The following is a 271,663-nucleotide window of genomic DNA, read 5'->3' as shown; positions in this document are numbered from 1 at the left end:
AAAGTGGAACCAAATTCCGTGCAAATATTTCAATACTTGTGCTTTGTAAATTCAAAGATTTTCTAAGTGATAAGTTTAATTTTTTAGCAGGGCTAGTTGACAAGATATTATTCATTTACTCTGAAAATCAATTTATAAATAAGAAAATTTATATATGATATACTGGTGTTCATAGATAATGAATTCGATATCCATTTCAATACTGTATTAGAGAACTGGAAAAGCCATAAAAAAAAATTTTATTCTTAACAAAATAAAGCATTTTATTTTATTCTTAACAAAATAAAGTGTTGTCAGGGCTTAAAATCTTTTTAACTCGTTTATGACTAAGAGCTAATTTAAATTGTCGGAAAAGATTATTTGGTTTAGGTGGCTCAAATGGAGAAACCCTTTCATTTTGCATTAGAACATTCAGAAATTTGTAGTCAATTCTTATTATACCAATTAATAATTTAAATAATATAGATTCAGACCGAAATTTCTGTTTATAACAATTTAGTTATTGCTACACAATTACAAAAATATTTTAATATAGCATTTGAAAAAAAAAATAGCTAAAATTATGGAAAAAGTTATTAAGTTTTCAAAACAAAATTAATAATTTTAATAAATTTGTTACAGAAAAAATACTTTTCAATTTTATCCCTTTTCACTTACAGCCACAGTTACTTGTTGTTGTCATATTCATAATTTAATATTTTGTAGTGCCCATATTAGAACGTCCATATAGTAAAATATTCCTCTATTTAATATTTTTCTAGTATACTATGTTTTATAATTGTATGGAGAATTTAAATAGGAAACTACGAGTAGAGTAAAAAACTAAAAGTTGTAAAGTATCGTCTCAAAATTATAAATTAAATTTTCCATTAGGAAAATGAAATTGTTCGAATTTTTTTCTTCTTGTTATAAAAAAATATTAAAAAAAAAAAGAAAAATTAAAAATAAATATTATGAATAAGGAAAATTGTCTGAAAATATTTCATTTCAGAATTTCAACTTTCGGGTAGTGCGTATTTTAAAGGATTTTTCTGTTATTTATCGAAATATTAGCTTACTATCAAGCCATTTGAAAATATTTCTAAGAAACTTTGAAAACTTATAATTTTTTTGAGTTTGTTAATGGCAAATTTCATCAAGGGCTCAGATAGACATGCATAATTTTCAATTTTGCCAACCAACTAAACTGTTGCGTCACCTCAAATCGAATGGGTTAAATAAATATTGCAATCAGTTTGCAAAAAATTACGCAGTGGCGTTTGTATGCGTTTGAATGTAACCTTATATAATACGAATAAGCAATCAAAGAGCTCCAAAACGAAGAATTGCATGTCTGAGCTAGTAATAAATTATTACTAGTTTGTTTAGCATTTTCGAGCAACCTCTTACATATACATGTTATACATAAATTATTGTTTGAATTTAGTTTGTAAACGCTCTTCTTTATGGAAATTCATTTGTTTATTTTACAATTTTAAATATTAAGGACATTTATTTTCTAAAATAAAAATATTGAATCGTCTATCAGAATTGAAAGTGAATAACTATAATCGTCTGAATACGACACGTTTTTTTTTCAGCAGATTTTTGTATCGAGTTCTCAATGGTATACAGCGTATAGTTAAAAATGTTATGTATGCTTTCTCATATTAAATATGACAATTTTAAATGGTTCAAAGTCAAATGTACTGCTTGTGAATAATGCTAGTATGTTGATCAATCCAATAATTTACTTCAATATGTCTGTAGCACACGAGAACTTTCCTCTCATATCGCATTACAAATGGAACAAGAATTGTTTAATAATGAAGTAGGCAACCATTATAAAAAGCATAGGCAAGATTATTTGTTTAAAAAAAAGTAGTTTTTTCTTAATAGAGGACAATAAAAAAGTATTTGATGAAAAGTTTTTTTTTATTTTTGTTTTGCAAAAAATAATCAATTTATCGAAATAAATTTGAATGCAACAAAATAAATTAAATTATGAGATTTTTATAACTGAATTTATAATTTATTTTTATAAACTGAAAAACGGAGATTGATGAAATGAGAATCAGGACAGAAAATTGAATTTTTTTTTTTATTTTTAAAGTTACTAAAACAATTATAGAGTTTTTTATTTTTTGTAATGAAATGTCATAAAAAATATTATTTTAAATAAATTGAAATACCCGAATGCAAAATTTCATTATAAAATGACAAAAAAAAATAATTGTGTTACTAAGGATTCAATTTGAAAAAGTTTAAAGTTCGAAAAAAATGCAATTTCTCTGCAATTTTAAAAGAAGAAGAATGCATGAATCGTCAAACAATGCGGTCATGCGGCAAATATTTTTGAAAAAATGTTTCAAATTTCGTTCATTATTGAGGATGAATGAGTCGTTGAAGTCAAAAATCTATATCAGTTGAAAATATTAAGAGTTTTAAGTTTTGCATACTCTGCAAATTAAATGTCAAATAAATAGATTGAGAACGCAATTTTAAATATAATCTAAAAATTCTTCTTTTCTAATTTCAAATGTTGGGAGTCAAATAAATAATATTATAAAAATTAATCTTTACATGTTGTAAATAATATTTAGTATGTTAGTAAATGGTTCGCATATCATATACAGGTTCAGCACCGCTACTTTAAATTATATCACTTTACATAATATTTTCTTTTAATTTTAAAATAGATATTGAGAAAAAAAATTTTAAAATTCAAATTTATAACAAGATCAATTGACATTTTCTCGACTCTTATACAACACCATTATACAAATATAACAAACTGTGCAGTTATAGTTTCTATAATTGAATTTTATACTTTTTAAAAATTCATTCCCTTGAATATTATAATTTTGCGATTTTAATAATATGAAACTTAATTGAATTGTGATTATTTTTTGTAATAATTTTCCGGATAATGCAAGCTATTCCAATGAAAATCACCTATACAATAATACATAATGTATAGCTACTAAAAATATTTTTAATCAAAATAATTTTTATTTTTAGATTTCATTTAAACTTTAATTTAAATTATATCCAATAGAGTAACACGTAAAACTATTGACACTCTGAAAATTTCGATACAATTATTGACACCCCGATTTCTAAAGTACACGTATAATTACAAAAATTAATTATATATTTGACATTTTCTTCATTCTTCGTTTATTATGTATATAATAAATTTTAAATTAATTGTAAGATTTAAATTTTAAATCATTATAAGAACTTCAATATGTAAATTTAAATTTGGTATTTTTAAGGTTCCCGCGATATTTTTAATGCAATTGTTGCACCATTTGAGTAAATAAATTTCTAATTTTATGTTTATAAAATAAAAATTATAAAATAGTTATTAAACGGAGGTGTCAATAATTGATAAAATTTTTGCTGAATTCCTATTATTGACGTGGGGTTTCCTATTCTATGAAAGTAAAGTTATTGACATCGGTTAAAAATTGCGCAAGTTGGAAATTTTTTATCATTTATTTCATTTATTTCCTTCACAAATAGTTATTCAAGAATTATTTTTTGTACATATGTATAGCCTTTAATTTATAATTAGTGTAGAATGTAAACTTACGTGGCAATGTTTAATTCAAAATTGGTAATAACGTAGCAGCTTTTGTCTCAGTGCATTTAAAATTCACTTTTTCTTTTCCAGATTGAGATTTGAGAAGTCTGGTAATAAATCTTATATCATATTACTTGTAACAGATAAAACTAAAACGGCATATCTTCTGCTATTTACCTAGTTTTATAAAATAGCTTAAAATGTACGAATTAGTTTTCAAATATGACTATTTTTTATTTTGTTACAAAGATATGCAAATAATTGTACATTTATATTATGTCAATAGCTATACTTGGGTGTCAATAATTGGGTGTCAAGCCATAACAAATTTAATTTTTATTTATTTTTATTTAACAATTGATAAACTTCAGTATATGATTCTGAAAAAGGAATATTCAAATTATATTTTACCGATGCCCAAATTTTTATAATTCCGTATAGAAAATTTTTATTAGAAATATCGCGTAAGGGTGTCAATAGTTGTACTCGTTACGCTATATATGTAATTATAATAGAAAAATTTTGTTGAAATATTGGAAAATTTCAATGGTTAAGTAGGCCGAAGTATAGGAATGTAGGTTTTATTAAAAATAATATTTATTTTTAAGTTATTTTGAAAATAATTATTAAATATTAGTGGTATCAATTTAAAACATAATTTTTTTTATAAATAATTTGTTATTTTTAAGTGTCCTTATAAAACATGCATTTATACTGCTACTATATTTGAATTTTAATGCAAATTCTGATTAAAAATTTTTAATTGCTTCTATATTACGTAACAAGTACACTTATGAATAAATGAAATGTATAAATTTCGAATTAGTATGCATTGTTTTGTTACTTATATTCTCATAAATTTTCAAATTATCTAAAGATGTAAATTATATCTTATAATAAGCTTAATCCCAATATAATATACAAATTTATTAATGTTATCAAGTATTTTGCATAATCACGATGATAATTAAATTTCATATAAATATAAGTTTTGCTTAATTCTAAATAATTTAAATGCATTTGAATTTAATTGAGTGTAGTTATTATTATTAAATCTATTTCAAAGCGCCTCTTAAGCGTTTAATTTAAAATAAATTTATTTTATTCACATTTCATTTACTTTAATTGAAAATTTATACGAGTATATGATATTATGATGCACGTATGTAGGCATTTGCGTATATTAATATAAAATATATTATAAACAAAAATTTAAATTGTTACGTAGTAAGGATGCATCATATATATTGTATATAGCTATGGTTAATATCAAATTTGTGCAAAATAAAATTATAAAGTTATTACAACATTAAATGAAAATCTATTTTTAAATTGTGTAATTGCATAAAATATGTATACAAAACTTGGAATATATTCAAATGAAAATATTTATGAAAATCCTTAAAAAGACACATAAAATATGAATAACACAACATTTTAGTAAATGCAGAAGGTGCAATATCAGGAATTTTAAAATTGAGTTTTAATTATCTGTAAAGATCCAGATTAATTTACTTCATTATATGAGTTCAACCATTCAGTGCCTTAATTATAATAATATGGATATATTTTAATATTTGGTTGTTCCTTAAATAGATGAAATTTCTTCCAAAGTCACACAATGCTGGATTTTTGACTATCATTATTGATGATTTGAAAAAAATTATATTAGCAATTCGATACTCGAAATAAATTTGAAAAAACTAAATTATTTTCTCCTAAACGTATGCAATATATTTTAGAAGAAAAAAATATCGTACTGAAAAAATAAAACTATACCGGGTTATTAATTCAGTGTAGTGAAAACATAATTGTGTTCGCGAAAACCAATTTTTATCACATATTAAGAAAATTAACTTCTAATAAAATTTATAAGTAATAGTAAGTTTTGGATTAATGTGTTTGTGCAATAATATTACTAACTCTAAATTTAACTCAATTACTTCAATATCAATTAATTTCAATATCTATTAATTTTTCAGTATAATAACGCCAATTTTAAAATAGATAATGAAATTTTATTTCTCTAGCGTTAAAATTCGGACCATCTGGTGTTCGAGGACAGTTCTCCATTAAAACTTTGCGTCTCACACTGATATTTGAAAATTTCAAGAAAATTTCACCAAATATATACACACATATATACATAAGCTGGTATTCATATATACATTAAACACATATTGACATTCAAGCTGGTTCTAACTGGTTTTAAGTAATAAATTTATGCTGACATCAGCAAGTAAAACGAAACTAATTTAGGAGCCGGGTCACAGTCGCCAATGTACAAAAGAATTTGGCGCTGAAAGTTCCGAGTTGTGCAGTTTCTGCGCTTATGTCCTCAATATCTACTACCATGTTAAGACATACATTTTTGCTCCACCTTGTTCAAGGAAGTTTTCCTCAGATTTTTTGGATATTGATCAAAATCGGTTTCTTATAATTTTTACTAAATTGTACTAGATATTGTCCAGTGAAATCTATACAAATAAGGCAGACACCCTTTTCGGTACATTCTACCAGGACGATGATTTGACGATAATACACATTTGATTAGAATGTTCTGTTGCACTAGGGCGGGTGGGAATTGTTTTGAACGAGGATTTTAGTATTGATTTAGATTGGGATATACATATTACTTTATTAACCGGGATAATAGAGGTGGTATATATGGCTAAGTTACAGCCGACGGCAGCAGCCATAGGAAGATGTTTCTTTATTGATGTTCAAATGTCATCTTGAATATTAATTAACCTTTGCATACGAATCTCTGCATGCAAATATTCATGTGTTCTTAGAACAAGCTCCATATAATGCACTCATACAAAAAAGGTGAACGAAAGATTTATAGTCCCTCACGTAAGTATACTTAAAATATTAGATAATAACAATAATTTACAAAAACATTTTTTTATGAAATTTATTTGAAAACGCAAAGAATGAAAAAAAACTTTAAATTCCTCTAAACAATGTTGAGCTGCGAATATCCAAAATGGCAATATTCTCAACAAAAAGCAAATTTCTTAAACAAATTCTTTTAAGGTTTCAACGTGCGACTTTAAAACATAAAAAAAAATCTCCAATATTGTTTTCACCTTTTTTTTTCTTCAAAACACCTGATAAAATTTTTAGGAAATTTCCAGAAATTTAATGTTTGTTATTTTTTTATTTTTGCATTGTTATGACAGCCTTGTTGTTGTAACTTTCAAAGGATAAATTCTCTTTCATAAGATATCTACGAAACGTTATTTACATAAAAGATTCTTTTTAATTGAAAAAAATCCAATTTGCATCTACTAAAAAAAAAAGTGATAAATATTAAATTTTGATAAGTTTAAGGGAACGCTCGTGTATTTTTATGGAAGATTGCAAAATTTTAATTTTCTTGTAGGTATTCTACTTATATAGATTTTTATAGATTCAATTTTTGTGAATGTGTGTTTCAAATTTTTCTAAGAAAGCAAAATATTAAGAGGAAATTTTAAAAGGTTTGTTGTTAAAAATTCTCTATTTTAGTTTTATATATTGAAGATTTTTAAAATTTTTAATAAATAATAAGGTTTACATTAATTTTTTAAAGCAATGAAACGAAAAAGAAGAAATCTAGATCTTTACAAACCAAGTCAGTTGTTCTACATAATCAACTTATATCACGCAACCCCACAAAATCTATGGCGTGAAATTGTGTATATGATCTTCAAAAACTAAAATAAATTGCATGTGGAACCTACAATTAATGAAAAGGAAGAGTTATTTGTTCTCTTGTGTCTACCGGGTGAAATGGGAGAAACACAATATTTATCTAATTTCATTTTATTAACAATAATTCGTAATATCGTAAATGCCATTTTGCTACATTTGTATTTAATATTTTAAAAATAAATTTTTAATTTTAAAAAGAATTTTAGATTTTTTTTCCAAACTTTGTTTTCCAAAAATTAATTAGATCGAATCAATATTGATTTCAGAATGATTGTTTTCAAAGAATTAATAATATTGAATTTTATAGGCCAATGATTTTTCTATGTATACATATATGTACCTAAATAATAGATACATACATACATTTTATTGTGTGTAATGTTCTTTTTCCTATTGATTTTAAATTAATAGATTCTCAGAAATTTTAGAACTTAAAAAACAAATAACTTGAAAAATTGAAAAAGATTGTAATAAAATGACTTGAGAATTCCCGTGAGAAAAATTTTGGAACATAATCCCTAATTGTGAAATAGGTAGCAAATTTTTTCATAATATACAAAATTTAAGAGGAAATCGATTTTTTTATTTTTCTTTTAATTTCACAATAAAAATTTTTTTATATTATTTTAAATTCGAGAAATTTCTAATATACTCTGAAGGATGAACTAACGCATCTTTAAAATGTATTTGAATTTGAAGTTTCAATTTAATTCAGTAGCTTAAAGTATTCTTAGAGGTGAGAGATTACAATTTAGATCCCATTTTTCGCACAGATCTTCTTAAACACAAATATTAAAAGAATTCTCATTCATGGCCCCATGTGGAACTAGAAAAACATAAATGAAGGTTTAAAACCATGCTAGAGGTTAAATGTCGCTAGGGAATCTAAAACAAAATTTACTAAACATAATTTTAGAAGAAAGGATTTTGAAAATTAAAAATGTTGAAAAAGTATTTAAAATTTTCGTATATGACGAATCTTAAAGTAATAACTCTTTAGGATGGGGCTGCTGGGATTTCCGGCTTTGGGGCAATGACAAGACTAATTGAAAACTTTTGATAGTAAACTTTACGAAATTCAGACAATATGGGACAATTTTTGGCTGGATCCATCTCATACTGACAAAAAGACTCTAGAAAAGTTCAACATATCTCTCCAGCACCATAATGTCTATTCTATAACAGGGGCGAAATGTAAGTGTATTCACCTAGATATCTTAAATTTTTTGTTAATTATATTTTTAAAATATCTTTGAAGACTTGACGTCATCAAAAAATAAGGACTTTTCGAAAATTTTAGAGAAATATTGTTAATTTATTAGCGATTAAATCCAAAATTAATTCTTTTATATTTAACAGAAGTTTTTGAAAGTGTACTTAAAAAATGAAAAATCTGAAGTAGGTTGTGAATTCTAAGAAACTTTTATCTGTAAAAATCCGAAACCATTATATTTATTTCGGCCTGAAACATAACGTAGGTGTTGAGGATTTGCATAATATATGCTATATATATTTAGAGACAAGCTATGGGTGAAGAATCATTCACAAATCGTATAATGTGCCTTCATTTTATATTACTGCAATGTAGATATACTTTTACAAAAAGTAAAATCTGCAGTTTATAATTTTAGTTTCTTTTTCAATTATTTTTTTAAATTTTAGTGTGTTAAGCAGAGAGTGTGGGAGTTCAAATTCATTTTTATAAAAATCTATATTTGGGACTCGATAAAGTTATAGTAACGAAATGGTACATAATTTTATATTAGATTTCAATTTGGAAAGACACGTGGAACAACAGAGCAGCAGTATGATTATTAACAAGTTTATGCAGAAGCATCAAGAACTTCGGGAAGAATTTATTTTATTGCGTAGGATATAGAAGCAATTTTTTTTTATCAATGAATAATCCAGAAAAATTATTATGGAACTTTTGTTTACAGAGAGTTACAGACAATTCCATTATATTAACATTTTTCTCCTTGAATTGGACTTAGACCTAGCACTGTTTTGGCAAACGATTACCTAAACTACCACTACAACTGAGTTATAGACATATGATGCAATTAATTTAAAACTCTTCAGGTTTCACCAGTAAATAATAATAATTTACTATTTACCAATGTGTTGCCGCGTTCTATTACGTACAGCTAATATTTAAATGACAGCACAAAAATAGTTCCGAGAACTTGTATTGTTACTCGCTTACTAAAATTTTAAATTATATGAATTAAAAATATGATTTGTTTAAAATGCTTTGCGCCATTCAGCCAGTTTTGTGTTTATTTTTAACGTAACCTAGTTTCAAGTATTCTAGAAGATAATATTTAAGATAAAGAAAAACATTATTAAAATTCCATAAAAATAATTTTGTATAAGGACAAAATAAATTTTAATTAAAGTAAACAGAACACTTTAGACACTATTAAGAAAAATATTTTTATCCTTAACAGTCAGGCTTTAATAACAAATTACAAAAAAAAAAATTCAAATCAAAGCACAAAAAGGGTTTATAACCTTAAGGATATTTTTGTTTGGAATCATTTTAAATCACTATCAAATATTATCGTAGGTATAATCAAAATGTCCTTAGAAAATTTTGATCGTAATTTTATTGGATTTATGAGATCCTTTTTTTTGTATTAAAGTAAAGAATAGATTTAATTAAAATTTAAATGCATAACTTTATTAAATTCAAATTTAATTCAGGAAATCAGTTTTATTTTGTAAAAAGTGAAAAAGACCGATGCATTATCAAAAATTTCATCCCTATGTGCATTCATATAAATTTTATAAACCTGTTTATTTTGACTACAATGTTTTGAACTTTTAACGAAAGAGGACTCACCCCTATTGAGAGGATTTAACAAAGAAAATTTATTTCTCACTAAAGCACTATGGTTACATTAATCTTTCAATAAGCCATCCATTTTTTTGAATGCATAAAAAATGTAGAAATAAGTAAGAAGATTGGCGCACTCAAAAACCACTCCAACCCTTCAATAGGCTCCACTTTTACAATTTGGAAAGACTTAAGTTTTTTCTATGGCCTATTTGATTCTTTAACACAGAGTCAAGTCAAGATGAATCCGTGGAAATAACAAGTAAGAGACTCCAATAATTTAAAAAGAAATCTCAAGGGTTTCTAAAATTTTATTTTGGATTCTATTTTTTATCGACGATTCATTCTCATTTCTTTTTAAATAAAAAGGGGTTTTGGGAATGATTGAAGTTAATAAGAAAATTTTGTATTTGTTGATCTGTTTGATATATTTGTGCATTTATTATTCTTTTCACATTAATTTGGGGCACACAAACAATATACAAGAAACACTTATTTATTTCACTGTGCATTAATACGATATCCAACTTGTCACCAGTTGGATCAATAAGTAATAATCTTTGAATTTTATATCATAACCATAATTTTTCACTATTTTAAGTATAAAAAGGTATAAATGGAAGGTTTATTGTTCTTTATAATTTGTTCTTTTTTTTAATATTTTTAATTAACAATGTTGTTTGTGGAATCCTTTATTCTGGACCATAGTCAATGGTTAACATTCAATTTTTCAAAAGTGAATGTATGAATTAAGATAGAATAAAGTTTTACTGAAAGAATGGTTTATGAAATTTTTAATTTTTTTTGGTGTTTTTTTTATTTTTTAATATTTGTACCACCAAGGATATTCTCTTTGAATTCCTTCATCTTTCTTTATTTTCAGCTTTATTTATGGACATTTTTCGTTTCTTTTTTATTTAATTGCAAAATAGTACTGACAGATAATATTCAATGCTCTTTATATGAATTTCCTTTATATCTGTTAAATTTCCTTTACATACATATTTTATAAATTCTTTCAATATCTTCCCATTGCTATAGATATGAAAGTTAACTATATATACCATGGTGCATCCATTGTAATAATTTGTTAATTTACAACAATTATGTTTTAATCTGGTCAATATTTTTAAAATTTTTGTATCAGATTTAATGTAAATTATATTTTAAAGAGTTTCTCATATAGCAATCGGTATTTAATTTTAATTTTTTTAAATTTTAGAATATTACAGTTTTCCCTAATCTGGTGTTCTTATATTAATGATATTCATGATGTTCCAATTTGTTACACTATTCATATCTACCATCTGATCAATATAATAAGCTAATAAGGTATATCATTAATATCACACGAACATTTAACAAAACCATTTGAAGAAAATATTAAAAAAATAATATTTTTTTTATACATTTATGATTTAGGATAATATTTTGAAGATGCGATCGATGTATATCTCTATAAATGGATTATATACTCGAGGTATTTGTTACCTAAAATCATATGAGGCATATGGTATGCCTCAATGCAACATTTAAGGTTCTGAATTTCATTAATTTATATATGGCAGTTCTTAATTAATCAATGAAAACTTAATAGTAAGAACTTGCGATGAAATGAGTGTTAATTTGGTATACATCAAAACAGGATTCGCTTGAAAATTTGGCATTATAAACGGTATTTAAAGTATTTACAGTTGACCTATATTAAGGCTATCTTATCTTTTGTACAAACAAAAAAAATTCTCCCAAATTTTGTTTTGGGTAAAAAAATTTGAGAAGTCTGAAGACAGCTCATTTTTTTTTTGTATAAATTTATGCTTAAAAAAAAGGATTGATTTGGAAAATTAATGGAAAAAATTGAATAAAATTATGTAGAATATTTTTATAGAGGGTGTGGCTGTGTGATTGTATACTTTTCAATCCTTCCAGTTCTATCGTTCAGTTTTTTTTTTGTTTCTTTTTATAATTTATTTTTCTTTTAGTTTTTTTTATTGAAATTTTTACAAATTTTGTTACTTTCAATGAGAAACCCGGGGACATTTTTAAAGTTGAATTCATTATTTTAATTTAATCTTGATCTTGTAAACGATATGGTAATCAATTTTATAGAAAAAAAAATTAAGGATATCAAGGATTTTGTTTTTACAATAAAAAAGGATTTTTTATTTGTATTTGAATTTTAGGATATTAATCTAAATTAAGATTTTTTTTTTTCAGTTATGGTACTCTAGGCAACAAATTTATTTTTTATTCATAAATTATAAAAAAAGTTACAATTGATTTGATATTTTGATTTTTGGTTGGGTAAAGTTAAAAAAAGTTTTTTTTTAGTATTTTTAATCTTTTAATAATAGTACGTAAGATTTTATTAATATACTTTTATTTTGATTAAAAAGTTATTTTGGGATCTTAAGAAAATTATTAATTTTAAAATCATTAAGGTTCATTGAGAATTTACAGAATCTATTATTAAAAAAAAAAAAAAAACCGTGCCATATGGCATGAAAATATCAAATGTATGAATATGTACAGGGATAGATTTAGATTTTTTTTTAATTTGATTTTGCCATAATTAGAAACTTGAATAATAGAGAGGGCTAATTTTTATTAGGCTAATACATTTAAAATACTTAAAAACGCATTCCTTCTGAGCAGAAATAAGATATCCTTTATGTGGAAGAGAGCTTTATTCCTCTGATGAATTCGAGCATTTTACATTCGACAGATAACACGTCGTCACAAGATTGTAATTCACTATCGTTCATGGAGCAAACCAACATATATTGTTAGAAAAATTAGTGAATTCTGAATTGAATCTTTTCCGTCAACTAACCTACAACTAAAATCGTTGACTAGGCCAGTATTTCATTCCTAGCAATTGGAATAATCAATTTTTGAAATTTCGTCTTAAGTTTTTTAACTGATTCTCGAAAAACGAATACTTGAGGCCAAAAGAAATTTGATTTAAATTATTGAATTCCAATTCGACTTATTACAGCCATTTTGAATTTGTGAATGGCGATTTCTCGAATTAGTAGCAGCCATTTTTAACATTTTAACATTTGCTAATCTATAGATTAATTAATCTGATTCATTAATTAAAATGTAAATGTGTAATTTCTCCTAATATTTTCAATAGCGAAATTCTTTACCTTTCCATTCAATTCATTTTATATTGGTGTTTTTTTTTGTTCTCGTAATTGTTCTCAAAATCCTTAAAATTTCAATATTCAACTTTTTATTTTAAAACTATTTTATTTTAATGATCACATTTCCATTGTGCATAATTTTCCCTTAAAATATTTCCAGTTTTCTTTTATTTCCCAATACTTTTCAAAATTTTCATTATGAAAAACTTTCTGATAAATTTTTCCTTCCTATACGCTGTGCATTACAAAATTTTGTTGTAATGTTAATTTTTATATCAGGTTTTTTTTTATTATCCTTTTCTGGTTTTGAATAAATTTCTAGGATAATAATTTGGATTTTTTTTTTTGAAATTACTTGTGCTTTTTTGTAGTATAAAAGAGATTGGAAAACCAAATAAATTGATTCAAATAGATATTTTTCATCATTATTAAATAAAATTGGTTTCAAGTGGTGGATTTTTTTTTATTCTGATAAATTTTCGCATTTTTTTGGTGTGTACTTCCTTATTTCGCAGTTCATCCAAAATATTGACAATTTTTTATTTTTTGGGAATTATATGGGTTTGTCAGTTTTATTGAAAACATTATGTGCTTACTTCTGGTCTTGTGAAGACATACAACTCTAAAACTTCATATGGAAGTATGAAATGTGTATACGTACAACAATTCTAGACCAATACGTTATGCGTAAGTATTGTGTGTTTGTTATTATAAATTTAATAAGTCGTATTCCATCAAGCGAAAACTCATGCTTTCATTTAATTTTACACTTTGATACTAAAATTTAATTTTACACTTTGTTTCACTTTATGACTGAAAAGGAAAAATCAAAGAGTTACGAGCCTAAAAGCATGCAATTTATCATTCTAAATTTTAATTTTTTTCAAAAGGTTATAAGCAAAATTTTTAGGAAAATTCAAGTTTATAATATTATTAATTATATGACAATGTTATAAGAAACCGAGCATATTTTTATCATATAAAAAATTTAAGAGTATCCTTACTTGGATACAACTTTCTGACTTGGAAATTTTCATAAGTAAATGTGCTTATTTATAGTATGAAAAATAAAATAAATTTTTTACTAAAAAATTTTAAGAGAGAACATTTCTGAAGAATTTTTTTGAGGATGGCAATAATTTTTATTATACCTATTCTTTTTAAACTATTTTTATGGCAATTTATTAGATTTAAATAGTATTATATTTCTTCTTAATTTAAAGCATACATTCAGACATACTTGTATACCATTGTACAGACATGCATACATATATACCATTTAAGTTTTACATTTAAAGCAAATTGAAGTGAGTGTTCAGGGTAAATAAAATTTTATGTTAGATTTTAGTTTCTATATGGGTGAATTCAGTATCTGTTACACCCTGTACTAAATTACAGTATTTTATAATTATGTATGTGTGCATACAAAAAAAACTTGTTATCAACTACCAATTAACGATATTATTTTATATAATTTACGACTTTGTAACCCAAACTCACTTATCTTACTAATAATTTAAACATCCTTAATTTAGTTGATTTAAAAGGTTCAATTTGTTTTTTAATTTATATTGTAATTTTTTGCATAAAACTGATGGGTTGTACATGGAACCGAATCATGATATTTTGATTTCCACTTTAAGGCTTTTACAATAGACAATGTCAAAAAGGTATAACACTTCTGGCATCTTTTCAGTTCAACACTACGACATACGTTTATATGAGAATTTCCTATATAATGTTTTGCATACGATCAATTTGCTACACAATTTATAAAAATTTTCCGTATAAGAAAATTCAATTTGATTAAATATAATTATTATGCTGTTTTTCAAAACTCTAATGAAAAAAAAAAAATAAAAAATTTTATATATATTTTGATTTCCCCCTTGTGTTAAATTTTTTAATTTATTATAATATTTTCAATTGGAATTAAATTTATATGCATACTATGATAACAAAAATACCTTGCAATGTTCCTCATATTGCACTTTTTATATTTCCTTTTAAGCGATTCTTCAAAAAATTTTGAAAAATGTCTTTATTAGTTCCACTATTTCCGACGGTCCGTCGAGTTCGTTGACATATTTACAAGACTTTTACACTCTTCAAAATAGAAATCTGAAATTAATACGTACATAGATCTTTACTAAAAACTTATTTCCGTAGAAGAAAATTTTTTCCACCTCCACCCCCCCTCAAGTTATCGCCTTCCGAAATTTGTAAAATTTGAATTTTTGGTACCTTATATTTCTTTATTATATTTTTTTATTAACTTAAAATCGAGCGTTATGTTAACGCCTTTTTAAATTTTTTTTTTATTACTGATCCTAAATCTATGCAATTTTTTTCAATTTTTGGTATTATGAATGAAAGTAATTTTAATAATGTAGTATGTACGTGAATTGTTTAATACAACAGTATTTTCACCTGTTAAAAGGAAAAATGCTTCTTTACAAACCATTGGTTTGACCAAACCTTATTAAATATTGAATGTCGTCTATTTTCCCCATTAAATACGAATTCCATACTTAAGTAAGAAAGACGAAATAAGAGGGAAACTAATGATAAAAAAAAATTCATTTCAATTGAAAAAAAAAAAATTTGCATTACTTTGAACAATTCTTTTGATGATTGGTGATTGTATAATAATCACATTGCATTTTCATTCAATTTCTATTGAAAATCATTTAAATCAAAATTAATTTGCAAATATTTATAAAATAAAATTATTGGCTATTATGTGACTTCTTTACTTAATATGCACTTCTTCTTTTGCAGTTCTTTTTCTCCTCTGGTTTAAGAGTATATATACATAATATATGCATGTATATCAAATATCCTGCAGCCATTTGATTCAACTATAATATTATAATTTTCGATTATTTTTATTAAACCATATAATATTCACTTTTGGATAATTTTTTGTTTCCTTCAACAGAGTGAGGAGAATAGTTTTCTTTCTATTTTTTTTTGATTCTACAATTGTAATCATTAGAAAAATTCTATATTTTATAAATTGAAGTAGGGTCGTAACTTGTCGTAATTCAATAAGAATTATATAAGAAAGACAATATATTTTATACTATGTGAAAATGTAAGTACTTTAGTTTTCTTCCTTTTTAGAAGAAATCGAAGTATAGTATAGAAAAATAATGTTAAGCAAGAAGAATTTGATTTAAATAATAGAAAAAAAACGAATAGAAAAAGCAGAATGTAATCAAGAATAAAAAGGACTCTTTAAATATTCAACAGACGAGAAAATGAACGGTATGCATTCAAATTCTATTGGAAAATCATTTAAATAATTACGATTCTCTGAATATAAAAGAATTTTTAGTGTTAAAAAATTTTTCGTTATTCGAATTGTTGTGCTTTGTTTTGGTGTTCTAGCTCAGTTCTTTATTATAAAATGTTCCAAATCACTAGTTTGTGAAAAGAAATATGTGAAGCAGCTCTGTAGAAATCGTGAATTTAAAATTATATTTTATATTGAACAAAAATATTATGGAAAATTTATATAAAAGTTTTTTTTTTAGAAATTTTTGGAAATAGGAGTTCTTTGTACAATTTAGATTAATCTAGTAGAACATGCATAGTTGATATATTAAAAAAAATTCTATTTTCTATTTAAAAAAATAAAGGTTCGTAAACATCAAAAACATGCAAACTGCACAATTTTTGTATTTTTAAATCAGAAATATTTGTCAGTTTTTCTATTATGGTTTGGACAAGTAAATAGCGATATTCATTTGTCTTATTTACATTTAATGTTCATTTTTGGAACGAAGAAGTACATAATCTATTCATCCTACAGTAAACTAAAAGCTGTAATAGAAGTTAATTAAATTAGAAGTTAATGAAATTGATCAGCAAAAATAGATAATGTATGTATTGCAATTAATTGAATATAAAATTGTGCTACCTACGTAAATTAGAAAAATTAGAATATGCAAAAGAAGATTTGATATTTTTTGTTTTTTAAAAATCAAACAAGATCCTTTTAATTCCTTTAGAGAAATTCAAGCAGAATGATTGAAGAAGCAAGTTTGAAACGCATTGGAAGAAATTGAACAAGGCGCCGTTATGTGGTTGCACTAGCAGGAAAAAGCCGTAATTTCTCAGAGAAAATAGTCTAGAAAATTATAGGGATGAATTTTCTTAATTTTCACCGATCTCTTTTGGGAAAATATTTCTTCGGAGTGATGAATCAAAGTTCCATTTATCCGTCAATAAAAATGTCAAAAGTTTAATCGTAATTAGGTTAGGAAAATTTATTGTAATAAATTTTCCTAACCTATATAAAATTAATATAATTTTACTTGTCCATAAATCTATATATGTACATCGAATGGAAACGAAAATGAACTTCGGATTTATAAAAAGGCCGAAAAGGTAAATCGAATCATTTTTTATAAATGATTAATAGACACAGGTGATAATCTGAAAATTATTTTAACAATTTGTATCTTAAATCAGCTTCATATCTTAAAAATGAATTTTTCCTGAACATGTTTTACTGGAATGTGTGGCTTGCCCCCCAGAATCATGTGATTGGCTAAAATAATGGGAGCAATTAGATTTATGTATCAAACTTTCAACACCAGCCCATAAGGACAGACTTATTATTTAACAAAAATTATTCCAATAATTACAACAAATTAACAATAAGCAAAAATGCATTGTAAATTCATTGTTAGCAGAGTCTTATGCTTTGAAAGTTTCTTTCCTTTAAATTAATTTTTTTTGTGTGTCTTTTGTTTTGTTTTAATTTTTTTTTCATTATTTTTCCTTGTTTTTTTTATTACATAGTATTATTAGTAGTTTTGTTCCTTATACACAATTCTGTGTGTTGAATTCACCGAATACTATATAGTTTTAACAAAGATAACAAAGGAAGGGTTGGGTAAATATTTACCATCATTTTCTTAAGGAATTTTCTCCTTTTTTTTTCATTAAGTTTTTTAGGTACCCTCCTATATACATAGGTGTTATATTTATATGTTTGTGTAAAGTTAGCAAGTATACTACTTTTCTTATTGCTTGCAGTTAACAATTGCATGCTTACATTGTTTGTTTTCCTTTTTTTTTTGTCTTCATTTTAAAATGTGTTATGTGCAAAAAAAAAAAATTTAAATTGAAAAGATGATCAGATACGGATTAAAAAAGGGAAAATATTTAATAAGAAAATAGAAAATTGAAATTCATATACAATAAAGTATTGTTAAAGTATTAGAAAATACTTTCAATAATTTTAAATGTGAAAGAAACTAAAATTGTGGAAAATTAAAGAAAATTCAATTTTTCCATCTTTACTTTGTTTCTGATTTCTTTAAATTACTGGAAGAGATTAAATGTTTTGGGTAAACTATTTGTACATATATGTACATACACTTTGACATACAATTTGAAATTTGTATAAAAAAATTTTAATTTAATAATAAAGTCATTTTATGCTTTAATTAATTCATTTAAAAATATTATGTAAATTTGATTTTAATTAAAAATATTTAAAAATTTTACATTAATTTGTGATTTTTTTGTTTAAAAATTCAATTATTTCAAATATTAAATTTTATTTTTCAATATGGTATTTTGATTCCGATAATATGTACATGTATGTATATCCAAAAGGTTGAAATTATATTATCAATTATAGAACAGAATGTTCTGGTATTAGAGGGTTTGTCCCAATATACGTTAAGCTATCTTACATTTGAAATCTCTCCCAATAATTAAAAATTTTATTTAATACGACAAAACTAATGCAAATATGCATTAGAATTTATATTTTTTTTAAATTTCAAATTTAAATGTAAAAATTAAAAAAGACGCGAATACAGTTACGAGACATACAGTTAAATACAACTCCTTGTTTTTTATGCCTTGTTTTTTGTAGTTTTAATAGTTTCTGAGCTATGAGGTTGTGTGGTAGTTATCACAAACAGTCGCAAAATTTCAATGGGTTCTATATAACAGCTCTAACAACATATTTGCAGTTTGCGCTAGCGCTCATGAGATCTCACCAAGCTTTAGATGGATATAGCTGTCACTAACCCATATTAACTGTTTTTGCCAAATTTTCATTACTCTTGGTTGAATAGTTTTGAAGATATAGCCAAATAAATTTTCAAGTTGTATGGCAGCTACCAAAAGGAGCCAAGAAATTTAAATAACTTTTATCCACCACATTGACCTTACTAATACATTCACTTATGCAAAATTTCAATACCGTACCTTTTATAGTTTCTGAGATATAGTCAAATAAATTTTGAATTTGTATGGCAGCTACACGAACCAGTACCTCGATCATATCCAATTTAAATAGGGTTCTGTTATTTAGTAATATACAATAAATCATTTGTGAAAATTTGATGAACTTGGCTCACAAGGACAGACATGGTTTAATCTTGAGTGTATATCTCAAACATTGTTTCTTAGCGTTATAAATGGTAAGACAAATTTAAAAAATTATATTGCAAGTGTTCATCGTAAATTTTCATAATTATTGCGACAATATTGAAACTGAATCTTTCCAAAATTTAGATATCATCGTTCACTGCATCATCATATCAAAACGGCTGACAAAAAATTTTCTTTGCCTTATATTTTAGTTATTGCTGGTACGAGTGTAGGAAATTGAATGAAAAAGTGTGTTTTGGAAATTATTTTTAAATTAAAAATTTTCAATAAAATCAGAAAACTTTTTTGATTTCGATATTCCCTGCTTTCTAAATCGAGGGCAAATTAGTATTTTTAACAATTTTTACAATTAAATTTTGACAAAATTTTTCAATAAATTTAAATTTTTATCTAATTTATAAAAATATCTTAGTTTAATAAATTAAAATTATATTTTTGCAAAAAATTAATATGTGCAACAATGGTTGAAATTTAAAATAATATTAAAGTCCATCTCAACTAATATTTATGGAACTGAGCTAACGTAAATCAAAATGAGCAAATTTTCCAAAACGCAAATTTTAAATATTTTACAAAATGGCTAAGACTTAGCCTGAATGTGTGCAATTATATATTAAACTGAACAGAAAAAATATGTGAGAACAGAAAAGGTTCCTCCTCTTAAATCTCAAAAATCAATTTAGTAAAAAATTATTAATTTTGATCTTAAACTAAAATCCATTTGTAATGCAATGTTATCCTGTTTATATTAATACCACAATCCAGTGTATATCGCCTATAATAACATTATATTGAAAGGATAATAAAATAATATCATAATGAGCATAATTAATGAATGTCCTAGTTGACAAGTATTTAAATAATTATTATAATGAACTTTATTTCATGTATGTATTTATGTACAAGATCCTAATAACAATAATACTCTCGCCTGTTTATGCATAATAATAAAGCAATGTAATTATGAATAAATGGTGTTATTTTATAATCATTTTGCAACAATATAATTTATGACATAGTTAATTAATTCAAACCAAACTATCACCAACCCAAATTTCATTATTACATTAAGCAATAAAATATACTTAAAAAACATTGACAAAAATTTAACACTATAATGGCCGATGTGTATGGTTGGTACCCTTGGTTAACAGCAATGAAATAATAGACAATGAGTCCATTTAAGTCTTTATTGTTTCCTCACTTTCTTAAGACTAACTTGATAATTATAACTAATGTACAATAGTACACTAAAATATATTAAGGGGAATGATGCTTTAATGTGGTGAATAAGGAATTGCACCATTAAATAATAAAGGAATTCTCATATTTTATTGTTGCGATAAATTATCATGAGTTCTATTGCTCACATTTTATTTTATGTTATTCTATGTTATTCCAAAATGCGAATATCAAACTTCGTCATAGATAATATTATTCCATTTTAGTAATAACGAAATGGAAAGTTCAAATAATTAATCTGTTTGGCAATTATTAACATACCGCAAATTATCTGAAAAATTATGCAGAAATTGTAAATTGATATAGAATTTTGATAATTGTATTATTCTTTTTGGTTGGTTTCCACTTTCTTGATATTCAAGAATTCATTCACCTTTATAATTAGATTTATTAAATGATGACAGACTTAGTAAGCAACTGGAAAAAATTTTTTCTCTTTTGAAATTTTATAAGTTAATTAGTCAAATATTTTGGAAGACAAAAATGAATTTCATCTTCATATTGGTTAATTTACAACATAAAGGAAATCGAAATAAAAAACAAACCATACTGAATGTCTGATTTTAATAACCGTCTCATAATTATTATAGTGTTTAATAGGGACTATCATGTGTTGCGTTTATTAATTACGTAATATTTGCTTAAGGATATAAATATCTTAACAATCAGGGTCTATTGTTTGATATATTGTAATTATGCTTGTATTATTAAAATATTTTCGTATTATTATATGAGGTCATTATAAGTTATTATAGAATTTTAATATTAAATTCGATTTTTGAAATTTAAATTACAATAAATTATTGTGTTGAGTATTTTGTTCATTAACTTTTAATTTTTGCGGTTCAAATTCTGCTTCATTTAGATTTGATATTAAAATTAATTTTCTTTTCGGTTAATATAGTTGTAAAAGTAAAGGATAAAAATATTTTCAAGTCAAAAAATTTACATAATTTTCCATTTTAAATTCAAAAGCACAGAAAATAATTTTTATGCCAAAATTGTTAAGTATAATTTTTACATTTTATTTTTATTATTACTTTACAAATTTACAGTTTATTTGAGAAAACTATGGCAAATTTTGGTTCATGGATAATCAGTTGAATCAGGATTATGTTCCTCTGTTATGCTTCTACAGTAATTTTAAAATAAGGCAAACAATTGTGTTTATAAAAGCTCAAGCAACGTGACTTACAGGAAATTTTAAATTTTAAATTTAATAATTTGGTAAAAATGGTAGTAAGATCTCAGGATCCAATATGTTCTCTAAAGAAAACCTTTGGGATCTACAGCGTTAATAATTTTTTCGGAAGGATTTCTCATTAAGCAATATCTACTATAGTAAAGATCGTCCCAGTAGTTCCTCTTTGAATTATTGTTTCTCTCTATGTTCAGTTTTGTCTCCTACTGGATAATGGAGCGCTACACTATAACCAAGTCAAACACGAATCACCATACAAATCAAATCTTCTGATGACATCGTTTAGTTATCACATATTCTCTTTTTCAACTACCCCCTCTAAAGGAAATTTATTTTACAGCTTTTTTTTATCCAAATTTCTTGGACAACAACCTACATTTCAAGTGTGCGTGGTAAGAAAGAAATTTAAATTGAATCGCCCATAATTAATATTCTTTGAAAAAATATTCCAAAACATTTCCTAAATTTCAATACCATTAAGAAAAAATTTCTGTTTTTGGATTGTATTTTAATAATTAGGAATTGTGGTGCAATCAACTCATTAAGAACTCAAAATTGTTATATTTTTCAAAAATTATTTTAATATCGAAAATTTAAATAAATTTTTAAAGAAAAATAATTTAGAAGTTATTTTAGTTATAGACACACAAAATTAGTTGACAACTTTAAAGAAAAATTTTAAAATGGAATGTGGGTGTTAAAATATGTGGTAAAAATGCGAGTCTTTTAAGACTATGTGTAAAATCACTACAATATTACATGGTTAAAAATCTTGTGTAAGACTTTTCAAGACTTGACCACAATATTATAAATGTTATACATGCTTGTGTGACAAACTCAAGGTTGTGGTTTTGAGATCTGAATTTATTGAAAATGTGTAGGTTACATGCCACACAGGGTGATTTAATTTAAAAATTTTTGCTAAATATTTATTGTTAATTGAGAATTTTTAAACTAATTTAATTTTTTATAATTTTAGAATTATGTGAGTAAATTGTGATATTAAATGCATTCACAGTGTAACTAAGCCCTTTACAATTTCAGCTAATTTTTTTTTAACAGAATCGTCTTTTTAGATGAAATCACATTCAATATCATGAGTAGTTGAATACAATCACAACATTGAGAATATCGCATTCAACCCTTCAAAAATTCAAACTGTACACACAATTTTTAAACATTTGAGACTGACTGTACTTGAACTCTGATATGGAAATTCCAAATAATAAACCCATTATTTTAATAGTGTTGTAATTTCTAAATATTATTGCAAATTTTACATGGTTGTTTCATAAAAAAAATATTCGGTTTATGAAAAACAAATGAAATTATTATTTTAAATCAATTCATTCAATTCCAATATTTCAACAATTTGATGTGAAAACTCATGAGTTGAGACATCGCACTCTAAATTTTAAATTTTAATATTACATGCATTTGCAAAGACAGGGTAAGAAAGAGAGAATGGGCAAAATGAAATGAAGACAAAACAAAAAATAGAGATAATTTAAACATCATTGAAATCACAAACTAAGCACATTAACTTTCTTTATCCTTTTTTATATTTCTTTAAATTTCGTACTTCATGATCCTTGTAGAGAGAAAAGTAAAAGAAATTTCTTTTCTAAAACAATTTTCAAAAATAATGACATGAAATTGAAACATAACTAATCCTGAATTAATAGAGTTTTTTTCTAAATAAAATTGAGTAAGAGAAGAAAAAAATAAATAAAATTTTTTTAAAAGGATATAGAAAAAATTCAACTGTAATGCATTCCAACTGTAGTATTGATGTGCAATAAATGCAATTTTATGCAATTCTTATTATTAAAGGTTAGTTGAATGGAAAACGAGGTGTGTATATGAACACGAAAATTCTTAGTTTATGTTGTGTAAATTCGATATTATGCTACTTATTTAATTTTGATACATTTTGATAAAATACATATAAGGATATTTTAAGTTTATTAGTTTTTTCTTTTGAGGTAAAATGAAGTTATTTTTAAAATATTTTCAAATATTAGGGAGAGGTAGTCAATAATTGAAAATTAGATTTTGATTATAAATTGTAAATTTTTGTACAGTTAGAATTCGATTTTTTTCATATTTTGTTTTTAAATTACAATTAGAGAGAGAGAAAAATTCTTCAAACAACTTTAAAATAGATGACAGGCATCAGACACTGGGACGAGTCGCTAAATTAAAAAAATTAGAAAAATTGTGCCTTTTAAACTAGACTAGTACCAGATGTTTACCATTTTTTACAGGCGATTATTCTGGAACTGTACAGAGGTATAAAAAGAATATTGAAAACTCCATTTTAAATGGTAATAAACTGTGGTGGTAATAAATGAACCAATAATGTAATAAACTAACCAATTTGTAATGATGCAGTTAAGATTTGCAATTATGATGCGTTATAATTGCAAATACGTTGATTTTTAGATTTTCCGTACTTTGGACCCTGCCATCAAATGTTTTCACTTCGAAGGTATTTTATTATTGAAATAATTACGCAATTTGATTTTTTTCAGAGTATTCATTACCAAAACTGATTTTATTGCGTCATTTTAATTCAAACAGGTTATAATCCATACCATCATTATAACCTATACCCACATAGGGCCATTTAATAACAAATACCTTTAAAGATATTTTACTCTAAACTATTCATTCAATAAATTTGGAAAATCTTTATTAAATTTCAAGAAAGGAAATAATAACTGTGAAAAAAAATTAATGATATCCCAATAATTAAATACTTACATACAATATTCCCCAGTGTATATACCATATAATATATGGTAAGTCTCTTATAATATTCTAAGAAGAAATTTTAAGCTGTTCAAAAAGGTATATACCTTAAAATAATAATAAAAATTTATATGTGATTTTCGTCGAATTGAAAATATCAAAATAATAACATTTTCTAACTTAATTTCTCTAAATTTTCTTTAATATCCTTATATTATGTCCCTTTTCTTCTTTATAAATACAAACACCCACGCATGTCATTATATACTTTAATGTTATATGTAATATGTAAAAATATTTCCATGTTAGAAAGTTAATATTTTTTTATATACAGTAACATTTAGCTCTCTTGACCATTGCATTGCAGGATTAAAAATATATTGTTCTTCTTAAAAGCTTAAATATCTTTAATATACCATAAAATATATATATATATATGATATATATATAGAAATTTGATACTGGAATGTCCAATTCATTAGAAAATGAAGAAAAAAGTAAGAGAGTAAAAAGAAAAAAAGGAAAACTATTAATTTTAAGCTCCCTACATTTCTCTGTTTTACTTTCTCCTTCGAATATATTCACTTTGGAATATCTTAAACTGGACAATTAGCAACCGAGCAAATAAATAAACAAACAACAGACAAAATAAAGAAGCAAGAAAAAAAGAAAAAATTTTAAAGGAAAATAAAATAGAAAAAATAAAAACAAAAATATTCAAAGGATTTAATTAAGTTCTTTCTTTCCATTTTGATTACTATTTAAATCGTCCTTGTCCAGTACATTGGCTTTCATTAAAGCAGAATATTATAAAGAAAAAAAAAAAAGACAAACAATGGAATAGAAAAGTAAAAAATCGAATCCTGATACTTTTGTTTTAAGTTTTGGTTCTCTTGTATATATATAAGATTAATATTAATTTGATAAGAACATGACATATAAGGACTCATTCTATTTAGTGTAGTAGTTAAGTATTTTTCAAGAGAATCAAGAAAACCCTGCGTTCTTTTTCGTATATCCTTTAGAATGCGTGTCAAACGAAAAGTGATTATTAAATTCATTATTAAATGAAATGATCTTTGAATTTCCTTTAAAATATCACTGTACAAGTGAATTTTAATTAAATGAGAATATTAAAATAAAATTTTGAAAAACAATCTTATTATAAAATCAAATGATTTGCTTAGATAAAGCTTTCGTTAGTAATCACATTGTACAGCTTTAAAAAAAAACATCATTTGGCCAAAATTTACAAATATCACTTACATACCAAACAACACGGTCATTATGACCTGATGTGGCCAGCACATAACCGACTACAATGTGTATTGTTTAGTTAAGTGAAAGTCTTATAGAATATTATAAAAATGTCTGTTAAATACTTCTTTCCAATTTTTAGGACATTAGTAAGCTTATAGTTAATATACCGAGAAAAATGTAAATTTGGCTCTTAGTAGAGTTTCGCTTTGTGTTACCCGAATTCCTTGAAATGCTCGCCAGTTAGTTTCGGTAACAATCAGAACTCAAATATCAAATTTCAAGAAATTCCATAAATTCGCTCCGTAGATATGGTGAAAAATGTAAAATCGGCGCGCAGATCAGTTTTCGAGCCTGATCTTCCCAAAAAATTTATATGTTCATTGTTTCAATACGAGGAATTTAAATATTAAATTTCAATGAAATGGCCCGTAGTAAACTCCCAGTTGCTAATGTCTGATTTCTTCCAAAAGTTAGGAATTTTTGCGGACGGTCGAGCAAAGATTATATATGAAATTTCAAGTAAATCGGTTGAATATTTTTTTCAAAATGTTCAAAAATGTAAAACAGGCCTGCTAAAAAATGCAGTTCCCGAGGCCTGATATATCCCGAAAGTTGATCAATCCATTGATGTCATGGTAAAAATAAACTTACATATAAAATTTCATCAAAATCGGTTCAGCAGAACTTGAGATACACGCGTGCACATACAGACCGACAGACCGACAGGTTGCTAAAAATAGTTTATTTACACTTCCCTACTATGGAGAAGTGCATTCTCACCGAAAACTCAATATGCAAAATTATTGTTACCATCACATAACCTACCTATTGTATACACAATACGGTCGGTAAAAAGAATTAAGAAATGAGAGACTAGTTGGGAACTAGTTAAAAGAAGTTTAGTACTCTGAAATATCAAAATCGTGTAAATATTAAAGGGAAAAGCCTTAAATAATAAATAATAGTTACACTAATCAATTTCGAATGATTCTATATTAATTTTATTAAATCGAGCAAATTATTCTAATAAAGAGGCAAATTAATCTAATAAAATCAGACCATACCAGACCATTGAAAACCGCTAAAAGCAATGCACAGAAATCTACCCGTTTTTTTACCCGTTTCAAAAATAAAGTTTTGACAGCACGGTACGGCATCTAGGCTAGGCAAAAATGTTCCATAATAGGCTCAACATACGACATATATTTCAAATTCGTGACAGCATAAGAAGGCTTTATTGTAAATGAAATCACTGTATATAATTAGCTTAATTGTAGTTCAAGTGCTTCATATATTAATATGCAAGTATTCATACATTTGTCACTAGCCCTGCCAGTTAACTTAGTAACTAATGAAAACTGAAGATTGAACGTCAAGTCAGAAGTTTCAGTGAAGTAAGGAAGGAATAAGAAAAATAATTTTATAAAATTTTCCAGCATGAGAAATTGTAGGACATAAGTGTATGGTATGTATCAGTTATGCTCTCAGTTCTTGCCACATTTTCTTTATGAGTTACGCGTAATAAGAAATAATTTTATTAAATTTAAAATTCATTAATTTTTTCTATCACAATTTTCCAATTCATCGAAATTTTATTAATTTAATCTTCGCATCAATTCTCCTCAAAATTAAATTATTTTAATATTCCATAAATTTAATTAGTAAAAAATTTAAATTTCATTAAGAATGTATTTATTTTGAATGACTTTTACCATCGAAAATATTTACAAGTTTCGTGGTTAATTTAATCATTTAAATTTTTTAAATTTCCATTTTAATTCATAAGAAAATATAAGTAAAGCCATTTATTTGTACTTTTATGCGTATTTTCACATATATGTATGTGCACATTACGATTTAAATTTTTCAAAATAGCTATAACCATACTATACACGGTCTTCTATGGTATATATAACATGTTACATAATAGATTTCTGAAAACCACAACTTTTGCTGAATACAATACAAATTTGTAAATTCTAATAATATCAAACATAGAACAATAGTGATATTAGAAATAATTTGATTTCCTTAAGTTTTGGTAAGTTACTGTTTATTTTACGGAACCTCAATAAAATCAAATATTTTCTAAAATAATTATTATTACACTGAATCAGTGCAATAACTTTGGTTTTAGTTTATCGATTGAACATTTTATACCCTGCACTTCGTGAAGGGTATATTAATTTTGGTATGGAGTTTGTAACTACTTGAAGGAATCATCTGCGGTATGGACATATATATATATATTTTTGCTCAGCGTAAAATTCTGCGTTGATTAAGATATGTCCGTCCGTCCGTCCGTTCGCACGATAACTCAAAAACGAATAATGCAATCGACACCAAACTTTCACAAGTTGCTTATTTTGTGCCAAGGACGAACCCTATTGTTATTGGACCAATTCGGACAACGGGTTCGGGTGGCTGCCATACAACTCCAAAAGCAAATTTTTTATATTCGGCAAAATAATAAAGTCAGATTCATGAAACTTGGCAGTCGTGTGTCCAATTATAGGTCAAAGATATTTCTGAAGTTTTGGTGGAATTGCTTGACAGGTTCGAGTGGCTCTCATACAAGTCCAAAAGCTTATTTTAAATATTTGGAAAAATAATAAAGTCAGATTCATGAAACTTGGTAGTTGTGTGTTCAGTTATAGGTCAGACATATCCGTGAAGTTTCTATAGAATGGTTTCACAGGTTTGAGTAATTGCTATACAACAATGAAAGGTGCAGGGTATAATTATTCAATCGGTTCATACCGACTGCAACGTTTTGCTCATTATTATTAATTTATTATACGAGTATTAGTCATAAATGCGGGTTATTTTCTAACAAAACTATTTCAAAATTTCCATAAGATACGAGTATCCTTGAAGAAGATTCTAGTATAACTGCGTCTAACATAGTTCAGATTAAATTAAAAAAAAAAGAACTAACTTTTCTTTTATGTACGTACTTAGTATGTATAAGTGTTTATGTTGGAATGAAACTTGAAATCCTAATATGTGTATATATTAAATTGACACTCAATATATTCTACAAAATTTATTTAAACTTAGTTTAGATGGCGTACAAAAAACGAGAAAATCAAAAATCTAAAATGGGTTGCAAGGCTAAAGAAGAAAATGAAATTTCCAAAAAGCTTTGATTTTTCGGTTCCAAGAATTGAAAATATAAAAATTTCACTTTGTTACGAGAGCCAACGAATTATTACACGCACCCATCTTAAAATGAAACTCAGAGAACTCATTTTCTTCTAAAAAAGAAGCTTATATTTTAGTATCATTTAAGTAAATGATAAGAAATTGTACTTGAAATTTAAGGCCTATTATGCATTAATAAGAATGCTTGAAATGATTGCTAATTACTGATATTAGATGGAGCCGTAATTTGTCATTTATTTCAGAGTTCAGAATAAAATTTTTGAGTTTTAAGATTCAAAAATATTGGAAATTAATTTTCTTCATCTTTTATGCGGTTCTCTTCCTTATTATTATTATTAAATCTTATTTTTTGTTTTTTTTTTCAGAATCTTACAGTACAACAATAATTTCAATATTTTTGTTACCTTGTAATAAATAAATTGTTTTCAAAATAATACTCTGAAAACAGGAAACCTATTCAAGGATACTTCACCCAAATTATGATGAAACAATTTATAAATCAACATTTTTATTTTTGATATTTTATTATGGTTTTTTTATTCTTTAGTCCTAAAAAATGTTAATATTACTTGTATAACTTATAGGAGGATTTTTTGGTATTTTTTAAAGGATATTAAAAGCATATTATTTGGTTAAAATTTGATACTTTGTAGTATTTATATTACGTGTGTCATCTGTAATAAAATTTAGTAGAAAATATTTACATACATACATGTATAAAAATTGAAAAGGTATTAAAAACAGGTTAACCACAAAGCTAAGAAATCAAAATGATATTATTTTTACTTTAAGCATTCTAATTTAGAGAGGACCATGCGTGTAAGTAAAAAATTATTTTTTCTGTTTTTATTACAAATACCTAATTTATACCGACAATTTAACATTTACGTGCGTAATATACGAAAATTTTTTTAAACTTTAAGATAAAAATTACTTTATTGCGAATTTATTATATTCGGCAAGAAAAAAATGAGTAAAAAAAATTTAATTTTTCAAGGTTAAGAAACCTTTGGAAATTAAATATTCTTAGAGATTGGATTGGAAGCATTGTATTAGCTACATTTTCAATAAAAATTTTCTTTTATTCGAATTTCACATACAAAATAAACATACCATGTCAATAATTTATAAATATAGGTAAATAATTATAATGTTTATTTTTTTTATTTACGAACACCTTTTCATATAAACTATATCTGATGAAGCCGTCCGTCTTTTGTATAAATAAAATAAAAATTTTTCTGATATCTTAATAAATTATGAACATTGTTATTTATTTTTGAATTGTTGAACAGAATTCAAAATTATTTGTTTAGGTGTAATAAAACCATTTTTTTTCATAAAATATTTTAGTTTTAATACAATATTTATTTTGATCAATGAAATAGAGTATAAATTATATGGCAATGTATTTATGTTTATGTTGAGACTTTATTTGAAGGGCCAACATAAAGGTAAATGTTATGGACATTATGTAAATAAACAAACTTTATTATATGTATAACAAAAGTATAATAAAATGAAAAATTTTATGGTATAGAAGAGAGTATTAATTTAAAAATATTAAATTTGATATTCATTTTAGGGTCTATGTGGATGCTGATGTCTTTTATATACTCAAAATAAAAAGTATGTAATTTTTAAAGGTACGCTATATGTTAAAATATACTCCGTTGATTTTCCTAAGAAAAATTGTTTCATTAAAAAATTTAGTTAAATCTGGTAAAAACTATAAAAGTTTTTCCTTAACACCGTAACAGACAGCGAAACTAGAAAATATTGTAGTCTTTTGAATACGTCCGTTGAAAGGCATAAATTAACCAAAAGCAGGAAAATGTATTTTTTGACAGTTTTTTTCTATATAACTAAATCATAGCTGTTAATGTTAATGTAACTAAATCAAATCCCCTTAACACTTTTAAATATTTAACAAAAGCTGTCGGGTATTCTGTTGCAAAAGTGAATTCAAATTAATGGAAAAAGTACAGTAATGTTAAAACAAGAATAGAGAAAAAACTGTTTTTTTTTGTTTTTTGTTGTATTTTTTTATTAAATCGAATTCATTTAGTTTATTAATTTTTTATTTATTAAACATATTATAGTTACATAGCAACTTATAATATTAAAGCTATGATAATTATGAATAATTATTTTTCAATAAACTAGGTACAAAATACCAATATATATATAACGCATATTGTGTATGAATTTTAAGCTACTCGTATTTTTGAGAGAACGAATTAATTAATAAAAACAGATAAAAAACAAGTAAAAACGTTTCAGTCGGTATAAACCGATTGAATTATACCCACGGATATTTCTGGCCTATAATTGGAAACACTATTACCAAATTTCATGAATCTAACTTTATTATTTTTCCAAATATTTAAAATTACCTTTTGAAGTTGTGTGGCAGCTACCCAAACCAATGCAGCAATTTCATCAAAACTTTCAGAACATATGTAGCGTGTAATTGGACACATCTTTGCTAAACTTGATATTGATATCTTAATTAGTTTTGAAATATTTAAAATAAACTGTTTGAGTTGTATGGCAGCTACCCGAACCCGTTGTCCGAATTAGTCCAATTACAATAGGGTTACGGACGGACGGACATGTCTAAATAAACGCAGAATTTTACGCTGAACAAGAATATATATATATGTATGTCCATACCGCAGATGACTCCTTCAAGTATTTACAAACTCCATACCAAAGTTAATATACCCTTCACGAAGTGCAGGGTATAAAAATTGGTCCTATGTAATAATTCCGTCTTGTGAATATAATTTGGTTCTGTAAATGTAATTCGATTCTACAACCATAATTTGGACTTATGGATATAATTCGGTCCTATCTGCATAGGACATTTGGTAGTATGGATATAAGTCGGTAGGTCATGTATAATTCGGTTTCATCGATATAATTCGGTCCTTCTAACATAATTCGGTCCTTCTGACATAATTCGGTCCTATAAATATAATTCAATTTTATCTATGTAATTCTCTCCAATAAGACTTATGCCTTATGTCCATAAGGATAAGTCCTATCCATAAGGACATAAGGCATAAATCCTATTCTATGAATATAATTTGGTCCTATGGACACAATTGGGTCCTATGGATTTAATTTTGTTCTATGGATGTATTTTGGTCCTATGGTTATAATTCGACCCTATAAACATAATTTAATCCTAAGCATAATTTAGTCCTATGGATATAATTCGGTCCTATGGATATAATTTGGTCTTATGGATCTAATTCGGTCCTATGAACAAAATTCCGTTATATGGATATAATTTAACCCTATATGAATATTTCGGTCCTAATGATGTATTTTGGTACTACCGCCTACGGATATATTTCTATGCAATGGATGGATTTCGATACTGCGGTTATAATTCGGTCTTATGGGTATATTTCTGTCCTATTAATACGATTCGGTTCTATGGATATAATATGGTCATATGGATATATTTCAGTTCAATGGATGTATTTTAGTCTTGAGGATATAGTTCAATTCTACGGATATAATTCAGTCCTATAGATAAAATTCAGTCCTAGGGATATAACTCTGTCCTATGGTTGTAATTCGATTTTACGACTAAAATTCGATATAATGGATATAATTCGGTTCGATAGATGTAATTCAGTCGTATAAATGTAATTCGACTCTATGAACATAATTGCGTCCATTGGAAACAGTAGGACCCTATATATATATTATATATTTCGGTCCTATGTATAGAATTCGGACTTGTATGAATGTAATTCAGTCCCATGAATGTAATCTGGTTCTACGATTCTAGTTTAGTTCTTTGGATATAATCCGATCCTAAGAATGCAATTCGGTAGTATGAATGTATATTGGTCCTCTGGATATAGTTTGATCTTATAGATGTAATTCGGTTCGACGATTATAATTCGGACCAATGGATATATTTCGGTCCTATGAATATATTTAGGTAATATAGACATTATTCTGTCATATGGATATAATTCGATCCTGTGAACATAATTGACTCCTGTGGATTAAATTTGGTCCAATGGATATAGTTCAGCCCTATGGATGTAATTCGGCTCTACGATTATAAGTCAATCCCAACGATATAATTTGGATTCGACGGATATGTTTCACCTGACAGATGACAGGAGGCAGCAAACAGATAAATGATGACAGGTGACAGCTGACAGATGGCTGACAACTGACAGAAGACATGTTACAGAAGGCAGCTGACAAATGACAGTTGACTGGTGACAGCTGCCAGATGACAGGTGACAGATGATAGCTGACAGGTGACAGCAGACATATGACAGATGGCAGGTGCCAGCTGACAGGCGACAGCTGACAGATGATAGTTGACAGGTGACAACTGAAAGATAACATGTTACGGATGACAGTTGACAATTGATATTTGACAGGTGGCAGATGACAGCTATCAACGAACAGTTGTGAACAGATAGGCGAAAGGTGACAGTTTACAGGTGACAGCTGACAGATGACAGGTGGCAGATGACAGATGACAGGTGACAGATAACGGCTGACAGTTGTGAACTGACAGATGACATGTGACAGGAGACAAGTGACAGATGAGATCTGACAGTTTTGAACTGACAGCTGACAGCTGACAAATGACAGTTGACAGATGCCAGATGACAGATGACAGCTGACAATTGACAGCTGACTGATGACATGTGACAGATGCAAGATTGCAGGTGACAGATGACACGTGCCAGCTGACAGTTGTGAACTGACAGGTGATAGCTGACCGATGGTAGATGAGAGGCGACAACTGACAGATAACATTTTACGGATGACAGCTGATAGCTGACAGTTGATTCTTGACGGGTGGCAAATGACAGCTGTGAACTGACAGGTGACAGTTGCCAGCTGGCATTTGTAAACAGCCCATCGATGTAAGTCGATCGACCCTATGTATGGATTTTGGTCCTATGAATACAATTGACATCTGTCACCTGCAATCTGTCATCTGTCTACTATCAACTCTCATCTTTCAACTGTCAACTGTCATCTGTCAACTGTCACCTGTCACCTGTAACCTGTCACCTGTCATCTGTCAGCTGTCAACTGTCACCTGTCAACTGTCATCTGTGAACTGTCACATGTCAACTGTCATCTGTCATCTGTCAGCTGTAATCTCTCATCTGTCATCTGTCAAATGTCAGCTGTCATCTGTCATCTGTCATCTCTCATCTGGCATCTGTCATCTGTCATCTGTCATCTGTCATCTGTCACCTGTCACCTGTCACCTGTCAACTGTCATCTGCCAACTGTCAACTGTCAACTGTCAACTGTCAACTGTCACCTGTCAACTGTCAACTGTCAACTGTCAACTGTCATCTGTCATCTGTCATCTGTCATCTGTCATCTGTCATCTGTAATCTCTCATCTGTCATCTGTCAAATGTCAGCTGTCATCTGTCATCTGTCATCTGTCATCTGTCATCTGGCATCTGTCATCTGTCATCTGTCATCTGTCATCTGTCACCTGTCACCTGTCACCTGTCAACTGTCAACTGTCAACTGTCAACTGTCAACTGTCACCTGTCAACTGTCAACTGTCAACTGTCAACTGTCATCTGTCATCTGTCATCTGTCATCTGTCATCTGTCATCTGTCATCTGTCAACTGTCAACTGTCATCTGTCAACTGTCATCTGTCATCTGTCAAATGTCAACTGTCATCTGTCATCTGTCAAATGTCATCTGTCATCTGTCATCTGTCATCTGTCATCTGTCACCTGTCAACAGTCAACTCTCATCTGTTATCTGTCATCTGTCATCTGTCACCTGTCACCTGTCAACTGTCATCTGTCAACTGCCAACTGTCAACTGTCATCTGTCATCTGTCAACTGTCACCTGTCAACTGTCAACTGTCAACTGTCAACTGTCAACTGTCACCTGTCAACTGTCAACTGTCAACTGTCATCTGTCATCTGTCAACTGTCATCTGTCATCTGTCATCTGTCATCTGTCATCTGTCATCTGTCAACTGTCATCTGTCATCTGTCATCTGTCAGCTGTCAACTGTCATCTGTCAACTGTCATCTGTCATCTGTCATCTGTCAAATGTCATCTGTCATCTGTCATCTGTCATCTGTCATCTGTCATCTGTCATCTGTCATCTGTCATCAGTCATCTGTCAACTGTCAGCTGTCAACTGTCAACTATCAACTGTCATCTGCCATCTGTCAACTGTCAACTGTCATCTGTCAACTGTCACCTGTCACCTGTCATCTGTCAGATATCAACTGTCACCTGTCAACTGTCACCTGTCAACTGTCACCTGTCGCCTGTCACCTGTCATCTACCATCTGTCACGTGTCATCTGTCAGCTGTCAACTGTCATCTGTGAACTGTCACATGTCAACTGTCATCTGTCATCTGCCACATGTCATCTGTCACCTATCATCTGTCAAATGTCATCTGTCATCTGTCAGCTGTCATCTGTCATCTGTCAAATGTCATCTGTCATCTGTCATCTGTCATCTGTCATCTGTCATCTGTCATCTGTCATCTGTCATCTGTCATCTGTCATCTGTCATCTGTCATCAGTCATCTGTCAACTGTCAACTGTCAGCTGTCAACTATCAACTGTCATCTGCCATCTGTCAACTGTCAACTGTCAACTGTCATCTGTCAACTGTCACCTGTCACCTGTCATCTGTCAGCTGTCAATTGTCACCTGTCAACTGTCTCCTGTCAACTGTCACCTGTCACCTGTCACCTGTCATCTACCATCTGTCATCTGTCATCTGTCATCAGTCATCTGTCATCTGTCAGCTGTCGGCTGTCATCTGTCATCTGTCAAATGTCATCTGTCATCTGTCATCTGTCAACTGTCAACTGTCAACTGTCATCTGTCAACTGTCATCTGTCATCTGTCAAATGTCAACTGTCATCTGTCATCTGTCAAATGTCCTCTGTCATCTGTCATCTGTCACCTGTCAACAGTCAACTGTCATCTGTCATCTGTCATCTGTCATCTGTCATCTGTCATCTGTCACCCGTCACCTGTCACCTGTCAACTGTCATCTGCCATGTGCAATCTGCCAACTGTCAACTGTCATCTGTCATCTGTCAACTGTCATCTGTCAACTGTCAACTGTCACCTGTAAACTGTCAACTGTCAACTGTCAAGTGTCAACTGTCATCTCTCATCTCTCATCTGTCATCTGTCATCTGTCATCTGTCAACTGTCATCTGTCATCTGTCAGCTGTCAACTGTCATCTCTCATCTGTCAACTATCATCTGTCAGCTGTCAAATGTCATCTGACATCTGTCATCTGTCATCTGTCATCTGTCATCTGTCATCAGTCATCTGTCAACTGTCAACTGTCAGCTGTCAACTGTCTACTGTCATCTGTCATCTGTCATCTGTCACCTGTCACCTGTCAACTGTCATCTGTAAACTGTCACCTGTCATCTGTCATCTGTCACCTGTCAACTGTCATCTGTAAACTGTCACCTGTCAACAGTCAACTGTCATCTGTCATCTGTCATCTGTCATCTGTCACCTGTCACCTGTCACCTGTCAACTGTCATCTGTCATCTGCCAACTGTCAACTGTCATCTGTCATCTGTCAACTGTCACCTGTCAACTGTCACATGTCAACTGTCAACTGTTAACTGTCATCTGTCAAATGTCATCTGTCATCTGTCATCTGTCAACAGTCAACTGTCATCTGTCATCTGTCATCTGTCACCTGTCACCTGTCACCTGTCAACTGTCATCTGTCATCTGTCATCTGTCAACTGTCAACTGTCAACTGTCATATGTCATCTGTCACCTGTCAACTGTCAACTGTCAACTGTCAACTGTCACCTGTCAACTGTCAACTGTCAACTGTCATCTCTCATCTGTCATCTGTCATCTGTCATCTGTCAACTGTCATCTGTCATCTGTCATCTGTCGACTGTCATCTGTCATCTGTCAACTGTCATCTGTCATCTGTCATCTGTCAAATGTCATCTGTCATCTGTCATCTGTCATCTGTCATCTGTCACCTGTCAACAGTCAACTGTCATCTGTCATCTGTCATCTGTCACCTGTCACCTGTCACCTGTCAACTGTCATCTGTCAACTGCCAACTGTCAACTGTCAACTGTCATCTGTCATCTGTCAACTGTCACCTGGCAACTATCAACTGTCAACTGTCAACTGTCAACTGTCACCTGTCAACTGTCAACTGTCAACTGTCAACTGTCAACTATCAACTGTCAACTGTCATCTCTCATCTGTCATCTGTCATCTGTCAGCTGTCAGCTGTCAACGGTCATCTGTCATCTGTCAACTGTCGTCTGTCATCTGTCAACTGTCATCTGTCATTTGTCAAATGTCATCTGTCATCTGTCATCTGTCATCTGTCATCTGTCATCTGTCATCTGTCATCTGTCATCTGTCATCTGTCATCAGTCATCTGTCAACTGTCAACTGTCAGCTGTCAACTGTCAACTATCAACTGTCATCTGCCATCTGTCAACTGTCAACTGTCATCTGTTAACTGTCACCTGTCACCTGTCATCTGCCAGATGTCAACTGTCACCTGTCAACTGTCACCTGTCAACTGTCACCTGTCACCTGTCATCTACCATCTGTCACCTGTCATCTGTCATCTGTCAGCTGTCAACTGTCATCTATGAACAGTCACATGTCAACTGTCATCTGTCATCTGCCACATGTCATCTGTCACCTATCATCTGTCAAATGTCATCTGTCAGCTGTCATCTGTCATCTGTCAAATGTCATCTGTCATCTGTCATCTGTCATCTGTCACCTGTCAACAGTCAACTGTCATCTGTCATCTGTCACCTGTCACCTGTCACCTGTCAACTGTCATCTGCCATCTGCCAACTGTCAACTGTCAAATGTCAAATGTCATCTGTCATCTGTCATCTGTCACCTGTCAACAGTCAACTGTCATCTGTCATCTGTCACCTGTCATCTGTCACCTGTCACCTGTCAACTGTCATCTGTCAACTGCCTACTGTCAACTGTCAACTGTCATCTGTCATCTGTCAACTGTCACCTGTCAACTATCAACTGTCAACTGTCAACTGTCACCTGTCAACTGTCAACTGTCAACTGTCAACTGTCAACTGTCAACTGTCAACTGTCAACTGTCAACTGTCATCTCTCATCTGTCATCTGTCATCTGTCAGCTGTCAGCTGTCAACTGTCATCTGTCATCTGTCAACTGTCGTCTGTCATCTGTCAACTGTCAACTGTCAACTGTCACCTGTCAACTGTCAACTGTCAACTGTCAACTGTCAACTGTCATCTGTCAAATGTCATCTGTCATCTGTCATCTGTCAACAGTCAACTGTCATCTGTCATCTGTCACCTGTCACTTGTCACCTGTCAACTGTCATCTGTCATCTGTCATCTGCCAACTGTCAACTGTCATATGTCATCTGTCAACTGTCACCTGTCAACTGTCATCTGTAAACTGTCACCTGTCAACAGTCAACTGTCATCTGTCATCTGTCATCTGTCATCTGTCACCTGTCACCTGTCACCTGTCAACTGTCATCTGTCATCTGTCATCTGTCATCTGTCATCTGTCACCTGTCACCTGTCACCTGTCAACTGTCAACTGTCGTCTGTCATCTGTCAACTGTCAACTGTCAACTGTCACCTGTCAAATGTCATCTGTCATCTGTCATCTGTCAACAGTCAACTGTCATCTGTCATCTGTCACCTGTCACTTGTCACCTGTCAACTGTCATCTGTCATCTGTCATCTGCCAACTGTCAACTGTCATATGTCATCTGTCAACTGTCAACTGTCAACTGTCACCTGTCATCTGCCAACTGTCAACTGTCATCTGTCATGTGTCAACTGTCGTCTGTCATCTGTCAACTGTCAACTGTCAACTGTCACCTGTCAACTGTCAACTGTCAACTGTCAACTGTCAACTGTCATCTGTCAAATGTCATCTGTCATCTGTCATCTGTCAACAGTCAACTGTCATCTGTCATCTGTCACCTGTCACTTGTCACCTGTCAACTGTCATCTGTCATCTGTCATCTGCCAACTGTCAACTGTCATATGTCATCTGTCAACTGTCACCTGTCAACTGTCATCTGTAAACTGTCACCTGTCAACAGTCAACTGTCATCTGTCATCTGTCATCTGTCATCTGTCACCTGTCACCTGTCACCTGTCAACTGTCATCTGTCATCTGTCATCTGTCATCTGTCATCTGTCATCTGTCATCTGTCACCTGTCACCTGTCACCTGTCAACTGTCAACTGTCGTCTGTCATCTGTCAACTGTCAACTGTCACTTGTCACCTGTCAACTGTCATCTGTCATCTGTCATCTGCCAACTGTCAACAGTCAACTGTCATCTGTCACCTGTCACCTGTCAACTGTCATCTGTAAACTTTCACCTGTCAACAGTCAACTGTCATCTGTCATCTGTCATCTGTCATCTGTCATCTGTCACCTGTCAACTGTCAACTGTCAACTGTCAACTGTCAACTGTCACCTGTCAACTGTCAACTGTCAACTGTCATCTGTCAAATGTCATCTGTCATCTGTCAACTGTCAACTGTCAACTGTCAACTGTCATCTGTCATCTGTCAAATGTCATCTGTCATCTGTCATCTGTCATCTGTCATCTGTCAACTGTCATCTGTCAACTGTCAACTGTCACCTGTCACCTGTCATCTGTCAGCTGTCAACTGTCATCTACCATCTGTCACCTGTCATCTGTCATCTGTCAGCTGTCAACTGTCATCTGTGAACTGTCACATGTCAACTGTCATCTGTCATCTGCCACATGTCACCTGTCACCTATCATCTGTCAACTGTCATCTGGCAACTGTCATCTGTCATCTGTCATCTGTCATCTGTCACGTGTCATCTGTCATCTGTCATCTGTCATCTGTCATCTGTCATCAGTCATCTGTCATCAGTCATCTGTCATCTGTCATCTGTCAAATGTCATCTGTCATCTGTCAGCTGTCAACTGTCAACTGTCAGCTGTAATCTCTCATCTGTCATCTGTCAAATGTCAGCTGTCATCTGTCATCTGTCATCTGTCAGTTGTCAACTGTCATCTGTCATCTGTCAACTGTCATCTGTCAACTGTCATCTGTCATATTTCACCTGTCATCTGTCAGCTGTCATCTCTCATCTGTCACATGTCATCTGTTACCTGTCAGTTGTCAGCTGTCACCTGTCAGTTGTCAGCTGACTTCTGTCACATGTCATCGGTCAACTATTAGATGACAGATGACAGATGACAGATGACAGTTGACAGATGACAGTTGACAGATGACAGTTGACAGATGACAGATGGCAGTTGATAGTTGACAGTTGACAGCTGACAAATGACATTAGACAGTTGACACTTGACAGGTGACAGTTGACAGTTGACAGTTGACAGATTACAGATGACAGTTCACAAATGACAGTTGACAGCTGACAGATGACAGATGACAGATGACAGATGACAGATGACAGATGACAGATGACAGGTGACAGATGACAGATGACAGATGACAGTTGACAGATGACAGATGACAGATGACAGATGACAGATGACAGATGACAGATGACAGATGACAGATGACAGCTGACAGATGACAGATGACAGCTGACAGATGACAGGTGAAATATGACAGATGACAGTTGACAGATGACAGATGAAAGTTGAAAGATGACAGATGACAGTTGACAGCTGACAGATGACATCTGACAGCTGACAGATGACAGATCACAGATGACAGATGACAGATGACAGATGACAGTTGACAGATGACAGATGACAGTTGACAGATTACGGTTGACAGATGATAGATGACAGATGACAGCTGACAGATGACAGATGACAGTTGACAGTTGACAGCTGACAGATGACAAATGACAGATGACAGATGACAGCTGACTGATGACAGATGACAGATGACAGATGACAGATGACAGATGACAGATGACAGATGACAGATGACAGATGACAGATGACAGATGACAGATGACAAATGACAGATGACAGATGACAGATGACAGATGACAGATGACAGGTGACAGGTGACAGATGACAGATGACAGTTGACAGATGACAGTTGCCAGATAACAGTTGTAAGATGACAGTTGACAGGTGACAGATGACAGATGACAGATGACATGTGACAGTTCACAGATGACAGTTGACAGCTGGCAGATGACAGATGACAGATGACAGGTGGTAAATGACAGGTGACAGGTGACGGATGACAGTTGACGGATGACAGGTGACAGATGACAGGTGGCAGATGACAGATGACAGTTGACATGTGACAGTTCACAGATGACAGTTGACAGCTGACAGATGACAGATGACAGGTGACAGATGGTAGATGACAGGTGACAGTTGACAGTTGACAGGTGACAGTTGACAGGTGACAGTTGAGGGATGAGAGCTGACAGATGACAGGTGACAGTTGACATGTGACAGATGACAGGTGGCAGATGACAGATGACAGTTGACATGTGACAGTTCACAGATGACAGTTGACAGCTGACAGATGACAGGTGACAGATTGTAGATGACACGTGACAGTTGACAGATGACAGTTGACAGCTGACAGATGACAGATGACAGGAGACAGATGAGAGATGACAGGTGGCAGATGACAGATGCCAGATGACAGATGACAAATGACAGATGGCAGGTGCCAGGTGATAGTTGACAGATGACAGCTGACAGTTGACATTTGACTGATGACAGATGACAGATGACAGATGACAAATGACAGTTGACAGTTGACTGATGACAGATGACAGATGACAAATAACAGATGAGTGTTGACAGATGACAGATGACAGTTGACAGATGACAGATGACAGATGACAGGTGACAGATGACAGGTGGCGGATGACAGATGACAGATGACAGTTGACAGATGACAGTTGACAGCTGACAGTTGACAGGTGACAGTTGAGAGATGAGAGCTGACAGATGACAGATGCCAGATGACAGATGACAAATGACAGATGCCAGGTGCCAGGTGATAGTTGACAGATGACAGCTGACAGTTGACATTTGACTGATGACAGATGACAGATGACAGATGACAAATGACAGTTGACAGTTGACTGATGACAGATGACAGATGACAAATAACAGATGAGTGTTGACAGATGACAGATGACAAATGACCATTGACAGTTGACTGATGACAGATGACAGATGACAAATAACAGATGAGTGTTGACAGATGACAGATGACAGTTGACAGATGACAGATGACAGATGACAGGTGACAGATGACAGGTGGCGGATGACAGATGACAGATGACAGTTGACAGATGACAGTTGACAGATGACAGATGATAGATGACAGATGACAGCTGACAGATGACAGATGACAGATGATAGCTGACAGATGACAAATGACAGATGACAGATGACAGCTGACAGCTGACAGAAGACAGATGACAGATGACACCTGACAGATGACAGTTGAGAGATGACAGCTGACAAATGACAGATGACAGGTAACAGATAACAGTTGACAGCTGACAGATGACAGCTGACAGATGACAGATGACAGTTGAAAGATGACAGCTGACAAATGACAGATGACAGGTAACAGATAACAGTTGAGAGATGACAGATGACAATTGACAGATGACAGATTGCAGTTGAGAGATGACAGATGACAGTTGACAGTTGATTGTTGTCCAATGACAGCTGACAGATGACAGGTAACAGATGATAGATGACAGGAGACAGATGAGAGATGACAGGTGGCAGATGACAGATGCCAGATGACAGATGACAGTTGAAAGATGACAGCTGACAAATGACAGATGACAGGTAACAGATAACAGTTGAGAGATGACAGATGACAATTGACAGATGACAGATTGCAGTTGAGAGATGACAGATGACAGTTGACAGTTGATTGTTGTCCAATGACAGTTGACAGCTGACAGATGACAGCTGACAGATGACAGATGACAGTTGAGAGATGACAGCTGACAAATGACAGATGACAGGTAACAGATAACAGTTGACAGCTGACAGATGACAGCTGACAGATGACAGATGACAGTTGAAAGATGACAGCTGACAGATGACAGATGACAGGTGACAGATGAGAGATGACAGGTGGCAGATGACAGATGCCAGATGACAGATGACAAATGACAGATGGCAGGTGCCAGGTGATAGTTGACAGATGACAGCTGACAGTTGACATTTGACTGATGACAGATGACAGATGACAGATGACAAATGACAGTTGACAGTTGACTGATGACAGATGACAGATGACAAATAACAGATGAGTGTTGACAGATGACAGATGACAGTTGACAGATGACAGATGACAGATGACAGCTGACAGATGACAGGTGATAGTTGACAGGTGACAGTTGACAGGTGACTTATGACTGGTGACATGTAACACATGACAGCTGACAGATGACAGATAACAGTTGACAGGTGACAGCTGACTGCTGACAGGTGAAAACAGACAGATGACGGTTGACAGAGGAACGCTGACCGATGGCAGGTGACAGTTGGCAAGTGATAGATGACAGGTGAAACCTGACAGATGTCAGCTGGGAGGTGACAGTTAACAGATGAGAGCTGACAGATAGAGGATGAAACATGACGGATTAAATTTGATAGATGAAACGTGAAAATTGACAGATGGCAATTAACACATGACAGATGGAAGGATACAGATGACAAATGTTAGAATTCGGTCATATGGGTATAATTCGATCTTATGGATATAATACGGTCTTATGGATATAATTCGATCCTGTGGATGTAATTCGGTTTCATGAATATAATGCGGTCCTGTGGATAAAATTCGGTCCTATGGATATAATTCGGTCTTATAGATACAATGTGACCCTGAAGATGCAATTCGGTACTATGGATGTATTTTTGTATTGTGGATGTATTTCGGTCCTGCTGTTTTAATTCGGTTTTATGGATATAATCCCGTCCTATGTTTATAATTCGGTTTTATGGATGTGTTCCTGTCCTATGTATGTTATTCGATTTTTTACTATGGATGTATTTCGGTCCAACGGTTATAATTCGGTCTTATGACTATATTTCGGTCCTATAGATATTATTTCGTCTTAAGAACAAAATTTGGGCCATGGGTATATTTCGGTTCTACGGATATATTTCGGTCTTATGAATATAATTCGGTGCTATGGATATAATTTGGTACAATGAATATATTTGGGTCCTATAGATATAATTCGGCCCTATGGATATATTTCGGTTCTATAGATATCAGCCGGTCCTATGTATATAATTCGGTCCTATTGATGTTATTCGGTTCTATGTAAAACACCCGGTTCTGTCTAATGGATATATTTCGGTCCAATGGATATATTTCGCGCCTATGAATATAATTTAGTCCTTTGAATAATTCGGTCTTAAGGAAATATCTAGATCCGATGGATATTTTTCTGTCGGACGGATATATTTTTTTCCTATAGATGCATTTCGGTCCTCCGGTTATAACTCGGTCTTATGGGTACAATTCGGGCCTATGGATGTAATTTAGTCTTAGTATATGTACAGTCTATGTATACATACCACACTATTAAAATTATTTTCGTTCATAAACGAAACTATTTCTAGGATTGCATATATTTAGGATGACCAATTTATGCAGCCTTTGAAATAAAGCAAAAATTAATATAAAGAAAGTGTGCACATAATGCACGATATTAAGGGTTAAGAAAAATAATTATATTTCTTAAACTCATGGAATTTACTGTTAGATTTTTATAAAGTTTGAGAGGTGGTGGAGATGGAAAAAAATTTTCTTCTAACAAATTAAACTATTTGTTAGTGCCTAACAGCTGCTGCCTATGACCTACAACCGGGGACTCCTATAATCGGGGGTCTAGAAGAAAAACGACATCAAGAATTAGGAAAAAACGGATTTCAGATAACGGTAAATTTGAACGGCCATTTGGTTTTTTTTAAAGTTTAATTATAGTATGCCGCGATAGCAGAAGCAAGCCACTGCCTTTCTGCGTTTGCAAAATTTTAAAAATGCTTATGGTTTCACCGCAATAAATAGTTAAAAAATGGCATCTTTAATGGGTTTTGGGGGGTATAACTTCTAGAGGGGAAGATAGGTAAAAGTTTTCTTCTACGGAAATCACTTTCTAGTAAAGATCTATGGACATATAAAATTTCAACTTTCTATTTTGAAGGGTGTAGAAGTTTTGTAAACATGTCCACGGACGGGCGGACAGAGTGAAACTAATAAGCACTTTTTTCAAAAATATTTTGGAAATGTGCTAAGAAACAGACTATAGTATCAAAAATTTTTTATAACAAGCCAACAAATTCTGTTAAGTATAGCAACAAAAATAATCGATCACCAAAACGTAAAAAACAAAAATATCAACAAAACACCAAAAGATTATAATCTTTTGGTGTACAAAAAACTGAACTTCGGAGCGTAAATTTTCACTTCGTGAAGGGTATATTAACTTTGGTATGGAGTTTGTAACTATTTGAAGGAGTCATCTGCGATATGGACAATTATAAAATTCGACATGTGTCCAATTTTATTCTACACATGCTCTAAAAATTATAATGGGATAGCTGCATCGGTTCGGGTGGCTGCCATACAACTCCAACAGCAAATTTTTTATATTCGGCAAAATAATAAAGTCAGATTCATGAAACTTGGCAGTTGTGTGTCCGATTATAGATCAGATATATTTGTGAAGTTTTGATGGAATTACTTGACAGGTTCAGGTACTTGCCATACAACTCCAAAAACTAATTTTAAATATTTGGAAAAGTTATAAAGTCAGATTCATGAAACTTGGCAGTCGGATGTCTAATTATAAGTCAGACATATCCGTGAAGTTTCTATAGAATGATTTCACAGGTTCGAGTAATTGCTACACAATAACGAAAGGTGCAGGGTATAATTCAATTGGTCGGTACAATACTTTCCCCCAGGTCAAAGAACTCTCTTGGGAAAATATTATATAATATATCATATTATGTATTAAGATCTCAGACTCTCAGATATTTAATATTATAACTCTATCTATCTATTTCCTATATACGTATGGCTACTACTCGTATTTTTGAAATTTTAAAAATGAATACTATTTTTTGCTTCCAATTTCAATATTATTATCAATTTTGCTTTAACATTGTCAGCCAAAACAGCACCATCTTGTTGCTCATACAGTAAAATAATTTTATAGATTTCCGTATGTCGTGCTGCGTTTATTGTATCGAAAAATTAAAAATGTTAAAAAGTAGGAGATTATATTAAAATTTCTTATTCTACTTCGGTTTTTATTTATGATAAGCATATAACATAGCTACTTATTTAATTCAAATGATAGAAAATTTGAATTATTTATAACATTAATATGTTTCAAAAACTTTGTTTTATTCCCATTTTTTGAAAAAATTTAAGAAGTTGCTTTTTGGTAAGAAGAAATATAAATTTTTCGGTATTCGTTTTTATATTGTCACATTAATCAAAATTCCATATTGAAGTGTAAATCAGGTAGATTGCATAATATAAGAACGTGAAGTTCAATATTTATTCGATAGAATAATAGCAAAATCCTCGTACCGAAATTCTTTTCAAATAAAATTAATAAGCAACGACCTTTTTAACACAATTTGCTCCATTTTCTCTTTATTCTCGGTTTTGCTCAAATTTTTGTACATATTCATTTCTTTGTATATTAATTTTATCTTCATATGTGTATGTAAGAATTATATAAAATTATAACAGCTATTTTGTAAATATGTAACATGTGTAAAAAGTGTTTTTTTTTTTTTCTAATATTCCATTTTTGTGCTTTAATTAAAATTTAAATTCTTTCAATTTAAAATATCATTTTGAAACTTCAAATCAGTATTCATTGTGTATAGAAATTTAAAACAATAATTATGTCATTTACTAGAAGCTCCAATGACGAATTGCACTAAATTGAAAATTATCCAAAAACATTGAAAGAAAATTGAAACATGAAATATATACATAAATAAATAATTCAATGAGCGCAAGGAAATTAAAAATTGAATTAGAATATTATCCGCTAACTCGTATAATATAAAAAAATGTATACACGTACAAGCAGTAGTCAGCCAACGAGTAATGATTGGAAACAAACATGAATTTGATTTTTAAAACAAAAAATACAACAATCTTCCAGCACTGTACGTTTCTTAATTTTGCTTTGGCACCGACTTATAAGTATAACTTGCATAAAGAGTATGTTGAGTAAGGACGTATTAACAGAAAAACCATATGACTTCTTTCTAAGTTTGCTTTTTTTTATTTGAAATTTAGAGAATGTTTCTAGTTTCGATAAATAAAGAGTCAAAAAATAGCTCTAACAGCTTTGAGGGCTATAAATTTTAAAGGAGAGCACAAGTAAACATTTTCTTCTGCAGAAATTCTTGAAAAATGAATATTCACTAGAAGAAAACATAAGACTCAAATCATATCAACTAGTAACATTTAATTAAAGTTAAGTCCTAAGACATGTTGTTTTTGGAAATATTTTGAATATACTTGTATATACAAACATATTAGACAGTATGTAAGTTTCATACTACTTTCATACTACCGATATAAATGAAAATTCAATAATTTAAATTATACTTTTTGTTTTCTTTCTTTTTTTATTTTTATCACTTTTCCAAAAAAATTTTGAAAAAAAAGGTGCTTAATACTTTCACTTTGTCCGTTCGCCCGTGCGTCCGTTCGTCTGTCCGTGTGTCTGTTTACAAAACTTCTACATCGTTAAAGATAGAGAGCTGAAATTTCATACGTGCAAAGATCTTTACTAGAAATTTATTTCGGTAGAACAAAGTTTTTACCTATCTCCTCCCACTAAAACTTATAGCCCCACCAAAACCTAAAAATACCATTTTTTGTCTACTTATTTTAAGAAAACCATTTAGAAATTTAATAAATATAACACATAATGCATAAGAAATAAAGTAGATGTAAAAGTTGCAGTCCTAAAAATGGAAACAATCATGAATATTAAACTTTAGTGTTCTATTTAAAACATAAAATAATCGAAATAAAATAAAAGTAACAGAACCTTTTTTCGGTAATTTAAAAAATTAACAAACAAATTAAAGTTGCACATTACAACACATCCAATATATCAATATAAATATTATATATAGGTAAAGATACAGAGCAAAAAAATCGAGAGAAAAAAAAAAATACACGAACAAGAAAAAAACCAAGTCTGTTCAGACGATAAAAAAGTCCTTGTACTACATTATGCCCCAATATTATATACGGTGAGTACCTATATACATACATATTATATAGTACAATATAAGTTTAAGAGCACAAACAAAATATCAAGAACAAGTATTAAAAAAGGGCATTATTCATATAAATTTGATGCTTCTATAATAAACATAGTGTAACGGTTATTATATTTACCAATAATGTGTTTGTATTGCGCTCTTACATAAATTTAATATATACTTAGCTACATAATACAGTAAAACCTGGATAAATGAATCGTAGTTTTAGAAACTGCAATGCACTTAAACTCCTGTTTAAGTGCAAGGTTAACGAAATATAGTGGGAAAAAATTTACAAACATTGTAATTTTGCTTACATAAAGGACATCATTTATTAAAAATGAAAGATACAACTGTATCCATTAACTATTCGTAATATTGGATACAGCCACCTGTCGCAACAAATTCCTCAAAATCACGATTTGAATTTATTTCACTGCACATAAAAAACTTATTACTCAAAACAATTACGAAATTTGAATAAAAAATTTAATTTTGTGATAAAAGAGATATTTTTGTTTTTCGATTAAATAAAAAAAAAAAATACCACAACAAATATATAACAAATCGACGCATTTATATAACAAATTTAATAAATGGTTTGTAATAATACTTTTCCTACAACAAAATTTTTCATTCAACAAAAAATCAAAATACTGCATTTAAAGGTTATCTATGTACATACTATAAAATTATTTTCATTCATATATCAAAGTTCTTAAAATATTGCATACTTTCAGGATGAATCGTAAATTACCATATAAATTTATGCAAAATTTCAGTACTATGTGTTTTTCAAAATACTGGTTGTGCCAAACTACTATTGATGTTGTATGGCAGCTACCAGAAAGAGCCAAGAAATTTTAGCGAATTTTATCAAGCACATCTGCCCTACTAATATATCCACTTGTGTGAAATCTCAATATCACAGCTTTTATAGTTTCTGAGATATAGCCAAATAAATTTTGAAGTTGTATGGCAGGTACCAGAAGGAGCTAAGTAATTTCAACGACTTTTATGAGACACATTGGCCCTATTAATATATTCGTTTGTGTGAAATTTCAATACCACAACTTTTATAGTTTCTGAGATATAGCCAAATAAATTTTGAAGTTGTATGGCAGCTACCCGAACCGGTACGCCGATCACGTCCAATTTAAATAGGGTTCTGGCACTTACTACAATAAATCATTTGTGAAAATTTGGTGAACTTAGCTCAATTAGTTTTTGAGTTATCGTTCGGACGGACGGACGGACAGACAAAGCTAAATCAACTCAGAATTTGACGCTGATCAAAAACATACACTTGGGTCTATATCTAACACCGTTATTTCTTAGCGTTACAAACGGTAAGGCAAATTTAGTATACCCTTCGAACATACGTTCGTACGGGTATAAAGAGGTGAACATTAAAATAAAATAATTATTTTTTGATCGCCGTTTATTTTCGCCATTTATAGAAAATTGGAAAGCTTACAATTTTGAATATATAATGAGGTATATATCCTAGATATATGATATTAGAAATTTTACAAATTGAAACAGGCGATAACTTGAGAGGGTGTGCAGGTGGGCGAAAATTTTCTTCTAACGAAATAAACTATTGATTAATTTCTTAAAAGTCCTAAAATTTTAGATTCTTAGAACCTGCGGTCCAGAAAAACAAAACGATATCAAAAATTTGGAAATAAATAGCACTAAAATGGGAAACGTATTCGACCATAATGCATTATTATGTCCGGAGACGACTGTATTTACTTTTTAATACTACTATTATTATTATTATGTAAGTGTTCTCTTGTATATTTATTATTTATGTATTTAATAAGGAATGAAAATCGATTTTTTATTGAATAATATGAACTCTATATGAATATCGTGAGATAACTTTAAGTATATACGGATGAAAACAAAAAACAAAAAAATAAATTGAATTTATGGCAAATGGAACGTGTTTATTTATTTTAAGTTTTTTGTATCATTGTATTGGTTTTGCTTTTTTTTCAGTGTATGTTTTATTAAATAATAAAGTTTTAGTTAAACCTAAAAAACATTTTCTATTTAGTATTTTTTCTTTCAATATTTTGTTATTTTATCAAGGAAATTTTTGTTCAGTTTTAAGTATACTAAATAATAAGGAAGGATGTATGTTGGTTTGTACATAATTTATCCAATCGTTAAGTATAATAACCTATTTCAAGGATATAAAAATATTATAATAGCATAAAAAAAATAAAAGCATCCATCTATATATTAATAAACCTCCATTGTTGCGATAACGATAAAACTTAAGATAAAGAAAAAATTAAGCTCTTATCAGTGTAGTTAATTCACACTCTTCTTAAGAACATTATAAAACAATTCATAAAAGTTTTTTTGTATTACACCGAAATTATCAAAATTTTGAAGCTAATTAAAATCAAATAAAAAAGAAAAAGTTTTCTTAGAAAAGTTTAAATTGCTTCAATTGAAGCTTTTGAAATTATTGTTTAAATTTAAAATATTGATTTTTATAAGCAGTCATAAACTGAAATTGTTATAAATTTTACTAAGCGCATTGCATATAGTTAGGGAGATTATGTGGTGGTACGCCGTGTTTATGGTGGAAGTACATTTCTTCATGCTGGCATTAATACATTATTTATAGAGAAATGTCCGTCTGTCTGTTTGTCTGTTTGTGCGTTTCGACTGCACCGGTTTTCAAGAAAACCTGTGTTTGAGTTTACTTTGGCGAAAGTACGATCAAATCGTGTTTTTTATTAAAAATTTTTCGAATGTGTTCGGACTCAACAACTGGACTTTTATCATTGGCCAATCTTGCATTTTTGATTATATAAACATATAAAACAACGAATTAGTAAACTATTCCGGAATATCAGAGCTTTTTATTAAATGCAGATTTTACATATTTTGTTACATCCAGGGAACTAATTTATTTATGTTATGAAATGTTATGAAGAACGGAATTGCTTTAAATTTATTATTTTGTTCGGACTATCTATAAAATTAACTTAGAAATTTGAAAATTGAAATGACTGAAAATGAGTCTCAACTAAGAACCAAATTTACATTTTTCCATGTACCTTAACAAAGGCGCTTACCAGCTTTCATATAACTTGAAGTTGTGTTTAAAAGAACACTGCCATGTAAGATGTTGCCACAACAAGATTATATGATTTGCACTAACGCCATATGTAGCTATTAGGCCATCAAGCCGAAGTTATTTTCCGAAATATTGTAATCGAAGAACGTTACAACAATAATTCTTAACGTTTTATGCTATCAATGTATTCCGATTGAAAATTTCTTCAAAAATTTTACTTTTTAATTCAGTACCCTTCCATTTGGAAGATAAGAAAAGATGGCTGCGTTAAAAATTGCAATATTTTTTTCTTTTAAATGCATTTTTAAGATGGAATATTCGATGATAACAAAACGAGAAAGAAAATTTGATAAAATCACTATTGTGAAAACCGTTGCGTAATATTGTGAAAACCGTTGCGATAAGTTGCGTAAATCGACTTTTAATTCTCAAAGTAAACTCACTGTTGTTTAAGTATGCTTCTAATCTTGGTAAAAAGAGAATATTGATCGTAAATGTTAAATAATAAACGAAGTTTGCAATGAAGTATTCAATAACTAATGTTTTTGTAAATTCTATTAACACTTCTTAGTTTTCTAGTAAATTCAAATTTTCATCATAATCCATTGGACTATTAAAATTGGACTATTAAAATTTAAGTAAATATTGCAATCAAAAATTTTTATAATCCTTTCACAATCTCTTTTTTTGTCCTACTCTTTATTAGCAGGAACAACAGTGTGGGTAACAGATGTACAGTGAATACATAATTCTAACTCCTAAAATTTCCATTGTTTGTTGTATAATTTTAATTTTCTCCTTTTGTATTTTTGTGGAAGGCCTTACGAATGGAATGATAAATTTTATTTTGTGTAATATTTTTTGCAGTAATATTGTAAAATAAATTATAATTTTGAATTTTTAAAATTCACTGAAATTTATGTGCTTTAAGTGCGTATAAAGTAAAGGAAACCTCATACCAGTTTCTGCAGACATAAATTTATAGTTTTACGCATTAATAATAATTAATAATAATTTAGAATATTTAGGTTCACAAAATATCCTTTAGTTTTACCATTCCTTAAAAATTCTACCTATATAATTATTAAATTTTTGTATGCAATAATTATGCAATTAGTTCAACAATTATAAAATCCTTTTCATATTGCATGGACATTTTTTATTCGTATTTAAAATACAAAGATTAATTTTTTAAAATGGGAATGCTTAAAGAATAATATTTTGGTTTTTAAAAATTCTATATAATCGTGCTAAAAATAAAAATATTCATGAAACCAATACTAAAGTGTTTACGCAAAAATAAATTAAAAATCCTCAAAGAAATTGTCTGGAAATTTCCTTGTTCATTATAAAATTTTCAACTTTTAACTTCTCTGTATACTTTAAAAATTTATTTTCAAAGATCCTTTGTGATTGTTCATTTACCATAGTGAAAAATAATAAAGTAATGATAAATATTTAAACTATACATTTTCGGTACATTATTATATAATATAAAGGAATATCAAAGGATAATGAAAAATAGGTTAAGTATAACGCAACAAAAAAAAAGAAAAGTAAATTTTAAGTGTGCAGTAAACACGAATGATTACGAAAATAAATTATTTGCAGTGTAAATTATCTAACTGTTAGCATGCTACTGCAATGCATTTCCAGTTAATTTTATCTTATGGCAAATAGAATGAATTTTCATTGAATATGAAAATAAATCTTTGCTCCTTCCATTGAAATCATTTTTTTATCTGTATAGTGAGAACAGTATTTTATTGTTTGAATAAATTTGCACGTTTATCAATATGTTTGCTTTTATTCCCATGGTAGTTTCTCAGAAATTCGACTTTAAAAAAACCTATGTACTATTTTAGGAAAAAATCTTTAAAATTTTGTTGTACTCGTATGCTATAATATGATAAAGAAAATGTTTGTGCGACTTAACTATGAATGACATGGGAGCACGTAGATGACTTTGAAAACTTTAGACGACTTATGTAAATCTTATGCTAATTTTGGCACCTTTTAAAAAAATTTGAGAAAAGTGGTATCTACTAGTTTCACGTTATGTGGCTAACGGTTTCTTCATTAGTTCGGTAGTCCGCCAGTCAGTTTGCGCTTCAATATTTACGAAGCTTCATAACTAACATTCTTCAAGAAAAGTAAATGGAAATTTTGTAAAAGAAGAAAGGTCAGAAATTATTATTATATTTTCTACCATAAAAAACTATTCCCACCATATCAGGCTGTTTGACTTTAGAGATTAATCGTTTTCTCAAATCGGTTTAATTTGAAATGTAATTTTTTTATTAGACGGTAGCTTGCACAAGAATCAAAATTTATAAGTATAAGGCATAAGAGAATTAAAAGAGAATAGAAGACATTGTAAAATACACATAAAATTTAAAAGAGAACACTTAACTATCTTTGGTACCATATGGTGTGTATTTGAATTTTATAGAATTTGAAATTTGATTTTAAAATGCACAAGTAGAATTTTTAAATTAAAGAAAAACCTGCATCGTTGTTTTTTATTTTTTTTATTTGGTTTTTCGTTTTACTATAGAAAATTTAACCCTACACTTTAGTTGAAGCAAAAAATGTTCATGAGATGAAACGTTTTTACAGAAAAAGTTACACTTATGTACCCGTAGTTATTGAATAAAATGAGAACTATTAAGAATAGCAATTATTAATTTTGCAATAAAAATAATTAAATTTAGAAATTTAACAAGAAATAATTTAATAATCCCAAGGGCACTTGAATTTAAGCAAAATGGAGTAACAATATCAACAAATATTTCCGAAAGTTTTTGATCACGTGCTGGAGCTTTTCTACATTAAAAATTAATTTATTAATTACTGCAAATATTTGATATCGAACATTTATAGACCTATTCAACTTTAATTAATAAGAAATTATAGTGTTGCCACTTGGATGAAAAATACCTTACATTTACTGACATAAATTGAGGATTTTTGATTTAACATTGAACCTTTACAAGAACCTGTTTTTTATAATAAATAAATACTCAATGAGTATTCAATGAACTGAAGTGTGTTTATTTATTCTCCATTAATAATTAGAATTGTACAAGTCTTTCTTATTGAAATTCATTGGAAATTTTGAATTCGAGTGAACTTTGAAGAAATTAATACGTTTTGACATTGTTCTACTATACTCTAAATGTCCTTTACTAAATTTACATTTATGTTGAAGGGCAGATGTGAATAAGTTCATTACATAGTTTAACACTAATTGACCTTCCATTAAAGTATTTTCTATTGTGTAAAAACAAAGCACAAACAAATAATTGAAATTGCTATACCTTAAAGCCTCAAATATAATCATATGAGAATCTTTACTCTTTAAGGATCTTAAAGTCTATTTCAATTTGCATATTATTGTACAAAGTTTTTAATATTACTTTTTAAAAGTGTAAATTTTATCACATATTGCTATAGAAATCTATTGTGTAAAATGCATACAAAGTTCAATAGAAATTTAATTGAACGACTATAGAAAAAATTTCGAAAAAAACTAAAAGTAAAATTCAAAAAAAAATTTAAAAAACAAATTCTATTTCTTAAAAATTTTCTTTTTTCTAATGAAAAGTTTTCATATACCTTGAAAAAAGGATATGAAAGGATATGATGTTATTTACCTTTTTTTTTGCTCTTCTCTTTCAACAACTCGGAAATTTTTTGTTTGTTGTTTGGAAAATATCAAAATATCTTCTAGTGTTTCTTTTGGTATTTACCAAAATAGCAGCTCAAAATTCCTATTTGGTTTGAAAATTTTATATTTTAACGGTATATGCATTCAATCTCTATCACTTAGCATCTTTCATATTCCTCATATGGTTATAAAGTATACAAAAGTTTTCCTTTTTACCTTCAACATAGTGTTAAATCTGCTCTTTTGTTTTGTACTTTTCCTAAAATTGAAAAATTTTTGTTCCATTTTCATTTCATTCAAACTTATAATTTACATATATAGTAATATATTTGTACATATATGAAACGGTAGATATTATAAAACACACACCAATATATTTGAATTAACTTTCCCGACTGTTGTTATTCTTAGATAATTTTTTCTCAACCAAAGGAAGACTTCCTTATTTTAAAATTAATTTTGTTTTGGTTTGAAAGAAATTTTGAAAATCTTTTAAGGGTTGTGTTCCAAAATGTATATTCACTTAAGTTTGGAATAGATTCCTTAATATTATTAAGGAATATGTTCCAAAAGTGGTTCTGACATATGGCATTTTTACACAATTACGATAACAAAGATTTCAGATCAAATGAATTTTTCAAACAAAATTCGTGAAATTTTTTAATATAATTTTAAAAGTGTATGTTCAGTTAAATGTTTGTCTATATACAGGAAAATAATTTATAATCTTTATAAAATTATTCTTAGAATACCAAAGACTTCAAAGTATTAATCAATCGAGAAAAACTACTCAATATTTGGTTATATAGTGGCTTGTTTTTTAAATAATGCAAAAAAATCCATTAATTCTTCAAAAATATTGGAAAATAGTGGAAGTGTCAGAATAAATGCAAAAAAATACTACACTTATATGATGTATGAAATGGACATAAATATATTACGACATTCATACATACATATTAGTTATGTGCATTGTTGAACTTATAATGTACCTGAAGATAAAGAAAAAAAAATGGAATTTTAATAGTTGAAACGTGCTACTTTTAAATTTGTAGGTACTTTAGCATAATACAGAAAATTTTAAAATGAAATTATAAAGAAAATGATGTGAATATGAAAAGGATATCATTTTTCATTTTCTTTTTTATTATTTCACTATTTTTTCCCATTTTCTCTTTTACTTTGAAATTTTAAGTTTGTTTGGAAGTTTTTATACATGCCTTCTTTGTATATATGAGTAAGCAATCTTTATAATTGGATGCTTTTGAATTTGTTATTGTTGTTAAAACAATTGTAATCAGTTCTTCACATAATATGATTACTAGAATTACATATACTTCTCTTACTTCACATATTATCTGAGGATTTTAATTCCTTGAATCATTTTATCCTATTTGTTGTAAGAAATATTTGAAAATATTTTGATGATGTGGTCCAATATTTTGTATGCAGTATATGGATGGAATTAAAATGAACTTATTGAATTTGTAATAATTTAATTATGATTTTGAAAGAAGAAAATTTTTGAAGATTAAACGAAAATGAAATGTACGTGTGCTTTTAAGTTACATAATTATTTTTTGTACAAATTTATTCATCTCATGCACATAATGCATTTTTGTAAATGTTTGTACTATTGTTACATTATTGCTAGCAATGAAATGCCTGACAGTGACAACAAATTTTATAAACAATATTATAGAAAAATGCTGGTTATATAGTTGAAGATTTGGTGAGTATGTTTTTTAATTTAGCTAATTCAAAACGACATAGTCATTATTAAATTTTATAAAATCTTCTCGCGTTTTCAAATCACATTTTGAGTTTAAGAATCTTTAATAGTTTTGTATTTTTTTGTTTGCATAAATGTGGTTAGTAAGTTGAACGAAATAAGGTTTGTATTGTAAACAGAAACTGTTGTGGCCACTGTTTACCAGCTTGTTATTGCCACTGTTTGCCCTCTGTTTCTTGTAAGTTTATGAAATTATAACAAAAAATTTTAATTCATATGGAATTTTGCATTATTCATAGTGGCAATTTCATAATTACTTACAATAATTTCATTTTTATTTGAAATGTTTTGAAAAATTCGATGCTTTTGTATGCGTGAAAATTCTGGAACAATTTTTTTTAAAGTAGAAAAACTCATTATAGTTATTGTAATTTAAATCGAAAATGATCGTAATTATAATATTTTTTGAAAAAATTATTTTTTCCGTAATCTAGGCTATTTTAACCATTTTATTAAAGAAATAAAATAAAAATTTTCGTTTTTACTTAAAATATTCAATAATATATACATATAACAATCAGAGCCCTAAAACCACTTTTTATACCCGGACGAACGTATGTTCGAAAGGTATACTAAATTTGCCTTTTCGTTTATAATGCTAAGAAATAATAGTCTGAGTATAGATATATAAGTGTATGTTTTTGATCAACGTCGAATTCTGAATCGATTTAGCTTTGTCTATCCGCTCGTTCCAACGATAACTTACAAAATGATTCAGCTATAATATTTCAAAAATAATTCATAATAGTAAATGTCGGAATTTTATTTAAATTGGATGTGATCGAAACAGTGATTCGACTAGCTACCATATAACTTCACAAGTTATTTGCCCATATCTCAGAAGCTATTGAAGCTATAATATAGTAATTTCGCACAAGGAAATATATTATTAAGGCAGTTATGTGTGATGAAAAGTCGTTTAAATTTCCTGCTGTCTTGTGGTAGCTGCGCTACAATTTCAAAAGTTACTTGGTCATAATTTAGAAATTGTTGGAGCTAAAGGACTAAAACTTTGCAAAAACAATTGTGGTAATATGTCAATAGGTAGAATTATAGGAGCAGTTAAAATATCATGAGCGCTTATGATATTTCGCACAAGCAAATATTTTATTAGGGCTCTTATGTTTGATAAAACTAGTTAAAATTTCTTGACATGTGGTGCTAGCTGCTGTACAATTTCGAAAGCCTTTGGGAACTATTGAAATTACAGTGCTGAAATTTTGCATAAACGAATAAAAAATCCGGAAATCTTACGAAACATTGTGGAATTTAATACACAATACTTAAAATCGTTCATTCGTACGTGTATCACAGAGTTGACAAGGTCAACTCTATTTATTCTCGTTCGTATTTACTTTCATATATTGCTTTTTAATGGCCTGTATTTTTTCTATATGGAGTCCTGGATAATTTTTGAATAAAAGTAAATTTACATATTATATAACATTCGGGTATAAAATTTTGCATGTTTTTCAAATGTATGCATCTCTATAGCCTATTGAATATGGATTAAATTACCGCAAGAATAATTAAATCGATAACATATTGAGTAATTTGAGGCTTATGTAATATAAGGTTTAATTCGAATACGTTTTTCATTCATACCATATAAATATTAGTGATTATATACTTATGGCATAGATATAAAAATCTTTGCAATATTAATATTTACGATATTATATGGGTATGATATGATTTGGAGAGAAGATACATAATGATGTGTACATAAATGTGAAGTACACTACAGTATAGATGTATGTTTTTGGGATATAAATCTTATTCCAAGAAAATTATTAAAATGTTATCAAAATTTTTAAGGAAAATTTTTTTCTTTTTTTTTTTTTAAAGAATAAAATAAAATAATTTTATTAAAATTATATTAAACCCACATGTGGGGAGCCTGAACGTTTTTTTTCTTTCTGAGAACAATTTAATATTATTATAAATATATTAGGTTCTATAAGAGGTAAAAAAATTAATACTAAAGCTATAAATTTGTAATACGTTTTAAATAGATAATATTGTGTGTAGGTAGTTTAATTCAATAATAATAAAAATAATAATATTAGATTAAGTAAATATTCTATAATATTAGATTACTTATTTCAATATTTCTCATTTTTAAATACAGATTATAATTATGCTGTCCTAATAAATATTAAATATGTCCAAGTGTGTATAGGTAAGTGATGAGTCAATAAGTTCAAAGGCAATTTCAGTACATTTGTAAGGATCTTGCTTCTTCTATAAAATATTTATAATAAATCTAAGATTTATTTTAATGCTTTTGAAGTGTTTCTGCATTATGTATACAATATTAGAAAATATTGGGGAGAAAGGTTTAATAATTTTATAGCAATTTATTGAATATAAATTTGTAATTTTATGTTAGTAACGAAATGAAAACAATCCGTGCGTAATATTTTGAAAATCCTTTTTTTTTATTGCAAATATTATTCCATTTATTCTGGTAAAACTAATTTTTACAATTTCGTTCACACAATAATTGTAACTGTAGTACATCAAATTTTATAGCATCCAATTAACACAGCAACGAAAATGAACTATTGAAGTGGCGAGAAACTTGATCTATACTTGGAATTAGACTTAAAATAATATCAACTATATTTACGGAAAAAATAATATTCACAGATTTCCTCCAAATTTTGAGTTTGAGTTTTAATTGCACAAAATAAAAAATTATTAGGAATTAAATTTCCACTATTACAGGTATATTAAGTGGTAAATTATTTTATTTTTCTGAAATTTAAATAAATGCTACGCTTTTTTATGCTACCCTTTTTCTAAACAAATAGGGATAAGAATTAAGTGTAAAAATATTGAAAAATCTACGTTATTCAGAAATTATAAAATGCGTTAAATTATTTTGACGGCAATATTTGTTTGCTTTTAGTTATGTATCTTGAAAATTCCTTACTAAAATCACAACTTAATTTAATGTGGAAAATTTAATATATGCCCCTAAAAGTATGCAATTTTTTCATAATTTTTTTTTTTTAAATTTAAAAGAATAGAAAAAAAAGACTTTAAGGTCTTGAGAATTTTAAAAAAGTAAAAACAAAAATATGTGTGATTGTAAACTTTTGAAGTTGTAAATTATTTCATTCCTTATTTTAATTGTTCTTGACATTGAAACTTTGTATAATTTTCAAAAGTTTGTAGCAATTATTTGAGGCTGTTTTATATAAAAAGATAACATAGATATTACATTTTATTTGACAGTAACTTATTGTAAGTTGAAACATTATTACCTTCTCCCTTTTCTTTAATGTTTTCAGTTCAATCTGAAGCTCTGAATTAAGTTCATTTAAAACTTTATCATCATAATTTTTACCTCTGCTCTGACTTTGAATTTATACAACTACTTTTCTTCTTTTTTAAATTTAAAGAATATGGTAAAAAAAACGATAATGTTGTACATGAAAATAGAACAGTCTTTTGATATTTTTTTTTGTCTTAAACATTCATACACATATATATTTAGAAACAAACAGAAAAAGAGAAATATGAGAAATGCAGTTTAACAAAAAACATAAAGGAAAACAAAAAAACGAGGAAAAGACAGTGAAAAAAAGAAAATGTAAGAAAAAAAATATGCAAGATTTTTTAAAGTTTCATAACTTTATGACAAGGCTAAGGATATCAAGGATAATAAAATTCTATATATATTTTTTTTTTTTCTTTACCTTCCAAAACAATAAAACTATAACAAGAAAGGAAATCATAAAATTTGTTTATTTACTACTTTGTCTTCCTTTCTATTTACATCAGCTAAACATAAAAATAATATCCGTATACATGTATGTAAACTGTTATACAATATTTTTTTAACAAAATTCATATTTAATATCCTGAATCCTGATGATCCCATAAAATACAAACTTATATTTAGTTCAGTAGAAAAAAAATGAAAAAAAAGAACAAAATAAAAAAGTTTTATACCTTCTTTATTAAGATTTCATCATAACAAGAAGAATAACAATAAGAATGGGTAAAAATAAAGCAAGTATACAATATTTAGCGAAAACAAAGACTTTAAGGTGAAAAGTTTGGAAGTTTTTGCGTTAAATTACACAGACTTTACAAAATTACTTTTTTGTTCTTTTATTTTTTCATCCTTTCTTTCGTTTTTATATTATTCAAGATAAAATATATCTAGACGATTCGAAATTTAAATCTAAACCCATATAGAATAATATTAAATGAATATTCATAAGGTCTGAGCCTCCTTAATTTATAACGTGCCTTATAAATTTAAACTTATTATAAAGCTTTAAATTTATATCAAGACGGATATGGTATATATAAAAATATTGTCATTTAATATACTAATTAATTATATAATGATGTATTGAATCGATTATAAGAAAGCAAAATATTATAATTAATGAAATAGGTTTATGAGAAGTAAACCAGGAATATTTAAATTTTCAATAAATTAAGTAATTTTTTTGACACGACTAATTTATGCAATAATTGAGTAGAGTAAGATACAAGGGTAATTACCGATCTAACTAGTACAATTACTGTTGTCGAGGTTTCAGTGTAAATTTCATTCAATACCTATAATTTTAAATTTACAATATAAGGAAAAAGTAATTGAAAATGGAAATTTTTTAAAAGCAGATTGATATTTTCTGCGTTTCTAATTTTGTTTTTTGACTAAAATTGAAATTTGAATATCCTAATCAGATTTTATGTTGCACCTACTGACTATATAAATCTGAGATAGGTGGTACTGACGTCTCAAGTATTGTTACACAAATTACTAAATTCAAACAATTTTTCAGAGATATGAGAAATTCAAAATCGCAATAGTACGTATTTAAAATATGCTTCAGTGGAAAACTCGGAAAACTTTCTAAATAACTTTTATTATAAATTTACACAAAATTATTTTATTTTTCCACTACATAATTATGTGTACTTCACTAAATAACATCACTAAATAACTTATTTTTCTTCAGATTTATTTTCACCCAACTAGTGTGGTTTCAATGTACTCGAATTCATTTACTTTTTGTACTAAATCCTTTTATTCTTAAATTTATAAATTTATTTAAACTTTTATTGTAATTGTATAATATAGAATTTGAATAGCAAGTGGAAAACAATTTCGATTAAGTAGATAGATATTCAAATTTTTAATACACATTTATTTATAAACTACTGCAGATGTATACATAATATATAAAAAAATCTGATGTGATCAGCACATAACAGACCGCAATGTGTATTGTCTAGTTTGTGTTACAGAAGATTATGAAAATGCCTTTTGAATATTTTCTTTCAATGTTAAGGAAGCGAGCTTTTAGTTAACATATCTAGAAAAATGTAAATTTAATTCTTAATTCCATGAAAATTTCACCAAGTAGTTTCGGTAATAACTAGAACTTAAATATGAAATTTCAAGAAAATCCATCAATCCGTTCAAATATCAAATTTAAAAAATCGACATCCGAAATTTGGTGCCATAACGTATCCTCCCTTATTGTATGTAATGCGGTCGGTTAAAAAAACGAAAACAATACATTTACTAAGTGGAAATTAAAAAAACAAAAAACTAGAAAACTAGTAGTATCCAATAAATGTTAAGCAAAAGCTATGTATGGGTAATAAAATAAAATTTACTAACGAAATTCATTAAATTCAATGGCGCCAAATGCATATTGAATGTGCAGTTTATTTCAAGAAAAACAAAAAAAAAATTTATTGTTGAATAATTCTTACAGTTAGTTCCATTAGAATTTTTATTTGTATTTCAAATATTTTAAAATCAATGTATAAGGGCATATTATACTAACATACATACATATACGAAATTCTTTTAATAATAAAAATTTCTCACAAATTGGATGAATGGAAGAAATTTAAATTCAAAGGTTAAACAATGATCACTTTAATAATTCCCGGTGCTACTTTTAATTTCATTTAGTAGATAAATTGGTATACAATATTCTATATGATGAAAATTACATTCGTTATTGTACGTATGTATATACATAATCACGTTTTTGTTCATCTTTATTTTGATTATTACATTTTAATTTAATTAGGCAAACTAAGTAATAAAATTTCACACAAAAGTTATGTACCATTTACAAAATGCATTAATAAATTTGGTTCATTTTAACATGAAACTTCATATATCGGTAATGCGATAGGATTGTTATAACGTGGCACTCTCTGAGCGATGAACGCCAAGAGAATGGGGATGAGTTATGTGCTGCTTATCTTAAATTTGGTTTTATAATAATATATAAGTAATGCAAAAGGCAAATTGTAGTCCTAAATTATTCTACAAAAACAAATTGAATTTAATTAATTATAATTTATGAATGAACATGATAATTTTAATAATAAATTTCAAAGTTGGTAAAACTATATAGTTGATGTTTTTTTTGCCGTGGAAGGCTACCGCCTGCAATAAATTTAATTTAAAAAAGAAATTAATGTTTTCCTAAACTAGAATTGTAAAAAATAGCCTTTGTATAACAATGATAATAAAAATGTCTCTAAAAAACCACGTTAGCCTACGAGTAGAATATTTTAATACCGTAACCTACAGCTTCCACGCATATGTCCTTATACAAACTCTTATAAATTGCAAACTGCAAAAGCCTACATTAAATAATGTTTTTTTATGTTTCTGGGAAATTTACTAAATTCACTTGATAACAATTATAATACTGTTATACGAATACATATACCGTTATTGGGTAGTATAAACACTACAAAATATAATTGTGTTTATTTTTTAAATCTTAAATTTCAATATTTTTGAAAAAAAAAAGAAAATATTTACTCCGTGTAAACTTTTCACAGATAAAAAAAAATTCCATTCAAAATTAGGTTAATAAAATCTAAACAATGAGGAAATCATTTAACAAATAAAGTACTTGGGTCAAATGATTTTTTTTTTTGTGTGATTTTTTGGTTTAATATTTTGTTAAAAAAAAATTAAAAATTAAAAAAAAATTGAAAGATATTTAATACATGTAGGTTGAAGTGCCATCAAATTTTTTTTTCTACATTGTTGTTATTAGATAGAATTTGCGTGAAATATCGTGACCGCACCAAAGCAAATAAACCGGAAAAGCGTTCATTTGTTTTTTTTTTTAGGTTTCTCTCTTATACCTTTTTTGTACTTTTATTTTTAACTATTATTTTTTTTGTTTTGATATAATATGCCTATCAAATTTATTGTTTATCTATGTACATATGTATATATAGGTTATACAAATAAAATGTAAGTACAAACACAAAAAAAAAACAGTAGGTATTATTAATTTATAATAACCTCAATTTTCAGGTATTACGTACGTACTATTAAAATATATAAAGTGAAAAAATAAGAAGACAGCATATAAAAATAGTTATTTTATCACACAACATTACAAAAATTAAAAAAAAATTGGCTCCTTTACCCAATAGGAGTCAACAACCATATAATCTAGTGTGTAAATATCCTTTTTATAACTTTATAATATTTTTTTTTGTTGTTTGTTTCATATTTCGTAAGTAGTTTCATATTAAATTACTTAGTTGTAAAATATAATGTTCATTTCTTAAAATATAAATATATGGGTACATAAATCTCATATATATCCGTATATGTGATTATACATTATAGCAAACCCCGCATATCTATATACAAAATGATAGGTGTTGCAAAGAGAAAAAAATATTCTCATTTCGTTCTATATATTTAAGGTACTTACATACATACACAATACATAGGTATCGAGTTAAAAATGTGCGTTCATGTAAAACTTAAATATTATGTACATATTTTATATAGACATCTATACACATACATAAAATAATACCTTATGTCAGGTAATTTATTAAACGGAAACTTTTGACAGAAACAAACAACTTCATAGATTGAACGGAAGTTGCTGGGGGTTTTATAAATATCCTTAAATACATTATTATAGAAAAGTAAAAATTCATTTGTTATATACTCGTATGTACTTTTATAAATCGCATATTCGCATACTAACTTCAAAAAACGAGAAAAAAAAAATTCTATTTTTTTTTGTTGTTTTTACAACCTGCCGTTGTTTTACCTACTGTATACTAATAAAATGAATATGTTATTATTATTATCCATATATGACAATAATAGCTGTCATTATTTACTTACTCTATAGTCTATACAGAATGTTTCATCTTGTTATATAAAAATGTCATTCAATCACGCATACTGCATGATATACTCGCATACTGCGCTAATATTTTTACATTTTTTGCAATACGAATGTTTTTTGTATATTTTTTTATATTTCTCATGATCTTAAGCGGATGTAATTAAAGTAAGTATGTTCAAAAAACAATATTTTATAAACTGGTATTTTTCTCGGTCTCTATTTGGGAACAATGAAACGAGAATTACAGTACTATGTGTTTGACTTGTTCGAAATGTGTGCATCTCACGATAAATAAGAATAATGCCGCTTATTATAATAATGCCATTGTTTATATTCATATATGCATAAAATGTAAAAAGAAGTCGAACAAACTTACCAATGCTGCTTGAAACTCCATAGCTCGTAAAACTTTAATATTTCCGTAATATGAAAAAATTTCAAGGTGAATTTGTTATTGGCCTGTATCAATGCTATTAAAATCACAGATCTGGTTTGGAAAAGTTCAGCTCTTCATTAATTCTCGATAGATTTTGCCAAGAAGTTGTGTATCATCGTTTTGAAAGTGCCTCATGTTCTCACGGAAACGCACAATGTTTTGTGCGTTTATTTATTTTTTCGCCTTATACACTCTGTACATTCACTATTTGAAACATATTGTGCGTGGCTAAAAACAAAAAAAAAAAAAAAGTAAAAGACAAACATAAGGTAGGGAAATTAGGATACACGAGTATTCGTTTATGCAGCTATCCATTTTATCACATAAAATATTTGTTGAATAATTTTAAGAAATTTTTTTTTGTTTTTCTTTACTCATCGTGTAAGGATTTGATCGCTCTATTTGTTTCTGAATGAAATATAATATGTGGTAGCTATAAAATACTAAAGTGAAATAAATTTGAAAATATAAGACGGAAACTCGTATGACATACAAAATTTATATGTTGATATGTTTTTGGGTAGGTATGTACTATGGAAATGCTTTTAATAAATTCATTCAAATTCGCCTACCGACTTTTTGTACAAGAACAAAACAAAATACTGTGTTGGGGGAAAAAAAAGATGAATTACAATACTTTAACATTGTCATCGTTAAAATGTCATAATAATATTATGGAATTGACATAATTTAATGAAAATATTTAATTTACACTGATAAGTTTGTCAACAATTATTATAAAAAAGGATATTTTGGATTTAATTGTCCTTATTTGTTTAATTTTAATAATATTGTAATTATACAACATAAATGTTTTAAATTGTATAAAAAAATAAGTGGTATATAAACTGAGAATGGTTAATTAATTTTAACAGGATTTAAAACAGTTTTTATAATATGTATTAATTAAATATGTGAAAAGCAATGTGAAAACATTACGGATGAAAAGCAAATTAATAAATTTTCGATGCCTCATATTTTTGTAAAATTCCATTAGTTTGAAAAATCTCACGATTGGTCTGGAAATAGTTCATGATTTAAGATAATAACTGCAAAATTATTTAACTGAAAGACCTCAAATTATTACAATATATAAATTTGTGTTATTTGATGAGCTTTAGTTGAACTTCAAAGTAGTCCTTAAAAGGATAAAGCTCGTCATTAATTTACAATAATTCATACACCCGTAATATAATTGTCGGAAAAAGTTTGGCACCATAAGTTTAGTTTTTCGTCATTGAAAAGGTCTTACCTATTAATTATAATACTGAACGTTTCACTTCTTATGACGTTTCAAAATATGCCTTCAAAAGTACGAATTGATCTTCGTTTTCGGAATTCCTTTATACTGCTCTAGTACATTCTGAAGTATACATACATATGTCCCAACTATAGATCAGAATTCCATGTCAAGGAATTCTCTTGGTCAGGAAATCTCACATAATTATCTTTTTGAGTACCTGTAATAAAAATATTTTTATAATTTCGATGATATCAGTTATATTAGGCATCAAATCGATCTCTTGCTCACATTTTTCCATAATCTTTATACTAGTGGGGTACCTAATTGACTCTTGTTACATTAAATTGGCTTGCGTTGCAAGCTTAGGTAAATTCCCGTGCTCTAATAAATTGTACCAAAAATTTTAGGTTCTCGGTTTTCGGGTACACTATTTTAAGGCACAAATTCTTTTACTCTAATAAATTGTACCAAAAATTTCATTGATTGTTCGTTGCACTTATTTAAAACATTTATTAAAGTTTGATACAATCATGAATAAAAACTTTCAACTTTTTCTCTCTGATGAATTTAAATCACAATTATTATTGGAATATTTCTGAAAAGATAAAATTTTAATGAATAAGCATGCAATATTTATCTATGTATATTTGTGGAGAAATTACAAAATTGGATTGTTCTATTTTCATATATTTTATAACCATAATTATATTAAAGGCAATTAAGTTAATATATGACTTTGAACAAAATATATACTTGTGTTCTATGTGCCTGCGTACAATATAGAAATTTATTAGATAATAATAATAATAAACAAATATAAAGAGAATAAATAAAGAGAAAAACATATTTTATAAATTATAAATACAAAATTATAATTGAAATGCCAAATAAAATTAGATAAAACTTAAAAATATTGTTATACTACTGACAGACGTGTAATGTCGATATTACCATATTCTCTATAATAGCTTAATATTAGATTTGTGTCAGCTATATCGTAATATTAAACGTAATATATAGGGCGTTTCTTGTAATGCTGCAGAGGTGTTTTCGAATATGCTATCGCATTTCTAACTTAGAACTTTAAGAACTCAAACAGCAGAAAGATGTAGCTGCATAAACTACAAATTTGATATTACTTCTTTTAGTTGTGAAAGTATAAAATTTTCAGAAAATTTATTAAAGTTTCAAAAATAAAACCCCAAAATTTAATATTTTATTATTTCCACATCACTGAAATATAAATTTAAATTTTTAATATTACGATATTTAAAGAAATATTTGAAAGAATCTTATTCTAATAAATCCTGTAAATTTGACATTATTATTTTTTAAATATGAAATAATTTCAGTAAAAAATGAAGTCAAAACTGGGTTGCTGCGCGTATATCTTAAAAATCTTAACATGCATTTATAGATTTAAAACAAACTAAAAAAATAGTACCGCATTATCAAAGATATTTTTTTTGATAGCACGTGCAGTACCTCATCGTCAAACGCAGGACACATTTAGAACTAAATTAGAACTGAATTGTCAAAAACGCAGAAACTCAATATCAATATTATGTTTCATAGCCTTCTGTAATTCACTTGTTGCCTATTGTAATTCACAATAACAATATTGTCGATCAGAGAACTCACTGACGAATATACGAGTATCAACAATTTTTTCAATTTGAAACTTCAAAATTAAATTATTTGATGTATTTAATGCCAAAAAATGCCGATTTATAATTTGATTTTCAAAATTTTGTTTAAAGAACTTATAATAACAAAATTTTAAAATGTACAACGTTTGTGTCGATAAACTAATATTAGTATAAATAATAAACAGTAGTAGTATTAGAGTTAATAATGTATCGAAATATATGTACATATTCATACATTATGTATATGCGAGCACGAATTTGAAAACAGTGAAAAATAAAATATTTTAAATATCTGCAATGAGAGAGAGAAGAGATACAAATATATTGCGTAATATTTTAATCTCCTCTAGAAAATGACATGATATTTGCATAATCCATGAAAGAAACTAGCAAAAATTTGCTCAATTTCGAAAAAATTTTAGCTAGTTTATTTGAAATTTGTTAAATATAAACTTTGTTTCTGATTTTGTTACCTACGCAAAACCTAAGTGTAACCTACGTAATAAGGTTTAATTATAGTGCACAATACTTCAAATAAGTATAATCTTCATACTTTTGAATTCTATTTATAAATAATTCCCTGATTGCTAAGATTATTAGTTAGTATAGCAAAAAATATTTTATATTATAATAAAATCGATTAGTTTTGAATATTTATGTGATTGTACATTTTCTTTTTGAATTTCTTTCACTCTTTAAATATTTTCTAATATAGGATATTTTAGATTTCTTCATTAAAATTTGTATATGTGTTCACATACGAAATAATTGAAGCACATGTCCTCTTTGCATACTTTTGTTTATAATAATATAAAACAGATATAGTAATTATTTTCATCTATTCAACTGGAATTCTGAGAAATTTGGTCTTAGAATATAACTACAATTATTACTTGTTTGTATCTAACCCCATTTAATTAATGTATAAAATATTTTTATAATAGCATTTTATTTTTAATTTTAATTCTTACCAATTGGGAAATTCAAATAAATTATTTTAATATATTTTTTGTTGTTGCTTTTTTTTTATATTTTTTACTTTGAATATTAAATAATATCTAATAATAAAATGTGATTGATAAAGGATTTTTAGATAATAACCAATTTCCATATAAGAAAGAATGTATATTTAATATAATATGTGTGTATTATCATGGTATTTATGCAATACATATTTCATTGACTTGCCATTGAACTTTTCATTATTATGCTAATTTTATGTTAAAAATATAGAAGAACATTTGCATATGATGACAACTATGTACAATCCAAAAAGATTGAAATCATTTTGTTAGAATTTTGTAAAAAGGATATTTTGAACTACCCATATACTATATATGGCATAGCATGGTATACGAAATAAAATAAAATCATTCTTATACGGATTCTTTAAAAGTAAAATCTATTTGAACCAATTTTAAATTTGTGTATAGAGTTTTAAAGAGTTCTCGGTACAAAAGCGACTGTATGCATAATATAATTTGATAAAATATTGTATAACGAAGATTTATTAATAAATTTTATTGCTTTTGGGTGGATGAATGAATGCATCATGCAGAGAGAAGAAAATTGAAATGAAAATATTTTTCTTGAATAGTTTATGAACTTCAAATGTTTTACATAGCACTTATAGTTTTAGTCTTTCTATATTTTGGTATTCGGATATGTGATTTGAATAACTTTATAAGAACATCCATACATCCTTAAAATAAATTATATTATAAATCACATATGTTTAAATTTTAAAATATTTTTCTATTTTTCTTTATAAATTTAGATCTCTTTATCGTCTATGATTTTTTTTATTAAAAATTTTCATTTAATTTACGATCAAAATATTATAATTTATCAAGTTGGCTTTGCTTTTTTTTTTTGAGAGTACTAAAATTTTCATTAAAGTCAATTTTATTTTTAATCAATTTCATTTATAAAATGGTTTTAAATTTATTATTTAAATATCTTAATGGCCAATTTAATAATGTTCCTTTGTTATACTCTTTATTGTTTTTGAAATTATGGCAATTTAGGCTCCGCATATTTATTAAGATAAGTTAGATGGATTAGTTGACTTTTGTATGTAAAAGGTGAAGAATATATTAATTTGTAGGATGGAAAGACCGAAATTATTGAAAAATTGATTTAACAAGGTTCGAATAAAAATATATGTATGCATAATGAAAATATTGTGTAAAATAATTGTATTTGTGCAATAAATTGAAGAATGTTATTAATCAATTTCATTGAGTATGCGAAAACTTACTGTTATACATCTGAATATGACCAGAATTTCTGTAGGACAATTTCTTTAAAATTCAATTTGATTTTCAATTTGATTTATAAAGAACCTTTTAAACCTTTCTAAGACCAGTTAAACTTGAGCATTAATTGATAATTATCCAAAATTCTACAAATTTGCCTCGTCTTTTTATGATTATTATAACACATAATCCCACTTTATGTTCCGTTCCAACAAAAATTTATTTTCTTAACTTCAATTGCAAGAAAATAGTATGCAATTTATATCTCAATATTTTATTTTTGTTTCCTGTTGCTTACATTCCATAACAGCTGCTCCCTGCTACATTCTGAGACTAGCGGGCAATATTTTCTAGCAAAAGTCTCTCACCTTCGTATTATTTTCTGAATTTTTACATGTACATATGTATGTATGGTTCTGTAACTCAATAATATCCATAACCAGTAATGCAATTTTAATATGTAAAAAATAAAGAATCATATTAAATTTTTTTTAATTTTTTTCATTTTTTGAACTGAATTCTTCTAATTTTGAAATTTTTTAATTTTTTTATATTTGAAATTCTTCAAATGAAAAATATTAATTTCCATTGACTACTTTGTTAAAATAATAATTAAAATATTTTTAATATATTACCTTCCTATATATATTATGGAAATAGTGTTTGTTTTTCTGTAGAACCACTTAGATCCGAAAAATATTGGTTTTCACTGCAACAACTTACGAAATATCAAATTTTTCTGGAAAAAAATTACCACAAAAAATAGGTTATCAATTTTTTATAATAAAACAACAACATTAACAAGTTACGGAAAGGTTCCAAAAAAAGTTTTATATGAAAGGTGCTTAAAAACACATTTAATTATCGTTCATAAAAATAGTAAAAAGTGGCACACTCTATAAGGTTTTTCATCAATCATAAATTGTTTAATTTTAATAAAAGGTTGGCCACTTGAACTGAATTTGTCTTTTGATTATTTTTTATACCCGTGCGTAGTATGCTCGAAGAGTATATTAAATTTACCTTACGTTTGTAAAGCTAAGAAATAATGGTCTGAAATAAAGACTCAAGTATATTATGTTTTTTATCAGCATCGAATTCTGAGTTGATTTAGCTTTGTCCGTCTGTCCGTTCGTCCGTGCCAACGGTAAATTGAAAAACTAATTGAGCTAATTCACTAAATTTTCACAAATGATTTATTATAGTAAATTCTAGAACCCTATTTAAACTAGTTCGGTCATACAATTTCAAAATTTATTTGGCTATATATAAAATATTACAGAAGTTATAGTATTGAAATTTCGCATAAGTGATTTATATTAGTAGGGCCATTGTATTTGATAAAAAGCATTGAAATTGCTTGGCTCCTTCCGGTAGCTGCCAAACAACTTAAACAGTTATATCCCTGTATATCTTAAAAACTCTTTAATCTACAGTACTGAAATTTCGTAAAACAAATTGTGGGAAAATGGCAGCTATGTTAATTAAAAATTGTTGAAACCTTATGGACTGGGCACTTGTGGAAGCTGCCACACAACTCCAAAAGTAATTTGAAATCTCGTGAAAACAAGTGTATTATTAGGGCTGTTATGTGTGATAAAATTCGTTAAAATTTCTTGGCTCTCTCTGGTAACTGCCATACAACTTCAATAGTAGTTCGGCACACACAGTATTTTGAAGAACACAGTCCTGAAATTTTTCATAAATTAATATGGTAATACGAAAACTTACTTAAGTTCATAGTATGTTCCATAGTCAGTTATGGCATATTTATTCGCACGTAGGATCAAATTTGTGCGGATATCACAGAGTTGAGACGGTCAACTCTATTTTTGCTCGTTTTTCTTTTTAATTAACTATGGCAGTCATATTTACCAAAAAAAATTTCTTGTATATATGTAGGTATTTTCTTTTTTTTTTTGTCTATTTGGAAAATATCTCCTTGTAAAGACTGAAAAATAAACAAAGTTTTATATTTTTCGTAATTTTATGTTAAATATTTTAAAAATTTCACTTACCTCACTTGAATCTTAGTCCTTCTAGCAGAAATTTCAACATAATTTGCCTATAATCTACACAATTATCGGAATGTCGAATATTTTTCTGTGTTATGATTTTTAAATGCCTGCAACGAGAATGAAGTCATTGCAATGTCTGACGTGACTTCATGGAATTTGAAATAACTAACCCACTGGGCTTTAAATAATAAGGAATAAACTCTGTTTGGGTCATAATTGATTTCAATGACCTGATGTGGTTGTGGTCATCCTTCAATAAACAAAAGTATGGCCACTGTATAAGCGAAATTTTTTTTTTGGATTCTAGGTATTTGGTTTTACTACTAGTATTATTTATTTTATACCAGTCTAAAAATTGTTTTCTATAAAAATGTACTCATGCTTGTGTTTAATGTTTTTATCATGAAGAACATACAAAAAAATACTGAGTAAATAAAATGAAAATGGCTATAAAATTGAGTTGAAATTGAGACACTTGATTTATTTTTTTGGCCTAAATTGATATCAACAAATATTTGATTTTTGATTAAGTTTTGATATTGTACTCAATAAACAAAGGATTTTTTTAAAAAAAAAAGCAATTGTAGTTAACCAAATTGATGGGATATCGTTTCGTGAAACAATTTTTTTCTATTATTTATTTAAATCGTATATCACACCGGTGGAAGTGGAATCATTTAAATGGATACTAATACAGGTATAGCTCATGAACTAAAACAAGTGTTTTGAATATTGGAAATTGTAAATGTGTGCTTAATTGTAAATTTTTAAACCATTAGTTAGTCTCCCTTAATTATTTAAGGTAAAATAAAATATTTTTCGATTATCACACACTGGTCTTTAACACAAAATTAAATTAAAGTCTTAATGGATTCTTAAACTCTAATACTGTATTTGAATGTGTTTAGTAGACGAGGAAGTAATGTAGAGCATTTGAAAATTTTTGCTCAAAAATTTTTAACATTGATTTTTTTAATTTATTTTTGCATCATTCATAGGATAGTTTTGATACGAGTATCAGGAAACTAGTTCATTTCTTTCAATTCTGTTGTATTCCCAAAAGATCAAACAAAATTATCTTTAAAATAAAATTATATAAAAGAAAATTAAAAGACTTTTCCAGGTGATTTTTGTGATGAAAAGGAAATTATCCTATCGTAATCTAAAAATAAATCTTCATTGTTTGTATACTTTAATCTTGAATAGAATGGAAAAGGAACGTGCGATGCGATACTTATTCAAGCATTTTTCCAATATTTTAACTTTCCCATTTTATGTTGTGTTTTTACGATTGTCATCTTCAAACAAATTAATTTCTTAATTTTATTTGGTACAAAATTTTATTTACCTTTCCTATTCTATTCTTTATTTACGGTCTAGTAATATTAGACTTGCTGCTGTGTAGATAGATGCTATAGAGAAAATAGAAAAAATAAATAAATAATTTATTTGAAAAGTTTTAACTTCTACTTTTACAATTTTATTTTAACTTTTATTAAATAATAAATAAACAATAAAATACAATATGTTAACTGTCATGTTATTGTTACCAATATGACTAGATTTTAATGAATTAAAACCACATAAAATGTGAACATATCTACACAGTAAAGTAAGGATACGTTATATCTTGTGTTCTCAAAAAAATTAGAGAGAAAAACAGAAAAAAGCAAATGTTAAATTATAGTCGGATCGGAGTTAGAATTAAGCTCCAATCAAAATCAAATATTTATTCCTGAGAGTACAAGAACTATCAAGTGTTATCAATATTTTCTTAGGGTTTATAATAGTACTATTGTCTAGCCATTTTACTAAACTAAGAGAAAAAGATTTATTTGAATGCGTATTTTATATTTAGAAAATGTACAATACAGTCCGCTATGTACCAGTCAGGCAACAACTTCTAACCTATTTTTTTATCACCAAAAACTTTAATGTGGGGAACATGCTTACTAATTTAAAAAGAAGAATTTTTATATTCTTTTATTCTTCCGATTATTTTAATAATTTGTTTTTCTTTTATCCTCAGTGAAAGAAATCCGTGGAGGATAAAACCGAAAAAATTTCTACTATGGTATTTTGTAAATCCTCATATAAAATTTGAGTTATAGAAAATACATTGATACACTTTGACTGTCATGCGTGTGTAGTTCTGAAAATTGATTACAAATATTTCTTCTTTTCAACTCAGTGCTTATCATTCTTTGTACAACTTTTCTGCTAATGTATAGATAAAATGAAAAATGTTTTATTCGAATTTTAAAACATACCATACTCGTTAGATAATATGCTTTTGAAATTTCACTTTTATATTTCCTTTGATATTCCTAACCGAATTTACATATGAATCTAATTTGTAAAGTGAAAATGAAGTAACACATAATTTTGTGTTTGTGAAATTTTGCGGTCAAATTTTTTTTTTGTTACAACTCTAAATATACAATATAAATAGAAAAGAAACGAAAATATCGTAAACGTCATAAATATTTATAGAGTTTATAAAAAATTCTACAGCGAATCCTAAAAATATGCTATAAAGTTTAAAATAAACTTTTATTAATAAACCAACTCAATATATGAGTATGCAAAGAGGGGTTCGTCTAGCATAGATCGCGTTTTCATAGTGCATTTCTTTGATGTTTGAAAATATAAAATCATTAGCCACAAAATTTGATCGAACAAAAGGAGACAAACAAGTATTTGGACAGAAATAATTTTAGATTCATTATAATTAAGTGGACCATAATGAACATTGTATTTTATTTTCGAAATTCAAATCAAAATGTATGTAATGGTTAAAAATGGTAACATACGTTCGTTTCAACGAATCAGTAATGTCGCTTTTAATTGTATTTAACCACATTACCGAAAAATAGTTTTGTTTTGTATTCAATTTTAAATGCATCTCAAAGGTAAATATACTTTCTGGACAGAATCCATATACAAGTATAAATTTAATATATGCATCCTAAAATTTTAAAATCTAAAATTAAATATAAACTCAAATGTTTGTCTAGTGTGCAAATATTGTGTATGATAGTAGTGTACAAGTAATTTTAAGTTTGTAATTAAAATAATTGTAAATTAAAAGTTAACTAAAAATGCCATATAAATGAACACTTTCATAATTACATGTAATTTTGTGGTTTTTCGTATTGTAAAGAGAATATTCAACTTTCCATTAAAATAATAACCTTAATTAACAGAATTGTGTCTTTTTTTGTAGTAAAAGATGATTTTGATATTATTATTAAATAGAATAGATATTTGGTTTTGGTTTGAATCGGCGCTATATGGAAGTAGTTCAAGAAAACTTATAAAAACCAATATGTTGTGTACTTACTCGTAAATAATATGATGTAGTAAAAATATTTTTGGAGTTATTTGAAAAAATCTTTTGAAATACTTTAAATATGTTTTCTGGCTAGGCTCGGTTCTAACGTGCTTTAGCGTCCATAGAGCTAAACTAGAAAAGATACAGCGATTCTAAGTCTTTTCACCAGTAATTTTCATCAGTTTGTGAATAAAAGAAATTTACAGGATCCACCAATATACGAGATATTTAAAAAAAACTTTGGATACGTTTTCTGGCTAAACCACAAGATAAAAAGTGATTCTTGTGATCACGAAGAACTCACAGACTCTGCCAATATAATATAATTACGATTATAAGATATTTAAAAAACTCTTTTGAAAACTTTTTACGCGTATTTTGGTTCAAAAAGGAGAAATAGAGCATCTAGTATCTAAGTTTAAGTATTTTTCATGACAACTGGAACTCACAGAATGCGTCAGTAGAATGTATAATTTAGATATACTTATTTATATACTTAATTTTCTTTTTTCAAATAAGGTAAAAACGGAAATTCTGTAGCATCGCTCATATACATAAAAAGAATAAAATATTTATTTAAATTAGATAAGTGCAGACGAGAGATTCCCATGAGAGGTTTGATTTGATTATGCAGTAATTGTATTGAAACAAATTAGAAACCAATTTGTATAAACTCGTTAATAATCTAGTTAAGGAACTTATGTTAATTTGTACTTTGTCTAACATAAAACTTTAAAATTTAAATTTCGAAAAAATTTAAGTTTTCGAAATACGACTTAAGTGAGGCTGCATAGATATAAATTTTTTAAACTATGTTCGTACACTCAATTCTCTTAAAGAGTAAATCAATATGATCACCCCAAATTTCACATGTAGAATTTTTAAATTGATCTTATGTCAGCTATATTTCTTTTTGAAAATAATGTATGAGATCAAATTACACAAAATAGATCTCTGTGAAGATCCTGCCTTACGATTTTAAAGATAATCTTAAAAAATATGTATAGGTACAATAAAAGTACAATTGTCTAAAATATATTATTGACAATTGCACTTTTATTGTACTTTCATTAGATAATTTGTTTATTGCAATATTTTTATTAGGTACGACCACTGACCGCATTCTTCTATTGTAAAATAATCATCTATTGTAATTAGAGACATTTATCGCGAAATTACTTTTAATTTTGTGCGTGTAGTGAGAAAAAAAAATTTTGTACATCAAAATGTTGTGATACATGACCCGATCACAAATTTAATGTAAAAATCTTTTTTTTTTTGCAATATTGAACCAATTCTTACTTTCACGGTTCCTAAATAAAAACCATTTAACGCTAATGATATATGAAAATGAAGTGAAATTTTTCAAATCACATTAGATTAAAAAAATTTCCAAAACAAGAAACAAAATCCAGTATTTCTAATCAGTAATTCGAAAAAAAAAATTATAAATCTAAAGTCATTATTTTCTATCCATTGAACTGAAAATTGCAATTTACAACATTTAGATATAGATTTTCAGTTTTTGTATATTATTGTGTACGAATATTCAACGCAAAACTATTGGGAAAATCATGAGAGGAACACATTCTATTACACACATTCTAACCTCATTCGTATACCGTCAACCATTTTAAAATTGACTAAATGTAATTTTAAATAAAGCTGGGTCAAACCAATGGCTCGTATTGCAGCACTTTTCCCTTCAACAAGTGAAAATACTGCTTTTAAAAAGAATCTAGCTGTAGTACATGTAATTATTATTAAAGTTGTTTTCATTCATTTACGAATATATTTCAAAATTGCATACTTTTACGATTAGTGATGTTAGCAATCTTCGAAATAAAACAAAAAAAAAATTGAAACAATTACGTGAGCTAAGAAAAATAATTATATTTTTCGATGACATGGCATTTACCGTTAGCTTTCAGAACAATTTACAGAAGCGCGCAGTTTGGGGAATACAGGGTTCCAAAAATTGAAATTTTCCAAATTTCGAGAAGCAATAACTTGAGAAGAGTTGAAGGTGGAAAAGAAATTTCTTCTAACGAAATAAACTATTTATCAATATTTAAAAGGTTCTTGAATTTCCAACTTCTAAAGCATACGGTTTAGAAGAAAAACAATATCAAAAATTCGAAAAAAATGGGCTTAAAACAACAGTTAGTTCTAGCAGCCATATTTTATATTTTAATATTTGTTGTTTTTTTAATATTTAGTTATGCTATGTTGGGGCAGAAAAAGCGCCACACTATTTTCCTGCGTTAACAAAATTTGAAAAATGTTTATAGTTTTCTTAAAATAAGTAGTGAAAATGGCATTTTTAGGTCTATGAGGGCTATAACTTTTAGAGCGGGGAGAAATAATTAAATTGTTTCTTCTACGTAAATAAGTTTCTAGTAAAGATCTATGTACTCATAAAATTTAAACTTTTTATCTGCAAGGGTGTAAAGGTTTTGTAAACGGGCACACGGACTGACGGATGGACGGACGATTCGACAGAGTAAAACTAATAAACACTTTTTCAAAATTTTTTTTGGAAAAGTGCTAAAAAAAAGCACAAAAGATTAAGAAGAAAATAGAAAATGAATAGTGTAACACAAAAGTTTAATTAAAAGAAAAATTTTCGACAAATTAGAACTAGTTAATAATTCTGTGAAATAAAGTTCTTGTTTTAAAGTATGCATAGACTCTTTTACGAGTAGATTGAAAATTCAGGCAGTGTAAGTAATCGTTTCTAATATATTTTTTTTTGTAAGGGAATACGGTAATTTAAGTTTTACTCAGAAATTCAAGGAATAAAATGTATTGGAAAAATTACTTAAGTGGAAACTTGTTCACGTGCACATTGCTCTAAAATAGAAAAAGTAATTACACTGATAAATCCAAAAATATACTCATGTATGTACTTGTACATAATTGTATTTGTGAAGACTCGAATTCATATTATTTCCTTGCGGTAAAAAGCAGTGAAACGTACTATTTGTGAAGGACTATAGAAAAATTCAAAGCGTGTATTAATCGAACCATTGGCGAAGTGCTGCAAACTCTACAGAAAAATAAAAACGATAAACAAAAACGAAATCTATGTTCCATATGGTCGATACATTGGAGACGTAGTTAATACTTCAGAATGCTGAAAGAATTACATATTCATTAAACCACACGCGATTTCAAAATTGTAAAAGATTTTCAACCAACAAATCTGTTCACCACATAAATAATTAGATGACCATAAGTAAGGCCTGATACAATTTTATAAATATAACTGTGTTTCTTAGCATGATTATAATTCTCACTATAATAAACGTAAAAATAAATTATATACACCAATTTTTTAAATGAAAAAGTTTAAATACTTTTAAAATAAAAAGTATTTTGCCATTTTTTCTATTTTTCCAAATAACTTTATTGTAATTGATACATCCTGGTTGGTTTCACAAAATAAATGTGACTCGAAAAATATAAAATTATATTATATAACATTTTTCTTACTACCTAATTGCACATATATACAAATTCGAATTACAATAGTTCAGTACTTACGTACATACTTCTATCTACATACTTGCAATATAATATGTACATACATATAGGTAATAAATAATTTTGACCTTTATTTTAAAATGGTGTCCGATAACGTGGTTTTAAATAATTAATTATAATGAAAAGGTGGACCTACGTGTAGGGACATTCATTTTGTTGATTAATTAAGTTTGAATTGCAAATAAATATTATGTAGGTGGTTATTGTCTTTTTATTAGTAGCATTTAATATGTTCTAAAATAATAATTCAAATCGGTCCGACGGATTTTTTAAGAAAATAAATAAATAAAAAATTTCACTCATGAAAAATCGTAGCTCTGAACAGCTCTAAATTTTTGTCAACTAAGAAACTCAAATGACCTCCTACCGCCGGATGACAATTAATTTTTTTAAAAGCTTTATAGTAATAAGTGGTGAGATGAAGTGGTGAGGTTGTTATGTTAATAGTAACATACTGTAGCCGAACAAATATTTTGAGAACTTGCAGAAAAGCAATACTTAATTTTGTAAAAATTTTCATATCGGAGCACATTTTCAATGCAGAATAGCAGTAAGAAATGAGAATTACATAGCTTTCTTTAATTATTTATCACATTTTGTGATCCAAATTTAACTAAAGAATAATGTTTTATAATTTGTTATTTGCATCCATTTAAGAGTTTGAAATTTTCAAATTTTTTCACATTTTTTGTTTCTTTTAAAATGATAAATAATACCACTACTTTCATTCATAGTAAATATTCCTAATGGAAAATGTAAACTGACAATATTTTTATATTCCCCATTCAATTTCAATGCCTTACATAGTCATTCACCTATATACACAGATGAAATGTTACGATTTAGTTAAGTTTGTTGCCCGTATAAGTAATTGGAAAAGCAATAGTATCAGTGTTAACAATGATTAACATCTTCAGTTACATTTATAAAAGTTTTACAAATTTTGTTTATATAGCTTGTAAAAGTAATTAAAATTTATTCATGAAGGTAAAAAATTCAAACAATAAAATAAAATTTATATTTTATGGTTTTTACATTGGTTTCGTATAATAGATTGGAAGCTCGTTTCTATTAAAAATGAATAATTGATTGTAAATCGTTTAGGTTAGAATTGCATTGTTGTAGAGAATTAAAATTTTTTATTGAGTTATTTTTAATTATTAGCTGTAATTATTACAAGGAAAACAATAATTATTGTTAGAAATAATTTGAAATTGAACGAAACAATAAAAATTGTATCGTATTGCAAATATGAGGGTAAAAATTGTTTTGAAAAGAAGTTTTAGTGTCTGTTTACATAATAATTATGTATTGGAAAGTTTTTATGTTATTGAAACATTTAAAATTAAAATATTCTTTTGTTTAAAAATTCTGAAAATAATATTATCATTTTAACTATAGAAATTGGTAAAACAATCAGTTGCAACATCCTTAATTATAGGGATTTACTTTATTTACAAAATTCGTTATGTATGTATGTGTATGCATTCAATATTTTTATTAGTTTTGAGTTAACAAAATGTTCTCATTCAAACATGTGTTTTGGATATAGAACTTAGGAGAGAATAATATAAGTTATAGTGAGAAATAAAAAATAGTGTTTTGTTCCGTTACAATTAAGCTGTTAATTAGGGTATTACCTATTCGAGCTCCGAATGAATTTTTGAAGGTCGCTAATATTTGGCGCTCCTAACGTACCCGATAATCTTCCGATACCATTAAATTTTAAAATAAAATGATTAGAGTCGATCATATTCCAACATATGTTCTAGTTATTGTTTGTTTCAATAGTAGATTGTATATAGCAGTCAATGTAAACAAAACAAATACTTAGTAATCATGTGGATTACAGTATAAAGCAATTTAGAGAACATTTCGTCGGCAATTTCTTTATGCCTCTGTAGCTCAATTGGTAGAGCGTCCGCCTAGAAAGCTTTAGGTCACTGGTTCGAGTCAAGTTCGAGGAGAAAAATTTTTTAATTAGTTTTTCTGCCTTTAACTCATTCCTTTGATTACGTCATCCATCTGTTCTGCAGTTGCATGAAGAAATTTCCATTAAGTTAAATTATTAGTGTAATAAGCACATACTTATTAATTTCACAACTATGTTGTATTAGTAAAATTCATAACATATTCCAACACTTTTCTTATCTCAGTCACAGAATATGGATAGTTGCGGATTGAATCTGAATTTAAACAAATAACAAAAAAATAGCAGGGATAAAAGCTTCAATTTTGAGAAAATAACCATTTAAAATACCATATCTCGTAATACAGCTTGATAACGCCCTAAACGAGGAGCAGCGTTCAAAATTCCTTTGACTTAATTAACTCTATTTTGAAACTCTGCTCCATCCAAGTAACCCTGTTGATAACTTTCTATTTTGTTAAATTAGAGCATTGGACAAGATTCGATTTGCGAACCAGCAACTTTAATACTATCGTTGCAGGAAATACTACATATAACCCAAAATCTCGAACTCCAATGTAGGCATCCATAACAGAAGGACTGCCGTCTAAGACATTACTTTGCAACACTATGTTTTTTTTTCAGAGGAAATTTTTATTATTACAACATAAAATTATAATTTAAAGTTATTAAATTCATTTATTTTTAATGAATTACTTCGAACATTTCAACAATCAGTCAGATTATCTGCAATTTACTCATAATTAAACATTTTTAATTTTACAGCATAAACAAATATTTTTTTGTAAGTTGTATTGATAATTCAACCAAAGCAAAAATATCAATTTAAAATTAAATTACCTTTGAATATTAAAAACCAAAAATTTCAATTAAATTACAAAAGGTGTTTATAGCTATAGCGGCAAAAATCTCTACATGCGATTATTTACTTTGAAATAATTTCAATTTTATTTGTAAAGTATTTATAATATTCAATTGTAAATTTACAAAAAAAAATTTTAAGCTCATTGTAAAATGGATTATTTTCGCTATATTAATTAATGGCTATAGATAATAATTTACAACTGACATTTTAGAATAATATTATGAGGCGAACTATTTTTATTATTGAAGAATTTATAACAACTTGTATAATTTTATTATTGAAATTCACAAATTGAATTGTGGTTGCAAATTATGTGGAAACAAAAGCCAAATTATGCCGCTTAACGGAAATTGAATTGTATAGGAAGGCTTCAGTATTTGCTCGAAAACGGTTAGCCTCTAATCAATCATGTATACATAGTACCGTGAGAAAAAAGTTGAGAATAACACAATGTTCTAGCTTAGACAGCTACGAAACTGTATGGGTTTAGAATTTTTTTAGTCTATTTTTCTTTGATTATCGCAAATTCCTTCTAAACGCTCAAGTTCCCCTTCCCCGCTTCCATAAAAAAAGGTTGTTTTTCATCCTTTTTACATAACAACTTTACACCATGCTCTTGTGCTCAAAATATGCTCTTTTTAGCACTTTTCCAAAAAATTTTTGAAAAAAAGTGCTTATTAGTTTCACTTTGTCCGTCCCGTCCGTCTGTCTGTCCGTGTGTCTGTTTACAAAACTTCTACACCCTTAAAGATAGAAACCTGAAATTTTATATGTACATAGATCTTTACTAGAAACTAATTTTCGTTGAACATAATTTTTACCTATCTCCTCCCCTCTAAAAGTTATACCCCCTCAAAACCCTAAAAATGCCATTTTTCAACTGTTTACTGTATAGGTGAACCATATGCATTTTTGAAATTTTACAAACGCAGAAAAGCAGTGCGATACTTCTTATATCACGGCATACTACACTAAAAGTTAAAAAAAAAACAGAATGGCCGTTAAAATTTACCGTTACATAAAATCCGTTTTTTTCAAATTTTTGGTGTTGTTTTTCTTTTGAACACCAGGATGTGGGACCCTGAAATTTTAGTAGCATTTAGGTACTAACAAATAGTTCATTTCGTTAGAAGAAAATTTTTTTCCATTTCCGCCCCTCTCAAGTTTTTGCCTCTTGAATTTGAATATTTGGCGCCTTATATTTTCGAAACCGCAAGCTTTTTCAAATTTCTATAAACGCAAAAAGGTAACGGTAAATTCCAAGATATTAAAAAATATAATTATTTCCCTTAATTCATACAATTAATCCTTAAAATCGAGCATTATTTTAAACCCTCTTTACATTAATTTTTGCTTTATTTGAAAGACTTCATAAATCGTTCATCCTAAATATATGCAATCCTAGAAATAGTTTTGTATATGAATGAAAATAATTTTAATAGTGTGATAGCTATACATAGCCTGTTTTTAAAAGCAGTATTTTCACTTGTTGAAGGGAAAAGTGCTACAATACAAACCATTGGTTTGACCCAACTTTATTGATTGCAAAATTATGTCTAATAAGTCTTAAAATACTCCAGAAATAACTTTTTATTTCCATCCAAAGCACACACCAAAATACGAAATTGCAAACCACAATTTTATTACAGAATGAATTGTTCCTTTTATTATTTCCTTTTATTATGTAAACAAAATTTGGTGCAAAATGCCAAGGATATGAAAATTGTTTAATAACAGTTTTTGGTTTTTTATATTATTTGAATAGATCTCATTCATTTGTATTTATTTTGTTTAATAAGTCAATAGATTTTTTGGTCGATCTTTATATTAATTATTCTACATTATATTTACTTTAGTCTTGCATAATCTGTAGACTTAACACCTAATTTGTGAAAATTATTTTAATTATGTAATATAATAGTGTATAGTATTATTAGCAAAGTGTAATTATTTACTTTCAGACGAAGTTATTTAAAATTCAATGTTATCTAATATACTTAACTATATTATTTTAGTAATATTATAATGTAGGTCACAAATAAATAGAATTTCCTAAACTATATAAAATTAAAGAAAAATTTTTACATGATACTGAAGGTGAGCATACTTAAAGACGAAGTATGATACCATATGTAGCCATTAGTTACCTGAAATTTTAAAGTCCTTGCGCAGGCTTGATAGAATAAAGTTACTAGAAAATTGTCTCAAAAAAAAATTAATTTAACAGGGTTGAATTCGCATATATGCAACGCGCTCAAGAATAAGACTTTATTAAAATTAATTAAAAATTTATCCATATTTTTGTTATACATGTACAGTTTATACGCAAAAATAAAATAATCGGTTAAAAGAAATTAATTTTTGAATAAATTTTAATTGAAGATTCAGCCATATTGTACACTAATACACCCATAATAAGATTAAGAAATACCCTAGCTGTGATAATTTAATATTATGATTTATTACAATATTATAGGATGCTGTCAGTAATAGTAAAATTTCGGCTTAAGACTGTTTAAATATAGAAAATTCGATATCACTACAAGCCTTAATTTTTGTTAGCACTGCATGCGAATATTGTATAATCATTTACGATTCATCATATAAATTTAATATCAAAAATATTTTTATAATATTATTCACTTTTTCTAATATTCCATTTAATGACTATCTTTTATAAATCAACTATAGATACTCGCAGTCTAGTCTATGCCAAAAAAAAAGAAGAATTTATCAATTTGCACATAAAAAGAGAAATATTTGTTTCTTATAACTAGAGAAATTATAACAACTGTACTACATATGCACATACATATGCACATAATGTAATATAACTACAGAAACTACTAATATAACTTAAAAACCAGAGAACAAATAAGAAAAATTAACCATAACACTTGAATTTCATTTCCTTATCCCTGACAGAAAACTTCCTAAAGCTAAAATTTTCCAAATTTTCTTCTTTTTTTCGATTTTTCTTATTCAGTTTTTCTTTGTTATATACATGGCTTGCCGAATATGGTGTTACTAAAGCAAACGACCCAACAATTCATTTTTTTTTATTTTGCTTTTTATTTTTTGTTTTTTTTTTCCATTGTTATTGTCTCTGCAAAAAGGATGGAATATGAGATTTCTTTTTATATTTAAAAGAAAAACCAAATTATTTTCCTTCTCGTTTTTATCCTTGTTTTTCTTTTGTGTTCAGGTTACTTTAACTTTTGTTAAAATTTATTCTGGCCACGATTTTCTTCATCCTTTTCTTTTCTCTTTTTGGTTTCTGAGTTTTTTTTTTTTTTCTTTTTTGATTGCTTTTGGCTGTTGTAATTGTTGTCTGCATTGTTGCAATATCGAAGTAAAATATATTTGAATTTATAAAATGTGGAACTCTTTCTGTTCTTGTTGTTATTTTTTTTCATTTTTTAATTAATTGCCATAATCACTTTCAGGATGTGCTCTTTACATGTGATACGTACATAATGTACATATTGTGTATAGTACAAACAAACATAGGGAGTAAACTAATTACATAGTAAGATGAAAGGAAATTAACTTTTTTTGGAGACTTATTTTACTCTTTGCTGCTGTACGCCAGATTGTTTATATTCTTTAACGCTCTTTGACCTTTCTGGTTGTATATAATGTACTTATATTGTTTTTATTTTTTTAAAGGTCTTATGATACTTCTATTTCTGAGTTAAGTTTAATATTTAAAGAATTTTTAAGACTTAATGAAAATTTTACTTCGATCAGAACAGAAAGCGTGGTATTAAAAGAAAGAAAAATTAACAAATTAAAAGAGTTTTCCAGAGTTTCTCAAGACTTTATTGTTTTCAATTTTCGTTTTCTCTTTTTCCTTATGGAAATTTCTTTCGGAAATTTCAAAACTTTTATATAATATGCGTTTGTGTATGGCTAAATAATTTTGAATTTAAAAAAAGTGACTGCATTATAAAGAAGAGTAATTAAAAGTAAAAGTTTTAAGTATTGAATTCTTTGAAATTTTTCTTGTGATTAAGAATTTTATATTCTGTTTTCCCTTAGAAATTTAAATTTTTACAATATAACAATTATTTTAAACATTGAGAAGATTTACTGCATTAGTAAATTTATTTACGTCCATACAAATGAGGCGTTTACTTGAGACGACCAAAAAAAGAGTAACCCTCAATGCTCAAAGGGAACGACAACTACAACGTAATCAGCTGATGTTGGCGAAACAATTCAATAACCTGTTTAAAATAAGCAAACTATAATAGTTTTCCGTTTGTGTTAATTAATATTCTATTGGGTATTTGTTTCATATAGCAAGAATTTTTATAAAAACAATAAAATAACTTAAGATCCCGAACACTCATTCATTTGATTTTTCATTAAAAGCTTATATGATTTTTGTTATTTTTTATTTTAAATACATTTTTTTAACAAACACCTTTAGGATTAATACTAAAAATATACCCTTAAACCAGGTCAACTTTTCTATTCCCTGAAACCAGATTTTTTGGGAAGAGAATTTCAGAAATACAAATAAGGATCGCAATATACGTAAATATCCTTTTTCAAAATTACAATTTCTCTTTTTTGAATATTGTGGACAATTTTATATTAAAGGTTCTTACTTGTATTTTCAATGATTATCTATCAATCAAAATCCTATACTGTAATTAATTTGAATATTTTATCAATATCCTATATGGATGTATTTGAACAAATTCCTATAATTTGATTGTAGATTCAATGATAAAATAAAATTTTAGTGAATAAGTGCATAACAACCATTTAACACACAACACTATTAGGAAACAAAAGTTCATATATTGAAAGATTTTTTAATTATCTATGAAATTTAATTAGGATGACTATACTCAAATATCTTTGAGCTCATTAAAATTATCCTATAAAATCATATAACAACTAGCAAATGTTCAAGTGAGGATTCATTGAAATAGAAATTATATAAGATTTAATTCGTATATTTATGCAAACAATATTATGAAAATGGAAAATTACCACTTCAAATTCAATTCCCTTCTTTTCAAAATTTCTAATGCACAACAAATAAATGAGTAACTTAAAACAATGTAATTATATCCTTTCAAAATTGGCATTAATTTCAAGTTGATTTTATATTTTGTTGAATCTTCAAATATTTGCTTTTTCGGAATTTCCGCATTAATTTCAAAATAACATATAAGTGAATATGAAATTTTATGACCTTTCGCTAAATGCAGATAATAAAATTGAACTTTATTTAAAATTCGAATGAAATTCTATTGTGAACAACAATTGTTTACAAAATTTAAGTTTTGATTCTCTTAAGTAGTGCAAATAAATCCCTTTTCAAGTGTTTATTGTAAAATAATATTTTCACGTTATGATCCTTTTGTTAAACTACCTTATAATATTAATCGGATAGAATATTTCTTATTGAATCTTGTGTAGTTGCTCATCGAAGTTATGAATTTCAAAGCAATTTTTTTTTTAATTATGCTTAGTGAATTGTAGAACCTACGAGAATAATAGCTAAATATATGCATATTTGCATTATTTCTAACAGCAGTGTTAGAGTTTTTATATAGGTAGTTGTTACCTCAATTCATTAGCATAATTAAAATATTTTTAAACCATGCATGCTTTCAAAAAGTATTTCAAAATTAAATTACAAAAACTTTGTAAAGACTTTGATCTTCTTTTTTTTTTGGGCAATCAACTTAAGGTTCTTTTAAAAAGAAAAATGTTTATATTTAATTTTTCACAACCAACCACACAAAAACCAATAATTCAGTCATTTAATTTTAACTAAGTATTTTTCAAGAGTCTTCACTACAGTATACATAAAAATGTGATTGTTGAAGCAGAGGGTTTGTAAAATAGCACATTCCCTTTTATTAATTTCAGTGTAGAGCTCGTATCTTTGTACATATATGACTTTAAGTCTAAGTAATGAAACGATCTATTAAAATAATTCTTTATTTATTATTATCTAAATTTGCATATATTTAGGAGCAATGTTAGAGTAATAGTTGCTCAAATAATTGCTCAGAAATCGAGCAAAATAATAATTCTTTTGAAATAACGTTTAATTAGCTACATGTCAATGCGCCAACCTCATATTTTGCTGCCCTTTTTTTATTGAATTTGTGAGCTACAATTTGAAAATAATGAAGACGTATACTTTTATATACAAAATTTCATCTTTTTATCTTGAACCGGTTTTAAAGCTTTAAAAACATAAGGAAAGATGTAAGCATAGACAAACAGAATGAAACTACTAAGTACCTTTATTGTCAAAACATTTTTCTAATTTTCCAAAAGAAAACTTCTCTTATCTTTTTAAAATTAGTTTTTCACCTCTCATATTGCACATAACAAAATTTTTACAAAAGTCATTTATTATACATACATATGTACACTATAATGAAAAAAATTGTTTTCACACAAAGTTTTAAACCAACTTGTATAAGATTTTGATTTTGTTGTTTTTTTATTCTATTATATTATATAAGTAATTAGTATTTTACTGGCAGAAAATATTACTTTCACAATATAGAAAGTAAAAGTGAGAGAGATGCAATATGCGTTAAGAATATCAAATTATTTTTGATGAAAGAGAAAAGAGAGTGGAGATGGGTGAGCGGGAGTAAATGATGAATTTTATAAAATAAAGAAATCTGGAGACATCAAAATTACATTTTTTTTATTGTAAGAACTTACGAGTAAATAGATTAATTATTTATACAATGTAGCAAATGCGGCTTATATGTTTTCTAAAATTTTTGTCAACTTTCATAAATTGAAAATATGTATATATTAGCTATGTATGTATGTAGAATAACAATTTTGAATTCTTAAAATAATTCGATAGTATGTAAATTATTTACATAATAAATCACATATCTATGTCAAAAAAAAAACAATTCGTGTAGCAATAGAATATTAAGATGATAAAAATAATTATACAAATATTTTGTATGTAAAATTGTACGATACGTAAAAGGTTTACCAATAAATTCTATTATATCATATTATTATTTATTTCACATTTGAAGGAATTTTTCGTTCTACTTAAAAAATAATAAATTTAGTGGCGAAATATGGTTCTATATTGCTCTCTGCTTTCTTGGGGTATTCTCCAGTTATAAAAGATTTGGAAAAATTCGAAATATATTAGAAACTTGACACAAAACGCCTTCAATATGGGTTCAGGCAATTTGAATATTATATTTGTTGGTTCCGGAAAATAAATATTGGACAGCATGTTTTTTTCTCAAAAGGTCGTCAATTAATTGCAATAGATAATTATTTTTTTTGCAATTATACATTTGGTCTCTCTTCAAATGACCAAGGACCAACAACCTATTTTCAGCGCCTGGTTGTTTTATCAATTTTCTGTTACAAAAATCAAATTGATTTTATTGAGATTATTAAGCTTAGTTTAACAAATATGACTTTTCTTCTTAATTATATATGAAAATTTTGATAAAATACTCGCTTTTCGTTAGAACGGGGCTCACATAATTTTATCGATAATTGTTCATTTCAACGTACTAAATTATCGACATAATCTTAAGGTAAACCCTGTACAAATAAAATATTTGTTCAAGCTATTTCAAACAAACATTTAGTATGTATAAAAAAATAAAAATCCCTACATATTTAAATATACTTAAAAGATTCTTAGAGATTTTCAAAATTGTTTATTTATATTGACACCTCAAAATGAAACCATTTGAGGCGACTAATTGTTTTGTTAATAACGATTCTATATAAAAGAGATAAGAGGGAGATGACGGAGGAAAATCTATATGGAAAGAACTTAATTTGAGGAAAAATTAGTATGAAAATCTGAAGGAAAATGTTAAATAAAGAAAATATAAACAAAAGCTAAATATAAATTAAACGTTTTCATTTATTTATTTTTTCCTTATGCAGACTTACAAACATATGTATTATATATAAATATATATATATATTTTTTTTGTTTCCATGTTTGAATTTCATTTTATTTAATTTGAATTTCAATTAATTTCGCTTAGAATTACTAGAGAATTTCTCGTATATATTATGAATTGTTAGATAAATACGAGTACAAGAATTGAAATCAAAATGAATTCTGTACAAATTTGTATATATATTTATACTCGTATAAGATGTATATGGTATACGTATAATGTACCTCCATAACACTGATTATGGATAACGAACATATACATATGTAGATGTTACGTGGATTCATACATTTTATATAAGATATTAATAAATTTATACACTGCAGGTATTCACCGAAAATTCATTAATTTTGACTTGAAATAAATTTCTTTTTTTAAATTTCATGAAAAATTTTTAAATTTAAAGATGAAAGGATTTTTCAAAACAATTATTAGAGAAAAACTGTGTAGGATTTACAATTTTATAATATAAAAGTCAAATTTTATTGAAATGAGTGTTTTATATTTTAAATTTTTTAGATGTTGTTAAATATTTCGAGGTAAAACTGCTTGAGTATATTATATTTATGCCCAGTTCCGGTTCTTATTTGTTAGGTCCTTGCGCCCTAACATTGCGCATAATAAATCACTTTCTTGCAACTTTATCATAATGACTGCAAGATTAGTCATAGAATTAAAGCCTGCATTCAGCTTTTTATTTCGCAATGTTCATGTATTGTTATCATGTTATCAAGGTAATTTTGTTGAAAATAAAAAGTAAAACATTTTTGGAAAAAAATTTTTTGTTTTTTAAGATTTAGTTTTTTTTTTTAAGTTTTCAATGACAGCCCTGTTTTCCGGTACTAATTGCAAGTTCCTACTTTGCATACATTGTATTCCGGCCCTCTTTATGCCTAATATTTTGTTGGTTCCCCAACCCAACTATGTACTACATTCTACAAATGAATTTCATTGAATCAGGGAAAAATTTCAAGGAATTATTATGGCTCATACAGTTTGTGCAGAATTCATTTTTTTATGGAAGTAATACTAAATCAGGACAATAAGCTAAATCACACGTTAGAAATGTAAAGAGTAAAATGTTAAAATAAAAAGAAATTTTAATTTAGGTATCAAAAATTGCATACGTCAAGGGTTCAATTTAAAATGAGTTCTAATGTTTACGCCTATTATCATTATATAAATTTGAATTTTTTACGTAAGTGGAAGTCATTTAATAGATTTTATGAAAATATTTTATATCAAAGATAATAATTGAATTTAAATTACTTTCATTATAAAAATAAACAATATAGTTCCGAATGTTTGGTTTAAGAAACATTGCTCTTTAAATTTCTATCCTAAAATTAAATTTTTTTTAGTTTATATACTTTTAATTTTTATTTACATAATTAATTTATTATTTGCCAAGAAGATTATTTATCTTGCAATAAAAATAAACATTGAACTAAACGTTTAAAAAGGTAACGAAATTTTTTTTATTTAGCTAATAATAGGTCTAAACAATTAAAGAACAAAATATACATAATAATAAAATAATTACAAATAGTAAACTTAAAAAATATTTTAAGAATTTTCTTATGGAGTCTATTGATCTTAAAGAAAATTTGAATTTCAAAACTTCGGCTTTACAAAATAATACAACATGGGCTCTGTGAGTGGGTGGGTATGTTTTAAAGTGTCATAAGGAATTTCCAACTTTTTTTTCCGTACAGTTTCATACGAAATGTTATTACTGAGTTGGTCTCAAAACAAGTTAATATAAAATTTCTTTAATTTTATATAACGAGCCCATTACGCATCAGTTTCCGAATTTTTTAAATTTTACTTTTTTATTGTTACATTTTCTACACAATTACTTACGTATTATACGTAAATATTACCTTGTGAATTTTTCAAATATCAAACCGAACTTCAATAAAAATATATTAATTTTTGTACCCGTATGAACGCATGTTTGAAAGATACACTAAATTTGCCTTACCGTTTGTAACGCAAAGAAATAATGGTCTGAGATATAAACTCACGTATAAAAACATATACATAACATTAGCGTCGAATTCCGAGTCGATTTAACCACATCTGTCCGCCCGTCCCAGCGATAACTCAAAAACTAACTAAGCGAAGCGCACCAAATTTTCTACAAATGATCAAATGCCAGAACCCTATTTAAGTGAAATTGCTAGGTTCCCTCTGGTAACTCAAAACAAAAACAAATAAAGTAAAATGGCAACTTTATTCGTTGAAAGATGTTAAGATGTCATGAGCGCTTGTGGTATACAAGTCTAAAAGTTATTTGGCCATATCTCAGAAATTATTAAGGTTATAGTTTTCAAAATTTGCAAGGGCAAATATATTAATATATGGTTAAGTTTCATAAAAGCCGTTAAAATTTCTCGACTGCTTGTGGTAGCTGCCATGCAACTTTATAAGTGCTTTTGATCATAGATCAGAAACTATTTAAGCTATACAAAACTGAAATTTTGAACAAATGAATTTGACGATTAGGCTATATTTTTTAGTAATACTCTTTAAGATAGTATAAGTTTATGTGGTAACCACCATTTATAGGCATGTATGTAAAACAGGCAACAAAATCTATTGTTGTTTGTTTATAATTTTGATTTCTGTGTATGATTCCTATAGAAAATTCATAATTATTGGAAAACATGCAAATATTTTTCCAAGAAATAATTTTTTTTTTCAAACATTTAAAATGTAATATTATTTAAAATACCATTTCACCCCATACCCTTTCCATATTATATTTACATATTATATATTCGCGTACAGGTGTAATGTACTAACAATAGCAATATATATATATATATATGTATATATGCTCAATTAAAAGTAAAACCTCATTATGTCCTTCAATTTAATTATGTTTATTTAACACAAATTTGCGTATAAAATGTATAACATATAAGTATGTACATATTTTGTATATAACATTGTATTAAAGACAAAAACGAAAATTATTATTTTTTTAAATAGAATAAAATTTCTTAATTTATTATTACTATTAAAATTATTTTAAACATTTAATAATTTAAAATAGACTTGCAAAAATATTTTCCTTTCATATTTGCAAGAACTGGAAAAGTATTCATTCTTAAGTACTCATGTACTTGTATAAAACATAATATAATATATAGTGTACGTGTGTATATATTTACGATTTGGAACAAAGTTTATTTGTAGACATTAGACAGAAATCATTCCACAAACAATACAATTTCAGTTTTATTGGAAATTTTCGGCATTTTGAAATGAAAATTATTATTAAAAAATTTTTCTATTTAAATTCTTAAGTATTTTTTCTTCTTAAATTTCTTTATGAAGTCTCGTTTTTATTTTATATAAGCTATAAAATATTAGTTTTATTTGAAATAAAAAAATACTTTATTCAATTTACCTAATTGTTTAGCATTAATTTTTCTTGGGAATGGGAATTTTATGTTTATATACTTTTATTTTCTTTTTTTGTGGTTTTTCTACATAATTTTTCTTTTAATAATAACATAATTGAAATATTTATGAAATTAAAAAAAAAATTTAAAATAAAAACTTTTATTTATAGATTTTTATTTTGTACAATTTTTAAAATAATATTTCAATAAAATAGATATTTTATAATATTATTAGAGTAATTTTAGAAAATATTTATAAAATAATAAATTTTAAATATTTAAATAATTTATTAATAGTTTGCATATAAAAATTGTTCATGTATGCTTGTGTGTTTTATATTGAATATGTTATAATTATACAATTTCATTTTAAGACTTGTGTATAATCTCTAGAATAAAAATTAATAAATATGTAGAAAATGTAAATATTATTTATTATGCTTTAAATAAATAATAATTTATTGTAAATAGTTTTTAATTAAAATGCCTAAAAATCAAAATAATTAATTGCCTTAAATGTGAAAAAAAAACGATATGAAAATAATAAATTTTATTTTTTTTGTAATTTAAGTCTATTACAAATTTTGATATCTAATGATTATTGTACATTTACACTAAATAAATTTAAATATTATGATTGATGTTCACCATCTTTATTGTTATTAACCCTGAACTAATATCTGTGTGTTACGGTAGGCTCGTCACCTACCTAGTAAACTCAATAACGTAAGAAACTGCTTCATGATTATCTACAATATCGTGCACCATAGAAGTAGGACAAAAAAAAAAATATGTGTGTGTCAAATATCAAAATATGAGCGAAAAAGGATCCTACATTTAAATTATGGGAATTGGAAAACGTGATATTATATTTAAGGGTTAAAAAAACATATTATTATAGTAAAGAATTACAATATGTCAGGCAACAATACACCGGACATAATAACAGTATATTTAAATAACATTGCCAATCGCCGAACTCTTCTTTTTTTATCGTCTTTCTGCTAGGCGGAAAAATTTAATTATATATTTTAACTCACTCACTTAATTCAACTATTGTGCTAACGCTTCTCCCAACTTTCTATTTTTACACATCCTAAATGTATGCAATAGTGTGTTATATTTTGATATGTGAATAAAAGTTTTTTAAATAATGGAATTGTCTTTATAAACAGTATTTTCATTTGTAAGAAGATATTGCTACTTCACATTAGGAAGATGTATTACTTTAAGAAGATTTACTTACCAAGAAGTGCTACTTTATAAACCTTTGGTTTCATACAACTTTAGTTTTATACATTTATATTCAATAAATTTTTGCAACGAAAATGAATTTATCAATTTTTTGAGTTTTGTTTCATTAATATTCACTGGTTCCAACATTTAATATTCATTTTCAGCTAGTTTAAGCCTTTCGTTTAGATAGTCCTTAAAATTCAGGTTTTAAAACTGCCTGAATTAGTAAATTGGAGTTCAAATTTTGAAAAATTAGTTGTTTATTTTTCTGTAAATATACAGCTTGTCGTATTGTCAGGCGGAGTTTGGAAATTTTAACAAAACTCGCTAATTATTTTCTTACAAACGCATAAAACGGCTCGTAACAAAGAATAAAGATCTAAGAACTTACATATTCTAAAAGTTGATCAAATCCAGCCAATCGTAACTTTAACTCAGATACAAGAAAAAAAAATCTGTTCAGTCGGACTTAAGAAACAAAAGTGCGCAGATCGACTGACCGACATCTAGCTGGATATTAACCTGGTTTAAATTGAAATCCAGCTCCTATTAAAAGTTCAGTTGCTGCAATTCCGCCGCCAGCTTTCCTCAAATTCGATCTGTGAAGTTCACAAACTTAAAATCGGTTTGGTTTCATGGTCTATTTTATATATAATAATATTGAATATTCTCTGATTTATAAAATTCTGTAGCTTTCTATTATGAAATCCAAAGTCTTACGATGCATTACCCGGAACATTCTAAGCGCCAATTAATAACAAGTATAGTTATTCCTACACATTATACAAGAAAATGTTAAATATTTTTGGTAAATCGTTTATGTTTAATTTTTTTTTGGTAATTAGTTATTGTTAACCTTGAAGAAACAGATTAAATTATTTCGCATATATTTCTATTAAATATTAACTTAGTTAATTTCATACAAAAAGAAAGTTTTATTTAAAAAAATTATTTAAGAAAATAGAATGTGGTTTTTCTTTAATTTTATTTGCTTAAGATTTATATTGTGTACATATATACATACATACACTCAAAAAATTTTTACTATTATTTTAATAAAATTAATATCACATTAATAAAAATGTTATAAAACACATCCAGTGATGAATCATCATCAAGTTAATAGCGACTTACCAAAATAATAATATTTAGAGAAGAGAGAATAAGAAATGACCGAGAAATAATTTAAGAGTTGTTTTTGTTGCTGTCAATTTAATAGCATCTATTATAGATATAAGATTACTAACTTCAATAAAGAAGTTTGTTGAATTGATTGGCTAAATTTAACAAAAAAATTTAATGTTATTTGTTTAACAGCAGTAATTTATAATTTAACAGACCTTAATATTAAATTAACTACAAGTTTGTAAAATCTATTGATTTAATAAGAAGAATTGTGACTGTTAATTTAACAATTCGATCATTCTATTAACAATACTCAATACTTTCTAATTAAATTGTTGTTATTCCTGATTAAAATGAAAATTCACATATTTTCTTTTTGAAAGTAAAATAATCTTTTATAGCCTTATTTAACGTTTATAATAAATGACGTTATTTCAATAAAAACTAAGCTAAGAAATAACGGTCTTAGAAATAGACTCAAGTGTATGTTTTTGATCAGCGTCAAGTTCTGAGTTGGTTTAGCTTTGTTTGTCCGTCCGTCCCAACGATTACTCAAAAACTAATTGAGCTAAGTTCACCAAATTTTCACAAATGATTTATTGTAGTAAGTGCCAGAACCCTATTTAAATTGGACATGATCGGGGTACTCGGTCAACTTTAAAGTTGTATAAAAACCTGTTTATTTTTTTACAATGTCATAACTTTCTTGGGCTCTGTTCACCGACAACGCCCTTTTCTTCATACAAAATAATATGAACAAAATAAAGACATAGAAAGGTAAATTTATGGTACTGCGAAGCCTAATGGGTCTAAAAAATAGAAGGTTATCAGATCGATGCCTGCCGGATCATTTTTAAATTTTTTTTTATTTTATTTTTTCTTATTCTTTTGTTTATTTTTTTTAATAGCTATTTATGGCAAAAATTTTAAGTACATACAGATGTATATACATAACCATGTACATATATATGTATATTTTTTTAAAACTTTCTAATGAAACATAATATTCAAAACTGTGAAGAAGGTAAACACACGGAAATAAATTTTAATTAAATAAAGAAAAGGTTTAGGCATAAACAAAATATTAATTTTATTCACATATATATATGTACATATGTATATGTAGGTATTAGAATTTAACATTTTAGAATGTTTCGCATTAATATCCAGATGTCATCTGATATCCAGATGTCAAACATCTGATATGCTCGCAAAAAATTTACCTGATTTGAGTTTTTGATAAAAAAAAAGTAGTATTTTTGTTATACAAATTTCAGGACCCCACTTGCAAACTCTATTTAATTCCTTTTGTGCCAAGTCTCTGATCCTTCTAGAAGTACCCGTACTATTTCCACCCTTAAAAGTAGCTATATTTTCAATAAAAATGATTGTTAAGATTTTTAATAAACTTTTTAACAAGCGATTTATTAAGAAATTAGTAGCATTTTTTTGAGTGTATGTATAAAAGTCTGATGTGGTCAGCATATAGCCGATCGTTTTGTATCGTACAGTATTATAAGAAAGTTCTTTCAACGCACCGTTCAAATTTTAAGGACGGTATTAAGCTTTACCTAGAAAAACGTAAATTTGGCTTTGGTTAGAGATTTAGTAAGAATTGTTTGTTTGTTTCTCTGCATGTAGGAAGATTTGAAAAATTCAGTTGCTGACACTTGATTTACTAAAGGTTAGATGATTAAGTTCGTACTCTTTGACGAAGCTTATTTTAATTTCAAGTAAAATTATTGAATATTTTCTGAAGAAAAAGTAAAATCCGACAGTATAATAAAGTTTCAGTTTCTAGGACGTGGCATACATATACCAAAATTGATCAAATCGTCCTCATCTTCGGAGTAAATTCAGATCTGTACAGACTAACTAGTAGGCAGACAAACAGATAACTTAAAATAGTTCCTGTCTGTAAAAATAGTTTGTTTATGTTTTCCTACTAAGGAGAAGTCAGTTTCCACTGGAAACTCGATTATGAAGTTTTGTACCATCACATTATCTCTCTTATTGTGTACAACGCGTTCCTTGAAAATAAAGATGATGGAACTAATAGGCATCTGATTTGTTCGAAACACATTTTTTTATAATTTGCGTAGTTTTTTTTCTAGAAATCAAATTTTTATTTAAATTTGTGAAATATTTTTAAAATTAGTTATGCCTTCGAACAATAGGATTAATTCCTACCTAAAAATCCTATAAGTTTTTATTCTATCCTAAATTTGTTTTGGTTACTTCCATTTGTTTCCGGGTCATCATTTTGAAATTTTCATAATTTTGAATTTTGAGTTCTTCTTCGAGATATTGTGAGTGAAAAATTTTAATAATCAAATTTCCGCATTGCTGATTAGCCAATCAGCACAAATAATATGTTGTTCTTTTATAAACAAAGTACTGAAATTATGTAAGCCTTTTCAGAGCCGTTCCAAATTTATAGTTTGTGGCGAAACAGAGTATTTTTTTCTTTAAATGTCAGTAGCATGATAATCAAAATTTTCATTTTAAAATGGCGAATTACTTGCCGTCACACGTGTTGCATAATGCTGAAAAAAGTTTCGGAAATGTCGCAGCTTTTCTAAATATTTAAACTATTTAAACAATTGTTAAAAAAAAATTAAATATAAATATTGGTTTTGAAATTCTCTAAAACGATTTTGACTTTTTAGGGAATTTGGTATATAAGAACGCTATTTTCAAATTAAATTTCAGTTTTAAACTATAGCTTTTAAAGTAACTTCCACAATGAATTTAATATTTTCAATATTTTTGGCGTTTTGCTTAACTCAGGTAAATTTTATACTTTTTGGTAATTTTAAATAACTACAAATAAGATTTGGTTTCGGAAATTTGTTGTTAAAAAACTGAAAAAAACTCTGAAATTTTGTTTTTCCTAAAATTCAAATTTTGGAAGAACTCAAATTTATTTTTGTTAATTTACATTTGCATTTTTTTTGTTTGTATAATTGTATTGTTAGATGGTACTTGCACAATCTGAGATTTCGATATTAGAACAAAAATTAAATACGAGATCGAATAATTTTCTTCGAGATTTTAAAGAATCAGTAACAGATGTAACTGAATTTTTGTGTGATTTGGAAATTGGACTTGATATTTTCAATACTACTAAGGGCAAGTTAAATATTAAACATTATAAATGTTTTATGAAATATAATGTATACATATGTATAATTTTGATATACGTACATTTTTAGGCTCACAGATTGTTAAAGATACAATAAAACGATTTCATAGTTTGATATTTACGAGTATATGCGGCAGTAATTCAGCAATAAGAACAGTTACCAAATTTGCTCACCAAAAAATATGTAAAGATCCATCTTTAGCCGAAATAGCTTCAAAAGCTTTAGGCCAACTTGAAAATTATAAAGCTGATTTGCTCAGTTATCAAAATGATGCTTTAAAGAAGTTGCCTAAAGAAAAACAAAAAATTGAAAGCGTTGTTAACAAATATTTGTCAGATACATTTAAAAAAATTTTGTCTGAATTCGGTGAAGAACTACAAAACTGTGTTTTGGATAAAATTTCTAATACAAGATTTACTAATAACATTAATTTAGTAGAAAATGCACTTGGTATAAGTTTTCCAGAAATTCCTATCACAAATGATTTCGATACCGTTTACGTTATAATAAGTAAAATTAAAGTTTGGGCAGATGATTTCCTAGTAGTCCGTGATGAATTATGTAAAGTAAAAGATTATGTGGACAAAATTCAATATGCATATTGTGACGTATATGACTTTTATCGAAAAATGAATGTGATAGGACGTATTAGCGATCATATTGAAAATTTCAAATGCTTCGTTAATATGCTTAAGAAAGACAAACAGGTTAATGCACATGAATTCTATAAATTTAGGCCCTCCAACCTAACAGCTAGTGCTATAAATATTTTTGAGAATGTTGTAGACCATTCCATCGATGTTTTTACAAACGCTTTAAGTGAATTTGTTCCAGGATGCGCAAAAGACATTGATATACCATTTACAAACTTAGCAGATAATTTAATTACATGTGAGAAAATGATGAATTTTCAAACAAATTCAACGCACGATTTTTGTAATAATATAGGATCAAAAGAACATATTCACAACACAGATTTTCAAAGAGGCGACGGGGTATGGAGAAATGATTTTAGTGCTGTCAAACTGTTAGATGATGACAACAGTTTAAATGATGGAATTGCGGCACTCAAGAAATGTATTAAAGATCTATTTGGATCTGAGGCGAATGAGTTAATTAAAATTTGGACAAATTGCATCTAAATCAATATTAAAAAGCATGTTTATTTCGCGAATAAGGAAAAATTCATAAAATATAAATATATAATTATTAAACTTAAAACAAATAATATTATTTTAATATTACTTCACTCCTTAGAGTAGCATAGAGTTGGTGATTGGGTTTTACAAGGTAGGAGATGAGCCTGCCGTAATGTATAAATTTTTAACACCGAATTACTACATTTTGATAGTCAAAGTATCTCCTTGTCTATGAGAAGTGAAACACATAATTTATTTTCAATTCTCACGGAAACATATTATATTGCCTATTACAAACACAATCCCATGTTTGTGTATAATTTAATTTTTGGTTTGACATTATTTTGATTATCTTAACTCTGCATAGGAGAAATCTACAATCACTTTTATACTCGTAACTTAACCAAATCACTTTTATAACTGCTGCAGATACTAAAAAAATGCAAATAATTAGAAATGATAATAATTATGTTAAATACTAACAAAATTGAAATTATTGCATATAAAATATACAATAAAATTATATTTCACAAAAAATTTCATTAATAGTTGCGCCGAAACATATGCAACATTTTTAAAGAGAAACTTTATTTCGGGAAGTTTATAATATTTTACAAGTGTTTGAGTAATTCTGTTATTTAAACTCTATATGAAAAATCTAGTATTAAAAACAAAAATGGTAATGACTTAGGCAATATCGATTCCATATTCAATAATAATTAGGTAAGCATAGAAGCAAAATGCGACTTTTTGTATGTATTACTGCCGAATTTGGGCGACCAGAGCATCATCGGTGTTTTTACGACCACGTTTAAGGTCAGCAAACCAATTTCAACCATTTGGCTCGATGGAGCGGAGTCCGAATAACGCTTATCAAGCCATTGTTCGGTCTGCACCTTGTTTTTTCCCATCAAAAAGCAATGCTTAATGCACGAAATTCTGATTTTTCCATTTTTTTTCAATTCATAAAAGTTCAATGGGGCTAGTATTTTTGATAAAGAGAAATTTTTGTTATAAGGAATTACCTTTGCGATCTAATATTGAAGCTGTAGCAGTTGAGGTGAATTTTCCTGAAATTTCTTTACCGTATCTGTTCTTAACCTTTACTTGGAACATGGGGGTTGGTTCCGAAAAGAAGAAATGCTGGAACTTTTTTTTCAAATAAAGAACCAGTTCACAATAATAGGTGATTTCAACGCTAAAAATATAATTTGAGGTGACAGACTAACGAGTGACAAAAGTAAAATTATGGACTTGTGGAAAATAATGAACTTATTATATTAATCGACAGTTCATTTATTCTATTAAGTATTGATGTTACTATTTAATCGCTGAATTTGGCATCAAAGTTTCGTTGGGTCACAACTCCGGACCTGAAAGGTAGTTCACTTTGTTATAATGGTATGTTTAGAGAAGACAAAAAGTAAATATAAAACGCAAACGAGATCGATTGAGAACACGGCTGATTAGAGTAAATATGCCAATGAGCTAAATTTATTTTTGATAATTAAAATAATGTAATAATATGGTTTGGGTTACACAAAGTATAATAATAATAAAAAATAACTTAATTATGCCATCACTTAATAGATATGACCTAAGAATATAAAGGTAAAATCTTACATTATTGTTATTTTAAGCATTATTTTCATTTGTGCTGGAAATGGAAAAGTGCTACTTTACAAGCCATTATTTTAAAATGTTATCAAAAGAAATTTTCACACAAAATTATTCATTCATTCTTTTGTAACGTTTCTCAAAAATGTGTTCATAAGATACGCTTTAAAAAAAGAAACAGTGAAATGGTGTAAACTTTTATGCCATATTATATAAAAATTACCAAAGGGTAGATAAAAGTTTTATGATAACATTTTTGAGTGATGAAAAGTTTATCTCATATGCAGGAAAGTAAAAGAAATTTACACTCATTACAATCTTTTAAAACGTTCTTGTTTAAATATTCGCAAAATATTTACTTTTTGTATTATAAATTTTTGATAAGAATATAAAAAAGTTTTCAATAGAATATTTACAGACATAAAAAACAAATAAGTGCTTCAAATAGGCACCTTAATTAAAAATTTTCGTATAGAATTTATTTAAATGTCGGCAGGTATAAAATGATTTTTATTACATTCGATTACAAACTACAAATTGTACTTAAACATTACATAAAACATGTAGGATACAAAAATATGTCATTCTGTCTTTTAAAATTTAAAAGATTTAAACATTCAAATTTTTTTTAAAATTTTAAAAATAAAATAAATAAGAATTGCAAATAACACTTATTAGTTCAAGGGTATTCCCTTCCAATTTCACTGTCGTTGCCATTTCACATTTATTTACATTTTGTAGCATATTTCTAGATATAGATGCATGCTCCGAAAACACGCGATGTAATTATTCTTCAATGCATAGTAGAAAAGAAGAAACAATTCTTTTTTATCGACCGTATTGTGTAAACAATAGGTAGGTTATGTGATGGCAACAAATTTTGCATATCGAATTTTCGGTGGGAATGCACTTCTCCATAGTCATGGTCTGTCGGTCTATGTGCGCACGCGTGTATCTCAAGTGCTGTTGAACCGATTTTGATGAAATTTTATATGTAAGATTATTTCCACCATGGCACGAATTGATCAACTTTTGGGATATATCAGGCCTCGGGAACTGCACTTTTTAGCAGGCCTGTTTTACATCTTTGAACATTTTGAAGAAAATATAGAAAATCATATAAATTTTTTGGAAATATCAGGGCTCGAAAACTGATCTGCGGGCCGATTTTACATTTTTCACCATATCTATTTCTTGAAATTTGATCATATTTGAGTTCTGGTTGTTACCGAAACTAACTGACAGGCATTTCAGGGAATTCAGGTTGCACAAAGCGAAACTCTACTAAGAGTCAAATTTACATTTTTCTACGTATGTTAACTATAAGCTTACTAATGTCCTAAAAATTGGAAAAAAGTATTTAACAATAATTTTTATAATATTCCGTAACATTTTCTCTTAACTAGACAATACACATTGTGATCAGTTATGTGCTGACCACATCATTTTTTTTTTTTTGAATTCTACTCAATCGTAATATTTTATTTGAATATTTGACGAAAATAGATTTTCAAATTCTTTAGCAATAAAAAAATCACAGACTGTATTTTATGGGTTTAAATTACATGGTTCCAGAGTAATTACGTGGTTTCCATGTCTGAATTTTAAAAGAATTTTTATTATTTAAGAATTTTCGAATTTGAAAATAATTTTTAGCTCTTTAAAAGTTCAAAATGTCTCAGCTCATTTAAATTGAATTTTCTATGAGAATTTTCACAAAAAATCTCATTATAAAAACAATAAATTTCAGTATATACTTTAATCGCACAAGTTCAGGTCTCCTCTATGGATTATTTATAGTTTTAAAATTAACTCAGCTATTGCACTATTGTTTGTGTACACATTGCTTGTCATTGCTTGTGTACACATGCGATGCAAAATAATGTCTGCTTATTTATATTATCATTTCAACTTAAAAATTTCAGTATCAACCCTGAAAGAAAATTTTAATTCTGCAAAGAAATTTATGTTAAAGGATCTATAAGTCCAAAGAAAAATAAAAAAAAAAACTTTTTATTCACATTTTTATTACCAGAAGTAAATCCTTTTATTTTTATCAGGTCACCATAATGTACACTCAAATATAATTTTTTCTCAGTGCGATGCGTTTTCCTCCTTATTTGCTCAACCAGCAACTATTATATTTTTGTGTATATAAACTTTGAGGCTTTAATTGTTTAACTCACTTTTCATTGTTTTCGCTTAACCATTATGTAGACCCAGTTGTAATTGAATTTTTTTTAAACTTGCCATTATATTGGTATACCAAAACAGAAAAGAAATAAACAAAAAAATTGTGTTTCTCTGCAATAAAGTGAGGAAATTTAAATAATTTTCATTAAGTTACAATCCTTTAGTGAAGATATTGTATAAGATTAAACAGAAAATGTGATAAACGTTGCGAATTTTTAAAATTACAAGTTATTATGCAGAAAGGACGAATATTGACAGACAATTATCAATATTTTTTATTAATTTTCATGGAGTGCAGGTATTATAAAAGATAAGAAATATTAATTATAGATATCAACTTTTATTTTATCTAAAAGTACAAACATGAACAAAATTATAGTTGGTTCCTTGTGGGTGCAATATAAATAGGAAAAAAATTGAAAAATTTGCTAAATATTTTAAACATCGACTTTGGATATACAAGAAAGTAATATAATAAAGGTAAATTTGAAATAATACAATAAAAAATGGATTCATTGCCAAGTAAGTCGACTCAACGCCAAAAAACTTAAAATAGATAGGAAGTTTAAAAAAAAATTTTTATACTCTTCTTTATAACAAAAACACAGTTAGTATATCTACGCTATTGAAAATCAACATGCCTATTCGCGTTTAAATATTTTTCTTACTCATCTTAATGTATCTAGCTCCTTAACTATTAATTGTATTATTATACAATAATCTGAAACCAGGAAAAAGAAATTCGTCGTTTCAATCTTTCTAAAAATTTTATAAAGCTGAATCTTTTCTAGTTTAGCGAACTTTGAAATTCCGTGAAGTCTCTGAAATTTTCCACATTTTACCGACTAAAATTGTTCACAAAAAACACTTAGAAATTTTCTAATTGTTCTACATTAACCAGGGACCCTATTTAAGGTTTTATACGAAAGATTTTTTAAATAGAACGTACAATCAAAGTAAAAATTGTAAAATATTAAATTTGTATTGAGTGTATTAAAAGTTGAAATTTTGCATAATAATTTCAATGGAAATATAAAAAAAATTTTGACTTTTTATTTATGGTTACGGTTTATATACCCTACACCGCGTATAATAACTTTCGTATGGGGCTTGTGATCACGTATATGACTATCATCTGTAGTAACACCATACAGCTATGCATTAGACAACATATATTCCTGATGAGTGCAAAATTTTGCGTTTGTTTTAGTATATTCATCCGATCGGGCATTATTTTCGAACTTTCAAAAAAAATTTTCTGTTAAGAACGCCTGTACAGTACAGCATCAATATGAACAACAGATTCAGGTAACTATCAAAACACCCTAAAAGATAATTTTAAACATTTGAACATTTTTTATTAACATTTGAAATCTATAGCTACACGAAATTTGACAGTCATATGTTTAATTATTGAAATTTTTGTTAAATAGGTTGACAGGTTCGGGTAGCTGCCTCAAAAGTTGACTAACATTTGAAACCTAGTTGTTAAATTCAGACTGCAATGATGTGGAGTATAATTTATTCGGCTGAATGATTAAGAATGGCTGAAACATTTTTTAGTAGGAAGAGATTCACCTCTACAACTTAAAAATATCGATTAAATACTCCCGCACTCTTGGATAAAATTGCATGCTCTTGAATAATTTAAATGTGATCGTATTTTAAATATCATTGCAAAATGGTCGCACGTAGGTATTAGGCGACCGACCACTGTTATCGCTTTTGCATAATTTTGGTGTAGGGTGTGAGCTGAATACAAATGGAGCAATAAAAAAATCCTTTTTAACTTTTTCTTTATTAGCATTTGAATAACCTTAAAATTTATGATAGTCGTTTTTTTCACAAATTGATTTTAATTAAGGTTGCATTCTCCAAATATAACAAAGGAAATCAATTGTTTTGTTAATTTTTTTTTTCTTTTTATTACGCATATTAATATTTTTCTAGTTAGTTAAAAATTTTTTTTAGAATAGTTAAATTCAATTTTTATCTATATACACATAGGTACATGAATACTTGCATCGGTTCAATTTTGTATTCAATAAAATCAGCGTGAAATCTTTTATTGTATTCGACTATAAATTGGATGAAAAAAATTTTTTTTTATTTCAATTTTAATATATTAAAATTCTAAATTTTATATTCAAAGGTTTTTTGATTAAAAACAATATGGGATCAAGTATTTTAAATTCATAGCAGCTTAATATGATTGCTGAATATTTAATTGAAAAATAATGCATTTTTTAAAACAAAAAAAAAATACCAATTACCGACATAGTAAAACAGGGTTTTTTAAAAAAAAATTTAGAGATTAAAAATAAATACGCAAAAAATGAAAAGTGTTGTTGGTTTTTCCAAAATATAGATTCTAGGAAATCAACGCCGTTATTAAGAAGCTTAAGATAAGAGAAGAATTACTTATGGTGCAATGGTTAGGGAAAATTTCGCTAACAAAATTTGGTATTCGGATCAACAAAAAAATTTTAGCAGTGTCCTAAAATTTTGGAAAATAATCGCACTCAAGCAGTTCAGTAAATTTATCCCGATTAAAATTTGTTTTGTTTACGGTTTTCATGTCATATTTAAAAAAAATAATTAACAATATAAAAACAAGCAAAAATTTCTGGGCTGCCTAATACTTTTCGATCGGGTTTCGGTAATTAGGATTTATGTCGAAGGATTGGTTTGTCGGGAACAAGTAACAAGCACTAAGCGAGGACTTCAAGGACTAGATTGTCTCTTGTCGACCATGCCATCTAAAATTTAAAAAAAAATTATCAAATTAAACAATGATGTAGTACCATTGAAAACTGCACATTACTAGAACTATTTACAGTAATGAATAATAGTTAATCGGATTGAAAAAATTATTTTCATTTTGATCATTATAAATTTTTTGATTAATTCATCTTAATGTTCAAAAATTACCAAGCTTATTTGAGAGTGTGTATGAAAAACTATACACGCATTTTAAGTATGCATTTATTGTATTCAAATATGTTTAAAATATTTGTGCCACATCCCTCCTACATAGGTGTTATTTCCAATTTTTTTTTTATCGAAATGATTTCGTCAGTAACATTAAATCTATATATTATTTTAATGGTACAAACTTTTAGAAATTATTTCAAATAATAAATTTCTTTCCAGAACATGGAATACACATAATTAATGCCCTTGTGAAAGATGATGCTTTATTAGCAAAATCAATATTTTTACTTCCAAATATAAATTCTCATAATTTAAAACTTCATTTAAAATAAATATCCATCTCATTAAAATATATATATGTGTATATACGCACATATTTACAAACATATAAAATACAATATGAATATGTATATATAAAATAAATAAAAATCAATAATATTTGAATGAAAATTCAGTAATTATTTATACCCTGTATGTATCTTTAATAATTTAAAATGTTAAAAAGAAAAAAAGCATGTGCACATAAATTCTTTAAAAGAAAATTCCAAAAATCAAAAATTACGATTATTCTCTTTTTGTAAGAAAAAATCTTATATCGTATACGTAGAATTTTTCAGTGCAATTTCCATGAACAACTTATTTAAACTGAATCCAATAAGATCTATTCGAAACATTTCAACGTTGACATTTTTACAATTCAACCGAAAAAGCAAGATACTCTCGTTTTATCCTTAAAATAAAATGTAAATAGTCATTAATTCTACTATATACTCAACTAAATGCACGAGATATGTGCTTCAACGAATTTTTTCTTCTATAATTTGTTTTCTACTCATTTAAAATTTTGTTATACAGTATAACAGTAACATCTATACAGTATATAATAGCATAATCAATACAGTATACCAATATACATTTAACAGTTTTCTCTTAGATTTTCTCTTAAAGTAAAGAATTTATTTCAGAAATAATAGTAATACGAGTATTATTTGTTATACATTCTAATAACCAATTTTCATGTAGTTGGACCCATGTTGTGCATTTTCAAAATTAAGAATGGCTGTTGTGACTGTCTATATGTTTTTAAATAAGCAAACAGATTCTCATTTCAAATGCAGTTGAACCAGAATAAAAACAACTCGAAAGTCGTGAGATTTTTTTAAAATTTATCATCTTTGGAAACTATATACTTATGTAGACCATTTATTACAGAGTATATAACATAATACGGTCAATATAAATAACTTATTGAATAATATCAGATTTGTAGAATGATTACTTCAAAATTTATCCTGACAATTTATTGTTCACAGTAAACTTATGCAGAAGAGTATTGAGCTAAATTGTAACAATTGGCAATACTGACCAGTGATTACTCTTTAAATACAATGCAATAAAATTGTATAAAACTAAAGAAAATAGTAGATATGCAAGAAAATAGGAGAGAAAATAAAAATGTTTTCAATAAGTAAACAGAGAAAACTTTTTTTCGTTCTCTTTTATTACAAGTTCTATTAATCATGCGCGTTCTTTAGTACAATTTTCTCTGAGCCTTTTACAAATTTGTTCTTTTGTTTTTGCTTTATTTTTTTTTTTAATTTCATACTTTTTATATAACAACATGTGCGTTTTTCTTTCTTATCAGTACAAAATTATTTTTTTTTCTTTTGTTTTGATTTAGAAAAAAAAAAACAATTTTTAGGAATACCTAGAGGGAATAGGTTCTCTTTTGTAGTAGTGTGAAGAGTTTTTAATAAAATAGCATTAAAATTCCCATCTATATAAAAGAGATTAGAAAGAGAACAAAATATTACTTCAAATTATACAATTGGATATGAAATTGGCTGAAAACTTCATTCATACTTGTACTGTACATAATAACTGTTATCTGCTCATACACAATAATTGTTATTGCATTGCGAATACAAGAACAAAATGTAATATAAGAAAATAAAAACAAATTTAAACCGGAAAAATTCAAAAATCTTTTTTTCTCTCAATCTCTTCTGTTTTTCTCTTCTCTATTACTGATAATGAAAATATCAGATTTTTTTCTTGTTTACTTGCTTGCATTTGTGCTTTTTTTTGTGTGAAAAAAAGGGAAAGCGTTTTTTTCTTTATTTTTTTTTTTTTCAATAACACAATGAGAGGGAGACTTACAATTATTATTGCTTTTCTTTTTCATGTTTTTGTGTTCCGATTCATGCACACAATACAATTCTCATATAATAGTATCAATGAATTTCTTTTCCCTTGTAAACTCCTCTTATACAACCATGAACAAATTTAGGGAAAATAAAAGCAATATGAGGAAAACAAAAAACACAGTAAAAGTAAAACAACGAAATCGTACTAACAAAAATGAAAAAATAAAAAAAAAATGAGGAAAATTGGAAAATTTTTCCTGAATTAAAATATTGAATATTTCTCAAGATTTTGTAGTCTACCGTCGACGATAGTAGATGTGTGCTTCGGAATAAAAACCGAATTAAAAATTTTTGAAAAATTTAATATAAAAAAATATAAAAAAATATTTTAGAAATTTTCGAAAAATTTTGTAATTTTGAATTAAAAATATTTTCTTTTTTAAAAATAATATCAAAAGCCTACTATAGAAAAAAATTAGAGTGAAGTTGCTGACAATTAAATTGACAGAATTAAAACTGATAAATTTTATAAAACAATTATTATTTTTTGTAAGAATTTTTTATTGATTTAAATATTTTATTTTAATTTTAAAAACAAAATTGCAATTGAAAAATTTATTTAAATCTTAATTTTTATTTGAAAGGTTTTCGAATTTTTTAAATTAAATTTTATTCTAGTACTCATGAGTAAATAATTTGTGAACACAAGTAAATAATTTTTGTAAAGGAATAGTGTGAAATTTTTATAATCTTAAAATCGTAAATTTTTCCTTTTCAAATTTGCAAAATATTTAAATTGAGAAATTATTACTTAAATTAATTAAAATAAATATTAAAGAAGTTTTAAGTAAACAAGTCAAATATGAAAAAGAAATTTAAACAAAAATAATTATAAATTAATTTTAAATGTGTTTCATTAATTAAAAATTAAGAAAAATTAACAAAATAAATAACAAATATTTTATAAAACTTACAAACAATTCAAAATATTTAAGTAAATTTTGAAAAGAATTAAAAAAAAATCACAATTTAAATAAAAAATCACATTGTATTTGAAAAACTAAAATTAATTTTTTAATTAACAAAACTTTAAATTGGAAAAATAAATCAACACTCGTAAATTGAATTCCAAATATAAATTTAGTAAAAAAAAGTGAAATATTTATTTTTATTATTTTTTAATTAAATTTTTTTTTATATATGATAAGGTGCATAAAATACAGAAGAATTTAAAAAAAAAGTGTGTCCCATAATTTTTAAATATAAAAGAAAAAAATTTATCTATTTTTTTTTTGTATAAAGAAAACGTAAGATATTGTTAAATTTAAGAAAAATATAAAAAATATTGCTTAGTTTTTAACAGCAAATATTTATTTTAGCGTTAATACTTATACCGTTATATAAGATATACAGAATATATTTGACAACAATAAAATTAATTCCAAAAACCTACACAAAAATAATAAAATATTTAAATATGCTTTATGTTTATCGTGTATTTTATATTTAAAAAAAAAAATAAATAAATAATTTAATAAAAATAAAAAAAGAATAGAGAATAAGTGAAAAATTTGAATTTTCTACAAAGGAAATTATCATCGAAGGTAAAGGAAAACTTTTTATTAAAATAAAATTTTATTTTAAATTTTTAAAACTTTTAAAAGTACCAAGGTACTTGGCCAAGATGTGGTTTTTTTCTAATTGCAATGCCATTTGTTTTTAGTATAATTTTCATAACTTCCAAGTGTTTATCTTTAATTTTTTCATACACTACTCTTAGGGTCTGATCGCCTATCCCGCTATTTTACTCGGCAAGTGAAAAGAAAATGAGTAACTATTTGTGCCATATATTTGTGTAATGCAATTTTCGAGTGAGAAGAATTATTCCGTATTGTGTGTCTCGTTTTTTATAAAACCAAATTTATTCAATTTGTTTTTGAAAGCGTTCAGGCGATAATTTGAGAAAAAATGCAAAAATCCAATTGAAAAAATGAGTAATCTTATTAGAAAAATGAGGTATCTATTCAATAATAGAGAGGATTCTGATTTGAAAATGGATAAAAAGTGAGCTAAAAAGTGACATACACGTTAATATGAGATAGGGCTTTGGGTATCTACTATACTCTAAACAAGATCTAAAGTAATAGAAAATTAAATATTATGGTTTTGCCTTTTCCAAAGTAATTAATTGAGTATAAGTTAAAGGACATAATAATTTAAAATTCTTTTATAATATTTTTATAGCATATTTACAGGCGAATATATTACATTACCAGCATACTATAGGTAGTCTCAATTTAGAACTTAATTTATACAAGTTTTTTTTTAAATATTCCCACATTATTGTTTGAAATAAAAAAGAGAAAAATAAATAAGTGAAAAAGGACGAATAACAAGATAAAAATTAAATTACAATTTTAAATAAAAAAAAAACAAGTATGCAAATGTATGCATTCATGTATTTTACATATTGTACGGTATGTGAGTAAGTATGTACGTAATCTACTGTATTATGCAAGTAACTATATTTTTAATATTATTGTTTTAGTGTTTTTTTGCTTTACTGATTTGACACAGAAGTTATATAGCCTTAGCCTCACTATATGAATTATCTCATTCATTAGGGAATACTTATGTATAATTTATATAGTATGTACATATGTATATATATACGGGAAAATTTATTTTAATATCTATTTAATTACGTTTTTTTTTTTGTTTGTTTTTGATATATTAAAATTGTACTCATATTATACTTTTACTATATAAATTATGGTACTTGTATACTTTTATATTATGGAACAAATAGAATTTAATATTTTATATATGTATAAAGGAATTTTTAATGATTTTGAAATTAAAATGAAGAGTTTTTGTTCAGTACATATGTATGTGTATGAAAAAAAAATATCTTGTACATATTGTGAAAAACGTATTTTTTTTTGCTCTGTTATTATTGTTTTAAAATTACATTGAATACTGTTATATAATTTGATATGTCATTCTAAGTATATATTATATAGGTACTATTAGATACTAGCATATAATATGGATTTAATTATTATATAGTTTATATCAATTTGATATTATTGTTTTGCTTATAATTACAATAAATTGACTTCAATAATTCAATTTGTTAAACTATAACTGGTGGGTGTTGCTAATAATAAGTTTCGTTCTAAAATAAAATTAATTTTAAGTAAAGATGTGATTGAGTAATGATAAACCATACTTCAAACTCCTCGATTACTCGATTTAGCTCGATTACAATAACTTGTTCTCTATATTAATTTTCATACCGTAAAAGAGTACTCTTAAATAAGAGCAAACTTCAAGGAGTAAAATTCTCACTCTGTTCACCTTTCAATGTTTGATTTTTATGAAAAGGAGACAATTTATTTTAAATCAATAGTATAGCAAAAATGTTATACTGTCAAAACTTTTCCGAAATTATGTTTCAATAGTTTTAATTTTATTAATAACATTCATCAGTTTGATTTTTAAATTTTCAATTTCAACTAAAATTGGAATTATAATCTAGACTAAAATCGAAATATAACCAAAAAATTAGCAATTTAATTCAAAAATAAATTATTAAAAGAGAAAAATGTAATTGAATTAATAATGTACACACATATAATGCATTAGCATATATGTTAAGTAATGCTAATTTTCAACACTAGGATCTATGAATAAATTGAGTCGCAAATGAAAAATAAACAAAATGAGAAAATTGACCTCTTTTATAATATTATGTTTAAAAATTCTACTAGATTTTCTTTTAGTAATGGTATACAGCATACAAGTTCGTAGTAAATTGTTCTAAATAAAGAAAAATCTTAAAAGTACAAAACTATAAAGCCCATAATATTTATATCTAAGCATTAAATAAGATAACAAGAATGAAAATAAATTAAAAACCTAATTAAATTTCATATCCTTTAATATGTAAGGCAACTACAAAATATTTTTCGTTTTTCTTGGCCACCTTTTGAACAAAATATAGGGAACTTAAAGAGAGATACTTGAAAAACACAAAACTGTGAACAATAGGGATGATTTATTTATTATATGATATTTTAAAATGAAAGAGGACATAAGCGTAGACGAGAGTAAACGCATAAAAATTTTTAAAGTGTAGAAATATAAGATCCAACAACTTAAAACACTAGTAATCTGGGTATTTACTAGCGGACATACACCTAGCTGACCTAGCAATAAATTTTATCTTTAATTTTTATAAAAGGATGTAAGATATTTATTATTATGCAAGAATTCTTTTGATAGCGGTGAACTTGGCTTAAAAAAGAGAATTTTATTTTTATTTTACCATTTTTCAATGAATTTTAAGTGAATGTTTTTTTTCCCATTAGATGTGCTAATTTTTATTTTACATTTTTTTTTATAAAATAAAATAAATTTTCAATAAAACTTAAAGAATATTTTAACATAATTTCTTTCTTTCCTTACACATACATAGAGAAAATTTGATAGAAAAGTTTTTATATTTTTTTTTTATTTTCTACATTAAAAATTTTATTAACTTTCTGTTTAATGCGTAAAATAGTGGTTTATAACCGCATCAATAATATAAAAGTGAACTTCCTATATATGCCGTATATATATACTACATCTACATATATACACATAAACTATATATATACATGATATATACGCTAAATGTACACAATATAAAATTTTAATGCAGAACGTCCTTACCAATTATATCTACTATAATATTACAGATACTATGACGATGTACGTGGGATGTACGCAAATACAGTATTGTAAATTACATTGTTTATCTTTAATGTGCACATATATATTAAATTTCCTTACAACATACATATATATACATATATACTCGTATATATAGAGAAATAGAGTTCATATTCATTAAATGGCGAATGTTTTTAATCCTTTAACAATATTTTACGGTATATGTACTTTAAAAACACCCCTTTAATTGTTGTAGTCCTTGTTGTCAATCGCAAATAAATTAAACTTCAATCAATTATATATGTGTATATGTGTATATTATACGAGTACGAACTTATTTTTGCAAAACGTCCAATGTTCATTTACCATGTAAATTGCGTTTTGTCAGTAATAATGGTAATATCGTAACATCGTGTATATTTAAATCTAAAAGAAAATAAGTGCTTTTGAGTTTAAAAAAAAATCTTTGGAGGAAATGATTGTTAATTACAAATAAGTAATTTACAATATTAACAACACCTAACAAATAAACATACACACACTATATAAGTTTTATAGTATATTGTTGGAATAATATTCATTCTACGATTATAAAAATTTGCAAGTTGAACTTTCTTTTAAGTTTTAATTGTTAACAAAGTTGCAAAGTTATTGACATACTTTTAGAGTATTGGAATTGTCTAGCTTGTATTGAAGCATATATTATGCACTTATCTATTCTATAATGCTCTAGATATTTTACACCGGATTATAATGAAATTGTTAGTGGAATATATTGTGAATATTCTTTGCTCTATGTCATAACACCACTGTTATTGTGGTGAACATTTTTTCAATTTCAAAACTTTTAAATTGGATACAGTGAATTATTAATGAAGTGCGTAAATCGCATATCGTTCAAATTCATTTCCCTGTTTCATACTCAAAAAATTCTCCGTAATTGAATCCCAATTTCATTTTTTTTTTAAATTTAATTAAAAGAATTTGTGGAATTTATCTTGGCATTTTCATCTCTTCATTCTTAAATTCTTAAAATGCTATTAAAATGATTTTTCTACAATGTTGTTGATATTTTTTTTTCCTTTTTTTTTTTTGAAATGTAGATAAACAGATCGTTATAATATAGGAATAGACAATCTATAACTTTGTTTCTTTATAATTTTAATTATCCTGATCCCTTAGAGAATTTTTGTATATTTTCTTTTTTATCTTTTTAATGTTTATTTGCCTAATGATAAGCAACCTTCAATTGAGGATATGAAATTCATGCCGTTTTTTTTTATACGATATACGTGTATATTCCTAATCTCGCGTATATAAATGAAAATGATAATTATGTATGTGTAAGGATGTGATATTAGATTCTAGATGAAAAAAGCAAAAAATGAAAAACATTTATTTTCTTTCATTCTGAGTTAACACGTTAAATACATTTATAAAACAAGCTATAAAAAAAAATAAATGATTTGTGACTACATAAAAAAAATTTAGAGAAGATGCTATCGCTGAAAGAATTTTAATGCCTCACATAACTTTTAATAAATCGTACAAAAATTTTTTAAATCGTATTTAATAAAATACGAGTATATGATATCAAAGATAATGTACGTATATGTGCATGTGTGCGTTATTTGCAGGAACAAGTGAATGTCGGAAAAAATTAATTTTGTTTTTAGTTTGTTGGTTGAAATTCGCGCATTTAATGGCATGTTTATAACATTTATTTGTATAGAAAATAAATTTTGATATTATTCTGATAAGGCATTAAAAAATTTTTATTATTATATTTTTTTTATTGCAATGCATATTTTGCGTGTGTCATTTATTTTTATTTTTAATCTTTGTTCAAAAGAATAACGCGAATTTGTTTAATTGAAAAAAAATATTTATGAATAAATACCATAAATTCAATTGGAAAGAAAAATATGCAATAGTGCAAGGTTATTTTTCGTTCAAAATAGTTTTCCACAATAAAACTTAAAATTTATTAATTTAATTTTAAAATATCTGTGAGGGAAATAAAAGTTTTGTTAATTTTTTTGATCTTTAACTAACTTTCATTTTAATATTATTTAGTAAAATTCTTAATTAAGAAATAGTAAATTGAGTTTACCATGTGTCGAATAATACTTACATAAAATTAAGCTATTAACAAAAATTATTGACTCCTGTCTAAAATATTTGCAAGTTACTCTATTATTGCACCTTCATGACTTTAAAATAATATTCTTTTAAGTCTTTAAGAAAGAAATCTTTATTTACAATTTCCTTATTAACACCACCTTTTTTCAAACCTCTCTATTTTGGGCTAGGACTTAAAAAAAATTTCGAACTAGGACTTACACGGTACCAGAGGGGTTATTGCCCTTACAATAACTTCAACTTTTATTCTACATGCTTATAAATTTAACAGAAATTTATGATCTACAATAAAAATTTGAATTTTACTTGAATTTACCAAAATTTGAAAAAAAATTTTAAATTAATTTGTATTAGAATCAGTGATGACAATAAAGCATTTCTTACTAATCTAAGACAATTTGTTCGCAAGTTTAAAATTCATATTTTTAATTGAACCATTTAATTTAGGAAAAAAGGTAACACAGCAATTCTTTTTTACAAAAAAGAAAAAATATCCCCTAAAAGTATGCAACGAACATTCAAAATTAAAAATTGTAATTCTTAATAGCTATTAGAAACAATTCATTCTGAAAACCAAGAACATTTTTGAAATATTTACAAGGATCACCTGGCTAATAAGAAAAAATATCAATTAAAATATTCTAATTCAATACCAGAGTTAAATCAACTATACAGCTCTTAATTATATAAGTAAAATTCATAATAAATTCCATTATATTATAAAATTTTCACAATATTCCGAATATATAAAAATTGAAATCATTGTATGCTAATAAATTATTTATTATTAGAAGTAAAAAAAACCCATAAAATAAATAAAAATGTCAAGATATTATTGAAATTAATTGCAGTTTTCAACAAAAATTTGCAATAAAAGCAATTGTTAATATACAACTACGAGTATAATATCGTTCATTGTACCCCGATAAATAATTGAAAAATATTTTAATAATAATATGCAAATAATTTATTTTTATATTCTACAATACAGAAAATTTTTAATAGCTAATGTTTTTTTATATTTGATACTGTAATAAAAATTAATTAAAATTATAATTATCTTGTATTTGTGTTCGAATATAAAATCTTTGAAATTCTATAATTTATTTAAATTAAATGAATATGAAATATTTTTTGAATAAAATAGCATTTAAATCATATTACACTTGCTTAATTTTACCACATTTTAAGAAATTTTAAATAATATTCAAAATTACATGAATTTCAAAAGTAAACCAAATTACTTAATTTCTTCTGCTCCTTTTAAAAATGCAAAAACAACAATTATTAATTATTATTTTTAAAAAAAAAACCAACTCAACTCTCTAGAATTTCATACTATTATAGAGATGAAATAGGTCTATTAATTTCCTTTTTAACCTTAAAATGATTTTAATGATTTAATGCCATCTAATTCTTTCCAATAGATTAAAGTAAAATTATAGCTTTGAATAAGAATAATTTAAATACCAAAAAAATTATTCAACCTTATAAATTGAAAGTCATCTTTTGAAGAAATTTAATATAACACTAAAAATAAATGAAAAATTTTAAAAATTTACTTGACTTCACTTTAATATTAAAAAATTTGTTATAAAATTTTATATAAACTTGTGATATTATACTTTAGAATCCTTGACTGAATGTCATATCCTTTATAGTTAGTTACTTATCAAAATCATTTTTAATCATTCATTATAACATAGAGGGAAGTTGCAGTGTAATACGAGATTTTTTTTTCTTATTATTATTATTATTTGTTAAGTTCTTGAATTCTTTATGCTTTAATTCTTACATTTTCTTTATAAATTTTATACTTATTATTGCATTTAAATTAACATTGCAGTACATGTATATATATCTATATAAAAGAGAAGAGAAAAGTGAAACAAAGACACACTAAGCAACCTACTTAAAGCACAAAATAAATTTATTATTCTTTTCCTGTTATAAAAAAATTCTCTATAGAAAAATTATCACACCAGTCACCAGATACCAACAATTTTTATATGCCATTAATGTTCAAGGGATCAATATAACATTGACATTTTAATAAAAGAAAAAAAAAAACGAAACAACAGCAAAATAAAAGAATAAAAAATAAAATTTCCAGGGTTATGTGCTTCACCTTCGGATGCGTCTGAACTTTTAAATTATTTTTTGTGTTTAGTTAGTAAAACTTCTCTTTTCTTCTCTTCTCTTCTTGATTCTTGTATTTCTGTTTTACGATATTAGAAAGCTAATTTAATCTTCAATTTTAATTTGATAATTTTCACTTGAACACATGAACCTTATGAAATTTAAATTAATTAAATTAGAATATTATCAATTGCCTATATTGAAAAAAAAAAAAATATTTGATGTGGCCAACGCTTGATAAAAAACATCGGATATTTTCTGAACAATATTTGATGATTTCAAAAAAAAATTTCATATTCAACGAAATAATGCCAAATCTTGCGAAAATAGATGATTACCGTTTCCCATAACACGAAAAAATGCATTTTTGTTGAAAATGTAGCACAGGAATTTTTATGTGACTTTTCATATTACATTCAATGCCTTTGGTAAAATTATATTGGAAGTCTTAGTATTTGCAATTTTGTTGTTCAAACCTTTAAAGAGAAAAACTAATGGAAATATCTTAATACAACCGCAGAACAGATGGATGAGGTAATCAAAATATGAGAAAATTTTTTTAAAACATTTTTCTCCTCAAACAGCTAGACTCCATTTAATAATATATTCCGGTTTCTATGCAAATGCTCTAGCAACTGAACTAGAGAGTTATGGACGAATTTCCGGCAAATTGTTCTTCACAATGGTTTAATAATTATGAAGTAGTATGTTCACAAGAGATGCTACATAAAATGCTACATTGAAACACATAATTACAAGAACAAAAGATATAAAGTATTGTATCCATTACACGAATGATATTAGTAATTACCATCTTTGTTATTAATTCGTAAAAGAATAACTAATCTTAATACCACTGTAGCTCAGTTGGTAGAGTGTCCGCCAGGAAGTGCTATGTCACTATGAGGCCGATTCGAGAAAAGTTTTGCAAGTTTTTCCATTAGTTTTTCTTATAAGAATTAATAATAAAAATAGACAAATAAACGTTGTATTGGTAATGAGTAATATTTTAAGGAGAACTTTAACAACCAATAATAATAAAACTCTTAACTCCAAGTAACGATAGAATTGGCAATTTATCGTTAAACTGAACAGATTTATTCAATGTAGTTTATAAAATTGTATTACATTGAAGAATTGACTTGAACAAAATACATCGAAACTTCGTTCTTGTTCATATTTTATATGTATTGATTGTCTTCTAAATCATAAGTTAGAAATCAACTTTCTTATATCCTTATATAAATCATTGAGCTTTTCCTTTAAAAATATTTTCTTAATCTAAATTATTATTTAAATAATTGGAAATTTTATGAATGAAGTTCCTTCAATAAAATTTATATTCAAAATTAAATTATTTATAGAAAATTAATGTATAAATTTCTAAGAATTTTAAATTATTAGAAAACAGTACACTGGAGGCAATCATTTGCAAGGAACACGTTTTTGTTTTTAGTTTATATTATAAAATTTCTTATTTCTTCAAGTCAAAAAGGTTACTTCCAAGAATTGGTTATAGGTATCGAATAATTACCAATAATAATTCATTAAAGAAATTTCTAGAAAGAAAATTGACTGAGTGCTTATTGAAACTTCCATTAATATTATATTGAATGAAAAATATTAATAATTGTATAAAAATTTATTGATTTATATTGTACGGGGTTTTTTTCTAAAATTCGATTAAAAATTGTTGTAAATTTTCTTTCCTTTTTTCATATTCCCTCTACGATACCTGATGATTTTGTAATAAATGAAAAATGAAAAAAAGGATATTTTTTCATTGTGTTTTATTAAGGAAATTCGATTTTTTTTTTAAATTTATTTGCACATGTATTAGTTCTGATCTTTATTTTTTGTTTTTGATTTCTAAGTCAACATTTTTAATAATAATTATGATGATGATGTCTCAATTATAAAAAACCATAATTAATCATGAAAATTATATTAAAGTCCTTGTTGTCAGTGTGCTCGTAAATTATGAATAAATTTTCTTTAATTAACTGACAAAAACTCATAACATTTTCCCAGGATAACTTCCTTTCTCGCTTTAATTTAATCAGTTTGTATAAAATATAAAATTTTTGTTTATCTTTTATGATTTCCCCCCGGTATCTGTTTTGGGAGGGAATGTTTGTTTTATAATATTTTTATGAGATTTTTATACCACATCAAAACTAGTATATAAAAATAAAAAGCTGGGTAAAATTACAGAATAATTAAGATTATTGTACTAGTATTTCTCTTAATTTTCGGTGTATTTTGGCAAATTGTTATTATTTGTTTAATAATAATTTAAAGATTAATATTTTGACGGTAATAGAAAAAAAATGTATCTAAGCAAAATTTTATAACAAATATTAAATTTGAAATTTCATTATTAAAATTCTTAAGGCTTGTTAATCGATTGAATTATGAACTTTAATCAATTTGTTTGCAAACTTTGTAGAAAATTTTTGCATTTTTGTTATATCAAAAACGAAACTGAAAAATATTACATATTTTAGTGCAATTTTGTAATATACTTACAACAAGGAATGCTGAACTTGAATTCAGATTTACCCATAGGCTGAATTGGTTTTTTTACCACAATAATCTTAATTGATAAATTTATAATTATGCATAGCATCCCAGAATAATTTTAATACAATAAAATTAATAAAATTTAATTAATCCGATAACATGACTGCGTAATTTTTCTTCTTAAAATTTATTTAAAATATAAAAAATCCAACATTCTTAAGTAAAATTCCTACTACAGGTTCATTGAACAAAATACGAGAGAATTGTAGATATTTATGCAAAACTATTAGGTAACTGTTTCATTATAATTTCTAGTATTCCAAAATTTTTACGGATAAACACCAGTAGCAATAACACCAATAATTTGACATAAACCCTGAATATTCTCTTCTCTAAACACATATTAAATACGGGAAGGCGTCTAGAGCAAAATTAATTCTAATAAATTAAAATTTTTTGGCACAATTATATATCTACTTAAACTACAAATCTTATTGTTCGAACCGATCGGGAAATTTTAATTTATCACTTAATTACATGTAGGTATTTTAGGAAATTCATACATCAGTTGATTAACATTTAATTTTAAATATAAACCGGTTTATATAATTAATTTATTTATTAAGCATCACCTAAGGACAATAAATATTATATTAACCTAATTAAAAATTAAGGACATTTTATTAAAAATAGAAGAAAATTAAAAAAGGAAGAAAAAAACATACTAAACCATTTTTTTTGTATACTTGAAACCTACACATAAGGTGTTATTTTTTTTTTGTTGTCCTGTGGTCCGTGATTTTTATACTTATTTTTGGATCATTTTCTGGTTTTTTTTTAATAGAAAAAAATTAAAAAAGGATTCAAAGAAAATTTTTGGTTACATTTTTTATTTTCTTGTTTTTTTTGGGCTAAATTCTAGGAAGAATTTTAGATAAAATAAACCTTAACCATTTTTTATAGATTTTAGATTTACAAATTAATTTCTTTTATGTTTGTATTAGACTGAGACTATTGAATACCGATTTTTTTGAAGAAATTGATGTTATTTAACTTTACTATTTATTTGTGTAGGTGATCAAAATGAAATAAAAAAAAATTAAATAAATAAATAGAAAATTTTCTCTGGAATTGTTTTTTCTTTCACATTTTTTACATTTATAGAGTAAAACAAAATAAATGGGCAAAATAAAATTTCTGATTAATAAGGATTGTAAAAGGATATTTTATTATGTATGTAACTTGCAAGTATGTATTATACTAAAATTATTGAAACAATTAGGCCACTACATAGCTACTATAAAATGAAAACGTCTAATTTTTCAATAAAACTCAATTATTTTCTTTTGATTAATTCAATTTAATTTCCAATATTTTTGTCTGACCCTCGTCTTCAAATGAAAATTCCATCCAGTTAAAATGAGAAAATTGTAAGTAGTTTTTTATTTGTTTGTTCACGTAGCAAACAACTTTCTAAAAATACTTTACTTTTCTTTGTTTTTGTGTTAAAAAATAATAATGTGAAATTTATGTATAAACGAGAAAAAAAGTAGAGTTGACTTTGTCAACTCTGTGATACCCGTACGAATTTGTTGTTCTATGTGCGAATAACTAATGTGCCATAACTAACTATGGGGCAGACTATGACTTTAAATTGCCGTATTACCATATTAATTTATGCAAAATTTCAGTACTATGTGTTTTTCAAAATACTGGTTGTGCCAAACTACTATTGAAGTTGTATGGCAGCTACCAGAAAGAGCCAAGAAATTTTAGCGAATTTTATCAAGCACATCGGCCCTACTAATATATTCACTTGTGTGAAATCTCAATATCACAGCTTTTATAGTTTCTGAGATATAGTCAAATAACTTTTGAAGTTGTATGGCAGGTACCAGAAGGAGCCAAGTAATTTCAACAACTTTTACGAGACGCATTGGCCCTACTAATATATTCGTTCGTGTGAAATTTCAATACCATAGCTTTAATAGTTTCTGAAATATAGTCAAATAACTTTTGAAGTTGTATGGCAGGTACCAGAAGGAGCCAAGTAATTTCAACAGCTTTTACGAGACGCATTGGCCCTACTAATATATTCGTTCGTGTGAAATTTCAATACCATAGCTTTAATAGTTTCTGAAATATAGTCAAATAACTTTTGAAGTTGTATGGCAGGTACCAGAAGGAGCCAAGTAATTTCAACGACTTTTATAGGACACATTGGCCCTACTAATATATTCGTTTTTGTGAAATTTCAATACCATAGCTTTAATAGTTTCTGAAATATAGTCAAATAACTTTTGAAGTTGTATGGCAGGTACCAGAAGGAGCCAAGTGATTTCAACGACTTTTATGAGTCACATTGGCCCTATTAATATATTCGTTTGTGTGAAATTTCAATACCACAACTTTTATAGTTTCTGAGATATAGCCAAATAAATTTTGAAGTTGTATGGCAGCTACCCGAACCGGTACCCCGATCACGTCCAATTTAAATAGGGTTCTGGCACTTACTACAATAAATCATTTGTGAAAATTTGGTGAACTTAGCTCAATTAGTTTTTGAGTTATGGTTCGGACGGACGGACGGACGGACGGACGGACGGACGGACAGACAAAGCTAAATCAACTCAGAATTTGACGCTGATCAAAAACATACACTTGAGTCTATATCTAAGACCGTTATTTCTTAGCGTTACAAACGGTAAGGCAAATTTAGTATACCCTTCGAACATACGTTCGTACGGGTATAATTATATTGTAAAAGTAATTACGTAAGTGAAATATTTGTTGTTAGTGAATTTTCTTAAAAAATTAAAGAAAACGGTAGATTAAAGCAGAATATAATAATATTTTGCTTTAAGAATTCAATAAATTTATTGGTAAAAATTTATTAAATTAGCAAAAATATTCAAGGAGATTACATTAAATATTTAAGAAATTATTTGTTGCTACAACGCTAACTGTTGCATTACAATTAATGTACCTACCGAAGGGACGTAATTTGATTTTCGTGCTGAGCAAGTATAATAAAAAATCATATTAAATAATCTTTGAATACGCCATGTTATTGTTATAAAAGTTGCATACGAAATTTTGTATTAAAAATTAGTTAAATTTTTATTATTACCCCATTGAATATTGTTTTCCAATTATTTTTAAATTTCGAATTTCTGATTTTGTAAAATTAAAAGGTTGAATTTTCGAGAAATTAGTTTCCTCAGTAATTCTTAGTTTCTCGAACAAATGTATTATAAGTAGCAAAGAAGGGATAACAGTGCTCCATGACCAGCTTAAATGATTTATTGTATTCCTCAACTAGGTGTGGGACAAGCCCCACAACTCGAGACCCACCTTTCTGATGAATTCGAGTAACTTCGAAGGCTCGTCAAACCGCAACTCCTCCGGAGTGAGCACGCAGTTTTCTAATATTTCACTTCTTCTGCGGATGAGGACACCGTCTTCTCTCAGAAAATGTACTGAAGCCTTCTCGTCCTCCGTGCAAAATTTGCGAACATCTTCACTTTCTTGTCCTAGCCGCCTAAGGTAACCCCTAAGCCTACAATGCCCGGTCAAGATACCAATTAGATAATTCTCATCTGACTATTGCCGAACCCTATGATTTTCCTAAAATACCCTTGGTCGTAATCTCCAAGAAGCTCCTTGGCCTTTAGCTCCTTGGCCTTTTTTTACCACACTCTGTAACTATCAATACCATTATTTAGCTTTCTAAAGTATTTTGAACTACAATTTTGTTAAATCAGTTCAATTAAAGATATTTTAGGGATCCCAAATAATTACTTTGCCTTTAAATTATTGCAATTTATGAAAGCCTGCATAATTATTATTCTTTACAATATGTGCCATTTCCAAACCCTTAAATTAATTACTATATTATTCTATCTTTTAATTTACAAAGTTAACTACTAGTTAAATGAAAGGAAAAATTATGTTTTTAAGATTTAATGAAGAAATTTCTTTGAAAATTTGATTTTTCTCCAGAAATTTTCACTTTTTATATAATGTTTGTTTATGGGTGTATATACATAGAATACATTTATAATTACATTTTGATAAAGCAAATCGCTTTTGTGTGAAAAATCATTTCAAGTTGAAAAATTTGGTTTATAATTTTTTTTGTTTTTTTTCTCTTGTTTTCTAAATGAAATTCATAAAGAAATCAAAAATTTAAATTTAATTTTGAAATTAAATTAAATTTTAAAATTAAATTTAATTTCAAAAGAATAAAACTGTTATAATAAATTTTTAATTAAATTAAGTAGTCGACCTACTTATTAAATGTAATTTTGTATATATAAATGTATATGAGTTTACACATGCACATACTTATTATATGATTGACAAAAACCACTGGCATAATTATGTATAAAAATATTTTAATTATAAGGTATAATATAAAGTAAGTAGGTAGTATAGTAATAATTTATTTTTCACTAAAATATCGCCTTGAGTTTGTTAAATGACTCCATATTTTTGAGAATTAGAAGGTACTCCTATAGATACAAAGCCAAAATATCTCAAAGAACACGTTCTTAAATAACATGAATTAACTTTAACTTGTAGAAAATTATTCGAAATCGGAATTAAAAATCGATTAAAAGTCTCTATTTCCATATTGCTATCTCTTATATTGCATAACTATTATACAGTTGAAGCTTTCATTGTTCAAATTTAATACCTTCAATATTGCGACGGTACACGTGTTTGAAAAAAAAAACTACACGATAATATTATCAAAAAAAATTTAATTTTCTATAAAAATAAATAAAATTGCGGCATTTAATATTAAAATATTCATATGGTTATTGTAAAACTATCTCATACAGTAATACAATACTGTTATAATGTTTATGTGATTGTGATTTATAGGTGTATGTAGAGAAATTATACAACATGGAAAAATTATTGTGGGACTATGTGGTTAAAAAATATAATGAAAATTTATTATTAAATACAACCGCATCGCAATACATTTAATATTAAACAATTTGTGTATGTCTGTGCGTATATAGGAGCAATTAAAATGCGAAGGTTATTGAATGAAAATGATAAGCTAAACAATATTTTATGAAATAAATAATTGAAATTAATTGAAATAAACTAATTAATTATGTGGTTATAGTGTCAAGAATAAAGGTATCCTAAAATATTTTCATTTGAATGGATGGCATTTATCAAAAGTATTAAAAAATCTCTAATGCCTTTGATATACGCCATTAATTGTAGTAGATCAAAACGAAAAGTGAGAATTTCAAAATACTTTAAAATGATATATTCTAAAAACTCTCGAAGTTTCTAAGATTTTTTCTTACAAAATACAAAGTGCCAAACTTAAAAAGCATCCATCAATTTTTTAGGTAACCTTAAAAGGATATTTAAATTGGCTTATTAAAATCATTCTTCCTTAACCTTTTTTTTGTAAAGTATAAACTTTTTTATTATAAAGCTGTATTTAAATGCATGAAGTACACAATACGGGTGTTCCACATAAAATGGCAAATAGTTTGATGAATGGTACTTTGATCAATTTCTAGCAAAAAATTTTATGTTTTTTAAGACCATTTAACACATTTTACTGGCAAAACTACGCGAGATACAAAGAAATGTTACATGGGTTAATTTTTGGATCTCATTTTAGCGCATCGAAAAAACTAGAAAAAAAAATGACACAAATTTTCGAGACATTTTGAGTTTTTAAAATAAAAATTCAACAACAAACCAAAAATATCAATTCCATCAACCAATTGACGAACTTTATCTAAAAAATTATGGCTCAAATCAAATTGATTGTAGACCAAAAATAGAGAACAATCAATAGCCAGTCAAATCAATCGCCAATGGTTAATCCATGTCACAAGGTTCCGAAGCTATAAGCAGTTATTTATATGCAGGTAAAATCTGGAATCTTTTTTTCTCAACAGACTGTAGCTCGAAAACGTCCATATCAGCACTCGTCCCTCACCCATTATTATTATTGTAGAGAGATATTGGGAAGGGAATTTTCCGCAATCAGGCATCACTTTTTGTAGCGCTCTCATGTCGCACTTACATTACTTTGGTCGTAAGCAAATAACCAACATATTTAGGTATCCCTCAGGGATTTAGACGCGAGCACCAAGACACTAAGAAATCGTCTCCAAAACTATCTGTGTCTCCTGGCGGCCAGAGCAGAACAGTAACACGAATATATGTAGCCGTCTCCTCACCACCAAAAGTCAATCGTGCAAATGATATTTCACCGGACAGCCCCCATCCATACGATTTTTTGCTGAAAATTGATCAAAGAATTATCCTTGAAATTTTTTTCCCGCTTTATATGAAACAACCTGTATAAGACATTAAACACATACATTTACAATTTTAAAACAAAATATTCCTTGTTATCGATCATTATGACACCCGATTTTTTATACTAGTGGCACAATAAAAGAATGAGAAATTTTTCCTTCCTACTTTTTTATGCCATTTTTGTTTTTTCTGTTTTTTAGAATATCGCGCCCAATTAACTCTTTTATTTTATTTTTTTCATAAGTAAACTTTTTGCTTTTTTTTTCGTTTCTGTTTAGATAAAATGGATTTTGACGTATATTGTGTTATACTCGTAATGTCATTTATCATTTAAAAATAATGAGATCAGATGTTGGATAGGACGGTGATGTTGATAAATTGAATATTATTGAAAATTTGAAATAAAAATAAAGTCAAAATAAATTACTATTCTTTTTTTTTTTCTTTTTTTTTTATTAACAAATTTCATTCATTAAGTGTATTTTATGTGTGCATAAGTATATTTGAAAAAAAAAATTAATAGGCTCTTTTGAAATTGGAATGGCGTATTTAATTTATAAGTGCTTCTCATTATTTTATTAAGTATAGGCAAGTTTTTTTTTGATTATGCAGGTTATATATATGCCAGAAGTAATTTAGGATTAATCCTTAAGGAATTGCACATTAACACAAATAAAATTTTATTCTTTTCTTAAAATATTCAACAAGGTTTTTTAATTTTAAATTTAAATACAAAAATTTTTTAAAACAACAGTCGATTTTTGAAATAAAAGCAAATAATTGAATGTTTTAGGTCCGGAAACTAAAAACAAATTGAAATATTTCTTGTGGTTTTAAAATAAAAATAAAAATCAATGTTCCCAGTGTGCAATTACAACTTTAATTTTTCATTTTGAGATGCTTGTTGCAAAGAAATCATTAAACTTAGTTTATTAGACCTGTTACTAAAATTGTCTATAAAACCATGTACTCTAACGCACGTGTTTAATTTTTTAATACAAAATTTACGTAGGATTTATTTTGATAAGGGTCTAAAACTCAATTCAATTCATTTTGTGAAGAAAGGAATATACACAGAAAAAGTAGGCAGTAAAAAAAAACTTTTAAAAATTAAAAACTATTTTTTTTTTCGTTCTTACAGGAAAAAATTTTTTGTGGTCCGGACAACAATCGCCTGCATTAGATATTTTCTGAATAGCAGTTTCGAATTCCAAATTTAGTTTAATTTTGTTGTTTAACTTCAATTTGCAAGTACACTTGATGAAATACTTGTTTCGCAAATTGAATTACAAGAAAATAATAAAGCTTGTAGCTGATATTTCTCGGAAAATTTCTGTTTAGAAGGGATTCAATTTTCGGAATGTGATTTAACTGAAAAGTGTCTTAGGGTTCGTAGATAACTAAAACTTTTAGAGTAATTCGCAGACCGACATAAATAAAATGTTGAAAATAAACAGCGCGGAGGAAGTTGTCAGAAGGGTTATTTCTAAGGGTTATTTCAAGGTTCAGACATTATTTCGAACACAATCAAAGTGATTCTTTCCAATTCGTAATTAGAAATATTAATTGATAATAGTTCTCATATAAAGCTTGTTTAATTAATTTATGACTGTGAAATTTCAGTATTACACTTTAATTATAATTATAAGAAGAAAGTCGTAAGAAACTAATTTGCATATCATTTTTGTTAAACGTTTCTTTGAAAAAAGTTTAATTAATTTCATAAACTTCAATGAACGAATCATAAAAGCTATACAAGATACCCAGAACAACAATAATGAAATTAAATTTAATTTTTAATATTCGGAAATAAATTAATAATATGCATGATTTATAGACACACACATTAGTTTGCTCGTTTGTGCCCTTCCATTACATGATGTAATTTATTAATTTTGTTTTTCTCTTTTTTTTTCGCAAAAAAGACATTCTTAATAAGTGACGTAATTTGAAAAGAAAAATCCTTTTAAGAGACTGGTAACATATGTGTGTTCACATTTTCAGAGACACAACATTTTATATTGAATAATTTAATTTATTATGCCTGTATATTGTAGGCATGTATGTAATTCTGTAAAAATAATATCATGTATACAATTTTTCATAACATTAAATTTCATTCACCATAAATTTTTCTTTGATATTTTTTTTTTCCAAAAAGAATCTTGTATGGATGTTTTTTAATTATTTTTACAAAATATAATCTTCTTAAAATATGTCATTATCTCAGGATATTAAGTTACACCTTTCCATTATAATACACACATACTCACATAATGGATAATGAATTAATCCTTACAAGGCTTGTGTATATGCGAATACAAGTGTACATGTGAATTTTACGGCCAAAATTTTTATGTACACCTGCCAAGTATATTGTTACGTAAAATAACAATAATAATGAAAATTTTCAATTAAATTTTTTTTTAAATTTAATAATGAAAAGCAGGCTTTTTTTTTTAATTAACCATTTTTTTTAAACGTTAAAATCTTTTTAACACAATTTGACATGTGACGTTTATTTTCTGTTATTTTCTGTCAAAATAATTATTAAAATTAAAAAAAAACATAAGCTGTCGGTGGTGGTGTTTTTATGGCAATTTTTTTTATTTTAACAAAGCATAAAAAGTGTTTTTCTATTATGTAATTTCTGTCAATACATATTTCGAAATTTCGGATCCAATATGGATAAAGAAACACAACCACTCTTGCTCCTAATATACAATAAGGTTCTCCCCTTTATATTTCACAACAATTTATTTTTCTCACAAATTGCAAATTGAATGCGGCCTAAATTTTTTTAAATGTGCTTAATGCAATTGTTTTTGAAAAGTTCAGGAAAAATCACTAAGCTTTCTTGTGTACTCTAACTAATATTTACAATATGTATTTAAATAATGTATTCTTAATATAAATAATGTGTTCTTAGTGCAACTATATTAAATAACTTTGTACTTATGCAAAAATTTGTGATCTTTTCTAGATACCCCCGTTTTTAGCCAGAACAGCTAATTCAAGAAATTGATGAATTTTTTACATAAACACAACAAGATATCAGGTTTTTGTTCTCGAAATGCAATAATAACATCGTCGTATGTACATCTCCCCATAATATTTTATGGAGGCCTCCGTACAATATGCTTTGGCAAATTATAAAGGAATGACAGATTCTTTGCGGCGAGCAACCGTTACAGTCATCTTGTTGAAGAAATCTTGTGATCTATTGTTCATGGAAATTCTTCAAACTATAAGAGGAGCCGTAAAACTCCCTAGCACCTAAATTTTGGTTTAGTTATTTCGTCACTTCTTTATTGTTATACCGAATCTTCTTCATAACAACTCTTACTTTTCAATATTACTTCCAGAATTGATTTTAGAATGGTGAATCGTGTAAACAATTCTTGTATGCTCCATTCATATGACAACAAGAGAAAAATATTTTTTTGTAATCAATAAGAACGTTTTATTTTTAAGTGTTTGTGGTTCGGTTCCCCTAGAAAAAAATCTGTATTGTTTGTAAATGTTACCTTCTGTAAATTTTTGTAACATGTGTATAGGTGAACCTATTATTCCTTATAGATTTAACAAAAAAACAATATATACGTATATATTTTTCCACCGGAACTAAAATAAATTGCTCTTTTTATTCATGAGATATTCTTGTGGGATTCATTGTTTTGCAAATTTCTTTTCACGTAAATAAAATTTTCTGATTGATAGTATTTGAACATTTCCCGAAAAAAAAGCAATTTATATTCGAATATTTCCAAAGCTTTATGTTTCGTTTTGTCCTCCTTAACCACCATTTGTGTACACGCCCATTGATATAGTATATAAAATCGAATTGTAAAGCAATTTTAATGAAAATTTTTAAAATAAACTTGAATGTTTTATGGCTGGCAACTTCCAATATATTGTGTTATATTTCAAACAAAGCTCATATTGAAATTATACTGCAGTACTTTAGATTGTGAAAGCAGTCTAGAATTATTTTAACCCCCATACAAATATTATAAACAAAATAATTAGGTTTGAGAACAGCTCGTGTAATTTTTTTAATTTTGAAAATTATTTATACAAAGCACAGGTTATTCTTATTTGAACAGATTCAAATTTCATTTATATAAGAATTTTGTCGAGATTTCGATTTAAATTTTTGAAATTGAATTAAGTGTTAGTAAAATTGTTAAATGCTTTGTTCGTAAATATTAAATTTGTGTATAAAAATAGTCATCACTGTCAATTGCAAGAGTGAGAAAAAAAATTTATTTTATTTTATTCAAGGTTTGTTCCATTGGATTGAATTAAATTTAGAATAATTTTGTGGGTGTCTTATAATTGAATCTGTTATGGTTTGTGCGTTTTAAAAAGATTTTTTTTTTCAATTATAAAACACTCAAATTTGTTGCTATTTTCTAATCACCTGAAAAATTAAATTTCACTGAAAAAACCAATTTAATTTAAAAAGCTGAATATATTTTGAATATAATTGAATCCAGTTTTAGACTTCAGTATAAAAATGTAGAATTTAATAAAAAAACAATTCATATTTAGTAGTTAATTTACTTAATTAAATCTATTTTCTTTAAGTTATTACTGGCCCTCACCTGCATTGTACTAGCTATGATTTTATTCATAATACATTAAGGATAAAAAGAAATCTTTGTAAATGAAGTCTATACAATAATTTATATAGAACATTAAACATCTTGAGTTAGTTACTTATTGTGTTAGAGATTCTTTTGCAAAGTCATTATCAATGATTTTCCATTTTCTTTTTGCTCCTTTTTTAAATTATTGCTATAGAATTAATATTTTTAAAATAACAAAGTATAAAGTACATTTTATTGTGTTCCTTTCATATACAAGATTTGAGAGAAAAAAAAAATAGAATGTTATTTTTTTATTATTTTATGTCTGTAGAACTTTTAACTTAATACTAGGAAAACAATTGAAATGAATTTGTTAAACATTTTTTTTCTATATCCTGTTTTCCTTTCTTTCCCTATATCCTTTTACATAAAATAATATTATTATTTATAAAAGTTTACAATCAGCATTATTCTCTTTTTTATTGTAAATAGATTATTGTATATATGAATGGATATTTGTCCTAGTTTATTTTTCTAAAGGATCTAATCTATATACTCATTGATTTTACATGATGTTAAGGATTTTGAAAAAAATTTTCTTTTAAAAGAATGTTTTCTGAACGGACTAATTTCAGAATGTGGTATTCAAGAGTTCTGGAAAGTGTTTTCTTTATTCAATGAAGAATTAATTTTAAAACATTGGCCCTACTAATATATTTACTTGTACGAAATTTCAATACCACAACTTTCATAGTTTCTAAAATATAAACAAATAAATTTTGAAGTTGTATGGCAGCTACCCGAACCAATACCCCGATAATGTCAAATTTAAATAGGGTTCTGGCTTTCACTACACTAAATCATTTGTGGAAATTTGGTGAACTTAGCTCAATTAACTTAGTTTAATTAGGAGTAACGAAATTGAATTGAAGTAACAAAATCCTGATTTTGAGTCACGCCTCTGTATTTTCATGTTTATTATAAAGGATGCCTTTATTAATAAAATAATCGATGCAAAATTACAAAAATTTAAATATTTTAGATAATACGAAATAATAATTGTTTTCTAGAATATAATCCTGAGGATTTAAATAATATTTCGAGAATTTTCGACCTAAAAAGCTAAATCCTTAACTTGGTTAATATTACTGCGATTACTCTACTGAATGGAAGCTGAATGATTTCGGTGCACGAGAGAAATTCATGTTTTTAATGAAATTTCATATTGTCAAAATAATGATGTTTGTTTTTTAGCACTTTTCCAAACAAATTTTCAAAAAAAAGTGCTTATTTCTTTCACTCTGTCCGTCCGTGGACATGTGTTCAAAACTCTTACACTCTTAAAAATAGAACCTGAAATTTCATATATACAAGATCTGTGTAGTAGAAACTTATTTCCGTAGAAGAAAATTCTTATCTATCTCTCCTGATCTCTTTCTCAGAAAGTTATAACCCCTCAAATACTTAAAAGTGGCATTTTTTTACTATTTATTGTAACGAGACAAGATACAGTTTTTATATTCTACAAATGAAGAAATGAAATGGCGAGTTACAGCCCCTCTTAAGTTATTGCCTCTTGTGAAACTCGAATTTTCGCAATCATATATTTCCGGAACTGCAAGTTGTTCCATATTTTCATAAATACAAAAAACAAACGGGAAATGCTTTTCCAACAAGAAATATAATTATTTTTCTTAAGTAACATAATTGACCCTTCTTTTGACCTTTATATTATCGCCTCTTTGATTTTTACCGACCGTATTGTGTAAACAATAGGTAGGTTATGTGATGGCAACAAATTTTGCATATCGAGTTTTCGGTGGGAACGTACTTCTCCATAGTAGAGAAGTGTAAATAAACTATTTTTAGCAACCTGTCGGTCTGTCGGTCTGTCGGTCTGTCGGTCTGTCCGTCTGTCGGTCTGTCGGTCTGTCGGTCTGTCGGTCTGTCGGGCTGTGTGTGCACGCGTGTATCTCAAGTTCGGCTGAACCGATTTTGATGAAATTTTATATGTAAGTTTGTTTCCACCATGGCACGGATCGATCAACTTTTGGTATATATCAGGCCTCGGGAACTGCACTTTTTAGCGGGCCTGTTTTACATTTTTGAACATTTTGAAGAAAATATTCAAGCGATTTACTTGAAATTTCATATATAAGCTCAGCTCGACCGTCCGCAAAAATTCATATGTTTTGGAAGAAATCAGGCATCGGCAACTAGACGTTTACTACGGGCCAAATATACATTTTTGTGTATATAAAGAGAAATAATCAACCGATTTCATTGAAATTTAATATATGAACTCCCCGTATTAAAACAATGAACATATAACTTTTTTGGAAAGATCAGGGCTCGAAAACTGATTTGCGGGCCGATTTTACATTTTTCACTATATCTACAGAACGAATTGATGGAATTTCTTGAAATTTGATATTTGAGTTTTGGTTGTTACCGAAACTAACTGGCGAGCATTTCAGGGAATTCGGGTAGCACAAAGCGAAACTCTACTAAGAGCCAAATTTACATTTTTCTAAGTATGTTAACTATAAGCTTACTATTATCCTAAAAATTGGAAAAAAGTGTTTAACAGACATTTTTATAATATTCTGTAACACTTTCATTTAACTAGACAATACACAATGCGGTCGGTTATGTGCTGACCACATCAGATTTTTTTGTTTGTTTTTTTTTCAAAGATAGCTTACTTTACCCATCCCAAGTATATGCAATTTTTGGAATTTCATACGAATGAAATTAATTAGTAGATTATAGTAAATTGTTTTTAAAAGCAGTATTTCCACTTGCTAAAGGGAAAAGTGCTACTTTACAAACCATTGCTTTGACCCAAGTTCATTTCATATAATTTCTAATATAATATGAAAATTTCAATATTAACGCATGTCGACATCTTTTGCATTCAAACTTTTCGATAATTGCTATTTGCTTTAAATAAAAAAATTTTAATCCTATAAACGGCTTGAACAAGAATAATATGTTTAATCAGTTTCAAATATTTCAAATAAAACACAAGCAATGTTTCATATAAAAAAACATGATTTCATCATTGTTGAGTCCTTTAGAAAATATTCAATTTCGTTTTACTCTAAAATTTAATTTAGTTTTTTTTTTATAATTAAATAATCAAAAGCAATGTTAGCAAATTTGAATTTTCTGCATTTGATTAGCTAATTCGTTTGCAACACTATATTGTACGTGTATTTCTAAATATTTTTACGTAAACTGAAAGATAATTAGATAAACTACGTGTAGGTGTAGAAGAAAATATGAAATAGTTATTTGCTTGGAATCCTTTCGGTATAAAATTATAAAAATCCTTTTTGGAACATGAAGTAAAATTAATTGTTTTTCTATAATAATGAAATAATGCGCTATTATTCGCGGAAAGCAATGTTGTTTTGTGAAAATTTTCTACATTTCATTCAAAATGATTACTATAAATAATTACTTAATATTTAACACAAAATTTACTTTTCAGAAATTGGATTAGACACTACTAGGAATTAAGAAAAATACAAACAGCCCCCATTATAAAAACAAAAGGTAATTCAACTGTACTCTTTTTAAAATCAATTATATAAAACAAATCTGCGAAATCGCAATTTTATTTAGTTGTAGTCCTTTTTTGGAAGAAAAATCTCCGTTCAACACCGTTTTAGTACGAAATATAAAATATAGATGACTGTTATTTAATAATTTATAAGCAATAAAGACCGAATCATAATATTTCGTATATAACCCGCGTAGGCTTCATTTTGAATAGTTCATGGAGGGATTCTGTAAAGCATCCATTGGCTTTAAATTTTCTAAAAAAAAAGAAACATTACTTTAAACTCCACTGAATTTTGAAAAAATGGGGTAAAATGAACTCCATAAAAAATCGAAAAACACTATTTGAAATATCGAACAGTTCTATAACGAATACCTTTGTTATTTTAAGCAGAATTCACCAAATTAAAACATTATTTTGTTTGAATAACTTAGGTAACTTTATGGTTTAATCAACTAAGATCCTTTTCGTAAAGAACTTCATCATAAAATTAAACAAAAAATAATTATTTTACTCAATTTGTTGTTTTTTTACCTTGTTTATTTTGGCCCAGAGAAAAGCATATTGTTTACATTGCATCTGATGAACAAATCTGACATCCTGAGAAAAACAAAAATTTTTAGCATACAAAACAAAAAAAAATTTAATTTAAATCAAACCTTTTATAAAAATAATTTTGGAAGGATTAGAAATTCATGTTTATTTTTACGCAAAATAAGGATCTAAAAATACGTCGGAAAAACAATGTCCTAGTCTTAAATTACCAATCTATTTTTTCAATCTACGGGTACCTTAATTTAATGCAATATTGTTTACCTTATATACGGTCTTTGCATTAAAGTTCATTAAATAAAAGTTCAAGGTTAAATTTTTTTTATTACAATTAATTTTTCAAAAAAAAAAAAAAAATCGTAGTAGTCGTAGGATTCGAGAAATACGATTCTATTCCACGCATTCTTTATAATTTAAAAATTTTTTTAAAATATTTATTTTCAGAATGAAAATTTTCTATAAGATTTTGTTAATAGCGGATAAAGCCAAATTAGATTAAATAGCGGATAAATATTAGATCTTTAAGTGTTTCCAAAAACAACATTTTGTAAATTTCTTAAATTTTAGAGGCAATTTTTACTTAGGCTCCGTTTTGTGCAAATTCTACGTGGCCAGTGATTATATTTTCTGATACTTCGTGGTTGCCGTGCCAAATTTTTTAAATAATGTTTCCTTGGAATTGGAGAAATTCCTATTCAATTTACTTACGCATATCTTCAATAACTTGGAATCGGAATACTATTCACGAGATTGTATGAGGCTACAATAAGTCGTGAATGGCCGTAGTGGCTAAGATTCTATTATGTGATCTATAATGTACATTCTCCAATTAAGTTTATTTATTGTAATTAAAAACCTTTGCTTTTCAAAATGAATTTAAAAATATTAACGAGTGCAATTTTACAAAGTTTCCGTTTTGAAAAGTTTATTCAATAAATTGTTTTTTACTACCTACATACAAATGAAAATTTCTGTAAAATGAAAAAATTCTGCGTTACAAAAAATTTATTCCAAGTGAGATTTTATTAGTAAAAAAGCAATTTTGGATGTTTTTATTCTGGACAAAAAAAAAATTGTATATGGAATAATTTTTAAATTTCGTAAATACCTAGTTGAATTTTTATATAAAATTTAATATTTTTTCCCCATTAATTTAAAAAAATAAATTAAAAATTTCAATATGAAAAAAAATATGAGGAATTCAACCCTTAAAGTTATGGAAATCTCTACAATGTTGCAATTATTAAAGCAAAAAATAAAATTACTTATTCTTGGCGTCGTTGATAGCTCGGGTATCGGAACGACAATACATTTGTTTTTCTTTTGATCTTTTCATTGTCTAAAAAACATGAAAGGATACAAAATATTGTACGAGTTTTAGAGTGTTAAAAAAGTTTTTCTTTAAACCTGACAGACACAAGTTGCAGAATTTTAAATATTTCACGCTTTTATTCATTTTTTTCTCCTTAATTGTTAAATGTTGTATCCTATCGAATTTGGTTGTCGTTCTATTTTATATGGTCTTTTTAATGATAAAAGTTTCAAGTTGTTCAGTATACTAAATTTTCAGCTCCATTGTGTGATCGTATACTGAAACTAATTTTTGTTTTCTATTAAATTTATCAGTGCTATGGGAACGTTATCTATAAAAATTCTTTGATTACAAGAGAATTTGTTGGAACAAAGTATTAAGACTTTGGTGATTCATTTGATCAGAATTTCCTCCATGGATACATCAGTGACTCTGTTATGACTTTGTAATGAGAAGCTTTTGTTTTCACTTTCTTACCAATATCATCTCATTCGTCTTAAACAAGAAAAAGAGCCAGCATTTTAAGAATAGGAAAGCAGCAAGTAAAATACCTTTTTTGCATTTCGCAATAACCGCTTAATACAGGACAGTCCCAATATAACACCAATCATCACGAATGAACGCCGCAAATCGACTTCATTGCTTTCATGATTTTTTGCTTGCGTCATGTTTGGCAGAATCTATCTAAGAATAGCTCTTCCTCATGTTTCCCGTGGCCGATCCATACCTATAGTCAATATGTTTCCACACCTATTTTACGAAGTATTTTTATGTTCTGAAATTAAGAATAGAGTTATTTTATAACCCGTACCCAACGAACAGCATTCCGTTTTATTTCGAGTTAGGTGCAATAGCTTATCCTTGTACTCTCCTTAAATGCCATTATTGAATGTCATCTAACCCGAGAGTTTGTCAATCTAACTCTAAAATTTTTTTTATCAAACTTTTAAGTTTTTTTTATGATGCCCTGGAAAAAAAAAGAAAACAATACTGACTTGTTTTTACTGTCAATTTGTTGAAAAAAGACGAAACGAAATAAAACAAAAAAACAAAAGGAAAAAGAAAAAAACTAAAAAGGGTCGTTTATTTTCCGCTGATGGGTACAATCAAGAGGTTAACTGAAAAACATGGGAAATAAAAATTGATAACGGAAAGAGACAAAAAAGAATTTGTATAAAAGTATGTTCGTGTTTTTTTTTGATGATTTTTCTTTCTCGTTTTATTATTTTTTACTCATCAACAAAGTTTTTCCTGTAACGTTAAAGCAAAACATTTAAATTTTTTTTTTTAATATCATTTTCTCGGTTATTATTATGGGCTGGAAAATGTTTAAAAGGATGGCCAGCTAAATATATAAATTTTTGGAAAAGTTTTTAATAATTTTAATAAAACGTAAATAATTACAGTCCAGAGGTGCCCAAGCGTACAAAAATTAAAAATTTTTAAAATTCTAGTTTTTCACATGCTTAAAATTAAAGAACAATTTATCACTACAGCAAGTATCAAAATTATGATTTGAAAATAAAATTTTTATTTAAATCTATAAAATCATATTATTAATTTGAATAATTTAATAACAAGTGGAAAAAGTATCAAAGATCAAAAATTTAAACGGGCGTGCTCAAAAATTCCAAGTCTTTCAATCTTCCAATATATTGCTTTGAGCACAATTTAATAAACATTTTGCCCAAGTAATAAATTTATTTTGAAACTATGAAAAGATTCCTGAATTAAACGATCAAGTTCGATGCTAATAAAGGACATTTATCACAAATTATTCCCTTTTCCTGATTAAATATTCATTTGTCACTTGTAAACTAACAAAAATTTGTATATTTCATAAAGTAGTAGCGTTCCAATCAATGTCGGATTTCCAACTTGCCAATTGAAGTAAAAAATTTTTTATAAAATTAATTTATTATTTTCCAGTAAGAGATTCATAAAAAACAATTTTGATATTCAATTTAATGGCAATTGGCAGCTATATAAATTTGAGAATTGTATTAAGAACCGAGAAAATCATTTAATTTAATAATAAAATTTTTTTCATTTGCTTACTCGTACATTTGTGAATCATAAAATATTTTCAAAAATAATATTATTATTACATTTTTGCGTAAAGATATTCAAAAAGAAAAATAATAGCAAATTTTCATAGAGAAATTGCTTGATGACCCAAAAAGGCAAAGAAATATAGAAAAAAATAAATAAATTTTTAAAGAACAACAAATAAAAATCTTAAAAAATTCCGGACTTTAATAAAAATAATTTGCCTTCATTTTCATTTTAATTGGTAATTTCAACTGGTAATTAACATTGCTATTCTTAATCCGTTAAAAAAAAAAAACAAAAAAATCGTAACATTATTCTTTTTGTGTTTTTCCTCAAACCAACAAAGCAAAAAATTATCCTTGTTCTATACACACACATTTTAAAGGATTTAATAGAAATTTTACCCACTTAGAGTGATTTTGTAAGTGTTTATATAAAATTTCAATAATAACGAGCGAACATTACTTTTTTTTTGTGGTTTTTTGTTTAATGAAGGGTCGAAAAATGAAAAAAAAATTTTTTTTTCATATTTTTTGATGAGGGTTAATTTTAAGAATTCTTTAAAACAAAATGTTTTTTTTTTTCCATTCTATTTTACAACTTTTCAAGTTTTTGTTACTTTCAAACATAAAGATAAATAACGTATATAAAATTTATTTTAAGATCTAAGAAAGAAAAAAAAATGAAAAATTAATGTGTTCAAGGTATTCTAGGTACCTTGAAATTAGTATGCTTTCTAAAAAAAAGTTACTCAACTCATTTTAAGCACAATTATTATATACACAATTTGTCGTAGCTTGTGTATGCTAATAACATTTAATAAAGTTGAATGAAACTAATGGTTTGTAATGCAGCACTTTTCCTTTTATCAAGTGAAAATATTGCTTGTAAAAACAATCTGGCTACGTACATTATTAAAATTACTTTCTACGTACATTACTAAAATTTATCACGAACCAAAAAATTAAAAAAAAAATTGCATACTGTAAGGATGAGGCACAAAAAAATTGAAAGAGCCTTTAACATAATGACCGAATTTAAGGGTTAATTGCGTAAGTTAATAAAAATAATTATATTTTTTGATTGCATGATACTTACCGTTGGCTTACTGCATTTGTTGAAATTTGCAAAAAAAATGCATTTTTCTGAAATATAGAGCACCGGAAATTCAAATTTTAAAAATTTCAATAGGCAATAAACTGAGAGGGAGCGGAGGTAGAAAAAATTGAGGTCTAGAAGAAACACGGTAATGAAAATTTGAAAAAAACGGATTTTAAATAACTGTAAATTTTAGGGCCATTTTGTTTTTTTAAAGTTCAAGTATGATATGCCGCGGTAGGAGAAGCCAGATACTACTTCTCTGCGTTCGCAAAATTAGAATAAAAAAAGAATTTTTAGTGTTTAGTGTAAGAGGAGGAGTAGGCAAGTAAAAATTTTCTTCTACAGAAATAAATTTCTAGTAAACATTTATGTGTGTATGAAATTTCAGCTTTTAATCTTCAAGGGATTAGAAGTTTTGTGAACATGTCCATGGACGGACAGATACAGTGAAATTAATAAATAATTTTTTTCAAAAATTTTTTGGAAAACTTCTAAAAACGAAAAAAAAGACAAAAAACTTTGAAAAGGATAATAAAAATTTATAATGTTCGAATCCTCTTCAATTTAAAGCTCAAAAGTAATTTAATTCTAAGAAAAATACGAAAATAAAGAAAGAACAAAAAACAAAGGATTTTTCATCAGTAATAATTTGACCTGGCACATTCCGGAAAACTTTTTTTTCACCATTACCTAATAAAATCAATAGCTTAACGAATAACCGAATTGTTTTCCATACAATGTTCTTTAGATTAGCATGCCCTTTATACATAAAGTATAAATCAATGAAATTTTGTTATACGAGTACATTTTATTTAAAACCCAACGTGTGCGGTTAAACCCACAATTTTTGTTTAAAATCCCATACTAATAATTACGTATGGTATATAATAGGTGGTTTTGTAGCCAAAACATGAGTGAATGAATTTTTTTTTTTAAATTTAACAACACTAGAGGAATAATAAATCTTTTTCTGATGAATTTTTCATATGGAATAGATATACATAGATATATATGTGTATATTGTAGAAGGAAAGAAGAACCGCAAAATCTATGAGCACTTTATTTTTAATGATATGGCAAGCAGCTAGCTGTATGTTACACTAAAAGAGATGTTAAAATTTTAATAAAAATCCCAAATATTTGGTTATAAAAGTATAAAGTAATCCCATAGTATTGTTTATAACCAGTATAAACAATACTATGGGATTAAATTGATTTTAAATTTTCTAATAATTGTTGACTAACGGGTATATTTTATATACGAACGCATACGTACAGATTACAAACGAATAACGCTGTTTATTTGATAGTCAATAGATTTATTCCGAATTATTTAATATTAAGATTTATATAAGTATCAATATAATTTTTATGTTTACATAACACGTTAATTAAATTATTACTATAAATAAAAAATTATATTTGACTATATTTTCACTTATTTACTCTTTTACTTGTAATTATTATTTACTGTGACTAAATATAAACTTGTATACAATTACTATTCAGTATACATAAAAAGAAAATTCACAATGAATTTGCAAATTGGAAAAAAAAACAGTCTATAAATAAAAGCTCGCTCCGAATTTTTGCGTGACGAAAATCTTTTAGAAATATTAAAATTTTGCGTGTAAAATAATGAAATTGTGATATGAAGTCATCAGTTTAATAACATAGAGGCTCATAGAGTCCATAATTCATATAAAAATTAGATGTGTATAAAATTCCCAATTTGATTGTACAGCTATTGCAAAATCATAAAAATTATGAGCTTAATAGAATAAACAAAAATTCTCGCATGTACACAATATTAATGACAACAAGATGAATAAGAAATTTTAAGCTATTCAATGAATAAATTTAATTTTTTCCAATTTTAAGGTAAAAAATTTGAATATTATAGTTTGGAAAAAGACAGCAATAATATACAATTGACAAAAGTTAAATATGAGTTTTTTTTAATTAAAATGGTGATTCTGTTTATTTATAATTTGCGAAAAGGTTAAATGTCATTCAATATGCCACACTGCACTCATACCTCTCAATTCATCCGAAATTCTCACTGTAATCATTGTAATATGTTTATAGTTGGGTGATTATACCAAATTCTCTATATTTACTTTTAAAGTTGTTTTACTGTTGATTATACTTTTTTTTTATCAGAAAATTCTGTTCAGCAACAGGTCTAATTTCTAATTTAACTGAGCATTATTTCTTTTAAAATAAGGCCAGCACAAACTCATCTTTGTTATTTTAAAATAATATGTGTGCCATTGAACCGAAAAATATTCTCCTTTCGACTAAATTTCTTTGAATCAATACTTGAATTCTTGATGGTTTTTAAACACCTTAGAGATCATATTAACATCATTCGTAAAGTATAGTCGTTTGTAGCCGAAAGAACTGCCGATAATTTTTAATGCAAAATATGCTTCGTCATAAGAATAGTCGTGGTGATCTATTGAATAATTTTCAACGAGCCAACGAGATTTAATGATTCTCATAGTATACCATTTGCTTTTTCATGGTACTTTCAAAGTTAAGGTAAAATTATCGCCTATAGAAAATTGAGAGAAAAAATTTATCGAAAAAAAATTATTTGTGTTCACTATAAGTAGTTGATAAAAACACAATCAAAAAAATATTAAATATAACCAAAAAATTGTTAAACTAAAGGGCCGAAGAACCACAAGAAAATGTCTAGACAACCATTTTATATACCAAGAGTGTTTGTTATAAATTAAATTGAAACCAAAATCCAATTTGATTCTTTAATATTTTTTTATCCTTTTTTTTTGGAAAGTTTTAATGAAAAATTGGTTTTCATTCAATCACATTAGGTATTTATTGATCAATCAATTATTTGTTCCCTTGTAGGTGTAGCAGTCTAAATAATTTCTAAATACCAACTCTAATGCCTGTCAAATAAATGAAAGGAAAAATATATGCTTATGTGCTTTTATACTTGCCTATACACACAAATTTCCACTAGCTATGCTTATTTTAATGGTTTTTGAACATGTTTTCGATAAATCATTTAATCTCCGAAATTAACATTATAATTAAATGATTAAATTTTAATTTAATAATTTCATCAATAATATATTATTATTATGTAAATAAATTATAATAATAATAAACAGAGAAACATACGTAGATAGCGAGAAAAATAAAAATTTATGGATTTCAATTTTTTTAATACAATATTTTCCAAAATTTTAAAGGATTTATTATAAAATGTATAGTCAATCAAATCCTTGGTTTTAAAAACAGCACGTTTCTCTTTTTCTGGGGGAGGAAAATAATATTTTTTAAGCTTTTAAGAGTAATTTCATGAGTAATAAATTTTCAAGCTTTTATGAGTAATTTCTCGTAAGAGAGGAAGTAGGAACTAATTTTGTTCTAATAAAACAAAATATCGATATGAACTATTGAAGTTCGAAACTCATTCGATGCTTTTAGGAAAGAGTGTATTTTTTGACTATTCCGTCCTTACCGAATTCAAAAATGGCCTTTTTGCATATATCTTGTCTTGTCACAGTATTTGGCTTTCAAGTATTAAAGCTAGGAGAAAAGAAGGGATACGTAAAAATTTTATTCAAAATATGTTAGTGTTATTAAACACAATAGAGAAACGGACGTACAAGCAAAACCGGCAGTCAGATTCAAAATAATAGAATTTTTTTTTGAAATGAAAAAAGCATTTACTGGAATTGAATTGGAGCACTTCAAAAACAAGTCAAATGATTTCATAATAGGTTGTTTTCTATAGATCCAACTGTAAAATGAACAATTTTTTCTTTAAATTATAATATTAATGGTATAATAATCAATTCATTGTTACTTTTATTTTGATATAATAAGATAATAAAATAAATGGCATAATAAAAAAGGTGAATATGACAACTTGACAAGTAAAACAAAATACGCATGTATATTAAATTGCCGTTGCCCTTGTAACATTGATATTATTAAACCACTAAAAAAACTTTTATTTAACACAAGAGTAATTAGAGACCTTACGCAAGTAATCAATTGAATGATGTGAAAACGTTAAAAAGAACATGAGTAAGAAATTGAACTCTTGCGAATGTTAAATTCAAAGAAAGCAAGAAACTGAATGATTTTGGTAAAAGAGAACTTGGTGTTTAGGTAGGTTGCAATTAATGAACTCATTCCAACTTAGCATTTCATAAATTTTCGAATTTACAAGTTCATTTCAATTTTAATTCTTTGATTCTAATTAAATGAATAAAATTTATTTACTACTTAAAAAATAACTTGAAATTTATTCAAAGTTAATTTTAATCCACCATTTTGCCGTTCTCTTCATTAAAATTCTACAGAAAATACTTTGAATTATTAAAAAAACTCATGTAAATTTGGCGTATACTAAATTAACTGTAATGCAATTTAGTTTGACCTAAAATAAAAAAAAAAATTTTTTTGAACCAAAATTATGCGAAATGTACAAAAGCATTTTTCCGTTTTCCCTCTGTTTTGTTTTTCCATTTAAATAATTTACAAATTCTTTATGGGCCAAACTGAAAAAAACTTAATGTTTTTTAATTTTTGCAAAATATTTTTTTTTGAAAATTATGGGTTAATTCTTATATTTTATTATTTTAATATAAGATTTTTAATTTTAAATAAATTTTAGTGATAAATACTGCAAAATTTTAAAGTAATTTAACAATCCGAAAATGTTTGTAGGTTAATAAGATTTACTGTAACAGAAATAAAATTTAAGAGAGAAATTTTACATTTATTATGTGTATTAAATTATGCATTCTGGAAAATCTCTCAATGAACTAAATTTAAAGAGAGATGGGGACGAGTGAGCATTATGTGACATAACTGCGATTTACTTTTTGGTTACTGATAGTATAAAACTGCGTACTTAAACTGATTGAAACAGCATCAAATAGATGAATACCAAGTCATAGTACACATAAATGTAAGACAATTGCTGAAGCACTAAAGTGGAGAGTGTCCGATATTGGCCTGTCCCATTCTGTCGGTAGCTTTATATATCATTAAGGGCAGACTTAGCATCCCCCTTGAGGGAAAGCAGAACTTTCGACGAGGGATTATAGAGCAATGTCGGAATTGTTGCTTGCTACTTACTCGCTTCCCATTTCTTCTGAATTTCTGGGAATGGACCGAAATTGGATTCAAGGTAATTACTTGCTTTTCCATACTAAACATTTTCCAGTGAAATGATCTATACAAATTAGAAAAATCTAACTGTTTTGCGTAGATAAAGTATTGCCGTACTGTAAGAAAAGTGTGTCAAGAGGAACTAATGGTTTTGATAGCGTTTCGTCAATAATAAGGAACGCAAGAAATAAATCTCTTGTAAATATTTCCGGTTACGTATATACCTGAGACCAAAATAGATAAGGGTATGGATAGGCAGAAATTATTGGCATCTAAGGGGTATCCGAATATCATCAGAAGACATGAAGAATCGTGGAATTAGTAGATAATAGTTAGAATATGGGAGTAGTTTTGCGTCCTGGTATTTCTACAAATCCAAAATATATGTAGAATAAATAAAGTTGGGTCAAACCAATGGTTTGTATTGTAGCACTTTTCCCTTCAACAAATGAAAATTTTGCTTTTAAATACAGTCTATGTAGTCTATGTACCTATCACACTATTAAAATTATTTTCATTCATATACAAAACTATTTCTAGGGTTGCATATATTTAGGATGAATGATTTATGCAGTCTTTGAAATAAAGCAAAAATTAATATAAAGTGGGGTTAACATAATGCTCGATTTTAAGGTTTAATTTTGTGAGTTAAGAAAAATAATTATATTTTTTAATTTCATGGAATTTACCGTTAACTTTTTGCGTTAATAGAAATTTGAAAAAGCTTGCGGTTTCGGAAATATAAGGTGTCAAAAATTCAAATTTTACAAATTTCAAGAGGCGATAACTTGAGAGGGGGTGGAGATGGAAAAAAATTTTCTTCTAGCGAAATGAACTATTTGATAATGTCTAAAAGCTCCTAAAATTTCAAGCTTCTACAGGCTGTAGTTTGGAAAAAAAACGACATCAAAAATTTGCAAAAAAAGGACTTTAGATAACGGTAAATTTGAACGGCCATTTTGTTTTTCTAAAGTTCAAATATAGTATGCCGCGCTAGGAGAAGCAAGCCGCTGCTTTTCTGCGTTTGCAAAATTTCAAATGCTTATGGTTTCATTGCAACAAATAGTTAAAAAAGGCCATTTTTAGGGTTTTGGGGGGGTATAACTTCTAGAGGGGAGGAGATAGGTAAAAATTTTGCTCTACAGAAATAAGTTTCTAGTAAAGATCTATGTACATATAAAATTTCAGCTTTCTATCTTCAAGGGTGTAGAAGTTTTGTAAACAGACACACGGACAGACGGACGGACGGACGGACGGACGGACGGACGGACAGACGGACGGACAGAGTGAAACTAATAAGCACTTTTTTTCAAAAAATTTTTGGAAAAGTGCTAAAAATATTTAAAAGATAAAAGTTTTTCTACTTCTGATTACATTTAAGCAGCTATAAGATTTTTTCTAAAAAATGAGAGTTGCCAAAAACGAAAAAAACAAATTCATAAAAAAATATTAAGAGAGAAATAGTTTCATGAATATTATTCGTTCATAAGAGAGTTAATCGGAATATAGAATCCTGCTCAAAGACGATATTATTGCCATTAAATTTTTTGATGTCATATACGCATTAAAATTTTTATGTTACATTTGATTAAAATTTTATAGCCATTATTGTATTTTATTTTTAATACAAAATGTGAAATAACAATTTGTTATACAAAAAAATGACATTTTACTAAGCTACTAACTTAATTAATCATTCCGATTTTTCATTCGAAATATACACATTACTTTATTATTATTTACTTTATTATTTAATAAAATTATTTTTATTAAATGAAATTTAATATTTATGAGTTTAATGTTAAATAAAAACTGAATAATTAAGTATAGAAATATAAATATCGATAAAAAATAAAGTCAACATTTATAATGAACTTAAACGGTTGTTGATTGTACTAAAACTACTTAAACGTGTCAATAATAAAACTTAATATTGCATTTATTTTAATTGTGAACAAAAATGATAAGGACGATCTTCGAATTATAAAAATATTATTTTCATTTCACATCACACTTTTTATTTAATTTTGATAACTATGCGATTGGCTTCTGATAACACTAATAATGTAGAATATTATGTTTTATGACGGGATAAAGGATTTTTGTTTTTTGTTTTCTTTTCAACAGAAATTATATAAAAATTGTTCTACAAAACAAAAAATCCCAATTATAAATGTTAAATAATATTATTGGTGTTTACTTACGTATTTTAATTTGTACCTTAATTAGGTTTTCTTTTCATTTGCCGCTCCGAATTTTGTTTTGTTTGAAAGATAAAATGAACAAATTATAAGCCCATCTTAATTCTTATATTTAATTGTTAAATTAATTAATGAGAAATCATTGTTTAACTATATTATGGGATTCCATATCGCCGCTCCCCATACTTGCAAATCTAAAAACTCATTCTCCTACAGTTTTATTTAAATAATTTATTTTTTTATTAATAATGAATATTTTCCAAATATACTCAAACCTAAATTTACTTCAATTCTTTATTGAATGTGTTATAAAAGTCAAAGTTCGATTTTTTATATTTACTTAAGGTTCATTACCTACACATATAGTTAGAGTATGAAATATGACCAAAAAATATTATGATATCATTTCTAATTCTATATTAAAATATTATCACATCAAATTTCGTTGATTTTATTTGACAAACGCGTATATTATTCTCTTAAAACTCAAGTACATTATGATTATTATTCTTCATTATGAAGTTAAATTAAAACAATATTATGTTGTTGAATATTTTGTGCTCTTTTTTAATTGGTTTTATATAATATTCTGTTATGAAAATCCAAATATAGCCTGAAAGTAGGCAATAATATTTTGTTGGTGGTTATATGGGAGTGTGCGTTCAATACTATAAAAAAATTGTTATAATATAAGCATGACATATGTACATATATAATAATTGTTTTCGAACACAATCACTAATACAAGTGAATTTATACAAATAAATTTTATTATCAGTTGAGTGGTAGGTCAGTACTTCATAATAAAGTTATACCATATACAAAATAATATTTAATTTGGTTCTTATCAGATTTCATAAATCAAAAAACTTTTGCAATAATGGAAAAACTATGCATGAGAATTTTATGAGCATATTATGTGTTTTGAAAAGGAAAAATTTTTGAGTGTTTTTGAAAATAGTGTTTATAATTTCGAATAATTATATTTTGATTAAATTAAAAAGTATGTATACAGAAATATGTCAAATTGCCTATGCAATATAAGTAGACCCAATTACGAGACTAGACAGACACTTTTAATTGAACATTGACATCGGTCAATTGATTGTCTGTAACGCGTTTAATTAGATTTAAATTATAAAAATTTGAATTTATTTTGAAATATCAAATACTAGGGGGAAAATATAATTATCATATAATTTCCATTTAATTTGTTGTCTTTTAGAAAAAAATTGCTTTTGTGTTACCAATTATGAAAATAACATAAAAAATTCTACGGTTTTGTTTACAATTGAAAGTACTTACAGATGTAAGGAGCAAAACCTACTCTACAGTATCTTTGAATACCTTATTTACACATATCATCCTTTACCGGAATGTTTATTCATTCCAACTATATCTAACTCAATACACTGTCTCCACAAAAATTTATTTTAACTTTTAACTCAATAATGAAATAAATAAGGGAAATTATTTTAAGCATTCCATTAAACTGTTGTGTAAGTCTTTCAATTTTCTAAAATAACAAATAAATAAAATATACGCAAATTCAAAAATGCTATATAAGTATTTGATTTAAATATGTTAAGTAAATAAATAATATAAATATTTTAAATAAGAATTTTCTCTTCTTCCATTCAAAAGAATGATGTTCAATATAAAGTACACGGAGAAAAAATATTGCAGGAAGGTAAAAAAAATTTCAACTAAAATTGGAATTGATACATTAAAACAATCAATCAACTAAAATAAAATAATGTTATTGACACAATCATCAATATTAGAATTTTAAAAAAAAGAGGAAAGAGATTAATAAAATTTATCAATATCGATATTTATATTTTTTTGAATGATATGCAAGTACACTTTGTATTCAACTTCCATTAAGAAGATTTTAGAAGACACAAATACATATTGGCATTTATTCTTAGTTTTATACAAAAATTCTAAATATTAAAAAAAATGTATTTTCCAAAAAATAATATAGTAAGTTTAAAGAAGTGCGTAAAAATTTTGGAAAATATTAATCGTAAAATATAAAGATGAGAGATTGTTAACTAAAGAGCTTCGGAGAATCTGTTCATAATTTTTAACATCATTGTTGTAATAGCGTATCAATGACAGTGGTATAGACTTTTCTAGTATATTTGGCGATTCACACTTTAAAATAAGATGTACGAATTTCAAGAATAAAATTTTTGAATATAATTATCTGAAGGTCAATTAAAAGTAAAAGGTATAAAATTGGACATTATGTCGAATGTCAACTTGTCTGTTTATCAATCCTGTTACAGTTTATACGAATTATACGGAATTTTTAGATATACAATATTGAAATTTTAATATGAGAAGTAACACCTCTTTCAAATAAAATTGGGTCAAGCTAACGGTTTGTAAAAGCAGCACTTTTCCGTTGAAGAAGTGAAAATACTGCTTTTAAAAGCTCAATTAGTTTCATTGATATTTAATGTATACCAAATTATATAAAAAATTATTGCGTAGATTAAGGATGAACAAAAAAAAATTTAAAGAAGTATTAGCATAACGGTTAAACTGGATGGTTAAGCAAGTGAGTTGTTAACAAAAATTTAAAAATGAATAATAGGGTTTCGACAATCAAATTTATAAATTTCGAACGGGGACAACTTGAGAGAGGATGAATGTAGAAAAAATTTTTCTTAAAGCAAAATTTCAGACTCCTAAAGCTTATCGTCTAGAAGAAAATCGCTTTCAAAAATTGGAAAAAAACTGATTTTAAATAACGAATAATTTTAACGGTCATTTTGTTGTTTTAAAGGTCAACCAAGCTATACCGCGATAGAAGAAACACAACCACTTTTTTGCGTTTGAAGAAGTTAACAAATGGTTTCGTTACAAGAAATAATCCAAAAAATATTCCTAAGGTCTTTAAGGTGCTAAAGCTTTCAAAGGGGGAGATAGCTAAAACAATCGAACGGAGAGAGTATTAAATATTCTTACTTCACACCTTCAATTTGGTGTAGTATGTCACAAATTTATCTCTTCTTATTTAAATCGATTGGTTTTAGGAATATAAATATTTTTAAATCCATAATAATTATTTCCACTTATTTAATTATTATTTTCGATAGGTCAGTCATAAAAGGCGGTCATTCGAATTGAATTTTTCAATGAAAATAATTCAGTAAACAAATAATGTTTATTGAATAACACCTTAAATAAACCTTTACGTATATTAAGTACCAACGTTATATTGCTGCTTTCATACACATTATTAATTATTTATGTATATTCTTACCATACATATTATTAAGTCTGCCTCAGTAATATGTAATTAACTTTAAAAACTTTTCTCTATATAACCACTACTTTAATAACAGCTATTTTGCCTACATAACAATAAATTAATGCTTTCTAAACTAAGAATCTATAATTTAATCTATAATTTAACAAAATTTTTTCTTTATTTAAATTTCACACACAAATAATAATTGACTTACTTTTCTGGAACTAATAAAGTATGTATAATTAAAATTTATCGCATAAACCACATCGAAATTTTCATAAGACTAGTTGAGTAATAAAAAAGCAATATACTAGATACTATATGTGTGTGCTTATATTCCAAAAACCTACTTAACATAATCTTATAGCAATTAACGAAATCATTATTTAAATTAATGAAATATGTAGAACCCAATATTGTATAAAAAGTGCTCTGTATTTTATCTTATATACCACTAATATTATTTTTTCAATTCGTGGCTTCCCACATGACTTAATATCTTAATCGTTTCCTAAAAGAAAATTTTTTTTATAATATAGAATACTCGTATATTAATCAACATGCTGCTTAATTTAATTTACTCTCTATTATATTATATAAAAAAATTTTATATAGGGATATTAAGGACAATATCAATTTGTTATTGATTATAAGATATAGGAAGGCAATCTTTGTGAGTAGGAAGTATGTACGTACCATATTAATAAATAATATAGAAGTACCAATACATAACAAATTACAACTCGATGTGCAAAATATCAATACAAAATTTTATATAATAGCCATGTTCATGCACATATTCATATAGGTAAGAGCAAACAACAAAATTTTAATCATGTTAGAGAGAGTGTAGTGCGGTTTTTTAACATAATCCAATGTCTAATAGTTTTTTTTTTATCCGTACTGACATAAAAATAGATGTTCTTGTTATTTTTTTTTAATTTAACCATTTTATGACCTTGTCGATGTTTAATTCTATATGTAGAATGTAGAACACACCAAATACATGTTATCAACAAAATATTTTTTTTATTGGTTATCAAAATCAAAAAGCGAATTTTTTAAGGCTTTAATAATTTTTGTATGTTAGGAATTTTAATATGATTTAATATTGATTTAATGTTTTAGTGTGTGATTAATTTATCATAATCTGAGCACAGCAATCTGAGGTTTTGTTTGCCTTGAAACTATTGGTTTATTTTATATACAGTTGATTTTCTGAATAATATGCAGTAATCCTTCGCTTAACTTAATTTTAGGAACCGAAAATTTGCGATTTTAAGCGAAATTACACTGAAATCAAAGTTCATTCCTAAATTTAATAAAGAAAGAATTAAATCATGAATTTTTAAAATAATATTAAAACAAGAATAAGTTTAGTTAACCGTATCAACTTTGTCATACCCGTGCGATTATATGATTTTAAATGTCGGAGATAGTTGACATACAGTTTTATTCAACTTTTTCCTTTTTGTATTTCCAATGCTGTTTCATCATATGGTAGTTATCATATATTAGAAACCCATACAGTGTAAAAAAGTTTTACTGAAAATAATGGCCACATTACCAATTTCTTTGTTCAACATTTCTGTTTGGTATCATCAATAGTTTCAGAGATATGTTTAAACTGAATTAGTTTTTGAGTTATCGCTGGAACAGAAAGACAGAGGAACAGACATGGTTAAATTGACTCAGAATTTGACGCTGATCAAAAACTATTTCTAAGCGTTGCAAATAATAATCAAAATTTATTACCTTATTCATTAATTTTAGTGACTTATGTCGAATTTTTCTATATTGAGGTGATTTTATACTGTATTGTGTAACAGTATTAAAAAATATTGTGATGATAAAATATGTGAATTTCTGGTAGGGACTTGCTAAATTTTCTACCAAGAGGTGTCAAAAAGTTTTTCATTGATCGGGAGCGTTCCAAAAAAAATTTGTTTTATAAAATTTTTTTTTAACTGAGACTGAAAATTCTGAGCGGTTTTTATTTGAAATTGCATATATACATACGGTTGTGTTATGGATAAATGTCACAATGTTACACAAAAAAACCCTAATGAGTATACTTACATGGAATATCTTTCAATTTATACAACTAGAATACCAATGTTAGGTTTTAGAAAACCTGTTATATGAATAGAAAAATTACCATGTGTTTCAACTGGTAGGAGTTCAATTAAACTAAAAAGTAATTTTACTGGTTTTGCACTGATTTATAGAAAATTTTTGTTTTAAATACTTACGTAATATTTGCAACAAACTAATTACAGCATTACGCAAATTAACTGAGCAACATTAAGATTTTATTTGATTCATTTAATTTGCTGTAAAATTCACGTTATTATCAAAATTGTTGCCAACCATCAATGAAAGTTTTTTTAATATTACGAGTAGTTCTTATGAAAAAGAAATTACTTGTATAATTATCAACGGTTAAATATTTTGCAATGCAGAGATTTGAAAATTATTAATTTTTACATTTGAATTATTCACAATACTATCCAATAAGTCATGCAAAAATTTTTTCATTACTCTTTAAGTATTAAATTAAAAGCTAGACAAAATATTATTTATATGCTAATTAGCGCAATAAAAGTCTAATAAATTTTATGACTTTTAATATTTTGTGGCAGAAATTATGAAGAATCGAATTGAACATTGCGCAATCAAATTCATGCTATACAGAATTACGATCTTCTTGTCTTCATTTCATTAAATATTTTAACAAATAAAGTTGAATGAACCTATCTTCATTGAATTATTAATTAAAATTGTCATTAAATAAAAAGAAAAAATTCCCAAACTCAAACCGTAATATGGAAAGAGAAAAATTGCTGATTTAATTTTATTACCTTTGTTTATTATGAAGAAAATTTTGTAAGACAGCATTATTTTTTATAATCCTTATTCAATTTTATATTATTTTTCCAATTTTCTTTCTTTAAAATAAAAACACAAAATTGCCGATTATTAAGAAAATAATAAATATTGTTTGAAGGATATTAACGTTAAATGATTTACAAATACCAAAAAAAAAGCAATAAAATGTGTCTGATCATTAAAGCACAATAAGAAAGGTATTTGTGTTATAGGATGCAAATATTTGGCATTCGAAATTCATACATTATACTCTTTTCTTTGGTAATTAAATTTTCCATTAAAATTTTATTGAAATAAATTCAATTTTGGTTCCATAATTTATTTAAATATTACCAAAAATATTACAATATGAGTGAGTACATAAAAGTGTGTTCTATATAGTAAGTGTAATAGCAGTATAGTGGTAGTAGTAAGTAGTAGTACAATAATGTGTATATACAAAATAATTTATTTAATGTCCTTGACTTTCAATAAATTATTATTTTATAACATTTGTAATCATATAATAAAATATTATTTATAAATAAGTATACAATAATAACCAAAACCGAAAAAAAATTTTATTACTAAAATGTGTAACCTCAAAATATCGTATATTTAAAATCATAAGATCACGTATAAAGAGGTCGTACGTATATAAGCAACTGCATAATATTCATTGAACATTAAGAGTAAAATAAACTGCATTACATTTTAATTTTTTTACTAAAATATTTTAAAAGGAATTGGCAGTAATTTTTGAAATTTTGAGATCTTAAAAAGTGCTTATTAGTTTCATTCGCTGTCCGGCCGTTCGTTCGTTCGAAATCTAAAATTTTAGCAACTTTTAGACACTCATAAATAGTTAATTTCGTTGGAAAAAATTTTTTTTCCACCTTCAACCCGTCTCAAGTTATCACCTTTCGAAATTCGTAAAGTTCAAATTTTTGCCATCTGATAATTTCGAAACTACAAGATTTTCCAAATTTCTATAAATGCGATAAGCTAACAGTAAATGCCAAGCCATAAATTCGAACATTATGTTAAAGGCTCTTTTATTTTCACCCTTATCCTAATTGTATGCAATCTTTTATATTTTGTCCGTATTTTAATAATGTAGTACATAGCTAGATGGTTTGTAAAAGCAATATTTTTACTTAATGATGGAAAAAGTGCTACATTACAAACCATTGGTTTGACCTAAATTTAAATCAAATAATTCAAGACAATTTTAAGTCGAACAAGTCTTTATAAAAAGCGTGCATGAGAGTAATTTTAAATAAAAAAATTAAAATCCATGCGAAAATTCTGTGGATTTCGACGGATTTATAGACCTTAAACTAAACTTTATACGTTTGCTTTCATATAAATTATGAATGAAGAAAATTCTGATGAAAAAAAGAAGTACAATTTTAAATAGAAAGAACAAATTCTAGCTTCTTTCTTTTGAGTTAATCAATTTTGTTTATTGGCCTATAGTTGTCACTAAATATGTTTTGATCTGTTTTAAGAACATTTAATATTTTAATATCTCGGACAGGGTAAAACCCAATAATCTGTTATACAAGTAAATTTAAAAATTTCATATTTAAATCAAAAATCATTTGATGAGTCGTTTGAAGAATGTAGAATTCAACTTATTGACATAAACTGCGCAACTTGTTAGTTAAAAACTAAGAACTTGTTCAACTAGTTAGTTGAACTAATCTAGTAAGTTGAACAAATTTTCATAGAAATTGCCATACCTTGTAAATATTATAAACGTGTTAATCAATTTACAATACAGTAATAAAATATTATTTCGATTCTCTAAAACTAAAATGATTATTTTTACTACCAGCAGCCATTATTGCTATTATTATTATTATTTTTATATTATTATCGTAATCGATTTACTACTGTATAAAAGAAAAAAAAACAAAAAAACAGAGTTTCTTATTTTATAGCGATTACCCATTGTGCGAATAATAGGAAGTATTGGAAAGTAGAAAGAAGACTGTATTTGACATTGAAATAAATTACTTGTTTTTCCTCTACATTTCAAATTAAATCAAATTATTATTTTAGTTTAGTTATAAAAATTGTTATGCACTCAAGAATAAAATATCTATATTAAGAAATTTTAAAAAAAAAACTATTATACGGAAGATGAATTATTAATTTTACCGTGAAATGTACTTTGTAAATTGGAAGTGCATTTTGTAAAATCAAAGATAAAGAATTGCTTATTCTGTTTTACAGAATTTTTGTAGATCTAATTATAATTTTTAATATATAAGGTTATACTTAGCTATTACATTCCATCATTGTCCAATAAGTTTAAAATGCTTCGTTGTTGAAATTTCCAAATATGCAATTTATCATAAATTTTTTTGAATCATTTTCTCAGCATTTCTATTTTTGTATTAAAATTTCAACACTATCATATAGAAACATAATATCAGATATGTCAAAAAATAACACTAATTCACAATAGAATTAAAATAATCAATATGACAAAATCCAAAATAAAATTTCATATTCACATTTTGGATATCACAAAAAAAACATTCATTGATTTGACCAGAGACAAGGAACTATAAAATTCTAAAATTAAATTGCATATTTGAAAATTTTCCCATATTGCTCTTAAATTTAAGCAACTATTTCATATTTTATAACAACTAAATGATTATTTTATTAATTTTGCACAGTAAAATTATACAAATTTCAACAAAAGTTAGAATTTTTAGACATAAAAGTGTCAATTTTAATATGACACTGTCACATCTGATTGCAATTTTATGTGCTTTATTTTACAATGATATGAGAAAAGAAATTTTAACGTCCCATAATATAAAAATTTTTCGTTTATTCATAATATATTCAAAATTAAAGAATCCTTAACAGTATGTAGAATTTGGTTGAATGAAATGGTGAAAACTTAGTAATTTTATTATTGCAATTTTCATAAATACCAATATAAAATACTTATCTACACATACATTCGTATATAGACTATGAGTTTTTATGTATGTATGGTACAATGTATGTATAGATATAGCTTAAATATATACGGGTAAGAATTAATATGTCATATGTTTATATCAACATTAGTTTAACTCAAATATATGTTTAATGTCCTTTTTTTCATTGCTATTATATCCTTGTCGTATTATGATGTGTACATTATCCTGTCAACAACGTTCATTTCATTTTTATTTCATTTCATAAAAACTGGGAAAAGAATATGAAAGAAAAGCATTTATTTGACAAAAATTTGAAAAGAAAAAAAAAAAAATTGCGTTTTTTTTTTCAATTTCGACTTTTCAGAATTTTTTTATAGCACGAAAAATTATTGTACATAAATGCATATACACATGTGAACATAGGTTCCTATACGTATACCTTTTATTTTTACTAGTATTTTTGTAAGCGTTTTTTTCATTTTAAGCTATTTTGAGTTTGAAACATGTGCTTCATTACAATACTTTTAAATACACGATAATTAAGAATTTTTCTGTGATTCATTTTAAACAATTTTAACTTCAACTTTTCAGATTCATTAATAGATGTAGATAACAGAATACTAAGAAAAGTCAAGCTATAAAAATTAATTCATCTTTAATTTTCCAAGTCAATTATTTGACCATGTTTGAAAGTTTAACATGTAATTGGCAATATTTAATTAAAATGTTAAGAAACCATAAAAATTTCACAAAGTTTTCATGTTATTTACCTTTTCGTAAATGTGTTTAGTTACTTTTGGTGTAACATGAAAAATTAAAGACACCTACGAGTATATCTAATTTAATAACTTAAAAGGTTGGCATACTGGCATGAAATTAAATTTAGATATAGGTAATTATTTACGTTTTATAAAAGATCAGAATTGCTTGTAAAGTTAATATAAAACATAATGCTCGTAAAATGTTATAAAGTTCTGTAAATAAAGTTTGGTAAATAAATCTGTATAATTCCCATATTATTCTGTTATATATAATGTACAAATTTTATTAATCTTCAAGTTGTCTTCAAGTTTACAAAGCATAAGTATAGTTAAAAATACCAGAAATTTTCCAATTAAACGTAATTGCAACTAAACTTGATATAAAAAAATTTTCAGGATTTGAAATTGAAATTGAGTGTATTCAAGAAACCGATATCTCTACATCTTCCTCTAAAGGAAATAGTTTGGTTATACACTGGATGTTTCGCATGAGATTTCAAATAATCTCAGCGATGATTTTTAATAAAGGAAAAAAAAGGTACTAGATTTTTCCTGCATATTAATAAATGGTTATAACTTTGGAATTGTGCGACGCAGAGTAACCATTGGGTGCCGGTTTACAGATGATTGATTAGCTTTTATTTTCAATCTTACAATTACTTAAATTTGAGCCATAGTTTTCGAGATAAAGTTAGAATTTTTGTTTTTTTTTTTTTTTTTTTTTTTTTTTGAATTTTTTTTTAAATTCGAAATTTCTCGAAAATTTGTGTTATGTTTTTAAACACCTTATACAAAATACCCTGTATATTAATAAATACAGATATTTTATTCAGGATGAAAAGGCTTTCAAATTACACCTTCATTAAAGATTATTCTTGAAGAGCAATTTTACTAATGTAAATTTCTCTCTAAAACAGGTTCGACTATATAAAAATTTTGAACTTGAATTATTGATTTTCTCAAAGTTAGCCGCGTCAGAGGGAAATTGTTGACACAAACAATAATCTGTAATGCGCTTTTAATTTTTTTTTGGAATTTTTATAAATTAATAATGTTAAAATTTCAAATTAAAGGTAAATTTATAAATATTTCTAAAAACTTAATAAAATATTCACGAAAAATTTTAAAATGCTTCCGTTGCAATTTTCTGTTTTGCTTTTTATTTTTTTCTTTTCAATTACTCTGACTTTTAATTCATCTTCTTTCATTTAAATTTATTCTAACTTCAAATGAAATTACATGACATTCATTAAAACGTAAATACAATAAATCGGCACTTTTATTAAATGACGTCTAGACATGAAGTTTTTAAGTACCTCTCTAGAAATAGTGCAACGAAATGAATTTATTTTTTCTTTTCTTTTCTTATTTTTTCGTTAAATTGTCAACGACCTGTCATTTTTCGTTTATTTCGAATGCGTAAACGTTTTTGTCGTATACGATTACAAATAAAGTGATACCAAAAAAAAAAAAAGAAATTATAAAAATAAGAAAAGAAAAATGTGAAAAAGGAAAACCCTAACAATTTTTTATGGTTAAAACGTTGAGAATTTTTGTATTTTGAACAAAATTATAAAAAAAAAACAAGGAAAGTTGATAAAAGTGTACCATTAACTTTTATTACAAAAATTTCTGTTATATTTTAATATAAAACAAAAAAAAAAACCAAAAATAAATAGAAAAACAGTAACTAAAATAAAATTTTTTTTCTCCTTCTCTCCTCTTGTTTGACATTGTTAGCCGTTTCGGAACAACTTTTAAAAAAGAACATTATTTTTTAATAAAACAAAAAATATTTTCTTTTTATTTATTTGTTTTGTTTTTTTCAACTTTTTCCGTAAATAATTTTATTTTGTCGGAAATTTTAAAATTTTATTGAGGCCTTATACTTGGCTTTTAGTTTGTAATGCACGAACTGACACAATCTGGGCTAGTTCTTTTAACAAGGTAAGTTGCGCATTACAACTTACGCGTTTTAGAATTAAAAAATTTTTAGATTTTACAAAATTCCTTCAGTTATTTGCAGTACAAATTTTCAAGTAAACTTCCCAGATAGTTAAGTTGCAGTTATTTGATATCTTATGAATAATTCAAAAATTCGGCAACCTTTACATTTTATATTACATGCTCCAGATTCTTCATTATAATCATTTTTATTATCGGTATTCAATAAACACCTCATTGGACTGTATTTACCACTCTTCTCAGATGCCCCAATGTTATAATTACTTGTTAGATATACTACCAGTTTTGTTTTTTTTTTTTATCAAATTGGTTGAGCAGTCCTAAGTGTCAATGATGTTCCTTGTCGATATTCTTATATTCTCTTGCTTCAAGTTTTATTTTCCTTTCTTCATGGTTTCAGGTATTCTTTTCCTATGGGTTTAAATGTATTCGTAATTTTTATGTCCGTTATAAAATTCTGTTGTAATTTAATCTCCTCTTTTTCCTATGGGTAAAATCAGTATTTTGCTATTGACAAATTTGAAAATCAAAATCTTATTTTTCATCGAATATTTAAAAATTTTTAGGAAATCTCACAATTATTTTCTTATAAATCATTCAAAATGCAAAATGGATTTCTGGAAAAAGTCGAGTTGTATGTTCCGTAGGAGTCGATCAATTCAGTGCCTCCATAAAGTACACTCAAATAGTAACTTTCAATTAGAGTCCCACCAGTTATGTTTTAAAAGGGACATACAAAAACGTAACAACTGGTAAAATTCTGCTTAGAATAGTCAAATTTGGGAAATTAATACAAAACTTATATGGTACACAGTTATAATATTAACAGCATTGCTTATGCGGTTGATAAGAGTAAATTTTCCATGAAAATTGATTCAATTTTATATGCAGGAGTAAGACATCAACACACTCACACTTACAATTCCTAAAACGGACCAATTCATAACAGAATTTCCAGACGGAACTTAACAAATTTCTACTTTGTCTTGCTTTTACATATACAAACGTAATTCCGTTAAAAATTGACGTTTGTATGTATTTGGTAAGATCAGAATAGCTCCCTTATATCTTCAACACGGTCGGTAGAAATTCTTTTAATAAAATTTTAAACATAAGCATTAAATATTTAAAAACTTTCGTTCATATTATGTTTTTCCCCCCATTTTATTATTTTTATTTCAAATATCCTATATTTATAGGATATCCTATATTTTGTTGAACTAAAAAAGAACTTAACCTCAATTTCCAAGGTTCAGTGTAGATATAATAATATTTTGCGGTTGGATTATCAAATAAAAGTTGATTTCAATTTGTTCTAAAGTAAAATTGGATTAGAGAATAAAGCGGTGTTTTAAACTCTACATAAAAAGTACCTAAGTAAATAAAATAGAAAAAAAATTGTATAGTGGTTTAAATTATTTTTCAGTAACTTATAAAAACACAAAAAAAATAAAATAAAAAATTAAAATGAATGTTAAGTGAAACTGCATAAGGATGATCCTTTTTGTCTATGTACAAAGAATTTTCATTTAAGATAATGGAATGTTCATTCAGTTTTGTATTTAAAATATTTAAAAAAGAAAGGAAAATGTTGACTTTAACAACTAGATTTTGCTTTAAAATTGAAGTTTTAATTTTCATATAAAAAATATTTCGCCCGTTCTTCATTTTCTTATTTTAAGGCTACAAACGGATTGTTTAAATATTTTTCAGTATTTTATGCAGAAAAATAAAATGTAAATGTTGTTATACAAAATTGCAAGCATACGAAATTCTAATGTCAAAATCAAATTATTTTAGAAAACATCAAGAAAAATAGAAAATGATAAAAATTTATTACATCACACGTACAATTGTCCAGTACGAGTACAAAACTGATAACCGTTCGCCAATTCATTTTTTTATTTTCTATTTTCGCGACACTAAATAAAACGTTCGTTCTCCTACTACATGCAACATAGCTTATTGTTTTTAAACCTTACATAAATTTAATTTAAATTTTTTCTTAAAATAAAATGCAATGCTATGCTTGTTTGGTGATAGGAAATTTTTTCCGAGTACACCGAAATTGTAATATCATCTTGAAAATAAGTTTGACATGATTAATGTTAGTTACTTATATTTCTGTTTTTTTTTCTATGACTTTGAATACATTACGAAGTTTCTACTCTTACAATATTGCTAGGGTAATTAAGAAAAATTATGTAGTATAATGTAAATTCAATAAAAATTTTAATAGTGGAAATGATTGTCTTAAACATATTGTGCCATAGATTTATAGCGAACAGCTTGATGTTGAATAATTTATACATTATTCTTTGAATGGTACTGACAGCGAAAATGAATTGTTAAATTTATGTTCATGTGATAATATATATATAATATATATATATATATATATATATATCTGCATGTGCCTCATTAATATATATTTAAAATTATTTTTCATAATTATTTATACGTATAGATTAATAATAGCGGGTGACTTCCAAGCTTTTAGTTTCTTACTTTAAAAAAAAAATACATTGAAAAATTGTAAAATTGCATGCAATTTTTATTTGAATCTAGTAATTTTCTTTTTCAATATATTTTTGGTATGAAAATTGTAGTTATGGGGGCTTTGTTTTAGGTATTCCATTCTAAGCGTTTATTTTAAGTCGCATTCAAGCTAGAATACCACGAACTTTTAAAATTGCAACCAATAGCGAATTCACATAAATAAAAAATTTTATTGAAGTAATATTGAAGTAATTTTTTAATAAATCCGCTATTATTCTATGTTGTACGGTACATAGAATTTTCGTGATAAAATCAAATGCGGATTACCGCAAAGTTCTTGAATTATTCAAAAAGTTTAAAATCTTTCATTGTACACAAATGGTAACACTTGCCTATAAACTAGACGCCAAACAGTAAAATTTCGAAACGCAACATCAACTCTTATTATATCAATTGTTGCCCCTGGACCAAAAGAAACAAATTTGCTTATTCTAAAAACATTTCCAATAAAAGTATATATGTTTCGCGAAGCATAAATTTTTAATGAAGCTGTGATTCACTAAACAATAAAATATATTATCTGTTATACGGAGAAACATATGCAGCCCAGTTGGGTACTTTAAGAAATTCTATTATTTAAAAATTTCATTAATTTTTAAATTCTAAATGTCTCGGACTTAAATTTATAAGTTTACTTAAAATTAAAACTGTACGTTCAACACTTATCTCAAATAAAAAATTGCATAATTTTCGGGGCACTACAAACATATTATGAAATGTTATAGATAATAAAATTTGGAATCCTAAGTAAAAAATTACATATTTAACATGTACAAAGGACGGTCCTATGTCGTAGCCAAAGCAACATTAAAAGTTTAAGTTTTGGATTGTAACCAAAACTTAAACTTTTAATGTTGTAACCACTTTAGAAATTTGGCAATAGCATAGTATTTGAAAAACTGCTAGAATATTGCAGTATTTCTATTTCGAGTGATCAATTTTAATTTATTGTTAACAGCTGCACATTTCTCAAGAAAAGAAAATATACCCTACAGTCTATAGTGCATATACTCTTGAGTAGAACAACAAGTAAAAGATATTAAAAAAAAGTTTGTGTGGGTGAGTAAATAAACAAGTATAATTAGAAGTAAAAAATGAAATTCAATTTATTTTATTTTTTTTTTCTCCTTTGTACATCTTAATTATTTTGTTTCGAACTAATGGCAGATTATAGATATTTCATTGCTATTAAATAAATAATATCTAACAAAAGGACTATACATTTACTTGTTACTACCTTCATTATTGATCTATAATAATTTAATCCAAATATGCACGCAACAATTCCAGCATAGAACAAAAAAATAATCCTTTCACATATCTGAATCTAAATAATATCCTTGTTATAAGGAAGGATTCATCGAAAATTTTTAATGAACAATAATCCCTTTTAAATATTCATTTTTAAAAAGGCGCATGTTGAATTCAGAAATTTTGTTATAATGAGCATAATGGTATGCTTGTATTTTAGTTTGGAGTGAGAATATTTTAAATTATGTGAATGTGTGAATATACATAGCTAATAACACTCGTATATTAAGAAAATATTATTATTTGGAATTGAACTCATACTTTTCCATTCAATAAAAAACAGCATTACTTTAAAATATTCACCTACAGGACTTTATGGTTTTACTACAACAATAGGAGTTTTTGTTTTATTGTTTTATAAGAAAGACTTAGAAGAACAAGAGAGAAAATGCTAAACAATATATGATTCATAGGAAAAATGGTTGTTGTCAAAACTGCAAGGATTTTGAATTCTTTTCAGAACAATATTTTCAGTTTATTTCATAGATTTTTTCTAAATTTGCCTTAAAATGTACTTCTAATGAATTTAATATTTCACCAATTTATTTTCAAAAATTTAATTATGTGTTTCTGTGCGAGAATCAGTATCATTTTTGCTTTGGCAAATTTGTAAAAAACAATTTTAGCTTGTCACTATTTTAAAATTTTATGTTACGTCTATTAAAATTTTATGTTACTAATCTATTAGTTGAGTACATTCAAAATAAAAATATTCATAAATTTTTTAATTGCATTGCTAAATAACATTATTAAAAGTCATTTTTATAATTAAATAAATTTTTGATATTATTTTATGCAAAATAAAATATGTAACAAAATTTCTTCTGTAATAGCAGGATTTAGCAATTTTTTTATTCTTCACTTTTTTAGAAATATAGCAATTATTTCAAATTAAATAAAAATTTCCTGCATAATATGCCACTTTCATAATAAAAAGCATAATTTTTAAAAGGCTCAAAATGAAAAAACAGCGTACACTGAAAAAAATAATCAATATCTAGAATTGTTATAAACCATTTCGAAGATCATATTTCTGCCTTGTAAATAAAATATTTGATAGCTCGTAATTTTTTTACTCAAAGTAGAAATAATTTTTATCTTTATATGACATAAAATATATTTCAATGCTTCTTATAGTCAAACGGGATAAACTTATTTCAATTGTATGGATAAAATAACAATAAAAGGGGTATAATGTATAACAATTCCGAAGATAATTCAAATTTGATATATGAATGTTGTAATACAAGTTTATCAAGGCCTGTTTTGGCAATAGCCTTTTTCAAAATAAAATATGACTAAATTAAAATGTTTTGGTGGATAAAATCTAAGATTACTTTTACGCTTCATGAAATGTTGCATTTGGTATATTTTATTATACGGCGTTGAGTTCCTGGACGTTGAAGGTCCCGCAAATAACCAAATTGGAGGCTTTCGAAATGTGGCTATATCGACGAATCTTAAAAGTTTCGTATGTGGATAATGTTACGAACATTGAAGTCCTGCAACGCATCAACACTCAACGAGAACTATTATCAAATGTAAAAAGAAGAAAAACCGCGTATTTTGGACATACAATGCGTAGCGAAAAATACGAGCTTCTACAACTGATAATTCAAGAGAAAATTGAAGGCAACAGAGGTATTGGAAGAAAACAGTTATCATGGTTGAGAAACATCAGAAATTGGACTGGCATTTCAAACATAGGCGACTTAATGCATGTGGCAACGAACCGTGAAAAATATAACAAGATCAGCAATCGCCAACGACATATGACCGCTAACATCCAGAATTGGATAGGCACGTTAGAGAGAAAGAGAGGTGGATACAAGTTTCTTGTTATTCGAATAAAAGCATTACCCAAAAAGAAACAATTAATTTGTAATATGACTGCAAATATTTCTCAATTTCTCGAAAAATATTTTGAATTTGGCTACAATATATATTCAAAGTTTTTGTAGCTCATTCAGATTTTTTTTTTTGTTCCAACTAGATAATTTATTATCATAAACGTCTCAAAAGTGTGACAAATTTAAAAAAAAGTATATGTATTTCAAAAACGACTTTAAATTATATTCAAAATAAGAACAAAGGTGTTCGAAATGCATGTATTTTAAAATTAGCTGTAAAGTTGGGGTATAAGTTGTTTCTCAGTGCATTTATGTGAAAATTAGCTATAAAGTGTGGTTGTCCTGATTTCGCATATAATTTGTGTCTGTTCTGTTTATGAAAAATATTTAGTTTAGATAAAATTTTTCACAGTGTAATACATATACACAATACATACTATGCATGTATATGTATCAGTATAAACCTTTGAAGGTAATACGAACAATTTCATGATATGAAAATCTTTTCAATATTCATTCACATTTTACTATTGAAAGTTTAAATTTATAGGGAAGGCAGTAGTATAACGAGGTCTGGAAATGTTCCCGGATGTTGAGATTTTTTTAGAGAATTTCAATATTAATTTGAATGAATCAATTCTAAGTTTCTTCATTATGTTAACAATTTGATACCATTACAATGCTTATTTAATATTTTAAACACATTATAAAAATCTGTTTATATTTTGGTTAGAAATTTTGTTGAGGTAAACTTTTATCAGTTTACTTAATTTACTTAAAAGAAGATATCGTAATAAACTTGTTTTTATATTATAAAATCCTTTAACAGTTTCAAAATTAAATTTTTTACTAGTATTTCTCCTTAATTCTCATACAGAACTTCTTTATTCATCACACAAATCTCATAAATACTTTATAATAAATCAACCACAGAGTCAATTAAAAATGACTCTTTTTCAGCTGAAATTACCGAACGCATTCAAATTTTAAATAAACAAAATTTTCTTTCCAGTTAACCATACGCTTCCCTTCAGTGCTTGCCGAGAAAACAACAGGAAATTTCATTAAAATGTTTTATTTTAATTCCATAAACAACATATTCATTAAATTAATTATGCAAAACAAAAAAATGAAAGTGCAAAAGAAATAACAAACTCTTTATAACCAAACTTACCAAAAATAACTTAATTAATTAAAAAAAAAAATTAAATTCCTCCAGAAATTCATTCAAATGAAAATATACACCTTATTTTATACACGTTAAAACCTACGTCTACACTTTTATAATTATATTCCCATATAAAAGTTTCTCTATGTGCACATAAAACTTGAAAAACTCTCAAACTTTGTTAGTTCAACAATACTATAATTATATAAGAAAAATGTTGAACCGCATACTTTTTACTTAGTGTAATTGCAATGACAAAAGCCAATGTTTATTTACTCAGTGAATATTCGATAGGAACTGGTTCATATAGGAATGTATATTTATATACGTTACAAATGAAAACAATTTATTACTTATATAAGCAGATTAAATATTTCGTTAAAAATATTACCTTAGTATACATGAATTTATGACGTCTCAATCATTCAAATAGTACTCGTTCAAATGGTACTCATATACAAAAATTTATTGAATATGTCACTTTTATATGAACCCTACTTTTTGATCTTTGAATTACATAAAGTACATCCTTTTTGAAATTCAATATACAGCAATTACTCTTAACCCATCAATCATTAACAATAGGAAAAATTTTTATATTGAATTTTATTCTTACTACTCCAATATCTTCATACTCGTACAACACACATTTAGAATTGAAATATCTTTATTAGGAATTTATTTATTGAAAATCTTCTCATTTCCATGGTTACAAACCAAGTACACTAGAGTTAAAATAATTCATAATAATCCTTTCCGAAGTATTTAATATTTAAAAGTGAAATATTAAAATTAAATTTAAACTATTGAATTCGGCTTATATATGCTCCCATGCTTCGTATAACCCTCAATTCAGGCATTATGACTCTTTTTACAATTTTATTTTTCAACCATTCTGTTGTGCACAGTTTCTATTTTCAAGGTTTTTTCATATTAGAATTTTGTACATAATTTAAAATAGCGGTTTGTACTACATTAATTGCACATTTCTTTTTTTTTTTATTCAAAAATTGTCATTGAAATTTTAGAAAAGATTCTCATATATAATTTTGTAATTAACTAAAAATTTCATTTCCACAGACATTTTGATTACTTAATTCCGATTACATATTAAATTGTATTATACACACATATACATTGCCATTGAGTTCAAAATTTATGTGTATGTATTGTGTTTACATTGAAAAAAATTTAATGTGGCCAGCACACGACTGATTACGTGGCATATTTTCCTAAATTATGTTTATAAATTTAATGAAAAATTTACTTGCGTTAGTCTGGCACATAACAGCATTTTTGGTTTTATTAAATTTTTTCCTAATAGGGAAATTTTCTCTTGAGAAATATCCAGTTAATATTTTAAGAATGTAAAAAGTATTGAAATATTTAAAATTAAAAAACCGATTATAATGAAGATTCATAGTTTCTGGGAGTAGATTTTGAAAAAACAAACTACTGATATCTTCTCTGGAATAAATGAGATTAATATAAAATAAAAAAAGGATCAATTTATTATAAAACATGGTTAAAATATCCAAATCTACATTTAACAAAACTTTCTGATATGACAGATACAAGTATTTGTATTCAAAAAGGCCTATGATCTATTCCACACTGAAATGCTCAAACAAACAAGTAGACCTATAGATTGAAGTATTGATTAACTGAGAGATCAAAATAGTGTTAAAAATTATTTCTGTGTGCGTCTCTTACATGAAGAAATTCTTTTTCGTTGACAACTTGACACGAGAATTTTGGTAAGCTCAAAATTCCTCCTTGATTGTATGCGCTGCCGTTTGCGTACAAATTGAAACTTACGAAAGACCATGAATTTTAATTCATAGCACGCCAAAATGTTATTCAGCACCATCTTATTGAATTGAAGAATTTTTCTAATTATGTATGCCCTTAAAAATTTAATTAAAAAGGAACTTTTGTCAAAAGAATATTATGTCCTTGCATATTTCGTAATTTATCTAATTCAAAATATCACTGCATTATTATTATTTATCACAATAAAGAAAAGTCTTAAATTTTGAAAATCGTATAGAAATTATTCTTTCTTTATATTTGGTCCCGGAAATCCTTTAAATTTTCAAATCATAATACAAAAATTTAAATTCAAATAACTGTTAAAAACTTTCTATTTTTATTATAATTTATTTCAAAAGAATTCTAAATTTCAATTTTCATTCAAATGCAAAAATTTTTATTTATTGAATTCAATTGCCTTAAATTACATTTACATGAAATAATGCAACTATATTTAATTTTCATTACCTGTAATTATTTGCTTCAAATTGGAAAACATATATTCCTTGAATCTAGAAACTTTAAATATTCGTTGCCAAAATCCTTTTTCATTTTTATTTTTAGTTAAAATTTTATTTGAAAATTACCAATAACCAAATATTACCATACTCGTATCTATGCATTTCGTAATCGATTCAATTGAAAATAATTAGAAATAAATGAAACATGAAGAAAGAAAAGAAAATAATCGAAATGAAAATTTTCTATTTTCGAGAGAAAATTCTATTTGAATAAATTTTTTACTCTTTAATCTCGCCATATACATACACATATGCATATATAAATCATATATCATTAACTGCAAAGATAATTCAAGAATTATTGTGTAGCATTGTGTAAATGTACAAGGAATCCATAAATATTATTTAGTATAGAATATTAAATATTTATTTAATTACATTTTTAATGCATAGTTATGTACGTACATAAATCTAAGTATATGTAGCACAATTTAAACATTAAACACTCATATATCAGAAACAAGCATAAGTTCTTATCAGTAAAAGATGCACGTGCAAACGACATATTCCGGCACTTCTTTTTCTGCAATATTTTTCTAAAAGATTTTCCTACAAAAACAAAAATAATGATCCATCTTTTGTTTTATTTTTGCTACTTTTTATTTTTCGAAAAAAAAAAATGATTTCAGCACTTTTAAAATCAAATTGTAAAAAGAAAGTCTTTATAAGTTTAACTCTGTCCGACCGATCATTTGCCGGTCTGCGTGTCTGCCTATCTAATGATTCACACTCTTAGAAGAATTTCAATTTTCGGTTAAATATTTTTCTGAAACTACAAGCTTTTCCAAATTTTTATCAAAGCGAAAAGCAAACGGTAATTGCTCTTTTATTAAAAATTTATTTTTATATATTTTGACTCATGTACTTAACTGCCGAATTTAACTATTTCACTTAGGCTTCTTTTAATTTGTTTCTACCCCGAAAAGTATGCAATTTTCCACTTTTCATTTAAAAATCCTGATTTATTAATGAAGTTATTTACCAGTACACTTTAAAAGCATTTCGTCTAAAGCTCAAGGCAAAAATGCTACTGTACAAACCTTTGTTGTGATTCAAAATAATTTTTTTGAATTTTTTTCATCTACACATTCGCTGTTCCTGTGTATATTTTCTATTAACCGAAAACAAAACATCTAAAAAAAATCTTAATACCAAATTTCTCTTATTTTGTATCCTTGTAGAAATTTTCTTCCTATAATCCGTTATTTAAAACAACACATACACACTTGGGTATAACAAAATAGAATTTTGCAAAAAGTTGAAATTTTTTATTTCATTTTTTTCTGATAAGCGTAAACATGACCTTAATTTCAGTGGTTCATGTCATTTCGGTTCAGTAAGTATATGTGAAAAATTTATATGCCAAATAATTTTTTTTTATTCGGTTTTTTCATTTTAAAAATTTCATTTTGAATGATGATTTGGCTATGCTTTTTAAATTTCTATAAATGAAAAGTATTAAAACAAAAAAAAAACAAAATTTATAAATATAAATACTGGCATGAAGGGCGAAAATTGAATGTGCATGTGAATGTAAGGAAAAGATTAACAAACATAGTATACGAAAATGAAGAAAAAAAAAACAAATCAGTTATCAGGATTTTAATGCGAAAAAGATTTCTCAAATATGAGCATAAAATTTTATGAGGGTTGATAAATCGATAATAGGGTAATATAAATATTTACTTTTTAAATATTTAATTTTTTTATTACTAAATATTGTTGTATTAAGAATAAAGAAATGAGGATTTGCTCTATTAACGAAAGTTTATTGGATGAAAATAAGGAAAATGGTTTATAATTTATTTTCATTTTTTAATTTGTTCTCAATAATATTATGAATGAAAAATGAGATTTTGAATAGGTAGACCTTTGAAACTATTAATATTACATTATTATAAATGCAAGTTTGAAATGGGTGTGTAAGTGAAAATGCACTTTGGTATACTAAGAAAAATCAAGTGATTTTCCAGCAAAAAACTGTATAAAAAGAGTCTTGTATATAAAAAATGTACAGGATTATTCAGCTATAAGAACAAATAAATATTCCATTAGGATAATTAAATTTTAGTGTCCTTATCTAATTTTTGTTTTAAATTTAAAAATTAATTAATGGCTTTGAATACTGGCTAATGAATTAAATTTTTTCGTATTTTTTAATTAAGTTTTAAAAAATATTACAAATACTTTGATTAAAAATTAACTTCTCACAGCCGAGATTTCAAAATATAAAGCGTATTAAAATTGCATATCCTCAGGGGCTGGTTAAAATTAAACAGTGAATATTATAGTAGCTAGTATATAATACAAGAAAGAGAATACAGCTATTTGATAACTTTATAAAAACTTTAATAAAAACTGCTTTTAAAAATAAATTTCGGTTTGTTTTTGCGGGATCATTATGTTCCATTTTTAACCTATGATCTATGCCTGAGTAGTTGAGATCCAACCTTATACAAATCTAAACACATAATATTTCTTGAATATACAGGTCTTTTTGAATTTTATAGATTCCACACCAATCTCATTCTAGCCATATTGTTTCAGACTCTCTCGAAATGTTTCCAATTCAATTTCTACCTACTCCTGTGGATCTGCTTATCAATAGGTTCTTTGGTTGTTATTAATCCGAATTTTTCTTTGCTTATACTTTTCGGCTAAAATTTTGGAAATATTATTCTGAGCCATTTATTGGAGAAAACTTATGTTTGCAAATTGTGGTCGTTGGGTTACTAAATAATTGTATATTTAAATTTTTCAAATGTTAAGTTTAAAATTTATTGCCGTTTTCCATCAAAAAATTAATGTATATACTATTGTAGTTAAGGTTTTACACCAATTAAATTTCATACAAAAAAATAGAGCAATCAATAACTTAGCAATTTCATTAAAAAAAAATAGAGCAATTAATTTCATTCCACAGTAATTCAGGAAATAAGTGAAGCTTTTAAAAACCACATACAAATCTAACATTATACAATACGTACGCGTTTATACTTAATAAAACACCGGAAAGAAAACTTTTTTGGATGTCATCGCCTTATAAAATAAGCTTTCATTAATAAAATTATGTGAAAAGTGAAAAATTCTTAACGAAATAAATATTTTCCTCGTAATAAATAAAATGATCGATCAAACTTTAATAGAAAGTTAATAAAGAACTTCTCGCAGAAAAAGTTTCTTTTTACAATGTCATTCTTCACAAATTTATAATAGTTCATGGCAGATAGCCCTTTACATATTATCTTACTATATGTGAGATTTATGTAGATGTATGTGTGTATACTTTATAATGTTTATTTAATAAGTCTTCCTTTTTCCATATAAAAAATTTTTTTTTTTTCGTAGACATCACACTAATGTAATAATGATATTAAAACGTTCTTTATAAATTTACACATACCGTAAATATGGCATATATACTCGTATATACATATATAGTTCCATATAGTTAATAAGATTTGGAAAAACTAAAAGATTATTTTTTTTCCATACAAAAATGTATTAAATTTATCAAACCACAAAAAAAAATTTTTTAGCAAAATAGAGAAGACAACTGATTATAGAATTATATTTAAGGATTATTATTCTTTTTAGGGCATACAAAGATGGACTTCAAGGATGAAATAACAAAATATAAAAACTAAAATTGAATAATGAATAAAAAAAAATTTTATAAAAACTACTACTATTACTGTTGTTGACCAATGACCAATTGAAAATACTTATGGAGATAAAGATGACGATTACTATGTGAACACATGAACTTTTTTATGTGTTTTAGAAATGAGTTTGTTGGGTATAATAGTAAATAACTATATTCTAATTTATGGACATCTCATGAAAATATTATTTAAAAAAACAACCGGAAATTATAAATGGTATGGTTTAAACATTCCCAGAGATTTGTCAGAGACACAGAGGCATCAGATGTGTCAAATAACGTATTTTAAGTAGTTTTTTTCTTAAATTTGATTAACCATTGATTCACTATTAATTCATTGTGTTTTCTAGTAGGTCCGCATTGAATTTTAAAACCTAAATTCGTAACTTACTAATAGCGTTCCTAGAACCCTTCTCTTGAAAATTTAGAAGGGATAATTTGAATAGAGCATATCTTTAAATCCATAAACTTGTGAAAAATTTTAAAAATTTATTTGAAAATTTTTATTTTGAGCCTTATTTTTTACCCAAAAGCTGAATTCCGTATAAGCAAGATCACTTACATTATGTATGATATTTTTGATTATTGTGATTTGGAATAGGAATCATTGAATTTTCTCATAAGGCATCAACTTTTATACATTAATAATATAGTTTCCTAAAACTAAACAAAAACTAAACGAAAACAAATAAATTGGAATGGAAAAGGGTATCAAAAATGAATTATTTTTCTCAATCCAAACCCAAGAATAATATTGTGTTGACATAAAATACACATTCGGTAGACAATGAATGTAGGAACATATATGGTCTAGATACATATATGGTAGATATAGAAATAAAGAATTAATATTGGACATGATAGTTTGCCTCTCTTTATTTGCTCTTTTTTTTTTTTGAAAATTTAATAATATGAAAAATTTGTAAGCAATTCTGAGAATCATTCAAAAAATTTGACAAAAAAAAAATTAAGTGCAATAAATCACTTTTTATAATAATAAATTTTATTTTTATTTTAACAATAAAGTAAAAATTTTATAAGAATTTTTCTATTTAGAAATTTTCAAGTGTTTACATAAAATGTCCATTTTCTTTAAGCAAGTCCAATGCAATTATATTTTTATATCAAAAAAGAAGAGTAACTTTAACATTTTAAAATTTTCTAAAAAATTTTCTTGTCTACAAAATTTTATTCATTTAAACTTTAAATTTTATAAAAGAGTTTATTTAAGTTATGCTCTAATAATTTTGAAAAATTTTTTATGAAATTTAAAATCCTTATTGATTTATTTTTCAAAAACCTATTTCTAAGCTATATGCAATACACTTAATGTTATACTCATAATTATTGTTCAAATATATATATAACATATTATTATAACATTATTGCTCAGATTCTGATTAGTTTTTCTAAAAATAGTTTCCCTCCACTATTGTATAGCTAAGCTAAAACAGTGTTGTTACAGAAGTTGTTAGTCTACTGAATAATTTAAAAACTTATTGGTCATTTCTAATCGGAATTAAAGTCTAAATTATTGATTTTAAAGCCTCAGTTATTTGAATAAGAGTGCCAATAATTGATTGGTACTAAGAATAACACTTCTTATGATGTTTTGTCTACTAATATCAATAAATATAACCTAAGCTTGATAGAATAGTAAATTTGAGCTTGGTTTACGTATTTTGAGGTCAAAAAATTAAATCAATTTCAAATCTGTTTAAAAGTGTTCTAAATTCTATTGTTGTCAAATTGGTGTAATACCCATGCTCACTGTTTTTACTACGGCTACAAATCCTTACAAATTTCTTTACAAAAAATCGCATAAGAATAAAGATCCAATTTCAATTTTTAATTTGATTAAATTAATTTTGTGGTTAAAATAAAATTGTGTTTTTAAATTTTTAAATTTTTAAATTTAATTTCATTAAATTTTCTCGAATAATTTAATAACACTTAAAATTATGGAAAAAAACAGAAAGGAAATCGTAATAAATTTATGTTTTAAGGATCTTTCATAAATCTTCTCATTATATTTATACTTTTTTTTTTATTTTACATTTTCAGATATTTTTAAAATTTATTACGACAGTAATTCAGAATCAAAAATTATAAAAGAACAGAGAATTTTGAGGTTAAAAACCTCTAGAATCTCACATTTGACAAATTGATTTCTTTTACATTTCCGTAAATGTTTTTTGCGTGTATGTTTGTAAAAATTGAGGAAAAAAAAAATCTTAAATATTAAAAGCCATTTGTCATTCGATTAACTTGATTTATAATTTTTAAAAATAAAATTTATTGCAAAAAGTTAAACGTAAAATTTTATAAGAAAAAATAAAAAATATTATTGAATTTTTTTGGTATTTTCTTTTTGGCAATATTTAACTATTTACCATGACATTGGCAACAATAATACAAAAAAAAAAGAAGTGAACATCAGTGACATCAACAAACAATCTATAGATAAATATTTTTGTTTTTTTGGAATTTTATTTCATTTATACAACCCAAAATTAAATAAAATTAAAAAATAATCAAAATGCAATTTACAAATTGATTTTAAATTCAAAATTAGAAATGAATACTTAAGGAATTATTTAATTAAATTATATGTAAGGAAAAATAAAAAGAACCGTAAATAATAAAAAATCAATATTATTTACTGAAAAAAAAGTTTGGATATAGTTAAAATTTGCTTAAAGATTAAGAATTTAGAAAGGCGACGTGTTGTCATTCTTAATTTCAAACCGAAAAAAGGAAACCCTTTAAGAACTCTTAAGAGTTTAAAATGTTTTATTCAAATTCGAAGTGTGTCAATTTAGTTTCTATAAATTTCTTCAATAATAAAAATTTTCTGAGTGCCCTCCAAGTAAGTATGAAGAAATAAGGAACTGTATCACGAAAAATAGAGCACGTTTAGAACAGTATGTAAATGTTGTGGTCGCTCATCTTATACTGGAGAGAGGTTGGGCAAAAAGACTGAAGCGAACGAGATATTTCGATTTAGTCTAAAGTACTGTAACAGCACTTCCGTGTCTTCCACCACAAAATGTACACACAAAAACACGATAAAGCAAAAGTAATGGTTCGTCAATTTGACTAATTTTGGGAGTTTATGACAATTCAAGTGCGTTTTATGTTGGTTTAATAATAAGAAATAATTGGCTAGCTAAGACATATAAGATTTCCGCTTTTACTTGTAATAAACGCCATGCAATTTTTATACAAATAATATTTCCGAATTATATTTAAAAATATTAGAACAAGTGATTTGCTGCACAAATGAAAAGTATAGCAGCACAGTGTGATTATATTCATAATGTGACAGTCATCATCATCTTTTGGCGCTACAGCCTGGGGTAGGCTTTGGCCTTCTGCACGATTTGCCTCCAAGTAGTTCTATCTTGCGCTGCCGCTTTCCAATTGTCTATTCTCAGTGCTTGAACGTCATTTTCTACGTTGTCAAGCCATCTTGTTCTTGGTCTTCCTCTTGCTCGATTGAGGTACGGCCGGCTGTTAAATATTTTGTATTGCGCTCTATCACTGCTCATTCGCGCCACATGTCCTGCCCACCGTAGTCTCTGCGATTTTATAAATCTAACGATGTCTTCACCTTCTATTAGCTGCTCTAACTCATCATTACTTCGCCTTTCGTATTCACCATTTTCTAATCTTCTGGCTTTAAAAATTTTTCTTAATATTTTTCTTTCAAATATGCGCAGGCTCTGCATATCACTATTTGTCATTGACCATGTTTCACTGCTATATGTTACGACAGGACGTATAATTGTTTTATATATAATTAGCTTCGTGTGTCGTGATATTATGTTTGAATGTAATAGTTTTTTGTTTGCGTGATAGCTTCTATTACCTGCTTGAATTCTGTCGTTTATCGTATAGTGCATATTATTGTCATTGCGAATTATAGTTCCCAGGTAGTTAAAACTTGTAACATTTTCGAAATTGTATTCGCCGATGGTTATATTTTGCAGCTGTTGCCTTGGTGCCCTAGACATTTCCAAATACTTGGTTTTGGCTTCGTTAATTTTAAGACCAACTTTTGATGTTTCTTTTTCAATAGCTATAAAAGTTTCGCATATTGCACTGACACTTCTTCCAATTATAACTATATCATCTGCATATGCCAATATTTGCGATGTTCTTATAAAAATATGGCCACCGGTATTAATTTTAGCTAAAGCATTCTGCAGAAGTAGGTTAAACATTAATGCGGACAGCGCGTCTCCTTGTCGTACTCCGGTTTCAATATTAAAGGCACCTGAGGTTTGCCCTTGCAATTGCACTTTTGCTTTTGAAAATTTTATAGTCATCATCATTAAATTTACTAACTTTTTCGGTATACCTTGTCTTTTTAGTGCCATTTCCAGTTGCTTTCGATCTATGCTATCAAATGCTTGTTTATAATCGATGAAGAGTATATGTAGATTTACATTATGCTCATAACATTTCTCCATGCTTTGTTTTAATAAAAATATTTGGTCTATTGTTGACCTATCGTTCCTGAATCCACATTGGTATTCATCGATTATTTCCTCTGCCAGAGGTTTTATTCGTTCATAAATTACATTTGATAGGACTTTGTACATAGTATTTAATAATGTAATACCTCGGTAATTATTGCAATCTGTTTTGTCACCCTTTTTGTGTATAGGACAAATTAAACCTGTGTTCCAATTTGAGGGAATATGTTCCTGCTGCCATATGTTACATATTAAATTATGTAGACTCCTTAGCAGAGTGTCTCCTCCCATTTTCAACAGCTCAGCTGTTACATTATCCTCACCAGGTGCCCTATTATTTTTCAGTTTAAAGATTGCAGTTTTAATTTCGTCAAGTGTTGGTAATGTATCTAGCGGTTCTGCCGTCATTATATCGTATTCATCATTTTGTTGGATTTCTTGTGGTATGTTCAATAATTCTTTGAAATACTCAACCCAACGCGACATTACCCCATTTTCGTCCGATATCATGTTGCCCGCCTTATCCTTGCAAACATTTAACCTTGGCTGATACCCATTTGTAATTTTCTTTACATTCCTATAAAATTTTCTTATATCGTTTCTGTTGTGCTCTTCTTGAATATTTTGAATTTTACTTTGTTGCATTTGTTTTTTCTTTTTCCTGCATATTTTAGTAGCGAGGATTCTTTTTTGTTTGTATTGTTCTCTATTTGCTCTAGTATTCCTTTGTAACACTTTCTTCCTTGCCTCGTTTTTAGTTTCGATTACCGCCTTGCATTCTATATCAAACCACTCGCTATTGCGTTGTGATGGTATTTTACCCACTACTTCAGTTGCAGCTGATATTATAGCTTTCTCGATGTTCTCTGCAACATTATCGATAGAATTTTGTTGGGTTCCCACATTGTGAGTCAAGTATTGTTTTATTTTTTCTTGATACTGTTCTTTGGTAGTGGGTTGTGTAAGTTATGAACATAATGTGACAGTCTAAATCTAAAATTTTTTAAACATTTCTTAACATAAATCTTATTGAATTACGAAATAATCTCATATGTCAGAACTTGAAAATTGACAGACAGAAAGACTTCTTGAAAGCAACAACTGTTTCACATTTTTATAACATTGCAAGAATTAATAAAATCAGAAAAGCTCCTATATTTTATGCAAGGCAGCCCGAAAAAGCAAAAAATTACATGTCATTAAACTTAGAATTAAAATTGAAATTTTATAAAAAGAAAAAGGAGTTAATCCAACTCTATAATGTTGACAACATTATATTTCTCCATGACATACGAATTATATTTTAAAACAAAACAACTTCTCTTGATTCTTGATTAATTCATAAGGGTTTAAATACCAGACATCTCTTAATAGCATATTATATGTACAATATTGTAGTGCAATAATATTAACAAAATAATGTTTACATGTATAATTAAATAAAATAATACTAAAACACACATTATCATACATATATACATACATACATATCCTTAAAATATATATATACAAAACAAAAACATATTGTTCACAATACCAAAACTTGTAGGACTAAACAAAAGCATCGTAATAAAATCTAATCTGAATTTCTGAATTATTTTAAATATTTAGATGAAAGAACGCATACATACATACAGACATATACTATATACTTAGAGCAATATGAAAATGTGTAATATGCTTAACGTTAAAAAATTATTATGATAAAAGAAAATATCATCACATATATGTACAATATTATCTGGATGGTATCAAAAGAATTTAAAATCCTTGTTGAAATGTTAAACATCCTTTTACACATAAGCACATAGATTTTAATAAAAATACAATATGCCTAAATAATTTAAAAAACAACATCTTGTTTTCTGTTTAGATAAAAAAAATTTTAACAGTAGTTGAACATATTTTTATGATTGCTTATGTACTCTACATACTGTTGCTATTAATATGCACATACACTCTTGTTTATTGAACACACATTCATGTGTATAGATACCCTATATAAATTTATATAATAATTGAATTTAATGTTTGGTATAATCTTTAAGGATATTGTAAACAAAATGTTAATAAAAATTAATTTTTAGTTGTAAAATTTTCATTTCCAAATGATCGAAAAGCTGTTAATAATATTGTTGGTATGTAGGGTAAATTTGATTACAGAATTTTTGGTACATTAGAAAGAATTTAAAGTTCGAAATGGATATTTATTTTTTTTTCTAAATCTATTCAATCCTAAAAAATTTTTTAACTTTATTATTGAGTATATAAAACTTTTAAAATTATATTAATGAAATGAAATGTAAATAATCTGAGATTTTCAACTGACCCTTTTTTTATATGCTCTAGTTTGTTAATCTAATTCGTATTATTCTTTTTGAAAATTATCGTAGTTAAATGTAAATTTACTGGAGTCTGCAAACATATGACACAATATTTAGGGTAATATTTCCTTGTTATGACGAAATTTTTTTCTAAATGAGGATATTTTTTACCTCCATTAATACAAATGTATTCAAAATACACAAATGCACAAATACACAAATATTTTATCGTATTGGCTCTGTTTCATTAATTTTCCAGATTCATGGATTTGCCAGTTTATGTCACAAAACTTGCTTTTTATTAGTTATCCTGTACAGATGTGTATCTGTACCTTCATAATGTGTATGTATAAACAGAATTTAAACATCAAAATATTTTTACCGACCGCATTGCATACAATTGCTCACAAGAGGGAGATTATGTAACGTCACCAAATTTTAAATATCGAGTTTTCGGTGGGAACGCACTTCTCCGTAGTAGAGAAACGTAAATAAACTGTTTTTAGAGAGGCGTCAGTTTATCTATCTGCCGTTCTGTGCGTGCACGCGTGTATTGCAAGTTCGGCTGAACCTGAAAAAAAATTTAAACAAGAAGAAATAATTAACCAATTTCTTTGAAATTTAATATTTGAATTCAGGGTGTTAAAACAATGAACCAGTTCAGTTTTTGGAAAGATCAAGCCTAGGAAATCGTACTATGGATCGATTATTTTGGAATTTCATGAAATGAAATATTTGAGTTCTCGTTGTTACCAAAACTAACTGACAAACTTTTCAGGGAATCTGAATGGTGCGCTACAATGGACAAATTTACATTTTTCGCGGAATGTTAACATAAAGCCCTTAAAATTCCTGTAGCCCTTTTACTAAACTAGATACAATTAGCACTATATAGATTCACAAACGAGTAAAATAAAATACAATATAGTAAATGCTAATTAATTCAATTTTACATGGAGCACACAATTGAATGACGTTATTTATGCAATACAAGCAAAAGAAACTTAAAAAGCCTTTCATAAAAATTATGTAGTAAGTTACTTTTTATATTAATTTAATAATGATTAATCTGATTCATAGTTAAATTATTTTTTACATTATTATAATTTAATTTTCATATATAAAGATGAAAGTGAGATAAAATAATGTGTCTGACAAAATTTCAATGGATTATTTAAGTTAACTTGAAAGGGAAATTCAGCTAAATTTATTTTGCCTAATTTTACTAATAATATTACTTTCATACATTGATGAAAAAAAGTGTATAACTATATTATAATATGTGTGTGTATAACAGTACGTATGTGACATTATAACGAATGTTGATTGAGATTGCCCTTTAAATAAAAATATTATACCTACGTTTAGAATTTCCGGTTTTCTCAACGGAGTTCAACCTTAAACAACAATTGTTGTATATGGGAGTAAAATAAAAGTGACAATAACAAATTTTAGGTGCAAATTTATTGTGTATTTTAGGTAAATGCTTTAATCCAAATTTAAAATTTAAGATTAATACAAACATTTTTTTACTTGTTTTTTTACAAATCAAACTGGATTCTGTTGGCATTTTCTACTTGAAATTCATCTGAAACTTGAACTTTGTACTCCTATTTAATTAGAACTTTGAATTTGCTTTTATATAATGGGAAAAATTTGCAAATTATTAAGTCCTCCCACCACGAAATATTTTTAGAAATTTTCTTTGTAATATTAATTTTATTATTATATTAGTATAAGAATGACAAGGTTAAATTAGGTAGTTCTCTAATTTTACTTTAAATGTGCACAATTTTTTATAATTTTAGTTACTTCCGTTGAAATTCAGTTTCCTTGAAATAAGTTTCTCTTAATTCCGAAATTATGGATAAAAATAAAGAAAAAATTACGACTTTATTCAAGTATTCTAAATATAGAAATTTCAAATTTAACTTACTTGGAGCATAGTTTTTCAACATCTACACTAAATAAAAGTTTTAGTTAAACAAACTAAGAATTAGTCAATAACCACCGTAAGTAATAGAATACCGTAAGTTATATAGTATCTATGATATTTATAAGTCTTAATTCCGTAAAACCAACAATAATAACAATTTTATGTTTTACAACTCGATCCGAGACGAATTAAGGACAATTATTATCAGGTGATTTGAATAATTTTATTAAAAATATTTTCCTAGGTATCAGTAAATCATTAATTTCTATTTGTATAACAAACAATATACAATCATAATTATTATACTATTTTGTATATACTAATTTCTTAGACATAATTATAAATCAAATTAAAATTTAAAATATGCAAATTAATTTTAATCAAATCATGATGATAACATCTTCAATTAAATAACAAAATTTTAATGTTAATTATATAATAATGATAAATGAGGGTATTTTTCTATCTTCTATACATATATAAAAATTAAAATATGTGATGTACTTATCTATATATAGGGTTATATAAAAAAATTTTTATTCTAAATTTAATTCAAGAAAATATTACAGTAACTTATAAAATTATTTGTTCGCATTTTATTCACGATCAAGAAATCACAAAACATGCAATTCGCAGTAATTTGTAAATGGAATGTCATTTTGTTTTTCATTAAAAAACTTAAATATTTGAGATTGAATTGTCGGCTAAATTCTATTTTGATCCATACGAAATTCGAGAAAATTACGTTTGAAATTTAAAAATATCTTATTTTAAAACTGCAAAATGAGATTTATCAAATTTTAGTCAGCACAGTAGCTTTATTATAGTTTTAATGTTCTGACTGAGAGTTATAGCAAGTTAAATTTAAAAAAATGCAGTGCGATTTTGATCTATATTCGCTTTTTTGCCCTTAAATACTTATTTTGTATGATGTTAATCAAAAAATTAGTAGACATAAAAAAGAAAATTAGTGGATTAGTGGATAAAATTCTCGGTGATCTCTACATTCTATGAATATACTTGTACTACAATAGCATTCAAAAATTTTTTGAAAAATTTATGTAAAAATTTTGTTCCATATACGTCAATGATTTTGGATATGGATCAAAATGCGTCCCAAATCGAATTATAAGTTAAGGTGGGTGTTATAATCTATCTGCCTATTTATGAAAGTATATGAGATAGTGAAAAACTGATCACATATACTGAAAGAATATCTTCGAAAATCTATGAAAGTGGTCTTAAGTCAAAAACTACAAAAGTGGTATATGGATCAAAATAGAACTCGAAATGTTATTTTGTTAACAAATTGATATACGTGCCTATACCATTACCAATAAAGTTAATTCAAAAATTTAATACTTTTACCCGCTCTTAATAAATCTTATTATGTAGGTACACGCAAATAACGTAAAATATTCGGATTTTTTTTTGGATTTATAAAAAATCAGAAATAAAAAAATTTATTTTTAATGAAATTCAAATTTTTTTGTGTACTTATGACAACTTTTAATATACTTAGAGTTAATCAGTACATTTTTCAAAGTTCAGATAAAGTTTTTCTTAAAAATTTTATTTGATTTGATTTTTTTTTTTTTGTTATTGTACTTTTGAATTCTTTAAAAGGGACGAACATATATACATATACAATTACAGTTTGAAAAAAGTAAATAAAAAAAAACCAAGAATTTTAAATACTATAGGGAGAAATCTTCTATTAAGAGGAAAAGTTCTACAGTATACTAATACGAAAGGATAAAAATAAATTATTCTGAGGTTCCATAAAATTCAGAGGAACTTGAGTAGAAAATTTTTTCTGTGCTATTTTTTATTTTGGATTTTATATGTAACTATGTAAGTATGGGATGCTATCCGATGTATATAAGTTATGGACTTTCTAAAAAATAATTTGTAATTTCATTAAAAAAAAAGGCCTTCATTTTCTTTATTTAGAAAATAACTGCTTTTTTCTGTTTGTTATTTTTATTTTGAATTCTTATTAAAAATTTTGGACGACCATTGCTTAATAATTCGAAAAAAAAATTTAAAAGCAAAAGAATTTTTCAATGTCAAATTAAAAAAAAAAACTTTTGCTCTATGTTTACTGTACAGCAAAAAAAAAATTGAGTGTTCTTGAAGGAGGGAGGGAAATCTAAAAATTTTAATTTAATTTTAATTTTTAGTATTCTGTACTTGAAGAGCTCATGGTTTTTCTTGCCTTTTTTTTTATTAAAAAAATTTTGTTCTAAAAGAATTTTTAGAATTTTTTTTTCTTTTTAATTTTTCTATAATTTTTAAAAAATGTTTTCGAATGCTCTAAAGTACCACTTTAAGGCAATGTGAAAAAGATGAAAAATGAATTTTTCTTTAATAATTTTTTTCTTTTTTTGTTATTTTCCTCTTGTTCTTTAAACATTTTTCACAAATAACCCAATTTGTCTAATATAAAACTCTTCATATATAAATATAAAATAATTTAATGAAAATAAAATAAAATTATCCTTTTTCAGACCATCATCATAAAAATCATCAAGAATGTGAAAAACCTCAAAAAAAATAATAACAATAATAATAGCATAATAAAAAATCTGATGTGGTCAGCACATAACCGACCGTAATGTGTATTGTCTAGTTAAATGAAAGTGTTACAGAATATTACAAAAATGTCTGTTAAATACTTCTTTCCAATTTTTAGGACATTAGTAAGCTTATAGTTAGCATACCTAGAAAAATGTAAATTTGGCTCTTAGTAGAGTTTCGCTTTGTGCTACCCGAATTCCCTGAAATGCTCGCCAGCTAGTTTCGATAACAACCAGAACTCAAATATCAAATTTCAAGAAACTCCATCAATTCGTTCCGTAGATATGGTGAAAAATGTAAAATCGGCCCGCAGATCAGTTTCCGAGCCCTGATCTTTCCAAAAAATTTACATGTTCATTGTTTTAATACAAGCAATTCAAATATTAAATTTCAATGAAATCGGTTGATTATTTCTCTTTATATACACAAAAATGTATATTTGGCCCGTAGTAAACGTCCAGTTGCTGACGCCTGATTTCTTCCAAAAGTTAGGAGGTTTCATCGCCGGTAGAGCAAAACTTATATATGAAATTTCAAATAAATCGGTTGAACATGTTCTTCAATATGCTCAAAAATGCAAAACAGGCCCGCTAAAAAGTGCAGTTCCCGAGGCCTGATATATACCAAAAGTTGATCGATCCGTGCCATGGTGGAAATAAACTTACATATAAAATTTCATCAAAATCGGTTCGGCCGAACTTGAGATACACGCGTGCACACACAGACCGACAGACGGACAGACCGACAGACCGACAGACCGACAGACCGACAGACCGACAGGTTGCTAAAAATAGTTTATTTACACTTCCCTACTATGGAGAAGTACGTTCCCACCGAAAACTCGATATGCAAAATTTGTTGCCATCACATAACCTACCTATTGTTTACACAATACGGTCGGTAAAAAGAAAATTATAAAATGATAACTTGATAATAATTGTATAAAAAATAAGGTAGTGATATAAGGTAGGACCTACATATATAGCTACTTATTGAAAAGTTAGGAATTTTACAAAATTAAAGGCAGAAAAACTTTAGGAATTTAAATCACATTTGAATAAATAACAATTAATTTACGTAATTACATTTACAAATTAATAAAGTTATAATTTTGTAAATTTACGAAACTTATTTTATCCTCTCCTTTAGTATAATAGAGAAATGGAACATATGCCTTTCACATAATTCTGTTTAATGTTCATACTATATTTACTCTATTGCCTATATTTCTGACCATATTTTTTCATTCTATGCTTTTGAGAGCTTTGGTCGCCTCACAATGTAGCCTATTTATGCGACATATTCTCAGACACTTATTGACTAACAATAGCAGTTCGTTATGAAATAAACAAAAGAATGGATGGAAAGTAAAGAATGGATGGATGATTTTGCATTTTATTATGAGAAACCAATAATGCTTCACTATCGTTCAGCATCATGGATTTGACATCACCTTTTTGTTCCACGTTCTAACTGGGTCAACCTCTATACTGAATATATACCACCATCGTATTTCGTTATACTATATGATTTATCGTATACCACCATCAATTTTCAATATATTATACAAGTACAAAAACTCTTCTAAATGTATAGAACCGTGATGAAGAACAATTTTTGATCATAATCTATAACATGTACATCAAGTGTCCATATGAAGTGCTCAATATAACAAAGTTTTAATGTATTGAAGAATGATTGAAATTGTCGTAATTTGAGTAACCATATGCTTTAAGTAAAGCTACAAATTAAATAAATCATAAACTGGCAAAAGATTTTGTTCGTTTACAATATAAATAACTTCTTTCAAAATTAAAAGTTTAAATATATTATGCATCTTCAGTGAACTCGTGATCACTATAATAAAATTTATTGAAATTTCAGCCTCGAGCTGTGTTTCTAAATATTTTTCTGATATTAATTTTACCCTGTAAGTGCAAATAACAATATAATTCACTAAATGAGACTTGAAAACTTTATAAGAGTATCCAATCACCCAGCATTCCGCCTTTTACTAGTAAAGGTTTGTAGTGCTATACAAAAAGAAAATTTTCTGGAAATTACGTTAAAATTAATAAAAGAAACGAAAATTTTCTCAACTAAAATATTACAATGCAATTTCCCATCTTATAACCATTAATTCTTATATACTTCTGTTATTATTTGCAAGTAAATTTTTTAAATTTCATTAAGCTTACTAAACACGCATAGCTTCTAACTAAAGGATTAATAAATTATAAAAAAAAAAATTCAGATGAAATGAACAAATTAGTTTTCTTCCAATGTTTAAACTCCCCCATTTGAAGTGATTTTACCTTGAAAATTGAATTTCTGAAAACAGAAAAAATTAAATACCAAAACACAAGGAAACATGAAAAAAAATTTTTTAACAAAATTAGCGAGTTAAAAATGAAAAAAAAAATTTAAATCTTGTTTATCTTGTGAACGTGATATAAAAAAAAATTATCCTTTTTTTGTTATTTAAAAAAAGACATGAAAATAAATAAATTAATTGAGTTAGAATGTAGACTATGAGATTCCCGCGGAATGGATTTCAATGGCTTATTTTCAACAAAAAATTATGGCAATATTATTATTGCTTCTTTCGCACTGTGACATTTCGATTCTCTTTCTATAATCATAAAATTTCAAGATCAATATCATTTTAAATATTAAGAATTATATGAACCAAGCCTGCACAATCTAACTAAAATTGTAAACTAAAATTGACCAAACTAAAATTGTATTTAAGGAAAATTTTTTTATAAGAAAAACTAAATATTTTTTTTATAGAAATCAGAGAAAATGTTACAAGAAGCAATTGCATTTAGTTTTTATATAAAAATAAAATATTTTAGCAACATATAGATGCCCTATTACGAATAGACCATCAACAAAAGGTGACGAATTCTCGGAAGTTATATTTAGTGGGGAAGCGTATACACGTTTCATTTTCATTTAAAGGGGACGACAAACATAAAAATCTTAAAAAACATTCATTATATAAAAAATTGAATTATAAAATAAATATTCAATTTATAATAACCTTCCGATTTTGTTCAAATTTAGTACACATGTATTTACGAAAAAACAGAGCAATAATAAAGTACAATATGTGAAAACAATAATAAGGATAATGTACAGCTTTTCAATGCGAGCGAACATGGAATATTTGCTTTTTATTTTTATTTATTTATTTATTTTTATTGTTTTTGTTTTTGCGTTCTTGAAAAATTATTGTGTATGTAGTATAGAATAATAATAAGCATGTATATGTACAAGGAAAATTCTTCTGTTTTATCACAAATTACAGAGTTCATGTACAATAAGAGCTATTATTTAACCACGATCTATGGTATTCAATGAAAATCGTGATATACAATATAAAAAATATTTATGTTCGGGAAAATCGGGAAAATGTACTTATATCAGCATAAAAAAATATACTATATACCTACACATATACTGTTTTACCTATTTAAATATTAATGGTTGTATGATATGAAGTATACACATGTACATATTATGTATTAGTATTTTACAGGGATTAAAATACACAGAGTAAATATTTTTGCATATTTAACGATGCCAAAACATATTTTAGAAAAAAAAAATTCAAAATAAATTTTGGGCTAAGTAAATTAAATAAAATTAAATTTCCTTTTTTTTTTTTTAAATTTTTTTTTCAAGAATATTTTAAAGAAAGCTTTAAAGAATTTTAATAAATCAAAAAAAATATTTTTTTTGCATAATACCAAAATTTAGCATAAAATGGTTTAAAAGGTTTATACGATGTAAATTTTTGAATTTAAAAATGTTTCAAATTTATAAGTTTTAAATATTCTAGAGTGTTGATTGTAAATTAAGGAGTGTTGAGCAGTGAAACTATGACATTTCTTCGTAATGTATCAATTTAGAGCTTTTTGGCAATTTTAATAATTCTCTAGTCATTAAAAAGAATAAAGTTTATTCAAATGAATGGTTCGTAAAGTAGAACTTTTCGCTTTAATAATAGAAAATACTACTTGTTAGCAATTACATTATTTGAATTACTTTAGTTCATATACAAAAATTATAAAAATTGCATACATTTAGCATGAGCAATTTATGCAATCTTTGACAGAAGCAAAAAAAAATTAATATAATAATATATTTTAATATAAAGTTCGAATTAAATTACATCAGTTTAGAAAAATAATTATATATGTTGTTGGCATGGCATTTCCTGAAAGCTTGCAGTTTCAGAAATGTTTGATGCCATAAATGAGAAAGTTTCTTCTACTGAAATAAGTTTCTTGTAAACGTCTATGTACATATAAAATTCCAGTTTTCTATCTTTAGGAGTGGAAATGGGTTCACGGAAAGACGGACGGACAAACTGAAACTAATAAGCACTTTTTCCAAATTTTTAAAAATACTAAAAAAATACTAAAATACTAAAAAGATATTAAATTTATATAAAAATACTGAATATAATTTTTTTACCTAAAGCTTTTAATAAATGAAATTAAATTTTCAAAATATAACTGAGAATACAAAAATATTTCATAAATAAGTAACAGGAGAATATTTTAATTTAAGAAAATTTCGCTAAAAGCAATCATTATCAAATTACCACTTAAACCAACAGAAAATATTTTTCATTTGAAAATGAAAACCGAAACATAATCTATTTTTGTAAATTTTTTTTTTTTCGACCAAGAAAGCATTTATATCTACATTGAAAAATGCTTCAGCGTAATAAATGAATTATCTGCCACGCTTCTAGCTTTAGACAACAAAATTTAATTATACTCACACAATTTTAATGTTTTTCCACGCAACATTTATTTTTCGGTAACCAACAAATTGGTATGAACTGTTAAAAAGTGAGTATGTAGGTATTCTGTACCTACACAAATAAAATTTTCTTTTACTTACATTTATGAGTTTGCTGTAAATTTAACCTGTGTTGCCCTCGAAATTTAGGCTTTTTATAGCACTTAAAATAATAAGTTAAACTAATTTTCACTGTTTTTTTTTTGTATGAACAACTTTGATTGAACATAACATTGTTGTATTTGATTAAGATGGTCGTTAGCTGATTCTATAAAATACAAAATCTTCATCACTAATAATTACCAGAGAAAAATGTAAGACATTTTGTTACCCAAAACAATTTCACATAACCTAATTATCAATCACGCACTTGACTGAAATTTAACCAGAAGCAAATTAGTTTCAACATAAAAATTTAGAGAAATAAAAACCGTCTCAGACGACTTTAACCGATTGAATTATACCACACACTATTAATGTTGTTTGAGTGTAAAATATGATAGTCTGTTGGACAAACTTTAGAAAATTATCTTTGTTAGGGTTCGTAATATTCTAATTTAACTTTGTAATTTACTTATATGGAAACCATAAGATTTAAAATAGAAAAGATTTTGAGAGTTGTATAAACAAGAATTCCACACTTTCTTACCAAATACGTCAACTAGTTTTGTAATAATCTGAGCTCTTAAAATTGTGCGAGAGATTAAGGAGTGTGAGTTACGCGAAACTGAAATGACATTCCACTTTAAGACATCTGAGCTTTAGCAGGACACTTAACTATCAAATTTCATATGGTTGTTTTAATTATCCTTTTAAAAAATCAAAACAACATGTTTAAGTTGTATACCAGCTATTCGATTCCGTAGTCCGATCAGCTAATTACACAATCAATAAAGGTAATCCTTGACTGAAAAGAAGCCGTTTCTTAATGTTTAGTGGTGTTTGTTTTATTCGTCTATAATTTATCTTGCAATCAGACGGACATGACATCTAAATCAAAGCTGAACTTAATGACTACAAATTCTATTCCAAAACTAACTAAGGTGTTGAGTGCAATAAAACATAAGTTGTCGCCCATTTTTACATAATAATTGCAAAATAAACTATTAAATAAAAATAATTCATCAATTATCTCCAAGCTTTAATCAATACACTATTTTATATACGTAATTTAATTATTCTGGGGCAATTCCGTGTAAAATTACTGAATTAACAATATAAAAACTTCATTACTTATTCAATAACTTCAGTGCGCTTAATAAATTCAGTTCAGTTCCTTGAATTTTAATAACTCATTGTCCATTATCAAATATGATATACAATATTCACCTAGCTAAATTATATGTAATAATATATAACAATATTATTTTATAATAATATCTATACACAAAGCGCGTGTGTATTAAAATCTTTAACTCCGAACACATCAAATAATCAGAAAGCAAAGTCATTAATCACCATATAATAATCATCTTTTACTTTCCAAACACTCAATTCAATTCAATTTTTAACAAAAAATTATCAGATGTGTTGTTGATCAGATGTGCTCAAATGTGATTGAATTCAATAAATATTTATATTGAAATGTTGAAATATATAGAATAAACTTTGAAATTATACCGCCTTTGATAAAATTAAAAACATTGGCTCATGTTTTAATTTTAAAAAATAAATATTTACCAAAATAGCGAAAAAAAAAATTCTTAATTATTTCACAAATAAATTTAATAGTAATTATTTTTAATTGAGAAAAACACATCTAGTGGTAATCAATCGAAAAATTTGTATTATTGGAATTCAAATTCAGATGGTTTTGGTTTCTGTTGAACTTTTCACAATTGAATAAACGAGAAAAATTAATTTTTTTTTTTAATTAACTTCACTGTATTTGTATAGTGAGTGTTAAAATATTAAATATTGTGATTTTGCTTTCGATATTATTCAAAAATTATCAGCAATTGAAAACATTAGCTTTGAAATTCATTCGCGTGGTCACTTTTAAAATGGTTTATTAATTTTAAAATGGATCATTAATATTGCTTTCTTATATTTATTAAATTTGTCCTCTGAATCCTTAAATAAGCAATTAACCATGGCATAAAAGACCAAATTATAGCGTTTTTATGAATTTTTGCCCATTGTAGGGTGTAACTAGTTCAAATTTCTTTTTATTTTTTTGTCCAGATGTTGTACTATTTAAATATTTCAAATTTTATCTGACATTATAATAATAAGGAACAATATTGAAATGTGAACAAAATAATTGGGAAGCACTGCATCCCCCATACAGTAAATTGTTCGTATTTAAAAAAAGCTTATATTATTCGAATAATATTGGTGAAAAACAAAAAAAAATATGATCGAAATAAAAACAAACACTAATATTTACTTGTTTCACTATTTAAAAAATTTCAACATAATGAAAAATAATAAGAATAACACGAATAGCTATATATGAAGAATTTATTTAATAGTAAAATTAAATTGAATAAAATTTTAAAATCACGAAAACAAACTCAAGAAATATTTGTTTAAAAATTTAATCAATAATATTGACATTGAAAGGAAATATCCCTGTTGTTCAAATAATATTAATAATACTCGTATTTTTAAGATAAATGTGGAAGAAAACTTGCCATATGAAAATTGAGCACGTATTTATACACAAGGTTTTTATACGGTGTTTAGAGTAGGACATATTGTGCAGTTGAATGTGCCGCATATTAAAAACTGAGCAATTATATAAAATATTTTCATAAAGAAAAATCATCGAAACAAGGATATGTACTTAAAGTAAAAATTCTTTCATTATTATTATCTGAAACTTTTTCAGATATAATAATTTCTCTTGTGGCACTGGTCCTATAATCCAAAGATCTCTGTTAAAATGTGAACATAAAAGTAATTACCCATAATATCTATAATATTCTAAGGCTGGCTTAGTAGCCCGGTCAGTTAACTAAAGAACTTCTGAAACTGAAGCTTGTCTCCAATAATCGACAGAGGGGGGAGGAACTTCGTGATTCAAAACAAAAATTTCTTCAACTACAGAAAAAAATTTTTGAGTGGGAATCGATGTAATTTCGACACTAAACAGTCTTTTAACATGTTTCTCTGAAACGAGACAAATTGACTCCCTCTTTTTCAATCATTTTAATAGATCATCTTTTCTATTTAAATAAGGAATTCCTTGCCTGAAACTGAAGCACTTGCTGTTTGTTTAACTTTTTTATTGAAATTATGCCGTAACACATATTTCTCTTCTTGCTACTATCAAGTTACTTACTACATTATTATTGAATTTTTAAATTGTGACAATTTAAATACTCTCTAATCTCTAATTTTGCCAAATTAAAAACCTTATAGATTTAAAACTTGGTAATGAACATTTGTTTATATAAAACCGAGTTTTGTTCTACTTAAAAAAAAACATGTAAGAGTTGTTTAAGTATCATAAGACAATTTTTTTTTATTTCTTATATTTCATGTTCACTCGAAAGCGCAAATCTGGCATCGTTTACATGCATTACTGTATTATATTTTTCAGACAGAATTTTTTAATCAGACGTCCGAGTTCCCCAACCACACGAAAATGTTTTTTCATAAAAAAGTCCAATTAATCTCCCCAAAAGCTTTAAAACCAGTCCCGGCCCACCATTTGTAACAAAAAGTATTATGTGGTAATACTACCATATACGAATTTGTCATGACAATATGATAGATTCTGTACATTGAACAATCAGTCTTCTTGTTTTACTTGTCTTTGAGAGTTCTTCTTGTGTTCTTCGAATCCTTCGTTAGTTAGTATTCGCACTTTACTGTAATGTAATACATTTCTTATCTGCTTCATATTGAATAATAAAAATTCAAATATTTAGCCCTGAATTTCCAATTTTTCTTTGAAAACCATTTATCGAAAATATATAAAACACATATGTACATACATACGAAGATTTTAATTTTAAAAAGAAGTTTCCCTTATTTTATTTAAGATTAAAATATTACTCTTGTATGCCGAAGAAAGATTTAAAATTAAATACCTTGCTTATAGGTTCTAAACAAAATATTTGGTAATTTTGCAACAACAAAGAGAAGATTGTTAATCAAACATTGCAAAAATATTTTCATTTAATAACGGTACACACACTTTTCATATACTCAAATGTATATACAGGATACATGCATAATATAAATTGTTTGCGGAAAAAGCAATATTAATCCTTTCGAAGAACAAAGAATAGAAAGGATCAAAGAATATTAAAGAAGAAGAAGAAAAAACGAAATATTTAATTTTGAAATATTTTTTCCTTTAACAAAATGAAAGAAACGATGAAAGTGACTTTAAGGGCAAAAGAGTTACTTTTGCGATGTGTAGGATGTGAGAAAAATATTTTAAAATACCATTTAAGTAACAAGAATTTTTTCGAAAACACCATTAAATATTAAATCGGCATATTTGTTTCACATGCAAAAATAAATTTTTTACAATAATAACATAACATATTCGATATACCCACATATAATATGTAAAATTTCAATAAAAGATTTTCTAATACAAAACGAAAGGAGGAAGTTTGCCAAAATATTTATAAAATATTTCTGAGAATACACATTTATAATAACAGTTATACGTACATGTGTAAAATGCACAATGTTCATGAAAGGTAAGACAATCAAAAATTTTCTTAGACGAAAACAATGCCCTTAGGGTATTTAAAATCAAGCCGAAAACATTAAATCATATAAGAAGAAGACTATAAATACATGTGAAACATACCTGATACTTTTTTGTTTACAGTCTTTATAAGCACTTACGGGTGTGCTAAAGAGTATTTTAAAGATCTTGTTATGAACTAGTGCTTGATGATATTTGGGACGACCTGACAGAGCATGTCGTCTGCCACTGGTTGGGGCATCGGCCACCAGCTACCCCAGTGTGCATCTGGCTGTGTCCTGGAGCTACAGCCTGGGGTGGGTTAAGTAGAAGTAGCAGGTTACCACCAATGGCTACGTATCATAACTAAAAAAAAATTATGCACACGTCGAAATAAAAAAAAAAGTTGTTGAGACTCCCAATATTGGCTCGAAAAACTCCTAAATTTCGGACACCACAAAGGAAAATGGACTTACAATTCCATCACCAAGCTAATATAAAGCATAAATGCGAAAAAAAAAAACCATAACGACTAAAAAATCTGTTGCAAAAAAAAAAAACCAAAAGAATACATTTTCTTTTTAATAAAATATTTAATATTTTATCCAATCCTATGTAAAAAAAATTTGTTTTCTTTAGAGATTTACAATTTTTACACGAAATAAGAGACAATAAAAAAAAACCAATCTTTTTCGGAACGGAAGTTATAATCAAAAAAGCTTAGATACTTAACTAGAAATTTCGTGAAAATTCGTTAAAATCCCTATATCTCGAAAAGCCTTGAAATTTCGCACCTACTCCGGAATAAAATTTTTTCCCATTTTCAACCCTCTAACCAATGGTATATATGTTGTTGTATACCTTTCTGAATCACCCCGTATGTATTCATATGTTCTCCTTATATCCTTTTTTCCTTTAATTTACAGTAATTACATTATTATTACATATGTAAATAGTAAAATTCCTTTTTTTTTGTTTTTTCCTTCATTTTTACAATTTTAATTTAATCTAATATATATTTTTATAATTTTTCTCTATCTAATTTCTCTTATGCTATTCTCTTATGCTATTCTTTTTTTTTCTTTTTTTCTGTTTTATATGTTGTATTATATCGGTACCAAATAAAAATTTAAAAAAAAATTAAGAACTGGGCCCAGTACTTACAGGTTGGTGCGTTTCTGATGCAGTGGTTCTTCCTCTGGACTCCATGTTTTCCAATTTTGTTTGCGTTCTTGTTTTTTTATATAAGTATTTTATATTAGTTTTCCGTTCTATCGTACCTTTTCCGTTTTGATTCGGTATTTATTGAGTTTGCTGATTTTTTTATTTTATATTATTTTTTTTTTCTAATCTTATTTTAAAAAATATATATTTTTTTATTTTTCTTAATTTGAATTTAATCGGTTCTGTTTTAACCCAATTTTCGTTTTCGATCAATTTTTTTTTATGTTCGGTAATCTTAAATTTCATTCTTTATCTTTTTTTATTTATTTTTTTTTTAAACTCTAATATAAAAATAAATGTAAAAAATCTGATGTGGTCAGCACATAACCGACCGCATTGTATATTGTCTAGTTAAGTGAAAGTGTTACAGAATATTATAAAAATGTCTGTTAAATACTTCTTTCCAATTTTTAGGACATTAGTAAGCTTATAGTTAACATACCTAGAAAAATGTAAATTTGGCTCTTAGTAGAGCTTCGCTTTGTGCTACCCGAATTCCCTGAAATGCTCGCCAGTTAGTTTCGGTAACAACCAGAACTCAAATATCAAATTTCAAGAAATTCCATCAATTTGTTTTGTAGATATGGTGAAAAATGTAAAATCGGTCCGCAGATCAGTTTTCGAGCCCTGATATTTCCAAAAAATTTATATGTTCATTGTTTTAATACGAGGAATACAAATATTAAATTTCATGAAATCGGTTGATTATTTCTCTTTATACACACAAAATAGTATATTTGGCCCGTAGTAAACGCCCAGTTGCTGATGCCTGATTTCTTCCAAAAGTTAGGAATTTTTGCGTATGATCGAGCAAAGCTTATATATGAAATTTCAAGTAAATCGGTTGAATACTTTCTTCAAAATGGTGAAAAATGTAAAATCGGCCCGCAAATCCGTTTTCGAGCCCTGATCTTTCCAAAAAATTTATATGTTCATTGTTTTAATACGAGGAATTCATATATTAAATTTCAATGAAATCGGTTGATTATTTCTCTTTATATACACAAAAAAGTATATTTGGCCCGTAGTAAACGTCTAGTTGCCGATGCCTGATTTCTTCCAAAAGTTAGGAATTTTCGCGGACGGTCGAGCTGAGCTTATATATGAAATTTCAAGTAAATCGGTTGAATATTTTCTTCAAAATGTTCAAAAATGTAAAACAGGCCCGCTAAAAAGTGCAGTTCCCGAGGCCTGATATATACCAAAAGTTGATCGATCCGTGCCATGGTGGAAACAAACTTACATATAAAATTTCATCAAAATCGGTTCAGCCGAACTTGAGATACACGCGTGCGCACACAGACCGACAGACCGACAGGTTGCTAAAAATAGTTTATTTACACTTCCCTACTATGGAGAAGTACGTTCCCACCGAAAACTCGATATGCAAAATTGGTTGCCATCACATAACCTACCTATTGTTTATACAATACGGTCGGTAATAAGTATTATGTTCTTGTTTTTACAATAATTAGTTTGTTTTTATTTTATTGAAACACATCAAATTATTTTATTTATTTATATAGATTTTGGATATGTACATAATATGTGAAGTATCATATACAACGAAACTATGTACATACATATATTATGTAGCTGTCCTGCAACATTTTAATAACGCTAAAATTTCGGAACTCCTTGTATACATATATTTACATACATATGTACATATATATGTATATAGTTTTATATGCATGCAGGTATACGGTATATATTATACTGTTAACAATATTATCTAAAAAATGAGAATTATTTAAATTACCATTATTATACAATATTAATTTTGTTCTTCTTTTTTTTTATAAATTATTAAATGTACATACATACATACATTAATCATAATTATATACTTATTATTTTATATCACAAATCAAGAACAATTTAATGTACAATTAAGATAATTTTTTATAATTATTGCATCTGCTTCCTTATCTTCATATGTACATATGTAAAATATGTAAATATAGATATTTTTAAAAAAAGTATAGGTTATTTTATTCAAAACCACAAAAAGTGCAATTTTAAAAATCAGAAATAAATTGGGAAAATTTAATTTAGAAATCACACAAGTTATAAACAAATTAATAATTAAATCGTAAAAACATTTTTTTTTTAACACAGAAAAAAATAAACATTAAGTTGAAAATTATTAGAAAAAAGGTATTAATTATTTGTCTCTTTTAATTCAAATTCAAATTTGCCAATTTTAATTTAAGAGTTTTTGATGCATCACATTCGTATGCTAAACATAAGCTGGCTTTGGTATTACATATACATACTTACATAAATTGTAATTTTTTTTTCTGTTCTTTACTACATTAAATTTACTTCAAAACAAAATAAATTTATTTTTACACTAAAAAAAAATTTTTTTTTTTTATTATTTTGTAATTTTATTTCGAAAAGATAATTTTTTTATTTATTTTATTTTTATTTTTAATTCTCAATTTTCTTTTCTACATACATACATATTATATGTGCGCATATAAAGAAAAAGTCACCTTTTCACATTTTTTTTTCTACTTTTATATACATACATACATATGTATGTACATACTTACATATTATACTTTTCTTTTTTTTTTAAGTCATTACACCTTCAAATTTTTTTCCTAATTGACCTATAATTTCAAAATCTACTCAACATCAAGTAGAAGAAATTCTACCAGTCATACATACACATCAAAAAACTCGAAAATTCCTAAAGATAGTATCGTACGATATACATATACCTAGAAATTTCGTTTTTAAAAATCTGATATGAAAAAATCTGATGTGGTCAGCACATAACCGACCGCATTGTGTATTGTCTAGTTAAATAAAAGTGTTACAGAAAATTATAAAAATGTCTGTTAAATACTTCTTTCCAATTTTTAGGACATTAGTAAGCTTATAGTTAACATACTTACAAAATGTAAATTTGCCTCTTAGTAGAGTTTCGCTTTGTGCTACCCGAATTCCCTGAAATGCTCGCCAGTTAGTTTCGGTAACAACCAGAACTCAAATATCAAATTTCAAGAAATTCCATCAATTTGTTTTGTGGATATGGTGAAAAATGTAAAATCGGCCCGCAAATCACTTCTCGAGCCCTGATCTTTCCAAAAAAGTTATATGTTCATTGCTTTAATATGAGGAATTCATATATTTAATTTCAATGAAATCGGTTGATTATTTCTCTTTATATACACAAAAGTGTATGTTTGGCCCGTAGTAAACGTCTAGTTGCCGATGCCTGATCTTTCCAAAAAATTTATATGTTCATTGTTTTAATACGGGGAATTCATATATTAAATTTCAATGAAATCGGTTGATTATTTCTCTTTATATACGCATAAATGTATATTTGGCCCGTAGTAAACGCCCAGTTGCTGATGCCTGATTTCTTCCAAAAGTTAGGAATTTTTGCGTATGATCGAGAAAAGCTTATATATGAAATTTCAAGTAAATCGGTTGAATACTTTCTTCAAAATGGTGAAAAATGTAAAATCGGCCCGCAAATCCGTTTTCGAGCTCTGATCTTTCCAAAAAATTTATATGTTCATTGTTTTAATACGAGGAGTTCATATATTAAATTTCAATGAAATCGGTTGATTATTTCTCTTTATATACACAAAAATGTATATTTGGCCCGTAGTAAACGTCTAGTTGCCGATGCCTGATTTCTTCCAAAACACACGAATTTTAGCGGACGGTCGAGCTGAGCTTATATATAAAATTTCAAGTAAATCGGTTGAATATTTTTTTCAAAATGTTCGAAAATGAAAAACAGGCCCGCTAAAAAGTGCAGTTCCCGAGGCCTGATATATACCAAAAGTTGATCGATCCGTGCCATGGTGGAAACAAACTTACATATAAAATTTCATCAAAATCGGTTCAGCCGAACTTGAGATACACGCGTGCACACACAGACCGACAGACGGACAGACCGACAGACCGACAGACCGACAGACCGACAGACCGACAGACCGACAGGTTGCTAAAAATAGTTTATTTACACTTCCCTACTATGGAGAAGTACGTTCCCACCGAAAACTCAATATGCAAAATTTGTTGCCATCACATAACCTACCTATTGTTTACACAATACGGTCGGTAAAAATATCCAACAACAATAAATCAGATCATGACAAAAAAAAATTATATGAACATTTAACCCTAGACAGAATTCCATATAATATTTAATACAAATTATTCCTATCTAACACCAACATGATCATACACACAACTACAATTCGTGTAAGAATGGTATATGACATTTAAGGGTTAGCAAAGAATTAGAATATTTTAAGCTGGAATAAAAAACAATACAACAACAAATTTGAATTATGCGTATGAGAAGAGAATAGAACGAAAAAGAAACAATAAAAAAAAATTACAAATACCAATTACCAAGGGTATTTCTAGAAATTACATCGGCATATCTGAAAATTGTGATATCTACTCAGATCACACGCCTGTAGTAATGACTTTTAGTGAATCTTTATTACTGAGGCAAGAACCACCCAAGTTGGGTAATAAAAATACAAATTGGGATCAAGTAAGGATGGTCTTAGATGAAAAAATTAATCTGCAAACTCCACTGCAAGGTATATTCCAAGTAGAAAATGAAGTTGATATATTCGTTAACGACATCCATAGTACAATATGTACCAACACGCCGGATTCCCAGAATAGTACAACCAAGCAATGTAATAATTCCTATTTCCAACAACGCTAAATACCTAGGCATGAATTTAGATGCAAAGTTAAAATGGAAAGAACATATAAAAAAGAAAAAAAAAACAAATAAACTTAAAAGCACGACAACTAAACTGGCTTATTGGAAGAAATTCAGAAGTCAATCTACATAATAAACTTTTGATATATAAACAAGTAATCAAACCCATTTGGACCTATGGTATTCAACTGTGGGGATGCGCGAAAAAAACAAACACACATATCATCCAACGATGCCAAAACAAAATTTTAAGAACCATCACCAATGCACCATGGTTTATCCGTAACGATACTTTACATAGAGACCTGGGAATAACCACAGTAGAAGAAGAAATTAAAATCAATGCTATGAAGCACCGAAATAGACTTCAAAATCATCAAAACATTAATATGATCCAGATTATCAATGAGAACAATGAAATTATGAGAAGACTAAAAAGAACATAGCCACTGGACTTAGCGCTTTAACTAAATGAAAGTTTAACAACTTACCTACATTGGGACAACTCATCAATGGATGGAATCCCACAAACCGTGATATAATTTTAAGAAAACTAAATTGCTAGATAAACCCTTTGGGCTTAGTTGCAGTATACATATATATAAAAAAAAAAAAAAAAAAAAAAACAAATGCCAATAAAGTATAAGTATACTTACATATGTGTAAACATGCAAATCATGCGTTGTCCAACTGTACACATTTTTTTTTCCTATGAATATGTACATATGTTTATGAATAACATTGGGTATACATATGTATATACATAGGTTATATGCACGCACACAAAATTATTTTGTTAAAGCAAAAAAAAAGTAATTCTTATGGAAAAAGAGGTATAAAATCAGACCACTATTTTAAGTTGCATTATTGAAATTATTATTAGGGATGGGAAGTTTAAATTGCGTTATTGCTACCTAGAATAGAACAATTTATGTAAAATTAAAATTTGAATGTATGAAAAAAATTCCTTTTGATCTTGAAGTTAAATTTTCCGTATGAAAGAAAACTTAGTTTTTTTTTTAATAGAAAAAAAAAATGTTAAGTGCATACATATATCTAGCCCATAACAATCTATTGGAAAATCGAAAACATTTCATACTATGAGAATATAAGAAAATTTCACAATTCAAAATAAGAAAAGTTCATGTTTCGAGAGGGAATACCTGAAAAATTTTCTGAAAATCCAATACACAAAATTGATGATTAAATGAATTCAAGCAATTTTATGTTAAATGAGCAATTTAGTGTTAAATCGTATATTGCGCAATAAATTATCACAAATTCAATCCGGATTAAAATAATAATTTGTAAAGTGATACATTTGCCTTGAACAAGAAAATGCACTTAAAGAAGTCTCCTTTTTATTTAGAGTTTTCTCATTAATATATTTTATAATAATTATTCATGCACTTAACTGTAGGCAATTGAATGAAGTAAGTAAGTATTTTCCGGTGTTTGCAGAACTTAAAAAACATTTTGTGATTTTTGTGTTGAAATTGAAAAAAATAGCACTTTTAGAAAATAATTAGTGTTGACAATATTGTTTATTGTCATTCAAATAACGCTTGTCTTCTATTATCTTTATTTATTACAATAAACCCACATCTATTTCAATTCAGCTTGTTACAATAGCATTTCATAACCATACATTAATTTTCTTTTTAGCATTTTTCCAAAAAATATTTGGAAAAAAGGTGTTTATTATAGTTTCCCACTGTCCGTCCATCTGTGAACCTGTCTAGAAAACTATTACACCCATTAAGATAGACGAACACCTGAAATTTAATATATAAAAGAAAATCATACACCTGAAATTTATTGTAACGAAACCATATATATTTATAAAATTCAGCAAAGACATAAAAATAGTGACTGACTTTTTATACCGCGGCAAAGCTGTTTTTTAGAAATTTTTGTAATTATTTTTATATTTATTTCGCAACCAGCCCTTGGATTTGCCCGATATGTTAACACATCTTTCAATTTTTTGTTTTGTCTCATCCTAAATATATGCAATCATTTGAAACATTTTGGTATTTGAATGAAAAATTAGTCAAACCTACTTTAAAAATACTGTTGATTTGACCAAACTTTATTTATTCATTTTTCTTTCAACTATTATGCTTTGAAATTTATTTTCTAGAAAGCGAATAACACTAATTAATGGTGTAAAAAGGAATAATGAGAGAATAATGAATTCATTTTACAAGGGTTTTTACAAGAGTCATTTTTTTTAGCACACAATTATTTATGTAAATCTTATGACTTATAACGTGAGTATAAAAACTCAAGATTCCAATGTAAATATGGTCGTTTTGTGGAAAGAAGTAAAATGCAGTCTCAAATTCAATGCAGTTTTCAAAGATAATAACAAATTTTGCTGTAAGAAATTTTTATGTTGAAAGGAACAAATTACGAATAAACACTATAATTCTTTAAAAACAAATAACAAGCCGACCTTATTTACATTATACTTAATAAATTATGGTTGACGTGAAACAGCAGCATTTAATATCTATAAGTTCCCAATTCCTCACAAACAGTTTTACTCCCACAGGTTTCATGTTGATCGTAGGAGGGGCTGTTGTAAATTTAAAATTTCTAAAATTTGACAACAAATTGTTGATGCTTTTCATTTGCTTTTCAGTTCCCTGCTTTTCCAGCTTTTTTTGTACACAAAAACAATATAATTTAAAAGCCAAACAATTTTTAATTATAAAAACTTCAAATTATCAGTTAAAAAGATTTTGATTAAAAATCTTAAAATTTAACTCACCATTATTTAAAATTTTTCTACTAGAAATCTTATTATTCAATGAAATTTGAAAAATCTCCAGATAAGGAACAAAATTTTAAAGCAGAAAATTTAGTTACAATTTTCGTATTATAAAGAAATCAATATTTATATACGTATCTACGCATGTACTTATATACCGTAGAAACTGAGACTTCTCCGAATTCAATTATCAACATTTTTAACTTAAACTTTATTCATGCATTAAACAATCTTAATTAAAATTTGATAAAAAACAAATTTAGATCTTTGATTTTTAATTTAATTGATTTCCAAAAAACTTGATAAATGATACAAAACTTTAAAGTGAAATGAGTTCACAGCCATTAAATCTCTGTCTTCTGATATATTTATTATATAGTAACTCAAAGTTAGGTAACAGAAAATATTCAATAAGTGAGTGTTTCAGTTACTCGATGAGGGTTCATGCACAACTGACCGGAGTCCTTATTCTTAGTCCCATAATGGACTAAGAATAAAAAAAAACATATTTGAGCCCAAGATAACATATTTTGACCCAATTAAAACTTGCACAAGTGTTTTTTTCTCAGGAATTAGTCAGAGCAAGGTACTTTCGAAAACTGGTTAATATTAAACTTCAATCTAGAGTATTCAATGTTAAAATTTACAAGCTAGGCAACAGACAACGATGTCGCTTTTCAATAATGTTTCACCTTTTAGGTACTGAGTCCCATTCCAAAAACAATAGGACGCGACATAAGGCATGGGATCAGCTGAATACCTTTAATATGCTGGGTAATCTAGAATATACAGATAATGTATGTCTCTTTACACACACTTATAAAACTACAAGTAAATAAAATAATGTGTCGTAGAAACAAACCTTGAGGTAAGGCAATACATTAAATCTCTATGATCCTCAGTAGGAAAGGAAAAATAAATTACCTACAAGATGGAAATGACCTTTTGAATGAATTCTTAATATCACCTTGAATATTAAAGAGTAAATAAAAAGTCATTCCAAGTTTTTATAATTCTAATTGACAACCTAATAGTAACCACAAATATTTGTAATTTTTCCAATTAAATATTTTACATATAAAATAGTTGGATTTTTTCATTACACACTTTTAATTTTAATTTATACAAACTAGAGAACACGAACGAACACAAAGAATCATTTAAAAAAATTTTGCTGCTCATTTTTACTGCTCAAGAATAGAATAATTCTTTGTCCTTTGCCTTATCGTCCGCCTTCTAAATGAAGTCCAGTTTACGAGTATAATTTTCTCTCTTTCATTTCATTATTTTCCATCTTACAAAATTAAATTTCTTTATTAAAACAAAGGAATTTTTATAATATATTTTCTGTTGTTTCTATTTTTTGTTTCATTTAACATTGGACATTTGTACTTGTATTGTTAGTTTTTAAATTATTAACACAGGCACCTACCTACATACATATACTGTACGGAAAGATAGGTGTATTTGTAATGTTTGTAATATTACAAAAATATTGTCGTAAATTTATTAAAATTAAAAAACATTTTCATAAAAGAATATTTTGTATTGTGAAAATCTAAGAATTGTACATAAATAAAAAGAGAATGGAATGAATTTATTTTCTAATTTTCTTCTTTTTTTTGATATTTCTAACATTATTCCACAATATTGTTTGATATTTTAATTTCATATTTTCTTTTGTAATTTAAAATTTATTTTGATTTTCTTTCTTATTATTTTTCATTCTGTTTTTTATTTTATTTTTAATATAGTACGTTATTTCTGTAAAAAAAATTTATCTGAAAGCATATATGTACAATTGTATGTACATAATATCGTTGAATACAAGAATACACCTTACTTATAGATCTAGAACAATCAAATTTCTATATTACGAATGTATTTTCATTATTAACTACAGTTTTACTGTATAGAAGCATCAGTTTCATATAAAGACTTACAAGTTTCGGAAAATTTATTCTTGAAATTCAAATTCAAATCAAAAGAACATAAGCCGTAGTACACCTTACGTATTTATAATATATATATATATATATATACACAATAAGAAGAATCTACATAAGAAAATAATTAGGTATTAAGAATTTCCAATTAAATTGTTTAATATAATATTAACAAGAAAAAAGGAAATTCATATGAAACAAAATTAGTATAAGCAATTTAAATGTCCTTGAATATTAAAATTTACTATTAAATTAATTTAATAGAAATATAAAATATTGTTTTACGTTAAAAACAAGGAGAAAAAAATAAAACATTTTAAATTATATTTTGTTCACATCACAAGATTATTTAACTGGAAATGTGCCCCAAAACGAAATATTGAGTAGATCTAGGTACGATTGGCAAAATAGAAAAATTAATAATATTCTTGGGATATGAAATTACATACGCGTTATTAACTAAAATGAAATTATTTAATAATGCAGCGTTTTGTCATTGTCTTGAAGCCATTTCCATGAAAATTACTTCCATATGAAAAATTACTCTGAAAGAACTAAAAAATTAAATAATCTTGTATTAGGTTGTTTAATAAATTTCATAAAAAGTAAATTACTTTACGCACAAGAATCACATATTCCTTTAATTTATAACTCGATTAGAATTTCGGCATTCGGGAGTCAATTAGAGTGCGGCATTAGCACTTTTAACCTGATCAAAGGTGCAGTGAATACGTACAGAAACTTTAATCGAAAAGTCTCTGGTTCAAAAACCACAAAATAAAAAATTAATATTAAAATAATTACCATATTTTCATAATATTCGATAGTAAACACAAGCAAAATAAAATAAATATCATATCCTTAAATCCTTAATCCATAAATATTCAATATAAAGAAAACAATTTTGGAAGTTGAAAAATCCAACGACGTTCAATAGCCATAGCATAGCCGTCTATAATATCATATATCAACCCTATCTGCCACCAAAAGGGTGAAGAAAGAAAAAAAAATTGGAACCATAGGGAGATTATTTGTGAAATTGCATGAACTGTTAAACTTGTACCAAACCCTTAAATCTTTTGAAACCATAACATTTGGGGCTAAGTGACCAGCACAGATCTTCAATACGATTTAACTTATAGTTGTAAAAACAATACAGAATTTATGCGTATTGCAGGTACATACGAGTACATGTGAAAGATATGGACATTTAATTCAATGTGATGCTTGTACTATAAAAAACCTGAAATAATAATAATGTGGATGTGCAATTAAAATTGCTGTTACTGACCAGTTCAGATTATAGATTTGATTTTAAAATTAAATTAGAAATTTTGGAAACTCTAAAAAAAATTCAAGTATTAGTAAGTCAATCAAATTTTGGCTTAGATATTAAGGTAAGCAATAAGGTTCTAAACTTCAAATTTTTTTGTTAAAAAATTGTCTAACTGATCAATTCAATAAATAAATTTAAATTTGAATTATTAAACTTTTTACCCTTTTTACAAATGAAAGTCCAGATATTTTTTAAATTCAGAAAGAATATTAATTAGTTTATGGGGAACTAAATTTGAAATTAAATTACGGAGCCCGAATAAGACAGTATTGTTCAATAAAATTCGCAAAATCAATATGATCTCACTCTTTAATTGATCAAAAATTATTTTTTGCTACATAGCTTAATACTCGTATACATACTTTATTAAAATTAAATAAATATTTTACTCAACATTATATTTTAGGAATTTCTTCCAATTTTAGTTTCTCCTAAATTTAAATTATCTAATATTCAATATATTTAAAGTATTACTGAGCACAATTGTCCTTCGGTTCACTTGTAATACATGTACATACATATACAAATTAAATGAATAAGACAAGTGTAAATGTATTTATTTTTTTTTTTTTTTATTTCTAAATCTATAATGAATTCTAATTTAAAAATATGTTTATGCCAATCTTCTTTCAAATGTCCTTTTTGAAAAATATTTTTTATCTATAAATTTTCTATTTTTTTTTTTTAAGAGAACAGATGTTTGTGTCAAAGTTAATTAATTCTTCTAAATAAAATAAAATTATTTACAATTCTTTCTATGTTATAGAAAAATTTTTGTTCAATTTTAACTTCAAATCTATTATTGTCAGAAAGAAAAAAGTTAGTATTGTATTTCGCTTGAATTATTCGAGAAAAAGGAAAAAGACAAAAAATAACAATATTATTTCAATTACCATACAAATAACAAAGTGTTCTTGCTAAACCTGGCAACTATACATATTGGAAAAATGAAAATTATAAAATTGTAAAATAAATTATAAAATTTGCTACTGTTTGTTAAGAATGTTCCAATAATAAGAAGAAATATGGTTAGTCATGAAGTTTTGTGTAATTCTTTGTCGAAGTTTTGCATAATTCGCCTGATTCCTGAAATTGATTCAGATGCAAATATTTAATTTTAATGTGTATACGGTACTCTGTTTCAACCAGAATTGCAAAATTTGTTCACTTTTATCTTGTACACGACTTTAAAATTTAGGTTCGTACCTTCGCGAACTAAAAATCATCCTATTCGTTCTATTAATAATTTTAACTAATATTTTTCTTTTTAAAAACTCCGACACACTTTTATTTTAATTTGAAAAAATATTGACGTATTCCAATCTCAAATGACGCCACTTTATGTACTCAGAAATAAATGTTTGTCAGACGAATTTGAGATATCAATTTGGGTAGACAAACAGGAAAAAAATTTGTCTAAAAATAATTTATTTACGCTTTTCTACCATGGAGATAAGTGTTTCCACCGAAAAATCGACATGCGGGACCTGATACCATCAAATAAGTTCTCTTATTTTATGCAATGCGTTCGATAACATTTTTTCTCTCGTAAGCCCCTTGTCGTGTTTTTCAATTTTTGATTCTGCTACTTTCTTTGATAGATTTAAATTTCTAGCAGCAATAAGGTACACCTATGACATGAGAATGTTAAATAAAAACTTATTTAATTAAAATCATACTTTTTCGTAGACCCCCAGCAGGTTTTCATGGACCCCTGAGGATCTATATAGACCACTTTGGGAATCATTAGTCTAAACAATTGTTATGATATGTAGAAAGAAAAAGAAAGTCATTTTCTTTCTATAAATAAAGTATACTAATGGAATTCATTGAAAACTGTTTGTTAGGTTTCAATTTTAAGAGGGGGAGAAACAAGTAAAATAGATACCTTCCAAAACTACATTTTATGCAAAAAATCAGGCTTTCTATCATAAGTTAGAAGTTTTTGTAAACAAATAGACGAACGGACAGATTGAAATCAATGTTTAAGTTTCTTTTGAATTTTGTTGGAAATTATGCTTAAAAGTCAAAAACGTGATGTTCCATGCTTTGCAAATTAATTAAATTATCAATTATTTAAATAAATAAATAAAATTCTTTTTTTTTGTTGATTTTACAAAATATTGCCATCGCATAGAAAATATAATCTCATAATTTCTAGAATTTCTAATAGAAATTTTTCAAATAATTTCACTGTAGTATAATGGTTATAGCTATTTTATGTGGGAAATTTTATATATGAAAGTTTGATGCAAAAATAAATGAGAAATTCTGATATACAACAAAATATCAAATTAAAAATATCAGTAGAGGTAATTAATTTTACTAGAATTTTATTTTTATTGTTGTATTTTTAGTAATTACTCGATAGTAAATGAATAATGTTGTTACTGACATAAGCTTTTAAAACGATAATGAATTTTTAATCTAATGAAATTTCAATTTATTGAGTAAATGTTAGAATTTTATATTTGTATATTTTTGTAACCGTATATGACTTCGAAAATGTCTACATCGAATTCATTAAAGTTTTCCAATATAATTAAAGATTAATTAAAATTTTTCGTTAAAAATATTGGAACCTTATACCTATGTGTATATGAAAAATTAATGTGCATATTATAGTAAATAAATTTTTAAGGCAAAATTTTCTATTAATAGATTAGAATAATCTATTTTAGACTGTGGTTTAGATACAACAAATTTATTCTTTGAAAAACTTAAATTATTTTGAGAGTTTACTCAAATATGAAAAAGAGAATTTATTCATAGGAGAGAACATATGGAAAACTGATTATAAGAATAGGTTCTGATGATTCCTCGCAATTTGTATGAAAATATTGTTAAATAAATAGTTTAAATTTCCACCTATCACAGGTTTTATTAACTAAATACCAAATTTAGAAATAACTACAGAAATGTTTTAAAGCTTTGGCCCTCTTAGTTCAAGATAATCATTTTTGTAAATGCAAATTCCTAGATTTGTCACTATATGTAAAATAATTCAGTTTGTCTTTGAATTAGTACTTAAAGAGAATGATATAGGTACTTATATTAATTAAAATGACAATTTACGGTGAAAAATTAAAATGGCGAGAACGCTAATATATAATCTTCTACTGCATAATTGGTGAAACACCTAGTACATTCTCCTCTTTCACAAAATTATTTATACTATAGATGTATATTAAATTTAATCTATCAAATTGAAAATAAATTAGATCCTTAACATTGAAAATTTTTATATATAAATATTTTTTATAGAATTTCAATAAATCTTTTTATACCTATTATGTACAGATATTATTTTATAAGTGTGTGTGTGTGCATTTGTGCATTACTTATGAAAATTTCAATAGATATTTTTGTATAAAGATATTTTAAATTTAAATAAACTTATTTCTTTGTCAAAAACTAAACTTATTCTTAAATAATAACAAAATATATAAGACAAAATCTTTTACAGATTCCTACACGTACATATTATTCTGTACATCTATATGTATTACTATCAGTATGTGTATGTATGCATGTATTTGTTTGCTTGTTAGTTTATGTTAAGTATGTTTTACATTTTTCCTTTTAAATATTTTTAAAATAATGTTTACATTATAATATCAAAATAATTGAAATAAAAGTTTTCTGGCAAGTTATTATAAACTTCAAATAAATTTTTAATTAAAATATTTTACAAAAAATTATTTTCAATACCAAACTTTAATTTTATGTTATAAATTTTGAAAGTGTAATAATTTCAATGTTATAATAATAAATGACATGCATATATGTATATATTTTTTACAACTACGATAATTTTAATTACAATTATAACAATTGAATTATGGGAATGTATAGTTGTATACATATGTACATGTACATACACATATATTACTGAATTATTTTCGGTGTCTTAAAATGTCAAGTTATTAAAAATTAAAATTCTTTTGTTCTAATTTTCTGTTTTATACTATTCAACATCTTGAAGCTCTTCAATTTCATACCCTCATTTTTATAAATTATTTTCGTTGAAGGAGAAGATATCAAAAAAAGGGCGATTGCCAATAAAGTGGAAATTTTAGTACACCTCACAACAAAAATCGGCTTCACCCTCATTAACTTATTCCAGTTATTCGAGGTGTACAGAGATGTCATCCTCTTTGCAAAAATCTAAACAAAACTTTTTCTGCTCCTGCAGTTTCTATTTACAAATCGACAAAGACGTCGTTATTCGACACATCTTCTTTTCAATTTAGAACCAACTGTGTTAAATCAAAAGACCTCGGGAAGGGCCTTCTTATCCAATTTACGGTAGGCTTGTCTCCTTAATATATCTTACTTTAATATATTATTTGGAATTGAAATGTTTTAATTTTTGTATTTAATATTAATTTTTTCATTATCTTAGATCTAAACACATAATTATTATAACTGGAAATATTTACAATTAAATACAAATAAAGTGTATACAATTTAATCAAAAACAAAAATTTTCAATTTCCCTCATAATTATATTTTGTTACATATATGTACATACATATTATGTATATATATTAAATTGTATTTAAAATAACCACACGAACTTTATTGTTGATCGTTCAATGATAAAAATAATAAAATGTGTGGAGCTGTTTTACTTAGATAATGAAGATACCAAAAATTTAAATTTTTGTTTTTTCAACCAACAACATAAAACTACCAACATTAACCCTACATGTACATAGAATATTACATAATTAATGTTTTCGAAAGCCTACATAAAATTAATTGTTCAACAATAATAAAATTTCTAAAACAAAAAAAAATAAATTAAGGGTGCCAATATATTTTAAATAATTTATTATCTACTCATAGTTTCATTTAGAAAAAAATTAATTTATTGTTATCAGCAAATTTTCAATTTATTATTGAAAATAATATTTAATTATAATTTTATTTGAGATTTAATAAGCTTTTTAAATAATAACAGTAAAAATAAATTTTATTTATTTAATTTTTTTTCTCTATGTTCTTTCATTTGCAGGTGTTTTTTAAATGGTTCCACATTTTTAATTATGAACACCTCATATTGGTAAGCAAATTTAGATATTAAATTCAATAAAATATTTACTTGACTTTTGTACATTTTGTCATAAAAATAATATCATAATCCTATTTAGTTTAATCTGTGGGCACCTAAATTCGTGTTGTAATTATTATGTAATCGTGTAAATTATCATGGCAACCAAATAATGTAATATTGCAAATTTGTGTGTAATATTGCAAAATGACAAACATGCATTTTATTTAAACAGGCATTAAAAGAATTTAACAGAAAATCGTGAACATGTTAAAATGATAACTGTTTTTATAACTAAATTAATTATGATATCAATACAGTGGAGAAAGTGTTAAAATTGCTGTAAAATTTATTACCTTTTTACTGACCGTATTGCATACAATAAGAAAGGTTATGTGATGGCGAAAAAATTCGGATATCGAGCTTTTTATGGGCACGCACTTCTAAATATAGTAGGGAAGCTTAAAAAAAAGTTTGTCGGTCTATGTTTACAGGCCTGTATCTCAAATTCGGTTGAACCGAATTTTGAAATTTTACATGTTAGTTTCTTTTGGCAATTTTTGAAATACATCAGACCTCGGGAATTGAATCTTTTTGTGGGCCGATTTTGCATATATAAAAAGAAAAAATCAACTGATTCCCATCAAATTTGACTTTTAAATTCTAGGTGTGTCATTTTTTGGTAATATCAGGGCTCGAAAACTGAACTGATTATCAATTTTACATTTTTTACATATCTATGGAACAGATTGATGGAATTTCTTGAAATTTAATAATTAACTTCTGGTTGTTACAGAAACTAATTAGTGAAAATTTCAAGGAATTTGAATGGCATAAAGCGAGTCCCTACTAAGAGCCAAATTTATATTTTTCGAAGAACTTTAACTAAAAGCTTACTAGCGTCCTTAAAGTTGTAAAGAAGTGTTTAAAACACATAATCATAATCAGCGGGTGTTTCCTCTTAATTGTGAAATAAAGCTAGAAATAATTTTTGACCAAGCTTATAATTTCCAGGATTACATATCTTCTTTAAATATCGTTAAAAATTAAATTGCCGATTACAGTTTATTATTTTATTATTCTTTTGTTAAATCCTTCCATTACATACTTTTGGAGGAAAAAAAAATTTGAAAGAGTTATGAACATTATACAATAATATTATTGGCAGTAAATTGTTGAGTTTTTCATTTTGTAAATTACTAAATTGGCGGGAAAGCAATCATTACAAGGAAATCGTGATTGTTTTACCAAAACAATTTTAAAATTTGCCTTACAGAAAATTTGCCTAGAAGGCCTCTCAGAAATTGTGGAAGTAAGAAAAAGGGCAGACAACAATTTTTTTCTGAAAAAAAAATATTTTCTCACTAAGTCCGATTGCGTGAATTAAAAAAAGCATTTAAAAAACTCCTGTGTAAAAAACTTGTCTGGGAAATATTAAGAATTTCAAAGCAAATAATCACTTTTAACCTTAAAATAATTATTCTGAAATTATTTTTGAATGAAAATTTTAATTAAAATATCTTTTTAATTAAGACAGAGAGAAAAGAAAATACTTTTAATTATAAATTAAAAATGTTACAAAAAGCCTTTAATCAAATTTCCCTTTTTGTACACGACTCTTGTAAATTCTTTTAAAATCACCAAGGTCTACTTATTTAACTTAATTTCAGTAATGAAAATTTTGTAAGTAGTGGGATTCATAAAAGATATTATTTTCTTTTTGAAGGCTTAAATTACTTAAATGAAGAAATTTTTTAAAAGTAACAAAAATTTAGAAAGATTAATTCGTTCAATTCTTATAAATTTTTAACGTTAATGTTAGGTGAAACTGATCTTTGACATAAAAAGCATGTGAATTTTAAAACTAAATCATATGATATTTATGATTACAACCTAATTTTACAAAACTGAGGACTTACAAAAATTGAGCGTAATCTTATTTAATTTAAAAAGAAATACCTGAGTTATGACGCTAAAAGGATTTCTCGTAATTTGCATATTACATTTTAAAAGTGAAAATATATTGTAGGAATACTGGCGCTTTAATGTCCAACTTATAAAAATATTCGGAATGACGGTCTATCTTATTAACAAATTTTGTATGTGGAATGCAAAATTTGGTATTTATAATCATAACCTCATCATAGTATAATTTTATGCAAGGAGCCGAAACATTGGTTTATTCTAATTTCCGTTTTTGGTATGTTCAACTAAATATTTTATAATTTTTAAGTACAGTAATTATATTAATTGACTTTAACAGGATCTAACATGGCTCCAATGAGTGCCTCACATAAATGTATTTCTTTTGCATTTTAAACGAATTCCAAAATTATAAAGTTTATAATTAGAATTGTAATTTGAGTTCATCAATTAAGTATTATAATTAGGATTATGATATCATATTATTATTTTCGTGATTTTCATAATATCACTGCCACCCAGAGAAAAATTATGTCATCACGAAAATATAAAATGAAATTATAAGTAAAATTCACCTCATATGTTTTAGAGCCTGCAAAAGAAAACATAATTTAAAAATTATTTCTTGATTGCAATTAAATAATAGATCTTGACAGTTCAATGTAAAGAATCTAATCCTAAGCGATCATGTATAGTTGCACACAAATAACATACCTTTACACACAAGTCTACACCAATGTACTTATGTGTATTTATGTGTATGTAATAGGGGGCAAACACATAATAATATTATTATATACAAAGCAATTATATAACATTTTACTTGTTTGGAAAAAAACCGGATAGATTCTATTTAAAATTATGTTGTTTTTCTTTTATCTTATTCACTATAACTCCCTTTATAAGGAATTTCAACATAAAGGATTCTTATTAACTGGATATCTCTTTTCTGAATACATTTTTTTTTCATAACATTGCAGAAAATATTCTTGAAAAATGTTTTTATTTGATTTCTTAAGAAGTGGAAGTAAAAAATCATGATTAAATGAAAATAAACAGATTGTACACATTCATTTCACCGCCACTTATATTTTATATAAACAAAATTATGTAAAAGAAAAAAAATACATAAGGTATACTTTTGGTGCGGTTAAATATAATGTATAGGTAATACATAAACAGTAAAAGCAAGTTCAAGAAAAGATAGTCGCTTTGGGAATAGCTGCACAACAGGATTTTGTTTCCAAAATAAGAGAAGCACATAAAAAATGTGCAAATGTTTGAAATAACTGTGCAAAAAGTTTAGAAATAATTGATGTCATTTTTATCAATTACATAAATAGACAAAATTATTTCATTTTCAAAAATCACAGAATAACTGCAACAAATTTTTCTGCTACATTGTTGCTTGTGATTTACAATTTTCTTGTTCATGCCTGTGGAAAAACAAATGTATTTCAAATATATTATTGGAACCAGAGCAATATTAAAGTTCATTATCAAAAATTTTTAAATTGACTGTATTGTTTAATTTTGGACCAGAGCAGAGAATGTTGAACAATGTGAATTTTAAATTATAGGGCCCTATTATACCAACCATACCAACCAACCGTACTTAAAAATTGCTTAATTTTATTAGTATATAGTTCATTAGTATTTGGTTCTTCGTTTGTCAGTAAAGCGGAAAAAATGCAGTACCTTATTCAACCAGAAAATCTAAAGGGTACAACAGGCATTTAAAAGTAATGACTTTCACGATTGCACCTCGAAAAGTGATAATCAAATAAACTTCACGTTTCATATACAAATTATGTGGAACACTTTGCATTGTAATGTATAGGAACATTATCGTATATAATTACTTTTTCTACCTAAGAATAAAATCTTTATGTATATAGGAATGTTATGCATCTCAAGATAAACAGAATCCTTTAGTGTTCTTTAAAAAAATTTTTTTTTTCTTATAGCGCTGCGACTTTATTTTTTTCTTTTCTTTTCCTTTTGTATTCAAAACTCTGCTCCGTTCTTATTTCTTTTTCTTATATTTTTTGTTATTGCTTTCTATTTCATTTTGTTATATAGGGAAAATATTTTTCCATTATCAATTTGATTTTCTTTTCTTTTTATTTTTTTTTTTCAGTTTACTTTTTTTCTCATGAAAAGCTCAATCAAAAAATTCATTCGTGCATATTAAATTTACGTATAAAAATATCCTTTATATGATGATTACTTTGCCTTTATACGCATACACATATCCGTAAATTTATATAACATGCTAGGTATTTCACTTATTGTTATAAATAATTTGGTTACTCACATCTTAGGTAAACATATAGATTTAGGCATTTTTCTATATAGAAACAAAGTGGCCCATCAAATGACATTGCCAGATAAATGTTTAAAATTATTCTCAAGGAGTTTACTTAAGTCCCTTTTTTTGTTTGAAGAAGTTTGAGTTACATTAAAGGTTGTCAAAAGAAATGTTTTAAAAAAATTTTTTTTAAATTTTATCTTAATTATTTTTTACATTTATTTTTTTTTTAATGTTTTTATTTTTTAATTTAGAAATTTAAAATGATCAAATAATTATTTCTAATATAGTTTTCTGAATATAATTTATAATATTCAATATAATGAAACTGTCTGAAATCAACATGAAACACAAATGGGTAGAGTCAAAGCTGTATAAACTATTCTATACGATCTTGCATGAAAACATAATTTCGTAACTTCAGAATGAAAACTGTAATTGGATTTCATACAAGTATGACAGCAGTTTTTCAAAATAATTTATGTGCGCCTTAAATAATACTTCGCGATATGAGTAAATTTTTTACTGAAGTTCTGTAACAGAGTATTATTAAAGCTCTAAAATGTCAGAAGGATTTTTCAAAAATATTGGCTATATTACTAAACTCGCACGCGCGGAATTTTATTGTCCTGTTATCCAAATATTTTTTCAATGAAAACATAATTTTTTGTCATTAAAATTTCATAATCTCATAAATCATATGAAATTATAAAATCTGAATTTGCAAATTTCCGAACTAGGCCACCTTGCTTCTGGAGACTTTCAGTTTTACAACGATGAACTCGCATATGCATATTGTATGTATGTATATACACATTTCACTGAATTGAACATTTTATAACCTAAATCATTTTTAAAGCTATTTGTTATTTGTTTTTCTAATTTTAATATTTAAATTTAAGGAAAAAATGAAAAAAAGAGATCTACAAGCTGGTTTAATTTTAATAAGTCAAGCGAATTTTTTAAATCAAACTGTTTAAAATTTTCAATACAAATATCAATAATGGAAAAAAATCCGATACGAACACACATCTGTTCATATATAGACATAGCCATTCCATAAAATTCAAATCACAAATCATATATCAAGGTATTTTCACCTGATTTGCCTGAATTTGAAATTTCATTGAAAAAGAGATTTACAACCGGATTGAATAGTTCTTATGTCTTAAGCAAAAGGGAGAATTCTGAGTTTTCATCTTGAATGTTATGTGAAATACGTGAGTAAACAAGTAAATTTATTAAAATATATGAGTAATAAAAAAAAGACATTAATATTTTCAAATTATTCAATTCAAACTTATTCGTTTCATATTACGCACTTAAAGGGAAAACTGAGTTTCTTATAAACTCTGAATTATACGGGATTGTACAGGAATTTGTAATATAACCCCATAAACATTAAATTGAATTTATTCTACTGAAATAATAACAACTTATTACAGGATCGCACGTTTTTAGATTTTCTTAGAACTTGAAACTTATTTTAGTAACATTTTGGAAGAAAACCATGTAGGCGAAATATAATATAATCATATACATACAAAAACAAAAAAGTGTCCATCAAAATATTTTTCACAGAGGTAAAATAGATTTTTTGAATTTTTTGGAAACATTTACCAAATTGGAAGAAAATATTTTGAATTTTATTTATTTTACAATGAACAAGTATACACCTACGGAAAATTACATATTTTTCTCTACACACCTATAGGCTTTTATAATTTTTATACATTATAAATATTAGAATACAAAATTAACAATAAATGCTATAATAAGTATATTTTACTACGTTAAAAATGTTGCAATTTAAAAAAAATATAATCAACCGACTGCTACTTTACCCAGTTTATTTTAGATAAAGCTAACTTGTATAGATATTGGTATAAACCAATGGTTTGTAATGTAGCAATACTGCCTACAAGAACAATTTTGTTATACAAGGTGATTCGGAAAGCTATACAACAACATATACCATTGGTTGAAGATCCCAAAATGGGTAAAACTTTTGTTCCACACTGGGTGCCAAATTTTCCGAGTTCCAGGGATTTTAACGAATTTTAACGAAATTTTTACTTATTCAAGGTTTTTGAATTATAACCTCCATTCTGAAAAAGATAGGATCTTCAAACAAAAAGTTTCTGTTTCTGTATTTTATGTACCCTCGGAATACTAAGCATTCGAACTTTAGGGAAAATCAAATTTTCTCTTGTTTTATTTTTTCTGTTTTTTCTAACTGGATAATTTCGTAAAAAATTTTTTTTATAAAATTTTTCCCAGATATTTAAACATTAATTTAAGTCCTCAAACATTAAAAAAATTTTTATATTAGAGAAGATATAGAACAAAAACCACAAATATTGTGAGCCATAAGTTCAACTAAAATTAAATTCAATTTATTTACAAGGAATATCCTTTATCAAAAAATTTGGAAAAATACGAATTTCTTATCTAAAAAATTTACAAATTTCTCAAAAAGAACACCAAATTCTCCTATGAAATTCTCCTAGTTCAGCAAAAATTTATGTTTTTCTTTTTTTCGAATCTATTTCTATTCAATCGCATATTTAAAATTGATTGCTTTACTGGAATTTCTGTTTAGTTGCATCAACATTATGCCAATTAATAATCCAATTAAATTATTTATTAATTATTTATTAGCTTCATAATGTTAATACCAAATAAATTACATACTCCATTTTTTTCAAAAAAATTAAATTTTCCTATTAAAAAAATTCTTTCTTAATAAAATAAAAGTAAAAATTTATATGGCATGCCTTTAAAAATTCGCTCCAGCCAGATAATTTTAATAACTTCAGATGCCTAATGGTGTCTAGATTCCGAAAATTATTTTTTCAAATTTTTAAATGGCACCCAATCTGAGAAAAATAAATTTAAAAATCTCAAACCATATAGGTACCATTTCTTATAAAAATTGGCAAAAATTAAAAACCTATCAATTTTCTTTACCAAGAAAAGTTTCGAAAAAAATTTTTGATTACTAGATTTTTTTTTGTTAATACAAAATTCTAGTTTTTCTTTTCAAAAATTTCAAATTTTTTAAATTCAATTTTTGCTTTTCACCTAAAAAGTTTGTATAAAATTTCGTTTCAATTTTGTTATTTTTTGTTACATTTCAATAAAAACATTAAAATTCAGAAGGTTTATAATTTTCAGAGCATAATGGCTTTTAAAAATGTCAACTGTTTTTTTGAGTGACTCTTGTCATCAAGAATTAATTATGTTTAATAATTACAACGCTTAAAATTCTTGCTTTTCAGGGGTCTTTAAAATCTTGACATAGAAATGGTTTTTGTGCTACATCTTCTGTAACATAAAAAATTTATGTTACAGTTTGAAGGCAAAATTCTACAAAAAAAATTTCGAGGTTTTAAAAAATTTCTTACGAAATTCTCTAGCTAGAAAAAACTGAAAAAATCAAGAAATTTTTATTTTCTTTAGAGTTCGAATGCTTGGTGTTCGGAAGGTACATAAAGTACAGAATCAAGCAGCATTTCTATTTTAAGTGCCTTACTGAGCCTTTCTGAAACTGTTTGTTTGAAATTCCTATCTTTTTCAACATCGAAGTTATAATCAAAAAAGCCTGGACAAGTAAAAATTTCGTTAAAATTCGGTAAAATCCCTGGAACTCGGAAACCCTTGAGATTTGGCACTCAGTCTGGAACAAAAGTTTTACCTATTTTCGATCTTCAAACCTATTGTATATGTTGTTGTATAACTTTCAGAATCACCCTGTATACTACGTAAGAAAATTACTTTCGTTCTCATACAAAAATAAATAAAAAATTGCATACATTTAGGGTGAGCAAAAAAATTTAAAGCGACCTTAAACATAATCCGCGATTTCAAGAGGAAATTGCGTGAGTAAAGAAAAATTTATATTATATTTTTTAATAGCATGGTATTCATTTTTAACTTTCTGCATTTATAGAAACTTGAAAAGTTTGCGGTTTTGGGAATATAAGATGCCAAAAATTTATGTTTTACAAATTTCGATGGCGATAATTTGAGGTAGAAATTTATTCTGACAAAAAGAACTATTTATTAGTGTCTAAAAGAAAAATAACGATAACAAGAATTTGAAAAAAAAAAACGGATATTAGACAATGGTAAATTTTAATTAATATTTTATTTTTTTTAAGTTCAAATACGGTATGATACGGCAGAAAACGTCAACCACTATTTTCCTGCGTTTGTAAAATTTGAGTGGTACTTTTAAGGTTTAAAAAATGGTACTTTTATGGTTTTGGGGAGCTATAACTTTTAGAGACGAGAGAAACAAGTAAACATTTTTTTCTATGAAAATAAATTTCTAGTAAAGATCAACTTGTGGATAAAAATTTTAAACATGTCAAGTAATGTTAATAATGCGGTAGATTGTTTGTTAAGCATTATTTTCACCTATGTTAAAGGGAAAAATGCTGCTTTTCAACCTTTGCAAAATAACCCAACTATATTACAAAATAGTATCCTGCATTGTAAAAGATTTAAAATATAATAGTTTAATTCAATTCTTAGAAGCATAATCAGATTTTCAATTTAACTATAATGGATTAAAATAACCTTGTAAAGGATAACAAAATAAAATAAAATTTTTTCTAATTCCATTTTTTAAAACCGAGAACAACAGTATCCATGTGTTTTTTCAACTTAAATTTATTTATTACCTCCTATAGTATGAGTAAAAACTAACGAGATTCTATTTACTACTACACGTAATAATCTACTTATACTTTTGATACTTCATGTAAACTGTATTAAAAGTTTTGGTATTTTAGTAACTATACCAAAACATTTTTTGAAAATTGCATTACATAATATTGAAAAATAAATGTATAAATTACGATAATATTATAGTTTAATAAGCAAAAAACTTTTATGTACAAAAAGTTAACATTACAAATTCGAAGTTTCATTACAAATTCGAAAAAATTTTACCCTTTTTATTTTATTAAATCCTATACACATATAAATTTGTGATATGAAATTTATTGCCTTTCCACTGCGCTAGAAAATTTACGGTAACACTAATCTGAGTTCCTCTCAAATAGTAGTTGTTTACTCTCTACTGTACTGAATGTGATTGCCTCGTTATACCCGTACGAACGTATGTTCGAAGGGTATACTAAATTTGCCTTACCGTTTGTAACGCTAAGAAATAACGGTGTTAGATATAGACTCAAGTGTATGTTTTTGATCAGCGTCAAATTCTGAGTTGATTTAGCTTTGTCTGTCCGTCCGTCCGTCCGTCCGTCCGAACGATAACTCAAAAACTAATTGAGCTAAGTTCACCAAATTTTCACAAATGATTTATTGTAGTAAGTGGCTATATTTCAGAAACTATAAAAGTTATGGTATTGAAATTTCACACAAACGAATATATTAGTAGGGCCAATATGCCATATAAAAGTCGTTGAAATTACTTGGCTCCTTCTGGTACCTGCCATACAACTTCAAAAATTATTTGGCTATATTTCAGAAACTATTAAAGCTATGGTATTGAAATTTCATACAAACGAATATATTAATAGGGCCAATGTGTCACATAAAAGTAGTTGAAATTACTTGGCTCCTTCTGGTACCTGCCATACAACTTCAAAAGTTATTTGACTATATTGCAGAAACTATTAAAGCTATGGTATTGAAATTTCACACAAACGAATATATAAGTAGGGCAAATGTGTCTCATAAAAGTCGTTGAAATTACTTGGCTCCTTCTGGTACCTGCCATACAACTTCAAAAGTTATTTGACTATATCTCAAAAACTATAAAAGCTGTGATATTGAGATTTCACACAAGTGAATATATTAGTAGGGCCGATGTGTTTGATAAAATTCGCTAAAATTTCTTGGCTCTTTCTGGTAGCTGCCATACAACATCAATAGTAGTTTGGCACAACCAGTATTTTGAATAACACATAGTACTGAAATTTTGCATAAATTAATATGGTAATACGGCAACTTAAAGTCATAGTCTGCCCCATAGTTAATTATGGCACATTAGTTATTCGCACATAGGATAACAAATTCGTACGGGTATCACAGAGTTGACAAGGTCAACTCTATTTTTTTTCTCGTTTTACCCTCACTTTATGTAGTATTCGAAAACTCTTATCAAAAAATTACATTGTGAATTCACTCAAATACCAGGTCAGTTTAGAACATCAGTTCCAGCTCATATCCTATTGTTGTCAGAATTAATATTTCTGCTCCATTTCATTCATTTTATTTTTAATTTACTTGTATGAGAGATTCTTAAAAGAAAATTTTTAATTGAAAATTTTGTTTTAAACTTTTAAATTATTTTTGTTTTACTAAAAAAAAAAAAACTTTTTTTCTGTTTTTTCTACTAATAAAACACAAAGTTTTTGTTTTTCAATTTACTTGTTGAAAGCATCTTTTAAAATTGAAACTAATGGATGAATGGAATATCAATTTGCTAAAAGTCTTCTTAAAAAAAAACAATGATAATGAGTGCACGGAATACAAAACAAATTTTATGAATGAGATTACAATTATTTGATTAAAATGTCAGCATGATATCCTTTTATAACCAAAAAAAAAGGATATCATCATTCAGAAACAAAATAGGGGTGTATAGTAAATGAATTAGAATTTCTCTTCTCTTTTATTTATCAAAATTAAGTTTTCAATGTTAACATTATTAATTTTGCGTAGTGTGCACTTTTAGAACTAAATTTGAAACATAACAAAAATAATGACTTCACTAATTTTCTCTTAGTATTTTGAAAATGCAAGATTCCACTTAGCTGAAAGTTATCATAGAAAATGGGAAAGTTTAACAGCATTTGAGACTGCGTTTTGTTTTAAACTACCTATAATATCACCAAGAAACCAAGTTTCCGTATTTAAGTTTCCTTATAAAAAGTAATATTATTTATTTGAAGAATATGAAAAACAGTTTTCACTATACTATTATTTTATAACTCTTTTAAATAGCTTCATTATTCCAATAGCATTAATTCCTTCGCCTCGAATCCTAAAGAATAAATAAAATATCCTTTCGAGTTTTAAAGAATAAATTTGATTAAACTTACGGAGTTGTTTATTCCTCCTTATGACTGATGAAATTGCACCATAGGATCACTAGAAAAAAAATATAATCAATTGACTGCTACTTCACCCAATAGTTTATTTTAGCTTAAGGTAACAGATATTGGATTAGACTCAATTAACCAGAACTAAAGAAAAAAAAACGATTGATATTTTTTCAACTTTATAGATGTTTGCCTCCGCTCGAATGAAAAATTCCAATTATTGAACAAAATAGTAAAACCAATCGACAATATTCGACTCAGATATTGGAAACGATCAATAGTATAAATTTCGTAATCTTCAAATCTTATCGTAAAACATCTTAAGAAATATTCAATGCTATAGTAGCATTAAAAAAACATTATCCAATTCCAATTTTTTCTTAAAATTTAAAAAACTTTCGAAAAAATAAGAAAAATATAAATGAATATTTTTTACATTACAAAATATTTGAAAATTATGTTCATTATTTCCTGTTAAATGAATTTATTAATTTATTTATGAAAATTTCAATAAATTGAAAATCAATTTATCTTGTGTAAATATTTATGTATTTGAATTTTGATTTTTTTCTTTCAAATACTTTTAATACATTTATACCGAAAAACTCTTTTAACAAAAAAAAATTTACAGTGTAGTATTACAGCAACAAACCTTCCCAAATTTTAATACTCTGAATTAAAAAGCTCCATCAAAAAGGTTTCTTTTATTCCCCGAAAAATTTTCTTTTAATAATTTCCAAAATATCTTTCCTTCAGTATAATCTTCATTTTCAACCCTATTTTCTCAACAAATTGAATTTATATTAATGTTATACAAATAGCATCTTTCTATTCTATAAAGAATTACTGACAATAATCAATATGGCGAAAAATGACGGCATACGCGATAAATACAGACACTAAATATCTTATTTTATTCTACGATTTTACAATGCTAACGCAGTATTTTTCATGAATTTATTTTTTAGTGGAATTTTATTATAAATTCAAGTAATCTTAATACAATTTGAAAGTTTCCCTCTATATACCGTTCTGTTCTCAAAATTTTGGAAATCGATTTTTTCTCTTTTATTATTCTTCCCTTTTTATGATTTGCCGAAATTTTCTAGAGGTACCGGAAACACTTTAATCTTTCTTGAAATTTTAAATCATAACAAACAATATTTAAAATACAAAAGAATAGCAAAACGCACAAAATAATTTTCGGGTGAAAAAAGGATAAACGAGAAAATAGCTATTATCAATCGCCTTTATTGGTTGAGAGCTAAACAAAGAAGAAAGAAGACTGTGTAAAGCTTTCTCTATTGTTATAATTTTATTCAGAGTGGTAAGGATGTTGATTGAATACAATATGCAAAATATTTACCAAAACAAAACAAAAAGAGTAAAACATATGTAACAAAGTAATATTCGTATATAGACTTTAAAAAATCTTAGAAATTTATATTTTCAACGAGATTTGAATAAACAATATTATTGAATTTCTCTTTCTTTATTCGCCTCCATTTACTTACGTTCTTTTTGACATTTCATATGTTGCTCCTTGTAAGCAGATTATGGAACATCAAAACATTTATAGAAAAACACATTGAATATAAAATATATTTTTATTTGCATATTTTTTGTAAAGTGAATTTTTCCAGAGATTTCTAAAATGACTAATGGATTTAAATTGTTATACGAAACTGAAGTCAAGTGCTCCATAAATTCATTGTCATTATTATAGAAAGAAGCCATAAGTATTTACTTATTTTAAATTTTAAACGTGAATTTCAAAATAAATCCGTAATTGATAGGGCGGGAAATGTTTTCAATATCTTTATTTATATGTAATATGCTTATTAAGCACAAAATACTAAGTTAAAATTTCTTTGACTAAAAGAAAATGTAATTCAAAAATTTTATAAAATTAACGCGTATGCGTTTTGTAAAAATTTCTTTAATTAAATCTTATTAAGAAGGCTTTTGAAAAATATTTAAAACGATTGATTATATTAAATTCTCTTAAGCATTTTATACGAAAATGCGAGATTTCTTTGTGTTGTTACCGAGATTTTGGATTGCGTCTCATTAATAATATCAAAAAGAATTTTGTTATAATTATGTAGTCATTAGTTAAACTCATGCGTATCATGCAAAGAAATACTTATACGTTAGTACTTACTTTGCGCTCTGAACAATTATCTTAATTTTCAGAGTTTCCTTTGGAATAAATATTTTTTTTTACTTTTAATTAAATACTAATTATTAATTGAAATTAAGTAAGTCAATTTTAATTAGTTACGTAAAAATAATTTAGTCACTTAAATATAAATTTTGATTGATTAATTAATTAATTAATTTAATGAAATTTTCATTTAAGTTTAGGTTGTTACCTTTTTCAGTACACCTTTTTTGTAGGCCTTACATAATTATGTATAGAACCATTTATGAATAAGAGCAATTTTTAATATGGTTTCCGATTTTTCCTAATTATTAGTTTGAAATTTTTGGAATGCTCGAACAGATTAGCTTGGAACTGTCACAGATATAGCTCGGTAATTAACTTCCAATAGTAATTTATTTGAGTACAATAATTAGCAATTTATAAATAAAAACAATCATAATCTACTTAGTACACATTATTTAGCAATTTTACTTACAAATAAATCACATTTCAAATCACTAATATACATAGTTTTATCCATTTTAATTCTATATGCTGAAAAACCAAATTCAGCTACTTTCCATTTTATCACACTCGATGCGGCAATTTGCTACGCGGGCGATGAATTATACATACTGTATATGTACATCAGCTGAAAATTTTGAAGCGGCAAAACAATTTGACATAACATGACGTGACTCTGCGTAAAATTTTGCGTTGATTAATATATGTCCGTCCGTCCGTCGGTCCGATCACACATTAACTCAAAAACCAATAAACTGAATGCCACCAAACCTTCACGAGTAGTTTCTTTTGCATACAACTCAAAGAAATTATTTCAAATATGTATTTCAAAAACTAATAGACGTATCATTATGAAATATTGTACACGTGTGTCCAATTGCATTTTACATATTATGTTCTATTAATTCTAATGGCATGCCGCCACGTGACATGACGTTTCGTAACGTGATATGACCTAACGCGGCGTGTAAAAATTTGTACCTGACTGGTACTACCTGCTCCGGAACTGCAGTTGCAAATTTTCGGATGGGATTTCCTGAGTGTAGGAGGATTGTTGTTCAATTCGCTTAATGATTACTAGTTTTTTAGAACTGGGTAGCAACCGAAACTGGTAAACCGAGATTGCAAATAGTTGTGATTGTGCCGGAGGGTAATAACATAAAACAATTATTTCTCTTACGACCATCTATTCTTGCCTACTTTCAGATGCAAATGAAGCACATAGAAATATTTTTTAATTTGAAATTTTTAGATTACAACAAAATTAATAAAGAGAACAATCGTGTTTCATTATCAAAAAACAAATTTTTTGTGTTTATACTAGGAAATTAATAGTGAAAAATAACAAAAATCTCTTAATTTTTTTTTCTAATTTGTGGTAATAAAGAATATTTAATTAAAAAATAATTAATAATAATTTGATTGCAAATACGAGTACATACATACATAATATAAAAACTAAAAATAAAAAACATTTGCTTTAAATTCGCAGTTTTTCCTTCTTTTAATAAAAAATTTGTGTTTCCAGTCATTTGAATTTAATAATTTCGTATAATTGAAAAAACGCAGGAACACTTAATTATTAGAAATTTGAATTGTTATTTTGAAAGGTTATGGGAAATATAAATAATATAGGATTTTAATATTTTATTGGTTTTTAAAAGTAAACAAAATATTAAAGAAAAAAATTAGCGTACTTCCTACTGATTAATAAAATATTAATAGAAATATTGAATTTTTATTATTCACACTCAAATATGATGTCGTGAATATAAACTCGTGTAACAGTGAAATCTAAATTAATCTAAACACTTAATTAAATGACAAAAACTTTTTTGAATTTTGAATAATTTTAGAGTGTATTTGATCCGATTATTTTTTACAATTTTTCTTTTTAGAAAATGATCATCAATGTGAAGCTGGCTTTGCTTAATTGTTGTGCTAATAGCTAAAGGTAAATATTTGAATATTATGCATAATTATATACGCATAGCTATAAAAATATTCCAAAACAAAATATTCTTGGACAAATAAACAAAAAATAGGCAACTTTTTAATGAATTCCATAATTTGATCACCGAAAACAATCTCCTAAGAAGAATTTTACACGTTTGTATAAGAGTTATCCCTCAAAAACGCCGATCTTACTAATCGACAATTAACATTTGGTTGTTTTTTCAAACAAAATTGAAATATCGAGATCAGTCCACTTCCAAACAAGCGTTTTCACCAAACAGATATGAATAAACAAACAAAAATAGAATTTGGCTTTCTAACAAACATGCTTATCTAAAATAAAACAGGCAAAGTGTCTAAAATATCGTAAAGGAATCCGGATAAGCATCACATGTCGCGTTTTCTATAAAAATTTTACATTAACAATTTTCGTACTTAAAATTCTTATTCTGACTGATTTTCGACAATTTCATGACATAAATTTAATTTTATTGCATGGAAAAAAAAACAAATAAAATATTGTTAATTTCATTACTCTTGTCCAAATTAAAAAGCACAAATGCTTATCATATGCGCTGTCACGTTTCTTCACATGACAAATATTTTAGCTTAACCTTTATAATATGTTCTTCATCAATTTGTTGAGTCTTCTTCACCATGCATTTCCAATTATACTCACTCTTTTTTCTCCAATTATGCTCTTTCTTTATGAAATTGTTCTACAGAGAAGAATCGTCATAAAATCCAATTTACCTACAGCAGTAAAATAAAACCAAAAATTAATTTATCAAATTATGCTTTACTTTAAAAAAAAATGTAATGGTTAAAAAGAGTGACAATTTAACAAAAAAGACACTCATAAATTTTTCATATCATGTTTTACAAATAAACAGCACCCATGCGGAATAGAATATTTTAGTCAATGTAATTTATAAAAATGGTTTTACATGTAAAATTACACAGAACGTGGTCAAATTTCTATTTCTTGTTTTTTTTTTGCTCCTGCATGTAAGGTATAAAAAATAAGACAAACAACAAATTTTTAACGCTTCCCATTAATTATTCATTTTCCTAATTAGAAGTTTATGTTTTTTCTTGTTGTATAGCTTTCCTTTTTCATTAAAATAATTATAAACCAATTAATTTTTTTATTTTTTTTTGAAAATCTATTTTCGTGTTTTATTTCAAATGGTTTAAAGCACATTATAGAGATTTCTAAATGAAATGCTTATGAGAGCTATATTATTATGAACAGACCACAAAGGCATTTTAAATTTTGAGAGAACGAAACACTATATCATAATAATCAAATTGTTTCATTAATGTCAGGATTCATTAAAATTTTTTATCAGATAGAAGTGATGATATAGTATATGTTTTCTTGAATTGTATCCTAGCTACTGAAAGAACTCGGAAATGCAAGCCACCTTACAGTATCCTACTTGAAAATTTAAATTTTCTTATAAACATAATTAGCTTAATTTTTGGGAAATTAAATTTTGCTGTTATACTTTACTTACTAAATACATATATCTTCAATAAAACTCATTTATGTTCAAATTTAGTCCTAAAACCCTAACAGCTTCCAAAGTGTGATAGTATGATTAAACGCTCAAACTACTGTTAATATCGAATCCAAATCAAATTCAATAAAATGATAACTATACAAGCTTTAAATAATACGTATAGAGATTTAGTTAATTTAGCTAGACTCAGTTTTGAATTATGACTCTATGAATAGGTGCATAAAACAATAAGACAACAGATTAATTTTAATTCTAGATTAACGGCTAAGTCAAAGTGCTAATATACATTTTAATATTATTTAAAGCACTTGCATTGTCTGTGTTCACTTTCATTGCTTTTCTGTGTTTTAATACGTTACAAATGAATTTATAAAACTATAACACTGACTTCACAAAAATTCATATTATTGCGGAATTCACGAACAAACGTGATAAACAACCACTTTAACGCCCTCGTTTTTTTTTTTTTTACAAATATGCCGATACGTGCACTCAGTGCGATTTCAAAGTTAAATATTACTAGATTATACTTGTATATTGAAATAATTGCAAATGTGAATTTTTTATGCGTGGGTATGTCAATGTAATAATGAATGCATATATGCACATATAAAAAAAAAAAACTTTTGAACGTGAGTACACAAACTTATTTAATGTACAATTGTTTTTTAATCAATTTTCAATAAAAATATAATTAAAAAACAATAAAACATGTACAAATAACATCAGAAATGTTAAGAATTTTAAAAATAATATTAAATATAGTAAGGATATTAATGTTATGTAACCATTTTAATGAATTTTTCCCGTCTGTATATGCAATATTTAATGGTAATTTTAATAATTAACTGCATATCAGTAAAGAAGGGCACTGCTACAAATTTTAAAATTTTGATTTATAAGCATTATTACAGTGGCAATACGAAAAATATATTTGGTTTTTTTGTTACCGGAACTCCAAGTCTGGCGCTTAAGAAATTTCTTTTTATTGTAAATATTGTATACGTAAACAACTCGTAATAGAGCCAATTAGGTACTGTAAATCGATTATAAACTTTTTAATTTTCTTTTCAATTCAAATATAATTATATTATAGCAGTATACCTAATAAATTGACTACATATACAAGCTTTTGAAAAATAAATAAATAATTTTTTTTTATAAAAAAAAAAAGACGTAAATAAAATATCATTGAAAGCAAACAGTTGGATCCTGTTCATGTTTTTTTAATGTGCTACGGGAAAAAGTAAATGTAGCTGTGTATGTATATTGGTCCATTTAGTAAAATACAAAATATTTTGATATTTGTAGCTATTATTATTGAAGCGAGAAAAAAGCGAAAAGTTTTTCTATATACAAAAAACGCCACTACACTCCTCCTCCTTCTTACAATTCAATTAAAATAAAAACTTTTACATAAAAAACCCCAAAAAAACAACATGAATAAATAATTATTAGAAATTATTTTATATTATTAAACATGTTTTATATCAAAAATTTTGAGTTTGTTTATAAAGCAAATTGTGAAGAGGAAAATTTAAATAGAAACTAATATGAAGATAATGGAAAATTAAATAGAAAAATTTAATTATCATTTTCCGATTCCTAACGTAGTGTTTACACTTTGATTCTGTGGCATTTGAATAAAATTTATTAAAAATTTTTTTCTCATTATTTTTTCTTAGATTTTTTAAATAAAATATTAATTCAAGTTTTACTATTAATATAGTGTAAAGAGAACGTTACTTTATTATTATGAGAGACACACCGCACGCACAGTGCTGAAACATATTGTGCTCACATTATTCGATTTGAAAGTTGAAATAACTCTTAATTTGTGGCCTTTCTAAATATGACAAGCAAAGAATGCTATTAAAGGTATTAAATGGTAACATCTTCAGCTTTGCCAGCCTTGCCAGTTTTTTCAGCTTTTTAAAATATGAAAAATGAATTGAAGTAGTGGAGTAGATAAGAAAAAATTAAAATCTTCCAATACTAGTAAATTAGAGTAGTATACTCAATGCTTACGTAAGAAGACAATAATTATTACAAGCGGTGTTCCGGTTCTAGTGTAAGTGCGCTCAGTCTATGATTTCTTGGAAAGTTATGTAGGCCTAAGTTATAGAGGATGATGTAGCACATTCCAAAAAAAGTTCAAGAAAATAGCGGAAATTTTCGAGATTATTAATGTTTTTTGAAAAATTTTTAAATCGAAATTTTAATTTTGAATGACTATAACTCGAAAACAGTAAGCCAGACGTGAACCATTAGCAAACCGTTTTGTGGTTCTATCAATTGAAAAAAAAGTTTTAGAACAACTCATTGTTATTCGTGCGAGACAGAATATTTTCAATTCACCAGACGTCTGAGTTTTTTCGCATTCTCTAACCACCTATAGTTCCCGGATTTTTATGACGTTACCATGATCCATGAGTTTATTTCAGTTTCGAAGGTCAAAAAAAATTTTTAACTCTTGTAAACAAGTTACACTTTACACTATAACAAGTACAAAAACAACATCAAGTAGCTTTAACCCAACAACCAGTCAACAGTATATTAAAAACTCAAAATTCGAGTAATGAATAGATAGTTTTGCATGTAGTTAAGACAAGAACAATTAAAAAGAATATTTTCGGAAGAAGGATTACTTGCAATTTAAATATCCTTTAAACTCAATTAATATTTAAAAATCGGCAGTTCTTCATTTCAGAATTTATCTTCCTCTTTATTTTTAACCAAAGTCATCACAGCTATTTTCTGTGAGAAATTATTGTTCTACAAAAAAAATTATCATAATTCCAACTTTTTTTTTATATTCAATGAGATTACTTTTACAATTCGATTAAATAGAATTCATACTGTCTTTTGCAATCATAGAATTAAAAATCTTATTAAAATCATTAAAGGCAAACTTAAAGTATGTGCCATTCGCCTTTAATTTTTTTATTAAAAATTCATTGCTTTTCTCTCTTTTTATTTCTTATTTGTTTTATTTGTCTTATATTTTTAATCTCCTACACTAAAATATTTCACAACCTACAATTTTAATAATTTCCTTTGCTTCAAAAGAAAAAGGAAATTCTTCTCACATATTTTTGTTTTTTACTTTTTCAACAGGAGTGTGCAATAACTGACATCCTTTTTATATAAAAATTTTTTTATTCCTTTCTCTTTTCTTTGCACATTTGATTTTTATTATATCTATATAATTTTAATGTCGAATGAATGATAGTCAAATATAAAAAACACTCATATGTAGGGTACCTGCACTGTCTTATGTGTCGTAAAAATGATGAATGTTAGTAGAAATGATAATATAAAGTCGAGAAACTTTGATATTTTACAGCTTTGAAAATCTATATGGTATACGTATTTTATATTATAAAATACTATAATGCGATATTGAAGAGTTAAAGAGGAAAATAGAAGAAACGAATATAAAATTTAAATATTTAAAATGCATATAGGGTGAAAAATAATTATCACGAATTTGAAATTTCAAAGCTATGATCGAATGAATTCAATCTGTGTGTACTGTAATATGTCAACAAAAATTTGAAATTTAAAATTTTCAATATGTGACGACTAAAGGAATATTATTTGTTTTCTTCTTCACCCATAGAAGGGATATATGTATGTACCTTTGATAGTCATGCCACAGTTTCCAGGTCCACAAATTGTTTAATTTTTACTGATATTTAATATCGAATATGGGTGTAAGGCAATCAGTTTTATATTAATTTTTTATTTACTGGTATTGTATTTTAAATTATATAAAATTGAAAATAATTTTTTTTAACCGGACAATTGTGCTGTCACTGTAAAAAAAGTAATATAATAAAAGCATTCATTTTAATGCATTTGACTAATAATTAAAAATCAACATCAGCAATAATTTTGTACATTGCCAAACATCAACTGTTTTAAGATGCTTAATTGATTGATATTTAAATCATTGTTGTAGTTGGTACCTAATTGACGAGCACGAATAAAACAATAAAAAGACACGAAAATAAACCGCATGCTCTTCGTAAAATACTTCTTACTAAATATAGTCTTAATAAAATTCGTTCACTTGTTAAACATAATAGATTATATTGCAAATACATAGCTTGAGTCTTGGACAGACATCTCACTGAAAGTTCTTATACAAAAATAAATTGACGAACTTAAAATTATAACACAAATAATTTCTTAAACTTCCATCCGTCTTTACGGATAAAATTTAATCTTTGTGCTTTTGAATCTTTAACCATTCTGATCCGTCCGAAGGAGTAAAACTTTACCCAAAGCATCATTTAATAAAACTTGTTCGATTGCATACTCCAAAACAACTTTAAGGAAAGCTTACCTTAATATACTTTGCATTAAGGAAAAATAACATCAACATTATTGCCAAATATTTTAAAATTTTATCACCGGAATTTTAAAACTCTTTTGAAGCTCTTTCAGCCACATTTATAAAATAAATACCTACTCAAACAAATAGAATACAAATGCAATTTATTTATACTTTTTAAATCTAATTGGCAACAATTAATTCCCTTAACTTTCCACAATAATTAATTATTTTAGAGAACTGCAAGAAAAAATAATTGTTATTTTTCAAATTTGTTATTTTTGGAATACCTACCGCATTACTGATTTTAGAACTCATATGCCATTTATTCATACAACTACATATATACAATAAATATAAAATATATATATCTTAAATCGATATATTATTTTTGTTTATTTATAATATAGATTTGTATATATTTTTAATTGGCCACTTTATTAATTACACACTATTAATGAACAAAATATTTGATAAACAAAAATTTTCTATTTTTAAAATATTTTAATTTTTTTGATTTCTTTTTATTTATTTGAATTTATATTACAAAATTATAATTTCTATTTTAATTTTTTGTAAAACAATTTAATTTTGATTATGCACTATACGAAATATAACAACATTTATTGGGAGGTCAAAAACTTTTTTATATGAAATTCTAGAAAAATATTAAACAAATCAATTAGCAATTAAGTACTTATGAACTTGAAAAAAATTAAAAAATATTCTAAATTGGTACTAATCATGTGTTTTTCGTGTACATTTTAAAAATTTAAGAAAAAATATATTCTTGCAACAAACAGTGCTCATTCTATAAAGTATGTGTATTTATTCAAAAATTTATTATATTGTGGGGAATCTTATAGATGTGAGAATGTGAGAAATGTTGTTACCTATATTCTCAGTAAACTTATTTCGTCCTAAATTTTTTTTTCATTTTTATACCTATATTTCATATATGAAATGTTAGACTTGTCAACAAAACTAAAATACGGCTTGAATTATTATACGAAGAGAACAATTACAATGAAAAGATTTTTTGAATTCAATTTTCAGTTTAAAATTCAAATGATCACAAAGATCTATCACCAAAAATAATTTTTTGTATTCAGCTATCTGATTTTGTAAAATATAAAAATTATCAACCCAAAGTTTTTCCCAAGTTTTAAAAAACCGAAAGCAGATGGCAATCTTTTTGAATAATTGCATAAATTTACAGAAAAACTAAATTAAATTTATTACGATTTTTTTATTGTTTTTCAATTTTATAACATTTTCTCCATTCACTTTTTAAAATTTACAATTTACAACTTTGGAAAAATATTAAAAAAAATTTAATTTTGAAATCCTTACCGTTTTCTCTTTTACTTTTCTCAGTTTTTAATTCATTTTGTGTATTCTATACAGGATAATAAATTTCATTGATTCTAATTTTCATGCAAATAAAAAATTAAATATTGGAGAAAATAACCTCCACTTTCTAAAATTCGTACAAGAAAATTTTAACAACCAATTTCAATAAATTTCTTTTTATTTTATGAGCACTTCATTCTACAACATTATTTTGTATATAAAAGAATATTATCAAATTTTATTTTTGAATAAGAGTCCTTGAAAAATAAGGAAAAAAAATAAAAAATTATGTGTACCCAAATTAATTATAATTTTATTTTTTTCAAATTTTAAAAATAAAGCTTAAAATTTGCAACAAATAAAAAATTTCAAATTTTAAAACGAGGAAATTTCAAAATTCTTATAGGTGCTTTGAAAAATAATACGTTTGTATATATGCATGTTGGGATAATAGAAGACTTTTATTTGATTAGAATTGCAATATTCTAATTAAGAATTACGGAGGCAAGTCATCTTAAAAAACAAGAAAATAAATTGAATCCGTTACGAAACCTGACTTGTTTAACTCATAAATATGTTTCATTTTACTTTAGGTTACATTAGTAATAAACTTTAGGGTCTAATATCTATATAATCAGTAAAAACTATCATTAATATTATTTTAAAGAAAATATTGGGAAAATAAGAATAGATATAGCTGACCGTGTCAACTCTCTGATATCCGTACAATTATGTCATTTTAAATATTGAAGATAATTGACATACAGTTTCATAGCTATCATTTAAACTCACATGATCCAAAAGAGTTTTACTAAAAATGATGATCACATAACCAAAGTTGTTTGTTTAAAATTTTAGCTTTGTAGCTTTAATATTTTCTGAGCAATATGAACAAAAAACTTAAGAGGTTGTATGGCAGCTACCATAGGCAGTCAAGAAATTTTAACGGATTTTATCGAACATAACAGCCCTAACAATATTGTGCAAATTTTCAAAATTATACGCTGAATAATTTTTGAGATGTTGACAAGCAACTTTTGTAACTGTATGGCAGCTATCACAAGCGCTCATGAGATCTCAACAACTTTCAACGAATATAGCTGCCAGTTTACCTCATTTGTGTTTGCAAAATTTTGGTACTGTAGGTTGAACAATTTTTGAGATATAGGAAAATAGCTTTTCAAGTTGTATGGCAGGCACAAGAAGGAGCCTAGCAATTTCAATTACCTTCATCAAACACATTGGCCCTACTAATACATTGGCTTATGCGAAATTTCAATACCATAGCTTCTATAATTTCTAAGATATAGCCAAATAAAATTTGAAATTGTATCGCGGATACCCGAACGAATACCTCGATCATATTCAATTTAAATAGGGTTCTGACATTTACTATAATAAATCATTTTTGAAAATTTGGTGAACTTAGCTAAATTACTTTTTGAATTATTGTTGGGACAGACAGACATACAACCACAAACGGTAAGGCAAATTTAGAATAACCCTTGATCATATGTTCGTACAGGTATAAAAATTTCATTAGTATCACTATTATATCACCATATTTTTTCAAAGAAGGTCATACAAGGGCCAACATCGCAAAATGTAAAGAAAAATATTATTACATAAGTTTTGTTTACAAATTTATAATGCCCAAACACAATTACATAATAAGTATTTAAATTGTAATTTATGTATAGGTAGTTTTTTAATATCTGAAGTCCTAAAATTACAATATTGCACACTCATACAAAGTATTATGCAGAATGTGTAATATTTTGTTTATCCTTACTTGTAGTATGTAATATGAATGTATGTATTTTGATTTAATATTACAATGAGAAACCAAAAAACAAAAAATTTTGAACTTGTATTGATTTTAAAAATCTGTGAGATTTTCATAACCCTATATTTTACTCTTATGAAATTTTAATTTTTAATTTTGCAAAATTTATTCAATCCAAAATTTTAATTTTGTAAAATACATACATAAATTCATTTTCAATAAGATTTTTTCAAATTCAAAATGACATTTTAATCTTTCCTTTATTTTTTAAAAATTTTAAATTAATTTCCTAATAAAATTCTTCGAAATCAATTTATTTAATTTGCTTCAGAAATGGAAGTTCTATATGAATAATGAAAGACTATAATAATAAATGGGCAGAAGCCTGGATAATGGAGAGAGTATTAAAATTTTATTTTAATTAAAAATTTTTATATTGAAAATTGATTGATCTTTTCTTTTGTCAAGTATTCATATATAGAGTGGCCTTTGCCTTGCAATGTAACAGAATACTGAAATTAATGTCAATTCCAAATTATATGTTATTTACAAGATTAAAGTGAAATTAATAATAAATTTTGTTTATATTATGCACATATACGTATGCACATTACCTTCAGACCATAAACCCTATATCGGTTTATTAAGCCCATTTACGAATAACCTTCATTAAAATCTGCTTAATAACTTTATTTTTCATGCATATACCCACATGCTAAATTCTAAATAAGACTAGCATGTTGAATTGAACTATTTCTAAAAAGTCATGAACTATTTGTAAAATATTCACAAAAATAAAAATTTGCATTTAAATTATACACTACTGCCCCATAGTCCAACTAAATTTAATTAATATATTCGAAACAACAATAATCTATAAGTAATTTGCAAAAATTTAACTCAATCTAACTCAATATATTTTTCAGTTGTTGGGATTGGGAAACTGAAATGACGAACAGACAGACAATTCAAAAACTCACTGAGCAGAAAATATATTTTGTGATTATGTAGTAGTAAAGAATTTTTACATTATCTCATTTGTGCTGTTACATTTATAACATAGTTTCCAATACTAAAACATACACATATTTTATCTTACAAGTATTTTTACCTAACGGCAGAACGTTTAGCCTAATTTTATGATTTTATTTAGCGAAACTATGAATTACGTTCATATTTCATATATAAAATGTTTTGCTACAAAAAAGAAATTTATTTGATTTTTAAATAATTAATAATTTAATTTATTAAATAATTTTAATTACTTTGTATTTTCTTAAAAAATGAAATAAATATGCCCTTAATTATTTTATGCAAGCAAATATTTAAAATTAGCTTAATTAAATTAATAATTCAAAATTTTAAACCGCAACAATATTTAATTGATGTTGTTTACATTTTATTTAATTATTAATATTGTATATATATAGTTATTAAATTTAAAATAAATAAATTGTATATTAAAAAACACATAATATTCTTAATATTAAATACAAAATTGGTATTAAATTTCAATTTTCAATTTAATTAAAAAAATTAATTTAAATTTTTTTCAAATATTTTCCCATATAAAAATTTAAATTACATGAGAATTAAAGACACAAACATTATGTAACACAAATGTTAATACAATTATGTACGCATTTGACCCTGCGAATTTAATCAACTATTTAAAAGCAGTCTAGGAAATTGAAATTGAAAGAAACATTAGAGGAATGGTATGATTTTTAATATTGGCTTTTTATTACAAATAAAATAAGCTCCTCTTTTTCAAGTTGGCATATATAGAATTTCCTTGAAATGAAATAATCTTATTGAATTTTGAAACGCAAAAAAAAAAGTACAATAATAAAAGCAATGCTCAAATATTTCTTTTAAAAATCAAGGTCTGCTTCTATTATACTTATAGGCGAATTTAAATTTAATTATCATTGTAATTGTGATCAAAATTTCTAGGAATATTTAAAAATTTCTAAGAATTCTTTATTATACTTACAATATTCGTCTAGATCAAAATATATTATGTATTTTATACTTGAATTCATTGTCTGTAAATTTTAAATATTAAATGTTTAGGTTAGGCAATGTTAAATTTGCGAATTGTGTACCTACTTAGACGAAGCAGACCCGTTCTAATAACGCCGAATCTCTTCTCGCAAATGAAATCGACGCAAATGAAATTTTTCAAAAACTGGGTAAGATTTTCAGCAAGTTATACACTTCTGTTGTGAATAATTTAAAGACCAATACTTTATCTATATTGTTCAGTGAAATGCGAAGTATGCAAATAACCTCTATTAAAAATAAAAAAATACAAATACACTTAGGTCTATGAATATGTGTGGGAACATTTTAATTTAATATAAATTTTTTATTCGATTATTTTCACATCAATAGAACCAAATAAAAAAAGTTTTTAAAAATAAGGTGTAGGTTGTTTGAATAATGAAACTTCAAAGTGTAAAGTCAGAAATTATCGCAAATTTTTTATAAAACGAATAAGTCAAAAATATTTTTTAATAAAATTTAATTTTAAATGTAAAGAAGAAAAAAAACATTAAATGATCCTGAAATTAAATAAAAAAAATTTGATTTTTAGCAATTTGAAATTTTTGTTGTCCTTGTTTTTAGCACTTTTCCAAAAAAATTTTTGAAAAAAGTGCTTATTAGTTTCACTCTGTCCGTCCGTCCGTCCGTCCGTCCGTCCGTCCGTCCGTCCGTCCGTCCGTCCGTCCGTCCGTCCGTCCGTCCGTCCGTCCGTGGACACATTTTTTGTTTACAAAACTTCTACACCCTTGAAGATAGAAAGCTGAAATTTTGTATGTAGATAGATCTTTACTAGAAACTTATTTCCGTAGAACAAAATTTTTACCTATCTCCCCCCCTCTAGAAGTTATACCCCCCCAAAACCCTAAAAATGGCCTTTTTTACCTATTTGTTGCAATGAAACCATAAGCATTTTTGAAATTTTGCAAACGCAGAAAGGCAGTGGCTTGCTTCCCCTTGCACGGTATGCTATAGTTAAACTTTAGAAAAACAAAATGGCCGTTCAAATTTACCGTTATCTAAAGTCCTTTTTTTCCAAATTTTTGATGTCGTTTTCCTTCTAGACCCCAGCCTGTAGAAGCTTGAAATTTTAGGAGCTTTTAGACATTAACAAATAGTTCATTTTGTTAGAAGAAAATTTTTTTCCATCTCCACCCCCTCTCAAGTTATCACCTCTTGAAATTCGTAAAATTTGAATTTTTGAGACCTTATATTTCCGAAACCGCAAGCTTTTTCAAATTTTTATAAACGCAAAAAGCTAACGGCAAATTCCATGAAATTAAAAAATATAATTATTTTTCTTAACTCACACAATTAACCCTTAAAATCGAGCATTATGTTAACCCCTTTTTATATTAATTTTTGCTTTATTTCAAAGACTGCATATATGCGTCATCCTAAATATATGCAACCCTAGAAATAGTTTTCTATATGAATGAAAATAATTTTAATAGTGTGATAGGTATACATAGACTGTATTTAAAAGCAGAATTTTCACTTGTTGAAGGGAAAAGTGCTACAATACAAACCATTGGTTTGACCCAACTTTATTTTTTTATTGAATTTACATCAGATTTACACTTCTTTCTTTATAATGAAATTATGAGTGAAAATTTTGAATGAAAACTTTTTACATCATTTGATCTTCTATACGTACAACTTTATCTTTAAATTATAAAATTCTTAAAATATTAAAAAATATAAAAAAAAATTTTTTCTTGTTTGACAAAATTTTCAATTTAAAAAACAAAATTCTCCTTCTAGTCATGAAACATGAATGAATTTCAAAAGTATGAGGCAACTTTTCCAAGGTAAAATATTTAATTTATAAAAATAAGGTGAAGGTTGTTTCATCAGTGTTTTACAGTATTTTTATAAAGAATTAATTTACATAAAAATATTTTATTTTATAAGAAAACAGAAAAAACAGAGAGAAGAGATTTAAGCGTATTATTCTCTACAGAAATTCGAAATTAAAAAAAAAATCCCTTTAAAGATAGTTTTGTATGTCCATTTACATAATGCTAATGAAATTCCGTTTATTTTTGAAACTGTTTTTTTGAGAGTTTTGAGTTTTATATACAGAAAAAATTCAGAATTTTCTAAGCTATTCTAATTAACTAACTAAATTAGTATTTTAGGAAAAATAACGTTGTATATTATACACGTATCTGCAAATTGACATTATTGTGTATTTCTGCAAATGCGTTTTCTCCAAAATACTGATGATATTATAATAGTAATTGTAAATTAGAATAAATTCTATTTCCCTTGTTATGAATTTTTATGATTTTTTAAATACTCTAGTGAGAATATTTTGCAATATTTTCTACTCTACATTATGTTGTAACTATACAAATATCACATTTGGAAATGTGCTTTTCAACCTACATTAATTTTCATTCAAATTACTTGCATTATAAGAACTCATGTCTTATTTTCCCATATTTTCACAGTACAATTTCTAATAAAAAATAAATACGAAATACAATATTGATGCTGGGAAATTGAAGGAAATTAAGAAAATATTATATAAAAAGTCCGTATTCTAAGAATATAATTATTAAGTTATACATTTTCAATATAATACTGTAATTATTTTCCCATTATCTTAAAAAATTTTCAATAGAGATTGATGTAGAAGTTTTTTAATAAATTTTCCTATAGCAACCATATTAATTTTAATATCGTAAAATATAATGCGATTATTATCAACTAAAACTTAAATTAGATCTTTTTATAGGCAGATCTGATATAATTAGGAAGTATAAAGAATTTTTGAATGATAAATCTGAAGAAAATTTAAATTTATCACAAAGTATTGGAAAACTTTTATTTTCAAGACGAAATTTCTTTAATGCAGCCGCGTATATTGCTTGAAAATTTAATGGAAACAAGTGAAAAGTCCTTTTCAAAGCGGAAACTATATAATACTAACTTATATCGAAAATTTTGCCTTAATAATAATATTACACAGAGTGTAGGTTCCAAAAAATATTAGAAAACTTTGTATTGTTAAAGTAAGAATCCTTAAAATATTATTTTTAATTTAATTTTTCTTCTTTTTCATAAATTATAAGGTTTTAAAGATTTTTCTTGATTTAAAATGAATAATTATTATTAACATTGAAAAATTTATTCAATAAAATTTCCGTGGGATGATTTTTAAACTTTATTATCATAAAAAAGTGGATATATTATGAGCTTTATAAAATTGTCTTTGAAAATTGAATAGAATGAATTAAAAATTTAAAGATATGTTATAAAATTTTAAGTGCTAAGATCGTAATATCATTATTATTGTTTCTCTTTGTATTCCGCAGTTCTTGTAGTGTCTACCTGTTTTGATTTTATTTAATATAGACAATAACGTAGTGGTAGATAACATTAATTGAATAATAAGAATAGTGAGCGTTGAGTATGGATTTTGGAAAATTTCATCAATTTGCACTAGTTGTCCACATAGCTTTTTTAATTTTATGATGTTGAAATACTCAATAAATAACTAATATAGATGGATCGCTTATCATATTAGAAATAATTTAACTATAAAATTGGTTGTGTCACTATATTGAGCTCTTAAGTTATTGCAGTATCAAATAGATTTTGAAGTTTAAGAACGATAATCGTATTTTATAAAAATTAGAATTGTTGAATAACAGTGAATATTACCTATAGTATCAATTTGTAATTTAATAATTGTATGATATTATTATTACTCTTTGATAATAATATTATTGTAATAACAATCACAAGGCAACATCTAAAGATAAAATTCTAATAAAATTGCCTGAATGTGATACTTTCCTCCCTCTTTTATGAATAAAATTCAAGTTTTCTCTGAATATTGTTATCGAATTGAGCGTGATTTTCACTTTTATCAGTACAACAAAGCAAATTAACTTTTCGGTAGTACTTTTCTTTCAATTTGAAATATTTGTTTGATTTTATTTTTAAAATTATTTTTTAACTCTTTACAGTGTTTGTAAGTTTTTATTAAATTAAAATTAAATTAATTATTAAGATAAAAAACAACAACTCAATAAGCATTCTAAGTAACCGTAGAAGTAATGAGTTAATTTGGAAGTCTGGTTATTAATGTTAAACACTATTATGCGTTTGTAAGTGGTATATGGTAAGAGACTTGGCGGTATTCCTTAAGCAGAGTAACAGAATGTATTAAGACAAAGATCAAACATTAAAAGTCATTTCCCTTGTGTTCACTCTCCTTCTCGAGTTATGAGGCGTCAAAGTTTGGATAAATCCGAAAATAAGACAATAAAAGCCAACAAATTTTCCTGTTACTCTTGTCATTGATGATTGATACCAAGAATTTTTTAATTATTAGATATTTTGCATAACGTGAAAGCTTCAATTTTGAACTTCAGTACTATATAACACTTTATATGGCAAACACCTTCGGAAAGAAAAATCTACGAAGTCAAAATCTATTTTTTTAGCTACCGAACACTCGGAATATTGGACTTCTCAATAAATAATCCGTTCATATTTAATATCAAATTCAAGAAAATCTTATCTTTTACACATAAAATAATTTAAAATATTATATGAGATTAATTGATTAAATTGAGTAATAAAAATCACTTCAATCACATAAATCACTTAATAATATTGTGCTTTGCTTGTTCCATAACATTTCTTACTGAAATTTTGCAATTTTAAATTTGTATGCATTCTTGTAATTTAAGAAATGGCACAAAAAAGAAAAATTATCAATATTAAAACTTTAACACCTGCTTACATAAATCATTAAAATTCATTATTCTAATAAAAAACAAGAAAAAAATTAAACGAAAAGAAAAACAGAGTGAATTAAGAGGAAAATTTGAATTTAATAAGAAAACAAAAAAAAAGGAGCAGTAAATTATCAGCTTAATTTTAGTATACGCGATACTAAACATTAAAAACTTTTTATATAATAAAAAAAAAAGTAGAAGTAAAGTGCAATGCTTTTAATCCTTTAAATTACCATTTCTCTTTTTCATATTCTTATTTTTTTTATTTTAAGCAAAATAAACTTTTCTATATAATAATAATATTCTTGTTCCTTTAACATTGTATTAAATGCATAAAAATGGAAACTTAAATCCTTTAAAAAAATCATGTTTAACAATATTATAATATTAGTTATAAAAGAAGTCCCCTTGAAAGTCGATAAATATGTTTTCATGAAAATTTATTCTTCCTCTACACTGCTTTTATTTCTTATTCCTAGAAGGTAGAGTAATTTACATAATATTCACCTATATACACCAATACATCTATATATTTTGTTGTTATATAAAGTAAATTTTCATAAATTTTATTTTAAACTTATTAAAATTTTCCGAAACTTTATCATACCTACCCATATATAATTTACTCCGACGTGATTTACGAAAAAAAAAACTTTTTTTATTTTTTCGATTTAGTTTTAAGACTATTTTTTGAAATTAATATTATTAGATCTATTCATATAAAAAGGATTTTTGGTTTCCTATAATAATATGGTAACACGGATTTGTAAAAGAACTTTAATTTTATATTGTTATAGTTTAAGAATTAAGCCCACATTTTTGTTTTTGGAAATAAGGTTAATTTCAAAATTAAACTTTGCATTTTTAACAATATAAAATTATATTTAGAGGTCGAAAAGAGGGAGGGGAAAATTTTTGTTAAAAATTTTTCAAAATGTGTGATGTATTTTTTAGTTTCCTTGCATTTTTCTTAATCACAAAAAAAATTGTGGAATTGTGGAGTGCTACTTAAAAAAATTGCATACTTTTAGGATAATGCAGAAAAAAAATTAAAAAGACGTTAACACAATGCTTAAATTCATGGGGTAATTGTGTGAGTTAGGGAAAATAATTATATTTTTTACCGTTAGCTTTATGCATTAATTCAAATTTGGAAAAGCTCGCAGTTTCGGAAATATAAGGTGCCGAAAATTCAAATTTCACAAATTTCGTAAGACAATAACTCGAGAGGGAGAGAAAGTGAAAAAAAAAATTTTCTAACGAAATAAGCTCGTGTGGAAAAACTGCTAAAGCTTCAGACTTCTACAACCATTTTTTTTTAGAAAAGTGCTAGAAATAGTTTAATAGAAAGTTCTACGTCGTTAACATTATTGAATGCGTTTTGAATCTTCTGGGAAGTTGTTAAAAGAATTTAATATAAATGTTCTTCGTATTCTAGGACATTATTATGTAAATTTTCATTTATATGATAAATAGTTTTTGAGAACAATTTAAGTATAATATAATTTTTGTCATTGAATTTTAATTTGATGTTATAAACAGTTGCTCCCTTTAAATCCATAATTTAACATAAACCAAATTAAAAAACAAGAATAAATGTCAGATGAGTTGAATCAATCCTTATTTACGTTATATTTATTTTCCATTTCTTTACTTAATTACAAAGGAAAACCTGTTCTGGTTAATTAAAAATTTCGCATCTCACTTAATATACACGAGTTCGGGTAACTTAGTGACACTATCATTCAAAGAGTATTTAAATGCTAATTAGAAAAGTTAAAAAAAAATAATTACGAAAAAAACATTGTGGTTGCACACAATAGGAAACTAAAAGAGAGAACATCAATCTTTGACACGAGCAAACGGTTTAAAAACGGAAATCTTTTTCTTTAATCCTTTAATAATATTAAATTTTGTCATAACTTCTTTATTTGCACAATAAAAAAGAACAGTCACATGTCGCCGGATTAAGTTTGAAAATTGACAGAATTTATGAATTTTATTTACTTTTGAAAATTAATGTGAAAATTTATAAAAAAAAAAAACATTTCAAATCCTACACCCATTATTTTTCAAGAATTCAAGTGTGAATAAATTTTTTTTTTTTGTTAAGTGAAAAGTTCCTATGAAAATATAATGAAAATTTTTATATTTTAAGTGATAAATAAACAATACTGAAAACTTGAAAGAAGAGCTAAAAAAATAAATCATAAAATAGTAAAATTTTAAAATAAATTTTATTTTTTCTTTAGGAAACAATAACTTAAGTCAAGGGGAACAAAAATATCATTAGTTTTTGTTACAATTCATTACTTTTTTCTTATCACTACTGATTGCTTTTTTATAAAACACCCACTTGTTGTTTATTCAACATATTTTTGACACGTGTTTAAATTATATGACATATATTTATTTTCCACATGTTAATTTATTAAAGGGTTCCCCCATCCTTCTTCTCTTTTCGAATACCTTAAAAGAGAAAATAATATACGTATACATATGTGTGTGGGGATAGATGTAGGGAGATATAAAAGTAAAAGTAATAATAAAGAAAATTTGACATATGTCAAAACTAGAATATTAATAAAATGAAATTTAAATTGTCATTTGGAAATGAAAGACGTTAATGTTTTAGAAAACATTCTTTTGTAATTTTGCGGTTTGCAAAAACGAATATTAACCAAAATTTAAAAATCACGGAAAATGGTGGTGTTTCATTTGGTATTTAGAATTTACAGTTTACAGGTAAAAAATTACAAAATTTAAGAAAAAGTTATATGGGTAGTAAGAAATTTAAGCGGAGTAAAATATACAGTGAAAAGAGATGTCAAAGGTTCTAAATCACTATAGAAATAAAACAACCTTGATTATAAATAACCCTATAACTTTCTAATACCCGGACAACATGATTCGCTCTTATCGGGAACAGACACGTTCACAGTTTTTAGCAAAAAGCTAAATTTATAAAATTTACTATGCAATTTACAATATAATTTACGATTTTAATTACTTACTTATTTTTTAAACCAATTTTTGGCATTCGATATTAAAATTTAATTAAAGAACTTAACAATTGAAAATGGCCGAAGGAATTGAGTGATACAATAATAGTCGACAATTTTGCAGTTTCCAATTTATTCGTTTTTTTTTCTATATTTTTAAATATCGATATTCATTAATTTAGATTTAAAATATCAATAATTATAGAGAGTCTTTGGTTAGAAATCTTAAATTTTCTATTAAAATTTAGTATTCCAAAACACAAATATTAAGAAGCGCATCCTGAATAGAAAATTGAATAAAATTTCCACAAAAAATATTATTATTTATTATTTTTTTTATGTGCATTTATGAACCTAATATATTATGTATATCGTCCTTGAGAGCTTACTGTAAAGGTAATGACAATATTAGTTTCCCAAAAATTTCAAAAAATACTTTTAATATTTTTTTCTCTTTATTTAAGATTAAATTTTCAAAATTTGATATTAAAGTCTATATTACTAAAAAAGAAATGTTTGTAAGGACTCATTTTTAAGTTAAATTTTAAGTTCAAATTTTGAATAACCATAAGAGGATTGATATGCAATTTTACAAAATGATCTCATTTTCTTAATAGTGTACAGAGACTATAGTCTTAATATCAAAGAATCTTTATTGCAAGAAAAAATTTTATAAAATTTCAATCACATTTATTACATTAAGATTATAGATTTCAATTACAAGCTGAAACTTTATTTTAAAATTAAGAACAAACAAACCAGTTATTAAACTCTAAATATAAAAACTATACATACCTAGTCTCCAACTCCACCTTAAACCCAAAACCTTTATGAAAACTCAAAATATTCAAAAATTTAATAAAAATAAATTTATTCATTTTTGGAATTCAATTGTTTTATATACGTACAATTTGGAAGAATACAAGTTCAATATTTTTGATTCAATTCTAAAAAAAAAGTTCCTAACAATATTTTAGAAAAATTCTAAAAGTTTTTTTTTTATTTCATAAAAACCCGAATTCAATTGTAAAACAAAACGAAATGGAAAATTTTATGCAGTAGCTGGCATATATCGCACATTGGGAAGAATAACAACACAACTCAAAAAAAAAAACTTCGACTTCCGGAAATTTAAAGTAGATATAGCCGAGTATAAACTATATGAACAAGTTTTCCGTATTTTTTTGTTACAGAAAAGTTTTGTATAATATTAAAGTATAATAGTAATAAAAGTAAGTTTGCGACTCTGCATTTTGACTTATGTCATTGTTCGGGCTGTTTAAACTTTAAATAAATTTATTATAGAGGAAAGAGTGCATACAAAGTACTTAATATGTTTTTTAACATTAATTTTTCCTATTTAATTTAAATTAAAATTTATACTAAGCTCTGGTACTTTAAAAGGTTTTCTACGATTTGTATATAATTTTTAAAATTCCCGATATTTATATTGAACACATTATTTAGACCCGTGTTTCTCAACGGTGTCACAGCGTATTTTAAGGGCGCCACAGAAAGTAAAATTTGGAGGCCACGGTGTTTTTCAATTTATATCAAAAAAAAAGAAAACTAAAAAACAAGCATATCAATTAATAATTAAAGTAATATTTTCATGACAATTATTATTTGTAAATGAGAATAGATTATGTAGAGTAACCACTTACACACGAAACCAAATTATAGCTACAATAGTAGAGAACAAGAGTGCACATGTTTCTCACGCTAGTTGTGTATTTATTTTCATAGAAACCATATGAGACAATACAATGAAAGTAGGTCAAAAATAATTTTGTAAATAGTAAAGTGTGAACTTGTTTAAAAATGGAAAGATTCCTTCTAACTGAGTACAAGTTTTTACTGAGTAATTTTGAAAAACTTCGAAAATTTTTGATTTTGGGCGGATCTATTGTTATTAAAGCAATCTTTGAAACAAATATGCAACGCAAACTTTATAGTGGATAGACAGCTAAATCATTACAACAAAATTATTGAGACTTATCGTGTTAGTGCTATAGAAAACTGAAGAAGTCTAGACTCATTTCAAACCTTGCCAATAAAAGAAAATTGGCTTATTCGCATCAGAAAATTTCTTACTATATGAAACTTCTCAATGAGATTCATAAAAAATTTTTATGCTGGAGTGTTTTTTTCCAATATTTTCATAATAATTATGAAAATTTAAGCTAAAACGCATGTTGTTAAATTGGGGGACCATGCAAGCAAATTGATTGTTTAGCTAATTTGGCCACGAGCGAAAAGGTTGAAAATGACTAATCTAGATCGTTGCATAAAATAATAATAGTGCATAATGTGCCTTATTGTTATCGAATATAGCAATATAGAAGCAAAATGCTAGAAATTATAAAGCCGGCAGATCATCACATTTTCATTTTAGTAATGTCCAAAGAAATTCTACTATACTAGTTAGATTTATTTTATAGATATAGATTATTGAATTAAAACTGAGATAAAATTAAATTGAAAAGTTTTTAAATTGCTTTTAGTTTAATAAAGTTTTTGGAAACAAAACAAAATCTTAACAACAATTGAAAATAGCAAAGTACTTTGTGCTTTTTTTTTATACTAGCAAATTAATAATTATTTATGAAAACAAAAATTTATTTTTTTTAATTTTATTTTTAAATTAATCGTACTATATGAGCATACTTGCATATATCTAGCCGTATATAATAATTTTTTGTAAAGTTTTAAAATAGCACAACCTTTTGCTTTAAACAAAAATAAAGCAAAAACATTTTAATAGCAAAAATAAATAATTTTTAGATAGAAGCGAGTTCCTTTCTCTTTAACTTTTCCAAAATTTCCCCCTAAAATCTATTAAAAATTTTTTTTTCAAATTGAGTTCATAAATAAACTTTTAGAAAAAATAAATGTTTGCCGAAAGTAAATTTAATATTATTGAAGGAAAAATAACACATTTATTTTAAAAGTTAATTATTTTTTAAATAAATGAAAAAATAAATTTCATTTTGTTGTTTAATGAAAAATAAAAGAAGAGATTTAAATATTTTACTTATGTATTAAGGTAAGAGCAAATCGATTTCATCCGTACAGAAACAACAATTTTAAACATAATGCAGAACTCTTTTTAAAAATTTATTGTATGACAAACATTAAATTTTACGATATTTTTGATCATTGTATTATCATAATCAAGAGCATTGTACACAACAAGAGAGCTATTGTATAGTCTGTTGATCTGTTTCTTTGTCTATATGGTTGTCTATACCATTTTGAATTTCAATTGCTACTGAATAGTTCTGATTTGCCTAGATTTGCTCGTGATTTGTGTATCACTAATAATATCTGCTGATTCTATGCATGACTGATTAAGACAATAATAAAAAGATATCTTACATTTTAGCTCTTATCCATCAGAAAAATTAACTTTTTTGTTAAACACTCTGGATTTCTGCGACAGTTTTGTACTTTTGTATAAAGTAAAATTTGCCAACCAATTTTGAAATTTTAAATAAATTTGAGTTAAAGCTATTACCAAACTATTATTGGTGCATTAAAGCGTGGTCAAGCAGTTGCTCATGCACTGACTCCATTAAATTTTTTTATTACTACCTTATTTTATATTCGAAATCGTAATATTGTATTGATAAAATCAATTCATGCAAAATTTAAGGAGATTTAAAAAAATTGTTGGGCAGAAGACAAAGAAAATTTTATTAATATGATGCTTAATACCGATTCGACTGAAAAAAAAACATTGAATTTTAAAAAAGTTTGGAAAATAAAGGAAAACAATTGAAAACTTACCATGTGAATATGAACTAAATAGATGTAAAATAAAAAAGAAAAAGTTGAAAAAGTTTTCAGGTGCTTTTTTCCATGAAAAAAATTTTTTCAATTGAAAAAAATTTTCAATGAAAATTCTGAGTAAAATAAAATAAAATCAGGAGAAAATGCAGAAAGCAGAAAAGCCAACAAAATGGCATAAAGCGTTTACTAGATTAGCGTTTACAAAAAAGATTTGAAATATTCATTAGGATCTAGACAATATTTTATACTCAATTCAAAATAATTTCATTTAAACTAAATTTGATTCAAAGACAAGCAACCAACATTAAGGTCTAGAAGAGAAATTTTTAAAATGCCTACTAAAATTTACTCGTATCGAAAGGTTAATAAAAATTAATAATCCAATTAAATTAAAATCAAATTCCAAACAGGTTTCATCTAATTATTCATACAATTAAAAAGGGTCATAAAGAAATTGATATTATAAGCATTCTCCTTAAATTTTATTCACAAACATGAATGCCTATTAAAACTTAATCAATTTTATAAAACAAAGTCATATATAAATGTGTGTAAATAAAAATTTTCTTTCACACGCAGCCCAAGTCCTTTTTTAATTAATTACTTTTTAATAATTTATTCATGTAATTTATATTTATGCTTAGGCAACTCTCCTTTTTACCGACCGTAATGTGTAAACAATAGGTAGGTTATGTGATGGCAACAAATTTTGTATATCGAGTTTTCGGTGGGAACGTACTTCTCCATAGTAGTGAAGTGTAAATAAACTATTTTTAGCAACCTGTCAGGCTGTGTGTGCACTCGTGTGTCTCAAGTTCGGCTGAACCGATTTTAATGAAATTTTATATGTAAGTTTATTTCCACCATGGCACGGATTGATCAACTTTTGGTATATATCAGTCCTCGGGCACTGCACTTTTTAGCGGGCCTGTTTTACATTTTTGAACATTTTGAAGAAAGTATTCAACCGATTTACTTGAAATTTTATATATAAGCTCAGCTCAATCGTCCGCGAAAATTCCTATGTTTTGGAAGAAATCAGGCATCGGCAACTAGACGTTTACTACGGGCCAAATATTCACTTTTGTGTATATAAAGAGAAATAATGAACCGATTTCATTGAAATTTAATATTTGAATTCCTCATATTAAAACAATGAACTTGTAAATTTTTTGGAAAGATCAGGCATCGGCAACTAGACGTTTACTACGGGCCAAACATACACTTTTGTGTATATAAAAAGAAATAATCAACCGATTTCATTGAAATTTAATATTTGAATTCCTCGTATTAAAACAATGAACATGTAAATTTTTTGGAAGGATCAGGGCTCGAAAACTGATCTGCGGGCCAACTTTACATTTTTCACTATATCTACGGAACGAATTGATGGAATTTCTTGAAATTTGATATTTGAGTTCTGGTTGTTACCGAAACTTACTGGCGAGCATTTCAGGGAATTCGGATAGCACAAAGCGAAACCCTACTAAGAGCCAAATTTACATTTTTCTAGGTATGTTAACTATAAGCTTACTAATGTCCTAAAAATTGGGAAGAAGTATTTAACAGACATTTTTATAATATTCTGTAACACTTTCATTTAACTAGACAATACACAATGCGGTCGGTTATGTGCTGACCACATCAGATTTTTTTAACTTAACTCCATATTATTTAATTATAATTTTTTATAAGTATTTGATTTAATTTTGATCATTAATTAGACCAAATAGACTAATTTGGAACTCGTAATAGGAAATACTCGTAGGAAAACAAATTAATGTCCGAATTAGTGTTCTACATATTCCAATTTATTTACTTTAACTGATCAGTTTGTTCTTAAGAGGTTTAGATAAACAGTTGCAAATTCTTAGGAAAATAAAATATTAATTAAGTGTAATTGTAAATTTGTTCCTTGTATGCTTTTTATTAAAGATCTCGATTCATTAAATTTTTTCGTTAAAAACAAAGTAAATTAGATTTAATATTCCCTATAAGATTTTCGAAGTAGAAAAGAAGCTAGTCACTATTTTTCTGCTTTTACGGAATTTGAAAATTGTTTTTTGGTTTGGACACAATAAAATATCATATATAGAGTTGTTGGAATAATGTGGCAAATAATTTCAGGGATGATTCTTCGATCAATTTCCACCAAAAATATTGCATGGGGGGTGGGGTTCATATACATATACTCGTTTTTCAACTAGAGCCCGTTGAAAAAAAAAGTTACAAAATTTTTCCAGCTTTCTATCTTCAAGAAATTCTGTAAATAGACGCACCGCGGAACGGACGGGCAAGTTAAAATTGTTAACAATTTTTTCAAATTTTGTTGCAAATATGCTAATATTAAGAGACTAGAAAATTTTTTTAAACCTAAAGTTTGTTTAAGGTGAGAGAAGAAATAAACTATTAAATTATTGCAGTTACCCCTAAAACAAAAACTAAATCAAATTTTTACTTCTACTTGAATCTCTTTTAACTTTTTAATTTAGTTAGAAAAATATTTTATTATTTATTTGCATTTTGTTTTCTTCATAACATTCACCATTCCTAAAAACAATATTATATACTTACAATATGTATATGTATATATTTATATATGTTGTTTAAAGACCATAAGATTATTAACTTGTTTTAGAATTCTTATCCCGTTTCCTACACAATGTCCTTTTACAAATATACATTTTCCTTTAAGATTCTATAACTAATACATTTATACAAATAATTTTTCTACGAAAATTTAAATCCTTACTTTCTTCTTCTACGCATATAAAAAAATGATCGTTTCTTATTAAGGAAAAGGAAGTAATGTAAAAAGGATAAAACTTTGTCTTATATACAAAAAATGTTCGTTTCTCATATTCTCGTTCTGTTTGAGTTTTCTTTTGACCAAAACTAAAATTCTATGCTTATGAGCACATATTTTATTTATGTATATACAAGTGTGTACATTTGTTTTTATAAAGGAGGAAAATTTAGAACTTAATTGAAATGAAAATTTTTTTCCTGCTTCGTAATTCTTCGTAATCGTATACAACCTATACATTCAACAAGGGAAAACGAAATATGCCAAACCGATTTCTTTTATAAGAGTTTAACTTTAATGTGATGATTTTTATGAATAAAAATATTATAAACATTTTGTAAATATATTTTAGTGAATGTCCAGTTTACTAAAAGAAAAAAATAACACCATTTTAGGAAAAAAATACAATTATATTGAAATATAGAACTGACATTTAATATATATTGCAAAAATATAATAATAAAAGGACAAAATGCCAAGCCAAGTGAAATGATTTGAAAAAAAATTGTATTTTGTTTTTTTTTATTATTTTGGGATTTATTCATTCACAACAATTTCTGAGTATATTAATTTATAGTCATTTTCACAACTTTAGGATAGTCATTCGAAACGAATTTTACAAAAGTCATTCATTTTATTTACCAAATTATGATAAAATCAAAATGGAGCGCAAGATAATGTATAAGAAAATCAATAAAATCAATAATTTTTCATTGGTTTAGTACAAAAGCGTACAAGATTTGGATGGTTTCTATAGTTTGTGAAAATTATGACATAAAATTATGAACTATTAATACCAGGATTTTTTTCGTACAAATGAGACCTACATATGTATGTCATATGATAATAATAATGCAATTATACTTAACAACTCCTCTGTTATAAAGAAAATTGTAAATCTATAGTGTCTTGATCAGGCATTTTCTTTTTAAAAATTCGATTTCAACTGTGTATTTTGCTTATTATCTGACTATTTTCACTATTGATGCAGTGGTTATTGCACCGGTTCTTTAACTGAAGGGCCTCAGGCTCAAACGTTTTTCAGGTTACTATAATAATACTTAATATTTTATAGCTCAATAAACAATATTATCAAAAAAATAAAATTTTAATACAGAAGTAATTTAATTGCCTATATATAAATTACCCACAATATTCGACATTGAACACCAACAAAAATTAAAAATAAATATTAATAATCTTCAATATTTAATGTAAACAAAAAAAACTACGACGGGCTGGCCACCGCTCAGTTCCCTCAATAACCTGTAAATGGATGCTTGAAGTGGAAGGTCCAAATACTCGCAAGTGGAATAACGAGAAAAAAAAATTGCCTATTAATAGTAATAAAGAAGTTAAATATAAATTCAATATTTTATAATTCAAAATTTCCGAGCCCAACATTAAATAGGAAGAGTAGTTTTATATTTTAATTTGAAGAGAATTTCTAAATTATTTTTAGTTCTCTTAACCCAATTTTTTAACTCATAAACAAAATAGAAAAGAGAATTTTGTAACAACTTTAATCAAATACAGTTATACACACAAATATATTATCTCAATGAATGTATTAGAGAAAAGAAAAAAATTGCCGCCATTTTGCTCTGCCAACAAGTATATCCCATATTATATCTTCCTTCTCTCAATAACATTTAAAGATTTTTTTTTTTCATTTCAACTTGAATGAATTTTTTATATTTGGCAAGAATGAAAAAAAAAACAAAAAATATTTTACCCTCTTTCTCATTCAATAAAGTTTGACAAAAGATTAAAACTCAATGATTTCAATAGAAAGATAAAAAATATCAATAACAACTCTTAAAAAGAATAATATTTGCATAATTTAAGGCACTCTTTATTTAATAATATATCCTTTTATTATTGACTATGATGGCTATCACATAAAATCGTAAAAAGAAATACATTTTTTTTTTATATTCTTAATTATATGCCTTTCATAAAATTATTTTCTAAGTGTTGTTCATTCGAATTAGAAAATATTGTGATTGTAACCATTACAAAGGCCAAGCTGATTTTTATGTAATTATGAAAGACTTACTCGTATATTTAGACAAAATATTTGGTAACGTTACAGTTTTCTTTAGGAATCAAGTAAATCATTTTCAGAAATAAAGCAATTTATGTATAATATCAGAATTATTCAGATTTAACAATTTTTTTATTATCAAAATAATTACATGAATTTGGTTCATTAAATAATTTTTATAAGTAAGAACTTTACCAAGTTCTGTAATCTTCTAATAATTAAATATTAAAATTTTGGAGTTGCAACAATTTTAACCTTAAATTGTCGTTAATCATTATAAATAAACTTTTCTTGCAACCAAATTCGATACTCATAAAAGTTTGTCTTTAATTTTTAAATAAATTTTAATGAATATTATATGTACATATAATATGTGTTCAGTACATAGACAAAATAGATTGATAAGACTTTAAAGGTTCCGATCATTTAAAACTTTTCCAATTTTAAAATCAATTACACGGTTTTGGATTCGCATGATAGTTCAACCCCTTATTTTTCAGTATATTAATATTGTCACTATAACTTCTTAGCAAATAAAAATTTATTAGAGCGCAAATCTGATTTAAATTACCCTGCGACAAACTTACCAAAATTTTAAAATCAACATTTCGTCAAACATTATAAAACTTATCGAATATTATTTAAAATCACCGAATGATATGAAAAATTTTTTTCTGAGTGTGATAAATATTATAAAATTGCTGATTATTTCAAATAAGAAAATAAAATTGATTTTTTTTCAATTAAAAAAGCTCATTGAACTAGAAATTATCCTAATGATTTGTTTTTCAACTAATTATGTATTAATATATATGTATGTATATATGTTCGTATTTAAGGATTTAGAGTGAAGTAAAATTAAGAGGAAACCTGTACATTTAAATTAAAATAAATTTATTTTTCAAAAGAAAAACCAACAGAATAAAAAAGCAGTTAAAGGGTACTTTAATTAAGACAATAGAATTTTTCAGTTCAGTTTAGTTTTTATTCGAGTTCGTCAAATTATATTGTAACAATCTTGTATAACAAATAAAAATATATAACAATTTTGAAGGTGATCTTAAGCAATTTTTGTAATAAATTTATTGTTTGTTTTTTTTTAAACGAATTTCTCTAAGATTTTTTGAAAGATATTGAAATAGTTCACATATAGTCCTGCTCACAATAAGTGCTGCTGCTTTATTTACCTCATTACTGCTACAGATGTCTTCTATCTCCATTGTACCATCTCCTAGGATTGAATATCAAAAACACTCTAATAATAATGATCTTCAAATCATTTTTGAAATTGATTTTATTAATGATAACCTTGTAATTTTTCTATTCTTATTTTGAACAAAACAATTAAATCCAAACTTCGTATAGAATTTTATTATTTTTTTCAAATTCAAATTCAAATCATTTTATTGCCCAAATAAATTCTTACAGAAATAATTCTTAGAACTAATTTTTAAGTGTTTCAGTCGTTGCTTTTCATCTTTAATCTTTTTTTTTTTTCTATTAGAAAATTTTGTTATATAATTGTTATTACTTAATTTATATTTATTGCTAGGAAAAATGGCAAAAAACCTATTTGATATTTTAATATTTTCTTTTTTTGTGATTTTTGTTGTTTTATTTTTTTTTTTTGTTATTTTTATTATTATTTTTTTTTTTTTTTTTTAAACTTTAGTCTAAACCTAAACCTAAACTTAAAAATAAGCCTAAACTAATATTACTTAACTTATACAAGTTAAGCCATTTATCGTATGAGAACATGTATATTAGTGATGTCTGTGTGACTATAAATTTAAATTAGGTATAAATATGTTTAATATAGATCGCGTATAAGAATACTATCTGAATATCTACATTTGGTGGAAAACTTAAGTTTGTATTTGACGATTAAATCAGATAGCAAATAGACCCGCGATAGCTCATGTAATTTCGTGGTAGAGAAGAAAAAAGGATTAATTAATTTTAGTATCTGGTTTTGTTTAACCTGAAGGCGTCTAATATGACTTATGGCACAACTCCCCCAGACCTCACACCCATACAACATTATGCTCTGAAAAATTTGCCTAAATATTAACATTTTGTTTTCGATACTGAGTTTGGATTTGCGATGTATTAGTGGATATAATAATCTGATCAGTTTAGTACACTTTTCTATTGTTATATCAATATGAGATCTGTATATCAGCTTTTCATCGATATAAATACCTAAATATTTCACAAACTTCACCCATTGTATCTCATCACCACCCAGATTCAGATTTCTGTCGGGAATCAATGAAGGTTTCCTATTTCTAGTGAAAAAAATAGCCCCAGTTTTTTGAGTATTAATTTTGATTTTCCATTCAAAAAAATATTCACTCACTATTTTAAATGCATTTTCGAGATTGGACAAAATTTCAGACGGGCTTTTTGACGACGTAAGAATGGCGGTATCATCGGCATATAAACCAATATCACAGTTTGGCAATTTGGGAAAATCAGATATAAAGATATTATATAGAGTTGGGGACAAAACAGAGCCCTGAGGAGTTCCCGCAATTATATCAAAAAGCTCGCTTCTTTCCTTAGCAACCATGACAAAAAATTTTCGTGAATTGAGGAAATTTCTTATCATTTTGACTAAATAAGTTGGAAAATTTAATTGCACACATTTGAAAACCAACCCATCGTGCCAAACGGAGTCAAAAGCTCTTTCAATATCCAAAATTATCATTCCGGTAGACATTTTGTTATGAAAACCATCCTTAATTTTATTGTGTATTCTGGCAACTTGATGACACGTGGAATGTTCGGCACGAAACCCAAACTGCTCTGCCGGAATCAAGGAGTTATCATCAATATGTTTCATTATTCTGTGCTTCAGACATTTTTCAAATATTTTGCTTAAAGAGCTAAGTAAACTTATCGGTCTGTAATTATTTGGGTCGGACCTCGTCTTGTTGGGTTTCCCAATGGGCGTAATAGATGCTGTTTTCTATACTTCTGGAAAATATCCGATTTTTAGGCATGCGTTGAAAATTTTACAAATATAAACAAAAGATTTCTTTTCAAGATTTTTTAACATGATATTTCTATTGCCATCACCCCCAGGGGCCTTTCTATTTTTAAGTGAACGAATATGTTTTTTTATTTCTTTGACAGAGATGTATTCAATTCGATTGTTAGGTAAATTTTCTAATAAATCCATCGCATCAGAAACAAGTTCATTTGTTTGTGCAGAACCATAATCCAATGTAAGTTTATTATTTTTTGAGAATGTTTCTCCCAATAAATTTGCCTTTTCGACGTTAGTAAAAGCAGTAGTATTATCATTTTTAAGTGTGGGTATAGTACAGTTTTTATTTTTTAGGACTTTAGTCAATTTCCAGAAAGGTTTGCAGTTTTTCCCCTTTAAGTTACCTATACGGTTAGCAAATTTGTTATTATGTTCCTCAATTATCCTTTCCTTAATTTTGTTATTTAGGTGCAAGGCGCGTGCTTTAAAAATAAAATTTCTTGACCTTTGCCAAGCGCGTCTAAAATAATTTCTTTGACCAATTAATTGCTGAATTTCTGTAGAAATTACATCTCTACTTTGTTTCCTATTTGAATACCTATCAATTTCTTTCTTTTTTAATGAACTATTTGCAGAATTTATTATTATGTTGGTTAGGTTTTGAACATGGAAATCTATAATTTCAATATTTGGGTCCTCTAAGTTCGACATTTCCTGTAAATTTATTTTGGAAGATAATGTGTTTTTAAATTTTACCCAGTTTGCATTTTTATAATCGAGAACAAAATTAGGACCTTTCATTATTGGGTTTTGATTTATTTCAAAAACCACAGGTAAGTGATCAGAATTTAGTCGGCTTATAACATGAGGAGCGCTAATATAAGATGAATAATTTGTCAAAATTAAATCAATTGTTGAAGGATTACGCCTTAGTGAATGAGGATGGTAAGTGTGTGAATCAGGATATAACAAAGAAAATCTGCTAGAAATTAGTTTATCATTCAAAATTCTTCCCCAAGCATTGTTTCTACTACAATTCCAGCTAGAATGACGAGAGTTGAAATCCCCGAGCACAATAAAATTACCTGGAATATTATTAAAAGTTTCTAAATCGCTTCTATATTTACTACTTAAATTTTTGTTTAAGTTTCCACTCTGAAAATAAGTTTCAAAAATTTTGACGTTTGCGTCTTTATTTTTAAGTTCTATTCCTACTGTTTCAAAAATTTTTGTATTAAGTAAAGGAAGAGTTGTATGTTCAATCGATTTATTAACTAATAAAGCGACACCACCCCCCCTCTTCGACCCAGGTCTATCATTTCTGTAAATATAAAATTTATCATTTGTAAAATTATGATTATCTTTTAGCCATGTTTCACATACAGCAGCAATATGCACGTTCTCATTTTCTAAAACATGAAATAATTCAGTTCGTTTATATCTGCTGGCAATGCTTTGTGCATTCCAAAATAAAACATTAATTAAATTATTATGTGCTATTACTGCCATGACAATCGTTACTATTATATACATACTTAAATATTGTCTGAGCGATAACATTAATTTGGTCTACTTTACTATTACAATTAACTATATTTGTGAGAAGTTCACTAAAAATTTTTGATATTTCTTCGTATGAGAATAAATTTTTATTGTTATTAATATTATTATTTATATTATAATTAGAATTATTATTTAATGAAATATTATTTTTATTAGCTACGATGCTAGCATATGATTGCCTACCTGAATTAACATATGGAGAAGAATGGGAAGATGTAATGTTGTTTTGTCGATGTTGATGATGTTGATGATTACAAGATGATTTGTTGCGTAACATATTTGTGGTAGAACGTTGTTTTTCTCTTATTTTGTTTTTTAGATCAACATAATTTAGTTTGGCAATACAATTTGGGCTGCTAGCTTTATGTGGTTGACCACAATTTGCACATTTAATTTTTTGATTTTCTGTTGTATTATTTAATTGAGTGCAGTTTTTAGTTTGGTGGTTTTCAGCACATAATCCACATTTAGTTATTAAATAGCAATTTTTCGCTCCGTGTCCGAAAGTTTGACAATTATAACAACGTGTATTTCCTCGGTTTGTGTTTTTATAATAATTCCAATTTATAATTGTATAATTGATTGTTTTTGCTCTGATTCTAAGCTCATTTAATTTTATGGTGTTTTTCTTTATGTAAACAATAAAAGTTTTTTGATTAAAATACCTTGGGAATTTTATCTTCATTTCTTTAACATCCAAGCAATCAATTTTTAACTGCAATAATTCCTCCTTTATTAGTTCACAACTTGTATTATCATCCAGCCCTTTTAGAACAAACTTATACGGAGCATCAGTGGGAATATCATGAGTGAAGAACTTCCATTTATCATCATCTTTTGACGCACTTTTATTTTCATCAATGAGTGTTGAATAAATTTTTTTGTATGTTTCTGTGTTAAGAGCTATAATTTTGACACCAATACTACAATTTTTTAAAAGATAATCTTTTGTATTGATAGACTTCAGTTTTTTATGAATGTCCAAAGTGGATTTTAAACATACGTTAATAGGTGGTAAACGGACCTTTTTGTCTACAATATTTGTTTGCTGAGCATCTGGTTCATCATCCATTAAATGGCTTAATGGAGCGAATCGATTTGTGTTGGTCATACTTGATTGTAGTGACTTTGAATTACCCTTGAGTTTTTTCTGATGATTGTTTTCATCATCTATGGATGATGAAGAATCACCAACGTGAATGCGCTTAATTTTAATTAGTGTTTATTAAATTAATTTTAATCAAAAATTAACCAATAAACGACACAAAGTGAAGCGTATGTAGATACGTACAATATAAGAAAAAAAAAATTTTTTAAATATCTATCAAAGTACTTAGGAATGATGTGCACACTCCTAAGAAAAGAGACAGAGACTGAATTTTATTATAATACCGATAAATTGTATTATTCGAATACGATAAACATAATATCGTCGGTTAAAAAGCAGAGAACACTAACAGCATTTTTTGAGAATTCGGATTTCATAGATGAATTAAATCAGAATAATATAATCTGTGTTGTGGCAAAAAATCATGCAAATCCAGAATGTAGCTTATAAATCCAGAAATCAAAGAGACCAATCACATTGCACTAATTGATTAGTTTTACAATTTTACGATTTTTTCAAATTGACTTTATTCAAAACACAGTTTCCTGACTTAATGCTTTCTGCTTTTTAACCGACGATATATTGATTAACTTCTTTTCCATTGTGATTTTTAAGAATTGAAAATTATATACAACATCCTTGGGTATTAAAGAATTAAATGAACTCATTCTCACTTTATTTGAATGTAGATTCATGTCTAATACATAAGCACTTATTTTACTAAAACCATATAAATACTCGTATCATTTACTTTTGCTCCCATACACAATAAGCCTACAAATATTAAGGTTGAAATTGTAAGTTCACATTTTATTTGTATGTATACATACGTGTATGTCTGGAAATGAATTTCATTCTAGACAATAACTCTAGTGTATACCATATTGTAATATATCAAATGAAATCAATAAAATTCAAATCACTGTAAAACGTGTGCTCATTTATACGTTCTATTACTTTTAACATGTTCTGTTAAGTTTTTTGATTAACATCACTAAATCATTAATTGTATAATTCGTTCCATATAATTTTTTTTTTATAACTACATAAGTATACTATGCTGTAAGCATTCAAATCCTAATTTAAGAAAAAAAAAATTCGTATATGCTATACCATCATTTGATATTATTAACAAATGCGTGTACAACGGAGTACAATGTATAATAGTCAGGTATTGTAAACCTTATAACTTATTTAAAAATTTGACAAGTTAGTGTCTTATATATTAAGATTTTAAATGAAATGTCTGGTTTTTGTGTGATAAATTGAGTTTTTGAGGGCAAAATAAGTTTTTTAAAAGAAAAATCGTATTTCGAATTAAAAATTTATTATTTTAATAGTAAGATACCCAATTGTATTATTTGAAAGTCTACATGGTACAAGGAATCCTTATCGAGATTTAGATTGTTAATAATTACCATAAACTATGTTGTCGCATTAAGGAATTTTACCAGATTTTGTCACCCATATTCTGTTAATCACATCACTTGAGTTAATGGGTTACTATTTAAAAATTTTGAGTTTTCCAGAATAAAATCAATTTCAAAATTTGAAATTCCATACCGAAAATCACAATAATATCTCATTACATCAAGTGATGCGACTTATATGGTAATATGGTATATACATAATATGGTAATATGGTATATCTGTGAGTTAATTACAAAATGACCATTCCATTTTAATTTTCTTATATTTTATCCGCATTGTATTAAAAATTCATTCCCTGTACCTCTTATTCGTTTTCACAAAAACAAGAAATGTATAAACAACTCCTTAATTATTATTCAAAATGGTGTAGAAAATAAAAATCCTACCTTTTTTTAATTAAAGTAAAACTTTTGATTAATTAACACTTTTATCGGTACACTAATTAAAATTGGAAAATTTCAATCTGACATTTATGTAATTATAATTTTCGATGTTGATTTCCGAACCGACCTTCAATGCCGAAAAGGATCAACTAATGAAAAAATTAACATAATTAATAGAATTTTAAATTTAATTTATAAGTAGCTCGTACAGTTAGATTAATATAGAGAAAAACAAAAATGTTCACTAACAAACTTTTTTAACCGTAATTATACTTTCATTGATTAAAAAAGGTTAATCAACACTGTTATATATACTCATGCATATAACATTATTTTAGTTTAATATTTTTATTTTTATTATATTATTTAGTATTAATTTAAATATATAGGGATAATTATATACTAAAAATTGATTATAGTATTGAAAAAGCAAAAATTGGTCCAATATTCGATGCGAAAATGAAGGAATTGGATTTTTCAAATATTTTGTTATACATATTTATATAATAATTATAGAAAGTTAATAATGAAAGTTAATTACAAAATTTTTGTATAACTTTCCCTTTTGTACCCATTTTATTTAATTTTTTTTTCCTTTCCCTTTAATTTTCTTTTTTTTTTTTTGCCTTGGTTATCCTTTTTGCTTCGTTTATTTAAATCTATGTATGTATATGTATATACCATTTGAATTTTTACTTTTTGCTTTCTACAATAAAATCTTGTTAAGTACAAGGAATAAGAAATTATTTTTTATCGAGTAGAATCAAGGGACTATATATACAAGTACCTTTTATATACCACATATATTATGTTCCATATGTTTAGAGGATTTCATCTGAATGGAAAAGATGATTTATTATGATTACATGATTTTATATAAGTAAAAAAAAAAAATAAATAAATAATTTTCAAGAATCTTTTATACTTACATATACTTTGTTTTTATTTTTCACACATTACACAAGTGGTTAGATTATTTTATATCCAAGTTTGCGGGATTGTAAATTTTATATACAATACGATTATTATAGCATAGGTTGATATACATATGTGGAACAATATACATTATATATACGAATATTGAAAATTATACTTTGAATTATTAAACTCATATATTATATGCGATATATATACATATATATATATATATATAGCACTAAAAATATAATATCAAAATTTAATTTAAACTTATTCACAAAATATTGAAATGCTTAAATTAATAAAATTTTCACCACAAAAATGTGGTTATAGGAAAATTAAATTTTTTTTTCTATTTTATTATTTTCATTATTATTACTGAAATTTAATCAAATCCTGTTGAATATTTAAAGAATTTATGAAAAATATTATATTCTTTCTAAATATATAAAATATTTTCAATTATATAGACAATTAATTGAACGTATTATAATACGTGCATACATATATGCTATAAGGTATACATACACATAAATATGATTATTTTGCATGTATGTATGTATAGTTAACAAATTCAAAATAAATTAGTTATACATATAATATTTTCATATTATTTACTTATTCAAAATGCAAATCATGTTTATATTTTAAAATTTATACCACAAGAAGAAAAAAAAAATAAATAAATAAATTTTTTAAGAAAAATTTTTAAATATTCCTTATATGATCCTTTAAAAATATTGTTCTAACATAATATTTACCGACCATATTGCATACTTTAAGGGAGGTTATGTAAAGGTCACCAAATTTCACATATTTGGTTTTTGGCAGAAATACGTTTAAGTTTATTTAAAACTTTCATTTAAATTTATATATGAGATTATTTTTGGGGATAGAACGACTTGGTCAACTTCTTCTATGTCTCAGACTTTAGGAATTTTCCACAAATTCCTCGATTTTTATATTTTTTGCAATATCTTAGAACGTATAATTAACAAAATTTTTTCGAAATTTAATACTTGAGCTCTGATTTTCAACAAAATAAACTGGGAAAAATTTGCCGGGAAATTATGGATCATCGCATAAACGACTCCCTAATTGGGAACTAAATTTACATTTTCCTAGGTACATTAGCCTTTAATATAATTTAAAGTAAGTGTTTGAACAATATTCATGTAAACTTACACAATATTCTAAAATATTTTCGGTTATGTGCTGCTCATACCAGATTTCTGTTCCATATACTCGAATTATATTATAAGAACATTCTTTTGTGTAGATAAAGATAAGGACACCACAAACTATTAATAAGATTAGCCAAGAAATAAAAAATTATTATGGTTTTATTATGAATTCCTTAAAGTTGTTATCACGTAAAATTTCTTCAATTTTTCACAAAATTTTTAAAATTTTTGGTAAAAATTTTTTATTTTTAATATTTGTTATACAAAAATAATAATGTTCTGGTCACGTTTTTAACACATTTTAATGCTTAAATAAATCAGTAAATTGGAGGAAAATTTCCTTTTTGAAAACCTTCAACCAATATTATGAGCTGCTTAATTCTTAAAAAAAATTTTCTTAATTGTCATTATTTCAAAAATTATAAAACGAGAGTGAAAATTTTTGAAAAAAAATTGTAAAACAGGAAAAAAGCAATCTAAAACCGTTATTAAGTGAAGAAAATCCTTGTATTCTTCCTTTTTTCAAACAAAATTACAGGAGGAGAAATAGGGGGGAATGTCGAGGCTCTTTTCTTTTGACATACTTAAATTAATCTCAATTCAATGATTTTATTAACATTATTAAGAAATTTTTTACTTAACAACTTTTATTTCTTATATTATTAGAAATTCTCTCTTAAAATTATAAATAGAATTGCTTTGATATTCGTCATTAATATTAAATGTACTTGATATTGTGTAAAAATAGACAATTTCTTACTCTATATGTTATAAACTACCATGGTTTTTTCAATATGAAAATATTCAGTATTACTTTAGATGTAGGTGAAAAACCAAAATTCACACGTTACATGTGAAAATTTAATAATACTTTGTATAACACTTGACTGTTAACCTTTTGTCTGACAATATTAATTTACATGTTTAATTAACTTTAAATTATAAAATATCACCTAAGGACTGTATGATGAAAGGTTAAATATTGCCACCTTCTAAAAGTTTTAATATTTCCATTTTCTATCCTTATTCGACAAAGGTAGAAAGAAACGAGTCTACCATTACAAAATAGCTTTAAAGTTAACTTGGTCCAATATGGTTCATTCAATCTTTTTAGAATATTTTTCACTTAGCAGTAAATTACAGATCTCTAAAACATTAAGCATTAATAAATTGCCTCATTCGTAAACCAAAAATTTTATCTTCCTTTTCGGGTTCTGGTCCCCTAAAAATGAGCACAATATGATGTTGTACAACGCATTACTTGATCGTCACTTATGAAATTTCTTTAAGAGAAGGAAAATAATAAAACAACTTTTCTAAAGAAAGAGTGGAATAAGTCAATTTTAAATTATTAAAGGAAAAAATATGCAATAATTTAAAATTTCGGTTCTTAATTATAAATTTAATTATAGTCTCTATTCGTTTCGCAATACATATATTTTAAATTTTAATTTTACAAAATTTCATTTAAAATCCTACATTTTGTTTATATGTACTTAATAACACAAAAATGTTGAAACATTCATGTACAAAAAGTAGCCTAAAGGCTTATGCCTTGAAGAGTAGAAAATTGAAGAGAAATTTAACATTTTCACTGTTTACTAAGTTTATTCTCATTGTATTACCAATTACTCGTAAGTAAATTTTATTTTAATTATAATGTACGTAATTTGTTTTACAATGCGTCAAAAACGAAAATAGGTAGAGTTGACCCTGTTAACTTTGTAATATCAGTACTAATGAATAATTTAAAGAGTTGTATAGTAATTGGCACACTGTTTCACAGTAATTGCCCCCTTGTTTTCCATAATTATTCGAATAAACACCTTTCGAGGTTATTCGGCCATTACCACCGCAAATCAAGAATTTCGAAGTAGTTTTATCAAATATAAGAGCCCCTATAATAATACTTGTTTGAGCGAAATTTGCATATTATAGTTTCAATAATTTTTAAGATAATGCCAAAATAGCTTTCGAAGCTGTAAGTAGGGCAGCTATCCGTATCACTATGCCTCGACCAGATCCTAATTATATAGAGTTCCGCCAATTACTATTATAAATCATTTGTGAAAATTTTGTGAACATAGTTTTTGAGCTATCGCTGGCATGGTCGAAGGGACGGACAGACAGACAAATCAACAGACGTGCTTTACTTAACTCAGAATTCGACGCTAATCAAAAACATACACTATTGTCTACATCTCAAATCATTATTTCATAATGTTAAAAACGATAACGCGAATTTAGCATACCTTTCGGACATGCTCGTACATTGTATGATAACAAATGTAAGAGTAAAATGACATATAATAAAGTTGGGTCAAACCAATGGTTTGTATTGTAGCACTTTTCCCTTCAACAAGTGAAAATTTTGCTTTTAAATACAGTCTATGTATACCTATCACTCTATTAAAATTATTTTCATTCATATACAAAACTATTTCCAGAATTGCATATATTTAGGATGACGCATATATGCAGTGTTTGAAATAAAGCAAAAATTAATATAAAAAGGGGTTAACATAATGCTCGATTCTAAGGGTTAATTGTGTGAGTTAAGAAAAATAATTATATTTTTTAATTTCATGGAATTTACCGTTAGCTTTTTGCGTTTATAAAAATTTGGAAAAGCTTGCGGTTTCGGAAATATAAGGTGTCAAAAATTCAAATTTTACAAATTTCAAGAGGTGATAACTTGAGAGGGGGTGGAGATGGAAAAAAATTTTCTTCTAACGAAATAAACTATTTGTTAATGTCTAAAAGCTCCTAAAATTTCAAGCTTCTACAGGCTGGGGTCTAGAAGAAAAATGACATCAAAAATTTGGAAAAAAAGGAATTTAGATAACGGTAAATTTGAACGGCCATTTTGTTTTTCTAAAGTTTAACTATAGTATATCGCGCTAGGGGAAGCAAGACACTGCCTTTCTGCGTTTGCAGAATTTCAAAAATGCTTATGGTTTCATTGCAACAAATATTTAAAAAAGGCCATTTTTAGGGTTTTGGGGGGGTATAACTTCTAGAGGGGGGGAGATAGGTAAAAATTTTGTTCTACGGAAATAAGTTTCTAGTGAAGATATATGTACGTATGAAATTTCAGCTTTCTATCTTAAAGGGCGTAGAAGTTTTGTAAACAAAAAAAGTGTCCACGGACGGACGGACGGACGGACGGACGGACGGACGGACAGAGTGAAACTAATAAGCACTTTTTTCAAAAAATTTTTTGGAAAAGTGCTAAAAATGAAGATAAATGATAAATTTTTAGTTACTCTTGAAATTCATGTACACAAATATAATGTACTTTATTTAATAATACAAATTTGAATAAAACTATTATTAATTATAAATCAACAAAATTCAGTTTTTAACACTCACGTAACTTATTGGCCACCATATGATTTCTTAAAGGGTGACATAGAGAATTTTTGGTTTAAATATAAATTGACATTAACAAAATAAATTAGGCATCATTTAATACTTTTTTATATTTGAAAGTTATAAAGAAATCTCTACATAAATTATATTCCACACAATTTAGTTTTGCTGAAATCTTGTGTGATTTAACCCCATTATTCTATTTATTTATTTCTATTGCCAGAGCTAGTGCGAAAAAATAACTCTTAACAAAATAGTGATCAATTTTTTAGGTCTATGTGTCTTTGAGTTTTAACCTAATATCAATAAATTAAACATATTAAAAATTATTTTTATTCACAACTTCTGATTCTTGTTAATTTTAACACAATATTTTATCTGTTTCTTTTCAGATTAATTCATTGTTAAAGAAGAAGTACTGAATAAATTTCAATATGAATCAGGATAAAATTCGTGATCATTTATTTTCGATTCTAACTACACCATCTCTAATAATATAGCATTACAAATTCGAAAAATACAAAATTTCTATTTTGATATTTTGAATAATATTGAAAATCCTTGAATAAAGGAACGAAATAAGGTTTAAAGAAAAACTTTACAATTATAATAACAAAATCATCAATATACAATTAAATATACAAAATGGATACGGATCTTGAAACAAATATAACACAAGCTCAAATTGAATTTATATGCCATCATGCGAATCGTTCACTATATTTATACAATTTAAATGATACATCGTTATGCCTAAATACAAATAATACATTAAATTTTATAAATTCAAATAATTTTAATTTTAATAATAATAATTATTCAGATACAGGTGAACATGTTATATCACCTGTTATACGTAATATTATTTATACTGTTTTATATACATGTGTATTAATAATTGGTCTATTTGGTAATACATTAGTTATATATGTGGTGATAAGATTTTCAAAAATGCAAACTGTTACAAATATATATATATTAAATTTAGCGATAGCTGATGAATTATTTTTAATTGGTATACCATTTATATTGACGACAATGCATTTAGGTAGTTGGCATTTTGGGAATACAATGTGTAAGGCATATTTGGTTAGTACATGTATAACACAATATACATCATCATTAATATTATTAATAATGTCTGGTGATCGTTTTGCAGCTGTATGTCATCCAATAACAATGGGTAAATATCGTACACCATTTTATTCAAAAATCTTTGCTAGTATTGCATGGTTAATATCATTATTTTTTGTAACACCGATATTATTATTTGCTAGCGCTAATAAAAATGAAAATGGTCAATATACATGTAATATTTATTGGAATGGTTATGAAGATGGTGCAATTTATTTTACAACAATGTCAATAATATTTGCATTCGCTATACCATTTAGTTTAATGATCATTTTTTATGTATTGGTTGTACGTAAATTACATACTGTTGGTCCAAAATCAAAATCAAAAGAGAAAAAACGTTCTCATCGTAAAGTGACACGTTTAGTTTTAACAGTTGTTACCGTATATATATTATCATGGCTGCCCTATTGGATGACACAAATATCATTAATATATACGGATCCATATCAGAAGAGATCAAAATTAGAAGTATATATATTTTTAATATCAAGTTGTTTGGGTTATACAAATTCAGCTGTTAATCCAATTTTATATGCATTTTTAAGCGATAATTTTAAAAAAAGTTTTGTAAAAGCATTTCAATGTGCAACACAAGGTGATCTTAATACACAATTACAAGCCGAGAGTAGTTTTTTTCCAAAATTCGGTAAAAATAAACATCATCATCATCATCATCATCATCTACATCATCATCATCAACATCATAATGGTGGTAGCGGTAGTAGTAGTAATACAAATAAAAAATTTTTAAATAATACAAAAAATCAAAAGAAAATCTGTAATATTAAAATAACTGGTACAACTGGTACAAATAATAATAGTAGTGATATTGGTAATAACCAACGAAATGATTCAACAGTATCGATATTAGGTGAAAATCAATCATCAGTTACTTATCATTGTGCTGGTAGTGTATATGGTAGTAATAATAAAAATTTATTATGTTTGACAACAACTGGAACAACAACAACTACAACAACTGGTGTATCATTTTATAATACTGAATCACAACAAAATGATATTAATAAAAATGGTTTGAATCATATTACAAATAGTGATGATTCTGATAATTCTATAGTATTAATAAATGATAAACCAGCTGTGTTACAATCTGATTTATAAGTTATTGATATATTATAGTAGAACCGAAAATAAAAGTAAAAAAACTATAAATTAAAATTGCATATCTACAGGTACTGTAAAAGAGTATTTTTTGCAAAAAGAAAAAAAAAATTAAATGTAAATTTTGCTTTTATTGAAAATAGGTTGTCAAATGTAATATAAGGCTTCTAATTTCAAATGAACTTTTACTTTCCATAGCTAGTATATATTAAATAAATAAGTTAAATAAATAATATTAATTTAGAATAATATAAAAATAGAAACACTACCCAAGAATCAATTCAACGAAATCGTTTTAATAAATAAATATTAACAGTATCGGACAATTTGATAAATTACCTAACATAATAAATAGTTTTTAAAAAGAAAGCCATAATTATAATCAAAGAATGTAGAATGCAAAATGGATTTGAAAAATTTTCTAATAATTTTGTAATCGACAAAATAAACAAAAATATTATTTAGAACTTTTACAATGCCATCAGTCATAAAATAAATTAAAATCAAAAATTTCCAAATACGATGAAAAAAATTAAGAAATTCATAATTTAATCATGAGGGAAGAAATAGTGCTAATCATAATTAAAGTTTTGCCATTGTATTCAATTTATACCAACCATCGAAACAAAAATTTATTTTACATAATAAAGAATTAATTACGATGCGAATAGATTTGTGTTCTATATACCTGTCTTCTACTTTATTAAAATTAATACGCTCCAGTTACATCAAGGAATCTTATATCGAATCTTTCGGTTTAAATTCACTCAACCGAATCAATTCAGTTCAAATTGGAGTTGAATTTTTCCTGAAATCTAGTGTCGTTTGCAAGTAAAACTCAAATATTCTATTAGAAGAAATTTCAATAAAATATTTTTGATATTATTCTCTTAGTATTCCAGATTTCTGGTGCTCGTGGAAAGATACTAGATATAACAAAATACAGAATACAGAATAGAAGAGAGCAATATCTTTCTTATTATATTATTCAATTACTGTGGTAATACAAAATTCTTCTTAATTAATTTATCAAAATTTTTTCAATATTCTTTTACAAAAATTATGATTAAATTTCATTTACATATATATGTATGTATGTGTATATTAATAATTAAAATTAAATTAATGTTTAATTTTATTTATTTATTTTAATATTAATATTAATTATAACAATATGATAATGAAGTTAATTATTTGTTTTTATGTAAAATTGCCCTTTTTATTGTTATTTTAACACAAAGTATTACTAAAATAATAATGAAATTACCAATTCTCTGAAACAAAAAATTAATTATAACTTATTGTTATATTACTTCAAATTATATAGAACACAATTATAACCTTATTGTCAAATTATTAATTAAATTATTTTTAAATAAATGAACAAAAATTTAAAAAATTATTTGAATGCACAGAATAATTCCAATGTTATGTAATTACATAGGCTACATAATTTTCTTTTGACAAAATAATTCCTTGGCTATAGTAATAATTAAATTAAGTTTTTATTTTAAAATATTATTTAATAATTAATGTAATTAAAATAAAATAAAATATATTAAATTATAATATGGAATTCAAAAAATTAAAAGTAGGTTTTGAATAAAAAAAAAATTATTAAAAAAAAAACAATGGACTGTGATTTTATCATTAAATTTTTCAAAAATAAAAAAAAAATTATTCATTTTTAATAATAATTAACTAAAGTAAATAATTGAAAAAAAAATTAATTATTATATAATATTAATTCAAAAAAAAAAATTAACTTACCAAATAGCCATTAACTATAATTAAATATTTTTTTAAATAAAATTAAAATAAAAATATAAAAAAAAAGCTTATAATGGAATAATTGCTTATAAAACGAATAAAATAATTTCTTTATTTTATACTTAATTTAATAAATTTTCAAAGAAAATAATCTCAGCCAAAAAGAACCCTTAGTTAAGTAATTTTGGTATTTTCGTACCGAATCCGAATGTACCACGAATTTTTCCATGAGAAATTCCTATTCCATTTTGGAATTTGTACTATATGACAAAATTTCAACAAAATTTTTTTTTTTAGTTTTGTAAATACGGTATAGGTACAAGCCCATTAGAGTTCCAGTCATAAGTCCAAGAATTTAGTGAAACATTGGGAATAGGAATTTACAAAAATGGGGAAAAATGGGTTGTTTTTTAATTTTTCAATTATAATGAATTTTTTTAATAATAAAATTTTAGTTTACCTACATTTTATAGTTATTTGTTAAATTTTATATTTTTAATTTATTTATAAAAAAATAACAAAATAAATTTACAAAATTAAAATACCAAAAACAATTAAAAACTCTTACAAAATATTTAAAAAATAAACGAAACGAACCAAACACAATACATTCAAATACAACATAAAAAAAAAAACATTTTTATTTTATATTGAAACAAGAAAAATTGTGTATTCATAATAAGTTTTAAGAGCTAAAAATATAAAAATTTCATAAATTAAAAAATTAAAATAAAGAAAAAACAAATTATTGTAAAGTATGAAAAAAAAAAAATAACTACAAAAAATTGTGAATAAATATGAAATAAAAAAAAATTAAAAAAAATGGGGTATTTAATGTTTGAATGACAGTTTAATATTGCAAATTTTTCAGCTCCTTGGTAAAAGAAAATCACTGTACACACTTCTTAGCCATATCGGTTTTATAAACTCTGCAATACTGAACTTCTAGTCGAACTAAAACAATAAAAACATTGAGATTTGTAATTATTTGTCAGGAAAGTTAAACATTATTAATAATTGAAGATTGAAAAAGGGTTGGATTATTTCAATGAAAATAAGAAATTTAAAACTGAATAAGACTTGAGCAAAAACGATAAATTTCCAAAAGTATTTTACGATAAATATTTTAGAATTACGAGATCAACATATTTATAACAGTTCGTTTGACATTATAATATAACATTTTATTGTAATTGTTTATTTAACATAATCATGTTATACCGACGACGATCGACGATTTTTGTACTTTTCAAAAAATTTAAAAAAAAAAATGCTTATTAGTATTACTCTATCCCTCCGTCCGTCCGTCTTTTACGCCCTTGAAGATAGGAAGCTGAAATTTTATATG

The 271,663-nt window shown here is 26.4% G+C and overlaps 1 protein-coding gene across 2 annotated transcripts; it reads left to right on the top strand.

The window, feature by feature from the left end:
- Positions 1-110,911: 110,911 nt before the first annotated feature.
- Positions 110,912-268,583, top strand: LOC129610218 (somatostatin receptor type 2-like). Of its 2 annotated transcripts, XM_055522691.1 has the most exons (5): positions 110,912-111,136; positions 135,453-135,517; positions 210,407-210,454; positions 225,824-225,879; positions 266,679-268,583. In XM_055522691.1, exon 5 carries the CDS (start codon positions 266,932-266,934, stop codon positions 268,543-268,545), a length of 1,614 nt encoding a protein of 537 aa, XP_055378666.1. In that variant the 5' UTR covers positions 110,912-111,136; positions 135,453-135,517; positions 210,407-210,454; positions 225,824-225,879; positions 266,679-266,931; the 3' UTR covers positions 268,546-268,583. The 2 variants fall into 2 exon arrangements, with proteins under 2 accessions (XP_055378666.1, XP_055378667.1); XM_055522692.1 differs by lacking the exon at positions 135,453-135,517.
- The last annotated feature ends 3,080 nt before the right edge of the window (positions 268,584-271,663 follow it).

The sequence above is a fragment of the Condylostylus longicornis genome, unplaced genomic scaffold (genome assembly GCF_029603195.1).
Source record: "Condylostylus longicornis isolate FDR11 unplaced genomic scaffold, ASM2960319v2 ptg000044l, whole genome shotgun sequence".
NCBI classification, from domain to species: domain Eukaryota; kingdom Metazoa; phylum Arthropoda; class Insecta; order Diptera; family Dolichopodidae; genus Condylostylus; species Condylostylus longicornis.
This window is presented reverse-complemented; position numbering and strand designations above follow the sequence as displayed.

Coding starts and splice junctions, on each gene's coding strand:
- LOC129610218 (XM_055522692.1), top strand. CDS start 266,932: ATGGATACGGATCTTGAAACAAATATAACACAAGCTCAAATTGAATTT.